General features: G+C 38.2%; 1 pseudogene across 1 annotated transcript; it reads right to left on the bottom strand.

Moving 5' to 3' along the window:
* Positions 1-65,669: 65,669 nt before the first annotated feature.
* On the bottom strand, positions 65,670-253,543 carry LOC307057536 (coiled-coil domain-containing protein 150-like; annotated as a pseudogene). The gene is made up of 28 exons: positions 253,451-253,543; positions 246,130-246,293; positions 244,559-244,778; positions 244,259-244,437; positions 242,361-242,429; positions 237,016-237,132; positions 235,847-235,966; positions 232,787-232,830; positions 231,194-231,286; positions 228,934-229,041; positions 226,780-226,904; positions 226,359-226,536; positions 225,737-225,805; positions 204,552-204,667; positions 199,299-199,382; positions 102,495-102,602; positions 101,228-101,371; positions 97,421-97,549; positions 96,363-96,532; positions 95,215-95,308; positions 94,250-94,419; positions 93,204-93,330; positions 89,706-89,900; positions 89,196-89,264; positions 88,944-89,105; positions 88,132-88,218; positions 66,123-66,233; positions 65,670-65,834 (listed from the first exon to the last, which is right to left on the bottom strand). The product of its transcript is annotated as a coiled-coil domain-containing protein 150-like (transcript).
* Between the last annotated feature and the right edge of the window lie 27,780 nt (positions 253,544-281,323).

The following is a 281,323-nucleotide window of genomic DNA, read 5'->3' as shown; positions in this document are numbered from 1 at the left end:
GCCCCAGAGAACAATTAACCTGGTCCTGGGGTGGCACTGAAAACCTTGGTCCTGAAATATGCATAGGAACAAAGATCCCAATTGCTGCACAGGAGAGATGATCAGTCTTAATGGGTTGCAAATGAGTGTTGTCGTAACAGTCACATGCCAAGAATATTAATATCCTCATCCAGAACAAGAGGAGAATTATAGAGTTAGACTGATGATCATTTCTAGTCAAGATTATAGTTAAAACAGCCTATTTAGTGTGATGATTTGTTAAAGCATTTCTATGATACTTTAGAAGTGTTTCTATAGTACGTTTAGAGTATCTATCATATATACTAGCTTCTATTGTGACCCTCTACTTTCATTTGAAATAACAAAAAAACAGACAAAATATGAAACAATGGTTTTTAAGAGACTGGACATCAAGTAACAAAGCACTCTCATCCCTGAAAGAAAGGGAACAAGTGAGGTGAGCCCTATTGTTGCCTCGACTTACAGCCTTGAGGGAGTTCAGCCTGTGATGCAAGGAGTGGAAATCAGGATGGGTTCCCTGGGTTAAGGAATGAGAATTGAGAGTCCAGGGAGACACAGGCTGCAAGCGTTCCAGGACACAGGACGGGAGAGGAGAGAGCCGCACAGAGACGCCCACAAGGTCCTCTCTGAGTACTGAGCTGAGTACTGGGCAGCACATGCCTTTGAGGAATCTACCTAAGGCTGGAGAAAAGGCCATCCAAAAGGGTTAGAAGTGACAGTGCCCAGCATGCCCATGCATGCACACACACGCGCACACACACACACAAGCGTGCAGTACCAGTTCTCACCAGCCAGAATTGGAAACCTTGTGATTTCCGGGCACTGGGTAGTATACAACAGGGCTTGGCCTCAGTAGTAGTGAATAGTGAGCCCTGGAGTCAACACAGCTCTGCTCCTAACACGTCTTCACAGCATGGCCCCAAATGACCCATTTCCAAGTAACTGTGTTCCAAAACAGAGCTTAAGAATATTTAGAAGGATACAAAAAAATATGGTATCCATCAAGGTAGAATCACGATTTCTGGCAAAATTATCAGGCATGCAAAGAAGCAGGAAAATAGGGCCCATAATGAGAAAATCAAAATTGACCCAGAACTAACACAAACATTAGAGTTGACAGACAAGGACATTAAAACAATTATTGTAACTACTCTGTATATTCAAAGAATATTATACCAGTAGATGGTAATATGAGAAAAAGAAAGTGGCAATAGTTTATAATTATGTAGTTAACTAGTAGAAAAATGATGAGTGATTTCCTTTAGCAATAGAGATATACTGCCTGTGGTAACATCAGATTTAAAGGTGAGCCTAACACAAGATCTGAAGATGCTTTGACTAATTTCTTGAAGACTGTAATTGTTCTGAAGCAAGGAGACTAAGCCACGGCTTCTACTGATTTAAGGGACAGGCAGTGCCATGTTTTTAACACCCCTAGAGCATGGCCTAACCTTTTCACGTCAGTACAAAAAGAGATTTATGAAAATCTAGGAAGAATCCATCTGAACTCTAATTGACTTTGTTCCAGTTAGCCTGTCTGTAAAGTCATTTACCCTTGGGGATTCTGAGACCATAGCTATTTCTTTGGTAATTTTTTGGTCAGCTTTATTGAGGTATAACTGACATTAAATTATAAGATATTTAAAGTATACATTGTAATAATTTGATATTCACTGTGAAAGATTCTTCTCATCTTGCTAATTAACACATCCATCACCTCACATCTTTTTTAAAAAAATTTGGTGACAGCATTTAATTTCTACTGTTAGTAAATTTTACTTATACAAGACAGTATTTTCAACCACAATCATCATGTTATACATTATCTTATAACTGAAACTTTGTACCCTTTTCCCAACTGCTTCCTATTTCCTCTACCTCCCAACCCCTGGAAATCACTTTTCTAATCTCTGTTTCTATGAGTTTGAACTTTTTTGGGGGGATTCCACATGTAAGTATCTTTGGTAATTCCTTGAGTCATTTCTTTAGGCTAGTGTAGGTAATCTAATGTCACATCAGCTATAATCTGATAATATGAAAGGGCTGCAGTATATTTTCTCTGGAAGTAGATCCTGCCTATTAAATCTGTAGGTGCCACAAAGAATAAAGAAATATTTCTCCAACAGAGATCCCAAAGTATCAGATATGGGTTGAGACTTAGAGTTGTTGTAAATTCTCAGTTTTCAGAGTGGTTCTAGTAGACCAAATCAAATAAAGTTGATTTCTTCTCAAGCTTCTATGATTACATTTTCAAATTCTTCATCATCTTTTATCATGTCAGTCATTTTTACATTAAGACAAAATCCTCTCTGTCTCTCTCACCGTAAGTCATTTTGCTTTTTAGACAACCTCAAAACTCCTCTGAGGATCTGATGTTCCAGAGTAGCAGGATTAAGGATAGAGAACACTAATATCAACAAGAATGCTATATTGTTCCACTTGGGAGTTTAGAGGAAGGACGAGGAACTGTTGTGGACTCAGGTCTCCTTCAGAGCGGCCATGATTAGACAGATTTTGGATTGTCCTTCAGCTTCTTAGCCAGAATTGAACAATTGTTATTTCAGTGCTCCTTTCACTTGCACTATTCTCCTGGCTTCTTTACCTACAGGCTTCCAATTCTTAACAGAAGACCTTTTGGTCTAGTTTTTATCTCAGGGGTCAATTTTTATCTAGAGAGCCATAGCTTGTTTACTCTCTAAGCCTCTCTAAAAACATCTGGCCACATATTATATATTTTCTAAAAATAGTTTCACATTTCAATTTTTTTCTTAATAAGTTCTCTAGTTTATATTTGAGCCTGTTTTAAAAAAGGGAGGACTAGTCCTCCTTTACTTCAGCTGTGGGGTCTACCCCAGAATACTTTCGAAAAAAGAGGAGGTTTTCTAAGAAATTTGACTATTTGATAATATTTGACATCTCTCTTCTCAAGAGTGTTTATTCTGGGCTTTTATCTCTGGTGATCTCTCACTTCATTGAGTGAGATGGCTCTATGGTGGCACCATACTATAATATTTTCTCCACCTTGGATTTCCTTGGGCAATAGGGACTCTGTAAACCATTTGCTAATGTAATCCTTTTTCTAAATGGTCAGAAATGATGAACAATATATAGAAGACTAAAACAGACTGGAATATTTCCTGATTACCAGCCCCAGCAGAGTGTTTTTCTTTTCTTATATAGTTCTAATAAGAGATCAGGATTGAGTCTTATTGGAAGGATTGGTTCAATGCCACCCTCAAACAATCACTGTGACTTGAAAGCTGAATTGTATACTGACTGGTTAGGTCTCTATGTGAGATGTGTCCATCTCTGAAACTGAGGGTGGTCCCCAAAGGAAATCTAAGTGATATATCCAGAAGTAAGGGGAAAAGGAGGTAGACCAGATCAAAACCATAGATGTCAAAAGTTTGTAAGTGGAGAAAAAACACCAAGGTCACTAGTGAACTTCATTTACACTGCAGCCAGAAAACTTTGAGTAGAGGATAGGGTCCTCATACTGACACTCGTTTTTCTCCAGAGCACTAATGGACAGCCACAAGCTGTCAAGTTCTTCCTAAAGCTTTTAAAACTATTTCGTTAGTAACCTATGTATAGGGGCTTTCAGGTAAATAAAGACATGGCAGCCACTTAGCTGTCTGCCTCCTAATACTCCCTTCACAAGCAATATGAAACAAGAAAGAAAAAGTAAATTCTACACAAAATCATACTCTATATAACTCGAAGGCAGATAATGTCAAATCTTCAAAATAATTAAGTAAAATGAGGAGAAAAAAAATCACCAAATCCCCATGCATGGCTCTCTCACACTTCTGCCCCACCTCCCTCAATAAAAGGCTCTGTGGCAGACAAAGGTAGACCAAAATAAGTGCAGTGAAGACAGAAAAAGGAAACAAGGGAAGGAGTCTAAGGTTGATCTTGAACTGCCAGCACAAATACTAATTGCACCCTAAATCTGGAAATACTAAAAAGTGTCCAGGCAGATCAGAGCATGAACTACAGGAAAGGGACTTCAAAGTACATACATGATTTAAAAGGTACAGGCATGTTTTAAGGGGGCAGTCATCAAAATGCATAGATTCTGGAGGAGTAATAAAGGCAAAAGGGAGAAGCCCTCTTTCCAAAGTGTTAAGGGGAAAGAGAAAAAGGGAAAATTTTAGGGCCAGTAAGAAAAAAGACAAGCATAAAATACCATACCTGTGAACAAGAGGAAAGTTAAGTCCGTACAGAGCTACTGCAGAAAGTCAGGAAGTGAAATTCCCTACATTTCAACTGAGGAAAATTTCCAATAAGCATTCATGGAGGAGGACAGGAAAAGTGAACATTCCAAACAAATGTATTTCAGACAAACTTTTGAGGACACGATAAACCACTGGGAAACAAATTCAAAAACTGAGAACAGAAATGGACAAACATCAGAAGTAAAAGGAGAGTTGTTTAAACTCAGGAAAGAAATAGAAAAAAAGACAAAATTGTCTCAGAAATGAGGAATAAGTTACAAGATGCTCAAGGGAGAACGGATTCAGATGAGAATAACAGTCATTGAAGAAAGGCAGGAAAACAACCAAGAAAATGAAAATTGTATAAAGAAGTTCAGAGAAAATGTAAATGGAATGGAAAATAGGCAAAGAAGGAAAAATAATTGTGTTATTGGAGGCCCTGAGGAAAAAAACAGTAGAATAGAAGTAATATTTTAACCTACAGCCCAAGCACACTTTCCAAAAGTAGAAAAAAAACGTATATATGAATCTACATTATAAGGACGCTGTGGGTACCCTGGGAAAACTGATCAACTTTGAGACATATTCTAATAAAACTATTAGATTTCAAAGACAAAATGTTATCAAAGTCTACAGGCAAAAAGATCAAATAACTTAAAAGGCAAAAGAAACTGGCAATAGACATTTAAAAACCAACACACCAAGCAAAGCAACAGTGCAGCAGTGTGGTAGGCAGAATTCTAAGGCCCTGAGATTTCCTACACTCTGATATGCATGCCTACACCATCCCTGCGACTGTGAAAATGGTGATTTTCCTCATGATTCAATTATATGTTACAATTGACTTTAAGAAAGGAAGAGTATCCTGGTCTAATCACGTGAGTCTTTTAAAAACTGTTTTCCCCACCTGGTTACAGAAGGGGAAGTCGGAGATTTGAAGCACAAGATTTCACATGCCCTTGCTGCCTTGAAGATGGAGAAGGCCACATGGCAAAGAATGCAGGTGTCCTCTAGGAGCTGAGAGCAGCCCCCGGCTGAAAACCAGCAAGGAAATGTTGACCTCAGTCCTAAAACTGCAAAAAAAAAAAAAACTGAATTCTGCCAACAACCAGGTTGAGCTTCAAAGCAAATTCTTCCCTAGACCTCCAGATAGAAGCACAGCCTTGCTGATACCTTGCTTTCAGCCTATGAAACCCTGAGTGAGACTCTAGCCTCTCTGTGTCTGTATTCCTGATGCACAAAAAGTATGAAATAATAAGTGTGTATTATTTTAAGGGTTTAAGGTAGCAGCAATAAAAAGTTAAAACAAGTAGCATTTTTTTAAAACTCTAAGAATGTGTTAAAAAAAAACTCAAAGAATGTGTGTGAACCAAGGATTTTATATCCAGATACATTGTCCTTCAAATAGCAAGACTAAGAAAATTAGTTAGAAACATATAAAAACTTAGAGGATTCTGTACCCATCAGCCCTTCTTAAGGAATTTGCAAGAGCAGAGGTCAGCAAACTTGCTCTGTAAAGGGCCTGATGGTAGATATTATGGGCTTTGAGGGTCATATACGGTTTCTGTCACTCATTATTCTTTGGTTTGTGTGTGTGTGTGTTTTATACAATCCTTTAAAAATAAGGAGAAAAATTCTTAGCTCAGAAGCCATATAAAAATGGGCTATGGGCCATATTTGGACTGTGGGCCTTATTTGAACAACCTCTGTATTAAGGATGAGCCTCATCCAACCAAGTGATAACTGGGAAAATTTCAGGCAAAGGACTGATGGTGTGAGCATTTAAAAATATATAAAGCAATATATGAAGCAAAGGTCAGAATGACAATGAAAAACTGATGTACAAGTGTTACATATTATGACAAAGCAGAAACGCAACTACAAAAATGGCAAAAAGAAGGAAATACAAAAATAGAATAATGCTATGTAGGCCACAGGAAGGCATTAAAGGATAAAAAAAACTTGATAAACCAGATAGCCAAAGGTTAAATAAGGAAACTGGAGTAACAGCTTTTTAAAAAGTACAAGCAAGGGAGGCAGCCCAAGACGATGATGTAAGAAGATTCTGGACCCACCTCCTCCTACGCACACACTGAATCTACAGCTATATATGGAACAATTTCCTCTGAAAACTAGCTGAGCATCTCTACATGGGGAAAATGAGCAAAAGGCCACATCAAAGCGGTAGGAGAGGCTGAGATCCAATCTCATCACAAACCCCATCCCTGGCATGGCAATCCACAATCAGGAGGAAACATAAACCCAGAGCTGCTCCCAGAGGAGTGAAGGGTTTGTACCCAAAAAAGGCACCCCAACTTTTAAGATTTGCACATGAGAGACAAGCCTCCAAAACATCTGGCTTTGAAATCCAACAGGGCTCATGTCTGTGAGACCCAAAGGGCTGCGGCAATCTGAGAAATGGCCCTTGAAGGGCTTGCATGAACTCACTTACCACGGGGCCCAGCACAGAAGCAGCCATTTGAAAAACACTTCGACTTTACAAGAAAGAGATTCAACTGCTAATCTTAAAGCATCCACCAGAAGGGTGGGATGCGCTGCAATACTCTCCAGGGACGGAGGATGGTGGGCACCATTTTCACACTCTCCCTCTGCATTGCTAAAGCCAGTGGGTGCCTTTTTTTCTCACCCCTTGGCAAGTGTCATCTCTACCCTCCAACCAGGGAGTGCCATCCTCACTAAAACTTTAATTTTGCTAAACCTAGAGGTGCCATCTTTTTTCCCCACTCTAGACCTTTGTTTTCTCTTCTTGGGGTGGGCTCCATCTTTGTGCTCTCTCTCTACTGTGCTCCAGAGTGTCAGCATCTCCCAGAGGAGAGGTTTTATATGCATCTGGTGCCTGGTTTTTGTGGATGCCGCCCACAGGATGCCCCTTGATCACATGGCTCTGGAGGCCTGGGGGCTTACATTTTTGGGTGCCAGAGGACTGTCACAATCAGAGACAGTTCTTGGCAGACTACTACCTCCAGGGCACTGCAAAAATAGCCTGCTAAAACATACTCACAGTGTTTCTGAGAAAGAGGTCTATTTGCTCGTCCAGGAGCTCTGACCTGAGCAGCAGGCTTTACTGGTCTGGCACTCTTCTAGGAGGTGACCTTGGGTAAGACAGGCTGGTGGGCACAATCTTTGTGCTCTCCCCATGCTTCACTGCAGCTTGCTGGTATATTCCAGAAAGCAGCTTATACCCTTGTTTTGTGCCCCAATATTTGCAGCTGCCACCAGGGAACACCTCTACATTTTCTGGCTCTGGGGGCTTACACTATGGGTCCCACAGAACTATAGCCAGGAGAAAGAGTTCTTAAACAGCTACCACCCTTAGGGCACAGCAAGCGGCAAGGAGATCAGGAGAGCCAGGAGCTCAGTCTTCTTATGAAAGAGGCCCAAAAGTTTAGCATCACTGATGCAGCATAGGGGCAAGGCTTCTAATTATAAACACACCAAGGGCTGACTGTAAACCTTTCTAGAGACTGCAGAGGGCAGACACAGCCTTCATGCTCTCCCTCCAGAGCAGGTACTGGCACTCCAGAACGCCAGCATTGCTTGGGCAGGAGCTCTTACACATGTCTAGGGCCCCAGTTTTTACCTCTGGTGCCCTGGTTTCTGTGGCTGCCACCCAGGAAACATCCCTTTATCACCTGGCTCTGGTAGCCACAGGGGCTCACCTTCCTGGGTTCCACAGGACTGTAACAATAGAAGAGAGAATTCTTGGCAGACTGTCACCCCCAGGGCACTGCACAGACAGAAGCCTGAAACACACCTTTGGTCTTTCTCTGAAAGAGGTATTTACTTATCCTGGAGCTTTGGCCTAAGGGACAGGATTCAGGTATAGCATGCATTTAGAGGCATGTGGAGGTGCTCTCAAGAAATATGGGCAAGAGGACACCATCTACACTCTCTCCCTCTGCCTCACTCCCAGAAAAGCAACTTATACACTCCTCTGGAGCCTTGATTTTTGCAGCTGTTGCCCAGGGAACACCTCCAGATCACCTGGCTCTAGGGGCCAGCAGGACTTATGCCTGCAGTTCCACAGGACTGTATATATTTGCATGCTTTAAAAGCTGCTGCCTGAAGGTCTGGCTTCTAAATCTGCCTGAATCAAGGTGCTGACTGAAATACCCCTCTTTGGAACACTGACAGGTCTTGGCACACCCTCAACTACTGGGAACCATTAAAAATAAAATAGGCCGTGTGGACAGTCACAAAGGATTGAGAGACAACGAAGAGCTGGGGCAGGGCCGAATGATAAGGTTCATCTCCTACACAAGGTCACTCCTTCAAGACAGAGGGGTAGTTGTTTCGTCTACTATATAGAAACCAACAAAGAGTCACATAAAATGAAGAAATTGAGGAATATGTTCCAAATAAAGGAAGAAGATAAAACCTATGAAATAGAGATAAGTAATTTAGCTGATAAAGAGTTCAATAATGGTCATAAAAATGCTCACCAAACTGGGGAGAACAATGGATGAACCTAGTGAGAACTTTAATAAAGAGATGAAAAATATAAGATAGTATCAAATAGAAGTCACAAAACTGAAGAACACAGTAACAGAACTCAAAAATACACTAAAGGGATTCAACAGCAGAGTAGATGAAGCAGAAGAAAGGATCAATCAACTCAAAGGCCAGGCAGTGGAACTCACCCAATCAGAGCAGCAAAAAGAAAAAGAATGAAAAAAGTTAAGATGGCCTAAGCGACTTATGGGACATCAAGCATATTAATGGTCACATTAAAGGGGTCCCAGAAGGAGAAGAGAGAGAGAAAAGGGCAGGAAACTTATTTGCAGAAATAATGGCTTAAAACTTCCCTAACATGGGAAAGGAAATAGACATCCAGATCCAGAAAGCCTAGGGAGTTCCAAAAAAGATGAACCCAAAGAGATCCACACGGAAACACATTACAATTAAAATTTCAAAAGTGAAAGACAATGAAAAAATCTTAAAAACAGCAAGAGAAAAACAGTTTGTTACATACAAGGGAACCCTCTCATAAGACCCTGAACAGATTTTTCAGCAGAAACTTCACAGGCTAGAAGGTAGTGACACAATATATTTAAAGTGCTAAAAGAAAAAAAATGTTCCAACCAAGAATACTCTACCTGGAAAAATTATTATTCAGAATTGAAGGAGAGATGAAGAGTTTTCCAAGCAAGCAAAAACTAAAGGGATCCATTACCATGAAGCCAGCCTTAAAAGAAATGTTAAAGGGATTTCTTTAAGCTGAAAAGGAAGGGCACTAATTAGTAACAGAAAAACATATGAAAGTATAAATCTCACTGGTAAATGTAGTGGATCATTCACTTATAAAACTAAAAAGAAAAAAGTAGTAAAAATAACTATAATAATTAGTTAAGGGATACATAAGATTAAAAGATGTAAAATGTGACATCAAAAATATAAAACGTTGGGGGTGCATAAAAAGGTAGAACTTCAAAATATGTTCAAACTTATTATTAACTTATTGACTATTATAAGTTGTTATATATAAGCCTCATGGTAGCCACAAAGCAAAAACCTATGGTAGATACACAAAAGATAATGAGAAAGGAATCTAAGTATACCACTAAAGGAAGTCACCAATCCACAAAGGAAGAGATCAAGAGAAGAAAGGAACAGAGAAGAAGTACAAAATAGCCAGAAAACAATTAACAAAATGGCAATAAATACTTATCTATCAATAATTACTTTAAATGTAAATGAACTAAATTTTCCAATCAAAAGACAAGGAGTGGCTAAATGCATTAAAAAAACACACATAAAAACTAAGACCCATCTATGCTCACAAGACACTCCATCTGTAAGAACACAGACTGAAAGTGAAGGGATAAAAAAAGAGATTCCATGCAACAGAAACAAAAAGAAAGCTGAGTTACCTATACTTATCAGACAAAATATTAGTCTTTAAAACAAAGACTGTAATAAGAGACAAAGAAGGAGATAATGATAAAGGGGTCAGTCCAGCAAAAGGATATACCAGGTATAAATATTTAGGTTCCCAACATAACAGCCACCTAAATATATACAGCAAATATTAACAGGCTAAAAAGAAGGAGAAATAGACAGCAATACAATAATAGTAGGGGACTACAATACTTCACTTACATCAATGTATAGATCATCCACATGAAAAATCAATAAGGAAACATAGACCTTAAATGACACATTAGATCAAACAGACTTAACAGATACACACAAAATATTCCATCCAAAAGCAGCAGAATACACATTCTTCTCAAGTGCGCTTGGAATACTCTCTAGGATAGATCATATGTTAGGCCACAAAACAAGTCTTAATAAATTTAAGAAGACTAAAATCGTATCATGCATCTTTTCTAACAACAATGGTATAAAAGTAGAAATTAATTACAAGAAGAAAACTGGAAAACTCACATATATGTGGAGAATAAACAACATGCTACGGAACAATCAGTGGGTCAAAGAAGGAATCACAAGAGAAATAAAAAATACCTAAGACAAATGAAAATGGGAATAAAACACACCAAAATTTATGGAATACAGCAAAAGCAGTTCTAAGAAGGAAGTTTATAGCAATAAACACCTACCTCAAGACATGAGAAAAATCACAAACAAACAACCTAACACTACACCTCAAGAAATCAGGAAAAGAAAAACATGAAGCCCAAGTTAGTAGAAGGAAAGAAATAAAGAACAGAGCAGAAATGAATGAAATAGAGACTAAAAAGACAGCATAAAAGATTAATGAAACTAAGGATGGTTCTTTGAAAAGATAAACAACACTGACAAATTTTAAGCTAGACCCACCAAGAAAAAAAGAGAGGTACCACAGAAATACAAAAGATCATAACAGACTACGATGAAGAATTACACACCAACAAATTTGACAACCTAGAAGAAATAAATTCTTAGAAATATACAACCCTTGAGACTGAATCATGAAAAATAGAAAATCTGAACATACTGAAGAGAAATAAGGAGATTGCATCAGTAATCAAAAACCTCCCAACAAGGTAAAGTCCAGGACCAGATGGCCTCACTGGTGAGTTCTACCAAACATTCAAAGAATAATTAATACCAATCCTTGTCAAACTCTCCCAAAAAATACAAGAGGAATGCACACTTCCAAAACTCATTTTATGAGTCCAGCATTACCCTGATACCAAACTAGACAAGGATACCATAAAACTACAAGCCAATATCCCTGATGAATAGAGATGCAAAAATCCTTACCAAAATATTAGCAGTGATCAGAATTCATAGCACTAAACATTTTTATCAATAAAAATGAAAAACTGAAAACCAAAAAATCAAGTTTCAAGCTCATAGAAACTAGTGAAAGAAAAAAGTAAACCAAAAGAATATACAAAGAAGGGAATAATAAAAGCAGAAAAGGATGATAGAGAATTTAAAAATAGATCTAGTAAATAAATTAAAATCCTATTTTAAAAAATTAACAAAATAGACAAAACCACTAGTTAATTTGATCATTAAAAAGGGAAAAAGCATAAATACTGAAAAATGACAAGGTAGAAATAACCATTGAAACAAAAGAAATTTTAAGTCATGAGAGACTACTTTGCACATCTTGCTGCAAATAAATTTGAAAACTTAGATGAAAGGGATAATTTCCTAGGGAAATACAGCTGATCAAAATTGATGCCCTTGGGCTTCCCTGGTGGCACAGTGGTTGAGAGTCCGCCTGCCGATGCAGAGGACATGAGTTCGTGCCCTGGTCCGGGAAGATCCCACATGCCGCGGAGCAGCTAGGCCAGTGAGCCATGGCCACTGGGCCTGCACGTCCAGAGCCTGTGCTCTGCAACGGGAGAGGCTACAACAGTGAGAGGCCCACGTACCACAAAAAAAAATTAATGCCCTTAATTATAGAAGCTTAAACAGACGAATTTCTGTAGAAGAAATAGAGAAAGTTATTAAGAAATTACCTAACATAAACGTGGAATTCTACCAAAGCTTCAAAGACTGGTACCCAAATGTTTCATCATTATTCCAGAGCATTAAAATGAAGGAAAACTTCCTAATACCTTTTTTAAGGCAAGTATAACATTGATACCTAAACCTGATAAAGATGATTAAAAAAAACTACAGAGCAATATCACTCATGAATATTCATGCAAAAATACTAAAGAATCGGCAAACAGAATTCAACACCATACCAAGAAAGTAATATACTATAACCAACTTGGATGTATTCCAGGAATGCAAGGTTGGTTCAATATTAGAATATCTGTTAATATCATATACCATAATAAAAACCAAAAACGAAAAATATTAAAAATCTATGGGAAAAATCATAATTATTTTCATAGACGCTGAAAAAGCCTTCAATAAAAATCAACATCCATTGAAGATAAAAATACTCAAGAAAATAAGAATTGAGTTTTTAACAAGAGCAAACATATATAAAAATACAGATTTCACTTTATTTATCTATAAATATATGTTTATAAAATATATTATTTAAAATTATATATATATATGTGTGTGTATATATATACACATAGGTGATCCTTAAACAATATGGGTTTGAACTGCACAGGTCCATTTGCATGCAAATTTTTTCAATAAATATAGCACTTGTATTTCATTTTACAAAACCTTAAATTAACTAAGTGTGGGGAAAAGCCTGTGTTCAATCAGAGGTCACAATATGTAGAATCAAAAAAACTAGGATTTGAGTCCTGATTCTATACAAACGGTTTTACCTTCCTGCCCTTGAGTGAGGCATCTATCAATTCCTTTGTCTTTGAGGTAGAAATAGCAGCATATGGATTTCTAATGCAGTGGGGTGGGGTTAGGGGGAGCAGTCAACTGCACAAACATAAATTTTATACACACACACACACACACACACACACACACACAAACTCCCCAGGCCAACCTTAACATGGAACCACTCAGAGAAAGGAATTCTGGAAAACGTAGTTCCACCTTAATTAGACTGACACAGTTCAAACCGCACATTCTGACCAGCAATGAGTATAGGTGGCCTGTAGGGGAGCTGGTCACATTCTATTTCTTGATTTGGGTGGTGATTTCATGGTTGTGTTCACTTTGAAATAATTCACTGGCCCCTACACTTGTGATCTGAGCCCTTTTCCCTAAGTATATTATACTTTCACTAAATAAGCCATTTTTAAAAAGAAAATAAATGTGTTATGAAGTTATAAATATTAAAATAATTTGGTACTGGCTCAGAAATAGACAAACAGTTCAGTGGAATAAAACAGAAGACATACAGATGGCCAAAAAGCACATGAAAATTTGCTTAACATCACTAATTATTAGAGAAATGCAAATCAAAACTACAATGAGGTATCAGCTCACTTTGGTCAGAATGGCCATCATCAAAAAGTCTACAAACAATAAATGCTGGAGAGGGTGTGGAGAAAGGGAACCTTCCTACACTGTGAGTGGGAAGGTAAATTGGTACAACCACTATGGAGAACAATATGGAGGTTCTTTAAAAAACTAAAAACAGAACTACCATATGATCCAGCAATCCCACTCCTGGGCAGATATCCAGAGAAAACCATAATTTGAAAAAATACGTGTACCCCAATGTTCATTGCAGCACTATTTACAAGACCCAAGACATGGAAGCAACCTAAATGTCCATCGACAGAGGAATGGAGAAAGATGTGGTACATACATACAACAGTGGAATATTACTCAGGCATAAAAAAGAATGAAATAATGCCATTTGAAGCAACATGGATGGACCTGGAGATTATTATACTAAGTGACGGAAGTCAGACAGAGAAAGACAAATATCATATGATGTCACTTAGATGTGGAATCTAAAAAGATGATACAAATGAACTTATTTACAAAACAGAAACAGACTCACAGACTTTGAAAACCAACTTATGATTACCAAAGGGGACATGTTGGGGGGGAGATAATTTAGAAAGTTGGGATTAACATATACACACTACTATATATAAAATAATCAACAAGGACCTACTGTATAGCACAGGGAACTCTACTCGGTATTCTATAATAACCTATACGGGAAAAGAATCTAAAAAAGAATGGATATATGTATATGTATAACTGAACCACTTTGCTGCACACATGAAACTAACACAGCATTGTACATCAACTATACCCCAATATAAAATAAAAATTAAGCTCAAAAAAAAGAAAGAAATTAAATGTGTTGTAAAGTTATAATCATTAAAATAATTTGGTACTGGCTCAGAAACAAACAGTTCAATGGAACAAAACAGAAAGTCCAGAAATAGTCACCATTTGAATTTGCTATGTAATTAAGATGGTGGGAATAAAGAGTTAACAAAACCCCTTCTCCTTTTCCAAAAGGAAAAGACCTTGGATTCACTTTCTCCCAGCATTATTTGCCTGGAAACCTAATAGGGTAGGGTGTCAGCTGTGTTACCAGGCAGCATTGCTTATAGTAAACATGACCCCCTAATGAGTAAATTGCACCTAGTCTGGGAGGCTTTTAACGCCTGGTGGGAAGCAGGGCCCTGGGGCTTCACTATGAGGTTCACCCTGTGAGCGAGTGCATACTTCCACGCAGGGCCCTGGAAGTGATGTTCATGAGCTTTTACAAACAATATTGGTTCCTATGGTGGTCTTGGTTCTTGGGTGGCTTTGATCTGTTATACCTGTGCTGCTCCTTGGAGGCCAAAATTCTAGTTCCTGGACTCTGTAAGGACCCCTGGTGATGACACATCTGATGCTGTTCTGCTGACATGCTGTAATTCCTGTCCTGTGTCCTTCTATAGATCTAAATGAGGCTGATGCCAGGTGTGGCCTATTGGTCTTGTGACTGTGAGTGTCCAACTGGACTGAGTCACTGTGCTGGTCAAGCAGAGAGGACATTGCAGGTGGCATTTCAAAACAGTGGTAAAAAATTATTCCGTAAAGTCAATCGAGACACAGCCTTGTTAGTCAGCCTTTTAGTAAAACAAAGGTGGGTTTCCACCTCATCCTACCTCAGTACCAGCCTTTATATTCAGATGGATTTCACACTTAAAGGGGAAGAACACCACATCTGGGTATATACTGAAAAGAATTGAAAGCAGGACCTTGAACAGAAATTTGTGCACCAATGTTCACTGCATTATTCACAATAGCAAAAGGCAGAAACAACCCAACTGCCTATCAATGGTTGAATGGATAAATAAAATTTGGTATATCATAGAATGGAATATTATTCAGCCTTCAAAAGGAAGGAAATTCTGATACATACTGCAACGTGAATGAACCTTGAAGACATTATGCTAAGTAAAATAAGCCAGTCACGAAGGACAAAAATGGTATGATTCCACTTATGAGTAGTCAAATTCAAGTTCCTAGAGACAGAAAGTAGAATGACAGTTGCCAAGGGCTGGGGGAGAGAGAATAGAGAGCTCTCATTTAACAGGTACAGCGTTTCAGTTGAGAAAGATGTAAAAGTTCTGGAGATGATGGTGCTGATGGTTGCACAAAAATGTCAATGTACTTAATGTCACAGAACTATATGCTTAAAAATGGCTAAAATGATAAATTTCATGTTATGTCCATTTAACCACATTTTTAAGAGGTGGGGACAAAACCATAAAAGTACTAGATTATATGAGTGGAAAGTTTTGTCATCTTGTGGAGAGAAAGACATTTCTAAGAATGACACCCCAAACAGAAAACCTATAGGGAAAAAAAAAGACTAGAGGGCTTCCCTGATGGCACAGTGGTTAACAATCAGCCTGCCAATGCAGGGGACACAGGTTTGATCCCCGATCTGGGAATATCTCACATGCTGCAGAGCAACTAAGCCCGTGCGCCACAACTACTGAGCCTGTGCTCTAGAGTCCGCGAGCCACAACTACTGAAACCTGTGCGCCTAGAGCCCGTGCTCTGCAACAAGAGAAGCCACCGCAATAAGAAGCCCGTGCAACACAACAAAGAGTAGCCCCCGCTCGCGGCAACTAGAGAAAGCCCACGCGCAGCAACAAAGACCCAACGTAGCCAAAAATAAAATAAATTTTTAAAAATACCAACTAGAAAAAAGAGTCCTTTATTTTATAAGCAAAATTAACAAGCCAACAACATACCCACCGAGTTTTCTCCTCCTCATCTACCTGTGTCTTGCACCTGTGGTCCACCTGGTATGGTGATGGGGCCCCCACCTCTGGGCAGGCAGTTGGCACCCACACGGGTCCTGGCTTACAGCTGGGAGAGACCACTTCAGTCTGAACCTCACAGAGGATACACAAGGCCTCCTCACCGTCAGATGAGCAACCATGGCAAATGCAACAGGTTTCTTTCCCCCAAATCCTCCTGAAATAAAAAGATGTGTGATAAGCAAGACTTTGGGGGGTTTTCAAAGCCTCCGGTGGCACTGGGGTTGCCCCTCATCCACAGCCAGGTGCTCTGCCCTCTTTCCAGACCCAGAAGAGGTCCTCCTGCTGCCAAGTTACTCGAGTCAAATTGGTGAATGGTTGGTGATTTCAGGACTGTCTCCAACAAACCACCTATCATACCCATTAAACTCAAAACATAGCCTTAGTTCTCAGCAGCTGATGGACCAGGGAAGAAATCTATTTGAATCCGATGCTTATTAAAAATGATGTGTTTCACATACTTCTCTGAAATGCAAGAGAAATGATGCTTTTGAAGTGACAGATTTCTTCCCTCCTTACTTCCTGCAGGAGAGCCACCAGTTCAGGGACCTGTTTCTCATGCTCTTCCAAAGCCCTTTCCACATCATTGAATCGTTACCCACAGTAGCACCACCAACTACTTCATATCCCAACCACTCTCCAGTGACTCCCTGTACCAGCAAATGTGAGCTGTCTTCTCTTTCTTCTCCACCGTGAGCATCTGGGAACCCCTATTCCTGACACGCTAGTTCTGTTTGGCAGTTGAGGGCATCCTGAACTCAGGACAAACTCAAGTTTGCTTGTTCAGTACCTGTAATTCATACACAGCCTCTACCACTGGGAGACTATTTAAAATGCCTAAGAACTTTAAAATTCAGATAATGGCATTAATTAAGAATGTCTTAATATGGTCCCTCAAATCTGTACAGTCCAATATGGCAGCTAAAGCTATTTCAATTTTAATTTCAATTAAATTTAAATAAATTAAAATTAAGTATAATTTAAAATTCAGCTCCTTAGTCACACTAGCCCCATTTCAACAGCTCAATAATGTCTAGTGCCCACCGAATTGGACCGCACAGACATGGAACATTGACATCACAGGAGGTTCTATTGGACAGCACTACCTTAAACCATGGATCTCTGCCCAAACTCTTTCCAGCACTCATTAAATGTCTGTGCTTCTATAATTACCAGGTGTAGTGAGATGACATGCCTGTTCCTAGCCTTCAACTTCCATATTAACCTTCTTTCCATTTCTAGGTTGGGTGCTGGGGGAGCACAAAGCACTACCCTGCTCTTAATACCCTGACCTTACCACTCCCAGGAATTCTGGGGAACACTGAAGGGCTGTACCATAAAAAGGGGACATAAGCATGTGTATGATACCTTCCTTAGCCTATTGCCAACAACAGCGAGTTCTAGGAGCTGGTTATAATCAGTTCCCCTGTTGCTGTGAGCCCAGGGATCCCTGGCACGACAATGCAGTGTGCCTACAAATTCTCTTAACTCTGCAAAGTGCTTGGAAATTAACAAGTGCATCACAGGATATCCCAAGTATCAGTGACTTTCTATTTTCAAGCCACAGAGACCTTATAAGTATTAGCTCATAGAATGACTAGTAAAAGGCAGTTATTTGGGACCAACAATTCTTGGCATGGCTCCCCTTGTGACAGCTTTTCACCACCACCACCACCCCATCTAGAAGACAGCCAGGAGTTGCTTTATGGCCTGGAGCCAAGTAGAGACTGAGGTAATGCTGGGTCAGTCTGGACCCCCAGTCCATTCCTGGCAGCCTCTCAGCACTTCTGCACCTTTTCCAGTTACCAAGGGAGTGCGCCTTTGGGTAGGTAGACTCTGCCACCAGTCAGTCATAAAGGATTCCCGCCAAAGAAAACCCCATGACCTACAATGGAAGGTCTATTCTGGACAGGTGAGGCTTAAAGGTTTCTGATTCCTACTGCCTTTAATGGATTATTACCAACTCTTCTCACACCTACAAGGCCAGTTCTGCCTCACCTGCTCCAAGGTGCTAGCTGATGGGAGTTGCCCTGTGTTGTTTTCTCTGATTCCCTGCAGTATAGTCCCCGCTTTCCCCTCTTCCTTCAGAATTAACAATTAGAAGAATCTCGGGAGTTTCTTTTGCTTCCTGAGATGCCTGAAGTTGGCCCACAGAAGCCAGTAGGCCTCCCCATCTCCACTGCCTTTAAAAACATATATAAGTTCTTGACTCTTCCTAGAGAAGACCTCTGGCTTGTGATGAGACTAGAATCATTTGTATAAGGCAAAGCCAAAGCTTGCTATAAAGCCCTTCAGCAGGCAAGTACCTGGGCCATGTACCCTCTCCGTATTTTTAATTCTTACATCTCCAGGAGGGCCTAGTAAATCCTCCAAAAGCCACCTCTGTCTCTTAGTCTCTGAGAAGTTTAGCCGTGTTTCTATAGACGCCTCTCCATCCCCCAGCACGCACTTTCTGCTTCCAGAAACCACCAGCTTTACAGCCAGGCTATTTCAGTGGTCCTACCATTTGTTCCCTAATTCCTGTCAGTCCAGATGGAGGTGGGGTTAGTCTGCCTTCTACGGGGATCTTCCTTGGACTCCACCTGATGTTCCAGAATCTTCCTGACTTTCCTAAACACAGTCCAACTTACTGCTGAAGTTTCATGATGGCCATAAATCCTCTTCTTTAGCAGGTGGCAGCCTGACAACTCCTTCAGAAAGTCCAGCAGAGCCCCACTCACACCGGACCACCCACAAAGCCGTGGCCCCTCACTCCCTCCCACCAGCACAGCCCCGAGACTGCTGACAGGGCACAGAATATGGCGTCAGGCACAGCTGCAGTGCCTCTTGCTGCCTGGAGTGGTGTTTATATTGACCTCACCACAGGCACACCTGGGGAGGGCTGGCCGGCAGGGTCAGGCTGCCCAGGTCAGCCAATCCTCAGCCCTCAGGGGCTCACATTGCAGAAAATGGACCTCGTTGAACCGACCAGGTCCAAGAAACAGGTGTGGGCTCCTGAGAGTCAGGATAGACAAGGGGCTGAAGCTCCGGCTTGTTTTCTAATCATTTTATCTGGCCCATGAGTGGGAGACAACTTCAAGAAGACCCTCTCCTAATGAGAAGAACCCAGGAGTCAGGGAGAGGAGGGGTGATGGGTGGAGACAGAGGCCTGGTGCCCCGTCTGCACTGGAAGTCTCTGGAAGACCAGGCAGAGGGAGGCCGCACAGAGTGATGCCCAAGGTCACAGCACTGTCGGAGATGCTGTTTGTTAGTTCAAGTCCTACTCTGAGGTGCTCTGTGTCAGCTCTGAGTGACAGGCGATCTGGGGAGCTCTGCAATGACGGCTATGTTCACGGTTCCTGTGTGCCCAGGCCTGCCGGCGTACCTGCCCAGGGGAGCTCCTTATACTGGGAGGGTACTGACCACGAGAGCACCGTGGTCGGCCGGGTAGTTGCACAGGTGAGCTCCATTTCCTGGGAGTGGCCTGACCAAAATAGCTCCGTGGGCTGCTGGGGACCCACCCAGGTGAGCCCCATATCCTGGGAGGGGCCTGACCACGAGAGCCCCATGGGCTGCTGGGTAATTGCGCAGCTGAGCTCCATAAACTGTGATTGCCCTGACCACGAGAGACCCGTGGGTTGCTGGGGACCTGGTAAAGGATGTCAGAACACTCAGTGAAGCCACCGTGGATGTACATCCACTAGTTCCTAATTGTTACACCCTGCTGGTCATTCTACCATTCACCAGGACATGCTATTCTGTATTAGACTTCAATGATGCCTTTTTCTGTATTCCATTGGTCCCAGAAAAGCTCTGCTGCCCTAGTAACTAGATTTGGGAATGGAGAAATGCTGCCGCCTTGTGGCCATTTCCCACAACAGCAGCATTAAACCCAGTGCTAATGGTCACTAAATATTCACACTCATTGCAGGCCTGTGAATGACACCTGCCCTCAAAAACAATCCTGGGGTAGAAAATTGACCAAAAAATTCAAAAGAGGGCAACCATCCAAGAAGACAATTTCAAGAGGTTAATTGTACTCTCCGTTTTTTTCTGTTTTTCTGTACAAGAAATTTAAAAATGCATGGAAAAAGGCTGAACATTAGGAATAATTAAAGATATGCAAATCCAAATTACAAAAACCTATCAGCTCACACCAGTCAGAATGGCCATCAGCAAAAATTCTGCAAACAATAAATGCAGAAGGGGTTTTGGAGAAGAGCATAACCTCAACTTTAAGTGGCACGTAACCTGGTAAGAGCCACTAATGAGAACAGAATGGAGGGTCTTCTACAAGGTAAACATTTTGCTACCACATGATCCAGCAGGCCCACTCCTGGGCCTATAACCTAAGAAGAGAGAATTGGAAAGACACAGGCAGGCAAATGTGCATTGCCTCAGCATTACAATAGCCATGACATGGAAGCAACCAAAAAGTCCATCAACAGATGAGTGGACAAAGAAGAAGTGGTACATGTACAGACAGAATATTAGCCAAGGAAAAAAAGGACACAATGCCATGTGCAGCACAGTAGATGAGTCTAGAGATAATCACGTGAATTGCTTTAAGTCAGAAAGAGAAAGATACATATCGTATGATATCACTTATAGGTGTTACCAAAAAATTGATAGCAGTGAAGATATTTCCACAGAGAAGGGCAATCACAGATTTATTAAACAAACTTATGGTTCACCAATGGAAAGCTGTGAGGATTGGATACATTAGGATATTGGGGTTAACAGACATATACAAACACAGGTGAAATATATAATCACCAAACACCTACGGAATACCAAGAGAAGACTACTTCACATTCTGTCATAACGTACATGGGGAAAGGATCCCAGGAAGAACAGACATATGTATATGTGTAAAAGAACCACATCTTGCAACCTACAACAAGCCAAACATTGTAATCAAACTTGCTGTGATCAAAAATAAAAATTAAATTAAAAAAAACGAACAAGACGTAGCAAGACAAACTTTAGGGGCCTTTTCCTGGCACATTCCATTCTAAATTACAACCTAGAACAGGACTTCCATTGAGGCTCTGTTGCCCCAGTAACCAGAATTGGTAAAGAGAACTGCTGCCACCTTGTGGCCGTTTCACACAACAGCAGCTTTAATCCCAGCGCTAATGGTCAGTTGATATTCAAAATAATTGCAGGTCTGTAAATGACACCTTCCCTGAAAACAAATCCTGGGGTCGTATATCGACCAAAAAATTCAAAACACGCCCATATTTCAAAACGACAGTTTCAAGAGGCATATTTTATGCACATTTGTGTTCTGCTTCTTTTTCTTTCTTTCTCTTTTTTTTAAAAAACGGGAATGGAAAAAGGCAACCCTCAGAATGGGAGGAAATATTTGCAAACGAACAAATGGACAAAGGTTTTATCTCCAATATACATAAACAGCTCATGCAGCTTAATATTAAAAACAACAACCCAATACAAAAATGGGTGGAAGATCTAAATAGACATTTCTTCAAAGAAGACACAGAGATGGCCAAGACGCACATGAAAAGCTGCCCAACATCACTAATTATTAGAGAAATTCAAATCAAAACTACAGTGAGGTATCACCTCACCCCTCTTAGAATGGGCATCATCAGAAAATCTACAAACAACAAATACTGGGGAGGGTTTGGACAAAAGGAACCCTCTTCCACTATTTGTTGGAATGCAAATTGATACAGTCACTATGGCGAACAATATAGAGGGTCCTTAAAAAACTAAAAATAGAATTACCATATGATCCAGCAATTCCACTTCTGGGCATATACCCAGAGAAAAACATAAATCAGAAAGACACATTCACCATAATGTTCATTGCAGCACTATTTACCATAGGCAAGTAATGGAAGCAACCTAAATGCCCACAGACAGATGAATGGATAAAGATGTGGTACATATATAAAATGGAATATTACTCAGCCATACAAAGGAATGAAACTGGGTCATTTGTTGAGACATCGATGGATCTAGAGACTGTCATACAGAGTGAAGTAAGTCAGAAAGAGAAAAACAAATATTGTATATTAATGCATGTATGTGGAACCTAGAAAAATGGTACAGATGAACCGGTTTGCAGGGCAGAAATAGAGACACAGAGGTAGAGAACAAACGTATGGACACCAAGGGGGGGAAGCCATGGGGTGGTGGTGGTGGGATGAGTTGGGAGATTGAGATTGACCTGTATACATGTATATGTATAAAATAGATAACTAATAATAACCTGCTGTATAAATAAATAAATAAATAAATAAAATTTCAAACTTTTTAAAAATAAATAAAATTTAAAAATAAAACAGAAAAATGTTCTTCCCTTCACACAGATGTACTTATATGAATGAATTATTTCCATGCTTATATCTATAAATACATAAAAGAGGAATAAAATCTACCTTGAACCAAAAAAGAAAAAAAAACAGAACCCACCAGTTATACAGAGGAAAACCCTATCAGGGCACTTGCTCCTGTGGTAAACAATTCTGAAGATGGTCAGAGGTGGGGAATCATCTCCCATGCAGCCAGCAGCCCCCCCGCAAGGAGCTTCCTCATTGAAAAGCTGGGGGACCGTGCCGAGGCGTCTGTGAGTAAACGTGAGCTGAGCCCCAGGCCAGCTGCTGCTGAACTGTTCCCACCCTTCCCAGGTAAAACACCATTTTGTCTTTAAGTTACTTGTTGAAACAACTGCACAAATATGAAAAAGATATAATATCAGGCATCCTCTGCCCCCAGTGCCTACTAATACATGATTTTCTGCCACTTTAATGATAAAGACAGAACATTTCAGCATTCCACTGCCCTTATTATTTTTCATTTTTCTTGATATTTGTACTGAATACATCTTTCAATATTTTAAAAACGGAACATTTATTTAGGTTGTTCCACACACAGCCTTTAGTGGTAAGGGTTTTGTTGTTATACTTCTATTATGTTTCCTTTAAAAATCATTATACTGTTTAAATAAAGTCCGTTTTATAGGCATTTATCCTATGATATTGATGAAATTAATACATAGAGAGCAATAGTAGAAGGTGATTGGACTTGAGAGCCTCTATTAGCACAGTTAAATATAAATATTATATATATATATAAGCTAAATTATATGCTGAGTGAGATTCTCCTGCTCTTTTCACTCTGTGCCCCTCAAGCCTGTAAGAAATGGAATATTTGTTGCCATCTCAGTAAACAAAGGATGTCACAGTCATCAGCCCTTGCAGCCCTCCAGTGTGAGGCGCGGGCCCTGAGGAACACAGGATATGCAAATACAGAATATGCAGGCCCCAGAGCGCTGAGGTGCATAACAAAAGAAGGAATTCAGTGCGCCCAGACTCTGGCATCTTCGCACAGAAAGAATAGCGCTACATTCCTCACGTTGGGAGAGCTGGTTTTCCTTAGTTAACAATCAGCTGTTGATGGTCCCCATTACCTGCGCCAGTCCCCTGCCCTGTCACCAGCCCCCCCGTACTTTAGCTCAGGGAGGAAGGAGCGCAGAGGGACTCGGCTGAATAAGGGGCCTGCGAGCCTCGGGAGGAGTTTTTAGCCGCTTTCCCCGCAGTCAGGAGGAGGGGCGCTGACGCTGCAGCCGGACCCTGCACCTCGCTTGCCCCGTTTCCCCTCAGGACGCTCAGGCCGACCCCCTCCCCACGCCCTCCGGGCCCCACCAGCCAGGCCGAGGGCAGGGGCGAGAGGAGGGACCGAAATTCCCAGGGACCAGAGGCTGGGGGCCGCCCTTTCTGCACAGCAGCGGCGGGTGGCAGCGAACCCCTGCCCCTCAGAACCTGGTCTTGCGCTGCCGCCCGGGCACCGGACCAGGTGGAGGGTCGGCGCCCACTTACCCGGCCCGCCGTCCCCACGACTGTCGCGGCTTCAGCAGCCGGGGCCCCTCCAGAGCCGGTAGCCTCAGTGAGGCCGCCCTCCCCGCGGGCTCCGGGGCAGTTCCGTGAAGGCGGAGGGAAGAGACCCCGAGCCGGGAGCTCCAGCTCTGCGGAAACACGGGCTCCGTTCTGGGCGCAGGGGGTGGGACCGCTCTGCCCCGAGGCCTTCTGGGAGTGAGGGGGGCGCCGGGGGAGGGAGCCGCCAGGAGCGCAGGGCCCCGTCGGGGGTCCTGGAGGGGCGGCACGGCCTGAGGGCCCCGCCCACTCTGACCGCAGCCCAGGCCTTTTTCCTGGAATCCTACACATACATGTTAGAAAGAAACGCGCTCTACAGTAAATATTCATAAATGATTGTCGCTGCTGTGCTTCCTATTCTATTAAACGTGTAAAGTCCATAAAACACTTTAAGTTCGGAGTTATCTATGAATTTTTACCTGTCCTTATTATGTCTCCGCTTCTCCCAATTGTGGTTAATGAATCAGAGACTGTGGCATCACTAGTTAAAAATGAGCTTGTTAAAAAATAGAACACAGGCACACCGGACCTACTGAACCACCATCTGCACTTTTACAATCTCCCCAGTGTACTTTTGTACCCATGAATAGTTGGAAGGTTCATTTCTACCTCGACATGTCTTTTCTGTCTGAGAAATACACACATTTTATCCAGTTTGATATAAATAGAACACTCAAAAATGCATATGCCTGTGTTGAAACCATCCTTTTATCATTTCTTTTCCAGATAAGTATAGTCTCTATACTGGTTTTGTGGATCACATGCCATACTCTTTTCTTGTAGTTAGAAATAAGATAGAGAAACTTATTTTCTAAATTATATATATATATATATATATATATTTCTTCTTGGGTCACATTATGAACTGTTCCCGTGGCCACATGGCATGTGTACTTTTAATTTCAGGGACTGCTGACATTCAAGGTTGTGCCCATAGATTTCTCTCAAGAGGACTGGGGGTCTTCCCTGGTGGTGCAGTGGTTGAGAGTCCGCCTGCCGATGCAGGGGACACGGGTTCGTGCCCCGGTCCGGGAGGATCCCACATGCCGCGGAGTGGCTGGGCCTGTGAGCAATGGCCTCTGAGCCTGTGCGTCCAGAGCCTGTGCTCCGCAACGGGAGAGGCCACAACAGTGAGAGGCCCACGTACTGCAAAAAAAAAAAAAAAAAAAAAAGAGGACTGGGAATGCCTGGACCAAGATCAATGGGAATTGTACAGGGATGTGATGTTAGAGAAGTATAGGGGCCTGCTACCCTTGGGTGAGGATGCCTTCCTTCCAGCATTCCTTATCCACCCACAGGGTTTAGAGTCCTTCATTTGTAGAATGTCTCCTGGAATCTTCTGCTTCCTACAATAGGGTTTCAGATTGCAACGTTTCAGGAAATATTGGGAGTTTGTCGGTATACTTTATCTTATTCTTTAATATTGCAGTCTCTCTTTTAATATACTTTGTAACTGCTTGGGATGTGTCTATATGAACTGTGTACTATATGCTTCTGTTATAGTCCTTACAATATTTTATTGTCTTATTTTCTGTAACAATTTCCGAAGGATTCTTTGGGCTTAAGATATATTAAAAGGGAGACTGCAATTCTGGGACTTCTCTGGTGATGCAGTCGTTAACAATTCACCTGCCAGTGCAGGGGACACGGGTTTGATCCCTAGTCTGGGAAGATCCCACGTGCCATGGAGCATCTAATCCAGGGGGCTACAACACTGAACCTGCACACCACAACTACTGAAGCCGGTGTGCCTTGAGTCCGTATGCCACTTATTTTTTGGAGAATCACACCACCTCTGAGTGATTAAAATTTAGACCAGCTAGTCAAAATGCTTTATCACCTGTTCTTCTAAAACACTGATCAACGGAACAAGTTTTACTAGGGATAACAGTGTTATTGTATCCTACAGTTCATATCAGCAATATGGTTTATGACCTTGATGCTGGATCAGGACATTTCAATGGTATAACTGCTATTAACTGTCTGTTTGTTCAACGATTAAAGTCTCACGTGATCTGAGTTCAGACTGGAGTCATCCTGCTTCGTTTCTGTCTATTGCAGATTTCTCCCAGTAATGAAAGGACAAGAGCAATACGGCTTACTTTACAAAATGTCTTCAAACTAAATGATGATATAATCTACATTCAATTAATTTATACATACCCTACTGTAGCACAGGTTTCATTACAGTGGCAGACCCCAGTACTTATGTGAAACTGAAACCTTTATCTGCACTGGTTCAAGTCCTCTTCCTAAGAATACGTTTATAATCAACATTCTTTCACAAATGACCCAATTTAATTCACCATAGCATTCCTCATATTAACTAAATGGAAAATCCTAGGCTATATACAAATACAGAAAGGGCCAACAATCATCAGCCCCCATGGATGATTACAAACCATTGCTGAGGCATCCAAATTACTTATTAAAGAACTACTATGTCCATCAACATCATCAATTTATATATTATTGCCCCAATGCTAAACTTAACCGTGGCTCTCACAACATGAATTCCTCTTCCCATATCTTATGCACTAATTCATATAAATGTAGGGATACTATTTATATTAGCCATATCACACCTAGCCATTTTTTCTATCTTCTGAGCTGGATGATCTTCAGATTCAAAATACTCACTCACTGGAGCCCTAGGGACAGTAGAACATACAATCTCATATGAAGTAATGTACCAGTTATTCTACTCTCAGTCTTACTGATAAATGGATCATTTACACTTTCAACCATAATTATTACACGAGAACACCTATGACTAATTTTCTCCTGACCACTACCCAGAATTTGATTGTCTCCACAGTAGCAGAAATCCAATGAAGCCCCACTTGATTTAACAGAAGTAGAATCAAAACCTGTAATTGTCTTCAGTGTAGAAAATGTAGCAGGCCCATTCACCCCGTCCTTCCTAGAGAATTTGTCAATTTCCTTATAATAAACATTTCCACAACAATCTATTTTTAGGAGCATTCGACAATCCCTAGGTGCCAGAGTTATATACAGCCCAAGTCATCATTAAAACACATCTAACAATCTCCTTTCTATGAATTCGAGCATCCTACCCACAATTTTGATATGATCAACGTCTACATCTCTTATAAAAAGTGTTTTTTTTACTACTAACATTAGCCCGACGTATATGAGAGTTTTCACTACCTGTTATCATACCAGGCAACCTATCACAAACTTAAGAAATATGTGTGACGGGGCTTCCCTGGTGGCGCACTGGTTGGGAGTCCGCCTGCCAATGCAGGGGACACGGGTTCGTGCCCCGGTCCGGGAGGATCCCTTGTGCCGCGGAGCGGCTGGGCCCGTGAGCCATGGCCACAGAGCCTGCCTGCGGCGTCCGGAGCCTGTGTTCCGCAGTGGGAGAGGCCATGGCAGTGAGAGGCCCGCGTACCGCAGGAAAAAAAAAAAGAAATATGTCTGACAAAAGAGTTACTTTGATAGAGTAAATCATGAAGTTTCAATGCTCTTATTCCTGGAATTGAATTCTTCCTAAGAATTTTACATTCTCCATGCTACCACATTACACCACATGCTATATAGTAAGGTTCTCTAAGTAAGGCTCAGGCCCATACCCCCAAAATATTGTCGTATATCCTTCCTGTACTAATAAACTCTCATTGTTTTTACTATCATTCTACTGACTATTATCTCAGGAAATATAATTGTACAAGAAGCTCACACTGGTTAATGGTATCCCCATTCTAATAAAAAACACAAACCCATAAGCTACAGAAGCATCCAAGAAATATTTCCTAAAACAATCCACCACATCAATACTACTTATAATGGCTATTGTCATTAATCTAATACACTCTGGTCAAAGAACACAAAGAATAACAAAAATCTTTAATCCAGCAGCATCCACCCTCATGAAAATCGCCCTTGTCACAAAAGTAGGACTTTCCCCATTTCACTTCTGAGTGTCTGAAGTAACACAAGGCATTCCATGAACAGCAGGCCTGATGTTATTTACATGACAAAAGTGCACCCCTATCAGTTTTATACCACATGTCACCATCCATCAACCTAAATATACTATTAATCATAGTGATATTATAAATCATAGCTGGAGGCTGAGGCAGACTTAGCCATACTCACCTGGAATAAATTACACCCTCATCATCAATTGCCCATATAGGATGAATAACAGCTATTGTAAAGTATATTGCAATTATAACAATCCTAAACATACTAATTTATATCATAACAACACTCTCTGCTTCTTATTTATGCCCAGATCATGTACTACAAGAGTATCATTATCACACACGTGAGATAAAACACCTCCCATCACAATCCTTTTCCTCACCATTATAGTATCATTAGGACATCACCCATAACTATCAGGGTTTTTACCCAAATGAATAATTATCCAAGAGATTACAAAAATGATAACATCATTCTACCAACACTGATAGCCATCATAGCCGTCCTCAACATATATTTCTACTTGCAGCTAACATACTCCACATCACTAACTATGTTCCCTTCATTAAACAACAGAAAAATAAAACAATTTGAACATACAAAGAAATAACCTTCCTACCATTACCAATCATAATATCCACACGATTCCTACCCATACACCCATTCTATCAGTGCTGGACTAGGAATTTAGGTCAGTTCAGACCAAGAGCTTTCATAACCCTAAACAAGTAAAATTTACTTAATTCCTAAAAATAAGGATTGCAAGACGTCATCCTACATCAATTGAATGTAAAGCAAACATTGTAATTCAGCCAAGTCTTTAGGAGATTGATGAGCTTTAACCCCAGGAAACTTTAGTTAACAGGCAAATCCTCTAGTCTACTGGCTTCAATCTGCTTCTCCTTCATTTGAGAAAGAAAAAAAGAGAAAAAAGTCAGGAAAATCTCTGGCAGAATTGAAGCTGCTTGTCTGAAATTACAGTTCAATTCGTTGATTCACCACAGGGTTTGCGACAAAGAGGGCTCGATCTCTGTCTTTACATTTACAGTCTAAAGATAGCTCAGTCATTTTACCTCTGTTCACACACTGCAGATTATTTTCTACAAATCACAAAGATATCGGCATTTTATATTTACTATTTGGTGCTTGAGCTGGAGTAGCAGGCAGCACCTTAAGTATATTAATCCAGGCTGAGATATGCTAACCTGGAGCACTACTTGGAGATGCCCAAATCTGTAAGGTAGTCATAACAGTCCCTTCACTTGTAATAATTTTCTTTATAGTTGTACCCATTATATTGCAGGGTTTCAAAACTGACTTGGGCCACTAATAATTAGGACACCTGAAGTAGCATTTCCCCAAATAAATCATATAAACTTTTGACTATTTCCCCCATCATTCTTACTCCTACTCATATCACCAACAGTAGAAGCTGGTTCTGGTACCAGTGGAACCGTGTATTCAGCTCTAGCCTGCAATCTGGCCCACACAGGAGCCTCTGTCGACCTAACCATTTCCTCCTTACATTTAGCAGGTGTCTCTTCCATTCTTGGTGCTATTACTTTTATCACTATAGTCTTTCATACAAAACCAGCAGTCATATCCCAATACCAAACACCATTATTTGTTTAATCTTCCCCAACTATAGCCATATTACTATAATTACCAACGTCAGTCCGAGCAGCCAGAATTGCCATACAGTTAAGAGACAGAAATCTCAACACTACTTTCTTTGACCCTGCAGGAGGAGACCGAATCCTATACCAACACGTATTTTGATTCTTTGGTCACCCTGAAGTCTGTATTCATGGCCTATCAGGGTTTGTTATAAACTCACATATCATTACATACTATTTAGGATGAAAAGGGCCTTTCAGCTATTTGGGAATAGTATGAGTCATGTCTACTGGCTTTTTAGGATTTCTCTTGTGGGCCCATCATATGTTTACCATAGGGATAGCAACACTTTCTTTAATTTTTCTTTTTTCTTCTTTCTTTTGGCTGTGTTGGGTCTTGGTTGCTGCACGTGGGTTGTTTCTATGGTTGCGGTGAGAGGCAGCTACTCTTCGTTGTGGTGTGCGGCCTTTTCATTGCAGTGGCTTCTCTTGTTGCAGAGCACAGGCTCTGGTGCGTGGGCTCAGTAGTTGTGGCTCGCGGGATCTAGAGGGCAGGCTCAGTAGTTGTAGCGCACAGCCTTTTTGCTCCGCGGCATGTGGAATCTTCCTGGACCTGGGATCAAACCCGTTTCCCCTGTATTGGCAGGCCAATTCTTTACCACTGCATCACCAGGGAACTTCCTGATTAGCAACTCTTCACAGAGGCAATATTAAATGAGATCCCACTCTATTATGAGTTTTAGACTTTATTTTCCTTTTTACAGTAGGTGGTTTGACAGGAATCATCTTAGCCAACTCATCCCTGGACATTGTCCTCCAGAATACATACTATGTAGGAGCACACTTCCGTGACATAGGGAGCAGTCTTCACTATTATAGGAGGCTTCCTACACTGATTCTCACTATTCTCAGGTTACACAGTTAACTCAGCAGTAGCAAATCTCACTTCACAGGTATATTTGTAGTAGTAAATATGACTTCCTGCAGCACTTTCTTGGCCTCTCAGGGAGGTTACTACATTCCTCTGAGGCACACACAACATGAAATATTTTGTCTTTAGGCTCATTCATCTCAGTAGCAGCAGTAATGCTAATAATCTTCATACTGTGAAAAACATTTGTGTCCAAACGAGAAGTCTCAGCAGTGGAAACTGCTACTCGTAACCTAGAATGGTTGCACGGATGCCCTCCACCATATCCTATATTTGAAGATCCTACCTACGTAAATGTAAAATAAGGAAGGACTCAAGTCCTTTTCAAGCAGTTTGAAGCCAACAGCATAACAATTATGTCTTTCTCAATAAATGAGATAAAAGTAAAAAGTGATGTAAATTTTTCAATGTGAAATTATAGGCTAAAATAGTGTATATCACGAAGGCATATCAATTTCATCTAGGCTCTCAAGACACAACATCACTGATTATGGAAGAAATTTTACATTTTCATCACACACATTAATAGTGATTTTTAAAAGAAGTTCTCTAGTCCTCTATATTATTTCACTAATATTGACAACTAAACTAACTCATATGCGTACAATAGATGCACAGGTAGAGAACATTTGAACAATTTACCAGCCATTATTGTAATCTTAATTGCCCTATCATCATTGTGAATCCTTTACATGATACATGAAATCAATAACTCTTCCCAAACCATAAAAACTATGGGTCAGTAATGATACTGACACTACAAATACACAGATTATGAAGATTTAAATGTTGACTCCTCTGTAATCCCCACATCAGAGCTAAAACCAGGAGAATAGTGATTAATAGAAGTCAACAAGCTAGCAGTATAGAGATAGTCATTGAATGTTAGTTCAATGAAATTGTTGTACACTCCTGAGCTGTTCCTTCTCAGGCCTAAAAAGAGCTGCTATCCCAGGATGCCTAAATTAAAGAATCTTAATACCGACAGAACCAGGCCTATGTTGTGGACAATGATCGGTAGAGGTCGTTTTCCTGAGTTCAAAGACAGGACAGAGGGATATGGCTGAGATATGGGGTGAATCTGGAGCCCATGGGGATGCACTCCCCAAGCTCCAGGATAGGAATGGGGCCTCTGGGGTCCCAGGCCACCCACCACGCCCTCCCGAGCAGGATCTTGGCAACATGTTCTGTCAGTGATGAGGCAGCCCTAGCACTTGTCATGCCCCAATGCTGTGTCCTATGTGGGTCCCATGCTCTTGGGACCACACCCACACTCTGCAGGTCCACGCTGCAGGGTCCTTCCTGCCTCAGGAGTAGAGACCACACAGCAAGCAATTTCCTCCCCAACCAGCAGGAGGAGGGAAGGAGAGCAGGAGCACCAGGGGAATCTCACTCAGGCACCCAACAACACCCCAGGGGTGCCAGCGGGGACAGTGATTATGCAGATGAGGCACAGACCAAGAGACGGAACCAGAGGGCCCAAAAGGCAGCTGGTCAGGTCCTGGCTCATCTGCACGCCGGACACCTTTGTCCCTCATACACCCCCTTCCTCATACACCCTCTCCTTAAATGCAGATTCTTCAGATGCAAACAGGCAGAGCTTCAGACTGAAAGTCAGCTCTTCCAAAGTGACCCGTCAGCAAACACTGCAGGATTCCACTCCAGTGGGCGCCCTGGAGTCCACAACTCAGGGACTGAAGTGGATATCAGTGCCAGGGGCAGTGGGAGGGAATGGGGAGTGAGACGTTCATGGTTGTGGAATTTTGGTTTTGCAAGATGAAAAGTTCTAGGAATGGTGGTGATGGCTCCACGAGAAAGTGAATAGATCTGATGCCTCAGAATGTGCACTTAAAATGGTGATGATGGTAAAGGGTATGGGACGTGTGTTTTATTTCACTTAAAATAAATTCTTAAAATAATGTCTTGTTAATTGAGATTCCATTTCAACTCCCCTTCTTCAAAAATGTCAGAGGCCCAGACACAGTCCCCTACCTTAGGGACCATCATGGTACCCTCACACGGCACAAGGGAGACCATTCTTGGGGGGGGCTAGTCTGTGCTCACCTGACCTCTGTCCAGGGGTACCCTGGACAGTGGTGACCCCCATAGATTAGACATATGATATGATATGTTATTAATACGATTCCACCAAGTGTTGTCACTCACCAGAACACAGAGTGGCAACCCACTCACAAACATGCCTGACCTCATATGAATGTGAGAAGACTAAGAGAAGAAAAGGTACCACAGGTTAATCAGGGCAACACCCTTAATGCAGAGGTTGGAAATCTCAAAGGGGAAAAGACACACTGCAGGCAAAGAGCACATATGGGGTCTCCCCGTACATGTGATGCTGACCCATGCAGATGTGGTGAGACCCACACATTCCCCACACCCTTTACCTTCGGTTGCACGTCCACACTCACCACGGTGACCCCACCTCCCCAGACCCTGCACCTAAAGTCACACGTTCTGTCTCAACAGGTGACCCTTCCTACACAGACCCCTCCACCTGAGTCACATGTCCACAGTCCCAGGGTGAACCACCCTCCCCAGACTCCCCCAACTGGGCTCACATGTGCACAGTCTCCAGGGTGACCTCACCTCCCCAGACCCTGCACCTGGGGTGAATTGTCCCTTCAGTCAGGACACAATGGCTCTCCTGGTAGCTCCCTCCCCTCATGTGGAAACAAGCTGTGTTCCTGGGACCTCCTGGGATGGGAAAAAGTGGCAGGTGGGTCTCCTCTCTCCACATTTGTCCCAGAGAAGTCCTCTTCTTTTCACTTTGCTTCTGTTGATTTTACCTGTTTTTAAAGCTTTCATGATAGAGTTGAACACACTACTTGGTTCTGGCAGGCTCAGTCCTTTCTTGTCTCACATACTTTTTGAGATAACTCACAGGACAGCAGGGCTGAAAGCCGAGGGGCAGCTCTGGCCGCTTCTGAGTAGGGATGGTAGACTGGAAGGAGAGCTCAGCAGCAGCTTCAGCTGTTACCCATCGGCCTTTTGCCCGATCTGCGTGCCCTGCAATCAATTCACCAGCTAAACCTGCCTCCCTACACACCATGCAAGTGCTGGTGAATTAGAATTATTGCCAGGTAGCCCTCCTGTGGATTCTCCACGAGCCCCAGGGAAGGTGAACCTTGCAGAAATTAAGACTAAGGCCCCGACCATAACACTGACCCTTGGGAGGACCAGGTAACCACACTCAGAAGAGAGGCTGTTACTTAGACAAGCGCACCTCAGCTCCAGACCACAGACATCTAAGCTCTGACTTTCAGATGCAGGCACGGAGCTTCCCAGTCCTGAGGCCAGCCCGGGTTTCCACCCAGGTTCCCATAGTCCTAGTGTACAGAGAACATGGTCAGGTCTAAATCTTCTTAGTATAGACAACACATGGTCAGCTCTAAACATAAACAGTAGACAGGACATGCAGAGGTCTAAATCTACCGTGTAGACAGAACTTGATCATGTTTAAACTAGCTTAGGGCTGATCTCATAGGAGGTACAGATCACACACATGGGTCTCTCATCTTTGGACACCCACATCAGGAAACTGAACAAAATCTTTGTCATTAAACATTTCAACAGGCAAAAGAGAAATGTTACCAGTATCTCTGGCCACCTGATGGTCAGGATCCGCGGGTGAGCCACGAACTTCTGAGAGTGCAGCCCAGTCTGCTGCCAGGACAGACAAGAAGTGGCCTGATTCCAGCCTCCCAGGCTTCCAGAAGGAGGCGGCTGCACTGGAAGCCCAGGCAGGACAGTCCTGCATGGTCCTGGCCCAGAGATCCAGTCTGTCCATTCTGCTGGCCGATTCTGGGCGGGGCACTCAGGGCCGCTGAGAGCCCTGCACTCAGGTCCTGCTTCCCTGTAGTGTGTGCGTGTTTGTGTGCGTGTGTGTGTTTGTGTGTGTAGAGGGGCCAGTGGCTGACGGCTCCCATGGCTCTGGTCCCGGGCACCGCACTGCCTTCGAGGGGAGGCACGGGGAGAGATAGGGGCACAGAAGCCGTTGGAGAGGAGAACCCACCGCAGAACTCCTTGCACACTGGCCCGCCCCACCTGGTGACCCGCCTGCTCATCGTGGGCCACATGTCACCCCCCAGCCCCCACCCCCGAGGGCAGGGCGCCTGCTCTTTCAAAAGCACAAGGTCTCACATGAAGGAGACCCAGTGGGGACTGTCACACCCCCACTCCTGATGCTGACTTTGGGAGAATGAACCCCCTTGACTGGGCGATGGGACCCTGTGAGGAAAGAGGTGACGGCCCAATCCAAGTCGGGGCCTGGCCGAGAGATGGGAACACAGGAGCCAAGTGCAGAGCCTGGAAGCCAGGCCAACAGTTGGGGCACCCCCAGCCTTGGCCAGGCTCTCCAACTGTGACATTGGAGCTTTAGGGGACCTGGGGTAGGTGACTGATTGTAATGGGGGTCTAAACTGGACCCAGAATGGGGCTTAAAGAAGGTGTGAAGTATGTTACTGAGAAAGTGACAGTCATTGGAAGACAGACTCTGTGTCAGGACATCCTGCTCCATCCATTTAAATCCCTGAGATCTGTGACCTTTACGTGGCTACACAGGATTGTTAGAGCAGCTGCGTGTGGATATATCTGCAAGTGGTTCCAGCAAACACACAGTTGTGCACACAGGCAGGCACAGCACACACACAAACATATGCAGGTGCCCAGCACAAATATATTCACACACTAGCATATGAACACACATGCACGCATATGCCCATGCACACACTAACGTGAGCAAATGCACACTAACTAACGTGTTCAAGTGCACATACATATGCACATGCACAGCATCAGTATGCAAGCAGGCACATGCACACGCATGTACATAGCACACACGCAGGGAACAAAGTGATTCCATAAAGTTAATCCGTAAAGCAATAAGTCCTGAACACAAGTTAAACTGACATGTATTTTTCCCTTTTCTTAGCTTTGATGTTTTTCACAATAAAAAGTTTAAGAAAAAAGTTAATGGCAAATGACTTTTGATTCATAGGAATTTCTGACTTATTCTACAAATATTATGACAGGAGAAATGAATGTAGATATTACATGTGTCCACTAATGGAGGAATGGAGAAGAAAAACATGGTCCATCAATACAAGAGAATGTTATTCAGCCTAAAACGGAAGGCAATTGTGACACAGGCTGCAGCAGGGATGAACCTTGAGGGCATTAATGCTCAGTGATGTAAGCTAGACACAAACAAACAAACAGTGCTTGATCCATTCATATAAGGCCCCTAGAGCAGTCAGAAACATAGAGACAGAGTGTAGGATGTTGAGTGCCAGGGGCTCTGGGAGGGACAATGGGGACTGAGTGTTTAATGGGGACTGTTTCAATTTTGCAAGATGAAAAATTCTGGAGGACGATGGCGGTCAGGTTTGCACAACCGTGCGAATTACTTCTGGACCCTGAAATGTGCACTTAAAAATGGTTAAGATAGTAAAGTTGATGTTTTGTGTATTGGACCACAATTTTTAAAACATTTTTTTAAAAAACAACAGGAAGTAGTCCATGAATACCACAAGATGCACAACTGAGGGATTAAAACCATAAGAAAACTACTGTGCACACATCTACCAGAATGGAAGACATGAAGACATAGTATCAAATATCAGCAGGATGTGGAGCAATGGAAAGCCTGGTGCACAGCGCGGGGTGCAACCACTTCTGAAGCAATCGGGCCTCAGAGAGTGAAGTCCGTGCACACAGACCCACAGCGTTCCTCCCAGCTGAACACAAACACCCCATCCCTGCACCAGGACACACGGACATAGACTCTGCAGCCACAGGAGCCAAACCTGAAAGAACCTGAAGGCCATCACATGTGGATGCAGAAATGAACCATGCACGCTCCTATGAAGGAATATTCCACAGCAATGGAGGGTATTTTGTTTAAAGGTAGTAAAACTATAAAAAATATTTTTTAAAAAATCTATATTCACAAAAAGAAAGTATCTATCATTCTGGCACCTAGGGAATGTCAAATGCTCCTAAAATAGATTGTTGTGGAAACGTTTATTATAAGGAAATTGACATATTCTCTAGGAAGGACGGGGTGAATGGGCCTGCTACATTTTCTACATTGAAGACATATACAGGTTTTGATTCTACTTCTGTTAAATCAAGTCAGGCTTCATTGGATTTCTGCTACTGTGGAGATAATCAAATTCTGGGTAGGGGTCAGGAGAAAATTAGTCATAGGTGTTCTCATGTTATAATTACTGCTGAAAGTGTAAATGATCCATTTATCTGTAAGACTGAGAATACAAAAACTGCTACATTACTTCATAGGAGATTGTGTGTGCTACTGTCCCTAGAGCTCCAGTGAGTGAATATTTTGAATGTGAAGCTCATCCAGATCTGAGGATGGAATAAATGGCTAGGTGTGATATGGCTAATATAAATAATATGCCTCTGTTTATATTCATTAGTGGATAAGATATGGGAAGAGGAATTCATGTTGTGAGAGCCAGGGTTAAAGCTAGCATTGGGGCAATAATATATAAATTGATGATGTTGATGGACGTAGTGGTTCTTTAATAAGTAATTTGAATGCCTCAGCAATGCCTCATCCATGGGGGCTGATGATTTTTGGCCCTTTCTGTATTTGTATATAGCCGAGGATTTTCCATTTAGTTAATATGAGGAATGCTATGGTGAATTAAATTGTGTAATTTGTGAAAGAATGTTGATTATAAACATATTCTTAGGAAGAGGACTTGAACCAGTGCAGATAAAGGTTTCAGTTTTACATAATTACCAGGCTCTGCCACCGTAACAAACCCGGTTCTACAGTAGGGTATGTATAAATTAATTGAATGTAGATTATATCATCATTTAGTTTGCACACATTTTGTAAAGTAAGCCGTATTGCTCCTGTCCTTTCCTACTGGAAGAAATCTGCAATAGACAGAAAGCAACCAGGATGACTCCAGTCTGAACTCAGATCACGTTAGACTTTAATCGTTGAACAGACAATTAATAGCAGTTATACCATTGAAATGTCCTGATCCAGTATCAAGATCATAAACCATATTGCCGATATGAACTCCAGAATACAATGACACTGTTATCCCTATTAAAACTTGTTCCGTTGATCAGTGATTTAGAAGAACAGGTGATAAAGCATTTTGACTAGCTGGTGTAAATTTTGATCACTCAGAGATGGTTTGATTCTCCAAAAAATAAATGGCCCAAGGGTCCAAGGCACACCTGCTTCAGTAGTTGTGGCACACAGTCTCAGTAGTTGTGGCCCACTGGCTTAGTTGCTCCGTGGCAAGTGGGATCTTCTGGGACCAGGGATCGAACCCGTGTCCCCTGCATAGGCAGGCAAATTCTTAACCAGTGCATGACCAGGGAAGTCCCAGAATCACAATCTCCCTTTTAGTAAACCTTAAGCCCAAAGAATCCATTGAAAATTGTCACAGAAAATAAGACAATGAAATATTGTAAGGACTATAACAGAAGCATATAGTACACAGTTCATATAGACACATCCCAAGCAGTTACAAAGTATATTAAAAGGGAGACTGCAATTTTAAAGAATAAGATAAATTATACCGACAAACTCCCAATCTTTCCTGAAACGTTGCAATCTGAAACCCTATTGTAGGAAGCAGAAGATTCCAGGAGACATTCTACAAATGAAGGACTCTAAACCCTGTGAGTGGATAAGGAATTCTGGAAGGAAGGTATCCTCACCCAAGGAGGGTGTGGGTCCTATACTTCTCTAACATCACATCCCTGTACAATTCCCATTGATCTTGGTCCAGGCATTCCCAGTCCTCTTGAGAGAAATCTATGGGCACATCCTGGAATGTCAGCAGTCCCTGAAATTAAAAGTACACATACCGTGTGGCCACGGGAACAGTTCATAATGTGACCCAAGAAGAAATATATATATATATATATATATATATATATATATATATATATATATATATATATTAGAAAATCAGTTTCTCTATCTTATTTCTAACTACAAGAAAAGAGTATGGCATGTGATCCACAAAACCAGTATAGAGACTATACTTATCTGGAAAAGAAATGATAAAAGGATGGTTTCAACACAGGCATATGCATTTTTGAGTGTTCTATTTATATCAAACTGGATAAAATGTGTGTATTTCTCAGACAGAAAAGACATGTCGAGGTAGAAATGAACCTTCCAACTATTCATGGGTACAAAAGTACACTGGGGAGATTGTAAAAGTGCAGATGGTGGTTCAGTAGGTCCGGTGTGCCTGTGTTCTATTTTTTAACAAGCTCATTTTTAACTAGTGATGCCACAGTCTCTGATTCATTAACCACAATTGGGAGAAGCGGAGACATAATAAGGACAGGTAAAAATTCATAGATAACTCCGAACTTAAAGTGTTTTATGGACTTTACACGTTTAATAGAATAGGAAGCACAGCAGCGACAATCATTTATGAATATTTACTGTAGAGCGCGTTTCTTTCTAACATGTATGTGTAGGATTCCAGGAAAAAGGCCTGGGCTGCGGTCAGAGTGGGCGGGGCCCTCAGGCCGTGCCGCCCCTCCAGGACCCCCGACGGGGCCCTGCGCTCCTGGCGGCTCCCTCCCCCGGCGCCCCCCTCACTCCCAGAAGGCCTCGGGGCAGAGCGGTCCCACCCCCTGCGCCCAGAACGGAGCCCGTGTTTCCGCAGAGCTGGAGCTCCCGGCTCGGGGTCTCTTCCCTCCGCCTTCACGGAACTGCCCCGGAGCCCGCGGGGAGGGCGGCCTCACTGAGGCTACCGGCTCTGGAGGGGCCCCGGCTGCTGAAGCCGCGACAGTCGTGGGGACGGCGGGCCGGGTAAGTGGGCGCCGACCCTCCGCCTGGTCCGGTGCCCGGGCGGCAGCGCAAGACCAGGTTCTGAGGGGCAGGGGTTCGCTGCCACCCGCCGCTGCTGTGCAGAAAGGGCGGCCCCCAGCCTCTGGTCCCTGGGAATTTCGGTCCCTCCTCTCGCCCCTGCCCTCGGCCTGGCTGGTGGGGCCCGGAGGGCGTGGGGAGGGGGTCGGCCTGAGCGTCCTGAGGGGAAACGGGGCAAGCGAGGTGCAGGGTCCGGCTGCAGCGTCAGCGCCCCTCCTCCTGACTGCGGGGAAAGCGGCTAAAAACTCCTCCCGAGGCTCGCAGGCCCCTTATTCAGCCGAGTCCCTCTGCGCTCCTTCCTCCCTGAGCTAAAGTACGGGGGGGGGGGGGGTGACAGGGCAGGGGACTGGCGCAGGTAATGGGGACCATCAACAGCTGATTGTTAACTAAGGAAAACCAGCTCTCCCAACGTGAGGAATGTAGCGCTATTCTTTCTGTGCGAAGATGCCAGAGTCTGGGCGCACTGAATTCCTTCTTTTGTTATGCACCTCAGCGCTCTGGGGCCTGCATATTCTGTATTTGCATATCCTGTGTTCCTCAGGGCCCGCGCCTCACACTGGAGGGCTGCAAGGGCTGATGACTGTGACATCCTTTGTTTACTGAGATGGCAACAAATATTCCATTTCTTACAGGCTTGAGGGGCACAGAGTGAAAAGAGCAGGAGAATCTCACTCAGCATATAATTTAGCTTATATATATATATAATATTTATATTTAACTGTGCTAATAGAGGCTCTCAAGTCCAATCAACTACTATTGCTCTCTATGTATTAATTTCATCAATATCATAGGATAAATGCCTATAAAACGGACTTTATTTAAACAGTATAATGATTTTTAAAGGAAACATAATAGAAGTATAACAACAAAACCCTTACCACTAAAGGCTGTGTGTGGAACAACCTAAATAAATGTTCCGTTTTTAAAATATTGAAAGATGTATTCAGTACAAATATCAAGAAAAATGAAAAATAATAAGGGCAGTGGAATGCTGAAATGTTCTGTCTTTATCATTAAAGTGGCAGAAAATCATGTATTAGTAGGCACTGGGGGCAGAGGATGCCTGATATTATATCTTTTTCATATTTGTGCAGTTGTTTCAACAAGTAACTTAAAGACAAAATGGTGTTTTACCTGGGAAGGGTGGGAACAGTTCAGCAGCAGCTGGCCTGGGACTCAGCTCACGTTTACTCACAGACCCCTCGGCATGGTCCCCCAGCTTTTCAATGAGGAAGCTCCTTGCGGGGGGGCTGCTGGCTGCATGGGAGATGATTCCCCACCTCTGACCATCTTCAGAATTGTTTACCACAGGAGCAAGTGCCCTGATAGGGTTTTCCTCTGTATAACTGGTGGGTTCTGTTTTTTTTTTCTTTTTTGGTTCAAGGTAGATTTTATTCCTCTTTTATGTATTTATAGATATAAGCATGGAAATAATTCATTCATATAAGTACATCTGTGTGAAGGGAAGAACATTTTTCTGTTTTATTTTTAAATTTTATTTATTTTTAAAAAGTTTGAAATTTAATTTTCTTTATTTATTTATACAGCAGGTTATTATTAGTTATCTATTTTATACATATACCTGTATAAAGTTCAATCCCAATCTCCCAACTCATCCCACCACCACCACCCCATGGTTTCCCCTCCTTGGTGTCCATACGTTTTTTTCTCTACCTCTGTGTCTCTATTTCTGCTCTGCTATCCGGTTCATCTGAACTATTTTTCTAGGTTCCACATACATGCATTAATATACAATATTTGTTTTTCTCTTTCTGACTTACTTCACTCTGTAGGACAGTCTCTAGATCCATCGATGTCTCAACAAATGACCCAGTTTCATTCCTTTGTATGGCTGAGTAATATTCCATTTTATATATGTACCACATCTTTATCCATTCATCTGTCTGTGGGCATTTAGGTTGCTTCCATTACTTGCCTATGGTAAATAGTGCTGCAATGAACATTATGGTGAATGTGTCTTTCTGATTTATGTTTTTCTCTGGGTATATGCCCAGAAGTGGAATTGCTGGATCATATGGTAATTCTATTTTTAGTTTTTTAAGGACCCTCTATATTGTTCGCCATAGTGACTGTATCAATTTGCATTCCAACAAATAGTGGAAGAGGGTTCCTTTTGTCCAAACCCTCCCCAGTATTTGTTGTTTGTAGATTTTCTGATGATGCCCATTCTAAGAGGGGTGAGGTGATACCTCACTGTAGTTTTGATTTGAATTTCTCTAATAATTAGTGATGTTGGGCAGCTTTTCATGTGCGTCTTGGCCATCTCTGTGTCTTCTTTGAAGAAATGTCTATTTAGATCTTCCACCCATTTTTGTATTGGGTTGTTGTTTTTAATATTAAGCTGCATGAGCTGTTTATGTATATTGGAGATAAAACCTTTGTCCATTTGTTCGTTTGCAAATATTTCCTCCCATTCTGAGGGTTGCCTTTTTCCATTCCCGTTTTTTAAAAAAAAAGAGAAAGAAAGAAAGAAAAAGAAGCAGAACACAAATGTGCATAAAATATGCCTCTTGAAACTGTCGTTTTGAAATATGGGCGTGTTTTGAATTTTTTGGTCGATATACGACCCCAGGATTTGTTTTCAGGGAAGGTGTCATTTACAGACCTGCAATTATTTTGAATATCAACTGACCATTAGCGCTGGGATTAAAGCTGCTGTTGTGTGAAACGGCCACAAGGTGGCAGCAGTTCTCTTTACCAATTCTGGTTACTAGGGCAACAGAGCCTCAATGGAAGTCCTGTTCTAGGTTGTAATTTAGAATGGAATGTGCCAGGAAAAGGCCCCTAAAGTTTGTCTTGCTACGTCTTGTTCGTTTTTTTAATTTAATTTTTATTTTTGATCACAGCAAGTTTGATTACAATGTTTGGCTTGTTGTAGGTTGCAAGATGTGGTTCTTTTACACATATACATATGTCTGTTCTTCCTGGGATCCTTTCCCCATGTACGTTATGACAGAATGTGAAGTAGTCTTCTCTTGGTATTCCGTAGGTGTTTGGTGATTATATATTTCACCTGTGTTTGTATATGTCTGTTAACCCCAATATCCTAATGTATCCAATCCTCACAGCTTTCCATTGGTGAACCATAAGTTTGTTTAATAAATCTGTGATTGCCCTTCTCTGTGGAAATATCTTCACTGCTATCAATTTTTTGGTAACACCTATAAGTGATATCATACGATATGTATCTTTCTCTTTCTGACTTAAAGCAATTCACGTGATTACCTCTAGACTCATCTACTGTGCTGCACATGGCATTGTGTCCTTTTTTTCCTTGGCTAATATTCTGTCTGTACATGTACCACTTCTTCTTTGTCCACTCATCTGTTGATGGACTTTTTGGTTGCTTCCATGTCATGGCTATTGTAATGCTGAGGCAATGCACATTTGCCTGCCTGTGTCTTTCCAATTCTCTCTTCTTAGGTTATAGGCCCAGGAGTGGGCCTGCTGGATCTTGTGGTAGCAAAATGTTTACCTTGTAGAAGACCCTCCATTCTGCTCTCATTAGTGGCTCTTACCAGGTTACGTGCCACTTAAAGTTGAGGTTATGCTCTTCTCCAAAACCCCTTCTGCATTTATTGTTTGCAGAATTTTTGCTGATGGCCATTCTGACTGGTGTGAGCTGATAGGTTTTTGTAATTTGGATTTGCATATCTTTAATTATTCCTAATGTTCAGCCTTTTTCCATGCATTTTTAAATTTCTTGTACAGAAAAACAGAAAAAAACGGAGAGTACAATTAACCTCTTGAAATAGTCTTCTTGGATGGTTGCCCTCTTTTGAATTTTTTGGTCAATTTTCGACCCCAGGATTGTTTTTGAGGGCAGGTGTCATTCACAGGCCTGCAATGAGTGTGAATATTTAGTGACCATTAGCACTGGGTTTAATGCTGCTGTTGTGGGAAATGGCCAGAAGGTGGCAGCATTTCTCCATTCCCAAATCTAGTTACTAGGGCAGCAGAGCTTTTCTGGGACCAATGGAATACAGAAAAAGGCATCATTGAAGTCTAATACAGAATAGCATGTCCTGGTGAATGGTAGAATGACCAGCAGGGTGTAACAATTAGGAACTAGTGGATGTACATCCACGGTGGCTTCACTGAGTGTTCTGACATCCTTTACCAGGTCCCCAGCAACCCACGGGTCTCTCGTGGTCAGGGCAATCACAGTTTATGGAGCTCAGCTGCGCAATTACCCAGCAGCCCATGGGGCTCTCGTGGTCAGGCCCCTCCCAGGATATGGGGCTCACCTGGGTGGGTCCCCAGCAGCCCACGGAGCTATTTTGGTCAGGCCACTCCCAGGAAATGGAGCTCACCTGTGCAACTACCCGGCCGACCACGGTGCTCTCGTGGTCAGTACCCTCCCAGTATAAGGAGCTCCCCTGGGCAGGTACGCCGGCAGGCCTGGGCACACAGGAACCGTGAACATAGCCGTCATTGCAGAGCTCCCCAGATCGCCTGTCACTCAGAGCTGACACAGAGCACCTCAGAGTAGGACTTGAACTAACAAACAGCATCTCCGACAGTGCTGTGACCTTGGGCATCACTCTGTGCGGCCTCCCTCTGCCTGGTCTTCCAGAGACTTCCAGTGCAGACGGGGCACCAGGCCTCTGTCTCCACCCATCACCCCTCCTCTCCCTGACTCCTGGGTTCTTCTCATTAGGAGAGGGTCTTCTTGAAGTTGTCTCCCACTCATGGGCCAGATAAAATGATTAGAAAACAAGCCGGAGCTTCAGCCCCTTGTCTATCCTGACTCTCAGGAGCCCACACCTGTTTCTTGGACCTGGTCGGTTCAACGAGGTCCATTTTCTGCAATGTGAGCCCCTGAGGGCTGAGGATTGGCTGACCTGGGCAGCCTGACACTGCCGGCCAGCCCTCCCCAGGTGTGCCTGGGTTGAGGTCAATATAAACAGCGCTGCAGGCAGCAATAGCCCCTGAAGCTGTGCCTGACTCCATATTCTGTGCCCCGTCAGGAGTCTCGGGGCTGTGCTGGTGGGAGGGAGTGAGGGGCCACGGTTTGTGGGTGGCCCGGTGTGAGTGGGGCTCTGCTGGACTTTCTGAAGGAGTTGTCAGGCTGCCACCTGCTAAAGAAGAGGATTTATGGCCATCATGAAACTTCAGCAGTAAGTTGGACTGTGTTTAGGAAAGTCAGGAAGATTCTGGAACATCAGGTGGAGTCCAAGGAAGATCCCCGTAGAAGGCAGACTAACCCCACCTCCATCTGGACTGACAGGAATTAGGGAACAAATGGTAGGACCACTGAAATAGCCTGGCTGTAAAGCTGGTGGTTTCTGGAAGCAGAAAGTGCGTGCTGGGGGAGGGAGAGGCGTCTATAGAAACACGGCTAAACTTCTCAGAGACTAAGAGACAGAGGTGGCTTTTGGAGGATTTACTAGGCCCTCCTGGAGATGTAAGAATTAAAAATACGGAGAGGGTACATGGCCCAGGTACTTGCCTGCTGAAGGGCTTTATAGCAAGCTTTGGCTTTGCCTTATACAAATGATTCTAGTCTCATCACAAGCCAGAGGTCTTCTCTAGGAAGAATCAAGAACTTATATATGTTTTTTTTTTTTTTTTTTCTGCGGTACGCGGGCCTCTCACTGTTGTGGCCTCTCCCGTTGCAGAGCACAGGCTCCGGACGCGCAGGCTCAGCGGCCATGGTTCACAGGCCCAGCCGCTTCGCGGCATGTGGGATCCTCCCGGACCGGGGCACGAACCCGTGTCCCCTGCATCGGCAGGCGGACTCTCAACCACTGCGCCACCAGGGAAGCCCCTAATATATGTTTTTAAAGGCAGTGGAGATGGGAAGGCCTACTGGCTTCTGTGGGCCAATTTCAGACATCTCAGGAAGCAAAAGAAACTCCCGAGATTCTTCTAATTGTTAATTCTGAAGGAAGGAGGGAAAGCGGGGACTATACTGCAGGAAATCAGAGAAAACAACACAGGGCAACTCCCATCAGCTAGCACCTTGGAGCAGGTGAGGCAGAACTGGCCTTGTAGGTGTGAGAAGAGTTGGTAATAATCCATTAAAGGCAGTAGGAATCAGAAACCTTTAAGCCTCACCTGTCCAGAATAGACCTTCCATTGTAGGTCATGGGGTTTTCTTTGGCGGGAATCCTTTATGACTGACTGGTGGCAGAGTCTACCTACCCAAAGGCGCACTCCCTTGGTAACTGGAAAAGGTGCAGAAGTGCTGAGAGGCTGCCAGGAATGGACTGGGGGTCCAGACTGACCCAGCATTACCTCAGTCTCTACTTGGCTCCAGGCCATAAAGCAACTCCTGGCTGTCTTCTAGATGGGGTGGTGGTGGTGGTGAAAAGCTGTCACAAGGGGAGCCATGCCAAGAATTGTTGGTCCCAAATAACTGCCTTTTACTAGTCATTCTATGAGCTAATACTTATAAGGTCTCTGTGGCTTGAAAATAGAAAGTCACTGATACTTGGGATATCCTGTGATGCACTTGTTAATTTCCAAGCACTTTGCAGAGTTAAGAGAATTTGTAGGCACACTGCATTGTCGTGCCAGGGATCCCTGGGCTCACAGCAACAGGGGAACTGATTATAACCAGCTCCTAGAACTCGCTGTTGTTGGCAATAGGCTAAGGAAGGTATCATACACATGCTTATGTCCCCTTTTTATGGTACAGCCCTTCAGTGTTCCCCAGAATTCCTGGGAGTGGTAAGGTCAGGGTATTAAGAGCAGGGTAGTGCTTTGTGCTCCCCCAGCACCCAACCTAGAAATGGAAAGAAGGTTAATATGGAAGTTGAAGGCTAGGAACAGGCATGTCATCTCACTACACCTGGTAATTATAGAAGCACAGACATTTAATGAGTGCTGGAAAGAGTTTGGGCAGAGATCCATGGTTTAAGGTAGTGCTGTCCAATAGAACCTCCTGTGATGTCAATGTTCCATGTCTGTGCGGTCCAATTCGGTGGGCACTAGACATTATTGAGCTGTTGAAATGGGGCTAGTGTGACTAAGGAGCTGAATTTTAAATTATACTTAATTTTAATTTATTTAAATTTAATTGAAATTAAAATTGAAATAGCTTTAGCTGCCATATTGGACTGTACAGATTTGAGGGACCATATTAAGACATTCTTAATTAATGCCATTATCTGAATTTTAAAGTTCTTAGGCATTTTAAATAGTCTCCCAGTGGTAGAGGCTGTGTACGAATTACAGGTACTGAACAAGCAAACTTGAGTTTGTCCTGAGTTCAGGATGCCCTCAACTGCCAAACAGAACTAGCGTGTCAGGAATAGGGGTTCCCAGATGCTCACGGTGGAGAAGAAAGAGAAGACAGCTCACATTTGCTGGTACAGGGAGTCACTGGAGAGTGGTTGGGATATGAAGTAGTTGGTGGTGCTACTGTGGGTAACGATTCAATGATGTGGAAAGGGCTTTGGAAGAGCATGAGAAACAGGTCCCTGAACTGGTGGCTCTCCTGCAGGAAGTAAGGAGGGAAGAAATCTGTCACTTCAAAAGCATCATTTCTCTTGCATTTCAGAGAAGTATGTGAAACACATCATTTTTAATAAGCATCGGATTCAAATAGATTTCTTCCCTGGTCCATCAGCTGCTGAGAACTAAGGCTATGTTTTGAGTTTAATGGGTATGATAGGTGGTTTGTTGGAGACAGTCCTGAAATCACCAACCATTCACCAATTTGACTCGAGTAACTTGGCAGCAGGAGGACCTCTTCTGGGTCTGGAAAGAGGGCAGAGCACCTGGCTGTGGATGAGGGGCAACCCCAGTGCCACCGGAGGCTTTGAAAACCCCCCAAAGTCTTGCTTATCACACATCTTTTTATTTCAGGAGGATTTGGGGGAAAGAAACCTGTTGCATTTGCCATGGTTGCTCATCTGACGGTGAGGAGGCCTTGTGTATCCTCTGTGAGGTTCAGACTGAAGTGGTCTCTCCCAGCTGTAAGCCAGGACCCGTGTGGGTGCCAACTGCCTGCCCAGAGGTGGGGGCCCCATCACCATACCAGGTGGGCCACAGGTGCAAGACACAGGTAGATGAGGAGGAGAAAACTCAGTGGGTATGTTGTTGGCTTGTTAATTTTGCTTATAAAATAAAGGACTCTTTTTTCTAGTTGGTATTTTTAAAAATTTATTTTATTTTTGGCTACGTTGGGTCTTTGTTGCTGCGCGTGGGCTTTCTCTAGTTGCCGCGAGCGGGGGCTACTCTTTGTTGTGTTGCACGGGCTTCTTATTGCGGTGGCTTCTCTTGTTGCAGAGCACGGGCTCTAGGCGCACAGGTTTCAGTAGTTGTGGCTCGCGGACTCTAGAGCACAGGCTCAGTAGTTGTGGCGCACGGGCTTAGTTGCTCTGCAGCATGTGAGATATTCCCAGATCGGGGATCAAACCTGTGTCCCCTGCATTGGCAGGCTGATTGTTAACCACTGTGCCATCAGGGAAGCCCTCTAGTCTTTTTTTTTCCCTATAGGTTTTCTGTTTGGGGTGTCATTCTTAGAAATGTCTTTCTCTCCACAAGATGACAAAACTTTCCACTCATATAATCTAGTACTTTTATGGTTTTGTCCCCACCTCTTAAAAATGTGGTTAAATGGACATAACATGAAATTTATCATTTTAGCCATTTTTAAGCATATAGTTCTGTGACATTAAGTACATTGACATTTTTGTGCAACCATCACCACCATCATCTCCAGAACTTTTACATCTTTCTCAACTGAAACGCTGTACCTGTTAAATGAGAGCTCTCTATTCTCTCTCCCCCAGCCCTTGGCAACTGTCATTCTACTTTCTGTCTCTAGGAACTTGAATTTGACTACTCATAAGTGGAATCATACCATTTTTGTCCTTCGTGACTGGCTTATTTTACTTAGCATAATGTCTTCAAGGTTCATTCACGTTGCAGTATGTATCAGAATTTCCTTCCTTTTGAAGGCTGAATAATATTCCATTCTATGATATACCAAATTTTATTTATCCATTCAACCATTGATAGGCAGTTGGGTTGTTTCTGCCTTTTGCTATTGTGAATAATGCAGTGAACATTGGTGCACAAATTTCTGTTCAAGGTCCTGCTTTCAATTCTTTTCAGTATATACCCAGATGTGGTGTTCTTCCCCTTTAAGTGTGAAATCCATCTGAATATAAAGGCTGGTACTGAGGTAGGATGAGGTGGAAACCCACCTTTGTTTTACTAAAAGGCTGACTAACAAGGCTGTGTCTCGATTGACTTTACGGAATAATTTTTTACCACTGTTTTGAAATGCCACCTGCAATGTCCTCTCTGCTTGACCAGCACAGTGACTCAGTCCAGTTGGACACTCACAGTCACAAGACCAATAGGCCACACCTGGCATCAGCCTCATTTAGATCTATAGAAGGACACAGGACAGGAATTACAGCATGTCAGCAGAACAGCATCAGATGTGTCATCACCAGGGGTCCTTACAGAGTCCAGGAACTAGAATTTTGGCCTCCAAGGAGCAGCACAGGTATAACAGATCAAAGCCACCCAAGAACCAAGACCACCATAGGAACCAATATTGTTTGTAAAAGCTCATGAACATCACTTCCAGGGCCCTGCGTGGAAGTATGCACTCGCTCACAGGGTGAACCTCATAGTGAAGCCCCAGGGCCCTGCTTCCCACCAGGCGTTAAAAGCCTCCCAGACTAGGTGCAATTTACTCATTAGGGGGTCATGTTTACTATAAGCAATGCTGCCTGGTAACACAGCTGACACCCTACCCTATTAGGTTTCCAGGCAAATAATGCTGGGAGAAAGTGAATCCAAGGTCTTTTCCTTTTGGAAAAGGAGAAAGGGTTTTGTTAACTCTTTATTCCCACCATCTTAATTACATAGCAAATTCAAATGGTGACTATTTCTGGACTTTCTGTTTTGTTCCATTGAACTGTTTGTTTCTGAGCCAGTACCAAATTATTTTAATGATTATAACTTTACAACACATTTAATTTCTTTCTTTTTTTTGAGCTTAATTTTTATTTTATATTGGGGTATAGTTGATGTACAATGCTGTGTTAGTTTCATGTGTGCAGCAAAGTGGTTCAGTTATACATATACATATATCCATTCTTTTTTAGATTCTTTTCCCGTATAGGTTATTATAGAATACCGAGTAGAGTTCCCTGTGCTATACAGTAGGTCCTTGTTGATTATTTTATATATAGTAGTGTGTATATGTTAATCCCAACTTTCTAAATTATCTCCCCCCCCACATGTCCCCTTTGGTAATCATAAGTTGGTTTTCAAAGTCTGTGAGTCTGTTTCTGTTTTGTAAATAAGTTCATTTGTATCATCTTTTTAGATTCCACATCTAAGTGACATCATATGATATTTGTCTTTCTCTGTCTGACTTCCGTCACTTAGTATAATAATCTCCAGGTCCATCCATGTTGCTTCAAATGGCATTATTTCATTCTTTTTTATGCCTGAGTAATATTCCACTGTTGTATGTATGTACCACATCTTTCTCCATTCCTCTGTCGATGGACATTTAGGTTGCTTCCATGTCTTGGGTCTTGTAAATAGTGCTGCAATGAACATTGGGGTACACGTATTTTTTCAAATTATGGTTTTCTCTGGATATCTGCCCAGGAGTGGGATTGCTGGATCATATGGTAGTTCTGTTTTTAGTTTTTTAAAGAACCTCCATATTGTTCTCCATAGTGGTTGTACCAATTTACCTTCCCACTCACAGTGTAGGAAGGTTCCCTTTCTCCACACCCTCTCCAGCATTTATTGTTTGTAGACTTTTTGATGATGGCCATTCTGACCAAAGTGAGCTGATACCTCATTGTAGTTTTGATTTGCATTTCTCTAATAATTAGTGATGTTAAGCAAATTTTCATGTGCTTTTTGGCCATCTGTATGTCTTCTGTTTTATTCCACTGAACTGTTTGTCTATTTCTGAGCCAGTACCAAATTATTTTAATATTTATAACTTCATAACACATTTATTTTCTTTTTAAAAATGGCTTATTTAGTGAAAGTATAATATACTTAGGGAAAAGGGCTCAGATCACAAGTGTAGGGGCCAGTGAATTATTTCAAAGTGAACACAACCATGAAATCACCACCCAAATCAAGAAATAGAATGTGACCAGCTCCCCTACAGGCCACCTATACTCATTGCTGGTCAGAATGTGCGGTTTGAACTGTGTCAGTCTAATTAAGGTGGAACTACGTTTTCCAGAATTCCTTTCTCTGAGTGGTTCCATGTTAAGGTTGGCCTGGGGAGTTTGTGTGTGTGTGTGTGTGTGTGTGTGTGTGTGTATAAAATTTATGTTTGTGCAGTTGACTACTCCCCCTAACCCCACCCCACTGCATTAGAAATCCATATGCTGCTATTTCTACCTCAAAGACAAAGGAATTGATAGATGCCTCACTCAAGGGCAGGAAGGTAAAACCGTTTGTATAGAATCAGGACTCAAATCCTAGTTTTTTTGATTCTACATATTGTGACCTCTGATTGAACACAGGCTTTTCCCCACACTTAGTTAATTTAAGGTTTTGTAAAATGAAATACAAGTGCTATATTTATTGAAAAAATTTGCATGCAAATGGACCTGTGCAGTTCAAACCCATATTGTTTAAGGATCACCTATGTGTATATATACACACACACATATATATATATATAATTTTATATAATATATTTATAAACATATATTTATAGATAAATAAAGTGAAATCTGTATTTTTATATATGTTTGCTCTTGTTAAAAACTCAATTCTTATTTTCTTGAGTATTTTTATCTTCAATGGATGTTGATTTTTATTGAAGGCTTTTTCAGCGTCTATGAAAATAATTATGATTTTTCCCATAGATTTTTAATATTTTTCGTTTTTGGTTTTTATTATGGTATATGATATTAACAGATATTCTAATATTGGACCAACCTTGCATTCCTGGAATACATCCAAGTTGGTTATAGTATATTACTTTCTTGGTATGGTGTTGAATTCTGTTTGCCGATTCTTTAGTATTTTTGCATGAATATTCATGAGTGATATTGCTCTGTAGTTTTTTTTAATCATCTTTATCAGGTTTAGGTATCAATGTTATACTTGCCTTAAAAAAGGTATTAGGAAGTTTTCCTTCATTTTAATGCTCTGGAATAATGATGAAACATTTGGGTACCAGTCTTTGAAGCTTTGGTAGAATTCCACGTTTATGTTAGGTAATTTCTTAATAACTTTCTCTATTTCTTCTACAGAAATTCGTCTGTTTAAGCTTCTATAATTAAGGGCATTAATTTTTTTTTGTGGTACGTGGGCCTCTCACTGTTGTAGCCTCTCCCGTTGCAGAGCACAGGCTCTGGACGTGCAGGCCCAGTGGCCATGGCTCACTGGCCTAGCTGCTCCGCGGCATGTGGGATCTTCCCGGACCAGGGCACGAACTCATGTCCTCTGCATCGGCAGGCGGACTCTCAACCACTGTGCCACCAGGGAAGCCCAAGGGCATCAATTTTGATCAGCTGTATTTCCCTAGGAAATTATCCCTTTCATCTAAGTTTTCAAATTTATTTGCAGCAAGATGTGCAAAGTAGTCTCTCATGACTTAAAATTTCTTTTGTTTCAATGGTTATTTCTACCTTGTCATTTTTCAGTATTTATGCTTTTTCCCTTTTTAATGATCAAATTAACTAGTGGTTTTGTCTATTTTGTTAATTTTTTAAAATAGGATTTTAATTTATTTACTAGATCTATTTTTAAATTCTCTATCATCCTTTTCTGCTTTTATTATTCCCTTCTTTGTATATTCTTTTGGTTTACTTTTTTCTTTCACTAGTTTCTATGAGCTTGAAACTTGATTTTTTGGTTTTCAGTTTTTCATTTTTATTGATAAAAATGTTTAGTGCTATGAATTCTGATCACTGCTAATATTTTGGTAAGGATTTTTGCATCTCTATTCATCAGGGATATTGGCTTGTAGTTTTATGGTATCCTTGTCTAGTTTGGTATCAGGGTAATGCTGGACTCATAAAATGAGTTTTGGAAGTGTGCCTTCCTCTTGTATTTTTTGGGAGAGTTTGACAAGGATTGGTATTAATTATTCTTTGAATGTTTGGTAGAACTCACCAGTGAGGCCATCTGGTCCTGGACTTTACCTTGTTGGGAGGTTTTTGATTACTGATGCAATCTCCTTATTTCTCTTCAGTATGTTCAGATTTTCTATTTTTCATGATTCAGTCTCAAGGGTTGTATATTTCTAAGAATTTATTTCTTCTAGGTTGTCAAATTTGTTGGTGTGTAATTCTTCATCGTAGTCTGTTATGATCTTTTGTATTTCTGTGGTACCTCTCTTTTTTTCTTGGTGGGTCTAGCTTAAAATTTGTCAGTGTTGTTTATCTTTTCAAAGAACCATCCTTAGTTTCATTAATCTTTTATGCTGTCTTTTTAGTCTCTATTTCATTCATTTCTGCTCTGTTATTTATTTCTTTCCTTCTACTAACTTGGGCTTCATGTTTTTCTTTTCCTGATTTCTTGAGGTGTAGTGTTAGGTTGTTTGTTTGTGATTTTTCTCATGTCTTGAGGTAGGTGTTTATTGCTATAAACTTCCTTCTTAGAACTGCTTTTGCTGTATTCCATAAATTTTGGTGTGTTTTATTCCCATTTTCATTTGTCTTAGGTATTTTTTATTTCTCTTGTGATTCCTTCTTTGACCCACTGATTGTTCCGTAGCATGTTGTTTATTCTCCACATATATGTGAGTTTTCCAGTTTTCTTCTTGTAATTAATTTCTACTTTTATACCATTGTTGTTAGAAAAGATGCATGATACGATTTTAGTCTTCTTAAATTTATTAAGACTTGTTTTGTGGCCTAACATATGATCTATCCTAGAGAGTATTCCAAGCGCACTTGAGAAGAATGTGTATTCTGCTGCTTTTGGATGGAATATTTTGTGTGTATCTGTTAAGTCTGTTTGATCTAATGTGTCATTTAAGGTCTATGTTTCCTTATTGATTTTTCATGTGGATGATCTATACATTGATGTAAGTGAAGTATTGTAGTCCCCTACTATTATTGTATTGCTGTCTATTTCTCCTTCTTTTTAGCCTGTTAATATTTGCTGTATATATTTAGGTGGCTGTTATGTTGGGAACCTAAATATTTATACCTGGTATATCCTTTTGCTGGACTGACCCCTTTATCATTATCTCCTTCTTTGTCTCTTATTACAGTCTTTGTTTTAAAGACTAATATTTTGTCTGATAAGTATAGGTAACTCAGCTTTCTTTTTGTTTCTGTTGCATGGAATCTCTTTTTTTATCCCTTCACTTTCAGTCTGTGTTCTTACAGATGGAGTGTCTTGTGAGCATAGATGGGTCTTAGTTTTTATGTGTGTTTTTTTAATGCATTTAGCCACTCCTTGTCTTTTGATTGGAAAATTTAGTTCATTTACATTTAAAGTAATTATTGATAGATAAGTATTTATTGCCATTTTGTTAATTGTTTTCTGGCTATTTTGTACTTCTTCTCTGTTCCTTTCTTCTCTTGATCTCTTCCTTTGTGGATTGGTGACTTCCTTTAGTGGTATACTTAGATTCCTTTCTCATTATCTTTTGTGTATCTACCATAGGTTTTTGCTTTGTGGCTACCATGAGGCTTATATATAACAACTTATAATAGTCAATAAGTTAATAATAAGTTTGAACATATTTTGAAGTTCTACCTTTTTATGCACCCCCAACGTTTTATATTTTTGATGTCACATTTTACATCTTTTAATCTTATGTATCCCTTAACTAATTATTATAGTTATTTTTACTACTTTTTTCTTTTTAGTTTTATAAGTGAATGATCCACTACATTTACCAGTGAGATTTATACTTTCATATGTTTTTCTGTTACTAATTAGTGCCCTTCCTTTTCAGCTTAAAGAAATCCCTTTAACATTTCTTTTAAGGCTGGCTTCATGGTAATGGATCCCTTTAGTTTTTGCTTGCTTGGAAAACTCTTCATCTCTCCTTCAATTCTGAATAATAATTTTTCCAGGTAGAGTATTCTTGGTTGGAACATTTTTTTTCTTTTAGCACTTTAAATATATTGTGTCACTACCTTCTAGCCTGTGAAGTTTCTGCTGAAAAATCTGTTCAGGGTCTTATGAGAGGGTTCCCTTGTATGTAACAAACTGTTTTTCTCTTGCTGTTTTTAAGATTTTTTCATTGTCTTTCACTTTTGAAATTTTAATTGTAATGTGTTTCCGTGTGGATCTCTTTGGGTTCATCTTTTTTGGAACTCCCTAGGCTTTCTGGATCTGGATGTCTATTTCCTTTCCCATGTTAGGGAAGTTTTAAGCCATTATTTCTGCAAATAAGTTTCCTGCCCTTTTCTCTCTCTCTTCTCCTTCTGGGACCCCTTTAATGTGACCATTAATATGCTTGATGTCCCATAAGTCGCTTAGGCCATCTTAACTTTTTTCATTCTTTTTCTTTTTGCTGCTCTGATTGGGTGAGTTCCACTGCCTGGCCTTTGAGTTGATTGATCCTTTCTTCTGCTTCATCTACTCTGCTGTTGAATCCCTTTAGTGTATTTTTGAGTTCTGTTACTGTGTTCTTCAGTTTTGTGACTTCTATTTGATACTATCTTATATTTTTCATCTCTTTATTAAAGTTCTCACTAGGTTCATCCATTGTTCTCCCCAGTTTGGTGAGCATTTTTATGACCATTATTGAACTCTTTATCAGCTAAATTACTTATCTCTATTTCATAGGTTTTATCTTCTTCCTTTATTTGGAACATATTCCTCAATTTCTTCATTTTATGTGACTCTTTGTTGGTTTCTATATAGTAGACGAAACAACTACCCCTCTGTCTTGAAGGAGTGACCTTGTGTAGGAGATGAACCTTATCATTCAGCCCTGCCCCAGCTCTTCGTTGTCTCTCAATCCTTTGTGACTGTCCACACGGCCTATTTTATTTTTAATGGTTCCCAGTAGTTGAGGGTGTGCCAAGACCTGTCAGTGTTCCAAAGAGGGGTATTTCAGTCAGCACCTTGATTCAGGCAGATTTAGAAGCCAGACCTTCAGGCAGCAGCTTTTAAAGCATGCAAATATATACAGTCCTGTGGAACTGCAAGCATAAGTCCTGCTGGCCCCTAGAGCCAGGTGATCTGGAGGTGTTCCCTGGGCAACAGCTGCAAAAATCAAGGCTCCAGAGGAGTGTATAAGTTGCTTTTCTGGGAGTGAGGCAGAGGGAGAGAGTGTAGATGGTGTCCTCTTGCCCATATTTCTTGAGAGCACCTCCACATGCCTCTAAATGCATGCTATACCTGAATCCTGTCCCTTAGGCCAAAGCTCCAGGATAAGTAAATACCTCTTTCAGAGAAAGACCAAAGGTGTGTTTCAGGCTTCTGTCTGTGCAGTGCCCTGGGGGTGACAGTCTGCCAAGAATTCTCTCTTCTATTGTTACAGTCCTGTGGAACCCAGGAAGGTGAGCCCCTGTGGCTACCAGAGCCAGGTGATAAAGGGATGTTTCCTGGGTGGCAGCCACAGAAACCAGGGCACCAGAGGTAAAAACTGGGGCCCTAGACATGTGTAAGAGCTCCTGCCCAAGCAATGCTGGCGTTCTGGAGTGCCAGTACCTGCTCTGGAGGGAGAGCATGAAGGCTGTGTCTGCCCTCTGCAGTCTCTAGAAAGGTTTACAGTCAGCCCTTGGTGTGTTTATAATTAGAAGCCTTGCCCCTATGCTGCATCAGTGATGCTAAACTTTTGGGCCTCTTTCATAAGAAGACTGAGCTCCTGGCTCTCCTGATCTCCTTGCCGCTTGCTGTGCCCTAAGGGTGGTAGCTGTTTAAGAACTCTTTCTCCTGGCTATAGTTCTGTGGGACCCATAGTGTAAGCCCCCAGAGCCAGAAAATGTAGAGGTGTTCCCTGGTGGCAGCTGCAAATATTGGGGCACAAAACAAGGGTATAAGCTGCTTTCTGGAATATACCAGCAAGCTGCAGTGAAGCATGGGGAGAGCACAAAGATTGTGCCCACCAGCCTGTCTTACCCAAGGTCACCTCCTAGAAGAGTGCCAGACCAGTAAAGCCTGCTGCTCAGGTCAGAGCTCCTGGACGAGCAAATAGACCTCTTTCTCAGAAACACTGTGAGTATGTTTTAGCAGGCTATTTTTGCAGTGCCCTGGAGGTAGTAGTCTGCCAAGAACTGTCTCTGATTGTGACAGTCCTCTGGCACCCAAAAATGTAAGCCCCCAGGCCTCCAGAGCCATGTGATCAAGGGGCATCCTGTGGGCGGCATCCACAAAAACCAGGCACCAGATGCATATAAAACCTCTCCTCTGGGAGATGCTGACACTCTGGAGCACAGTAGAGAGAGAGCACAAAGATGGAGCCCACCCCAAGAAGAGAAAACAAAGGTCTAGAGTGGGGAAAAAAGATGGCACCTCTAGGTTTAGCAAAATTAAAGTTTTAGTGAGGATGGCACTCCCTGGTTGGAGGGTAGAGATGACACTTGCCAAGGGGTGAGAAAAAAAGGCACCCACTGGCTTTAGCAATGCAGAGGGAGAGTGTGAAAATGGTGCCCACCATCCTCCGTCCCTGGAGAGTATTGCAGCGCATCCCACCCTTCTGGTGGATGCTTTAAGATTAGCAGTTGAATCTCTTTCTTGTAAAGTCGAAGTGTTTTTCAAATGGCTGCTTCTGTGCTGGGCCCCGTGGTAAGTGAGTTCATGCAAGCCCTTCAAGGGCCATTTCTCAGATTGCTGCAGCCCTTTGGGTCTCACGGACATGAGCCCTGTTGGATTTCAAAGCCAGATGTTTTGGAGGCTTGTCTCTCATGTGCAAATCTTAAAAGTTGGGGTGCCTTTTTTGGGTACAAACCCTTCACTCCTCTGGGAGCAGCTCTGGGTTTATGTTTCCTCCTGATTGTGGATTGCCATGCCAGGGATGGGGTTTGTGATGAGATTGGATCTCAGCCTCTCCTACCGCTTTGATGTGGCCTTTTGCTCATTTTCCCCATGTAGAGATGCTCAGCTAGTTTTCAGAGGAAATTGTTCCATATATAGCTGTAGATTCAGTGTGTGCGTAGGAGGAGGTGGGTCCAGAATCTTCTTACATCATCGTCTTGGGCTGCCTCCCTTGCTTGTACTTTTTAAAAAGCTGTTACTCCAGTTTCCTTATTTAACCTTTGGCTATCTGGTTTATCAAGTTTTTTTTATCCTTTAATGCCTTCCTGTGGCCTACATAGCATTATTCTATTTTTGTATTTCCTTCTTTTTGCCATTTTTGTAGTTGCATTTCTGCTTTGTCATAATATGTAACACTTGTACATCAGTTTTTCATTGTCATTCTGACCTTTGCTTCATATATTGCTTTATATATTTTTAAATGCTCACACCATCAGTCCTTTGCCTGAAATTTTCCCAGTTATCACTTGGTTGGATGAGGCTCATCCTTAATACAGAGGTTGTTCAAATAAGGCCCACAGTCCAAATATGGCCCATAGCCCATTTTTATATGGCTTCTGAGCTAAGAATTTTTCTCCTTATTTTTAAAGGATTGTATAAAACACACACACACACAAACCAAAGAATAATGAGTGACAGAAACCGTATATGACCCTCAAAGCCCATAATATCTACCATCAGGCCCTTTACAGAGCAAGTTTGCTGACCTCTGCTCTTGCAAATTCCTTAAGAAGGGCTGATGGGTACAGAATCCTCTAAGTTTTTATATGTTTCTAACTAATTTTCTTAGTCTTGCTATTTGAAGGACAATGTATCTGGATATAAAATCCTTGGTTCACACACATTCTTTGAGTTTTTTTTTAACACATTCTTAGAGTTTTAAAAAAATGCTACTTGTTTTAACTTTTTATTGCTGCTACCTTAAACCCTTAAAATAATACACACTTATTATTTCATACTTTTTGTGCATCAGGAATACAGACACAGCGAGGCTAGAGTCTCACTCAGGGTTTCATAGGCTGAAAGCAAGGTATCAGCAAGGCTGTGCTTCTCTCTGGAGGTCTAGGGAAGAATTTGCTTTGAAGCTCAACCTGGTTGTTGGCAGAATTCAGTTTTTTTTTTTTTGCAGTTTTAGGACTGAGGTCAACATTTCCTTGCTGGTTTTCAGCCGGGGGCTGCTCTCAGCTCCTAGAGGACACCTGCATTCTTTGCCATGTGGCCTTCTCCATCTTCAAGGCAGCAAGGGCATGTGAAATCTTGTGCTTCAAATCTCCGACTTCCCCTTCTGTAACCAGGTGGGGAAAACAGTTTTTAAAAGACTCACGTGATTAGACCAGGATACTCTTCCTTTCTTAAAGTCAATTGTAACATATAATTGAATCATGAGGAAAATCACCATTTTCACAGTCGCAGGGATGGTGTAGGCATGCATATCAGAGTGTAGGAAATCTCAGGGCCTTAGAATTCTGCCTACCACACTGCTGCACTGTTGCTTTGCTTGGTGTGTTGGTTTTTAAATGTCTATTGCCAGTTTCTTTTGCCTTTTAAGTTATTTGATCTTTTTGCCTGTAGACTTTGATAACATTTTGTCTTTGAAATCTAATAGTTTTATTAGAATATGTCTCAAAGTTGATCAGTTTTCCCAGGGTACCCACAGCGTCCTTATAATGTAGATTCATATATACGTTTTTTTTCTACTTTTGGAAAGTGTGCTTGGGCTGTAGGTTAAAATATTACTTCTATTCTACTGTTTTTTTCCTCAGGGCCTCCAATAACACAATTATTTTTCCTTCTTTGCCTATTTTCCATTCCATTTACATTTTCTCTGAACTTCTTTATACAATTTTCATTTTCTTGGTTGTTTTCCTGCCTTTCTTCAATGACTGTTATTCTCATCTGAATCCGTTCTCCCTTGAGCATCTTGTAACTTATTCCTCATTTCTGAGACAATTTTGTCTTTTTTTCTATTTCTTTCCTGAGTTTAAACAACTCTCCTTTTACTTCTGATGTTTGTCCATTTCTGTTCTCAGTTTTTGAATTTGTTTCCCAGTGGTTTATCGTGTCCTCAAAAGTTTGTCTGAAATACATTTGTTTGGAATGTTCACTTTTCCTGTCCTCCTCCATGAATGCTTATTGGAAATTTTCCTCAGTTGAAATGTAGGGAATTTCACTTCCTGACTTTCTGCAGTAGCTCTGTACGGACTTAACTTTCCTCTTGTTCACAGGTATGGTATTTTATGCTTGTCTTTTTTCTTACTGGCCCTAAAATTTTCCCTTTTTCTCTTTCCCCTTAACACTTTCGAAAGAGGGCTTCTCCCTTTTGCCTTTATTACTCCTCCAGAATCTATGCATTTTGATGACTGCCCCCTTAAAACATGCCTGTACCTTTTAAATCATGTATGTACTTTGAAGTCCCTTTCCTGTAGTTCATGCTCTGATCTGCCTGGACACTTTTTAGTATTTCCAGATTTAGGGTGCAATTAGTATTTGTGCTGGCAGTTCAAGATCAACCTTAGACTCCTTCCCTTGTTTCCTTTTTCTGTCTTCACTGCACTTATTTTGGTCTACCTTTGTCTGCCACAGAGCCTTTTATTGAGGGAGGTGGGGCAGAAGTGTGAGAGAGCCATGCATGGGGATTTGGTGATTTTTTTTCTCCTCATTTTACTTAATTATTTTGAAGATTTGACATTATCTGCCTTCGAGTTATATAGAGTATGATTTTGTGTAGAATTTACTTTTTCTTTCTTGTTTCATATTGCTTGTGAAGGGAGTATTAGGAGGCAGACAGCTAAGTGGCTGCCATGTCTTTATTTACCTGAAAGCCCCTATACATAGGTTACTAACGAAATAGTTTTAAAAGCTTTAGGAAGAACTTGACAGCTTGTGGCTGTCCATTAGTGCTCTGGAGAAAAACGAGTGTCAGTATGAGGACCCTATCCGCTACTCAAAGTTTTCTGGCTGCAGTGTAAATGAAGTTCACTAGTGACCTTGGTGTTTTTTCTCCACTTACAAACTTTTGACATCTATGGTTTTGATCTGGTCTACCTCCTTTTCCCCTTACTTCTGGATATATCACTTAGATTTCCTTTGGGGACCACCCTCAGTTTCAGAGATGGACACATCTCACATAGAGACCTAACCAGTCAGTATACAATTCAGCTTTCAAGTCACAGTGATTGTTTGAGGGTGGCATTGAACCAATCCTTCCAATAAGACTCAATCCTGATCTCTTATTAGAACTATATAAGAAAAGAAAAACACTCTGCTGGGGCTGGTAATCAGGAAATATTCCAGTCTGTTTTAGTCTTCTATATATTGTTCATCGTTTCTGACCATTTAGAAAAAGGATTACATTAGCAAATGGTTTACAGAGTCCCTATTGCCCAAGGAAATCCAAGGTGGAGAAAATATTATAGTATGGTGCCACCATAGAGCCATCTCACTCAATGAAGTGAGAGATCACCAGAGATAAAAGCCCAGAATAAACACTCTTGAGAAGAGAGATGTCAAATATTATCAAATAGTCAAATTTCTTAGAAAACCTCCTCTTTTTTCGAAAGTATTCTGGGGTAGACCCCACAGCTGAAGTAAAGGAGGACTAGTCCTCCCTTTTTTAAAACAGGCTCAAATATAAACTAGAGAACTTATTAAGAAAAAAATTGAAATGTGAAACTATTTTTAGAAAATATATAATATGTGGCCAGATGTTTTTAGAGAGGCTTAGAGAGTAGACAAGCTATGGCTCTCTAGATAAAAATTGACCCCTGAGATAAAAACTAGACCAAAAGGTCTTCTGTTAAGAATTGGAAGCCTGTAGGTAAAGAAGCCAGGAGAATAGTGCAAGTGAAAGGAGCACTGAAATAACAATTGTTCAATTCTGGCTAAGAAGCTGAAGGACAATCCAAAATCTGTCTAATCATGGCCGCTCTGAAGGAGACCTGAGTCCACAACAGTTCCTCGTCCTTCCTCTAAACTCCCAAGTGGAACAATATAGCATTCTTGTTGATATTAGTGTTCTCTATCCTTAATCCTGCTACTCTGGAACATCAGATCCTCAGAGGAGTTTTGAGGTTGTCTAAAAAGCAAAATGACTTACGGTGAGAGAGACAGAGAGGATTTTGTCTTAATGTAAAAATGACTGACATGATAAAAGATGATGAAGAATTTGAAAATGTAATCATAGAAGCTTGAGAAGAAATCAACTTTATTTGATTTGGTCTACTAGAACCACTCTGAAAACTGAGAATTTACAACAACTCTAAGTCTCAACCCATATCTGATACTTTGGGATCTCTGTTGGAGAAATATTTCTTTATTCTTTGTGGCACCTACAGATTTAATAGGCAGGATCTACTTCCAGAGAAAATATACTGCAGCCCTTTCATATTATCAGATTATAGCTGATGTGACATTAGATTACCTACACTAGCCTAAAGAAATGACTCAAGGAATTACCAAAGATACTTACATGTGGAATCCCCCCAAAAAAGTTCAAACTCATAGAAACAGAGATTAGAAAAGTGATTTCCAGGGGTTGGGAGGTAGAGGAAATAGGAAGCAGTTGGGAAAAGGGTACAAAGTTTCAGTTATAAGATAATGTATAACATGATGATTGTGGTTGAAAATACTGTCTTGTATAAGTAAAATTTACTAACAGTAGAAATTAAATGCTGTCACCAAATTTTTTTAAAAAAGATGTGAGGTGATGGATGTGTTAATTAGCAAGATGAGAAGAATCTTTCACAGTGAATATCAAATTATTACAATGTATACTTTAAATATCTTATAATTTAATGTCAGTTATACCTCAATAAAGCTGACCAAAAAATTACCAAAGAAATAGCTATGGTCTCAGAATCCCCAAGGGTAAATGACTTTACAGACAGGCTAACTGGAACAAAGTCAATTAGAGTTCAGATGGATTCTTCCTAGATTTTCATAAATCTCTTTTTGTACTGACGTGAAAAGGTTAGGCCATGCTCTAGGGGTGTTAAAAACATGGCACTGCCTGTCCCTTAAATCAGTAGAAGCCGTGGCTTAGTCTCCTTGCTTCAGAACAATTACAGTCTTCAAGAAATTAGTCAAAGCATCTTCAGATCTTGTGTTAGGCTCACCTTTAAATCTGATGTTACCACAGGCAGTATATCTCTATTGCTAAAGGAAATCACTCATCATTTTTCTACTAGTTAACTACATAATTATAAACTATTGCCACTTTCTTTTTCTCATATTACCATCTACTGGTATAATATTCTTTGAATATACAGAGTAGTTACAATAATTGTTTTAATGTCCTTGTCTGTCAACTCTAATGTTTGTGTTAGTTCTGGGTCAATTTTGATTTTCTCATTATGGGCCCTATTTTCCTGCTTCTTTGCATGCCTGATAATTTTGCCAGAAATCGTGATTCTACCTTGATGGGTACCATATTTTTTTGTATCCTTCTAAATATTCTTAAGCTCTGTTTTGGAACACAGTTACTTGGAAATGGGTCATTTGGGGCCATGCTGTGAAGACGTGTTAGGAGCAGAGCTGTGTTGACTCCAGGGCTCACTATTCACTACTACTGAGGCCAAGCCCTGTTGTATACTACCCAGTGCCCGGAAATCACAAGGTTTCCAATTCTGGCTGGTGAGAACTGGTACTGCACGCTTGTGTGTGTGTGTGCGCGTGTGTGTGCATGCATGGGCATGCTGGGCACTGTCACTTCTAACCCTTTTGGATGGCCTTTTCTCCAGCCTTAGGTAGATTCCTCAAAGGCATGTGCTGCCCAGTACTCAGCTCAGTACTCAGAGAGGACCTTGTGGGCGTCTCTGTGCGGCTCTCTCCTCTCCCGTCCTGTGTCCTGGAACGCTTGCAGCCTGTGTCTCCCTGGACTCTCAATTCTCATTCCTTAACCCAGGGAACCCATCCTGATTTCCACTCCTTGCATCACAGGCTGAACTCCCTCAAGGCTGTAAGTCGAGGCAACAATAGGGCTCACCTCACTTGTTCCCTTTCTTTCAGGGATGAGAGTGCTTTGTTACTTGATGTCCAGTCTCTTAAAAACCATTGTTTCATATTTTGTCTGTTTTTTTGTTATTTCAAATGAAAGTAGAGGGTCACAATAGAAGCTAGTATATATGATAGATACTCTAAACGTACTATAGAAACACTTCTAAAGTATCATAGAAATGCTTTAACAAATCATCACACTAAATAGGCTGTTTTAACTATAATCTTGACTAGAAATGATCATCAGTCTAACTCTATAATTCTCCTCTTGTTCTGGATGAGGATATTAATATTCTTGGCATGTGACTGTTACGACAACACTCATTTGCAACCCATTAAGACTGATCATCTCTCCTGTGCAGCAATTGGGATCTTTGTTCCTATGCATATTTCAGGACCAAGGTTTTCAGTGCCACCCCAGGACCAGGTTAATTGTTCTCTGGGGATCTTTTTTCCTATGCATATTTCAGGACCAAGGTTTTCAGTGCCACCCCAGGACCAGGTTAATTGTTCTCTGGGGCTCTTAGTTAGGCTGTTTCAAGATTCTGACTCCCCAATACCATCAAATTGACAATACCTTCTTACCCCCAAAGGGATAAATACTATAGGAGTTAGACAACTTAAGGAGGCTTTTACCAGCCTGCCAATCAGTGAGCCCCTCACTCTTGAAAGTCAGACACACAAATGGATGCCCTCCAGGAAACTTGCCTCTGAATGTCAATTAATCAACAATAGTCTCACTCAAGTACTACACACCTGCAGATGATGTCAACCCACTTAAACCTCTGAAACTCTTCCAGTGCTTGAACTCCATGCTTTCTCAAAACCCTATATAAGATCAGCAGTTTGCTCTGATCAGGGGGGCCACTGTCTGTCTAACATCTCTCCCCTACCACAGTAAGCAATAAATTCAGTGGTGTTTTTTTATTTTTTAGTATTTTGTTCTATTTTTAAAATTTATTTATTTTGGGCTGCATTGGGTATTCGTTGCTGCGTGTGGCTTTCTCTAGTTGCAGAGAGCAGGGGCTACACTTTGTTGCAGTGCGTGGGCTTCTCATTGTGGTGCCTTCTCTTGTTGCGGAGCATGGGCTCTAGGTGTGCGGGCTGCAGTAGTTGCAGCATGCGGACTCAGTAGTTGCAGCACGCAGGCCCTAGAGTGCAGGCTTCAGTAGTTGTGGCACATGGGCTTAGTTGCTCTGCGGCATGTGGGATCTTCCTGGACCAGGGATTGAACCTATGTCTCCTGCATTGACAGGTGGATTCCTAAACACTGCACCACCAGGGAAGTCCCCAGCTGTGTTTTTTTATATTAGATATTGAGTGCTGGGCTCATCAACCTCTGAGTCTTATATTTGATATTCTAATTTTATAATTGCTCATTTGATTTAGGTCCTAATACTATTATCAGCAGCTACCATTACTTGAGCATCAATTAAGCCAGGTATTATGCCAGCTGTTTACATACTTTAAATCTGGATTATTTAATCTGAAATGAGAAGATAAAGCTGAATTTATTGCTTACTATAGTAAGGGAGAGCTACATTGGTCAGGCATAATCTCCTGGAACAGAGTTGAATAAACTTCTTTGTAAATGTCCAAGGAAACTGCAAATACAACCTCTGAGATATCTTATATACGAATAGAGATATGGTCTTATAAAAGGTGTGCTAGTAATTACCCAGCATAGAAGGGTATATGTTTACTAGACAGTGGGAGAGTTTTTACCACTTTTCAGGTGATCGTATTTCCAGGGAGTATCTACTAGATGTTAGACTAGGACATTTCACTGAAATAAAGTATCATATCATTTAGTTGCCAAATCATCCAGTACCTCATTAAATGCTTTTTGATAAAATTTACTTAAAACAATAGCCAAGTATCATGCAACAGCATCTCCTATCATACAACACATTAATATAAATTTACTGGGTGGAAAATGGGGAAAGGGACAAAAAAGATGGGGTGGTTCTGTATTGATATCAAAGAGTTCATAAAAGGATAAACTCAGGTCCAAAATCTTCAGTCCACATCAAAGACTTCATGTCCTGATGACGGTGGAAACAGCCCAGCCCTAGTTGCTGGGCTCAGGGAATCAGGGTGATGTAGCTGTTCTAAGTGAAGAAGCTCCTCTGTCAAGGACACCACCTCTCTTTAGTTCAGAATGACACTTCTTCGGCACAAGTCTAAGATTCAGTTTATTCTCCCATCGATGTAGAGCAGACTGATCGGATATGCTGCTGTGCCTTTCATCTTGGTCCTATTGGAAAGAAAACACACCCCAAAACTGTTAGAAACTAACTGCAGAGCTGAGGACCTATTTTGTCTTTATGGATGTCATTTTCTTTTCAAGATAGGTGGTTCTAAACTAGACAGCTTGGGAGAGGTAGAACTTTTAAGAAAGAAATTCAGTTCATTGGTTTTCCAAACAGCAGTTTAAAGAGATCTACAGATTAGTGGAGAGTAGCTGGATGAAGAGAGAACTTGTGTAATTAGAAATCTGAGAAGGAACAAATCCAGAATTGCTTAAGACACACAAATATTCCACCTCTTTCCGCCACCTGTCTTCCCTCTGCAACGGGTTTTTGGTCAGCTCAAGTTGTAGGCCATCGCGTTTGCACTTAAACCAGCACCAAGCTTGTTCCAGGTTAGCTGTTATCTGCACATACAAATGTTCTCATTAAAATTTACAACAAAGGAACACTTAATCATTTTGTGTATTAGTTCAAGAGACTCTTTTTTTTTTTTTTTTTTTTTTTTTTGCGGTACACGGGCCTCTCACTGTTGTGGCCTCTCCCGTTGTGGAGCACAGGCTCCGGACGCGCAGGCTCAGTGGCCATGGCTCATGGGCCCAGCCATTCCGCGGCGTGTGGGATCTTCCCGGACCGGGGCACGAACCCGTTTCCCCTGCATCAGCAGGCGGACTCTCAACCATTGTGCCACCAGGGAAGCCTGAGACTCTTTCTTTTTACACTGTATAATTTAAAAGCTTTATTTCCCCCCACAATTAGCAAATGGGCTTCATATTAGTTAAACTGGAAGTATTCTTCCTATAGTTGCCAGTTCAAGAGACTTTACCTAGATATTAAAAGACTCACATTCTAACTGCATGGTCTTTGCAACCTGTTTGTATAATACACATCCTCCTATAGATGAGAGAATAATTTCTGAATATGGAGTTAAACAATGAATACAAACCTGCTGATTTTCATGCATTTGTTAATATTTCCTGGACGTGAACTGAGGTGAGAGGGCTCGGGAGAAAGTTAAGGTAGGAGTGAAAGTACAAGATGCCATTGAAAATTCATGTGGTAATTCAAACCACACTTTGAGTTCTGTTCTCTGAGACTAAACACTTCTCCAAAGTCCCTGAACTGTAAAGCCTAGATTTTCCTGCTGTGCTTTATAAAGGTAATAGAACGAATTAGTAAAAACACTGGACCAGCTTAGTGTAAATGGTATTTTTTATTTCCTTTATCAAAATATTTTATACTTTAGCTCCTAAGCACAAACTTCCAAATGATCTGTTAGACTTGAAAACAGTCCCTCTAATAGTCTGCCTTTGAAGATGATCTAGAATCAGTATTCATTTACTTGACAAATATTTATTGAGTGCCTATATGTGCCTAGCACTTTTCTATGTATTTGGGATATTATTTTGAAGGTAGAGCCAACAGGTTTTTATTATATATAAAGGTTGCTTCAAAATAGCTGTAGAACATATCCTCTAGAATAAAAAGCAAAATGACTGGTTTTCCCCCTTTGATTATTTATGTTTCATGGACAGCATTTTCATGTTTTGACTCTGAGGTCTCAGAGACTAGTGTATTTCTCTCTTGCTTGGGAGAAGGCAAGTTCGATGAGACCAGGGGCTTCTTTTGGCTTATTCACCCTATAGCTCCATCACCTAGCACGGTACAAGCCATATAATAGGTCCTTTATAAATTTGTGCTACTATGTACTTGTCCCCTATTAACCAGGTCACAGTGTGAGTACAAAATAGTGAGACGAGAAAATAGAGCTCTGCTTGTCATTTAACTTTTATAAAGCTACAAAGCTAAAGTATTTTCCAGGTTTGTTTGTGCATCCTGACGACAGACACACTCCCATCCACCCACAAACCAAACCCCACTTTTCTCTTTATCAGAAGTGGAGGGAAAGATGCTTGAAATGACATTCATTGTACATCATGTCTCGTCTTGTATGGTGAATGAGAATGGAGCCAACGTTTATTGAAACTTACTCCAAGCCATCTATCAGAGTAACAGTGGTAGGTAATAACTTCCTGACTATTATAGAAGTGGTAACTGATGAGTTACAGAAAGTAAATGTAACTTCCTTAAGGGCCCAGTAAGTGTCATTGTTGGCAAACTCACAAGAGACGAGTCCATATTCCTTTTAATTAATTAATTAATTATTTAAAACATCTTTATTGGAGTATAATTGCTTTACAGTGGTGTTAGGTTCTGCTTTATAACAAAGTGAATCCGTTATACATATACATATGTCCCCATATCTCTTCCCTCTTGTGTCACCCTCCCTCCCACCCTCCCTATCCCACCCCTCTAGGTGGTCACAAAGCACTGAGCTGATCTCCCTGTGCTATGCAGCCGCTTCCCACTAGCTATCTATTTTACGTTTGGTAGTGTGTATATGTCCAAGCCACTCTCTCACTTCGTCCCAGCTTACCCTTCCCCCTCCCTGTATCCTCAAGTCCATTCTCTAGTAGGTCTGTGTCTTTATTCCCGTCTTGCCCTTAGGTTCTTCATGACTTTTGTTCTTTTTTTTTTTAGATTCCATATATATGTGTTAGCATATGGTATCTGATTTTCTCTTTCTGACTTACTTCACTCTTTATGACAGACTCTAGGTCCATCCACCTCAGTATAAATAACTCAATTTCGTTTACTTTTATGGCGAGTAATATTCCATTGTATATATGTGCCACATCTTCTTCGTCCATTCATCTGTTGATGGACACTTAGGTTGCTTCCATGTCCTGGCTATTGTAAATAGAGCTGCAATGAACATTGTGGTACATGACTCTTTTTGAATTATGGTTTTCTCAGGGTATATGCCCAATAGTGGTATTGCTGGGTCATATGCTAGTTCTATTTTTAGGTTTTTAAGGAATCTCCATACTGTTCTCTATAGTGGGTGTATCAATTTACATTCCCACCAACAGTGCAAGAGGGTTCCCTTTTCTCCACCCACTCTCCAGCATTTATTATTTGTAGATTTTTTTTTTTTTTTGCAGTACACGGGCCTGTCACTGTTGTGGCCTCTCCATTGTGGAGCACAGGCTCTGGACGCGCAGGCTCAGCGGCCATGGCTCACGGGCCCAGCTGCTCCGTGGCATGTGGGATCTTCCCAGACCGGGGCATGAACCCGTGTCCCCTGTATCGGCAGGTGGACTCCCAACCACTGCACCACCAGGGAAGCCCAATTGTTTGTAGAATTTTTGATGATGGCCATTCAGACTGGTGTGAGGTGATACCTCACTGTAGTTTCGATTTGCATTTCTCTAATGATTAGTGATGTTGAGCATCTTTTCATGTGTTTGTTCGCCATCTGTATCTTCTTAGGAGAAATGTCTCTTTAGGTCTTCTGCCCATTTTTGGATTGTGTTTTCTGTTTTTTTGATATTGAGCTGCATGAGCTGCTTGTATATTTTGGAGATTAATCTTTTGTCAGTTGCTTGATTTGCAAACATTTTCTCCCATTCTGAGGGTGGTCTTTTCATCTTGTTTGTGGTTTCCTTTGTTGTGCAAAAGATTTTAAGTTTCATTCGGTCCCATTTGTTTCTGTTTCTGTTTCTGTTTCCATTTCTCTAGGAGGTGGGTCAAAAAGGATCTTGCTGTGATTTATGTTATAGAGTGTCCTCTAAGAGTTTGATAGTGTCTGGCCTTACATTTAGGTCTTTAATCCATTTTGAGTTTATTTTGTGTATGGTGTTAGGGAGTGTTCTAATTTCATTCTTTTACATGTAGCTCTCCTGTTTTCCCAGCACCACTTATTGAAGAGGCTGTCTTTTATCCATTGTATATTCTTGCCTCCTTTGTCAAAGATAAGTTGACCATATGTGAGTGGATTTATCTCAGGGCTTCCTATCCTGTTCCATTGATCTATATTTCTGTTTTTGTGCCAGTACCATACTGTCTTGATAACTGTAGCTTTGTAGTATAGTCTGAAGTCTGGGAGCCTGATTCCTCCAGCTCTGTCTTTCTTTCTCAAGATTGCTTTGGCTATTCAGGGTCTTTTGTGTTTCCATACAAATTGTGAAATTTGTAAGTTGCTTTGGGTGGTATAGTCATATTCACAAATGTTGATTCTTCCAATCCAAGAACATGGTATACCTCTCCATCTGTTTGTATCATCTTTAACTTCTTTCATCAGTGTCTTATAGTTTTCTGCATACAGGTCTTTTGTCTCCTTAGGTAGGTTTCTTCCTAGGTATTTTATTGTTTTTGTTGCAATGGTAAATGTGTTTCCTTAATTTCACTTTCAGATTTTTCATCATTATTGTATAGGAATGCTAGAGATTTCTGTGCATTAATTTTGTATCCTGCTACACTACCAAATTCATTGATTAGCTCTAGTAGTTTTCTGGTAGCATCTTTAGGATTCTCTATGTATAGTATCATGTCATCTGCAAAAAGTAATGTTTTATTTCTTTTTTTCTGATTTTCATTCCCTTTTTTTCTTTTCCTTCTCTGATAGCTGTGGCTAAAACTTCCAAAACTATGCTGAATAATAGTGGTAAGAGTGGGCAACCTTGTCTTCTTCCTGATCTTAGAGGAAATGGTTTCAGTTTTTCCCCATTGAGGATGATATGCCTATTTTCTGGAGGGTTTTTATCATAAATGGGTTTTGACTTTTGTCAAAAGCTTTGTCTGTATCTATTGAGATGGTCATATGGTTTTCTCCTTCAGTTTGTTAATATGTTGTATCACATTGATTGATTTGTGTATATTGAAGAATCCTTGCATTCCTGGGATAAACCCCACTTGATCATGGTGTATGATCCTTTTAATGTGCTGTAGGGATTCTGTTTGCTAGTATTTTGTTGAGGATTTTTTCATCTATGTTCATGAGCAATATTGGCGTGTAGTTTTCTTTCTTTGTGACATCTTTGTCTGGTTTTGATATCAGGGTGATGGTGGCCTCACAGAATGAGTTTGGGCGTGTTCCTCCCTCTGCTATATTTTGGGAGAGTTTCAGAAGGATAGGTGTTAGCTCTTCTCTAAATGTTTGATAGAATTCATCTGTGGATCCATCTGGTCCTGGGCTTTTGTTTATTGGAAGATTTTTAATCACAGTTTCAATTTCAGTGCTTGTGATTGGACTGTTCATATTTTCTCTTTCTTCCTGGTTCAGTCTCGGAAGGTTGTGCATTTCTAAGAATTTGTCCATTTCTTCCAGGTTGTCCATTTTATTGGCATAGAGTTGCTTGTAGTAATCTCTCATGATCCTTTGTATTTCTGAAGTGTCAGTTGTTACTTCTCCTTTTTCATTTATAATTCTATTGATTTGTGTCTTCTTCCTTTTTTTCTTGATGAGTCTGGCTAATGGTTTATCAATTTTGTTTATCTTCTCAAAGAACCAGCTTTTAGTTTTATTGATCTTTGCTATTGTTTCCTTCATTTCTATTTCATTTATTTCTCATCTTTATGATTTCTTTCCTTCTGCTAACTTTGGGGTTATTTTGTTCTTCCTTCTCTAATTGCTTTAGGTGTAAGGTTAAGTCGTTTATTTGAGATGTTTCTTGTTTCTTGAGGTAGGATTTTTTTGCTATAAACTTCCCTCTTAGCACTGCTTCTGCTGCATCCCATAGGTTTTGTGTCGTCGTTTTCATTGTCATTTGTTTCTAGGTATTTTTTTGATTTACTCTTTGATTTCTTCAGTGATCTCTTGGTTATTTAGCTGTGTATTGTTTAGCCTCCATGTATTTGTATTTCCTACAGATTTTTGCCTGTAGTTAATCGATATCCAGTCTCATAGCATTGTGGTCAGAAAAGATACTTGATACGATTTCAGTTTTCTTAAATTTACTGAGGATTGATCTGTGACCCAAGATATGATCTATTCTGAGTGTTCCATGAGCACTTGAGAAGAAAGTATATTCTGTTGTTTCTGGATGGAATGTCCTATAAATGTCAATTAAGTCCATCTTGTTTAATGTATCATTTGAAGCTTGTGTTTCCTTATTTCTTTCCAGTTTGGATGATCTGTTCATTGGTGCAAGTGGGGTGTTAAAGTCCCCTGCTGTGATTGTGTTGCTCTTGATTTCCCCTTTTATGGCTGTTAGCATTTGCGTTATGTTTTGAGGTGCTCCTATGATGGGTGCATATTTACAATTGTTATATCTTCTTCTTGGATCAATCTCTTGACCATTATGTAGTGTCCTTGTCTCTTGTAATAGTCTTGATTTTAAAGTCTATTTTGTCTGATATGAGAATTGCTACTCCAGCTTTCTTTTGCTTTCCATTTGCATGCAATATCTTTTTCTATCCCCTCACTTTCAGTCTGTATGTGTCCCTAGGTCTGAAGTGGCTCTCTTGTAGAGAGCATATATATGGGTCTTGTTTTTGTATCCATTCAGCCAGTCTGTGTCTTTTGGTTGGAGCAATTAAACCATTTACATTTAAAGTAATTATTGATATGTATGCTACTATTACCATTTTCTTAATTGTTTTGGGTTTGTTATTGTAGGTCTTTTCCTTCTCTTGTGTTTCCTGCCTAGAGAAGTTCCTTTAGCATTTGTTGTAAAGCTGGTTTGGTGGTGCTGATTTCTCTTAGATTTTTCTTTTAAAGGTTTTAATTTCTCTGTTGAATCTGAATGACATCCTTGCTGGGTAGAGTAATATTGGTTGTAGGTTTTTCCCTTTCACCACTTTAATTATGTTCTGCCACTCCCTTTTGGGTTGCAGAGTTTCTGCTGAAAAATCAGCTGTTAACCTTATGGGGATTCCCTTGTATGTTATTTGTTGCTTTTCCTTTGCTGCTTTTAACATTTTTTCCTTTTATTTAAATTTTGATAGTTTGATTAATGTGTCTCGGCATGTTTCTCTTTGGGTTTATCCTGTGTGGTACTCTCTGTGCTTCCTGGACTTGATTGACTATTTCATTTCCCATGTTAGGGAACTTCTCAACTATAATCTCTTCAAATATTTTCTGAGTCCCTTTCTTTTCTCTTCTTCTTCTGGGACCCCTATATTTCAAATGTTGGTGTGTTTAATGTTGTCCCAGAGGTCTCTGAGACTGCCCTCAATTCTTTTCATTCTTTTATTCTGCTCCCTGGCAGTTATTTCCACCATCTTGTCTTCCAGCTCACTTATCCATTCTTTTGCCTCAGTTATTCTGCTACTGATTTCTTCTAGAGTATTTCTAATTTCAGTAACTGTTTGTTTGTTTGCTCTTTAATTCTTCTAGATCCTTGTTAAATGTTTTTTTGTAATTTCTCCATTCTGTTTCCGAGATTTTGGATCACCTTTACTATCATTACTCTGAATTCTTTTTCAGGTAGCTTGCCTATTTCATCTTCACTTATTTGTCTTTTAGGTTTTCACCTTGTTCCTTCATCTGTAACATTTTTTTTGTCATTTCATTTTTTTTTGATGGGTGGTGCTGTATTCCTATCTATCTTACTGGTTGTCTGGCCTGAGACATCCAGCACTGGAGTTTGCAGGCAGTTGGATAGAGCCGGGTCTTGGTGCTGAGATGAGGACCTCCAGGATGCCTCACTCCCATTAATTTTCCCTGGGGTTTGATGTTCTCTGTTAGTGCAGCAGACTTGGAGCTCCCACCACAGCAGCTCGGGCCTCACCTCTGTCCTGGGAACCAAGATCTTGCAAGTTTTGTGGTATTGTAAAAAAGAAAAAGAAAAAGGAAAAAAAGGACCAGAGCAGCACAATATCAAAGAATAAAAAAGAAAATAAAATTAGAAACATACAAAATATATTAGGAAATATAAAACTATAATTGAAACAAGTGCAACAAGGTAAAATAAAACCACAACAGAAAAAAGGGGGGGGGGGTACAAGCCAAAAGGAGAGAATAATAACAAAGTATAAAGAATAAAATAAAATTAGAAAAATAAAAGATTAGGAAATATAAAAATATAAGAGAATCAACAATGAGTCAACAAGGTAAAACAGAACCCAATCTAAGAGAGGAAAAGAAAAAAAGCCTTAGATATGGGGGGGTGGGGTATAGGCAGGAGTGGAACTTAGGCAGGGTCAGGGTTTAAGGTGGGGCAGGACCTAGGCTCAGAACCCCCATAGCAGGAAAAGGCACTGGGGGTGGGGCCTAGGTGGGGTGATGTTCAAGTGTGGGGCAGGGCCTCTGCTTAGGACCTGGGTGGAAGGAAGGGAGGGCCTCTGCAGTGTGAGGTTCTGGAGTTTGGAGGTAAGGCCCTGAGTGAGGGTGTGTGGGTGGGGTTTAGGCCCAGTGCCTTGGACGGGGTCTCTGAGTGTAGAGGTGGGGCCCTGGGTGGGGGGGTGTAGGGGCAGGGCTTGGGCTCTGCATAGTAGGAGGGAGGCTCTGAGGATTAGGCCCAGGAGCCCAACAGGGAAAGTGCTGGCCCTGTTTCCTTCCATTGCTCTGTGCCCTCCACCACTGTCTCCTCCAGGGTCTCCCCCGTTGCTGCAGGACCCCTAGCCGTGGGTGTGTCCCACTGAGTGTAGGAACTCCTCCCCTCGCCCAGCCACCCCTCAGGGGTGCCAGTCACACAGGTCCAGCCTTTACTTTTCTTCCCCCTTCCATCCGACTCCCTCAGGACCCGCACAGCTGGAGGGGGCCTCAGTGAGCAGAGGGTCAGGCCCGGGATCTCAGCAGGCTCCGAGGGGCCCAAGTGGGCAGGGGACACCTGGTCCTGGTCCCTTTTGATCCTCTGCCCTCCCATTGGTACCAAAATTTCCCCCGACAGGCATGGAATCCCTTCCCCTCCCCTACCTGCCCGTCAGTCCTGTCCCACCTCAGCTTCTCCTCCCCCTTCACTCCCCCCCACGCCCCAGGTCCTACCTGGTCTCTGGGGGTTACTCCCGTCCCCTTAGGTGTCCGTGGTCCCCCAGGTGCCCTCGTTGTGAGCAGACGCGAATTCCGCATCCTCCTAGTGCACAGTCTTCACCCCGCCCCCCATATTCCTTTTAATATACCATTCTGACAGTCATATTATCATGTAACTTAATGGCTACAAAAGGGATAAACTGGCAGCAATGTCACTGTGATACCTTTAGCTTAAGAATCTCTTCTTTTTTGAATTTTATTTGTTTATTATACAGCAGGTTCTTATTGGTTATCTATTTTATACATATTAGTGTAGATATGTCAATCCCAATTCCAGGGATTTCTGAAATTTCAGGGGCTTAGACGACCAAGTTAATATTAGTCAATGTCAATCAATCTTTTAGCATTCTATGATGTCTCATCAAGACAGAATCTTAATCTAAAACTATTCTTTATAACGGAGGCTATACTAAGGTATTGGTTCTTGCCTTTTGCACTCCTGACAACTGTGTTACTGAAGGATATTACACGCACTTGTGTTTCAGGGTCATCGTGTCTGAGGAAGCTTGTCTAAGTCTTCATGTCCGTGGGTCTGCCTTACCTGTTCTGATTCCACACTAGCTTCTTTCAGTTTATCCTCTGTTGCCTCTTTACATTTCTTCAGGTGTCTAACTGTTTCTTCCAATTCCTGAAAACGTGATACAGAGATTTTTGACAAACTCCCAATGTACTATATATGGAAGAAAAAGCTTCAATACTGTAATAAATGAGCCACCAAATTATGAAAGTATGATGGGGTACTTTCTAACTCCAGGTGCTACCAGACTATAGGATAAAAACTATTATTTTCAGTTTAACCTACAGTATACATTTGTGTATATGATTATAGATTTTGATTTACAGATTCTCCTGAGAAAAGATGATTAACATCTCTTTCCAGAACTGGGGAATACTTTTCATAGCAGACAATCTCTGTTGGAAGGCAAGAGCAAAGTCTTGTACAATCACTGTGGAAGAGGCAGCTGGGGAGCCAGAATGTGACACTGGCAGCTAATGAGAAACCAAACACGGATGCAGCAGTATCTCCGCGGGACAAAGAGTCTCCCCCCACCTCCCCCCAGGCAACCTGCCCACTTCCCAGGTGTAGCTGTAATTCCCAGAGAACACATGGTGGTGGTGGGGCTCTGAAACCACATTCCCCAGACACCACTCCCTGCCTAGATCCTCATCAGATACTAAGGGGGAGAGGAGAGTTAGGGTTTCTCATACAACCTTCCTCCTCTCTATGTTCTGAGCATTATTCGCCTTAGCTGATAAGTGGAACTTAATTTGGGCCTTTTGATCCTTTATTTTCTCCTTGCTGCTGTTCAGTACCTTTTCCAACTCTGTGAGTTTCTGCCGCAGCTCCCGGTTGGTCCGGGATACTTCCACTTCTCTGAAGTTGCTTTCATCAAGGGCTTTCTTCAGCTGTGGGATACAAAGGGAAAATTAGAACATTTTAACCTTCTATTCAGTACGAGAAGCTTATGTTTAGCTGTGTCCCTATATTTTGTTCTCTTTGGGCCTTTCTTTTAAAAAGAAGGTTAAGTGATGGGACTTCCCTGGTGGTCCAGTCGCTAAGACTCTGTGCTCCCAATGCATGGGGGCCGGGTTTGATCCCTGGTCAGGAAACTAGATCCTGTGTGCCACAGCTAACAATCCTGTGTGCTGCAACTAAGACCTGGCACAGCCAAATAAATTGATATTTTAAAAAGGAGGGTAAGTGAGGCAATATTAAGAAGTAGATTTGTGGAGAAACACTCTCAGTGATTTTCATAATTTTTAACACTAAAGAACACAATTTTTCTTAGAACAGATAATGTAAATGTATGTCCGTTATTTGCTTTCTAAGAGCATGGCTTTGGAATCAGACAGAAGTTAAAATCTCAGCTTCACCACACACTAGTCAAGTAATTTCAGATAATTAACTTCTCTAAGCTAAAGACTCATCACTGGAAAAGGATGAGAAGAGCCTACTTCATAGGATTCATGTAACAGTTAAACAAGAGGAGGCAGAGAAGGAATATAGAGCCTGGCACACACTAATTGCTCAGTGCTCATTGCTGTGCTTTAAAGGTTTTTTTTTTTTCTTTTTTTAAAAAGCTTAAGCTCGTCTCTTTCTGTCACTTGTGACCTCACGTATGGAGAAGTAAACATAAATTATATGGAGTTTATGTAAATACACCTGTCAGTTATTGACTATTCTTGCATGTATTTTTATAATGTTTCTTTTTTTCTATTGAGGTATAGTTGATGTATGATATTATATTAATTTTAGGTGTATGACATAGTGATCAAAAATTTTTATAGATTATACTCCAGTTATTATAAAATACTGGCTATATTCCCTGTGCTGTACAATATATCCTTGTAGCTTATTTACATAGTAGTTTATACTTCTTATGAATATTGCTTTATGTTTAGAAATTTTAATAAACTTGTCTAGTGGAAAAACAACATAGTGATTACTATTCAAAACAAGACAACAGGCCCACAATGAAGTCACTTATGCTAAACCTTATGTCACCAAACTGAGACTTAATTACAGTTTTGGCTCTCCCAGAAAAGGACTCTTAAACCAGTCAATCAGGAATGGCCTGATCAGCATTAGGTGAGTAATCTGCCTGACAGACCCCTGCCATCCCTTAAAGGAAGTAACTCTGCTACTAGTAACTAATCTACCTTTTTGCCTAGTATAACTTCCTTGTTCCTGCTCCCCTCTGCCTATAAAAGTCTTTCATTTTATACAAATCCTCAGAGCGCCTTTCTATTGCAATCGATTGCATACTGCCTGATTCAAATTGACTTTTGTTCAAATAAACTCTTAATTTTATTATTCCTCAATTTATCTTTTAACATTACGTAAATCATTTTGCAGAGTTCCCCCTCTTCCTCATATGCCCTTAACTGAGTACCACTGGATTTGTAGGAAGAAGAGACGGCAGCTCTCCTCCCCCTTCACTCCCCCACATGCCCCAGGTCCTACCTGGTCTCTGGGGCTTCCTCCCGTCCCCATAGGTGTCCGTGGTCCCCCAGGTGCCCTCGTTGTGAGGAGATGCGAATTCCGCATCCTCCTAGTGCACCGTCTTCACCCCGCCCCCCATATTCCTTTTAATATACCATTCTGGCAGTCATATTATCATGTAACTTAATGGCTACAAAAGGGATAAACTGGCAGCAATGTCACTGTGATACCTTTAGCTTAAGAATCTCTTATTTTTTGAATTTTATTTGTTTATTATACAGCGGGTTCTTATTGGTTATCTATTTTATACATATTAGTGTAGATATGTCAATCCCAATTCCAGGGATTTCTGGAATTTCAGGGGCTTGGACGACCAAGTTAATATTAGTCAATGTCAATCAATCTTTTAGCATTCTATGATGTCTCATCAAGACAGAATCTTAATCTAAAACTATTCTTTATAACGGAGGCTATACTAAGGTATTGGTTCTTGCCTTTTGCACTCCTGACAACTGTGTTACTGAAGGATATTACACGCACTTGTGTTTCAGGGTCATCGTGTCTGAGGAAGCTTGTCTAAGTCTTCATGTCCGTGGGTCTGCCTTACCTGTTCTGATTCCACACTAGCTTCTTTCAGTTTATGCTCTGTTGCCTCTTTACATTTCTTCAGGTGTCTAACTGTTTCTTCCAATTCCTGAAAACGTGATACAGAGATTTTTGACAAACTCCCAATGTACTATATATGGAAGAAAAAGCTTCAATATTGTAATAAATGAGCCACCAAATTATGAAAGTATGATGGGGTACTTTCTAACTCCAGGTGCTACCAGACTATAGGATAAAAACTATTATTTTCAGTTTAACCTACAGTATACATTTGTGTATATGATTATAGATTTTGATTTACAGATTCTCCTGAGAAAAGATGATTAACATCTCTTTCCAGAACTGGGGAATACTTTTCATAGCAGACAATCTCTGTTGGAAGGCAAGAGCAAAGTCTTGTACAATCACTGTGGAAGAGGCAGCTGGGGAGCCAGAATGTGACACTGGCAGCTAATGAGAAACCAAACACGGATGCAGCAGTATCTCCGCGGGACAAAGAGTCTCCCCCCACCTCCCCCCAGGCAACCTGCCCACTTCCCAGGTGTAGCTGTAATTCCCAGAGAACACATGGTGGTGGTGGGGCTCTGAAACCTTCTTCCCCAGACACCACTGCCTGCCTGGATCCTCATCAGATACTAAGGAGGAGAGGAGAGTTAGGGTTTCTCATACAACCTTCCTCCTCTCTATGTTCTGAGCATTATTCGCCTTAGCTGATAAGTGGAACTTAATTTGGGCCTTTTGATCCTTTATTTTCTCCTTGCTGCAGTTCAGTACCTTTTCCAACTCTGTGAGTTTCTGCCGCAGCTCCCGGTTGGTCCGGGATACTTCCACTTCTCTGAAGTTGCTTTCATCAAGGGCTTTCTTCAGCTGTGGGATACAAAGGGAAAATTAGAACATTTTAACCTTCTATTCAGTACGAGAAGCTTATGTTTAGCTGTGTCCCTATATTTTGTTCTCTTTGGGCCTTTCTTTTAAAAAGAAGGTTAAGTGATGGGACTTCCATGGTGGTCCAGTGGCTAAGACTCTGTGCTCCCAATGCATGGGGGCCGGGTTTGATCCCTGGTCAGGAAACTAGATCCTGTGTGCCACAACTAAAGATCCTGTGTGCTGCAACTAAGACCTGGCACAGCCAAATAAATAGATATTTAAAAAACGATGGTAAGTGAGGCAATAATAAAAAGTAGATTTGTGGAGAAACACTCTCAGTGATTTTCATAATTTTTAACACTAAAGAACACAATTTTTCTTAGAACAGATAATGTAAATGTATGTTCGCCATTTGCTTTCTAAGAGCATTGCTTTGGAATCAGACAGAAGTTAAAATCTCAGCTTCACCACACACTAGTCAAGTAATTTCAGATAATTAACTTCTCTAAGCTAAAGGCTCATCACTGGAAAAGTATGAGAAGAGCCTACTTCATAGGATTCATGTAACAGTTAAACAAGAGGAGGCAGAGAAGGAATATAGAGCCTGGCACACACTAATTGCTCAGTGCGCATTGCTGTGCTTTAAAGGTGTTTTTTTTTGTTTGTTTTTTGTTTTTTAAAAAAAAGCTTAAGCTCGTCTCTTTCTGTTACTTGTGACCTCATGTATAGAGAAGTGAAAACAAATTATATGGAGTGTATGTAAATACACCTGTCAGTTATTGACTATCCTTGCATGTATTTTTATAATCTTGCTTTTTTTCTATTGAGGTATAGTTGATTTATGATATTATATTAGATTTTGGTGTATGACATAGTGATTAAAAATTTTTATAGATTATACTCCAGTTATTATAAAATACTGGCTATATTCCCTGTGCTGTACAATATATCCTTGTAGCTTATTTACATAGTAGTTTATACTTCTTATGAATATTGCTTTATGTTTAGAAATTTTAATAAACTTGTCTAGTGGAAAAATAACATATTGATTACTATTCAAAACAAGACAACAGGCCCACAATGAAGTCACTTATGCTAAACCTTATGTCACCAAACTGAGACTTAATTACAGTCTTGGCTCCCCCAGAAAAGGACTCTTAAACCAGTCAATCAGGAATGGCCTGATAAGCATTAGGTGAGTAATCTGCCTGACAGACCCCTGCCATCCCTTAAAGGAAGTAACTCTGCTACTAGTAACTAATCTACTTTTTTGCCTAGTATAACTTCCTTGTTCCTGCTCCCCTCTGCCTATAAAAGTCTTTCATTTTATACAACTCCTAAGGGCGCCTTTCTATTGCAATCGATTGCATACTGCCTGATTCAAATTGACTTTTGTTCAAATAAACTCTTAATTTTATTATTCCTCAATTTATCTTTTAACATTACTTAAATCATTTTACAGAGTTCCCCCTCTTCCTCATATGCCCTTAAATGAGTACCACTGGATTTGTAGGAAGAAGAGATGGCAGCTCTCCTCCCCCTTCACTCCCCCACACGCCGCAGGTCCTACCTAGTCTCTGGGGGTTACTCCCGTCCCCTTAGGTGTCCGTGGTCCCCCAGGTGCCCTCGTTGTGAGCAGACGCGAATTCCGTGTCCTCCTAGTGCACCGTCTTCACCCCGCCCCCCATATTCCTTTTAATATACCATTCTGGCAGTCATATTATCATGTAACTTAATGGCTACAAAAGGGATAAACTGGCAGCAAGGTCACTGTGATACCTTTAGCTTAAGAATCTCTTCTTTTTTGAATTTTATTTGTTTATTATACAGCGGGTTCTTATTGGTTATCTATTTTATACATATTAGTGTAGATATGTCAATCCCAATTCCAGGGATTTCTGGAATTTCAGTGGCTTAGACGACCAAGGTAATATTAGTCAATGTCAATCAATCTTTTAGCATTCTATGATGTCCCATCAAGACACAGAATCTTAATCTAAAACTATTCTTTATAACGGAGGCTATACTAAGGTATTGGTTCTTGCCTTTTGCACTCCTGACAACTGTGTTACTGAAGGATATTACACGCACTTGTGTTTCAGGGTCATCGTGTCTGAGGAAGCTTGTCTAAGTCTTCATGTCCGTGGGTCTGCCTTACCTGTTCTGATTCCACACTAGCTTCTTTCAGTTTATCCTCTGTTGCCTCTTTACATTTCTTCAGGTGTCTAACTGTTTCTTCCAATTCCTGAAAACGTGATACAGAGATTTTTGACAAACTCCCAATGTACTATATATGGAAGAAAAAGCTTCAATACTGTAATAAATGAGCCACCAAATTATGAAAGTATGATGGGGTACTTTCTAACTCCAGGTGCTACCAGACTATAGGATAAAAACTATTATTTTCAGTTTAACCTACAGTATACATTTGTGTATATGATTATAGATTTTGATTTACAGATTCTCCTGAGAAAAGATGATTAACATCTCTTTCCAGAACTGGGGAATACTTTTCATAGCAGACAATCTCTGTTGGAAGGCAAGAGCAAAGTCTTGTACAATCACTGTGGAAGAGGCAGCTGGGGAGCCAGAATGTGACACTGGCAGCTAATGAGAAACCAAACACGGATGCAGCAGTATCTCCGCGGGAAAAAGAGTCTCCCCCCACCTCCCCCCAGGCAACCTGCCCACTTCCCAGGTGTAGCTGTAATTCCCAGAGAACACATGGTGGTGGTGGGGCTCTGAAACCTTCTTCCCCAGACACCACTGCCTGCCTGGATCCTCATCAGATACTAAGGAGGAGAGGAGAGTTAGGGTTTCTCATACAACCTTCCTCCTCTCTATGTTCTGAGCATTATTCGCCTTAGCTGATAAGTGGAACTTAATTTGGGCCGTTTGATCCTTTATTTTCTCCTTGCTGCTGTTCAGTACCTTTTCCAACTCTGTGAGTTTCTGCCGCAGCTCCCGGTTAGTCCGGGATACTTCCACTTCTCTGAAGTTGCTTTCATCAAGGGCTTTCTTCAGCTGTGGGATACAAAGGGAAAATTAGAACATTTTAACCTTCCATACAGTAAGAGAAGCTTATGTTTAGCTGTGTCCCTATATTTTGTTCTCTTTGGACCTTTCTTTTAAAAAGGAGTTTAAGTGATGGGACTTCCCTGGTGGTCCAGTGGCTAAGACTCTGTGCGCCCAATGCATGGGGGCCGGGTTTGATCCCTGGTCAGGGAACTAGATCCTGTGTGCCACAACTAAATATCCTGTGTGCTGCAACTAAGACCTGGCACAGCCAAATAAATAGATATTTAAAAAACGATGGTAAGTGAGGCAATAATAAAAAGTAGATTTGTGGAGAAACACTCTCAGTGATTTTCATAATTTTTAACACTAAAGAACACAATTTTTCTTAGAACAGATAATGTAAATGTATGTTCGTCATTTGCTTTCTAAGAGCATGGCTTTGGAATCAGACAGAAGTTAAAATCTCAGCTTCACCACACACTAGTCAAGTAATTTCAGATAATTAACTTTCCTAGGCTAAAGGTTCATCATTGGAAAAGTATGAGAATAGCCTACTTCATAGGATTCATGTAACAGTTAAACAAGAGGAGGTAGAGAAGGAATATAGAGCCTGGCACACACTAATTGCTCAGTGCGCATTGCTGTGCTTTAAAGGTGTTTTTTTTCTTTGTTTTTTGTTTTTTACAAAAAAGCTTAAGCTCGTCTCTTTCTGTCACCTGTGACCTCATGTATAGAGAAGTGAAAACAAATTATATGGAGTTTATGTAAATACACCTGTCAGTTATTGACTATCCTTGCATGTATTTTTATAATCTTGCTTTTTTTCTATTGAGGTATAGTTGATTTATGATATTATATTAGATTTTGGTGTATGACATAGTGATTAAAAATTTTTATAGATTATACTCCAGTTATTATAAAATACTGGCTATATTCCCTGTGCTGTACAATATATCCTTGTAGCTTATTTACATAATAGTTTATACTTCTTATGAATATTGCTTTATGTTTAGAAATTTTAATAAACTTGTCTAGTGGAAAAATAACATAGTGATTACTATTCAAAACAAGACAACAGGCCCAAAATGAAGTCACTTGTGCTAAACCTTATGTCACCAAACTGAGACTTAATTACAGTTTTGGCTCTCCCAGAAAAGGACTCTTAAACCAGTCAATCAGGAATGGCCTGATCAGCATTAGGTGAGTAATCTGCCTGACAGACCCCTGCCATCCCTTAAAGGAAGTAACTCTGCTACTAGTACCTAATCTACCTTTTTGCCTAGTATAACTTCCTTGTTCCTGCTCCCCTCTGCCTATAAAAGTCTTTCATTTTATACAACTCCTCAGAGCGCCTTTCTATTGCAATCGATTGCATACTGCCTGACTCAAATTGACTTTTGTTCAAATAAACTCTTAATTTTATTATTCCTCAATTTATCTTTTAACATTACGTAAATCATTTTGCAGAGTTCCCCCTCTTCCTCATATGCCCTTAAATGAGTACCACTGGATTTGTAGGAAGAAGAGACGGCAGCTCTCCTCCCCCTTCACTCCCCCCCACGCCCCAGGTCCTACCTGGTCTCTGGGGGTTCCTCCCGTCCCCTTAGGTGTCCGTGGTCCCCCAGGTGCCCTCGTTGTGAGGAGACGCGAATTCCACGTCCTCCTAGTGCACCGTCTTCACCCCGCCCCCCATATTCCTTTTAATATACCATTCTGACAGTCATATTATCATGTAACTTAATGGCTACAAAAGGGATAAACTGGCAGCAAGGTCACTGTGATACCTTTAGCTTAAGAATCTCTTCTTTTTTGAATTTTATTTATTTATTATACAGCAGGTTCTTATTGGTTATCTATTTTATACATATTAGTGTAGATATGTCAATCCCAATTCCAGGGATTTCTGGAATTTCAGGGGCTTGGACGACCAAGTTAATATTAGTCAATGTCAATCAATCTTTTAGCATTCTATGATGTCTCATCAAGACACAGAATCTTAATCTAAAACTATTCTTTATAACGGAAGCTATACTAAGGTATTGGTTCTTGCCTTTTGCACTCCTGACAACTGTGTTACTGAAGGATATTATATGCACTTGTGTTTCAGGGTCATCGTGTCTGAGGAAGCTTGTCTAAGTCTTCATGTCCGTGGGTCTTTCTTACCTGTTCTGATTCCACACTAGCTTCTTTCAGTTTATCCTCTGTTGCCTCTTTACATTTCTTCAGGTGTCTAACTGTTTCTTCCAATTCCTGAAAACGTGATACAGAGATTTTTGACAAACTCCCAATGTACTATATATGGAAGAAAAAGCTTCAATACTGTAATAAATGAGCCACCAAATTATGAAAGTATGATGGGGTACTTTCTAACTCCAGGTGCTACCAGACTATAGGATAAAAACTATTATTTTCAGTTTAACCTACAGTATACATTTGTGTATATGATTATAGATTTTGATTTACAGATTCTCCTGAGAAAAGATGATTAACATCTCTTTCCAGAACTGGAGAATACTTTTCATAGCAGACAATCTCTGTTGGAAGGCAAGAGCTTGATGGTCTCTTGAAATCCCTTTTTAGTAATAAAATGTGCTTTTCATTAGTTTGGGAGTAGATAAAAGTCCTGTAACGGCAACAGATGTATCTGAGCTATGGGGAAGAACCAAGGGGTGTAAAGTTCCTGAAAGACTATGAAGTTCACAAGTCTTACTTAGTAACTAGTACTTTGCATATGTGAGCTTTAGCCGTTCTTCAAAAATGAGTATCATTTTTATTAAGTTGAACATGAAGACGAGGTGCCATAGTCAAAGCTCCAGGCTTCATTCCTAAATATGATTCTAAGGACTTAGCTAAGATGAACGACTTGTAAGTTTGTCTTCTTCTATAGAGCCTAGAAAAGCCAGGTGCCCTCATGCTGGGTTTTGCACATGGCCTTTGCTGGTAATCTCTGAGATGAATCTTAGGAACCCTTTTACCTGGCACCGATGCTCCAGCTCCCACCTCCTCTTCTGCTCTGCCTCGAGTTGCAGCTCCTGCTGTTTCTTCTGAGCTGACAGATCATGTTGGCTCTTGGCCAACAGCTGCATCTCCTGCTGTAGGTTAGTTATTTCAGATACACATTTCTGGATATTCAGTGACTGGTAGGGCACAAAGAGGGAGACGGTTGGTGAACCTGTCCAAGTTTGGGATTTCATGTGAATAGTAAACAGAGTGTGTGGAAATCATCTACCCGTTCATAGCCTTTTTTCTGATACTGATCCAGAATTAGCTCCATTTGCCTCAATTCTGTTTCTATTTGCTGAATGTAAATGTGGAAATAACATAGAAAGATGGTCAGTGGAAAAACTGGCTTGCTCTTTTTGCCTATAGGCTGACAGAAAGAATCCCACATGAGATCCACTGTTACCAGTTCCTGCTGGGCTCTCCATCCCATCCAGCCCCCTGACCCCGAAAGAGCAAAGTCGTGTACAATCACTGTGGAAGAGACAGCTGGGGAGCCAGAATGTGACACTGGCAGCTAATGAGAAACCAAACACGGATGCAGCAGTATCTCCGCGGGACAAAGAGTCTCCCCCCACCTCCCCCCAGGCAACCTGCCCACTTCCCAGGTGTAGCTCTAATTCCCAGAGAACACATGGTGGTGGTGGGGCTCTGAAACCACATTCCCCAGACACCACTCCCTGCCTGGATCCTCATCAGATACTAAGGGGGAGAGGAGAGTTAGGGTTTCTCATACAACCTTCTTCCTCTCTATGTTCTGAGCATTATTCGCCTTAGCTGATAAGTGGAACTTAATTTGGGCCTTTTGATCCTTTATTTTCTCCTTGCTGCCGTTCAGTACCTTTCTCAACTCTGTAACTGTCTGCCACAGCTCCCGGATGGTCTGGGATACTTCCACTTCTCTGAAGTTGCTTTCATCAAGGGCTTTCTTCAGCTGTGGGATACAAAGGGAAAATTAGAACATTTTAACCTTCCATACAGTAAGAGAAGCTTATGTTTAGCTGTGTCCCTATATTTTGTTCTCTTTGGACCTTTCTTTTAAAAAGGAGGTTAAGTGATGGGACTTCCCTGGTGGTCCAGTGGCTAAGACTCTGTGCTCCCAATGCATGGGGGCCGGGTTTGATCCCTGGTCAGGGAACTAGATCCTGTGTGCCACAACTAAAGATCCTGTGTGCTGCAACTAAGACCTGGCACAGCCAAATAAATAGATATTTTAAAAAGGAGGGTAAGTGAGGCAATAATAAGAAGTAGATTTGTGGAGAAACACTCTCAGTGATTTTCATAATTTTTAACACTAAAGAACACAATTTTTCTTACAACAGATAATGTAAACGTATGTTCGTCATTTGCTTTCTAAGAGCATGGCTTTGGAATCAGACAGAAGTTAAAATCTCAGCTTCACCACACACTAGTCAAGTAATTTCAGATAATTAACTTCCCTAAGCTAAAAGTTCATCATTGGAAAAGTATGAGAATAGCCTACTTCATAGGATTCATGTAACAGTTAAACAAGAGGAGGCAGAAAAGGAATATAGAGCCTGGCACACACTAATTGCTCAGTGCGCATTGCTGTGCTTTAAGGGTTTTTTTTAAAAAAAAATTAAGCTCGTGACCTCATGTATGGAGAAGTGAAAATAAATTATATGGAGTTTATGTAAATACACCTGTCAGTTATTGACTATCCTTGCATGTATTTTTATATTCTTGCTTTTTTTTCTATTGAGGTATAGTTGATTTATGATATTATATTAGATTTAGGTGTAGGACATAGTGATTAAAAATTTTTATAGATTATACTCCAGTTATTATAAAATACTGGCTATATTCCTTGTGCTGTACAATATGTCCTTGTAGCTTATTTACATAGTAGTTTATACTTCTTATGAATATTGCTTTATGTTTAGAAATTTTAATAAACTTGTCTAGTTGAAAAATAACATAGTGATTACTATTCAAGACAAGACAACAGGCCCACAATGAAGTCACTTATGCTAAACCTTATGTCACCAAACTGAGACTTAATTACAGTTTTGGCTCTCCCAGAAAAGGACTCTTAAACCAGTCAATCAGGAATGGCCTGATCAGCATTAGGTGAGTAATCTGCCTGACAGACCCCTGCCATCCCTTAAAGGAAGTAACTCTGCTACTAGTAACTAATCTACTTTTTTGCCTAGTATAACTTCCTTGTTCCTGCTCCCCTCTGCCTATAAAAGTCTTTCATTTTATACAACTCCTCAGAGCGCCTTTCTATTGCAATCGATTGCATACTGCCTGACTCAAATTGACTTTTGTTCAAATAAACTCTTAATTTTATTATTCCTCAATTTATCTTTTAACATTACGGAAATCATTTTGCAGAGTTCCCCTTCTTCCTCATATGCCCTTAAATGAGTACCACTGGATTTGTAGGAAGAAGAGACGGCAGCTCTCCTCCCCCTTCACTCCCCCACACGCCCCAGGTCCTACCTGGTCTCTGGGGGTTCCTCCTGTCCCCTTAGGTGTCCGTGGTCCCCCAGGTGCCCTCGTTGTGAGGAGACGCGAATTCCGCATCCTCGTAGTGCACCGTCTTCACCCCGCCCCCCCATATTCCTTTTAATATACCATTCTGACAGTCATATTATCATGTAACTTAATGGCTACAAAAGGGATAAACTGGCAGCAAGGTCACTGTGATACCTTTAGCTTAAGAATCTCTTCTTTTTTGAATTTTATTTATTTATTATACAGCAGGTTCTTATTGGTTATCTATTTTATACATATTAGTGTAGATATGTCAATCCCAATTCCAGGGATTTCTGGAATTTCAGGGGCTTGGACGACCAAGTTAATATTAGTCAATGTCAATCAATCTTTTAGCATTCTATGATGTCTCATCAAGACACAGAATCTTAATCTAAAACTATTCTTTATAACGGAAGCTATACTAAGGTATTGGTTCTTGCCTTTTGCACTCCTGACAACTGTGTTACTGAAGGATATTATACGCACTTGTGTTTCAGGGTCATCGTGTCTGAGGAAGCTTGTCTAAGTCTTCATGTCCGTGGGTCTGCCTTACCTGTTCTGATTCCACACTAGCTTCTTTCAGTTTATCCTCTGTTGCCTCTTTACATTTCTTCAGGTGTCTAACTGTTTCTTCCAATTCCTGAAAACGTGATACAGAGATTTTTGACAAACTCCCAATGTACTATATATGGAAGAAAAAGCTTCAATATTGTAATAAATGAGCCACCAAATTATGAAAGTATGATGGGGTACTTTCTAACTCCAGGTGCTACCAGACTATAGGATAAAAACTATTATTTTCAGTTTAACCTACAGTATACATTTGTGTATATGATTATAGATTTTGATTTACAGATTCTCCTGAGAAAAGATGATTAACATCTCTTTCCAGAACTGGAGAATACTTTTCATAGCAGACAATCTCTGTTGGAAGGCAAGAGCTTGATGGTCTCTTGAAATCCCTTTTTAGTAATAAAATGTGCTTTTCATTAGTTTGGGAGTAGATAAAAGTCCTGTAACGGCAACAGATGTATCTGAGCTATGGGGAAGAACCAAGGGGTGTAAAGTTCCTGAAAGACTATGAAGTTCACAAGTCTTACTTAGTAACTAGTACTTTGCATATGTGAGCTTTAGCCGTTCTTCAAAAATGAGTATCATTTTTATTAAGTTGAACATGAAGACGAGGTGCCATAGTCAAAGCTCCAGGCTTCATTCCTAAATATGATTCTAAGGACTTAGCTAAGATGAACGACTTGTAAGTTTGTCTTCTTCTATAGAGCCTAGAAAAGCCAGGTGCCCTCATGCTGGGTTTTGCACATGGCCTTTGCTGGTAATCTCCGAGATGAATCTTAGGAACCCTTTTACCTGGCACCGATGCTCCAGCTCCCACCTCCTCTTCTGCTCTGCCTCGAGTTGCAGCTCCTGCTGTTTCTTCTGAGCTGACAGATCATTTTGGCTCTTCGCCAACAGCTGCATCTCCTGCTGTAGGTTAGTCATTTCAGATACACATTTCTGGATACTCAGTGACTGGTAGGGCACAAAGAGGGAGACGGTTGGTGAACCTGTCCAAGTTTGGGATTTCATGTGAATGGTAAACAGTGTGTGGAAATCATCTACCTGTTCATAGCTTTTTTTCTGATACTGATCCTTAATTAACTCCATTTGGCTCAATTCTGTTTCTATTTGCTGAAAGTAAATGTGGAAATAACATAGAAAGATGATCAGTGGAAAAACTGGCTTGCTCTTTTTGCCTATAGGCTGACAGAAAGAATCCCACATGAGATCCACTGTTATCAGTTCCTGCTGGGCTCTCCTTCCCATCCAGCCCCCTGACCCCGAAAGAGCAAAGTCTTGTACAATCACTGTGGAAGAGGCAGCTGGGGAGCCAGAATGTGACACTGGCAGCTAATGAGAAACCAAACACGGATGCAGCAGTATCTCCGCGGGACAAAGAGTCTCCCCCCACCTCCCCCCAGGCAACCTGCCCACTTCCCAGGTGTAGCTGTAATTCCCAGAGAACACATGGTGGTGGTGGGGCTCTGAAACCATCTTCCCCAGACATCACTTCCTGGCTGGATCCTCATCAGATACTAAGCAGGAGAGGAGAGTTAGGGTTTCTCATACAACCTTCCTCCTCTCTATGTTCTGAGCATTATTCGCCTTAGCTGATAAGTGGAACTTAATTTGGGCCTTTTGATCCTTTATTTTCTCCTTGCTGCCGTTCAGTACCTTTCTCAACTCTGTAAGTGTCTGCCACAGCTCCCGGTTGGTCTGGGATACTTCCACTTCTCTGAAGTTGCTTTCATCAAGGGCTTTCTTCAGCTGTGGGATACAAAGGGAAAATTAGAACATTTTAACCTTCCATACAGTAAGAGAAGCTTATGTTTAGCTGTGTCCCTATATTTTGTTCTCTTTGGACCTTTCTTTTAAAAAGGAGGTTAAGTGATGGGACTTCCCTGGTGGTCCAGTGGCTAAGACTGTGTGCTCCCAATGCATGGGGGCCGGGTTTGATCCCTGGTCAGGGAACTAGATCCTGTGTGCCACAACTAAAGATCCTGTGTGCTGCAACTAAAACCTGGCACAGCCAAATAAATAGATATTTTAAAAAGGAGGGTAAGTGAGGCAATAATAAGAAGTAGATTTGTGGAGAAACACTCTCAGTGATTTTCATAATTTTTAACACTAAAGAACACAATTTTTCTTAGAACAGATAATGTAAATGTATGTCCGTTATTTGCTTTCTAAGAGCATGGCTTTGGAATCAGACAGAAGTTAAAATCTCAGCTTCACCACACACTAGTCAAGTAATTTCAGATAATTAACTTCCCTAAGCTAAAAGTTCATCATTGGAAAAGTATGAGAATAGCCTACTTCATAGGATTCATGTAACAGTTAAACAAGAGGAGGTAGAAAAGGAATATAGAGCGTGGCACACACTAATTGCTCAGTGCTCATTGCTGTGCTTTAAAGGTTTTTTTTTTCTTTTTAAAGCTTAAGCTGATCTCTTTCTGTCACTTGTAACCTCATGTATGGAGAAGTGAAAATAAATTATATGGAGTGTATGTAAATACACCTGTCAGTTATTGACTATCCTTGCATGTATTTTTATAATCTTGCTTTTTTTTTCTATTGAGTTATAGTTGATTTATGATATTATATTAGATTTAGGTGTAGGACATAGTGATTAAAAATTTTTATAGATTATACTCCAGTTATTATAAAATACTGGCTATATTCCTTGTGCTGTACAATATATCCTTGTAGCTTATTTACATAGTAGTTTATACTTCTTATGAATATTGCTTTATGTTTAGAAATTTTAATAAACTTGTCTAGTGGAAAAATAACATAGTGATTACTATTCAAAACAAGACAACAGGCCCACAATGAAGTCACTTATGCTAAACCTTATGTCACCAAACTGAGACTTAATTACAGTTTTGGCTCTCCCAGAAAAGGACTCTTAAACCAGTCAATCAGGAATGGCCTGATCAGCATTAGGTGAGTAATCTGCCTGACAGACCCCTGCCATCCCTTAAAGGAAGTAACTCTGCTACTAGTAACTAATCTACTTTTTTGCCTAGTATAACTTCCTTGTTCCTGCTCCCCTCTGCCTATAAAAGTCTTTCATTTTATACAAATCCTCAGAGCGCCTTTCTATTGCAATCGATTGCATACTGCCTGACTCAAATTGACTTTTGTTCAAATAAACTCTTAATTTTATTATTCCTCAATTTATCTTTTAACATTACTTAAATCATTTTGCAGAGTTCCCCCTCTTCCCCATATGCCCTTAAATGAGTACCACTGGATTTGTAGGAAGAAGAGTCGGCAGCTGAGAAGGGAGATGATAGGAGGGTGGTATACTCTGTGGCTGGTAAGTATTTAACATGTGAAAGAAAAAAGTCAAAATTATGTGTTACCTTTTCTCTTTATACTAGCTCATTCCCTCAGATCCTAACCTCACACTACAGTGTTACTCTTTTATTGTCACCCAACTAAATTTCTGTTAGATATTCCACCATTACCTCAATCACAGCTTTGTCAAAACTGGGTAAGCCCTAAAAACTAACCCTCAAAACCACCCTGGAAAGCAGTTGTGATGATTTCCATTTTGATTGAGGAAACTGAGACTCAGAAGTGAAGTCTTCTGCACAGATAGTAAATTTACACATTGCTAATAAGAGGCAGCGCTGGGAATCTTAAACAGTGTATCCTGAACCCACCCCTGCCACTAACTGCTCAAGACATCACACTCATACTGTTCCTTGGTCTCTCCTGCACAAGTTCACCATCTTTACTGATCCCTGTTAAAAGGATTTAAACCTTTAAATATTCTGAACAACTCTCTCTGAATAAAGGTACTTTTAATTTCAGTGCCCATTTTTGTTTCCCACAGAAATTATTTCTATAATATTTTTAACACTTATACAGTGCTTTTTCAATTTACAAAGCATCCTATAAACGGTTGAATCTGATTTTGTGACTGTGCGCTGTCAAGTGCAATTGCTAAATACGCTAAATTTGGCAAAATACAGACTGGCCACCCCAACCAAGTCTTCGAATTATTTTAATTACTCCCTCCCCTTTGCTTATGATACATTTAGTGTCTGATTTTTCTATTAATTAAAATGGATTTTTGATTTGATTGTTCTCTATTTTCAACAGAAACACTTTGCTTGGCTCTAATCATCTGAAGCCCAGAGTAACTGCTGTAGTTCCCCTTAGCCTCCATGTTTCCAGTTTCTCTTCATTCTTACCTACTCTCCACTGCTAACAGACTAACTGACCTAACATTGTGCTCACAGCCTTCTCAGAAACCTACAGTGCTCTCCTTTTACCTAATACTTTCCATCCAACATTCTGGTAGTCAAGGCCATCTACCAGCTGGTCTCATCTAAGCTAACCCCCTTTTCTCAGAAATTTCCTAAAGTCTCTGCTCTGATCAAGAGAGGCAAATCCTTTTTCTTTGCTCACATGTCCTATTTATTTCTGTAACTAAGCTTTGTTCATCCTCTTACATAGAGTGTCACAGCCCTGTCAGCTCTGCCAGTCTCAACCCTGTAGAATTTCGTCAAGCTTCCCCTCTTCTTCAATCACCCAACCAGCCTAAAACAAACTTTCCCTTACTTTTGAATTCCTTTAAAATTGTACACAGCTTCTAGCTATCCAGGAAACATCTTCTGATGTCTTCCTAGTTGTCTCATGTAAAGAGTGGAGATGACAATTAAATAAGGGGTAATTTAGCACGGACCACATCTTCTGCTGTTTTTACTTGTGCCTCTTAGGAGGAGGTAGGTGCATGATGCATGCTAGTTAAGTGAATTGAGGAGACAGGTGATTTGCCATCTGTCTAGCAGATGGCGGTCTCCTCCTTCCCACTCAGTTATTATTCTCCAATGGGAAGGCTGTCATCAAGGCATTCCTTCATTGGGCAGATAACTGTATATCAGAAACTTTTTCTGTGTTAATTTACAAACAGCATAGAGATGTATCTGGCTTGCTGGCAAAATGGGGATTAGAAGAACCAAAGAACAACTGTAGCCATTCTCGGAAATCCTGTAGCTGGTTCTCCTCTTCAAAGGCATTCACCTAGAGGGAGGCTTTTGTCACTTGCCTCCATACCTCAGTCACTTCCCGTTGTGCTGCTTTCTTTGCAGTTTCTCTCTCAATTTGAAACTGCTTCCTTAGAGCATCTATGCGTTCAGCATGCAATTCTGCTTCTATTTTGGATTCTTCACTCATCTGTTCTCTGTTTTGAAAAAGAGACATGATAAATCACCTTTAGAAAACATCTTAGTAGGCGTCATTTACCAATGAGAAGCAGATCAGTCACCGGGTAAAAAATCACTGATCTGGAACTCATTAGCAGAAGAAGAAATAAGCATTTACCTACAGCATTAAAAAACAAAAAGTTATTCAATATAAAGAGATCCACCCAAAAGAGTGAAACACATACTCTTGTTTTAACCAATACTGAGTAGTCTTGAGCCAGCAACATTTCACCAGAATATAAAATTTGTACAGATTACAAATATGAAAACTACCTTCTTTGCTTTAGCTTATACTTGTCTGCTATATCAGTATGTCCACTACATGAAAGGAATAAAGATCCACGTGCACAATGCATTTCCCTTGGGTATAAATTTTCATGGGATGTTATTAATATCTAAATCCTATTTGCCTAGATAAAGTTTAACAAATAAACTTTAGTGGGTTGACCTGAACTTGATGGGTTTGACCTCACTAATCTCAGGGAAAAAGTTGAAAACAATGAATGGTTTAGCAGCTGCTTAAATGGCATTATCCCACTCCTGGACGGGTTATTCCCATCCATCCTTCTGTTTCTACTTTTCCAAATCATGCTTTTAAAGGACACATAAGCTTCTGATAGAAAAGGTTTGGCAGAAACATGTAAGTATCCCTTCCAACTTGGTTTAAACCTTCATGTACAGAAGAAGACCGACACTATATGAGGGAAGAGCTGAAAAGGAGCGTACCCCAGCCAGCTAATATCTGCTCTGCTCAACTATGCCTGCTTCCTTCACATGGCTCTGCTGGGAGTACTAGCTCAAAGTAGGGAAAAAGGGTTTAACTGGTTTATGTGAATTAGCCAAACTTTCTCTCCCAGAGGCTCTTGCCTAATTCCACTGTGACTATACTGCCCTTACATGAAGGTTTCCAAATTCCGTAGCTCAAGTTCTTTGCTTTCCAATTTCTCTTGAACAGGATCAAGCTTTGTTTGCAGCTGATGATTTGTCTGGAGAGCTTGCTCCAGGCTCATAGCCAGTCTCCTGTTTTCTTCTCTAGCTACATCTAGAGCTTTTTGTAGAGCCTCCATCTGAAAGAGAGAAGGAAGAAGATTGTTTATAATTCCACTGTAACAGATACAAGAAGTCCATAACACTGTATATTCACTCTTTAAACTTTGAAACAATAATTATTTGGAAAGAGAACCAAAGACTCCAGATGCCTGGAATATATATATGTGAGAACTTATTACAGACAGTCCTTAGGAGACTCTTAGAAGGTGATGGGAAGGGTATGCTCCACTGGTCACTAGAGAGTTTTGGAAAATAGAGCCAACTTATTTATCCTAATTTCTAAGGTTTTAAACCAGTTGAACTCCCCTTCCTGATCCTATGACCCTCTGGTCTCACTGCCTAGAGAGATAAGAACTGGCAACTGTCCCTTGTATATCCTTCTAGAAAAAGCTTTTTATAGGAAATATCTCTATTTTATATGTGTGCATACGTGTCGATACATATTTATGTGTGTATACACCTATAAACATGTGAGTATGCCTCCTTATTAAGTGGGATCACTCTCGCTACTTCTGACTAAAGTAATGTTGTTTTCTAAGCCCTTTAAGTTCACTTATGCATTAATACATGAAAAGAATGCAGACCATATAAGACAAAGAGAGTTAGGCATATTTATGGTCCTGGTTTCCCAATAAATGGTTCACTATAAGATCACAGACCCATTTCCCATTTGGAAATATGTCACTGTTCAAAACTCAGACTTGAATGGAAAGGAAATTTACCCGATTGTTTTACTCCATTTTTCCAAATTAGCAATATGCCAATAAAATAAAAAATATCAACGTTATCATCTATAAAAACCTGGCTTCTACCTTACTGTTGTGCTGGGCATCCATGACAAGGATTCTGGACCGCCTCTGGTCCACTTCTGCTTCCAGCTTCTGTACCCGCTGTTGATTTAGAGCCCTGTAAATGAAGGGCACAGGGAGAGTGACCACAGAAAAGTACCATCTAGGAGTGATACCACTGGGAGTTACAGGGCACCTTCCAGGAAGCCCAAATGGCATATGTAGTGGGCTACAGATGCTCAGAATATCTGAGAGTTGGCAGGTGACAATTAGTAGCCTCAGCTTCAGGTTAAGAAACTAATTTTCCTATGGATTAAAAACTTGTCCCATTTATGATTCAATTTGGCTTTATATATTAAAGTATCAGTACATGTTAATGACTAACTTATGGGCTGGTAACTTTATACTATATATATATTACTAGTACAAAAATATATCACCTCTGTATGGACTGGCTTGCTGTTGAGATTTCTGCTTTTTACCCAGAATTTTATTGTGAATAGTAAACAATTTTTAATACCATCCCCTTGACTTTTTTTTAAGTTCAGAGGTAATACAGATTCATAATATGTAAAAAAAGAAGCACAATGAAGAATATAAAACTCACTTGTTCTCCCATAACACAGAGGCAATATTCACCACTAATGTATTACAATATGTCTTAGAGGTCTGATTAAACTCAAACCATTTGTTCATTAACCTAAAAGGGAAACTTTTATGTAATTTTTGAAACATTTAAAGGAGTTCACTTACAAAACATGGCTAAAAGTAGTTCTCAGAATGATTCATCTAAAATAAATAGGATACTAATTAATGGATAATTAATTCAAACAGAAGTAGACACTTGGCTTTAATCTTGACAATTACCATTCTGTAGACCCAAGGGCAGGTATAAATGGTGTAGAAAACAGCAAGGATAAAACAGCATATATCACATGAATTTCTAGAATACATACTTATTTACATCGCTACAAAATATGAGAATTTTTGGATATCATTTTTATTTATAATTCCAGATTTTTCTGAATTTGCTAGTTCTTTAAATACCATTTTACTACTTTATTTTCACAAGGGGATCAATAGAAAATGACTGTTTGTTGACTGCACTCTGTTCTTTACTACAACGCAGCAGAAAAATACAAGTACAAAGACAGAAAAATAATCTCTGGTACCTTTCTTTCTTGAGGCCTGCAATCTCTGCATCCCTCCGCCCAAGCTCTATTTGCACTTTTTCCAGAGAGCCTTGCATCTTACTGTGAGAAGCCAACACATTCTCCAACATGATTGTAACTTTGCAGTTGTCTTCTTTAGCTTCTGCCAGTTGTTGCTGAAAGTTTCCCACCTAATAGAAAATGAAATAAGACAAAGATATTTGATCCTTTCTGGTTATTCTTCTGCTGAGTCCCATGACTTCTAGAAGAGTATGGAAACCAGGTCTGGTAGAATGCTAAGAGGAATAATTAAAGTATATTTTATATTTATTTTGTTTCTTAAGTTATTTTGACTCTGAGAAAAAGAAAACTAAACCCTAGATCATATGGATCCTATGAAGAGCTCTGCAGTGCATCCTAACTATTGTCGTGTCACAGCACATATATTAACTAGAGACATAAGGACCAACAGCTTCTTGGGTCTAGAGGTGGTCCCAGACTGGCCTGTGCTAGCCCTCCTCAGCTATCTTACCATGGGGTCAGAAGAAGATAACACCTTTGAAGCCCATCAGAATTATCTGAGGAAAGAGGACCATAAGTGGAAGCTGCTGAAGAATGATGTGACTCACAGCCCTCTTCAGAGGGGCAAAATCTAGCACCTGCTGTCAAGAATTTTGGGATGTTACCTCTCTTCCCACTAAGTACACACACTGTTAAGCAGAAAGCATTTGGTAATTTGACTTAACATAAACTCTTAACAGTGTTATATCACATTAATAATACATAAGTATGTGGTTATTATTAACAAGGTCAGATGTGTTTCAACAGAAAAAAATAGGACTTTTGATTATTTTAAGACAGGAAGAAAAAAAAACATTGGGAGTTAAATCATGTATTTTTAAAGGAAATATTTTAGAGCTCTTCTAAAGTTATCCTTTCTTTAGGAAAAAAAAATCCTCTTCTGATCAATCCTCATTCTGTTTTACTAAAGGTCACAAGAAAAGAAAGAATATGGCTCATGAAAGATTTCAGAAGTGCTTCATTTCAGTAACAGACTTCAGAAAGGATTGATGTCTTGCCTTCTTGTTCTCCCAGTCCTCCAAAGCTTTGAGGTCATGTTTCAACTTCTGACTCTCTTTCAGGGCTGCAGCACGACCCTTCACAACTCGTGAGAGCTCACGTTCTTTCTTTTCAAGAATGGATTTCACCTTAGTAGAAAAAAAGAAATGATAAATGATTCTCCCAAAGCACAGTCAATCAGCAATTAGAATAAGACACAGCAATTTAGAAACCAAATTTAAAATGTTTAATTAAATATGCTTATATATTATTGTAAATAAAAACTAGCTTTAGTAGCTGTTTTCCCCCTTAAAACTACAAAGCAAAAAAAATCTGTTAATAAACATGGGCAAATCTGTAATATATGTCAATCTCTATGACAGCGCAGAATGAAGGTAAGGTAGATGAGACAATGATGCTAAGATGAAAAATGGGGGAGAAATTGATTATCACAGAATTTGAAAATACAACATAAATTAATATCATAAAAGCAAAGGTGAATAAGAACTAAATAATGTCAAGAAAATAGTGTTACAGAAGTCTTCTAAATAGTGTCCTAATCCTAATTAGAAGTATTCGACTTTTACATATCTGAAATACTTTTAGTATATCTACACAGTTGTTTCAGATTCATCATACTATTCTAAATACTACTCTTTTAAAAAATACTTTATCTTGAAATACAGAGTCACAGGAGTTTACAAAATTAGTGCAGAGTCCCCATGCACTCTTTTCCCTGCTTCTAATGATGACATCTTATATTGTAGTTCAACATTAAAACCAGGAAATTGACTTTAATGAGAATAACTACACTACAAAATTTACAATTTTCATTTTTTATTTTTTATTTTTTTGCAGTACACGGGCCTCTCACTGTTGTGTCCTCTCCCGTTGCGGAGCACAGGCTCCGGACACGCAGGCTCAGCGGCCATGGCTCACGGGCCCAGCCGCTCCGCGGCATGTGGGATCTTCCCGGACCGGGGCACGAACCCGCGTCCCCTGCATCGGCAGGCGGACTCTCAACCACTGCGCCACCAGGGAAGCCCTTCACCATTTTTTTAACCTGCATTCATCTGTGTATGCACACATGCACGTAGCTCTATGTAATTTGACCCCATGCACATATTCCTGTGATCACGACAATCAAGATACAGAACTGCTCCACTGCCGCAAAGAACTCACTTGTGCTACTTCTCTGTGTTCACACCCTCCCCCAAACTCATCCCAGGTCCCCTGGCAACCAGTAATTTGTTCTCTATCGCTACTGCTTTTGTCATTTCAAGAATGTTATTTTAAACATTTAAAAATAATTAATTTTAGTATAATACATTCACATTTTCTAAAACAGCCTTACTGAGATATAGTTGAAATACAATAAGCTATGTATATTTAAAGTGTACAATTTTGATATATGTATAAACCATAATCATGATAATGAACACTTCCATTATCCCAAAAGTTCCCTTATGCCTTTTTGTAATTTCCCCCACTTCTATCTCTCCCTGTTCCTACACATCCACCCAAGGCTACCACTGACCACTTTTCTGTCACAATCAATTCACTTTTATTTCCTAGAATTTTATATAAATGAAATCATATTTGATGTACTCATTTTTGAACGATTTTCCACTCAGCACAATTATTGTGAGATTCACTCACTCTTCTTTATATATCAATACTTCTTCCTTTCTGTTGCTGAAGAGTGTTCTGCTGAACACTGGAGTTGTTCCAGTTTTAAGCTGTTACAAGTAGAGCTGCTCTGGGCAGTTGTATACAGATCTTCGTGTAGATATACGCTTTCATTCATCTTTGGTGAATGCATAGGAGTGGAATGCCTGGGTTGTATGGTCGTAGTATGTCTCACTTTTAAAGAAACTACCAAACTATTTTCCAGAGTGGCTGAGTGATTTTACATTCCCTTCAGCAATGTATGAGAGTTCCTCCACATCCTCACTAACACTTGGGGTAATCAGTTTTTCAATCTTAGACATTCTAATAGTGTGTGGTAGTACCTCACTGCAGTTTTAATTTGCATTTCCCTAATGACTGATGTTTAACATCTTTTCAGGTGCTTATTTATCGTCCGTATATCTTTTTTGGTGAAACGTGTGTTCACCAAATAAATAAAATACTTTGCGCCTTTTTTTTTCCAGATTGTTTTTCCTTCTTAGTGAGTTTTGAGAGTTTTTAATAAACTGTGGAGACAAGACCTTTATCAGATATGTGATTTGCAAATGTTTTCTTCCCCCAGCCTGTAGCTTGTCATTTTCTTAACAATGTCTTTGAAGAGCATACGTTGTCAATGTTACATTTTTTCCTTTATGGATCATGCTTTTGATGTCAAATCTAAGAAATCTTAGTGTAATCCAAGATCACAATGGTTTCATCCTATGTTTCAGAAGTTTTACAGTTTGAAGTTTTACCTTTAGGGCTTTCATCCATTTTGAGTTAATTTTTATGTATGGTAAGAGGTATGGATCAAAGGTATTTTGTTTTTTTGTTTCTGCATATGATACCCAATTGCTTTAGCACATTTGTTGAAAAGACCATCCTTTCTCTACTTTTACTTCTGTTGAAAATAAAATGTTCATAAATTTTTTCTGGATGGGTAGCACATTCACATTACTCTTAAGGTACAAAAGGATAAAGTGAAAAATCTCCCAGCCACCCAGTTTCCTTCCTCGAAAATAATGTTGCCAATTTATTACGATTCATTTTAGAGAGACTCTATTCAAAAGTGAATACATATGTATACTTCATCGTCCCAACCCTTTTGCACACAAATAGTAAAATACTCTGTATACTCTTCTGAACCTTGACTGTTTTAACCTAATAATAGGTATGTTATGATTAAGATAAATATATCTTCAAACAGTATTCCAAACTATGGATATACCATGATTTATTTAGCCAGCCTCTTACTGATGGAATTTTGGTTGTTTCTAGTCTTTTGCTAATAACAAACAATACTTCAGAAAGTAACCTTGTAAACATGTCTTATGTACAAGCTAGTGTATCTGTAGGAAAAAGTACAACTGTGGGTGTAAAGTGATAAACAAAGCCAAATTGTCCTCCACAGGAAAAGGGCACTCCAAACAGCAGCAAAGAAGAATGCCTTTTCCCCACATCTTCCTCAAATTATACTTCCTTATAACTTTTAACCTGTAACGTTAAAAATACTTTAACGTCTTCTGTAAGGGTTCAAGAATACTACAAAAGATGCTAACTTATAAGGTTTTGAAAACCTATTGGATTTTGTTCTAGAAAAGCACATTAGGAAGAATATAGTTTTTATAATTTTACCAGTGCTTATAAATTATTTATAAAAATGAAAAGGCCACTAGCAAAAGTGCTTACAGAAAGGGTCTAAATTGTAGTTAACTCTAGAAGACAAGCTACAGTACTTTCTATTTTTAAATACCAAACAAAGATGGATGCTCTAGTAAGTTTTCTTTGGGAAGTATTTTCCAGTGTTCAAGTTCTCAGGGCTTCTATTTATGTATTTCTACTTGAAAATCAGGCTTTACCCATTTTACTGTAAATGTTAAGACTATTAGCATTAATTTTTAAAGTGAAAATTAGATTAAAAATCTCAATGGTTACTCTTAAGCCAAATATGACATTTCTGTGTCCAAATCAAAAACTAAGTATGCAATAGCCAGAATGATGGTTTTGATCTACATCATCAGTTTTTGCTGTTTGTGAAGAAGTTCTTTCCTTGTTGTTACTCACACCTCCAAACGTTATCTTTCTAGATGTTACTACTTTTCTTCATTGTTGTATAAATCTGAAATTTCCTTATGATTTAATTTGTGGCCTTCACTTACCGAATCCCGGTGAAGAAAATTTGGTGACTCATCATTTTTTAATGGTCTTGAGGCAAGAATGTCTATTTTACCTTCCAGTCTTCCCTCCATGGTTTTAATGGCATTCAAAAGAGTCTTTAGAGAGATCCCAGAGTCTCCAATCTCCTGAGAAGACCTCACAGAAGTCACGGTAGGTGCAAAGGTCACATGGTGTGTAGGGTTTGGCCTAACACTGGGCAAAACAACTGATGAACTTCGTTCCTTTACATTGTTGACACGGGGCCTATGGCTTTAAAGTAATTTTGAAGATGCAGGCCTCTCTGGAGACTTCCTCCTTCTTGGAAGCATCAGCAATTTCAAAAGACAAAATCAACTAAACCTAGAATTATTTTTCAGTGAGTGCCCCCTTTACTATGAGAAGCAACACAACGTTCTAAATGAAGCTGGGATGGAAAATATACTTTAAAATGTGTTCCTTTGCTTTCAGAATGAAGAAAATACTAGTGTAAAGTATGTCCTCATGAAGAAACAAAGCATATCTAATGAGGTCCCCTTTGCCAGTATAGTCAGATTGTTAGAACCCATTTGAAGACACATTCTAGTTGCTTGGTTACCAAGGGTATACATACACAAACGTTATAGTTAAAGAAGTTACACATGCTTACACTGTTAAAAATTAAAAATAAATAATGTGATAAATTTGTAAATCATTGTTAATAGTCTCAATAGTCTCAGTCTCAATAGCCACCATGCTAACAAGTAAGCACCTTCACTACTAATACCTCTTTCAAGTGCGCTATTGCAAGTATATCTTGTTGGCAATGAGTTCTGCGTTCGCCTGTAATTAAAAACCCAAAGATACTTGTTCCTCACCTCTGCCAAAAGTTTTAAGGTTCAAATTAAAAAAACACTTCCTCTATGATAGAGATTCTCGAGGCTTTCATCATGATGATGTTCCCTATGCATGCTCACAATACAATCTATTTTGTTTCTGAAAGGCATAACCTTCTATTCTATAATAAAGTCTGCCGAGTACATTCCTAATCCTGCAATTAGAGCATGCAAGTTCAATGTCCCAATACTGCTTCAGGCATCTTTATGAACTCTTCTGTGGTTGAGTGGAACCTTGTACATCGAGGGTGTTTAAAATATTTTTGATAAATTGAGTCAAGTGAGAGAATATTCATCTTTCTGGGATCATACGGTGAGGTGGGGAGAAAGTCACCAATTTCTTAAAAGCTAATTAAAACAACATAGAAGCAATCTGTTTTATAGCTATTAATCACACCTGAGCATATTTGCCCTCTAGTGCCTTATTCAACTTGCGTAGATGGTCGTTCTGTGAACTGGTTTCAGAAAAAGAATGTAGTTGTTCTTCTAGCTGCTTAACTTTTATCTAGAGGAAAAACAGAAGAATAAAAAAACAAGTCTCATTAACGAAATATATATATTTATATATAAATATACGTATATATACATATATATATGTGTGTATATATATATATATATATATATATATATACACACACACACACTCCAAAACAGAAAAAAAAAGGTGTCACAAGTTTTGCAGAAAAAAATCACAGAAAATCCTTAAACCTTGTAAAAAGCGATCCTGTTTTTCTAATGACGCTACTTCTACTAAAATAGCTATTTCAACAAATAAAATAGGCTATAGCCTTATACATGTACTGAGATAATTCATTTGGTTTATAGCGTTTATGGAAAGTGCAAATTAACATGACTCATGAATATAACAGTGAGACTTTGTGGGTAAAATATTTCAATTTTAAAGAAATTGTGGTATCTAGTATTCAAAACCCTTTCTGAGTACGGATAATTAGAATTGTCAATATGTAAGCAGACAAGAGTCTTGTGTTTACCCACAGAGAATTACGAAAGTTGAATTAACAGAATTCTTATAGGCTGAATTATATTTGAAAACTAACTCATAAAGCTGACTACTCACATCTTTCACTTTAAAGAAAAGATGATTTGGGGGAATAAAATCATTAATATTTACTCACAAATCTCCAAATTGTGTGTTTTTCTACATTTTCTTCCTCTTATTCCCAACCCTCTCAATACAAATCGACAATTAACATTACTGAGCTTATCTCTGAATCAGAAAAAAATTCATCCAAAATTTTTAATTTAAATCAACTTTTTCCTCTCTCAGTATCTTTTCTTGTTTCCCACCTCTGAAGGGCAAACTCCTCTTGGTTGTAGCCACTGATTGTTTTCAAGAACTGTTAAAACTTGAGTGCTAATACTTCGTTTTTTTTAGAAAGGCTACATGAAAACACATTTTGTCTTAGGAAATCTCTCTTGTTCCATCAGCAGAATCCTTTTTCTCATCTTTGCCTGTTTCTGGTGCTCTTTTCCACAGTGTACAGTATAAAACATGTTCCATGGCTCCCCCTTAAGTGTATTCACTTAAGGTTCAGAATTAGAATGGCTGCCTCTAAAGAGAGGTATTGATGCAACACTTATTCTCATTTTAAACGTAAGCAAACTGCTGTTAACCTTAGAACTCAGTGGAAAATACTGATGAACACTCAAGAATTTTCGATTTGCCTCTCTTCAAACAAAACACAGAATATCCTTATTCCACAATATTTCTCAGGTAACTGACGTTACCCCCAGCCTCAGAGTACTCAATAAAATGCCCTGAAACTTGTCAGATGGCATGTTCTCATCTATAAAGCACTTTACTTTTTATACTGGGTTTCTTTTCTGGAAGAATTTCTAATTCAGGACACTGAAATGGGGAAGAACACAGAAGCAAATAAATCCTGCTGCCCTCAGAGACCTGATGTTTCTGTGTCATTAAAATCCAAGTAGCTTCCACAGCTAGCTTACCAGGCAGTCTCGGAAATACCAGTATTTAGGTCAAGGTCATATCCTCCTACTGTTTCAAATGATCTAAATATATATAGATACATATTTTTAAAAATTGAGGTAGAGTTGATTTATAATATTATGTAAGTTTCAACTATACAACCTAGGGATTCACAATTTTTAAAGATTATACTCCATTTATAGTTATTATAAAATATCGGCTATATTCCATGTAATGTACAATATATCCTTGTAGCTTATTTTATACACAGTAGTCTGTACTTCTTAATCTCCTACCCTAATATTGCCCCTTACATATATTTTCTAATATAAAACTATAAAAACATAACACTATAGAAACTGTGAGACACCTAAGAAATGGATGAAAAGGAACTTTTTGTGTGTGTGTGTGTGGTACGTGGGCCTCTCACTGTTGTGGCCTCTCCCGTTGCGGAGCACAGGCTCCGGACACGCAGGCTCAGCGGCCATGTCTCACGGGCCCAGCCGCTGCGCGGCATGTGGGATCTTCCCGGACCGGGGCACGAACCCGCGTCCCCTGCATCGGCAGGCGGACTCTCAACCACTGCACCACCAGGGAAGCCCTTCACCATTTTTTTAACCTGCATTCATCTGTGTATGCACACATGCACGTAGCTCTATGTAATTTGACCCCATGCACATATTCCTGTGATCACGACAATCAAGATACAGAACTGCTCCACTGCCGCAAAGAACTCACTTGTGCTACTTCTCTGTGTTCACACCCTCCCCCAAACTCATCCCAGGTCCCCTGGCAACCAGTAATTTGTTCTCTATCGCTACTGCTTTTGTCATTTCAAGAATGTTATTTTAAACATTTAAAAATAATTAATTTTAGTATAATACATTCACATTTTTTAAAACAGCCTTACTGAGATATAGTTGAAATACAATAAGCTATGTATATTTAAAGTGTACAATTTTGATATATGTATAAACCATAATCATGATAATGAACACTTCCATTATCCCAAAAGTTCCCTTATGCCTTTTTGTAATTTCCCCCACTTCTATCTCTCCCTGTTCCTACACATCCACCCAAGGCTACCACTGACCTCTTTTCTGTCACAATCAATTCACTTTTATTTCCTAGAATTTTATATAAATGAAATCATATTTGATGTACTCATTTTTGAATGATTTTCCACTCAGCACAATTATTGTGAGATTCACTCACTCTTCTTTATATATCAATACTTCTTCCTTTCTGTTGCTGAATAGTGTTCTGCTGAACACTGGAGTTGTTCCAGTTTTAAGCTGTTACAAGTAGAGTTGCTCTGGGCAGTTGTATACAGATCTTCGTGTAGATATACGCTTTCATTTATCTTTGGTGAATGCATAGGAGTGGAATGCCTGGGTTGTATGGTCGTAGTATGTCTCACTTTTAAAGAAACTACCAAACTATTTTCCAGAGTGGCTGAGTGATTTTACATTCCCTTCAGCAATGTATGAGAGTTCCTCCACATCCTCACTAACACTTGGGGTAATCAGTTTTTCAATCTTAGACATTCTAATAGTGTGTGGTAGTACCTCACTGCAGTTTTAATTTGCATTTCCCTAATGACTGATGTTTAACATCTTTTCAGGTGCTTATTTATCATCCGTATATCTTTTTTGGTGAAACGTGTGTTCACCAAATAAATAAAATACTTTGAGCCTTTTTTTTTTTTCAGATTGTTTTTCCTTCTTAGTGAGTTTTGAGAGTTTTTAATAAACTGTGGAGACAAGACCTTTATCAGATATGTGATTTGCAAATGTTTTCTTCCCCCAGCCTGTAGTTTGTCATTTTCTTAACAATGTCTTTGAAGAGCATACGTTGTCAATGTTACATTTTTTCCTTTATGGATCATGCTTTTGATGTCAAATCTAAGAAATCTTAGTGTAATCCAAGATCACAATGGTTTCATCCTATGTTTCAGAAGTTTTACAGTTTGAAGTTTTACCTTTAGGGCTTTCATCCATTTTGAGTTAATTTTTATGTATGGTAAGAGGTATGGATCAAAGGTATTTTGTTTTTTTGTTTCTGCATATGATACCCAATTGCTTTAGCACATTTGTTGAAAAGACCATCCTTTCTCTACTTTTACTTCTGTTGAAAATAAAATGTTCATAAATTTTTTCTGGATGGGTAGCACATTCACATTACTCTTAAGGTACAAAAGGATAAAGTGAAAAATCTCCCAGCCACCCAGTTTCCTTCCTCGAAAATAATGTTGCCAATTTATTACGATTCATTTTAGAGAGACTCTATTCAAAAGTGAATACATATGTATACTTCATCGCCCCAACCCTTTTGCACACAAATAGTAAAATACTCTGTATACTCTTCTGAACCTTGACTGTTTTAACCTAATAATAGATATGTTATGATTAAGATAAATATATCTTCAAACAGTATTCCAAACTATGGATATACCATGATTTATTTAGCCAGCCTCTTACTGATGGAATTTTGGTTGTTTCTAGTCTTTTGCTAATAACAAACAATACTTCAGAAAGTAACCTTGTAAACATGTCTTATGTACAAGCTAGTGTATCTGTAGGAAAAAGTACAACTGTGGGTGTAAGGTGATAAACAAAGCCAAATTGTCCTCCACAGGAAAAGGGCACTCCAAACAGCAGCAAAGAAGATTGCCTTTTCCCCACACCTTCCTCAAATTATACTTCCTTATAACTTTTAAACTGTAACGTTAAAAATACTTTAACGTCTTCTGTAAGGGTTCAAGAATACTACAAAAGATGCTAACTTATAAGGTTTTGAAAACCTATTGGATTTTGTTCTAGAAAAGCACATTAGGAAGAATATAGTTTTTATAATTTTACCAGTGCTTATAAATTATTTATAAAAATGAAAAGGCCACTAGCAAAAGTGCTTACAGAAAGGGTCTAAATTGTAGTTAACTCTAGAAGACAAGCTACAGTACTTTCTATTTTTAAATACCAAACAAAGATGGATGCTCTAGTAAGTTTTCTTTGGGAAGTATTTTCCAGTGTTCAAGTTCTCAGGGCTTCTATTTATGTATTTCTACTTGAAAATCAGGCTTTACCCATTTTACTGTAAATGTTAAGACTATTAGCATTAATTTTTAAAGTGAAAATTAGATTAAAAATCTCAATGGTTACTCTTAAGCCAAATATGACATTTCTGTGTCCAAATCAAAAACTAAGTATGCAATAGCCAGAATGATGGTTTTGATCTACATCATCAGTTTTTGCTGTTTGTGAAGAAGTTCTTTCCTTGTTGTTACTCACACCTCCAAACGTTATCTTTCTAGATGTTACTACTTTTCTTCATTGTTGTATAAATCTGAAATTTCCTTATGATTTAATTTGTGGCCTTCACTTACCGAATCCCAGTGAAGAAAATTTGGTGACTCATCATTTTTTAATGGTCTTGAGGCACGAATGTCTATTTTACCTTCCAGTCTTCCCTCCATGGTTTTAATAGCATTCAAAAGAGTCTTTAGAGAGATCCCAGAGTCTCCAATCTCCTGAGAAGACCTCACAGAAGTCACGGTAGGTGCAAAGGTCACATGGTGTGTAGGGTTTGGCCTAACACTGGGCAAAACAACTGATGAACTTCGTTCCTTTACATTGTTGACACGGGGCCTATGGCTTTAAAGTAATTTTGAAGATGCAGGCCTCTCTGGAGACTTCCTCCTTCTTGGAAGCATCAGCAATTTAAAAAGACAAAATCAACTAAACCTAGAATTATTTTTCAGTGAGTGCCCCCTTTACTATGAGAAGCAACACAACGTTCTAAATGAAGCTGGGATGGAAAATATACTTTAAAATGTGTTCCTTTGCTTTCAGAATGAAGAAAATACTAGTGTAAAGTATGTCCTCATGAAGAAACAAAGCATATCTAATGAGGTCCCCTTTACCAGTATAGTCAGATTCTTAGAACCCATTTGAAGACACATTCTAGTTGCTTGGTTACCAAGGGTATACATACACAAACGTTATAGTTAAAGAAGTTACACATGCTTACACTGTTAAAAATTAAAAATAAATAATGTGATAAATTTGTAAATCATTGTTAATAGTCTCAATAGTCTCAGTCTCAATAGCCACCATGCTAACAAGTAAGCACCTTCACTACTAATACCTCTTTCAAGTGCACTATTGCAAGTATATCTTGTTGGCAATGAGTTCTGCGTTCGCCTGTAATTAAAAACCCAAAGATACTTGTTCCTCACCTCTGCCAAAAGTTTTAAGGTTCAAATTAAAAAAACACTTCCTCTATGATAGAGATTCTCGAGGCTTTCATCATGATGATGTTCCCTATGCATGCTCACAATACAATCTATTTTGTTTCTGAAAGGCATAACCTTCTATTCTATAATAAAGTCTGCCGAGTACATTCCTAATCCTGCAATTAGAGCATGCAAGTTCAATGTCCCAATACTGCTTCAGGCATCTTTATGAACTCTTCTGTGGTTGAGTGGAACCTTGTACATCGAGGGTGTTTAAAATATTTTTGATAAATTGAGTCAAGTGAGAGAATATTCATCTTTCTGGGATCATACGGTGAGGTGGGGAGAAAGTCACCAATTTCTTAAAAGCTAATTAAAACAACATAGAAGCAATCTGTTTTATAGCTGTTAATCACACCTGAGCATATTTGCCCTCTAGTGCCTTATTCAACTTGCGTAGATGGTCGTTCTGTGAACTGGTTTCAGAAAAAGAATGTAGTTGTTCTTCTAGCTGCTTAACTTTTATCTAGAGGAAAAACAGAAGAATAAAAAAACAAGTCTCATTAACGAAATATATATATATATATAAATATACGTATATATACATATATATATATATGTGTGTATATATATATATACACACATATATATATATATACACACGCACACACTCCAAAACAGAAAAAAAAAGATGTCACAAGTTTTGCAGAAAAAAATCACAGAAAATCCTTAAACCTTGTAAAAAGCGATCCTGTTTTTCTAATGACGCTACTTCTACTAAAATAGCTATTTCAACAAATAAAATAGGCTATAGCCTTATACATGTACTGAGATAATTCATTTGGTTTATAGCATTTATGGAAAGTCCAAATTAACATGACTCATGAATATAACAGTGAGACTTTGTGGGTAAAATATTTCAATTTTAAAGAAATTGTGGTATCTAGTATTCAAAACCCTTTCTGAGTACGGATAATTAGAATTGTCAATATGTAAGCAGACAAGAGTCTTGTGTTTACCCACAGAGAATTACGAAAGTTGAATTAACAGAATTCTTATAGGCTGAATTATATTTGAAAACTAACTCATAAAGCTGACTACTCACATCTTTCACTTTAAAGAAAAGATGATTTGGGGGAATAAAATCATTAATATTTACTCACAAATCTCCAAATTGTGTGTTTTTCTACATTTTCTTCCTCTTATTCCCAACCCTCTCAATACAAATCGACAATTAACATTACTGAGCTTATCTCTGAATCAGAAAAAAATTCATCCAAAATTTTTAATTTAAATCAACTTTTTCCTCTCTCAGTATCTTTTCTTGTTTCCCACCTCTGAAGGGCAAACGCCTCTTGGTTGTAGCCACTGATTGTTTTCAAGCACTGTTAAAATTTGAGTGCTAATACATCGTTTTTTTTAGAAAGGCTACATGAAAACACATTTTGTCTTAGGAAATCTCTCTTGTTCCATCAGCAGAATCCTTTTTCTCATCTTTGCCTGTTTCTGGTGCTCTTTTCCACAGTGTACAGTATAAAACATGTTCCATGGCTCCCCCTTAAGTGTATTCACTTAAGGTTCAGAATTAGAATGGCTGCCTCTAAAGAGAGGTATTGATGCAACACTTATTCTCATTTTAAACGTAAGCAAACTGCTGTTAACCTTAGAACTCAGTGGAAAATACTGATGAACACTCAAGAATTTTCGATTTGCCTCCCTTCAAACAAAACACAGAATATCCTTATTCTACAATATTTCTCAGGTAACTGACGCTACCCCCAGCCTCAGAGTACTCAATAAAATGGCCTGAAACTTGTCAGAAGGCATGTTCTCATCTATAAAGCACTTTACTTTTTATACTGGGTTTCTTTTCTGGAAGAATTTCTAATTCAGGACACTGAAATGGGGAAGAACACAGAAGCAAATAAATCCTGCTGCCCTCAGAGATCTGATGTTTCTGTGTCATTAAAATCCAAGTAGCTTCCACAGCTAGCTTACCAGGCAGTCTCGGAAATACCAGTATTTAGGTCAAGGTCATATCCTCCTACTGTTTCAAATGATCTAAATATATATAGATACATATTTTTAAAAATTGAGGTAGAGTTGATTTATAATATTATGTAAGTTTCAACTATACAACATAGAGATTCACAATGTTTAAAGATTATACTCCATTTATAGTTATTAAAAAATATCGGCTATATTCCATGTAATGTACAATATATCCTTGTAGCTTATTTTATACACAGTAGTCTGTACTTCTTAATCTCCTACCCTAATATTGCCCCTTACATATATTTTCTAATATAAAACTATAAAAACATAACACTATAGAAACTGTGAGACACCTAAGAAATGGATGAAAAGGAACTTTTTGTGTGTGTGTGTGTGGTACGTGGGCCTCTCACTGTTGTGGCCTCTCCCGTTGCGGAGCACAGGCTCCGGACACGCAGGCTCAGCGGCCATGGCTCACGGGCCCAGCCGCTCCGCGGCATGTGGGATCTTCCCGGACCGGGGCACGAACCCGCGTCCCCTGCATCGGCAGGCGGACTCTCAACCACTGCGCCACCAGGGAAGCCCTTCACCATTTTTTTAACCTGCATTCATCTGTGTATGCACACATGCACGTAGCTCTATGTAATTTGACCCCATGCACATATTCCTGTGATCACGACAATCAAGATACAGAACTGCTCCACTGCCGCAAAGAACTCACTTGTGCTACTTCTCTGTGTTCACACCCTCCCCCAAACTCATCCCAGGTCCCCTGGCAACCAGTAATTTGTTCTCTATCGCTACTGCTTTTGTCATTTCAAGAATGTTATTTTAAACATTTAAAAATAATTAATTTTAGTATAATACATTCACATTTTCTAAAACAGCCTTACTGAGATATAGTTGAAATACAATAAGCTATGTATATTTAAAGTGTACAATTTTGATATATGTATAAACCATAATCATGATAATGAACACTTCCATTATCCCAAAAGTTCCCTTATGCCTTTTTGTAATTTCCCCCACTTCTATCTCTCCCTGTTCCTACACATCCACCCAAGGCTACCACTGACCTCTTTTCTGTCACAATCAATTCACTTTTATTTCCTAGAATTTTATATAAATGAAATCATATTTGATGTACTCATTTTTGAACGATTTTCCACTCAGCACAATTATTGTGAGATTCACTCACTCTTCTTTATATATCAATACTTCTTCCTTTCTGTTGCTGAAGAGTGTTCTGCTGAACACTGGAGTTGTTCCAGTTTTAAGCTGTTACAAGTAGAGCTGCTCTGGGCAGTTGTATACAGATCTTCGTGTAGATATACGCTTTCATTCATCTTTGGTGAATGCATAGGAGTGGAATGCCTGGGTTGTATGGTCGTAGTATGTCTCACTTTTAAAGAAACTACCAAACTATTTTCCAGAGTGGCTGAGTGATTTTACATTCCCTTCAGCAATGTATGAGAGTTCCTCCACATCCTCACTAACACTTGGGGTAATCAGTTTTTCAATCTTAGACATTCTAATAGTGTGTGGTAGTACCTCACTGCAGTTTTAATTTGCATTTCCCTAATGACTGATGTTTAACATCTTTTCAGGTGCTTATTTATCGTCCGTATATCTTTTTTGGTGAAACGTGTGTTCACCAAATAAATAAAATACTTTGCGCCTTTTTTTTTCCAGATTGTTTTTCCTTCTTAGTGAGTTTTGAGAGTTTTTAATAAACTGTGGAGACAAGACCTTTATCAGATATGTGATTTGCAAATGTTTTCTTCCCCCAGCCTGTAGCTTGTCATTTTCTTAACAATGTCTTTGAAGAGCATACGTTGTCAATGTTACATTTTTTCCTTTATGGATCATGCTTTTGATGTCAAATCTAAGAAATCTTAGTGTAATCCAAGATCACAATGGTTTCATCCTATGTTTCAGAAGTTTTACAGTTTGAAGTTTTACCTTTAGGGCTTTCATCCATTTTGAGTTAATTTTTATGTATGGTAAGAGGTATGGATCAAAGGTATTTTGTTTTTTTGTTTCTGCATATGATACCCAATTGCTTTAGCACATTTGTTGAAAAGACCATCCTTTCTCTACTTTTACTTCTGTTGAAAATAAAATGTTCATAAATTTTTTCTGGATGGGTAGCACATTCACATTACTCTTAAGGTACAAAAGGATAAAGTGAAAAATCTCCCAGCCACCCAGTTTCCTTCCTCGAAAATAATGTTGCCAATTTATTACGATTCATTTTAGAGAGACTCTATTCAAAAGTGAATACATATGTATACTTCATCGTCCCAACCCTTTTGCACACAAATAGTAAAATACTCTGTATACTCTTCTGAACCTTGACTGTTTTAACCTAATAATAGGTATGTTATGATTAAGATAAATATATCTTCAAACAGTATTCCAAACTATGGATATACCATGATTTATTTAGCCAGCCTCTTACTGATGGAATTTTGGTTGTTTCTAGTCTTTTGCTAATAACAAACAATACTTCAGAAAGTAACCTTGTAAACATGTCTTATGTACAAGCTAGTGTATCTGTAGGAAAAAGTACAACTGTGGGTGTAAAGTGATAAACAAAGCCAAATTGTCCTCCACAGGAAAAGGGCACTCCAAACAGCAGCAAAGAAGAATGCCTTTTCCCCACATCTTCCTCAAATTATACTTCCTTATAACTTTTAACCTGTAACGTTAAAAATACTTTAACGTCTTCTGTAAGGGTTCAAGAATACTACAAAAGATGCTAACTTATAAGGTTTTGAAAACCTATTGGATTTTGTTCTAGAAAAGCACATTAGGAAGAATATAGTTTTTATAATTTTACCAGTGCTTATAAATTATTTATAAAAATGAAAAGGCCACTAGCAAAAGTGCTTACAGAAAGGGTCTAAATTGTAGTTAACTCTAGAAGACAAGCTACAGTACTTTCTATTTTTAAATACCAAACAAAGATGGATGCTCTAGTAAGTTTTCTTTGGGAAGTATTTTCCAGTGTTCAAGTTCTCAGGGCTTCTATTTATGTATTTCTACTTGAAAATCAGGCTTTACCCATTTTACTGTAAATGTTAAGACTATTAGCATTAATTTTTAAAGTGAAAATTAGATTAAAAATCTCAATGGTTACTCTTAAGCCAAATATGACATTTCTGTGTCCAAATCAAAAACTAAGTATGCAATAGCCAGAATGATGGTTTTGATCTACATCATCAGTTTTTGCTGTTTGTGAAGAAGTTCTTTCCTTGTTGTTACTCACACCTCCAAACGTTATCTTTCTAGATGTTACTACTTTTCTTCATTGTTGTATAAATCTGAAATTTCCTTATGATTTAATTTGTGGCCTTCACTTACCGAATCCCGGTGAAGAAAATTTGGTGACTCATCATTTTTTAATGGTCTTGAGGCAAGAATGTCTATTTTACCTTCCAGTCTTCCCTCCATGGTTTTAATGGCATTCAAAAGAGTCTTTAGAGAGATCCCAGAGTCTCCAATCTCCTGAGAAGACCTCACAGAAGTCACGGTAGGTGCAAAGGTCACATGGTGTGTAGGGTTTGGCCTAACACTGGGCAAAACAACTGATGAACTTCGTTCCTTTACATTGTTGACACGGGGCCTATGGCTTTAAAGTAATTTTGAAGATGCAGGCCTCTCTGGAGACTTCCTCCTTCTTGGAAGCATCAGCAATTTCAAAAGACAAAATCAACTAAACCTAGAATTATTTTTCAGTGAGTGCCCCCTTTACTATGAGAAACAGCACAACGTTCTAAATGAAGCTGGGATGGAAAATATACTTTAAAATGTGTTCCTTTGCTTTCAGAATGAAGAAAATACTAGTGTAAAGTATGTCCTCATGAAGAAACAAAGCATATCTAATGAGGTCCCCTTTGCCAGTATAGTCAGATTGTTAGAACCCATTTGAAGACACATTCTAGTTGCTTGGTTACCAAGGGTATACATACACAAACGTTATAGTTAAAGAAGTTACACATGCTTACACTGTTAAAAATTAAAAATAAATAATGTGATAAATTTGTAAATCATTGTTAATAGTCTCAATAGTCTCAGTCTCAATAGCCACCATGCTAACAAGTAAGCACCTTCACTACTAATACCTCTTTCAAGTGCGCTATTGCAAGTATATCTTGTTGGCAATGAGTTCTGCGTTCGCCTGTAATTAAAAACCCAAAGATACTTGTTCCTCACCTCTGCCAAAAGTTTTAAGGTTCAAATTAAAAAAACACTTCCTCTATGATAGAGATTCTCGAGGCTTTCATCATGATGATGTTCCCTATGCATGCTCACAATACAATCTATTTTGTTTCTGAAAGGCATAACCTTCTATTCTATAATAAAGTCTGCCGAGTACATTCCTAATCCTGCAATTAGAGCATGCAAGTTCAATGTCCCAATACTGCTTCAGGCATCTTTATGAACTCTTCTGTGGTTGAGTGGAACCTTGTACATCGAGGGTGTTTAAAATATTTTTGATAAATTGAGTCAAGTGAGAGAATATTCATCTTTCTGGGATCATACGGTGAGGTGGGGAGAAAGTCACCAATTTCTTAAAAGCTAATTAAAACAACATAGAAGCAATCTGTTTTATAGCTATTAATCACACCTGAGCATATTTGCCCTCTAGTGCCTTATTCAACTTGCGTAGATGGTCGTTCTGTGAACTGGTTTCAGAAAAAGAATGTAGTTGTTCTTCTAGCTGCTTAACTTTTATCTAGAGGAAAAACAGAAGAATAAAAAAACAAGTCTCATTAACGAAATATATATATATATATAAATATACGTATATATACATATATGTATGTGTGTATATATATATATATATATATATATATATATATATATATATACACACACACACACTCCAAAACAGAAAAAAAAAGGTGTCACAAGTTTTGCAGAAAAAAATCACAGAAAATCCTTAAACCTTGTAAAAAGCGATCCTGTTTTTCTAATGACGCTACTTCTACTAAAATAGCTATTTCAACAAATAAAATAGGCTATAGCCTTATACATGTACTGAGATAATTCATTTGGTTTATAGCGTTTATGGAAAGTGCAAATTAACATGACTCATGAATATAACAGTGAGACTTTGTGGGTAAAATATTTCAATTTTAAAGAAATTGTGGTATCTAGTATTCAAAACCCTTTCTGAGTACGGATAATTAGAATTGTCAATATGTAAGCAGACAAGAGTCTTGTGTTTACCCACAGAGAATTACGAAAGTTGAATTAACAGAATTCTTATAGGCTGAATTATATTTGAAAACTAACTCATAAAGCTGACTACTCACATCTTTCACTTTAAAGAAAAGATGATTTGGGGGAATAAAATCATTAATATTTACTCACAAATCTCCAAATTGTGTGTTTTTCTACATTTTCTTCCTCTTATTCCCAACCCTCTCAATACAAATCGACAATTAACATTACTGAGCTTATCTCTGAATCAGAAAAAAATTCATCCAAAATTTTTAATTTAAATCAACTTTTTCCTCTCTCAGTATCTTTTCTTGTTTCCCACCTCTGAAGGGCAAACTCCTCTTGGTTGTAGCCACTGATTGTTTTCAAGAACTGTTAAAACTTGAGTGCTAATACTTCGTTTTTTTTAGAAAGGCTACATGAAAACACATTTTGTCTTAGGAAATCTCTCTTGTTCCATCAGCAGAATCCTTTTTCTCATCTTTGCCTGTTTCTGGTGCTCTTTTCCACAGTGTACAGTATAAAACATGTTCCATGGCTCCCCCTTAAGTGTATTCACTTAAGGTTCAGAATTAGAATGGCTGCCTCTAAAGAGAGGTATTGATGCAACACTTATTCTCATTTTAAACGTAAGCAAACTGCTGTTAACCTTAGAACTCAGTGGAAAATACTGATGAACACTCAAGAATTTTCGATTTGCCTCTCTTCAAACAAAACACAGAATATCCTTATTCCACAATATTTCTCAGGTAACTGACGTTACCCCCAGCCTCAGAGTACTCAATAAAATGCCCTGAAACTTGTCAGATGGCATGTTCTCATCTATAAAGCACTTTACTTTTTATACTGGGTTTCTTTTCTGGAAGAATTTCTAATTCAGGACACTGAAATGGGGAAGAACACAGAAGCAAATAAATCCTGCTGCCCTCAGAGACCTGATGTTTCTGTGTCATTAAAATCCAAGTAGCTTCCACAGCTAGCTTACCAGGCAGTCTCGGAAATACCAGTATTTAGGTCAAGGTCATATCCTCCTACTGTTTCAAATGATCTAAATATATATAGATACATATTTTTAAAAATTGAGGTAGAGTTGATTTATAATATTATGTAAGTTTCAACTATACAACCTAGGGATTCACAATTTTTAAAGATTATACTCCATTTATAGTTATTATAAAATATCGGCTATATTCCATGTAATGTACAATATATCCTTGTAGCTTATTTTATACACAGTAGTCTGTACTTCTTAATCTCCTACCCTAATATTGCCCCTTACATATATTTTCTAATATAAAACTATAAAAACATAACACTATAGAAACTGTGAGACACCTAAGAAATGGATGAAAAGGAACTTTTTGTGTGTGTGTGTGTGGTACGTGGGCCTCTCACTGTTGTGGCCTCTCCCGTTGCGGAGCACAGGCTCCGGACACGCAGGCTCAGCGGCCATGTCTCACGGGCCCAGCCGCTGCGCGGCATGTGGGATCTTCCCGGACCGGGGCACGAACCCGCGTCCCCTGCATCGGCAGGCGGACTCTCAACCACTGCACCACCAGGGAAGCCCTTCACCATTTTTTTAACCTGCATTCATCTGTGTATGCACACATGCACGTAGCTCTATGTAATTTGACCCCATGCACATATTCCTGTGATCACGACAATCAAGATACAGAACTGCTCCACTGCCGCAAAGAACTCACTTGTGCTACTTCTCTGTGTTCACACCCTCCCCCAAACTCATCCCAGGTCCCCTGGCAACCAGTAATTTGTTCTCTATCGCTACTGCTTTTGTCATTTCAAGAATGTTATTTTAAACATTTAAAAATAATTAATTTTAGTATAATACATTCACATTTTTTAAAACAGCCTTACTGAGATATAGTTGAAATACAATAAGCTATGTATATTTAAAGTGTACAATTTTGATATATGTATAAACCATAATCATGATAATGAACACTTCCATTATCCCAAAAGTTCCCTTATGCCTTTTTGTAATTTCCCCCACTTCTATCTCTCCCTGTTCCTACACATCCACCCAAGGCTACCACTGACCTCTTTTCTGTCACAATCAATTCACTTTTATTTCCTAGAATTTTATATAAATGAAATCATATTTGATGTACTCATTTTTGAATGATTTTCCACTCAGCACAATTATTGTGAGATTCACTCACTCTTCTTTATATATCAATACTTCTTCCTTTCTGTTGCTGAATAGTGTTCTGCTGAACACTGGAGTTGTTCCAGTTTTAAGCTGTTACAAGTAGAGTTGCTCTGGGCAGTTGTATACAGATCTTCGTGTAGATATACGCTTTCATTTATCTTTGGTGAATGCATAGGAGTGGAATGCCTGGGTTGTATGGTCGTAGTATGTCTCACTTTTAAAGAAACTACCAAACTATTTTCCAGAGTGGCTGAGTGATTTTACATTCCCTTCAGCAATGTATGAGAGTTCCTCCACATCCTCACTAACACTTGGGGTAATCAGTTTTTCAATCTTAGACATTCTAATAGTGTGTGGTAGTACCTCACTGCAGTTTTAATTTGCATTTCCCTAATGACTGATGTTTAACATCTTTTCAGGTGCTTATTTATCATCCGTATATCTTTTTTGGTGAAACGTGTGTTCACCAAATAAATAAAATACTTTGAGCCTTTTTTTTTTTTCAGATTGTTTTTCCTTCTTAGTGAGTTTTGAGAGTTTTTAATAAACTGTGGAGACAAGACCTTTATCAGATATGTGATTTGCAAATGTTTTCTTCCCCCAGCCTGTAGTTTGTCATTTTCTTAACAATGTCTTTGAAGAGCATACGTTGTCAATGTTACATTTTTTCCTTTATGGATCATGCTTTTGATGTCAAATCTAAGAAATCTTAGTGTAATCCAAGATCACAATGGTTTCATCCTATGTTTCAGAAGTTTTACAGTTTGAAGTTTTACCTTTAGGGCTTTCATCCATTTTGAGTTAATTTTTATGTATGGTAAGAGGTATGGATCAAAGGTATTTTGTTTTTTTGTTTCTGCATATGATACCCAATTGCTTTAGCACATTTGTTGAAAAGACCATCCTTTCTCTACTTTTACTTCTGTTGAAAATAAAATGTTCATAAATTTTTTCTGGATGGGTAGCACATTCACATTACTCTTAAGGTACAAAAGGATAAAGTGAAAAATCTCCCAGCCACCCAGTTTCCTTCCTCGAAAATAATGTTGCCAATTTATTACGATTCATTTTAGAGAGACTCTATTCAAAAGTGAATACATATGTATACTTCATCGCCCAAACCCTTTTGCACACAAATAGTAAAATACTCTGTATACTCTTCTGAACCTTGACTGTTTTAACCTAATAATAGATATGTTATGATTAAGATAAATATATCTTCAAACAGTATTCCAAACTATGGATATACCATGATTTATTTAGCCAGCCTCTTACTGATGGAATTTTGGTTGTTTCTAGTCTTTTGCTAATAACAAACAATACTTCAGAAAGTAACCTTGTAAACATGTCTTATGTACAAGCTAGTGTATCTGTAGGAAAAAGTACAACTGTGGGTGTAAGGTGATAAACAAAGCCAAATTGTCCTCCACAGGAAAAGGGCACTCCAAACAGCAGCAAAGAAGATTGCCTTTTCCCCACACCTTCCTCAAATTATACTTCCTTATAACTTTTAAACTGTAACGTTAAAAATACTTTAACGTCTTCTGTAAGGGTTCAAGAATACTACAAAAGATGCTAACTTATAAGGTTTTGAAAACCTATTGGATTTTGTTCTAGAAAAGCACATTAGGAAGAATATAGTTTTTATAATTTTACCAGTGCTTATAAATTATTTATAAAAATGAAAAGGCCACTAGCAAAAGTGCTTACAGAAAGGGTCTAAATTGTAGTTAACTCTAGAAGACAAGCTACAGTACTTTCTATTTTTAAATACCAAACAAAGATGGATGCTCTAGTAAGTTTTCTTTGGGAAGTATTTTCCAGTGTTCAAGTTCTCAGGGCTTCTATTTATGTATTTCTACTTGAAAATCAGGCTTTACCCATTTTACTGTAAATGTTAAGACTATTAGCATTAATTTTTAAAGTGAAAATTAGATTAAAAATCTCAATGGTTACTCTTAAGCCAAATATGACATTTCTGTGTCCAAATCAAAAACTAAGTATGCAATAGCCAGAATGATGGTTTTGATCTACATCATCAGTTTTTGCTGTTTGTGAAGAAGTTCTTTCCTTGTTGTTACTCACACCTCCAAACGTTATCTTTCTAGATGTTACTACTTTTCTTCATTGTTGTATAAATCTGAAATTTCCTTATGATTTAATTTGTGGCCTTCACTTACCGAATCCCGGTGAAGAAAATTTGGTGACTCATCATTTTTTAATGGTCTTGAGGCAAGAATGTCTATTTTACCTTCCAGTCTTCCCTCCATGGTTTTAATGGCATTCAAAAGAGTCTTTAGAGAGATCCCAGAGTCTCCAATCTCCTGAGAAGACCTCACAGAAGTCACGGTAGGTGCAAAGGTCACATGGTGTGTAGGGTTTGGCCTAACACTGGGCAAAACAACTGATGAACTTCGTTCCTTTACATTGTTGACACGGGGCCTATGGCTTTAAAGTAATTTTGAAGATGCAGGCCTCTCTGGAGACTTCCTCCTTCTTGGAAGCATCAGCAATTTAAAAAGACAAAATCAACTAAACCTAGAATTATTTTTCAGTGAGTGCCCCCTTTACTATGAGAAGCAACACAACGTTCTAAATGAAGCTGGGATGGAAAATATACTTTAAAATGTGTTCCTTTGCTTTCAGAATGAAGAAAATACTAGTGTAAAGTATGTCCTCATGAAGAAACAAAGCATATCTAATGAGGTCCCCTTTACCAGTATAGTCAGATTCTTAGAACCCATTTGAAGACACATTCTAGTTGCTTGGTTACCAAGGGTATACATACACAAACGTTATAGTTAAAGAAGTTACACATGCTTACACTGTTAAAAATTAAAAATAAATAATGTGATAAATTTGTAAATCATTGTTAATAGTCTCAATAGTCTCAGTCTCAATAGCCACCATGCTAACAAGTAAGCACCTTCACTACTAATACCTCTTTCAAGTGCACTATTGCAAGTATATCTTGTTGGCAATGAGTTCTGCGTTCGCCTGTAATTAAAAACCCAAAGATACTTGTTCCTCACCTCTGCCAAAAGTTTTAAGGTTCAAATTAAAAAAACACTTCCTCTATGATAGAGATTCTCGAGGCTTTCATCATGATGATGTTCCCTATGCATGCTCACAATACAATCTATTTTGTTTCTGAAAGGCATAACCTTCTATTCTATAATAAAGTCTGCCGAGTACATTCCTAATCCTGCAATTAGAGCATGCAAGTTCAATGTCCCAATACTGCTTCAGGCATCTTTATGAACTCTTCTGTGGTTGAGTGGAACCTTGTACATCGAGGGTGTTTAAAATATTTTTGATAAATTGAGTCAAGTGAGAGAATATTCATCTTTCTGGGATCATACGGTGAGGTGGGGAGAAAGTCACCAATTTCTTAAAAGCTAATTAAAACAACATAGAAGCAATCTGTTTTATAGCTATTAATCACACCTGAGCATATTTGCCCTCTAGTGCCTTATTCAACTTGCGTAGATGGTCGTTCTGTGAACTGGTTTCAGAAAAAGAATGTAGTTGTTCTTCTAGCTGCTTAACTTTTATCTAGAGGAAAAACAGAAGAATAAAAAAACAAGTCTCATTAACGAAATATATATATATATATAAATATACGTATATATACATATATATATGTGTGTATATATATATATATATATATATATACACACACACACACACTCCAAAACAGAAAAAAAAAGGTGTCACAAGTTTTGCAGAAAAAAATCACAGAAAATCCTTAAACCTTGTAAAAAGCGATCCTGTTTTTCTAATGATGCTACTTCTACTAAAATAGCTATTTCAACAAATAAAATAGGCTATAGCCTTATACATGTACTGAGATAATTCATTTGGTTTATAGCGTTTATGGAAAGTGCAAATTAACATGACTCATGAATATAACAGTGAGACTTTGTGGGTAAAATATTTCAATTTTAAAGAAATTGTGGTATCTAGTATTCAAAACCCTTCCTGAGTACGGATAATTAGAATTGTCAATATGTAAGCAGACAAGAGTCTTGTGTTTACCCACAGAGAATTACGAAAGTTGAATTAACAGAATTCTTATAGGCTGAATTATATTTGAAAACTAACTCATAAAGCTGACTACTCACATCTTTCATTTTAAAGAAAAGATGATTTGGGGGAATAAAATCATTAATATTTACTCACAAATCTCCAAATTGTGTGTTTTTCTACATTTTCTTCCTCTTATTCCCAACCCTCTCAATACAAATCGACAATTAACATTACTGAGCTTATCTCTGAATCAGAAAAAAATTCATCCAAAATTTTTAATTTAAATCAACTTTTTCCTCTCTCAGTATCTTTTCTTGTTTCCCACCTCTGAAGGGCAAACTCCTCTTGGTTGTAGCCACTGATTGTTTTCAAGAACTGTTAAAACTTGAGTGCTAATACTTCGTTTTTTTTAGAAAGGCTACATGAAAACACATTTTGTCTTAGGAAATCTCTCTTGTTCCATCAGCAGAATCCTTTTTCTCATCTTTGCCTGTTTCTGGTGCTCTTTTCCACAGTGTACAGTATAAAACATGTTCCATGGCTCCCCCTTAAGTGTATTCACTTAAGGTTCAGAATTAGAATGGCTGCCTCTAAAGAGAGGTATTGATGCAACACTTATTCTCATTTTAAACGTAAGCAAACTGCTGTTAACCTTAGAACTCAGTGGAAAATACTGATGAACACTCAAGAATTTTCGATTTGCCTCTCTTCAAACAAAACACAGAATATCCTTATTCCACAATATTTCTCAGGTAACTGACGTTACCCCCAGCCTCAGAGTACTCAATAAAATGCCCTGAAACTTGTCAGATGGCATGTTCTCATCTATAAAGCACTTTACTTTTTATACTGGGTTTCTTTTCTGGAAGAATTTCTAATTCAGGACACTGAAATGGGGAAGAACACAGAAGCAAATAAATCCTGCTGCCCTCAGAGACCTGATGTTTCTGTGTCATTAAAATCCAAGTAGCTTCCACAGCTAGCTTACCAGGCAGTCTCGGAAATACCAGTATTTAGGTCAAGGTCATATCCTCCTACTGTTTCAAATGATCTAAATATATATAGATACATATTTTTAAAAATTGAGGTAGAGTTGATTTATAATATTATGTAAGTTTCAACTATACAACCTAGGGATTCACAATTTTTAAAGATTATACTCCATTTATAGTTATTATAAAATATCGGCTATATTCCATGTAATGTACAATATATCCTTGTAGCTTATTTTATACACAGTAGTCTGTACTTCTTAATCTCCTACCCTAATATTGCCCCTTACATATATTTTCTAATATAAAACTATAAAAACATAACACTATAGAAACTGTGAGACACCTAAGAAATGGATGAAAAGGAACTTTGTGTGTGTGTGTGTGTGTGTGTGTGTGTGTGGTACGTGGGCCTCTCACTGTTGTGGCCTCTCCCGTTGCGGAGCACAGGCTCCGGACACGCAGGCTCAGCGGCCATGTCTCACGGGCCCAGCCGCTCCGCGGCATGTGGGATCTTCCCGGACCGGGGCACGAACCCGCGTCCCCTGCATCGGCAGGCGGACTCTCAACCACTGCACCACCAGGGAAGCCCTTCACCATTTTTTTAACCTGCATTCATCTGTGTATGCACACATGCACGTAGCTCTATGTAATTTGACCCCATGCACATATTCCTGTGATCACGACAATCAAGATACAGAACTGCTCCACTGCCGCAAAGAACTCACTTGTGCTACTTCTCTGTGTTCACACCCTCCCCCAAACTCATCCCAGGTCCCCTGGCAACCAGTAATTTGTTCTCTATCGCTACTGCTTTTGTCATTTCAAGAATGTTATTTTAAACATTTAAAAATAATTAATTTTAGTATAATACATTCACATTTTTTAAAACAGCCTTACTGAGATATAGTTGAAATACAATAAGCTATGTATATTTAAAGTGTACAATTTTGATATATGTATAAACCATAATCATGATAATGAACACTTCCATTATCCCAAAAGTTCCCTTATGCCTTTTTGTAATTTCCCCCACTTCTATCTCTCCCTGTTCCTACACATCCACCCAAGGCTACCACTGACCTCTTTTCTGTCACAATCAATTCACTTTTATTTCCTAGAATTTTATATAAATGAAATCATATTTGATGTACTCATTTTTGAATGATTTTCCACTCAGCACAATTATTGTGAGATTCACTCACTCTTCTTTATATATCAATACTTCTTCCTTTCTGTTGCTGAAGAGTGTTCTGCTGAACACTGGAGTTGTTCCAGTTTTAAGCTGTTACAAGTAGAGTTGCTCTGGGCAGTTGTATACAGATCTTCGTGTAGATATACGCTTTCATTTATCTTTGGTGAATGCATAGGAGTGGAATGCCTGGGTTGTATGGTCGTAGTATGTCTCACTTTTAAAGAAACTACCAAACTATTTTCCAGAGTGGCTGAGTGATTTTACATTCCCTTCAGCAATGTATGAGAGTTCCTCCACATCCTCACTAACACTTGGGGTAATCAGTTTTTCAATCTTAGACATTCTAATAGTGTGTGGTAGTACCTCACTGCAGTTTTAATTTGCATTTCCCTAATGACTGATGTTTAACATCTTTTCAGGTGCTTATTTATCATCCGTATATCTTTTTTGGTGAAACGTGTGTTCACCAAATAAATAAAATACTTTGCACCTTTTTTTTTTCAGATTGTTTTTCCTTCTTAGTGAGTTTTGAGAGTTTTTAATAAACTGTGGAGACAAGACCTTTATCAGATATGTGATTTGCAAATGTTTTCTTCCCCCAGCCTGTAGCTTGTCATTTTCTTAACAATGTCTTTGAAGAGCATACGTTGTCAATGTTACATTTTTTCCTTTATGGATCATGCTTTTGATGTCAAATCTAAGAAATCTTAGTGTAATCCAAGATCACAATGGTTTCATCCTATGTTTCAGAAGTTTTACAGTCTTAAGTTTTACCTTTAGGGCTTTCATCCATTTTGAGTTAATTTTTATGTATGGTAAGAGGTATGGATCAAAGGTATTTTGTTTTTTTGTTTCTGCATATGATACCCAATTGCTTTAGCACATTTGTTGAAAAGACCATCCTTTCTCTACTTTTACTTCTGTTGAAAATAAAATGTTCATAAATTTTTTCTGGATGGGTAGCACATTCACATTACTCTTAAGGTACAAAAGGATAAAGTGAAAAATCTCCCAGCCACCCAGTTTCCTTCCTCGAAAATAATGTTGCCAATTTATTACGATTCATTTTAGAGAGACTCTATTCAAAAGTGAATACATATGTATACTTCATCGCCCTAACCCTTTTGCACACAAATAGTAAAATACTCTGTATACTCTTCTGAACCTTGACTGTTTTAACCTAATAATAGATATGTTATGATTAAGATAAATATATCTTCAAACAGTATTCCAAACTATGGATATACCATGATTTATTTAGCCAGCCTCTTACTGATGGAATTTTGGTTGTTTCTAGTCTTTTGCTAATAACAAACAATACTTCAGAAAGTAACCTTGTAAACATGTCTTATGTACAAGCTAGTGTATCTGTAGGAAAAAGTACAACTGTGGGTGTAAGGTGATAAACAAAGCCAAATTGTCCTCCACAGGAAAAGGGCACTCCAAACAGCAGCAAAGAAGAATGCCTTTTCCCCACATCTTCCTCAAATTATACTTCCTTATAACTTTTAACCTGTAACGTTAAAAATACTTTAACGTCTTCTGTAAGGGTTCAAGAATACTACAAAAGATGCTAACTTATAAGGTTTTGAAAACCTATTGGATTTTGTTCTAGAAAAGCACATTAGGAAGAATATAGTTTTTATAATTTTACCAGTGCTTATAAATTATTTATAAAAATGAAAAGGCCACTAGCAAAAGTGCTTACAGAAAGGGTCTAAATTGTAGTTAACTCTAGAAGACAAGCTACAGTACTTTCTATTTTTAAATACCAAACAAAGATGGATGCTCTAGTAAGTTTTCTTTGGGAAGTATTTTCCAGTGTTCAAGTTCTCAGGGCTTCTATTTATGTATTTCTACTTGAAAATCAGGCTTTACCCATTTTACTGTAAATGTTAAGACTATTAGCATTAATTTTTAAAGTGAAAATTAGATTAAAAATCTCAATGGTTACTCTTAAGCCAAATATGACATTTCTGTGTCCAAATCAAAAACTAAGTATGCAATAGCCAGAATGATGGTTTTGATCTACATCATCAGTTTTTGCTGTTTGTGAAGAAGTTCTTTCCTTGTTGTTACTCACACCTCCAAACGTTATCTTTCTAGATGTTACTACTTTTCTTCATTGTTGTATAAATCTGAAATTTCCTTATGATTTAATTTGTGGCCTTCACTTACCGAATCCCGGTGAAGAAAATTTGGTGACTCATCATTTTTTAATGGTCTTGAGGCAAGAATGTCTATTTTACCTTCCAGTCTTCCCTCCATGGTTTTAATGGCATTCAAAAGAGTCTTTAGAGAGATCCCAGAGTCTCCAATCTCCTGAGAAGACCTCACAGAAGTCACAGTAGGTGCAAAGGTCACATGGTGTGTAGGGTTTGGCCTAACACTGGGCAAAACAACTGATGAACTTCGTTCCTTTACATTGTTGACACGGGGCCTATGGCTTTAAAGTAATTTTGAAGATGCAGGCCTCTCTGGAGACTTCCTCCTTCTTGGAAGCATCAGCAATTTAAAAAGACAAAATCAACTAAACCTAGAATTATTTTTCAGTGAGTGCCCCCTTTACTATGAGAAACAGCACAACGTTCTAAATGAAGCTGGGATGGAAAATATACTTTAAAATGTGTTCCTTTGCTTTCAGAATGAAGAAAATACTAGTGTAAAGTATGTCCTCATGAAGAAACAAAGCATATCTAATGAGGTCCCCTTTGCCAGTATAGTCAGATTGTTAGAACCCATTTGAAGACACATTCTAGTTGCTTGGTTACCAAGGGTATACATACACAAACGTTATAGTTAAAGAAGTTACACATGCTTACACTGTTAAAAATTAAAAATAAATAATGTGATAAATTTGTAAATCATTGTTAATAGTCTCAATAGTCTCAGTCTCAATAGCCACCATGCTAACAAGTAAGCACCTTCACTATTAATACCTCTTTCAAGTGCGCTATTGCAAGTATATCTTGTTGGCAATGAGTTCTGCGTTCGCCTGTAATTAAAAACCCAAAGATACTTGTTCCTCACCTCTGCCAAAAGTTTTAAGGTTCAAATTAAAAAAACACTTCCTCTATGATAGAGATTCTCGAGGCTTTCATCATGATGATGTTCCCTATGCATGCTCACAATACAATCTATTTTGTTTCTGAAAGGCATAACCTTCTATTCTATAATAAAGTCTGCCGAGTACATTCCTAATCCTGCAATTAGAGCATGCAAGTTCAATGTCCCAATACTGCTTCAGGCATCTTTATGAACTCTTCTGTGGTTGAGTGGAACCTTGTACATCGAGGGTGTTTAAAATATTTTTGATAAATTGAGTCAAGTGAGAGAATATTCATCTTTCTGGGATCATACGGTGAGGTGGGGAGAAAGTCACCAATTTCTTAAAAGCTAATTAAAACAACATAGAAGCAATCTGTTTTATAGCTATTAATCACACCTGAGCATATTTGCCCTCTAGTGCCTTATTCAACTTGCGTAGATGGTCGTTCTGTGAACTGGTTTCAGAAAAAGAATGTAGTTGTTCTTCTAGCTGCTTAACTTTTATCTAGAGGAAAAACAGAAGAATAAAAAAACAAGTCTCATTAACGAAATATATATATATATATATATATACGTATATATACATATATATATATGTGTGTATATATATATATATATATACACACACACACTCCAAAACAGAAAAAAACAGATGTCACAAGTTTTGCAGAAAAAAATCACAGAAAATCCTTAAACCTTGTAAAAAGCGATCCTGTTTTTCTAATGACGCTACTTCTACTAAAATAGCTATTTCAACAAATAAAATAGGCTATAGCCTTATACATGTACTGAGATAATTCATTTGGTTTATAGCGTTTATGGAAAGTGCAAATTAACATGACTCATGAATATAACAGTGAGACTTTGTGGGTAAAATATTTCAATTTTAAAGAAATTGTGGTATCTAGTATTCAAAACCCTTTCTGAGTACGGATAATTAGAATTGTCAATATGTAAGGAGACAAGAGTCTTGTGTTTACCCACAGAGAATTACGAAAGTTGAATTAACAGAATTCTTATAGGCTGAATTATATTTGAAAACTAACTCATAAAGCTGACTACTCACATCTTTCACTTTAAAGAAAAGATGATTTGGGGGAATAAAATCATTAATATTTACTCACAAATCTCAAATTGTGTGTTTTTCTACATTTTCTTCCTCTTATTCCCAACCCTCTCAATACAAATCGACAATTAACATTACTGAGCTTATCTCTGAATCAGAAAAAAATTCATCCAAAATTTTTAATTTAAATCAACTTTTTCCTCTCTCAGTATCTTTTCTTGTTTCCCACCTCTGAAGGGCAAACGCCTCTTGGTTGTAGCCACTGATTGTTTTCAAGCACTGTTAAAATTTGAGTGCTAATACTTCGTTTTTTTTAGAAAGGCTACATGAAAACACATTTTGTCTTAGGAAATCTCTCTTGTTCCATCAGCAGAATCCTTTTTCTCATCTTTGCCTGTTTCTGCTGCTCTTTTCCACAGTGTACAGTATAAAACATGTTCCATGGCTCCCCCTTAAGTGTATTCACTTAAGGTTCAGAATTAGAATGGCTGCCTCTAAAGAGAGGTATTGATGCAACACTTATTCTCATTTTAAACGTAAGCAAACTGCTGTTAACCTTAGAACTCAGTGGAAAATACTGATGAACACTCAAGAATTTTCGATTTGCCTCTCTTCAAACAAAACACAGAATATCCTTATTCCACAATATTTCTCAGGTAACTGACGCTACCCCCAGCCTCAGAGTACTCAATAAAATGCCCTGAAACTTGTCAGAAGGCATGTTCTCATCTATAAAGCACTTTACTTTTTATACTGGGTTTCTTTTCTGGAAGAATTTCTAATTCAGGACACTGAAATGGGGAAGAACACAGAAGCAAATAAATCCTGCTGCCCTCAGAGATCTGATGTTTCTGTGTCATTAAAATCCAAGTAGCTTCCACAGCTAGCTTACCAGGCAGTCTCGGAAATACCAGTATTTAGGTCAAGGTCATATCCTCCTACTGTTTCAAATGATCTAAATATATATAGATACATATTTTTAAAAATTGAGGTAGAGTTGATTTATAATATTATGTAAGTTTCAACTATACAACATAGGGATTCACAATTTTTAAAGATTATACTCCATTTATAGTTATTATAAAATATCGGCTATATTCCATGTAATGTACAATATATCCTTGTAGCTTATTTTATACACAGTAGTCTGTACTTCTTAATCTCCTACCCTAATATTGCCCCTTACATATATTTTCTAATATAAAACTATAAAAACATAACACTATAGAAACTGTGAGACACCTAAGAAATGGATGAAAAGGAACTTTTTGTGTGTGTGTGTGTGGTACGTGGGCCTCTCACTGTTGTGGCCTCTCCCGTTGCGGAGCACAGGCTCCGGACACGCAAGCTCAGTGGCCATGGCTCACGGGCCCAGCCACTCCGCGGCATGTGGGATCTTCCCGGACCGGGGCACGAACCCGCGTCCCCTGCATCGGCAGGCGGACTCTCAACCACTGTGCCACCAGGGAAGCCCTTCACCATTTTTTTAACCTGCATTCATCTGTGTATGCACACATGCACGTAGCTCTACGTAATTTGACCCCATGCACATATTCCTGTGATCACGACAATCAAGATACAGAACTGCTCCACTGCCGCAAAGAACTCACTTGTGCTACTTCTCTGTGTTCACACCCTCCCCCAAACTCATCCCATGTCCCCTGGCAACCAGTAATTTGTTCTCTATCGCTACTGCTTTTGTCATTTCAAGAATGTTATTTTAAACATTTAAAAATAATTAATTTTAGTATAATACATTCACATTTTTTAAAACAGCCTTACTGAGATATAGTTGAAATACAATAAGCTATGTATATTTAAAGTGTACAATTTTGATATATGTATAAACCATAATCATGATAATGAACACTTCCATTATCCCAAAAGTTCCCTTATGCCTTTTTGTAATTTCCCCCACTTCTATCTCTCCCTGTTCCTACACATCCACCCAAGGCTACCACTGACCTCTTTTCTGTCACAATCAATTCACTTTTATTTCCTAGAATTTTATATAAATGAAATCATATTTGATGTACTCATTTTTGAATGATTTTCCACTCAGCACAATTATTGTGAGATTCACTCACTCTTCTTTATATATCAATACTTCTTCCTTTCTGTTGCTGAAGAGTGTTCTGCTGAACACTGGAGTTGTTCCAGTTTTAACCTGTTACAAGTAGAGTTGCTCTGGGCAGTTGTATACAGATCTTCGTGTAGATATACGCTTTCATTTATCTTTGGTGAATGCATAGGAGTGGAATGCCTGGGTTGTATGGTCGTAGTATGTCTCACTTTTAAAGAAACTACCAAACTATTTTCCAGAGTGGCTGAGTGATTTTACATTCCCTTCAGCAATGTATGAGAGTTCCTCCACATCTTCACTAACACTTGGGGTAATCAGTTTTTCAATCTTAGACATTCTAATAGTGTGTGGTAGTACCTCACTGCAGTTTTAATTTGCATTTCCCTAATGACTGATGTTTAACATCTTTTCAGGTGCTTATTTATCATCCGTATATCTTTTTTGGTGAAACGTGTGTTCACCAAATAAATAAAATACTTTGCGCCTTTTTTTTTTTCAGATTGTTTTTCCTTCTTAGTGAGTTTTGAGAGTTTTTAATAAACTGTGGAGACAAGACCTTTATCAGATATGTGATTTGCAAATGTTTTCTTCCCCCAGCCTGTAGCTTGTCATTTTCTTAACAATGTCTTTGAAGAGCATACGTTGTCAATGTTACATTTTTTCCTTTATGGATCATGCTTTTGATGTCAAATCTAAGAAATCTTAGTGTAATCCAAGATCACAATGGTTTCATCCTATGTTTCAGAAGTTTTACAGTCTTAAGTTTTACCTTTAGGGCTTTCATCCATTTTGAGTTAATTTTTATATATGGTAAGAGGTGTGGATCAAAGGTATTTTGTTTTTTTGTTTCTGCATATGATACCCAATTGCTTTAGCACATTTGTTGAAAAGACCATCCTTTCTCTACTTTTACTTCTGTTGAAAATAAAATGTTCATAAATTTTTTCTGGATGGGTAGCACATTCACATTACTCTTAAGGTACAAAAGGATAAAGTGAAAAATCTCCCAGCCACCCAGTTTCCTTCCTCGAAAATAATGTTGCCAATTTATTACGATTCATTTTAGAGAGACTCTATTCAAAAGTGAATACATATGTATACTTCATCGCCCCAACCCTTTTGCACACAAATAGTAAAATACTCTGTATACTTTTCTGAACCTTGACTGTTTTAACCTAATAATAGATATGTTATGATTAAGATAAATATATCTTCAAACAGTATTCCAAACTATGGATATACCATGATTTATTTAGCCAGCCTCTTACTGATGGAATTTTGGTTGTTTCTAGTCTTTTGCTAATAACAAACAATACTTCAGAAAGTAACCTTGTAAACATGTCTTATGTACAAGCTAGTGTATCTGTAGGAAAAAGTACAACTGTGGGTGTAAGGTGATAAACAAAGCCAAATTGTCCTCCACAGGAAAAGGGCACTCCAAACAGCAGCAAAGAAGAATGCCTTTTCCCCACATCTTCCTCAAATTATACTTCCTTATAACTTTTAACCTGTAACGTTAAAAATACTTTAACGTCTTCTGTAAGGGTTCAAGAATACTACAAAAGATGCTAACTTATAAGGTTTTGAAAACCTATTGGATTTTGTTCTAGAAAAGCACATTAGGAAGAATATAGTTTTTATAATTTTACCAGTGCTTATAAATTATTTATAAAAATGAAAAGGCCACTAGCAAAAGTGCTTACAGAAAGGGTCTAAATTGTAGTTAACTCTAGAAGACAAGCTACAGTACTTTCTATTTTTAAATACCAAACAAAGATGGATGCTCTAGTAAGTTTTCTTTGGGAAGTATTTTCCAGTGTTCAAGTTCTCAGGGCTTCTATTTATGTATTTCTACTTGAAAATCAGGCTTTACCCATTTTACTGTAAATGTTAAGACTATTAGCATTAATTTTTAAAGTGAAAATTAGATTAAAAATCTCAATGGTTACTCTTAAGCCAAATATGACATTTCTGTGTCCAAATCAAAAACTAAGTATGCAATAGCCAGAATGATGGTTTTGATCTACATCATCAGTTTTTGCTGTTTGTGAAGAAGTTCTTTCCTTGTTGTTACTCACACCTCCAAACGTTATCTTTCTAGATGTTACTACTTTTCTTCATTGTTGTATAAATCTGAAATTTCCTTATGATTTAATTTGTGGCCTTCACTTACCGAATCCCGGTGAAGAAAATTTGGTGACTCATCATTTTTTAATGGTCTTGAGGCAAGAATGTCTATTTTACCTTCCAGTCTTCCCTCCATGGTTTTAATGGCATTCAAAAGAGTCTTTAGAGAGATCCCAGAGTCTCCAATCTCCTGAGAAGACCTCACAGAAGTCACGGTAGGTGCAAAGGTCACATGGTGTGTAGGGTTTGGCCTAACACTGGGCAAAACAACTGATGAACTTCGTTCCTTTACATTGTTGACACGGGGCCTATGGCTTTAAAGTAATTTTGAAGATGCAGGCCTCTCTGGAGACTTCCTCCTTCTTGGAAGCATCAGCAATTTAAAAAGACAAAATCAACTAAACCTAGAATTATTTTTCAGTGAGTGCCCCCTTTACTATGAGAAACAGCACAACGTTCTAAATGAAGCTGGGATGGAAAATATACTTTAAAATGTGTTCCTTTGCTTTCAGAATGAAGAAATACTAGTGTAAAGTATGTCCTCATGAAGAAACAAAGCATATCTAATGAGGTCCCCTTTGCCAGTATAGTCAGATTGTTAGAACCCATTTGAAGACACATTCTAGTTGCTTGGTTACCAAGGGTATACATACACAAACGTTATAGTTAAAGAAGTTACACATGCTTACACTGTTAAAAATTAAAAATAAATAATGTGATAAATTTGTAAATCATTGTTAATAGTCTCAATAGTCTCAGTCTCAATAGCCACCATGCTAACAAGTAAGCACCTTCACTACTAATACCTCTTTCTAGTGCGCTATTGCAAGTATATCTTGTTGGCAATGAGTTCTGCGTTCGCCTGTAATTAAAAACCCAAAGATACTTGTTCCTCACCTCTGCCAAAAGTTTTAAGGTTCAAATTAAAAAAACACTTCCTCTATGATAGAGATTCTCGAGGCTTTCATCATGATGATGTTCCCTATGCATGCTCGCAATACAATCTATTTTGTTTCTGAAAGGCATAACCTTCTATTCTATAATAAAGTCTGCCGAGTACATTCCTAATCCTGCAATTAGAGCATGCAAGTTCAATGTCCCAATACTGCTTCAGGCATCTTTATGAACTCTTCTGTGGTTGAGTGGAACCTTGTACATCGAGGGTGTTTAAAATATTTTTGATAAATTGAGTCAAGTGAGAGAATATTCATCTTTCTGGGATCATACGGTGAGGTGGGGAGAAAGTCACCAATTTCTTAAAAGCTAATTAAAACAACATAGAAGCAATCTGTTTTATAGCTATTAATCACACCTGAGCATATTTGCCCTCTAGTGCCTTATTCAACTTGCGTAGATGGTCGTTCTGTGAACTGGTTTCAGAAAAAGAATGTAGTTGTTCTTCTAGCTGCTTAACTTTTATCTAGAGGAAAAACAGAAGAATAAAAAAACAAGTCTCATTAACGAAATATATAAATATATATATAAATATACGTATATATACATATATATATATGTGTGTATATATATATATATATATATACACACATATATATATATATACACACGCACACACTCTAAAACAGAAAAAAAAAGATGTCACAAGTTTTGCAGAAAAAAATCACAGAAAATCCTTAAACCTTGTAAAAAGCGATCCTGTTTTTCTAATGACGCTACTTCTACTAAAATAGCTATTTCAACAAATAAAATAGGCTATAGCCTTATACATGTACTGAGATAATTCATTTGGTTTATAGCGTTTATGGAAAGTGCAAATTAACATGACTCATGAATATAACAGTGAGACTTTGTGGGTAAAATATTTCAATTTTAAAGAAATTGTGGTATCTAGTATTCAAAACCCTTTCTGAGTACGGATAATTAGAATTGTCAATATGTAAGGAGACAAGAGTCTTGTGTTTACCCACAGAGAATTACGAAAGTTGAATTAACAGAATTCTTATAGGCTGAATTATATTTGAAAACTAACTCATAAAGCTGACTACTCACATCTTTCACTTTAAAGAAAAGATGATTTGGGGGAATAAAATCATTAATATTTACTCAGAAATCTCCAAATTGTGTGTTTTTCTACATTTTCTTCCTCTTATTCCCAACCCTCTCAATACAAATCGACAATTAACATTACTGAGCTTATCTCTGAATCAGAAAAAAATTCATCCAAAATTTTTAATTTAAATCAACTTTTTCCTCTCTCAGTATCTTTTCTTGTTTCCCACCTCTGAAGGGCAAACGCCTCTTGGTTGTAGCCACTGATTGTTTTCAAGCACTGTTAAAATTTGAGTGCTAATACTTCGTTTTTTTTAGAAAGGCTACATGAAAACACATTTTGTCTTAGGAAATCTCTCTTGTTCCATCAGCAGAATCCTTTTTCTCATCTTTGCCTGTTTCTGGTGCTCTTTTCCACAGTGTACAGTATAAAACATGTTCCATGGCTCCCCCTTAAGTGTATTCACTTAAGGTTCAGAATTAGAATGGCTGCCTCTAAAGAGAGGTATTGATGCAACACTTATTCTCATTTTAAACGTAAGCAAACTGCTGTTAACCTTAGAACTCAGTGGAAAATACTGATGAACACTCAAGAATTTTCGATTTGCCTCCCTTCAAACAAAACACAGAATATCCTTATTCCACAATATTTCTCAGGTAACTGACGCTACCCCCAGCCTCAGAGTACTCAATAAAATGCCCTGAAACTTGTCAGAAGGCATGTTCTCATCTATAAAGCACTTTACTTTTTATACTGGGTTTCTTTTCTGGAAGAATTTCTAATTCAGGACACTGAAATGGGGAAGAACACAGAAGCAAATAAATCCTGCTGCCCTCAGAGATCTGATGTTTCTGTGTCATTAAAATCCAAGTAGCTTCCACAGCTAGCTTACCAGGCAGTCTCGGAAATACCAGTATTTAGGTCAAGGTCATATCCTCCTACTGTTTCAAATGATCTAAATATATATAGATACATATTTTTAAAAATTGAGGTAGAGTTGATTTATAATATTATGTAAGTTTCAACTATACAACATAGGGATTCACAATTTTTAAAGATTATACTCCATTTATAGTTATTATAAAATATCGGCTATATTCCATGTAATGTACAATATATCCTTGTAGCTTATTTTATACACAGTAGTCTGTACTTCTTAATCTCCTACCCTAATATTGCCCCTTACATATATTTTCTAATATAAAACTATAAAAACATAACACTATAGAAACTGTGACACACCTAAGAAATGGATGAAAAGGAACTTTTTGTGTGTGTGTGTGTGGTACGTGGGCCTCTCACTGTTGTGGCCTCTCCCGTTGCGGAGCACAGGCTCCGGACACGCAAGCTCAGCGGCCATGGCTCACGGGCCCAGCCGCTCCGCGGCATGTGGGATCTTCCCGGACCGGGGCACGAACCCGCGTCCCCTGCATCGGCAGGCGGACTCTCAACCACTGTGACGCCAGGGAAGCCCTTCACCATTTTTTTAACCTGCATTCATCTGTGTATGCACACATGCACGTAGCTCTATGTAATTTGACCCCATGCACATATTCCTGTGATCACGACAATCAAGATACAGAACTGCTCCACTGCCGCAAAGAACTCACTTGTGCTACTTCTCTGTGTTCACACCCTCCCCCAAACTCATCCCAGGTCCCCTGGCAACCAGTAATTTGTTCTCTATCGCTACTGCTTTTGTCATTTCAAGAATGTTATTTTAAACATTTAAAAATAATTAATTTTAGTATAATACATTCACATTTTTTAAAACAGCCTTACTGAGATATAGTTGAAATACAATAAGCTATGTATATTTAAAGTGTACAATTTTGATATATGTATAAACCATAATCATGATAATGAACACTTCCATTATCCCAAAAGTTCCCTTATGCCTTTTTGTAATTTCCCCCACTTCTATCTCTCCCTGTTCCTACACATCCACCCAAGGCTACCACTGACCTCTTTTCTGTCACAATCAATTCACTTTTATTTCCTAGAATTTTATATAAATGAAATCATATTTGATGTACTCATTTTTGAATGATTTTCCACTCAGCACAATTATTGTGAGATTCACTCACTCTTCTTTATATATCAATACTTCTTCCTTTCTGTTGCTGAAGAGTGTTCTGCTGAACACTGGAGTTGTTCCAGTTTTAAGCTGTTACAAGTAGAGTTGCTCTGGGCAGTTGTATACAGATCTTCGTGTAGATATATGCTTTCATTTATCTTTGGTGAATGCATAGGAGTGGAATGCCTGGGTTGTATGGTCGTAGTATGTCTCACTTTTAAAGAAACTACCAAACTATTTTCCAGAGTGGCTGAGTGATTTTACATTCCCTTCAGCAATGTATGAGAGTTCCTCCACATCCTCACTAACACTTGGGGTAATCAGTTTTTCAATCTTAGACATTCTAATAGTGTGTGGTAGTACCTCACTGCAGTTTTAATTTGCATTTCCCTAATGACTGATGTTTAACATCTTTTCAGGTGCTTATTTATCATCCGTATATCTTTTTTGGTGAAACGTGTGTTCACCAAATAAATAAAATACTTTGCGCCTTTTTTTTTTCAGATTGTTTTTCCTTCTTAGTGAGTTTTGAGAGTTTTTAATAAACTGTGGAGACAAGACCTTTATCAGATATGTGATTTGCAAATGTTTTCTTCCCCCAGCCTGTAGCTTGTCATTTTCTTAACAATGTCTTTGAAGAGCATACGTTGTCAATGTTACATTTTTTCCTTTATGGATCATGCTTTTGATGTCAAATCTAAGAAATCTTAGTGTAATCCAAGATCACAATGGTTTCATCCTATGTTTCAGAAGTTTTACAGTCTTAAGTTTTACCTTTAGGGCTTTCATCCATTTTGAGTTAATTTTTATATATGGTAAGAGGTGTGGATCAAAGGTATTTTGTTTTTTTGTTTCTGCATATGATACCCAATTGCTTTAGCACATTTGTTGAAAAGACCATCCTTTCTCTACTTTTACTTCTGTTGAAAATAAAATGTTCATAAATTTTTTCTGGATGGGTAGCACATTCACATTACTCTTAAGGTACAAAAGGATAAAGTGAAAAATCTCCCAGCCACCCAGTTTCCTTCCTCGAAAATAATGTTGCCAATTTATTACGATTCATTTTAGAGAGACTCTATTCAAAAGTGAATACATATGTATACTTCATCGCCCCAACCCTTTTGCACACAAATAGTAAAATACTCTGTATACTCTTCTGAACCTTGACTGTTTTAACCTAATAATAGATATGTTATGATTAAGATAAATATATCTTCAAACAGTATTCCAAACTATGGATATACCATGATTTATTTAGCCAGCCTCTTACTGATGGAATTTTGGTTGTTTCTAGTCTTTTGCTAATAACAAACAATACTTCAGAAAGTAACCTTGTAAACATGTCTTATGTACAAGCTAGTGTATCTGTAGGAAAAAGTACAACTGTGGGTGTAAGGTGATAAACAAAGCCAAATTGTCCTCCACAGGAAAAGGGCACTCCAAACAGCAGCAAAGAAGAATGCCTTTTCCCCACATCTTCCTCAAATTATACTTCCTTATAACTTTTAACCTGTAACGTTAAAAATACTTTAACGTCTTCTGTAAGGGTTCAAGAATACTACAAAAGATGCTAACTTATAAGGTTTTGAAAACCTATTGGATTTTGTTCTAGAAAAGCACATTAGGAAGAATATAGTTTTTATAATTTTACCAGTGCTTATAAATTATTTATAAAAATGAAAAGGCCACTAGCAAAAGTGCTTACAGAAAGGGTCTAAATTGTAGTTAACTCTAGAAGACAAGCTACAGTACTTTCTATTTTTAAATACCAAACAAAGATGGATGCTCTAGTAAGTTTTCTTTGGGAAGTATTTTCCAGTGTTCAAGTTCTCAGGGCTTCTATTTATGTATTTCTACTTGAAAATCAGGCTTTACCCATTTTACTGTAAATGTTAAGACTATTAGCATTAATTTTTAAAGTGAAAATTAGATTAAAAATCTCAATGGTTACTCTTAAGCCAAATATGACATTTCTGTGTCCAAATCAAAAACTAAGTATGCAATAGCCAGAATGATGGTTTTGATCTACATCATCAGTTTTTGCTGTTTGTGAAGAAGTTCTTTCCTTGTTGTTACTCACACCTCCAAACGTTATCTTTCTAGATGTTACTACTTTTCTTCATTGTTGTATAAATCTGAAATTTCCTTATGATTTAATTTGTGGCCTTCACTTACCGAATCCCGGTGAAGAAAATTTGGTGACTCATCATTTTTTAATGGTCTTGAGGCAAGAATGTCTATTTTACCTTCCAGTCTTCCCTCCATGGTTTTAATGGCATTCAAAAGAGTCTTTAGAGAGATCCCAGAGTCTCCAATCTCCTGAGAAGACCTCACAGAAGTCACGGTAGGTGCAAAGGTCACATGGTGTGTAGGGTTTGGCCTAACACTGGGCAAAACAACTGATGAACTTCGTTCCTTTACATTGTTGACACGGGGCCTATGGCTTTAAAGTAATTTTGAAGATGCAGGCCTCTCTGGAGACTTCCTCCTTCTTGGAAGCATCAGCAATTTCAAAAGACAAAATCAACTAAACCTAGAATTATTTTTCAGTGAGTGCCCCCTTTACTATGAGAAACAGCACAACGTTCTAAATGAAGCTGGGATGGAAAATATACTTTAAAATGTGTTCCTTTGCTTTCAGAATGAAGAAAATACTAGTGTAAAGTATGTCCTCATGAAGAAACAAAGCATATCTAATGAGGTCCCCTTTGCCAGTATAGTCAGATTGTTAGAACCCATTTGAAGACACATTCTAGTTGCTTGGTTACCAAGGGTATACATACACAAACGTTATAGTTAAAGAAGTTACACATGCTTACACTGTTAAAAATTAAAAATAAATAATGTGATAAATTTGTAAATCATTGTTAATAGTCTCAATAGTCTCAGTCTCAATAGCCACCATGCTAACAAGTAAGCACCTTCACTACTAATACCTCTTTCAAGTGCGCTATTGCAAGTATATCTTGTTGGCAATGAGTTCTGCGTTCGCCTGTAATTAAAAACCCAAAGATACTTGTTCCTCACCTCTGCCAAAAGTTTTAAGGTTCAAATTAAAAAAACACTTCCTCTATGATAGAGATTCTCGAGGCTTTCATCATGATGATGTTCCCTATGCATGCTCACAATACAATCTATTTTGTTTCTGAAAGGCATAACCTTCTATTCTATAATAAAGTCTGCCGAGTACATTCCTAATCCTGCAATTAGAGCATGCAAGTTCAATGTCCCAATACTGCTTCAGGCATCTTTATGAACTCTTCTGTGGTTGAGTGGAACCTTGTACATCGAGGGTGTTTAAAATATTTTTGATAAATTGAGTCAAGTGAGAGAATATTCATCTTTCTGGGATCATACGGTGAGGTGGGGAGAAAGTCACCAATTTCTTAAAAGCTAATTAAAACAACATAGAAGCAATCTGTTTTATAGCTATTAATCACACCTGAGCATATTTGCCCTCTAGTGCCTTATTCAACTTGCGTAGATGGTCGTTCTGTGAACTGGTTTCAGAAAAAGAATGTAGTTGTTCTTCTAGCTGCTTAACTTTTATCTAGAGGAAAAACAGAAGAATAAAAAAACAAGTCTCATTAACGAAATATATATATATATATAAATATACGTATATATACATATATATATATGTGTGTATATATATATATATATATACACACACACACACTCCAAAACAGAAAAAATATGATGTCACAAGTTTTGCAGAAAAAAATCACAGAAAATCCTTAAACCTTGTAAAAAGCGATCCTGTTTTTCTAATGACGCTACTTCTACTAAAATAGCTATTTCAACAAATAAAATAGGCTATAGCCTTATACATGTACTGAGATAATTCATTTGGTTTATAGCGTTTATGGAAAGTGCAAATTAACATGACTCATGAATATAACAGTGAGACTTTGTGGGTAAAATATTTCAATTTTAAAGAAATTGTGGTATCTAGTATTCAAAACCCTTTCTGAGTACGGATAATTAGAATTGTCAATATGTAAGGAGACAAGAGTCTTGTGTTTACCCACAGAGAATTACGAAAGTTGAATTAACAGAATTCTTATAGGCTGAATTATATTTGAAAACTAACTCATAAAGCTGACTACTCACATCTTTCACTTTAAAGAAAAGATGATTTGGGGGAATAAAATCATTAATATTTACTCAGAAATCTCCAAATTGTGTGTTTTTCTACATTTTCTTCCTCTTATTCCCAACCCTCTCAATACAAATCGACAATTAACATTACTGAGCTTATCTCTGAATCAGAAAAAAATTCATCCAAAATTTTTAATTTAAATCAACTTTTTCCTCTCTCAGTATCTTTTCTTGTTTCCCACCTCTGAAGGGCAAACGCCTCTTGGTTGTAGCCACTGATTGTTTTCAAGCACTGTTAAAATTTGAGTGCTAATACTTCGTTTTTTTTAGAAAGGCTACATGAAAACACATTTTGTCTTAGGAAATCTCTCTTGTTCCATCAGCAGAATCCTTTTTCTCATCTTTGCCTGTTTCTGGTGCTCTTTTCCACAGTGTACAGTATAAAACATGTTCCATGGCTCCCCCTTAAGTGTATTCACTTAAGGTTCAGAATTAGAATGGCTGCCTCTAAAGAGAGGTATTGATGCAACACTTATTCTCATTTTAAACGTAAGCAAACTGCTGTTAACCTTAGAACTCAGTGGAAAATACTGATGAACACTCAAGAATTTTCGATTTGCCTCCCTTCAAACAAAACACAGAATATCCTTATTCCACAATATTTCTCAGGTAACTGACGCTACCCCCAGCCTCAGAGTACTCAATAAAATGCCCTGAAACTTGTCAGAAGGCATGTTCTCATCTATAAAGCACTTTACTTTTTATACTGGGTTTCTTTTCTGGAAGAATTTCTAATTCAGGACACTGAAATGGGGAAGAACACAGAAGCAAATAAATCCTGCTGCCCTCAGAGATCTGATGTTTCTGTGTCATTAAAATCCAAGTAGCTTCCACAGCTAGCTTACCAGGCAGTCTCGGAAATACCAGTATTTAGGTCAAGGTCATATCCTCCTACTGTTTCAAATGATCTAAATATATATAGATACATATTTTTAAAAATTGAGGTAGAGTTGATTTATAATATTATGTAAGTTTCAACTATACAACATAGGGATTCACAATTTTTAAAGATTATACTCCATTTATAGTTATTATAAAATATCGGCTATATTCCATGTAATGTACAATATATCCTTGTAGCTTATTTTATACACAGTAGTCTGTACTTCTTAATCTCCTACCCTAATATTGCCCCTTACATATATTTTCTAATATAAAACTATAAAAACATAACACTATAGAAACTGTGACACACCTAAGAAATGGATGAAAAGGAACTTTTTGTGTGTGTGTGTGTGGTACGTGGGCCTCTCACTGTTGTGGCCTCTCCCGTTGCGGAGCACAGGCTCCGGACACGCAGGCTCAGCGGCCATGGCTCACGGGCCCAGCCGCTCCGCGGCATGTGGGATCTTCCCGGACCGGGGCACGAACCCGCGTCCCCTGCATCGGCAGGCGGACTCTCAACCACTGTGACGCCAGGGAAGCCCTTCACCATTTTTTTAACCTGCATTCATCTGTGTATGCACACATGCACGTAGCTCTATGTAATTTGACCCCATGCACATATTCCTGTGATCACGACAATCAAGATACAGAACTGCTCCACTGCCGCAAAGAACTCACTTGTGCTACTTCTCTGTGTTCACACCCTCCCCCAAACTCATCCCATGTCCCCTGGCAACCAGTAATTTGTTCTCTATCGCTACTGCTTTTGTCATTTCAAGAATGTTATTTTAAACATTTAAAAATAATTAATTTTAGTATAATACATTCACATTTTTTAAAACAGCCTTACTGAGATATAGTTGAAATACAATAAGCTATGTATATTTAAAGTGTACAATTTTGATATATGTATAAACCATAATCATGATAATGAACACTTCCATTATCCCAAAAGTTCCCTTATGCCTTTTTGTAATTTCCCCCACTTCTATCTCTCCCTGTTCCTACACATCCACCCAAGGCTACCACTGACCTCTTTTCTGTCACAATCAATTCACTTTTATTTCCTAGAATTTTATATAAATGAAATCATATTTGATGTACTCATTTTTGAATGATTTTCCACTCAGCACAATTATTGTGAGATTCACTCACTCTTCTTTATATATCAATACTTCTTCCTTTCTGTTGCTGAAGAGTGTTCTGCTGAACACTGGAGTTGTTCCAGTTTTAAGCTGTTACAAGTAGAGTTGCTCTGGGCAGTTGTATACAGATCTTCGTGTAGATATATGCTTTCATTTATCTTTGGTGAATGCATAGGAGTGGAATGCCTGGGTTGTATGGTCGTAGTATGTCTCACTTTTAAAGAAACTACCAAACTATTTTCCAGAGTGGCTGAGTGATTTTACATTCCCTTCAGCAATGTATGAGAGTTCCTCCACATCCTCACTAACACTTGGGGTAATCAGTTTTTCAATCTTAGACATTCTAATAGTGTGTGGTAGTACCTCACTGCAGTTTTAATTTGCATTTCCCTAATGACTGATGTTTAACATCTTTTCAGGTGCTTATTTATCATCCGTATATCTTTTTTGGTGAAACGTGTGTTCACCAAATAAATAAAATACTTTGCGCCTTTTTTTTTCAGATTGTTTTTCCTTCTTAGTGAGTTTTGAGAGTTTTTAATAAACTGTGGAGACAAGACCTTTATCAGATATGTGATTTGCAAATGTTTTCTTCCCCCAGCCTGTAGCTTGTCATTTTCTTAACAATGTCTTTGAAGAGCATACGTTGTCAATGTTACATTTTTTCCTTTATGGATCATGCTTTTGATGTCAAATCTAAGAAATCTTAGTGTAATCCAAGATCACAATGGTTTCATCCTATGTTTCAGAAGTTTTACAGTCTTAAGTTTTACCTTTAGGGCTTTCATCCATTTTGAGTTAATTTTTATATATGGTAAGAGGTGTGGATCAAAGGTATTTTGTTTTTTTGTTTCTGCATATGATACCCAATTGCTTTAGCACATTTGTTGAAAAGACCATCCTTTCTCTACTTTTACTTCTGTTGAAAATAAAATGTTCATAAATTTTTTCTGGATGGGTAGCACATTCACATTACTCTTAAGGTACAAAAGGATAAAGTGAAAAATCTCCCAGCCACCCAGTTTCCTTCCTCGAAAATAATGTTGCCAATTTATTACGATTCATTTTAGAGAGACTCTATTCAAAAGTGAATACATATGTATACTTCATCGCCCCAACCCTTTTGCACACAAATAGTAAAATACTCTGTATACTCTTCTGAACCTTGACTGTTTTAACCTAATAATAGATATGTTATGATTAAGATAAATATATCTTCAAACAGTATTCCAAACTATGGATATACCATGATTTATTTAGCCAGCCTCTTACTGATGGAATTTTGGTTGTTTCTAGTCTTTTGCTAATAACAAACAATACTTCAGAAAGTAACCTTGTAAACATGTCTTATGTACAAGCTAGTGTATCTGTAGGAAAAAGTACAACTGTGGGTGTAAGGTGATAAACAAAGCCAAATTGTCCTCCACAGGAAAAGGGCACTCCAAACAGCAGCAAAGAAGAATGCCTTTTCCCCACATCTTCCTCAAATTATACTTCCTTATAACTTTTAACCTGTAACGTTAAAAATACTTTAACGTCTTCTGTAAGGGTTCAAGAATACTACAAAAGATGCTAACTTATAAGGTTTTGAAAACCTATTGGATTTTGTTCTAGAAAAGCACATTAGGAAGAATATAGTTTTTATAATTTTACCAGTGCTTATAAATTATTTATAAAAATGAAAAGGCCACTAGCAAAAGTGCTTACAGAAAGGGTCTAAATTGTAGTTAACTCTAGAAGACAAGCTACAGTACTTTCTATTTTTAAATACCAAACAAAGATGGATGCTCTAGTAAGTTTTCTTTGGGAAGTATTTTCCAGTGTTCAAGTTCTCAGGGCTTCTATTTATGTATTTCTACTTGAAAATCAGGCTTTACCCATTTTACTGTAAATGTTAAGACTATTAGCATTAATTTTTAAAGTGAAAATTAGATTAAAAATCTCAATGGTTACTCTTAAGCCAAATATGACATTTCTGTGTCCAAATCAAAAACTAAGTATGCAATAGCCAGAATGATGGTTTTGATCTACATCATCAGTTTTTGCTGTTTGTGAAGAAGTTCTTTCCTTGTTGTTACTCACACCTCCAAACGTTATCTTTCTAGATGTTACTACTTTTCTTCATTGTTGTATAAATCTGAAATTTCCTTATGATTTAATTTGTGGCCTTCACTTACCGAATCCCGGTGAAGAAAATTTGGTGACTCATCATTTTTTAATGGTCTTGAGGCAAGAATGTCTATTTTACCTTCCAGTCTTCCCTCCATGGTTTTAATGGCATTCAAAAGAGTCTTTAGAGAGATCCCAGAGTCTCCAATCTCCTGAGAAGACCTCACAGAAGTCACGGTAGGTGCAAAGGTCACATGGTGTGTAGGGTTTGGCCTAACACTGGGCAAAACAACTGATGAACTTCGTTCCTTTACATTGTTGACACGGGGCCTATGGCTTTAAAGTAATTTTGAAGATGCAGGCCTCTCTGGAGACTTCCTCCTTCTTGGAAGCATCAGCAATTTAAAAAGACAAAATCAACTAAACCTAGAATTATTTTTCAGTGAGTGCCCCCTTTACTATGAGAAACAGCACAACGTTCTAAATGAAGCTGGGATGGAAAATATACTTTAAAATGTGTTCCTTTGCTTTCAGAATGAAGAAAATACTAGTGTAAAGTATGTCCTCATGAAGAAACAAAGCATATCTAATGAGGTCCCCTTTGCCAGTATAGTCAGATTGTTAGAACCCATTTGAAGACACATTCTAGTTGCTTGGTTACCAAGGGTATACATACACAAACGTTATAGTTAAAGAAGTTACACATGCTTACACTGTTAAAAATTAAAAATAAATAATGTGATAAATTTGTAAATCATTGTTAATAGTCTCAATAGTCTCAGTCTCAATAGCCACCATGCTAACAAGTAAGCACCTTCACTACTAATACCTCTTTCAAGTGCGCTATTGCAAGTATATCTTGTTGGCAATGAGTTCTGCGTTCGCCTGTAATTAAAAACCCAAAGATACTTGTTCCTCACCTCTGCCAAAAGTTTTAAGGTTCAAATTAAAAAAACACTTCCTCTATGATAGAGATTCTCGAGGCTTTCATCATGATGATGTTCCCTATGCATGCTCGCAATACAATCTATTTTGTTTCTGAAAGGCATAACCTTCTATTCTATAATAAAGTCTGCCGAGTACATTCCTAATCCTGCAATTAGAGCATGCAAGTTCAATGTCCCAATACTGCTTCAGGCATCTTTATGAACTCTTCTGTGGTTGAGTGGAACCTTGTACATCGAGGGTGTTTAAAATATTTTTGATAAATTGAGTCAAGTGAGAGAATATTCATCTTTCTGGGATCATACGGTGAGGTGGGGAGAAAGTCACCAATTTCTTAAAAGCTAATTAAAACAACATAGAAGCAATCTGTTTTATAGCTATTAATCACACCTGAGCATATTTGCCCTCTAGTGCCTTATTCAACTTGCGTAGATGGTCGTTCTGTGAACTGGTTTCAGAAAAAGAATGTAGTTGTTCTTCTAGCTGCTTAACTTTTATCTAGAGGAAAAACAGAAGAATAAAAAAACAAGTCTCATTAACGAAATATATATATATATATAAATATACGTATATATACATATATATATATGTGTGTGTATATATATATATATATATATACACACACACACACTCCAAAACAGAAAAAATATGATGTCACAAGTTTTGCAGAAAAAAATCACAGAAAATCCTTAAACCTTGTAAAAAGCGATCCTGTTTTTCTAATGACGCTACTTCTACTAAAATAGCTATTTCAACAAATAAAATAGGCTATAGCCTTATACATGTACTGAGATAATTCATTTGGTTTATAGCGTTTATGGAAAGTGCAAATTAACATGACTCATGAATATAACAGTGAGACTTTGTGGGTAAAATATTTCAATTTTAAAGAAATTGTGGTATCTAGTATTCAAAACCCTTTCTGAGTACGGATAATTAGAATTGTCAATATGTAAGGAGACAAGAGTCTTGTGTTTACCCACAGAGAATTACGAAAGTTGAATTAACAGAATTCTTATAGGCTGAATTATATTTGAAAACTAACTCATAAAGCTGACTACTCACATCTTTCACTTTAAAGAAAAGATGATTTGGGGGAATAAAATCATTAATATTTACTCAGAAATCTCCAAATTGTGTGTTTTTCTACATTTTCTTCCTCTTATTCCCAACCCTCTCAATACAAATCGACAATTAACATTACTGAGCTTATCTCTGAATCAGAAAAAAATTCATCCAAAATTTTTAATTTAAATCAACTTTTTCCTCTCTCAGTATCTTTTCTTGTTTCCCACCTCTGAAGGGCAAACGCCTCTTGGTTGTAGCCACTGATTGTTTTCAAGCACTGTTAAAATTTGAGTGCTAATACTTCGTTTTTTTTAGAAAGGCTACATGAAAACACATTTTGTCTTAGGAAATCTCTCTTGTTCCATCAGCAGAATCCTTTTTCTCATCTTTGCCTGTTTCTGGTGCTCTTTTCCACAGTGTACAGTATAAAACATGTTCCATGGCTCCCCCTTAAGTGTATTCACTTAAGGTTCAGAATTAGAATGGCTGCCTCTAAAGAGAGGTATTGATGCAACACTTATTCTCATTTTAAACGTAAGCAAACTGCTGTTAACCTTAGAACTCAGTGGAAAATACTGATGAACACTCAAGAATTTTCGATTTGCCTCCCTTCAAACAAAACACAGAATATCCTTATTCCACAATATTTCTCAGGTAACTGACGCTACCCCCAGCCTCAGAGTACTCAATAAAATGCCCTGAAACTTGTCAGAAGGCATGTTCTCATCTATAAAGCACTTTACATTTTATACTGGGTTTCTTTTCTGGAAGAATTTCTAATTCAGGACACTGAAATGGGGAAGAACACAGAAGCAAATAAATCCTGCTGCCCTCAGAGATCTGATGTTTCTGTGTCATTAAAATCCAAGTAGCTTCCACAGCTAGCTTACCAGGCAGTCTCGGAAATACCAGTATTTAGGTCAAGGTCATATCCTCCTACTGTTTCAAATGATCTAAATATATATAGATACATATTTTTAAAAATTGAGGTAGAGTTGATTTATAATATTATGTAAGTTTCAACTATACAACATAGGGATTCACAATTTTTAAAGATTATACTCCATTTATAGTTATTATAAAATATCGGCTATATTCCATGTAATGTACAATATATCCTTGTAGCTTATTTTATACACAGTAGTCTGTACTTCTTAATCTCCTACCCTAATATTGCCCCTTACATATATTTTCTAATATAAAACTATAAAAACATAACACTATAGAAACTGTGACACACCTAAGAAATGGATGAAAAGGAACTTTTTGTGTGTGTGTGTGTGGTACGTGGGCCTCTCACTGTTGTGGCCTCTCCCGTTGCGGAGCACAGGCTCCGGACACGCAGGCTCAGCGGCCATGGCTCACGGGCCCAGCCGCTCCGCGGCATGTGGGATCTTCCCGGACCGGGGCACGAACCCGCGTCCCCTGCATCGGCAGGCGGACTCTCAACCACTGTGACGCCAGGGAAGCCCTTCACCATTTTTTTAACCTGCATTCATCTGTGTATGCACACATGCACGTAGCTCTATGTAATTTGACCCCATGCACATATTCCTGTGATCACGACAATCAAGATACAGAACTGCTCCACTGCCGCAAAGAACTCACTTGTGCTACTTCTCTGTGTTCACACCCTCCCCCAAACTCATCCCATGTCCCCTGGCAACCAGTAATTTGTTCTCTATCGCTACTGCTTTTGTCATTTCAAGAATGTTATTTTAAACATTTAAAAATAATTAATTTTAGTATAATACATTCACATTTTTTAAAACAGCCTTACTGAGATATAGTTGAAATACAATAAGCTATGTATATTTAAAGTGTACAATTTTGATATATGTATAAACCATAATCATGATAATGAACACTTCCATTATCCCAAAAGTTCCCTTATGCCTTTTTGTAATTTCCCCCACTTCTATCTCTCCCTGTTCCTACACATCCACCCAAGGCTACCACTGACCTCTTTTCTGTCACAATCAATTCACTTTTATTTCCTAGAATTTTATATAAATGAAATCATATTTGATGTACTCATTTTTGAATGATTTTCCACTCAGCACAATTATTGTGAGATTCACTCACTCTTCTTTATATATCAATACTTCTTCCTTTCTGTTGCTGAAGAGTGTTCTGCTGAACACTGGAGTTGTTCCAGTTTTAAGCTGTTACAAGTAGAGTTGCTCTGGGCAGTTGTATACAGATCTTCGTGTAGATATATGCTTTCATTTATCTTTGGTGAATGCATAGGAGTGGAATGCCTGGGTTGTATGGTCGTAGTATGTCTCACTTTTAAAGAAACTACCAAACTATTTTCCAGAGTGGCTGAGTGATTTTACATTCCCTTCAGCAATGTATGAGAGTTCCTCCACATCCTCACTAACACTTGGGGTAATCAGTTTTTCAATCTTAGACATTCTAATAGTGTGTGGTAGTACCTCACTGCAGTTTTAATTTGCATTTCCCTAATGACTGATGTTTAACATCTTTTCAGGTGCTTATTTATCATCCGTATATCTTTTTTGGTGAAACGTGTGTTCACCAAATAAATAAAATACTTTGCGCCTTTTTTTTTTCAGATTGTTTTTCCTTCTTAGTGAGTTTTGAGAGTTTTTAATAAACTGTGGAGACAAGACCTTTATCAGATATGTGATTTGCAAATGTTTTCTTCCCCCAGCCTGTAGCTTGTCATTTTCTTTTTTTTTTTTTTTTTTTTTTTTTTTTTTTGCGGTATGCAGGCCTCTCACTGTTGTGGCCTCTCCCGTTGCGGAGCACAGACTCCGGACGCGCAGGCTCAGCGGCCATGGCTCACGGGCCCAGCCGCTCCGCGGCATGTGGGATCTTCCCGGACCGGGGCACGAACCCGTGTCCCCTGCATCGGCAGGCGGACTCTCAACCACTGCGCCACCAGGGAAGCCCTCATTTTCTTAACAATGTCTTTGAAGAGCATACGTTGTCAATGTTACATTTTTTCCTTTATGGATCATGCTTTTGATGTCAAATCTAAGAAATCTTAGTGTAATCCAAGATCACAATGGTTTCATCCTATGTTTCAGAAGTTTTACAGTCTTAAGTTTTACCTTTAGGGCTTTCATCCATTTTGAGTTAATTTTTATATATGGTAAGAGGTGTGGATCAAAGGTATTTTGTTTTTTTGTTTCTGCATATGATACCCAATTGCTTTAGCACATTTGTTGAAAAGACCATCCTTTCTCTACTTTTACTTCTGTTGAAAATAAAATGTTCATAAATTTTTTCTGGATGGGTAGCACATTCACATTACTCTTAAGGTACAAAAGGATAAAGTGAAAAATCTCCCAGCCACCCAGTTTCCTTCCTCGAAAATAATGTTGCCAATTTATTACGATTCATTTTAGAGAGACTCTATTCAAAAGTGAATACATATGTATACTTCATCGCCCCAACCCTTTTGCACACAAATAGTAAAATACTCTGTATACTTTTCTGAACCTTGACTGTTTTAACCTAATAATAGATATGTTATGATTAAGATAAATATATCTTCAAACAGTATTCCAAACTATGGATATACCATGATTTATTTAGCCAGCCTCTTACTGATGGAATTTTGGTTGTTTCTAGTCTTTTGCTAATAACAAACAATACTTCAGAAAGTAACCTTGTAAACATGTCTTATGTACAAGCTAGTGTATCTGTAGGAAAAAGTACAACTGTGGGTGTAAGGTGATAAACAAAGCCAAATTGTCCTCCACAGGAAAAGGGCACTCCAAACAGCAGCAAAGAAGAATGCCTTTTCCCCACATCTTCCTCAAATTATACTTCCTTATAACTTTTAACCTGTAACGTTAAAAATACTTTAACGTCTTCTGTAAGGGTTCAAGAATACTACAAAAGATGCTAACTTATAAGGTTTTGAAAACCTATTGGATTTTGTTCTAGAAAAGCACATTAGGAAGAATATAGTTTTTATAATTTTACCAGTGCTTATAAATTATTTATAAAAATGAAAAGGCCACTAGCAAAAGTGCTTACAGAAAGGGTCTAAATTGTAGTTAACTCTAGAAGACAAGCTACAGTACTTTCTATTTTTAAATACCAAACAAAGATGGATGCTCTAGTAAGTTTTCTTTGGGAAGTATTTTCCAGTGTTCAAGTTCTCAGGGCTTCTATTTATGTATTTCTACTTGAAAATCAGGCTTTACCCATTTTACTGTAAATGTTAAGACTATTAGCATTAATTTTTAAAGTGAAAATTAGATTAAAAATCTCAATGGTTACTCTTAAGCCAAATATGACATTTCTGTGTCCAAATCAAAAACTAAGTATGCAATAGCCAGAATGATGGTTTTGATCTACATCATCAGTTTTTGCTGTTTGTGAAGAAGTTCTTTCCTTGTTGTTACTCACACCTCCAAACGTTATCTTTCTAGATGTTACTACTTTTCTTCATTGTTGTATAAATCTGAAATTTCCTTATGATTTAATTTGTGGCCTTCACTTACCGAATCCCGGTGAAGAAAATTTGGTGACTCATCATTTTTTAATGGTCTTGAGGCAAGAATGTCTATTTTACCTTCCAGTCTTCCCTCCATGGTTTTAATGGCATTCAAAGGAGTCTTTAGAGAGATCCCAGAGTCTCCAATCTCCTGAGAAGACCTCACAGAAGTCACGGTAGGTGCAAAGGTCACATGGTGTGTAGGGTTTGGCCTAACACTGGGCAAAACAACTGATGAACTTCGTTCCTTTACATTGTTGACACGGGGCCTATGGCTTTAAAGTAATTTTGAAGATGCAGGCCTCTCTGGAGACTTCCTCCTTCTTGGAAGCATCAGCAATTTAAAAAGACAAAATCAACTAAACCTAGAATTATTTTTCAGTGAGTGCCCCCTTTACTATGAGAAACAGCACAACGTTCTAAATGAAGCTGGGATGGAAAATATACTTTAAAATGTGTTCCTTTGCTTTCAGAATGAAGAAATACTAGTGTAAAGTATGTCCTCATGAAGAAACAAAGCATATCTAATGAGGTCCCCTTTGCCAGTATAGTCAGATTGTTAGAACCCATTTGAAGACACATTCTAGTTGCTTGGTTACCAAGGGTATACATACACAAACGTTATAGTTAAAGAAGTTACACATGCTTACACTGTTAAAAATTAAAAATAAATAATGTGATAAATTTGTAAATCATTGTTAATAGTCTCAATAGTCTCAGTCTCAATAGCCACCATGCTAACAAGTAAGCACCTTCACTACTAATACCTCTTTCTAGTGCGCTATTGCAAGTATATCTTGTTGGCAATGAGTTCTGCGTTCGCCTGTAATTAAAAACCCAAAGATACTTGTTCCTCACCTCTGCCAAAAGTTTTAAGGTTCAAATTAAAAAAACACTTCCTCTATGATAGAGATTCTCGAGGCTTTCATCATGATGATGTTCCCTATGCATGCTCGCAATACAATCTATTTTGTTTCTGAAAGGCATAACCTTCTATTCTATAATAAAGTCTGCCGAGTACATTCCTAATCCTGCAATTAGAGCATGCAAGTTCAATGTCCCAATACTGCTTCAGGCATCTTTATGAACTCTTCTGTGGTTGAGTGGAACCTTGTACATCGAGGGTGTTTAAAATATTTTTGATAAATTGAGTCAAGTGAGAGAATATTCATCTTTCTGGGATCATACGGTGAGGTGGGGAGAAAGTCACCAATTTCTTAAAAGCTAATTAAAACAACATAGAAGCAATCTGTTTTATAGCTATTAATCACACCTGAGCATATTTGCCCTCTAGTGCCTTATTCAACTTGCGTAGATGGTCGTTCTGTGAACTGGTTTCAGAAAAAGAATGTAGTTGTTCTTCTAGCTGCTTAACTTTTATCTAGAGGAAAAACAGAAGAATAAAAAAACAAGTCTCATTAACGAAATATATATATATATATAAATATACGTATATATACATATATATATATGTGTGTATATATATATATATATATACACACACACACACTCCAAAACAGAAAAAATATGATGTCACAAGTTTTGCAGAAAAAAATCACAGAAAATCCTTAAACCTTGTAAAAAGCGATCCTGTTTTTCTAATGACGCTACTTCTACTAAAATAGCTATTTCAACAAATAAAATAGGCTATAGCCTTATACATGTACTGAGATAATTCATTTGGTTTATAGCGTTTATGGAAAGTGCAAATTAACATGACTCATGAATATAACAGTGAGACTTTGTGGGTAAAATATTTCAATTTTAAAGAAATTGTGGTATCTAGTATTCAAAACCCTTTCTGAGTACGGATAATTAGAATTGTCAATATGTAAGGAGACAAGAGTCTTGTGTTTACCCACAGAGAATTACGAAAGTTGAATTAACAGAATTCTTATAGGCTGAATTATATTTGAAAACTAACTCATAAAGCTGACTACTCACATCTTTCACTTTAAAGAAAAGATGATTTGGGGGAATAAAATCATTAATATTTACTCAGAAATCTCCAAATTGTGTGTTTTTCTACATTTTCTTCCTCTTATTCCCAACCCTCTCAATACAAATCGACAATTAACATTACTGAGCTTATCTCTGAATCAGAAAAAAATTCATCCAAAATTTTTAATTTAAATCAACTTTTTCCTCTCTCAGTATCTTTTCTTGTTTCCCACCTCTGAAGGGCAAACGCCTCTTGGTTGTAGCCACTGATTGTTTTCAAGCACTGTTAAAATTTGAGTGCTAATACTTCGTTTTTTTTAGAAAGGCTACATGAAAACACATTTTGTCTTAGGAAATCTCTCTTGTTCCATCAGCAGAATCCTTTTTCTCATCTTTGCCTGTTTCTGGTGCTCTTTTCCACAGTGTACAGTATAAAACATGTTCCATGGCTCCCCCTTAAGTGTATTCACTTAAGGTTCAGAATTAGAATGGCTGCCTCTAAAGAGAGGTATTGATGCAACACTTATTCTCATTTTAAACGTAAGCAAACTGCTGTTAACCTTAGAACTCAGTGGAAAATACTGATGAACACTCAAGAATTTTCGATTTGCCTCCCTTCAAACAAAACACAGAATATCCTTATTCCACAATATTTCTCAGGTAACTGACGCTACCCCCAGCCTCAGAGTACTCAATAAAATGCCCTGAAACTTGTCAGAAGGCATGTTCTCATCTATAAAGCACTTTACTTTTTATACTGGGTTTCTTTTCTGGAAGAATTTCTAATTCAGGACACTGAAATGGGGAAGAACACAGAAGCAAATAAATCCTGCTGCCCTCAGAGATCTGATGTTTCTGTGTCATTAAAATCCAAGTAGCTTCCACAGCTAGCTTACCAGGCAGTCTCGGAAATACCAGTATTTAGGTCAAGGTCATATCCTCCTACTGTTTCAAATGATCTAAATATATATAGATACATATTTTTAAAAATTGAGGTAGAGTTGATTTATAATATTATGTAAGTTTCAACTATACAACATAGGGATTCACAATTTTTAAAGATTATACTCCATTTATAGTTATTATAAAATATCGGCTATATTCCATGTAATGTACAATATATCCTTGTAGCTTATTTTATACACAGTAGTCTGTACTTCTTAATCTCCTACCCTAATATTGCCCCTTACATATATTTTCTAATATAAAACTATAAAAACATAACACTATAGAAACTGTGACACACCTAAGAAATGGATGAAAAGGAACTTTTTGTGTGTGTGTGTGTGGTACGTGGGCCTCTCACTGTTGTGGCCTCTCCCGTTGCGGAGCACAGGCTCCGGACACGCAGGCTCAGCGGCCATGGCTCACGGGCCCAGCCGCTCCGCGGCATGTGGGATCTTCCCGGACCGGGGCACGAACCCGCGTCCCCTGCATCGGCAGGCGGACTCTCAACCACTGTGACGCCAGGGAAGCCCTTCACCATTTTTTTAACCTGCATTCATCTGTGTATGCACACATGCACGTAGCTCTATGTAATTTGACCCCATGCACATATTCCTGTGATCACGACAATCAAGATACAGAACTGCTCCACTGCCGCAAAGAACTCACTTGTGCTACTTCTCTGTGTTCACACCCTCCCCCAAACTCATCCCATGTCCCCTGGCAACCAGTAATTTGTTCTCTATCGCTACTGCTTTTGTCATTTCAAGAATGTTATTTTAAACATTTAAAAATAATTAATTTTAGTATAATACATTCACATTTTTTAAAACAGCCTTACTGAGATATAGTTGAAATACAATAAGCTATGTATATTTAAAGTGTACAATTTTGATATATGTATAAACCATAATCATGATAATGAACACTTCCATTATCCCAAAAGTTCCCTTATGCCTTTTTGTAATTTCCCCCACTTCTATCTCTCCCTGTTCCTACACATCCACCCAAGGCTACCACTGACCTCTTTTCTGTCACAATCAATTCACTTTTATTTCCTAGAATTTTATATAAATGAAATCATATTTGATGTACTCATTTTTGAATGATTTTCCACTCAGCACAATTATTGTGAGATTCACTCACTCTTCTTTATATATCAATACTTCTTCCTTTCTGTTGCTGAAGAGTGTTCTGCTGAACACTGGAGTTGTTCCAGTTTTAAGCTGTTACAAGTAGAGTTGCTCTGGGCAGTTGTATACAGATCTTCGTGTAGATATATGCTTTCATTTATCTTTGGTGAATGCATAGGAGTGGAATGCCTGGGTTGTATGGTCGTAGTATGTCTCACTTTTAAAGAAACTACCAAACTATTTTCCAGAGTGGCTGAGTGATTTTACATTCCCTTCAGCAATGTATGAGAGTTCCTCCACATCCTCACTAACACTTGGGGTAATCAGTTTTTCAATCTTAGACATTCTAATAGTGTGTGGTAGTACCTCACTGCAGTTTTAATTTGCATTTCCCTAATGACTGATGTTTAACATCTTTTCAGGTGCTTATTTATCATCCGTATATCTTTTTTGGTGAAACGTGTGTTCACCAAATAAATAAAATACTTTGCGCCTTTTTTTTTTCAGATTGTTTTTCCTTCTTAGTGAGTTTTGAGAGTTTTTAATAAACTGTGGAGACAAGACCTTTATCAGATATGTGATTTGCAAATGTTTTCTTCCCCCAGCCTGTAGCTTGTCATTTTCTTTTTTTTTTTTTTTTTTTTTTTTTTTTTTGCGGTATGCAGGCCTCTCACTGTTGTGGCCTCTCCCGTTGCGGAGCACAGACTCCGGACGCGCAGGCTCAGCGGCCATGGCTCACGGGCCCAGCCGCTCCGCGGCATGTGGGATCTTCCCGGACCGGGGCACGAACCCGTGTCCCCTGCATCGGCAGGCGGACTCTCAACCACTGCGCCACCAGGGAAGCCCTCATTTTCTTAACAATGTCTTTGAAGAGCATACGTTGTCAATGTTACATTTTTTCCTTTATGGATCATGCTTTTGATGTCAAATCTAAGAAATCTTAGTGTAATCCAAGATCACAATGGTTTCATCCTATGTTTCAGAAGTTTTACAGTCTTAAGTTTTACCTTTAGGGCTTTCATCCATTTTGAGTTAATTTTTATATATGGTAAGAGGTGTGGATCAAAGGTATTTTGTTTTTTTGTTTCTGCATATGATACCCAATTGCTTTAGCACATTTGTTGAAAAGACCATCCTTTCTCTACTTTTACTTCTGTTGAAAATAAAATGTTCATAAATTTTTTCTGGATGGGTAGCACATTCACATTACTCTTAAGGTACAAAAGGATAAAGTGAAAAATCTCCCAGCCACCCAGTTTCCTTCCTCGAAAATAATGTTGCCAATTTATTACGATTCATTTTAGAGAGACTCTATTCAAAAGTGAATACATATGTATACTTCATCGCCCCAACCCTTTTGCACACAAATAGTAAAATACTCTGTATACTTTTCTGAACCTTGACTGTTTTAACCTAATAATAGATATGTTATGATTAAGATAAATATATCTTCAAACAGTATTCCAAACTATGGATATACCATGATTTATTTAGCCAGCCTCTTACTGATGGAATTTTGGTTGTTTCTAGTCTTTTGCTAATAACAAACAATACTTCAGAAAGTAACCTTGTAAACATGTCTTATGTACAAGCTAGTGTATCTGTAGGAAAAAGTACAACTGTGGGTGTAAGGTGATAAACAAAGCCAAATTGTCCTCCACAGGAAAAGGGCACTCCAAACAGCAGCAAAGAAGAATGCCTTTTCCCCACATCTTCCTCAAATTATACTTCCTTATAACTTTTAACCTGTAACGTTAAAAATACTTTAACGTCTTCTGTAAGGGTTCAAGAATACTACAAAAGATGCTAACTTATAAGGTTTTGAAAACCTATTGGATTTTGTTCTAGAAAAGCACATTAGGAAGAATATAGTTTTTATAATTTTACCAGTGCTTATAAATTATTTATAAAAATGAAAAGGCCACTAGCAAAAGTGCTTACAGAAAGGGTCTAAATTGTAGTTAACTCTAGAAGACAAGCTACAGTACTTTCTATTTTTAAATACCAAACAAAGATGGATGCTCTAGTAAGTTTTCTTTGGGAAGTATTTTCCAGTGTTCAAGTTCTCAGGGCTTCTATTTATGTATTTCTACTTGAAAATCAGGCTTTACCCATTTTACTGTAAATGTTAAGACTATTAGCATTAATTTTTAAAGTGAAAATTAGATTAAAAATCTCAATGGTTACTCTTAAGCCAAATATGACATTTCTGTGTCCAAATCAAAAACTAAGTATGCAATAGCCAGAATGATGGTTTTGATCTACATCATCAGTTTTTGCTGTTTGTGAAGAAGTTCTTTCCTTGTTGTTACTCACACCTCCAAACGTTATCTTTCTAGATGTTACTACTTTTCTTCATTGTTGTATAAATCTGAAATTTCCTTATGATTTAATTTGTGGCCTTCACTTACCGAATCCCGGTGAAGAAAATTTGGTGACTCATCATTTTTTAATGGTCTTGAGGCAAGAATGTCTATTTTACCTTCCAGTCTTCCCTCCATGGTTTTAATGGCATTCAAAAGAGTCTTTAGAGAGATCCCAGAGTCTCCAATCTCCTGAGAAGACCTCACAGAAGTCACGGTAGGTGCAAAGGTCACATGGTGTGTAGGGTTTGGCCTAACACTGGGCAAAACAACTGATGAACTTCGTTCCTTTACATTGTTGACACGGGGCCTATGGCTTTAAAGTAATTTTGAAGATGCAGGCCTCTCTGGAGACTTCCTCCTTCTTGGAAGCATCAGCAATTTAAAAAGACAAAATCAACTAAACCTAGAATTATTTTTCAGTGAGTGCCCCCTTTACTATGAGAAACAGCACAACGTTCTAAATGAAGCTGGGATGGAAAATATACTTTAAAATGTGTTCCTTTGCTTTCAGAATGAAGAAATACTAGTGTAAAGTATGTCCTCATGAAGAAACAAAGCATATCTAATGAGGTCCCCTTTGCCAGTATAGTCAGATTGTTAGAACCCATTTGAAGACACATTCTAGTTGCTTGGTTACCAAGGGTATACATACACAAACGTTATAGTTAAAGAAGTTACACATGCTTACACTGTTAAAAATTAAAAATAAATAATGTGATAAATTTGTAAATCATTGTTAATAGTCTCAATAGTCTCAGTCTCAATAGCCACCATGCTAACAAGTAAGCACCTTCACTACTAATACCTCTTTCTAGTGCGCTATTGCAAGTATATCTTGTTGGCAATGAGTTCTGCGTTCGCCTGTAATTAAAAACCCAAAGATACTTGTTCCTCACCTCTGCCAAAAGTTTTAAGGTTCAAATTAAAAAAACACTTCCTCTATGATAGAGATTCTCGAGGCTTTCATCATGATGATGTTCCCTATGCATGCTCGCAATACAATCTATTTTGTTTCTGAAAGGCATAACCTTCTATTCTATAATAAAGTCTGCCGAGTACATTCCTAATCCTGCAATTAGAGCATGCAAGTTCAATGTCCCAATACTGCTTCAGGCATCTTTATGAACTCTTCTGTGGTTGAGTGGAACCTTGTACATCGAGGGTGTTTAAAATATTTTTGATAAATTGAGTCAAGTGAGAGAATATTCATCTTTCTGGGATCATACGGTGAGGTGGGGAGAAAGTCACCAATTTCTTAAAAGCTAATTAAAACAACATAGAAGCAATCTGTTTTATAGCTATTAATCACACCTGAGCATATTTGCCCTCTAGTGCCTTATTCAACTTGCGTAGATGGTCGTTCTGTGAACTGGTTTCAGAAAAAGAATGTAGTTGTTCTTCTAGCTGCTTAACTTTTATCTAGAGGAAAAACAGAAGAATAAAAAAACAAGTCTCATTAACGAAATATATAAATATATATATAAATATACGTATATATACATATATATATATGTGTGTATATATATATATATATATATATATACACACACATATATATATATACACACGCACACACTCCAAAACAGAAAAAAAAAGATGTCACAAGTTTTGCAGAAAAAAATCACAGAAAATCCTTAAACCTTGTAAAAAGCGATCCTGTTTTTCTAATGACGCTACTTCTACTAAAATAGCTATTTCAACAAATAAAATAGGCTATAGCCTTATACATGTACTGAGATAATTCATTTGGTTTATAGCGTTTATGGAAAGTGCAAATTAACATGACTCATGAATATAACAGTGAGACTTTGTGGGTAAAATATTTCAATTTTAAAGAAATTGTGGTATCTAGTATTCAAAACCCTTTCTGAGTACGGATAATTAGAATTGTCAATATGTAAGGAGACAAGAGTCTTGTGTTTACCCACAGAGAATTACGAAAGTTGAATTAACAGAATTCTTATAGGCTGAATTATATTTGAAAACTAACTCATAAAGCTGACTACTCACATCTTTCACTTTAAAGAAAAGATGATTTGGGGGAATAAAATCATTAATATTTACTCAGAAATCTCCAAATTGTGTGTTTTTCTACATTTTCTTCCTCTTATTCCCAACCCTCTCAATACAAATCGACAATTAACATTACTGAGCTTATCTCTGAATCAGAAAAAAATTCATCCAAAATTTTTAATTTAAATCAACTTTTTCCTCTCTCAGTATCTTTTCTTGTTTCCCACCTCTGAAGGGCAAACGCCTCTTGGTTGTAGCCACTGATTGTTTTCAAGCACTGTTAAAATTTGAGTGCTAATACTTCGTTTTTTTTAGAAAGGCTACATGAAAACACATTTTGTCTTAGGAAATCTCTCTTGTTCCATCAGCAGAATCCTTTTTCTCATCTTTGCCTGTTTCTGGTGCTCTTTTCCACAGTGTACAGTATAAAACATGTTCCATGGCTCCCCCTTAAGTGTATTCACTTAAGGTTCAGAATTAGAATGGCTGCCTCTAAAGAGAGGTATTGATGCAACACTTATTCTCATTTTAAACGTAAGCAAACTGCTGTTAACCTTAGAACTCAGTGGAAAATACTGATGAACACTCAAGAATTTTCGATTTGCCTCCCTTCAAACAAAACACAGAATATCCTTATTCCACAATATTTCTCAGGTAACTGACGCTACCCCCAGCCTCAGAGTACTCAATAAAATGCCCTGAAACTTGTCAGAAGGCATGTTCTCATCTATAAAGCACTTTACATTTTATACTGGGTTTCTTTTCTGGAAGAATTTCTAATTCAGGACACTGAAATGGGGAAGAACACAGAAGCAAATAAATCCTGCTGCCCTCAGAGATCTGATGTTTCTGTGTCATTAAAATCCAAGTAGCTTCCACAGCTAGCTTACCAGGCAGTCTCGGAAATACCAGTATTTAGGTCAAGGTCATATCCTCCTACTGTTTCAAATGATCTAAATATATATAGATACATATTTTTAAAAATTGAGGTAGAGTTGATTTATAATATTATGTAAGTTTCAACTATACAACATAGGGATTCACAATTTTTAAAGATTATACTCCATTTATAGTTATTATAAAATATCGGCTATATTCCATGTAATGTACAATATATCCTTGTAGCTTATTTTATACACAGTAGTCTGTACTTCTTAATCTCCTACCCTAATATTGCCCCTTACATATATTTTCTAATATAAAACTATAAAAACATAACACTATAGAAACTGTGACACACCTAAGAAATGGATGAAAAGGAACTTTGTGTGTGTGTGTGTGTGGTACGTGGGCCTCTCACTGTTGTGGCCTCTCCCGTTGCGGAGCACAGGCTCCGGACACGCAAGCTCAGCGGCCATGGCTCACGGGCCCAGCCGCTCCGCGGCATGTGGGATCTTCCCGGACCGGGGCACGAACCCGCGTCCCCTGCATCGGCAGGCGGACTCTCAACCACTGTGACGCCAGGGAAGCCCTTCACCATTTTTTTAACCTGCATTCATCTGTGTATGCACACATGCACGTAGCTCTATGTAATTTGACCCCATGCACATATTCCTGTGATCACGACAATCAAGATACAGAACTGCTCCACTGCCGCAAAGAACTCACTTGTGCTACTTCTCTGTGTTCACACCCTCCCCCAAACTCATCCCAGGTCCCCTGGCAACCAGTAATTTGTTCTCTATCGCTACTGCTTTTGTCATTTCAAGAATGTTATTTTAAACATTTAAAAATAATTAATTTTAGTATAATACATTCACATTTTTTAAAACAGCCTTACTGAGATATAGTTGAAATACAATAAGCTATGTATATTTAAAGTGTACAATTTTGATATATGTATAAACCATAATCATGATAATGAACACTTCCATTATCCCAAAAGTTCCCTTATGCCTTTTTGTAATTTCCCCCACTTCTATCTCTCCCTGTTCCTACACATCCACCCAAGGCTACCACTGACCTCTTTTCTGTCACAATCAATTCACTTTTATTTCCTAGAATTTTATATAAATGAAATCATATTTGATGTACTCATTTTTGAATGATTTTCCACTCAGCACAATTATTGTGAGATTCACTCACTCTTCTTTATATATCAATACTTCTTCCTTTCTGTTGCTGAAGAGTGTTCTGCTGAACACTGGAGTTGTTCCAGTTTTAAGCTGTTACAAGTAGAGTTGCTCTGGGCAGTTGTATACAGATCTTCGTGTAGATATATGCTTTCATTTATCTTTGGTGAATGCATAGGAGTGGAATGCCTGGGTTGTATGGTCGTAGTATGTCTCACTTTTAAAGAAACTACCAAACTATTTTCCAGAGTGGCTGAGTGATTTTACATTCCCTTCAGCAATGTATGAGAGTTCCTCCACATCCTCACTAACACTTGGGGTAATCAGTTTTTCAATCTTAGACATTCTAATAGTGTGTGGTAGTACCTCACTGCAGTTTTAATTTGCATTTCCCTAATGACTGATGTTTAACATCTTTTCAGGTGCTTATTTATCATCCGTATATCTTTTTTGGTGAAACGTGTGTTCACCAAATAAATAAAATACTTTGCGCCTTTTTTTTTTCAGATTGTTTTTCCTTCTTAGTGAGTTTTGAGAGTTTTTAATAAACTGTGGAGACAAGACCTTTATCAGATATGTGATTTGCAAATGTTTTCTTCCCCCAGCCTGTAGCTTGTCATTTTCTTAACAATGTCTTTGAAGAGCATACGTTGTCAATGTTACATTTTTTCCTTTATGGATCATGCTTTTGATGTCAAATCTAAGAAATCTTAGTGTAATCCAAGATCACAATGGTTTCATCCTATGTTTCAGAAGTTTTACAGTCTTAAGTTTTACCTTTAGGGCTTTCATCCATTTTGAGTTAATTTTTATATATGGTAAGAGGTGTGGATCAAAGGTATTTTGTTTTTTTGTTTCTGCATATGATACCCAATTGCTTTAGCCCATTTGTTGAAAAGACCATCCTTTCTCTACTTTTACTTCTGTTGAAAATAAAATGTTCATAAATTTTTTCTGGATGGGTAGCACATTCACATTACTCTTAAGGTACAAAAGGATAAAGTGAAAAATCTCCCAGCCACCCAGTTTCCTTCCTCGAAAATAATGTTGCCAATTTATTACGATTCATTTTAGAGAGACTCTATTCAAAAGTGAATACATATGTATACTTCATCGCCCCAACCCTTTTGCACACAAATAGTAAAATACTCTGTATACTCTTCTGAACCTTGACTGTTTTAACCTAATAATAGATATGTTATGATTAAGATAAATATATCTTCAAACAGTATTCCAAACTATGGATATACCATGATTTATTTAGCCAGCCTCTTACTGATGGAATTTTGGTTGTTTCTAGTCTTTTGCTAATAACAAACAATACTTCAGAAAGTAACCTTGTAAACATGTCTTATGTACAAGCTAGTGTATCTGTAGGAAAAAGTACAACTGTGGGTGTAAGGTGATAAACAAAGCCAAATTGTCCTCCACAGGAAAAGGGCACTCCAAACAGCAGCAAAGAAGAATGCCTTTTCCCCACATCTTCCTCAAATTATACTTCCTTATAACTTTTAACCTGTAACGTTAAAAATACTTTAACGTCTTCTGTAAGGGTTCAAGAATACTACAAAAGATGCTAACTTATAAGGTTTTGAAAACCTATTGGATTTTGTTCTAGAAAAGCACATTAGGAAGAATATAGTTTTTATAATTTTACCAGTGCTTATAAATTATTTATAAAAATGAAAAGGCCACTAGCAAAAGTGCTTACAGAAAGGGTCTAAATTGTAGTTAACTCTAGAAGACAAGCTACAGTACTTTCTATTTTTAAATACCAAACAAAGATGGATGCTCTAGTAAGTTTTCTTTGGGAAGTATTTTCCAGTGTTCAAGTTCTCAGGGCTTCTATTTATGTATTTCTACTTGAAAATCAGGCTTTACCCATTTTACTGTAAATGTTAAGACTATTAGCATTAATTTTTAAAGTGAAAATTAGATTAAAAATCTCAATGGTTACTCTTAAGCCAAATATGACATTTCTGTGTCCAAATCAAAAACTAAGTATGCAATAGCCAGAATGATGGTTTTGATCTACATCATCAGTTTTTGCTGTTTGTGAAGAAGTTCTTTCCTTGTTGTTACTCACACCTCCAAACGTTATCTTTCTAGATGTTACTACTTTTCTTCATTGTTGTATAAATCTGAAATTTCCTTATGATTTAATTTGTGGCCTTCACTTACCGAATCCCGGTGAAGAAAATTTGGTGACTCATCATTTTTTAATGGTCTTGAGGCAAGAATGTCTATTTTACCTTCCAGTCTTCCCTCCATGGTTTTAATGGCATTCAAAAGAGTCTTTAGAGAGATCCCAGAGTCTCCAATCTCCTGAGAAGACCTCACAGAAGTCACGGTAGGTGCAAAGGTCACATGGTGTGTAGGGTTTGGCCTAACACTGGGCAAAACAACTGATGAACTTCGTTCCTTTACATTGTTGACACGGGGCCTATGGCTTTAAAGTAATTTTGAAGATGCAGGCCTCTCTGGAGACTTCCTCCTTCTTGGAAGCATCAGCAATTTAAAAAGACAAAATCAACTAAACCTAGAATTATTTTTCAGTGAGTGCCCCCTTTACTATGAGAAACAGCACAACGTTCTAAATGAAGCTGGGATGGAAAATATACTTTAAAATGTGTTCCTTTGCTTTCAGAATGAAGAAAATACTAGTGTAAAGTATGTCCTCATGAAGAAACAAAGCATATCTAATGAGGTCCCCTTTGCCAGTATAGTCAGATTGTTAGAACCCATTTGAAGACACATTCTAGTTGCTTGGTTACCAAGGGTATACATACACAAACGTTATAGTTAAAGAAGTTACACATGCTTACACTGTTAAAAATTAAAAATAAATAATGTGATAAATTTGTAAATCATTGTTAATAGTCTCAATAGTCTCAGTCTCAATAGCCACCATGCTAACAAGTAAGCACCTTCACTACTAATACCTCTTTCAAGTGCGCTATTGCAAGTATATCTTGTTGGCAATGAGTTCTGCGTTCGCCTGTAATTAAAAACCCAAAGATACTTGTTCCTCACCTCTGCCAAAAGTTTTAAGGTTCAAATTAAAAAAACACTTCCTCTATGATAGAGATTCTCGAGGCTTTCATCATGATGATGTTCCCTATGCATGCTCGCAATACAATCTATTTTGTTTCTGAAAGGCATAACCTTCTATTCTATAATAAAGTCTGCCGAGTACATTCCTAATCCTGCAATTAGAGCATGCAAGTTCAATGTCCCAATACTGCTTCAGGCATCTTTATGAACTCTTCTGTGGTTGAGTGGAACCTTGTACATCGAGGGTGTTTAAAATATTTTTGATAAATTGAGTCAAGTGAGAGAATATTCATCTTTCTGGGATCATACGGTGAGGTGGGGAGAAAGTCACCAATTTCTTAAAAGCTAATTAAAACAACATAGAAGCAATCTGTTTTATAGCTATTAATCACACCTGAGCATATTTGCCCTCTAGTGCCTTATTCAACTTGCGTAGATGGTCGTTCTGTGAACTGGTTTCAGAAAAAGAATGTAGTTGTTCTTCTAGCTGCTTAACTTTTATCTAGAGGAAAAACAGAAGAATAAAAAAACAAGTCTCATTAACGAAATATATATATATATATAAATATACGTATATATACATATATATATGTGTGTATATATATATATATATATACACACACACACACTCCAAAACAGAAAAAATATGATGTCACAAGTTTTGCAGAAAAAAATCACAGAAAATCCTTAAACCTTGTAAAAAGCGATCCTGTTTTTCTAATGACGCTACTTCTACTAAAATAGCTATTTCAACAAATAAAATAGGCTATAGCCTTATACATGTACTGAGATAATTCATTTGGTTTATAGCGTTTATGGAAAGTGCAAATTAACATGACTCATGAATATAACAGTGAGACTTTGTGGGTAAAATATTTCAATTTTAAAGAAATTGTGGTATCTAGTATTCAAAACCCTTTCTGAGTACGGATAATTAGAATTGTCAATATGTAAGGAGACAAGAGTCTTGTGTTTACCCACAGAGAATTACGAAAGTTGAATTAACAGAATTCTTATAGGCTGAATTATATTTGAAAACTAACTCATAAAGCTGACTACTCACATCTTTCACTTTAAAGAAAAGATGATTTGGGGGAATAAAATCATTAATATTTACTCAGAAATCTCCAAATTGTGTGTTTTTCTACATTTTCTTCCTCTTATTCCCAACCCTCTCAATACAAATCGACAATTAACATTACTGAGCTTATCTCTGAATCAGAAAAAAATTCATCCAAAATTTTTAATTTAAATCAACTTTTTCCTCTCTCAGTATCTTTTCTTGTTTCCCACCTCTGAAGGGCAAACGCCTCTTGGTTGTAGCCACTGATTGTTTTCAAGCACTGTTAAAATTTGAGTGCTAATACTTCGTTTTTTTTAGAAAGGCTACATGAAAACACATTTTGTCTTAGGAAATCTCTCTTGTTCCATCAGCAGAATCCTTTTTCTCATCTTTGCCTGTTTCTGGTGCTCTTTTCCACAGTGTACAGTATAAAACATGTTCCATGGCTCCCCCTTAAGTGTATTCACTTAAGGTTCAGAATTAGAATGGCTGCCTCTAAAGAGAGGTATTGATGCAACACTTATTCTCATTTTAAACGTAAGCAAACTGCTGTTAACCTTAGAACTCAGTGGAAAATACTGATGAACACTCAAGAATTTTCGATTTGCCTCCCTTCAAACAAAACACAGAATATCCTTATTCCACAATATTTCTCAGGTAACTGACGCTACCCCCAGCCTCAGAGTACTCAATAAAATGCCCTGAAACTTGTCAGAAGGCATGTTCTCATCTATAAAGCACTTTACATTTTATACTGGGTTTCTTTTCTGGAAGAATTTCTAATTCAGGACACTGAAATGGGGAAGAACACAGAAGCAAATAAATCCTGCTGCCCTCAGAGATCTGATGTTTCTGTGTCATTAAAATCCAAGTAGCTTCCACAGCTAGCTTACCAGGCAGTCTCGGAAATACCAGTATTTAGGTCAAGGTCATATCCTCCTACTGTTTCAAATGATCTAAATATATATAGATACATATTTTTAAAAATTGAGGTAGAGTTGATTTATAATATTATGTAAGTTTCAACTATACAACATAGGGATTCACAATTTTTAAAGATTATACTCCATTTATAGTTATTATAAAATATCGGCTATATTCCATGTAATGTACAATATATCCTTGTAGCTTATTTTATACACAGTAGTCTGTACTTCTTAATCTCCTACCCTAATATTGCCCCTTACATATATTTTCTAATATAAAACTATAAAAACATAACACTATAGAAACTGTGACACACCTAAGAAATGGATGAAAAGGAACTTTTTGTGTGTGTGTGTGTGGTACGTGGGCCTCTCACTGTTGTGGCCTCTCCCGTTGCGGAGCACAGGCTCCGGACACGCAGGCTCAGCGGCCATGGCTCACGGGCCCAGCCGCTCCGCGGCATGTGGGATCTTCCCGGACCGGGGCACGAACCCGCGTCCCCTGCATCGGCAGGCGGACTCTCAACCACTGTGACGCCAGGGAAGCCCTTCACCATTTTTTTAACCTGCATTCATCTGTGTATGCACACATGCACGTAGCTCTATGTAATTTGACCCCATGCACATATTCCTGTGATCACGACAATCAAGATACAGAACTGCTCCACTGCCGCAAAGAACTCACTTGTGCTACTTCTCTGTGTTCACACCCTCCCCCAAACTCATCCCATGTCCCCTGGCAACCAGTAATTTGTTCTCTATCGCTACTGCTTTTGTCATTTCAAGAATGTTATTTTAAACATTTAAAAATAATTAATTTTAGTATAATACATTCACATTTTTTAAAACAGCCTTACTGAGATATAGTTGAAATACAATAAGCTATGTATATTTAAAGTGTACAATTTTGATATATGTATAAACCATAATCATGATAATGAACACTTCCATTATCCCAAAAGTTCCCTTATGCCTTTTTGTAATTTCCCCCACTTCTATCTCTCCCTGTTCCTACACATCCACCCAAGGCTACCACTGACCTCTTTTCTGTCACAATCAATTCACTTTTATTTCCTAGAATTTTATATAAATGAAATCATATTTGATGTACTCATTTTTGAATGATTTTCCACTCAGCACAATTATTGTGAGATTCACTCACTCTTCTTTATATATCAATACTTCTTCCTTTCTGTTGCTGAAGAGTGTTCTGCTGAACACTGGAGTTGTTCCAGTTTTAAGCTGTTACAAGTAGAGTTGCTCTGGGCAGTTGTATACAGATCTTCGTGTAGATATATGCTTTCATTTATCTTTGGTGAATGCATAGGAGTGGAATGCCTGGGTTGTATGGTCGTAGTATGTCTCACTTTTAAAGAAACTACCAAACTATTTTCCAGAGTGGCTGAGTGATTTTACATTCCCTTCAGCAATGTATGAGAGTTCCTCCACATCCTCACTAACACTTGGGGTAATCAGTTTTTCAATCTTAGACATTCTAATAGTGTGTGGTAGTACCTCACTGCAGTTTTAATTTGCATTTCCCTAATGACTGATGTTTAACATCTTTTCAGGTGCTTATTTATCATCCGTATATCTTTTTTGGTGAAACGTGTGTTCACCAAATAAATAAAATACTTTGCGCCTTTTTTTTTCAGATTGTTTTTCCTTCTTAGTGAGTTTTGAGAGTTTTTAATAAACTGTGGAGACAAGACCTTTATCAGATATGTGATTTGCAAATGTTTTCTTCCCCCAGCCTGTAGCTTGTCATTTTCTTAACAATGTCTTTGAAGAGCATACGTTGTCAATGTTACATTTTTTCCTTTATGGATCATGCTTTTGATGTCAAATCTAAGAAATCTTAGTGTAATCCAAGATCACAATGGTTTCATCCTATGTTTCAGAAGTTTTACAGTCTTAAGTTTTACCTTTAGGGCTTTCATCCATTTTGAGTTAATTTTTATATATGGTAAGAGGTGTGGATCAAAGGTATTTTGTTTTTTTGTTTCTGCATATGATACCCAATTGCTTTAGCCCATTTGTTGAAAAGACCATCCTTTCTCTACTTTTACTTCTGTTGAAAATAAAATGTTCATAAATTTTTTCTGGATGGGTAGCACATTCACATTACTCTTAAGGTACAAAAGGATAAAGTGAAAAATCTCCCAGCCACCCAGTTTCCTTCCTCGAAAATAATGTTGCCAATTTATTACGATTCATTTTAGAGAGACTCTATTCAAAAGTGAATACATATGTATACTTCATCGCCCCAACCCTTTTGCACACAAATAGTAAAATACTCTGTATACTCTTCTGAACCTTGACTGTTTTAACCTAATAATAGATATGTTATGATTAAGATAAATATATCTTCAAACAGTATTCCAAACTATGGATATACCATGATTTATTTAGCCAGCCTCTTACTGATGGAATTTTGGTTGTTTCTAGTCTTTTGCTAATAACAAACAATACTTCAGAAAGTAACCTTGTAAACATGTCTTATGTACAAGCTAGTGTATCTGTAGGAAAAAGTACAACTGTGGGTGTAAGGTGATAAACAAAGCCAAATTGTCCTCCACAGGAAAAGGGCACTCCAAACAGCAGCAAAGAAGAATGCCTTTTCCCCACATCTTCCTCAAATTATACTTCCTTATAACTTTTAACCTGTAACGTTAAAAATACTTTAACGTCTTCTGTAAGGGTTCAAGAATACTACAAAAGATGCTAACTTATAAGGTTTTGAAAACCTATTGGATTTTGTTCTAGAAAAGCACATTAGGAAGAATATAGTTTTTATAATTTTACCAGTGCTTATAAATTATTTATAAAAATGAAAAGGCCACTAGCAAAAGTGCTTACAGAAAGGGTCTAAATTGTAGTTAACTCTAGAAGACAAGCTACAGTACTTTCTATTTTTAAATACCAAACAAAGATGGATGCTCTAGTAAGTTTTCTTTGGGAAGTATTTTCCAGTGTTCAAGTTCTCAGGGCTTCTATTTATGTATTTCTACTTGAAAATCAGGCTTTACCCATTTTACTGTAAATGTTAAGACTATTAGCATTAATTTTTAAAGTGAAAATTAGATTAAAAATCTCAATGGTTACTCTTAAGCCAAATATGACATTTCTGTGTCCAAATCAAAAACTAAGTATGCAATAGCCAGAATGATGGTTTTGATCTACATCATCAGTTTTTGCTGTTTGTGAAGAAGTTCTTTCCTTGTTGTTACTCACACCTCCAAACGTTATCTTTCTAGATGTTACTACTTTTCTTCATTGTTGTATAAATCTGAAATTTCCTTATGATTTAATTTGTGGCCTTCACTTACCGAATCCCGGTGAAGAAAATTTGGTGACTCATCATTTTTTAATGGTCTTGAGGCAAGAATGTCTATTTTACCTTCCAGTCTTCCCTCCATGGTTTTAATGGCATTCAAAAGAGTCTTTAGAGAGATCCCAGAGTCTCCAATCTCCTGAGAAGACCTCACAGAAGTCACGGTAGGTGCAAAGGTCACATGGTGTGTAGGGTTTGGCCTAACACTGGGCAAAACAACTGATGAACTTCGTTCCTTTACATTGTTGACACGGGGCCTATGGCTTTAAAGTAATTTTGAAGATGCAGGCCTCTCTGGAGACTTCCTCCTTCTTGGAAGCATCAGCAATTTAAAAAGACAAAATCAACTAAACCTAGAATTATTTTTCAGTGAGTGCCCCCTTTACTATGAGAAACAGCACAACGTTCTAAATGAAGCTGGGATGGAAAATATACTTTAAAATGTGTTCCTTTGCTTTCAGAATGAAGAAAATACTAGTGTAAAGTATGTCCTCATGAAGAAACAAAGCATATCTAATGAGGTCCCCTTTGCCAGTATAGTCAGATTGTTAGAACCCATTTGAAGACACATTCTAGTTGCTTGGTTACCAAGGGTATACATACACAAACGTTATAGTTAAAGAAGTTACACATGCTTACACTGTTAAAAATTAAAAATAAATAATGTGATAAATTTGTAAATCATTGTTAATAGTCTCAATAGTCTCAGTCTCAATAGCCACCATGCTAACAAGTAAGCACCTTCACTACTAATACCTCTTTCAAGTGCGCTATTGCAAGTATATCTTGTTGGCAATGAGTTCTGCGTTCGCCTGTAATTAAAAACCCAAAGATACTTGTTCCTCACCTCTGCCAAAAGTTTTAAGGTTCAAATTAAAAAAACACTTCCTCTATGATAGAGATTCTCGAGGCTTTCATCATGATGATGTTCCCTATGCATGCTCACAATACAATCTATTTTGTTTCTGAAAGGCATAACCTTCTATTCTATAATAAAGTCTGCCGAGTACATTCCTAATCCTGCAATTAGAGCATGCAAGTTCAATGTCCCAATACTGCTTCAGGCATCTTTATGAACTCTTCTGTGGTTGAGTGGAACCTTGTACATCGAGGGTGTTTAAAATATTTTTGATAAATTGAGTCAAGTGAGAGAATATTCATCTTTCTGGGATCATACGGTGAGGTGGGGAGAAAGTCACCAATTTCTTAAAAGCTAATTAAAACAACATAGAAGCAATCTGTTTTATAGCTATTAATCACACCTGAGCATATTTGCCCTCTAGTGCCTTATTCAACTTGCGTAGATGGTCGTTCTGTGAACTGGTTTCAGAAAAAGAATGTAGTTGTTCTTCTAGCTGCTTAACTTTTATCTAGAGGAAAAACAGAAGAATAAAAAAACAAGTCTCATTAACGAAATATATATATATATATAAATATACGTATATATACATATATATATATGTGTGTATATATATATATATATATATATACACACACACACACTCCAAAACAGAAAAAAAAAGATGTCACAAGTTTTGCAGAAAAAAATCACAGAAAATCCTTAAACCTTGTAAAAAGCGATCCTGTTTTTCTAATGACGCTACTTCTACTAAAATAGCTATTTCAACAAATAAAATAGGCTATAGCCTTATACATGTACTGAGATAATTCATTTGGTTTATAGCGTTTATGGAAAGTGCAAATTAACATGACTCATGAATATAACAGTGAGACTTTGTGGGTAAAATATTTCAATTTTAAAGAAATTGTGGTATCTAGTATTCAAAACCCTTTCTGAGTACGGATAATTAGAATTGTCAATATGTAAGGAGACAAGAGTCTTGTGTTTACCCACAGAGAATTACGAAAGTTGAATTAACAGAATTCTTATAGGCTGAATTATATTTGAAAACTAACTCATAAAGCTGACTACTCACATCTTTCACTTTAAAGAAAAGATGATTTGGGGGAATAAAATCATTAATATTTACTCACAAATCTCCAAATTGTGTGTTTTTCTACATTTTTTTCCTCTTATTCCCAACCCTCTCAATACAAATCGACAATTAACATTACTGAGCTTATCTCTGAATCAGAAAAAAATTCATCCAAAATTTTTAATTTAAATCAACTTTTTCCTCTCTCAGTATCTTTTCTTGTTTCCCACCTCTGAAGGGCAAACGCCTCTTGGTTGTAGCCACTGATTGTTTTCAAGCACTGTTAAAATTTGAGTGCTAATACTTCGTTTTTTTTAGAAAGGCTACATGAAAACACATTTTGTCTTAGGAAATCTCTCTTGTTCCATCAGCAGAATCCTTTTTCTCATCTTTGCCTGTTTCTGGTGCTCTTTTCCACAGTGTACAGTATAAAACATGTTCCATGGCTCCCCCTTAAGTGTATTCACTTAAGGTTCAGAATTAGAATGGCTGCCTCTAAAGAGAGGTATTGATGCAACACTTATTCTCATTTTAAACGTAAGCAAACTGCTGTTAACCTTAGAACTCAGTGGAAAATACTGATGAACACTCAAGAATTTTCGATTTGCCTCCCTTCAAACAAAACACAGAATATCCTTATTCCACAATATTTCTCAGGTAACTGACGCTACCCCCAGCCTCAGAGTACTCAATAAAATGCCCTGAAACTTGTCAGAAGGCATGTCCTCAACTATAAAGCACTTTACTTTTTATACTGGGTTTCTTTTCTGAAAGAATTTCTAATTCAGGACACTGAAATGGGGAAGAACACAGAAGCAAATAAATCCTGCTGCCCTCAGAGATCTGATGTTTCTGTGTCATTAAAATCCAAGTAGCTTCCACAGCTAGCTTACCAGGCAGTCTCGGAAATACCAGTATTTAGGTCAAGATCATATCCTCCTACTGTTTCAAATGATCTAAATATATATAGATACATATTTTTAAAAATTGAGGTAGAGTTGATTTATAATATTATGTAAGTTTCAACTATACAACATAGGGATTCACAATTTTTAAAGATTATACTCCATTTATAGTTATTATAAAATATCGGCTATATTCCATGTAATGTACAATATATCCTTGTAGCTTATTTTATACACAGTAGTCTGTACTTCTTAATCTCCTACCCTAATATTGCCCCTTACATATATTTTCTAATATAAAACTATAAAAACATAACACTATAGAAACTGTGACACACCTAAGAAATGGATGAAATGGAACTTTTTGTGTGTGTGTGTGTGGTACGTCGGCCTCTCACTGTTGTGGCCTCTCCCGTTGCGGAGCACAGGCTCCGGACACGCAAGCTCAGCGGCCATGGCTCACGGGCCCAGCCGCTCCGCGGCATGTGGGATCTTCCCGGACCGGGGCACGAACCCGCGTCCCCTGCATCGGCAGGCGGACTCTCAACCACTGTGCCACCAGGGAAGCCCTTCACCATTTTTTTAACCTGCATTCATCTGTGTATGCACACATGCACGTAGCTCTATGTAATTTGACCCCATGCACATATTCCTGTGATCACGACAATCAAGATACAGAACTGCTCCACTGCCGCAAAGAACTCACTTGTGCTACTTCTCTGTGTTCACACCCTCCCCCAAACTCATCCCATGTCCCCTGGCAACCAGTAATTTGTTCTCTATCGCTACTGCTTTTGTCATTTCAAGAATGTTATTTTAAACATTTAAAAATAATTAATTTTAGTATAATACATTCACATTTTTTAAAACAGCCTTACTGAGATATAGTTGAAATACAATAAGCTATGTATATTTAAAGTGTACAATTTTGATATATGTATAAACCATAATCATGATAATGAACACTTCCATTATCCCAAAAGTTCCCTTATGCCTTTTTGTAATTTCCCCCACTTCTATCTCTCCCTGTTCCTACACATCCACCCAAGGCTACCACTGACCTCTTTTCTGTCACAATCAATTCACTTTTATTTCCTAGAATTTTATATAAATGAAATCATATTTGATGTACTCATTTTTGAACGATTTTCCACTCAGCACAATTATTGTGAGATTCACTCACTCTTCTTTATATATCAATACTTCTTCCTTTCTGTTGCTGAAGAGTGTTCTGCTGAACACTGGAGTTGTTCCAGTTTTAAGCTGTTACAAGTAGAGTTGCTCTGGGCAGTTGTATACAGATCTTCGTGTAGATATATGCTTTCATTTATCTTTGGTGAATGCATAGGAGTGGAATGCCTGGGTTGTATGGTCGTAGTATGTCTCACTTTTAAAGAAACTACCAAACTATTTTCCAGAGTGGCTGAGTGATTTTACATTCCCTTCAGCAATGTATGAGAGTTCCTCCACATCTTCACTAACACTTGGGGTAATCAGTTTTTCAATCTTAGACATTCTAATAGTGTGTGGTAGTACCTCACTGCAGTTTTAATTTGCATTTCCCTAATGACTGATGTTTAACATCTTTTCAGGTGCTTATTTATCATCCGTATATCTTTTTTGGTGAAACGTGTGTTCACCAAATAAATAAAATACTTTGCGCCTTTTTTTTTTTCAGATTGTTTTTCCTTCTTAGTGAGTTTTGAGAGTTTTTAATAAACTGTGGAGACAAGACCTTTATCAGATATGTGATTTGCAAATGTTTTCTTCCCCCAGCCTGTAGCTTGTCATTTTCTTAACAATGTCTTTGAAGAGCATACGTTGTCAATGTTACATTTTTTCCTTTATGGATCATGCTTTTGATGTCAAATCTAAGAAATCTTAGTGTAATCCAAGATCACAATGGTTTCATCCTATGTTTCAGAAGTTTTACAGTTTTAAGTTTTACCTTTAGGGCTTTCATCCATTTTGAGTTAATTTTTATGTATGGCAAGAGGTATGGATCAAAGGTATTTTGTTTTTTTGTTTCTGCATATGATACCCAATTGCTTTAGCCCATTTGTTGAAAAGACCATCCTTTCTCTACTTTTACTTCTGTTGAAAATAAAATGTTCATAAATTTTTTCTGGATGGGTAGCACATTCACATTACTCTTAAGGTACAAAAGGATAAAGTGAAAAATCTCCCAGCCACCCAGTTTCCTTCCTCGAAAATAATGTTGCCAATTTATTACGATTCATTTTAGAGAGACTCTATTCAAAAGTGAATACATATGTATACTTCATCGCCCCAACCCTTTTGCACACAAATAGTAAAATACTCTGTATACTCTTCTGAACCTTGACTGTTTTAACCTAATAATAGATATGTTATGATTAAGATAAATATATCTTCAAACAGTATTCCAAACTATGGATATACCATGATTTATTTAGCCAGCCTCTTACTGATGGAATTTTGATTGTTTCTAGTCTTTTGCTAATAACAAACAATACTTCAGAAAGTAACCTTGTAAACATGTCTTATGTACAAGCTAGTGTATCTGTAGGAAAAAGTACAACTGTGGGTGTAAGGTGATAAACAAAGCCAACTTGTCCTCCACAGGAAAAGGGCACTCCAAACAGCAGCAAAGAAGAATGCCTTTTCCCCACATCTTCCTCAAATTATACTTCCTTATAACTTTTAACCTGTAACGTTAAAAATACTTTAACGTCTTCTGTAAGGGTTCAAGAATACTACAAAAGATGCTAACTTATAAGGTTTTGAAAACCTATTGGATTTTGTTCTAGAAAAGCACATTAGGAAGAATATAGTTTTTATAATTTTACCAGTGCTTATAAATTATTTATAAAAATGAAAAGGCCACTAGCAAAAGTGCTTACAGAAAGGGTCTAAATTGTAGTTAACTCTAGAAGACAAGCTACAGTACTTTCTATTTTTAAATACCAAACAAAGATGGATGCTCTAGTAAGTTTTCTTTGGGAAGTATTTTCCAGTGTTCAAGTTCTCAGGGCTTCTATTTATGTATTTCTACTTGAAAATCAGGCTTTACCCATTTTACTGTAAATGTTAAGACTATTAGCATTAATTTTTAAAGTGAAAATTAGATTAAAAATCTCAATGGTTACTCTTAAGCCAAATATGACATTTCTGTGTCCAAATCAAAAACTAAGTATGCAATAGCCAGAATGATGGTTTTGATCTACATCATCAGTTTTTGCTGTTTGTGAAGAAGTTCTTTCCTTGTTGTTACTCACACCTCCAAACGTTATCTTTCTAGATGTTACTACTTTTCTTCATTGTTGTATAAATCTGAAATTTCCTTATGATTTAATTTGTGGCCTTCACTTACCGAATCCCGGTGAAGAAAATTTGGTGACTCATCATTTTTTAATGGTCTTGAGGCAAGAATGTCTATTTTACCTTCCAGTCTTCCCTCCATGGTTTTAATGGCATTCAAAAGAGTCTTTAGAGAGATCCCAGAGTCTCCAATCTCCTGAGAAGACCTCACAGAAGTCACGGTAGGTGCAAAGGTCACATGGTGTGTAGGGTTTGGCCTAACACTGGGCAAAACAACTGATGAACTTCGTTCCTTTACATTGTTGACACGGGGCCTATGGCTTTAAAGTAATTTTGAAGATGCAGGCCTCTCTGGAGACTTCCTCCTTCTTGGAAGCATCAGCAATTTAAAAAGACAAAATCAACTAAACCTAGAATTATTTTTCAGTGAGTGCCCCCTTTACTATGAGAAACAGCACAACGTTCTAAATGAAGCTGGGATGGAAAATATACTTTAAAATGTGTTCCTTTGCTTTCAGAATGAAGAAAATACTAGTGTAAAGTATGTCCTCATGAAGAAACAAAGCATATCTAATGAGGTCCCCTTTGCCAGTATAGTCAGATTGTTAGAACCCATTTGAAGACACATTCTAGTTGCTTGGTTACCAAGGGTATACATACACAAACGTTATAGTTAAAGAAGTTACACACGCTTACACTGTTAAAAATTAAAAATAAATAATGTGATAAATTTGTAAATCATTGTTAATAGTCTCAATAGTCTCAGTCTCAATAGCCACCATGCTAACAAGTAAGCACCTTCACTACTAATACCTCTTTCAAGTGCGCTATTGCAAGTATATCTTGTTGGCAATGAGTTCTGCGTTCGCCTGTAATTAAAAACCCAAAGATACTTGTTCCTCACCTCTGCCAAAAGTTTTAAGGTTCAAATTAAAAAAACACTTCCTCTATGATAGAGATTCTCGAGGCTTTCATCATGATGATGTTCCCTATGCATGCTCACAATACAATCTATTTTGTTTCTGAAAGGCATAACCTTCTATTCTATAATAAAGTCTGCCGAGTACATTCCTAATCCTGCAATTAGAGCATGCAAGTTCAATGTCCCAATACTGCTTCAGGCATCTTTATGAACTCTTCTGTGGTTGAGTGGAACCTTGTACATCGAGGGTGTTTAAAATATTTTTGATAAATTGAGTCAAGTGAGAGAATATTCATCTTTCTGGGATCATACGGTGAGGTGGGGAGAAAGTCACCAATTTCTTAAAAGCTAATTAAAACAACATAGAAGCAATCTGTTTTATAGCTATTAATCACACCTGAGCATATTTGCCCTCTAGTGCCTTATTCAACTTGCGTAGATGGTCGTTCTGTGAACTGGTTTCAGAAAAAGAATGTAGTTGTTCTTCTAGCTGCTTAACTTTTATCTAGAGGAAAAACAGAAGAATAAAAAAACAAGTCTCATTAACGAAATATATATATATATATAAATATACGTATATATACATATATATATGTGTGTATATATATATATATATATATATACACACACACACTCCAAAACAGAAAAAAAAAGATGTCACAAGTTTTGCAGAAAAAAATCACAGAAAATCCTTAAACCTTGTAAAAAGCGATCCTGTTTTTCTAATGACGCTACTTCTACTAAAATAGCTATTTCAACAAATAAAATAGGCTATAGCCTTATACATGTACTGAGATAATTCATTTGGTTTATCGCGTTTATGGAAAGTCCAAATTAACATGACTCATGAATATAACAGTGAGACTTTGTGGGTAAAATATTTCAATTTTAAAGAAATTGTGGTATCTAGTATTCAAAACCCTTTCTGAGTACGGATAATTAGAATTGTCAATATGTAAGGAGACAAGAGTCTTGTGTTTACCCACAGAGAATTACGAAAGTTGAATTAACAGAATTCTTATAGGCTGAATTATATTTGAAAACTAACTCATAAAGCTGACTACTCACATCTTTCACTTTAAAGAAAAGATGATTTGGGGGAATAAAATCATTAATATTTACTCACAAATCTCCAAATTGTGTGTTTTTCTACATTTTCTTCCTCTTATTCCCAACCCTCTCAATACAAATCGACAATTAACATTACTGAGCTTATCTCTGAATCAGAAAAAAATTCATCCAAAATTTTTAATTTAAATCAACTTTTTCCTCTCTCAGTATCTTTTCTTGTTTCCCACCTCTGAAGGGCAAACTCCTCTTGGTTGTAGCCACTGATTGTTTCAAGAACTGTTAAAATTTGAGTGCTAATACTTCGTTTTTTTTAGAACGCTACATGAAAACACATTTTGTCTTAGGAAATCTCTCTTGTTCCATCAGCAGAATCCTTTTTCTCATCTTTGCCTGTTTCTGGTGCTCTTTTCCACAGTGTACAGTATAAAACATGTTCCATGGCTCCCCCTTAAGTGTATTCACTTAAGGTTCAGAATTAGAATGGCTGCCTCTAAAGAGAGGTATTGATGCAACACTTATTCTCATTTTAAACGTAAGCAAACTGCTGTTAACCTTAGAACTCAGTGGAAAATACTGATGAACACTCAAGAATTTTCGATTTGCCTCTCTTCAAACAAAACACAGAATATCCTTATTCCACAATATTTCTCAGGTAACTGACGCTACCCCCAGCCTCAGAGTACTCAATAAAATGCCCTGAAACTTGTCAGAAGGCATGTCCTCATCTATAAAGCACTTTACTTTTTATACTGGGTTTCTTTTCTGGAAGAATTTCTAATTCAGGACACTGAAATGGGGAAGAACACAGAAGCAAATAAATCCTGCTGCCCTCAGAGATCTGATGTTTCTGTGTCATTAAAATCCAAGTAGCTTCCACAGCTAGCTTACCAGGCAGTCTCGGAAATACCAGTATTTAGGTCAAGGTCATATCCTCCTACTGTTTCAAATGATCTAAATATATATAGATACATATTTTTAAAAATTGAGGTAGAGTTGATTTATAATATTATGTAAGTTTCAACTATACAACCTAGGGATTCACAATTTTTAAAGATTATACTCCATTTATAGTTATTATAAAATATCGGCTATATTCCATGTAATGTACAATATATCCTTGTAGCTTATTTTATACACAGTAGTCTGTACTTCTTAATCTCCTACCCTAATATTGCCCCTTCCATATATTTTCTAATATAAAACTATAAAAACATAACACTATAGAAACTGTGAGACACCTAAGAAATGGATGAAAAGGAACTTTTTTTTTTTTTGGTACACGGGCCTCTCACTGTTGTGGCCTCTCCTGTTGCAGAGCACAGGCTCCGGACATGCAGGCTCAGCGGCCATGGCTCACGGGCCCAGCTGCTCCGCGGCATGTGGGATCTTCCCGGACCGGGGCACAAACCCGCATCCCCTGCATCGGAAGGCGGACTCTCAACCACTGCACCACCAGGGAATCCCAGCGTTATCGTTTTACTGGACAACATACTGTTGCACAACCATGATTTAGCAACTGCTTTTCAGATCACTTGCCATTTCTGGGCTGGATTTTGTCTGCTAACCCTATAGCAAGTTCCTTGGGAAGATGAGATAAGATTAACACTGAGGTGTTCAGCAAATCTCTATTGAGATTACTTATTCAGTCAGCTCTATAGCTGCCAAGCCTAACCAGACTTCACTTCATACCATTCAGTCCAGTGGTGCTCAACTATGTGTGCACATTGGAATCAACGGGGATTTAAAAAGTATTGAAGCCTATGACTTATTTCCTGAGATTCTGATTTAAGTGCTCTGGGGTGCAAGCCCGCTCATGGGGAGTTTTCCCTTTATATTTTATTATGAAAAAATTTAAATATACAGAAAAATTGAAATGTGCATACACCTGCCTTTCAAATTCAACCATTAACATTTTTATACTTACTTATCATATATCCATCCATCATTTCCTGTATCGATCTACCAAACGATTTTCTTTTTTCTTTTTTTAATGATTCATTTCAAAGTAAATGGCAGACATCATATACTTCCTAGCATGAAGAGTTTTTAAAATTCCCCAGGGGAGCCTACTGTGTAGCTAAGGCTGAGAACCACTAATTTAGACTTCAGTGTTTCTACTGAAGTTGGTTTAAGGCAGGTCTAGCCTTATTAGTGGCAAGCTTCCTGCTCTGAGGACACTTTAGGGACAAAACTCACATGGAGTGAAAGAAGAGTATCATCTCATGCACAAGTCAATTCTATTGCCTTGCATCTCAATTTCCAGGGTTATTTCTTTTTAGGAATGTTATAAAAATTTTGCAAAAAGGAAAACATATGCGATGGAGGGAATCAAGATGGTGGAGTAGGATGATGCTGAGCTCACCTACCCCTACAAACAAATCAAAAACACATCTATATGTGTAGCAGCTCTCAGTGAAAACAAACTGGAGACTGGCAGGAAGATGTCTACAACCAAGGCTGCAAAGAAAGATCCACAGAGTTTGGTAGGAAGGGAGAAGTGATCAGGTTGGGACCTATGTCCCTAGTAGGGATACAGAAGAGGAGGGGATATCACAGGTTCAGAGATCCTCCCTGGGGATTTTTGGACTTGAACCACATATTAGGAACCTCAGTCCTGGGGACCAACAATGGAAAGATGAATCCCACTAGCTGGTTTGAAAATCAGTGGGACATACCAGAGAGCTGTAAGAACCTGAGACTCCGCTACTGAAGAGTGCACACACGCTTGCTTACTCCCAGGAACAATGGAGAGGAAACAGATTAAAAATGGCCTGGGGCTCTGGCCGGTTTCCCAAGACCACCCCAACAGCTGCCCTAGCCTGCACGGATGACAGCTCCAGCCCCTCTTGCTCTGGAGCAGCTCCACACTAGGTAAAGGCTGCCACTGTCAAGGAGGATAAGCACTTGGGGGAGATGGAGCAGTTCAGACTGGGCCCTGCATCTGAACAGGGTGAGGGCAATCATTACCAGTGTGTGCAGAAGTGGTGGGGCAGGAGCTACCTGGAACTCCTACTGATGTGCTGGGACCATCCCAGTGCATACCCCAGCCAACGCCAGGTACCTACTCTGGAACCTTTTGCTCCGATGCAGCTGCCCACTAGGCTGAAGGCTGCCATTGCTGGAGGGGAGAGGGAGTGCACACTTAACAGGGAAAAAACCAGCCTGGACCTAACCCTTAGGGCTTCTGCTCCAGCACCTTGATACCTGGCCCTACACCTGATAGGGTGGCTATAGCCATTGAGCAGAGGAGAAATGCCAGCTCACACCTTGCTCTGGTTCTAGCCCCTCCGTCTCTGGCCCTACCTCCCACCAAGGTGGTAACTGCCAGCACACCCTGGGGGAAGATGTAACCTGTGCTCATTTCAGATTCAGCTCTCCCAACAAAGCCACTGGACACGAGCAGACTGCACAGGGACACTCCCACACGAGGTCACCCCTTTACGTTTGGGATAAGTAACTTTTACCTAGAGATACAGAAAGTAAAGCAAAATGAGAAGATAAAAGAATGTATTTGAAACAAAAGAACAAAAAACAACCCTGAAAAAAACAACTAATGAAATAGAGATAAATAATTTACCAGATATAGAGGTCCAAGCATTAGTAATAAGAATGCTAACTGAACTTGGGGAAAGAATAGATGAATAGAGTAAGAATTTTAACAAGGGACTAGAAAATATAAAAAAGAACCAGTTGGAGCTGAAAATCATAATAACTGAAATGAAAAGTACACTAAAGGGCTTCCCTGGTGGTGCAGTGGTTGAGAGTCTGCCTGCCAATTCAGGGGACACGGGTTCGTGCCCCGGTCTGGGAGGATCACACATGCCGCGGAGTGGATGGTTCTGTGGGCCATGGCCGCTGGGCCTGCGCGTCCGGAACCTCTGCTCGGCAGCGGGAGAGGCCACAACAGTGAGAGGCCTGCGTACCACAAAAAACAAAACAAAAAAAGTACACTAAAAGGAATTAATAACAGACTAGGAGATACAGAAGAATGCATAAGTAATCAGGAAGATACAGTATTGGAAATCACCAATTCAGAAGAGCAAAAAGGAAAACAAATTTAAAAAAATGAGGATAGTTGAAGGAACCTCTGGGACAACATTCCCATTTTAGGGGTCCTAGAAGGAGAAGAGCAAGAGAAGAAGGTTAAAAATGTATTTGATGAAATTATGGCTGAAAAAATTTATTCCTGAGGATGAAGAAAGAAACAGATTTCTAGGTATAGGAAGTACAAAGAGTTCCAAATAAGATGAACCTAAAAAGACCCACACCAAGACATATAATTAAAATGGCAAAAGTTAACGAGAGAATTTTAAAGGCAGCAAGAAAAAAAAAAATAAAGACTAACATACAAAGGAACCTCCGTAAGGCTATCAGCTGCTTTTTCCATAGAAACTTGGCAGGTCAGAAGGGAGTGGCATGATATATTTAAAGTATTGAAAGGGAAAAACCTACAAGCCAGAATACTCTACCCAGCAAAATTATTATTCAGAATTGAAAGAGAGATGAACAACTTCTCAGAGAAGCAAAAACTAAGAGAGCTCATCTAACTGATGTTACAAGTGTTAAAGGGTCTTCTCTAAGTGGAAAAGGCTACAAGAAGAATTTATAGGAAAGGAAAATCCCACTAGAAAAGGCAAATATAAGATAAAGGTTGTGGATCAACTACTTAAATAAGCTAGTACAAGATTAAGAGACAAAAATTATAAAATCAACCATAACTACAATAAATAGTTAAGGGATAGACATGAATATGTAAAATATGACATTGAAAACACAAAATGTGGTGGGAGGGAATAAAAAATGTGGCTTTTTAAAAGTGTATAAATGTACCTGAACTGAAATGACTATCGGTTTAAAATAAGCACATAAAGTTCTAGGTCAACATATATGAACTCCACAGTAACCACAAATAAAAAACCTACAATAGATACAATAGATACACAAACCTACAATAGATACAAGCACACCACTAAAGAAAATCATCAAACCACAAGGGAAGGAAGTAAAAGAAGAAGATAACAGAGAAGAACTATAAAAACAACCAGAAAACTAGGGACAAAATGGCAATAAGTACACACTTATCAATAATCACTTTAAATATCAATGGGCTAAATGCTCCAGTCAAAAGACATAGGGTGGCTGACTGGATAAAAATGAAGACCCATCTATATGCTGCCTGCAAGAGACACATCTCAGAGACACACACACAGCCTGAAAGTGAGGGGATGGAAAAAGATAGTTCATGTAAATGGAAGAGGAAAAAAATGCTGAGGTAGCAATACTCATAGCAGACAAAGTAGACTTTAAAATAAAGTCTATAACAAAAGAAAACAAACAGCATTATATAATAATAAAGGGATCTGTACAAGAATAGGATTAACTTTCATTAACATATATGTACATAAAACAGGTGAACCTAATCAGGAGCATCTAAACATATAGAGCAAATATTAACAGACATAAAGGCAGAAAAAGACAACAATACAATAATAGTACGGGACTTTAACACTCCACTTGTATCAATGGACAGAAAATCAATAAGGAAAGAGTGGTCTTAAATGGCACATTAGACCAGTTGGTCTTAATAGATATCTATGGGACTTTCGTCCAAAAACAGAAGAATACACATTCTTTTTAAATGCAGATGGGGGATTCCCTGGTGGCACAGTGGTTGGGAGTCCACCTGCCAATGCAGGGGACACAGGTTCGAGCCCTGGCCTGGGAAGATCCCACATGCCACGGAGCAACTAAGCCCATGCGCCACAACTGCTGAGCCTGTGCTCTGGAGCTCGCGTGCCACAACTACTGAAGGGCGTGCACCTAGGGCCCGTGCTCCACAACAAGAGAAGCCACTGCAATGAGAAGCCTGCACACAGCAATGAAGAACAGCCCCTGCGTGCCACAACCAGAGAAAGCCTGCGCACAGCAATGAAGACCCAATGCAGCCAAAAATTTAAAAAAATAAAAAATAAATAAAATTTAAATGCATATGGAATGTTTTTCAGGATAGATCACAAGCTAGGCCATAAAACAAGTCTCAACAAATTGAAGAGAACAGAAATTATATCAAGCATTTTTTTATGAACACAATGGTATGTAACTAGAAATCAACTACAGGAAGAAAAATGGGAAAACCACAAACGTGGAGACTACACAACATGCTATTAAAACCTATGGGTAGGTAAAGAAATCAAAGAGGAAATCAGAAAATACCTTGAAACAAATGAAAATAAAAACACAACTTTCCAAAATCTACGAGATGCAGCAAAAACAGTCCTAAGAGGGAAGTTTACGGCGACACAGGACTACCTCAAGAAAAAAGAAAAATTTCAAATGAACAACCTAACATACCATCTAAAGGAATTAGAAAAAGAACAAAGCCCAAAGTCAAAAGGAAGGAAATAATAAAGATCAGAGAGGAAGAAATGAAAAGGAGACTAAAAAAAAAAAAACACCAATAGAAAGGATCAATGAAACTAAGAGCTGTTTTTTTGAAAAGATAAATAAAATCAATAAGCCTTTAGCCAGGCACTTTAAGAAAAAAAGACAGAGAACACAAATGAACAAAATAATAACTGAAAGAGGAGAAATTACAACTGATATCACAGAGGTACATAAAAACATCAGAAGAGAATACTATGAACAGCTATATGCCAACAAATTGGACAACCTAGAAGAAATGGATAAATTTCTAGAAACATACAATCTTCCAAGACTGAATGAGGAAGAAAGAGATAATCTGAACAGACTGATCACTAGTAGTGGAATTGAATTAGTAATCAAAAAACTCCCAGGAAACAAAAGTCCAGGACCTGACAGCTTCACAGGGAAATTCTATCAATAACAAACATATAAAGAAGAGCTGATACCTATCCTTCTCAAACTACTCCAAAAAACTGAAGAGGAGGGAACACTCCCAAATTCATTCTATGAGCCTACGATTATCCTGATACCAAAATCAGACAAAGACACCACAAAAAAAGAGAAAATTACAGGCCAACATCTCTGATTAATATAGTTGCAAAAATCCTCAACAAAATATTAGAAAACTGAATTCAACAATTATAAAAAGGATTATATACCGTGATCCAGTGGGATTTATTCCAGGGATGCAAGGATGGTTTAATACCTACAAATTAATCAATGTGATACACCACATTAACAAAACAAAGGATAAAAATCACATGATCATCTCAACAGATGTAGAAAAAGCATTTGAAAAAATTCAACAAACATTCATGATACAAACTTTCATCAAAGTTGGTATAGATGAAACGTATCTCAACATAAATAAAGGCCATTTATGACAAACCGGCAGCTAACATCATACGCAATGTTGGAAAGCTGAAAGCTTTTCCTCTAAAATCAGAAACAAGACAAGGATGCCTACTCTTCCCATTTATATTTTACACAGTATTGGAAATCCTAGACACAGGAATCAGACAAGAAAAAGAAATAAAAGGCATCAAACTGGAAGGGAAAAGGTAAATCTGTCACTATTTGCAGATGACATTATACTTATATATAAAACCCTAAAGTCTCCACCAAAAAACTATTAGAATAAATTAATTCAGTAAAGTTGCAGGATACAAGATTAATATACAGAAGTCTGTTGCTTTTCTATACTCTTACAATGAACAATCACAAAGAGAAAGCAAAACAATCCTGTTTAAAATCACACCAAAAGAATAAAATACCTAGGAATGATCTTAACCAAGAAGGTGAAAGACCTATACTCTCCAAAACTATAAAACACTGGTGAAGGAAATTAAAGATGATATAAGGAAAGGGAAAGATATCCCATGTTCACAGAAATTTTGGTAAAATGTCCATACTACACAAAGCAATCTACAGATTTAATGCAATCCCTATCAAAAACCCAGGACATTTTTCACAGAACTAGAATAATCATAAAATTTATATTGAACCACAAAAGATCCTGAATAGCCAAAGCAATCTTGAGAAAAATGAACAAAGTTGGAGTTAACATATGCACCCTGACTTCAGACTATACTACAAAGCTATAGTAATCAAAATAGTATGGTACTGGAATAAAAAGAGACACATAGATCAATGGAACAAAACAGAGAGTCCAGAAAGAAACCCACACATATATGGTCAATTATTTTACAACAAAGGAACCAAGAATATACAATGGGAAAAAGGTAGTCTCTTCAATAAACTGTGTTGGGGAAATTGGACAGGCACTTGACAAAGAAAGAAAATGGACCACTAACTTATACCATTTACAAAAATTAACTTGAAATGGATTAAAGACTTGAATGTAAGACCCGAAACCACAAAACTCCTAGAAGAAAACACAGAACACTCTTTGACATACATTGTAGCAATCTTTCTTGGGTTCTTTCTCCTAAGGCAAAGGAAACAAAAGCAAAAATAAAACAAATGGGACCTAATTAAGCTTAAAACCTTTTGCACAGCAAAGAAAACCATTGACAAAATGAAAAGACAACCTACTGAGTGGGAGAAAATGTTTGCAAATGGAATGACTGATAAGGGGTTAATAAACAAACTACGTAAACAGCAAATACAACTCAATATCAAAAATCCCAAACACCCCAATTAAAAAAATGGTCAGAAAACCTGAATAGACATTTCTTCAAAGAAGATGTACAGAGGGCCAACATGCACATGAAAAGATGCTCAACACTGCTTATCATCAGGGAAATGCAAATCAAAACCACAATGAGATATCACCTCACACCTGTCAGAAAGGCTATCATCAAAAAGACCACAAATAACAAACATTGGCAAGGATGTGGAGAAAGGGGAACCCTAGTGCAATGTTGGTGGGAATGTAAATTGTTGCAGCCATATGGAAAACAGTATGGAGGTTCCTCAAAAAACTAAAAATAGAACTACCATATGATCGAGCAATTTCTCCCAAGTATATATCTGAAGAAAATGAAAATACTAATTCAAAAACCCCAATGTTCAATAATAGTGGGGGACTTTAACACCTCACTTACACCAATGGACAAATCATCCAAACAGAAAATTAATAAGGAAACACAAGCATTAAATGACACAATAAACCAGATAGATTTAATTGATAGTTATAGGACATTCGATCCAAAAACAGCAGATTACACTTTCTTCTCAAGTGCGCATGGAACAGTCTTCAGGATAGATCACATCTTGGTTCACAAATCAAGCCTCAGTAAATTTGAGAAAATTGAAATCATATCAAGCATCTTTTCTGAGCAAAATGCTGTGAGATTAGACATCAATTACAGGGAAAATTACATAAAAACCACAAACACATGGAGGCTAAACAATACATTACTAAATAACCAAGAGATTACTGAAGAAATCAAAGAGGAAATCAAAAAATACCCAGAGAAAATGACAATGAAAACATGACGATCCAAAACCTATCGGATGCAGCAAAAGCAGTTCTAAGAGGGAAGTTTATAGCTATACAAGCCTACCTCAAGAAACAGGAAAAATCTCAAATAAACAATCTAACCTTACACCTAAAGGAACTAGAGAAAGAACAACAAACAAAACCCAAAGTTAGCAGAAGGAAAGAATTCATGAAGCTCAGAACAGAAATAAATGAAATAGAAACAAAGAACACAATAGCAAAGATCAATAAAACTAAAAGCTGGTCCTTTGAAAAGATAAACAAAATTGATAAACCATTAGCCAGACTCATCAAGAAAAGGAGGGAGAGGACTCAAATCAATAAGATTAGAAATGAAAAAGGAGAAGTTAGTTACAACAGACACCGCAGAATTACAAAGTATCCTAAGAGACTACTACAAGCAACTCTATGCCAATAAAATGGACAACCTGGAAGAAATGGACAAATTCTTCAAAAGGTATAACCTTCCAAGTCTGAACCAGGAAGAAATAGAAAATATGAACAGACCAATCACAAGTAATGAAATTGAAACTGTGATTAAAAATCTTCCAACAAACAAAAGTCCAGGACCAGATGGCTTCACAGGTGAATTCTTTTTTTTTTTTTTTTTATATTATTAGTTTCTGATTTATAACAAAGTGAATCAGTCATACATATACATCTGTTCCCACATCCCCTCCCTCATGCATCTCCCTCCCTCCCACCCTCCCCATCCCACCCCTCCAGGCGGTCACAAAGCACCGAGCTGATCTCCCTGTGCTCTGCGGCTGCTTCCCACTATCTATCTACCTTACGTTTGGTAGTGTATATATGTCCATGCCTCTCTTTCCCTTTGTCACAGCTTACCCTTCCCCTTCCCCATATCCTCAAGTCCATTCTCAAGTAGGTCTGTGTCTTTATTCCCGTTTTACCCCTAGGTTCTTCATGACATTTTTTTTTTTAAATTCCATATATATGTGTTAGCATACGGTATTTGTCTTTCTCTTTCTGACTTACTTCACTCTGTATGACAGACTCTAGGTCTATCCACCTCATTACAAATAGCTCAGTTTCGTTTCTTTTTATGGCTGAGTAATATTCCATTGTATATATGTGCCACATCTTCTTTATCCATTCATCCGATGATGGACACTTAGGTTGTTTCCAGCTCCGGGCTATTGTGAATAGAGCTGCAATGAACATTTTGGTACATGTCTCTTTTTGAATTATGGTTTTCTCAGTGTATATGCCTAGTAGTGGGATTGCTGGGTCATATGGTAGTTCTATTTTTAGTTTTTTAAGGAACCTCCATACTGTTCTCCATAGTGGCTGTACCAATTCACATTCCCACCAGCAGTGCAAGAGTGTTCCCTTTTCTCCACACCCTCTCCAGCATTTATTGTTTCTAGATTTCTTGATGATGGCCATTCTGACTGGTGTGAGATGATATCTCATTGTAGTTTTGATTTGCATTTCTCTAATGATTAATGATGTTGAGCATTCTTTCATGTGTTTGTTGGCAGTCTGTATATCTTCTTTGGAGAAATGCCTATTTAAGTCTTCTGCCCATTTTTGGATTGGGTTGTTTGTTTTTTTGCTATTGAGCTGCATGAGCTGTTTATAAATTTGGGAGATTAATCCTTTGTCAGTTGCTTCATTTGCAAATATTTTCTCCCATTCTGAGGGTTGTCTTTTGGTCTTGTTTATGGTTTCCTTTGCTGTGCAAAAGCTTTGAAGTTTCATTAGGTCCCATTTGTTTATCTTTGTTTTTAGTTCCATTTCTCTAGGAGGTGGGTCCAAAAGGATCTTGCTGTGATTTATGTCATAGAGTGTTCTACCTATGTTTTCCTCTAAGAGTTTGATAGTTTCTGGCCTTACATTTAGGTCTTTAATCCATTTTGAGCTTATTTTTGTGTATGGTGTTAGGGAATGATCTAATCTCATACTTTTACATGTCCCTGTCCAGTTTTCCCAGCACCACTTATTGAAGAGGCTGTCCTTTCTCCACTGTACATTCCTGCCTCCTTTATCAAAGATAAGTTGGCCATATGTGCGTGGGTTTATCTCTGGGCTTTCTATCCTGATCCACTGATCTATCTTTCTGTTTTTATGCCAGTACCACACTGTCTTAATTACTGTAGCTTTGTAGTATAGTCTGAAGTCAGGCAGCCTGATTCCTCCAGCTCCGTTTTTCGTTCTCAAGATTGCTTTGGCTATTCGGGGTCTTTTGTTTTTCCAAACAAATTTTGAAATTTTTTGTTCTACTTCTGTGAAAAATGCCAGTGGTAGTTTGATAGGGATTGCATTGAATCTGTAGATTGCTTTGGGTAGTAGAGTCATTTTCACAATATTGATTCTTCCAATCCAGGAGCATGGTATATCTCTCCATCTATTTATATCATCTTTAATTTCTTTCATCAGTGTCTTATAATTTTCTGCATACAGGTCTTTTGTCTCCTTAGGTAGGTTTATTCCTAGATATTTTATTCTTTTTGTTGCAATGGTAAATGGGAGTGTTTTCTTGATTTCATTTTCAGATTTTTCATCATTAGTGTACAGGAATGCCAGAGATTTCTGTGCATTAATTTTGTATCCTGCTACTTTACCAAATTCATTGATTAGCTCTAGTAGTTTTTCGGTAGCATCTTTAGGATTCTCTATGTATAGTATCATGTCATCTGCAAACAGTGACAGCTTTACTTCTTCTTTTCCAATTTGGATTCCTTTTATTTCCTTTTCTTCTCTGATTGCTGTGGCTAAAACTTCCAAAACTAGGTTGAATAAGAGTGGTGAGAGTGGGCAGCCTTGTCTTGTTCCTGATCTTAGTGGAAATGGTTTCAGTTTTTCACCATTGAGGACAATGTTGGCTGTGGGTTTGTCATATATGGCCTTTATTATGTTGAGGAAAGTTCCCTCTATGCCTACTTTCTGCAGGGTTTTTATCATAAATGGGTGTTGAATTTTGTCGAAAGCTTTCTCTGCATCTATTGAGATGATCATATGGTTTTTCTCCTTCAACTTGTTAATATGGTGTATCACATTGATTGATTTGCGTATATTGAAGAATCCTTGCATTCCTGGAATAAACCCCACTTGATCATGGTGTATGATCCTTTTAATGTGCTGTTGGATTCTGTTTGCTAGTATTTTGTTGAGGATTTTTGCATCTATGTTCATCAGTGATATTGGCCTGTAGTTTTCTTTCTTTGTGACATCCTTGCCTGGTTTTGGTATCAAGGTGATGGTGGCCTCGTAGAATGAGTTTGGGAGTGTTCCTTCCTCTGATATGGTTTGGAAGAGTTTGAGAAGGATGGGTGTTAGCTCTTCTCTAAATGTTTGATAGAATTCGCCTGTGAAGCCATCTGGTCCTGGGCTTTTGTTTGTTGGAAGATTTTTAATCACAGTTTCAATTTCAGTGCTTGTGATTGGTCTATTCATATTTTCTATTTCTTCCTGAGTCAGTCTTGGTAGGTTGTGCATTTCTAAGAATTTGTCCATTTCTTCCAGGTTGTCCATTTTATTGGCATAGAGTTGCTTATAGTAATCTCTCATGATCTTTTGTATTTCTGCAGTGTCAGTTGTTACTTCTCCTTTTTCATTTCTAATTCTACTGATTTGAGTCTTCTCCCTTCTTTTCTTGATGAGTCTGGCTAATGGTTTGTCAATTTTGTTTATCTTCTCAAAGAACCAGCTTTTAGTTTGGTTGATCTTTGCTATCGTTTCCTTCATTTCTTTTTCATTTATTTCTGATCTAATCTTTATGATTTCTTTCCTTCTGCTAACTTTGGGGGTTTTTTGTTCTTCTTTCTCTAATTGCTTTAGGTGCAGGGTCAGGTTGTTTACTCGAAATGTTTCCTGTTTCTTAAGGTGGGATTGTATTGCTATAAACTTCCCCCTTAGAACTGCTTTTGCTGCGTCCCATAGGTTTTGGGTCGTCGTGTCTCCATTGTCATTTGTTTCTAAGTATTTCTTAATTTCCTCTTTGATTTCTTCAGTGATCACTTCATTATTGAGTAGTGTATTGTTTAGCCTCCATGTGTTTGTATTTTTTACAGATCTTTTCCTGTAATTGATGTCTAGTCTCATAGCATTGTGGTCGGAAAAGATACTTGATACAATTTCAATTTTCTTAAATTTACCAAGGCTTGATTTGTGACCCAAGATATGATCTATCCTGGAGAATGTTCCATGAGCACTTGAGAAAAATGTGTATTCTGTTGTTTTTGGATGGAATGTCCTATAAATATCAATTAAGTCCATCTTGTTTAATGTATCATTTAAAGCTTGTGTTTCCTTATTTATTTTCATTTTGGATGATCTGTCCATTGGTGAAAGTGGGGTGTTAAAGTCCCCTACTATGATTGTGTTACTGTCGATTTCCCCTTTTATGGCTGTTAGTATTTGCCTTATGTATTGAGGTGCTCCTATGTTGGGTGCATAAATATTTACAATTGTTATATCTTCTTCTTGGATCGATCCCTTTATCATTATGTAGTGTCCTTCTTTGTCTCTTCTAGTAGTCTTTATTTTAAAGTCTATTTTGTCTGATATAAGAATTGCTACTCCAGCTTTCTTTTGATTTCCATTTGCATGGAATATCTTTTTCCATCCCCTTACTTTCAGTCTGTATGTGTCTCTAGGTCTGAAGTGGGTCTCTTGTAGACAGCATATATATGGGTCTTGTTTTTGTATGCATTCAGCCACTCTGTGTCTTTTGGTGGGAGCATTTAGTCCATTTACATTTAAGGTAATTATTGATATGTATGTTCCTATTCCCATTTCCTTAATGGCTTTGGGTTCGTTATTGTAGGTCTTTTCCTTCTGTTGTGTTTCTTGCTTAGAGAAGTTCCTTTAGCATTTGTTGTAAAGCTGGTTTGGTGGTGCTGAACTCTCTCAGCTTTTGCTTGTCTGTAAACGTTTTAATTTCTCCATCAAATCTGAATGAGATCCTTGCTGGGTAGAGTAGTCTTGGTTGCAGGTTTTTCTCCTTCATCACTTTAATTATGTCCTGCCACTCCCTTCTGGCTTGTAGAGTTTCTGCTGAGAGATCAGCTGTTATCCTGATGGGGATTCCCTTGTGTGTTACTTGTTGTTTTTGCCTTGCTGCTTTTAATATGATTTCTTTGTGTTTAATTTTTGACAGTTTGATTAATATGTGTCTTGGCGTATTTTTCCTTGGATTTATTCTGTATGGGACTCTCTGTGCCTCCTGGACTTGATTAACTATTTCCTTTCCCATATTAGGGAAGTTTTCAACTATAATCTCTTCAAATATTTTCTCAGTCCCTTTCTTTTTCTCTTCTTCTTCTGGAACCCCTATAATTCGAATGTTGGTGCGTTTAATGTTGTCCCAGAGGTCTCTGAGACTGTCCTCTGTTCTTTTCATTCTTTTTTCTTTATTTTGCTCTGCATTAGTTATTTCCACTATTTTATCTTCCACCTCACTTATCTGTTCTTCTGCCTCAGTTATTCTGCTATTGATCCCAGCTAGAGTATTTTTTATTTCATTTATTGTGTTTTTAATCGATGCTTGATTCATCTTTAGTTCTTCTAGGTCCTTGTTAACTGTTTCTTGCATATTGTCTATTCTAGTTCCAAGATTTTGGATCTGGGAAATAGAATCTTGGATCAGCTTTACTATCATTATTCTGAATTCTTTTTCAGGTAGACTGCCTATTACCTCTTCATTTGTTAGGTCTGGTAGGTTTTTATCTTGCTCCTTCACCTGCTGTGTGTTTTTCTGCTTTCTCATTTTGCTTATGTTACTGTGTTTGGGGTCTCCTTTTTGCAGGCTGCAGATTCGTAGTTCCCGTTGTTTTTGGTGTCTGTCCCCCGTAGCTAAGGTTGTTTCAGTAGGTTGTGTAGTCTTCCTGGTGGGGGGGACTAATGCCTGTGTTCTGGTGGTTGAAGCTCGATCTTGTCTTTCTGGTGGACAGGTCCACGTCTGGTGGTGTGTTTTGGGGTGCCTGTGGCCTTATTATGTTTTTAGGTATCCTCTCTGCTAATGGGTGGGGTTGTGTTCCTGCCTTGCTAGTTGCTTGGCATAGGGTGACCAGCACTGTAGCTTGCTGGTCGTTGACTGAAGCTGGGTGCTGGTGTTGAGATGGAGATCCCTGGGAGATTTTCGCTGCTTGATATTATGTGGAGCTGGGAGGTCTCTTGTGGACCCGTGTCCTGAAGTTGGCTCTCCCACTTCAGAGGAACAGCACTAACTCCTGGCTGCAGCACCAAGAGCCTTTCATCCACCCGGCTCAGAATAACAGTGAGAAAAAGTAGAAAGAAATAATTAGTAGAAGAAAGAAAGAGAGATTGAAAGAAAGGAAGAAGGGAAGTAAGGAAGGAAGGAAGGAAGAAAGAAAGAAAGGAGGGAGGGAAGAAGGATGGAAAGAAAGGAAAGAAAGGAGGGAGGGAGGGAGGAATGAAAGCAAAAGGAAGAGTGAATGGAAGAAGAGAGGAGGGAGGGAGGAAGGAAAGAAAGAAAGAAAGACAGGAGGGAGGGAGGGAGGAAGGAAAGAAAAAGAAAGTGGAAAGAAGAAGGGTGGGAGGGAGGGAGGGATGGAGGAAAGAAAAAGAAAGAAGGAAAGGAGGAGCGGAGGGAGGGAGGGAGGAAGGGAAGGGAGGAAAAAAAGAAAGAGCAGGTAAAGTAAAATAGAATAAAGTATGAAATATAGTAGCGTTATTAAAATTAAAAAGTAATTATTGAAAAAAAAACACGGACCGAAAGAACCCTGGGACATATGGTGGAAGCAAAGCTATACAGAGAGAATCTTACACAGAAGATTACACATACACATTCACAAAAAGAGAGCAGGGGGAAAAATCAAAAATCTTGCTCTCCAAGTCCACCTCCTCGATTTGGGATAATTCGTTGTAAAAAGAGGAAAAGGGTGAAAAGTCTGAAATCTTGCTAAGTCCACCTCCTTAATTTGAGATAATTCGTTGTAAAAAGAGGGAAAAAAAGGGGGGGAAAGTCTTAAATCTTGTCCTCAAGGTCCACTTCCTCAATTTGGGATGATTCGCTGTCCATTCATGCACTGCACAGACGCAGGGCACATCAAATGGACCGTGGAGCTTTAATCCGCTGCCTCGGAGGCTGCACAGAGAGATTTCCCTGTCTCTGCTCTCACAGCTCCCGGGTCTCAGCCTTGGACCTGGCCCCGCCTCTGCGCGTAGGTCGCCGGAGGGCGTCCGTTCTTCGCTCAGACAGGACGGGTTTAAAGGAGCCGCTGATTTGGGGGCTCTGGCTCACTCAGGCAGAGGGGAGGGAGGGGAATGCCCTCTCCTCGCGCACCAGGCAACAAAAGGGAAAAAAGTCTCTTGCCTCTCCGGTAGCTCCAGACCCTTTCCCCGGACTCCCTCCGGGCTAGCACTAACCCCTTCAGGGTCTCTTCCTGCGGCCAGCCCCAGACCTCTCCCTGCGCTCTGACTGAAAGCCGATACCCGAGCCTCAGCTCCCAGCCCCGCCCGCCCTGGCGGCCGAGCAGACAAGTCTCTCGGGCTGGTGTGTGCCTGAGGGCACCGATCCTCTGTGCCAAAATCTCTCTGCTTTGCCCTCCACACCCCTGTTGCTGTGCTCTCCTCCGCTACTCCGAAGCTTTCCCCCTCCGCCACCTGCAGTCTCCGCCCTCGAAGGGACTTGTAGTGTGTAGAAACCTTCCCTCCTTCACGGCTCCCTCCCACTGGTGCAGGTCCCGTCCATATCCTATTGTCTCTGTTTATTCTTTTTTTCTTTTGACCTACCCAGGTATGTGGGGAGTTTCTTGCCTTTTGGGGGGTCTGAGGTCTTCTGTCAGCGTTCAGTAGGTGTTCTGTTGGAGTTGTTCCACGTGTAGATGAATTTCTGATGTATCTGTGGGGAGAAAGGTGATCTCTGCGTCTTACTCTTCCGCCATCTTCCTCCGGCTCCCTTCACAGGTGAATTCTATCAAACATGTAGAGAAGAGCTAACACACATCCTTCTCAAACTCTTCCAAAAATTGCAGAGGAAGGAACACTCCCAAACTCACTCTATGAGGCCACCATCACCCCAATAACAAAACCAGACAAAGATACTACAAAAAAAAGAAAATTTCAGACCAATATCACTGATGAATATAGATGCAAAAATCCTCAACAAAATACTAGCAAACAGAATCCAACAACAAATTAAAGAATCATGCACCATGATCAAATGGGATTTATCCCAGGGATGAAAGGATTCTTCAATATACGCAAATCAATCAATGTGATACACCATAGTAAAAATCTGAAGAATAAAAACCATATGATCATCTCAATAGATGCAGAAAAAGCTTCTGACAAAATTCAACACCCATTTATGATAAAAAAGTCTCCAGAAAGTGGGCATAGAGGGAACTTTCCTCAACATAATAAAAGCCATATATGAAAAACCCACAGCAAACATCATTCTCAGTGGTGAAAACCTGAAAGCATTTCCTCTAAGATCAGGAACAAGGATGTCCACTCTCACCACTATTATTCAACACTGTTTTGGAAGTCCTAGCCACAGCAATCAGAGAAGAAAAAGAAATAAAAGGAATACCAATTGGAAAAGAAGTAAAACTGTCACTGTTTGCAGATGGCATGATACTATATAGAGAGAATCCTAAAGATGCCACCAGAAAACTACTACAGCTAATCAATGAATTCGGTAAAGTTGCAGGATACAAAATTAATGCACAGAAATCTCTTGCATTCCTATACACTAATGATGAAAAATCTGAAAGACAAATTAAGGAAACACTCCCATTTACCACTGCAACAAAAAGAATAAAATACCTAGGAATAAATCTACCTAGGGAGACAAAACACCTGTATGCAGAAAACTATTAAGACACTGATGAAAGAAATTAAAGATGATACAAACAGATGGAGAGATATACCATGTTCTTGGATTGGAAGAATCAATATTGTGAAAATTACTATGCAACACAAAGCAATCTACAGATTCAATGCTATCGCTATCAAATTACCAATGGCATTTTTTACAGAACTAGAACAAAAATTCTTAAAATTTGTATGGAGACACAAAAGACCCTGAATAGCCAAAGCAGTCTTGAGGGAAAAAAACGGAGCTGGAGGAATAGACTCCCTGACTTCAGACTATACTACAAAGCTACAGTAATCAAGACAATGGGGTACTGGCACAAAAACAGAAATATAAATCAATGGAACAAGACAGAAAGCCCAGAGATAAACCCATGCACCTATGGTCAACTAATCTATCACAAAGGAGGCATGGATATACAATGGAGAAAAGACAGTCTCTTCAGTAAGTGGTGCTGGTAAAACTGGACAGCTACATATAAAAGAATGAACTTAGATCACTCCCTAACACAAAAATAAACTCAAAATGGATTCGAGACCTAAACGTAAGACTGGACACTATAAAACTCTTAGAGGAAAACCTAGGCAGAACACTGACATAAATCACAGCAAGATGTTTTTTGATCCACCTCCTAGAGTAATGGAAATAAAAACAAAAATAAACAAATGAGACCTAATGAAACTTAAAAGCTTTTGCACAGCAAAGGAAACCATAAACAAGAAGAAAAGACAACCCTCAAAATGGGAGAACAAATCAAAGGACAAAGGATTAATCTCCAATATATATAAATAGCTCATGCAGCTCAATATTAAATAAACAAACAAACAACCAATCCAAAAATGGGCAGAAGACCTAAATAGATATTTGTCCAAAGAAGACACCCAGATGGCCAAGAAGCACATGAAAAGCTGCTCAACATCACTAATTATTAGAGAAATGCAAATCAAAACTACAATGACAGGGCTTCCCTGGTGGTGCAGCGGTTGAGAGTCTGCCTGCCGATGCAGGGGACACGGGTTCTTGCCCTGGTCCGGAGAGATCCCACATGCCGCGGAGTGGCTGGGATCGTGAGCCATGGCTGCTGAGCCTGCGTGTCCGGAGCCTGTGCTCCACAATGAGAGAGGCCACAACAGTGAGAGGCCCACGTACCACACACACACACACAAAAAAAACTACAATGACATATCACCTCACACCAGTTAGAATGGGCATCATTAGAAAATCTATGAACAACAAATGCTGGAGAGGGTGTGGAGAAAAGGGAACCCTCTTGCACTGTTGGTGGGAATGCAAATTGATACAGCCACTATAGAGAACACTATGGAGGTTCCCTAAAAAACTAAAAATAGAATTACCATATGATCCAGCAATCCCACTACTGGGCATATACCCAGAGAAAACCATAATTCAAAAAGACACATGCACCCCAATTTCATTGCAGCACTATTTACCATAGCCAGGTCATGGAAGCAACCTAAATGCCCACCGAGAGATGAATGGATAAAGATGTGGCACGTTTATACAATGGAATATTACTCGGCCATAAAAATGAACGAAATTGGGTCATTTGTAGAGACGTGGATGGACTTGGAGACTGTCATACAGAGTGAAGTAAGTCAGAAAGAGAAAAGCAAATACCGTATATTAACACATATATGTGGAACCTAGAAAAATGGTACAGATGAACCAGTTTGCAGGGTAGAAATAGAGACACAGATGTAGAGAACAATCGTATGGACACCAAGGGGGGAAAGCAGCTCCGGGGAGGGGGTAGTAAAAAAAAGAAAAAAAAAAGAGTTCTTTTTTACACTTCAAAAATTAAACATGGTCCCGAATAGGAAAATCTACAGAGACAGAGAGTAAATTAGTGGTTGCCAGAGGCTAGGGAAGGGGAGAATGGGGAATGACTGCTAGTGGGTACAGGGTTTCTTTCTGTCATGATGAAAATATTCTGGAATTAGACAGTGGTAATGATTCCACAACTTTGTGAATGTACTATAAACCACTAAATTTTACATTTTAAACGTGAATTATATCTCAATAAACCCATTATTTTAGGAGGAAAAAAACCCCAATCTTCATAGCAGCATTATTTACAATAGCCAAGATATGGAATCAACCTAAGGGTCTATCAACAGATGACTGGATAAAGAAGATGTGAGAATATATATATATATATATTCTCTCTCTTTCTCTCTCTCTATATATACATATACATACGTGTACGTATATATACACAGACACAGACATATATATATATATAGAGAGAGAGAGAATATTAGTCAGCCATAAAAAGGAATGAAATCTTGCCATTTGCAACAACATGGATAGACCAGAAAGGTATTATACTTAGTGAAATAAGTCAGACAAAGAAAGACAAATATTATATGTTAGCACTTATATGTGGAATCTAAAGAATAAAACAAAGCAATGAAAATAACAAAACAGAGACAGACTCACAGAAATAGAGAATAAACTAGTGGTTATCAGTGGGGGGAAGGAAGGTGGGAGGGGCAAAACAGGGGTAGGAGATTAAGAGGTACAAACTACTATGTATAAAATAAACAAGCTACAAGGACTGATTGTTCAGTACAGGGAATATAGCCAATATTTTATAATAACTTTAAATGGAGTATAATCTATAAAAGTATTGAGTCACTCTGTTGTACACCTGAAACTAATGTAATACTGTAAATCAACTATACTTTGATAAAGAAAGAGAGAACATAGGCTTTCTACATTGGCAGCAAATGACCATGCATAAAATAATTATAATAAAGTTTTATACTGTCACAGAATGAGCCTTGGCTTCACAATTTTAGGTTTCAGTATTATATTATAGGTGTGTAAATAGAAGTCACCTGGATTTCAATGAGGGACCAAACTTAGGGAGGCTTAAAATCTTGTCCAAAGTTATAGAATTAGTAAATGACAGAGCTAAGTCCTCTCAAAATCCAGCAAAATTTAGCTTGACAACTGGCATTAAAAAATTAGAAAACAAAAATCAAAAAACGAAATCTCATACCTGTAGTCTTCCCTTTTCATAGGCCAGTTTATTTTTACTCTCAGTAATTTTTCCCAAGACATTTTCCACCTGCTGTTGGGCAAGCTGATAAAGCAAACACAGGTATCAGTACCTCTAGGCATAGAATGAATAATCATTTTCTTTCTTAAACAAGTATTTATACCCTTACTATTTCTAAAGTAATGAATCCAGGATTCATATTTATTTGCTACTGCTACCACTTAGTCTGTCTTTAGACAGCTGATCATAGTGTAATATGAAACATGTAGAGAGACTGCTAATGAAAATATGAGTGCCTTAGGACTCACTGTTGTTCTTTGTTTCCTAATTCTGTTTTTGTTATGTCAAGTATTCCTTTGTAGTTGCAACCTAACCCAGATGTGGGGTGGTTTTATCAGTGGTTGCAGATATGCAGTTTGAGGATTATATGCAGTTGGCCCTCTGTATCCACAGGTTCCACATCTACTGGTTAAACCAACTGTGGATCAAAAATATTCAGGAAAAATTAATTTCCAGTAAGTTCCAAAAAGCAAAACTTGAATTTGCCACACACGGGCAACTGACAACTATTTAAATAGCATTACATTGTGTTCGGTATTATAAATAATCTAGAGATGATTTAAAGTATATGGAAGGATGTGCATAGATTATATGCAAATATCACACCATTTTATATAAGGGACTTGAGCATCCACAGATTTTGGTATCTGGGGGGTCCTGGAACCAATCCCCCACACATACTGAGGGATGATTGTAGTTATTTAAGACAGTGGGAGCTACAAATGATCACAACCATTTGGTCAATAGCAGACACCTCAGTTACCATAGTAAAAGGCAGTAAAAAAAGAAAAAAAAACTGAAAAAAAACAAAAGAAATGTTTGTCGGAAACTCCAACATTGTTTGATCAAGTACTCAACGTAATGTTATCTAGGACAAACATTACTGAAGTCTCTGTATTTCATGAAATTACATATTTAATCATTCAAACAGCCTTTAATAATGAGGGTTTTTTCTTTTTTGCGGTACGCAGGCCTCTCACTGTTGTGGCCTCTCCCGTTGTGGAGCACAGGCTCTGGATGCTCAGGCTCAGCAGCCATGGCTCACGGGCCCAGCCACTCCGCGGCATGTGGGATCTTCCTGGACCAGGGCACGAACCCATATCCCCTGCATCGGCAGGCGGACTCTCAACCACTGCGCCACAAGGGAAGCCCTGGGATTATGTTTTGGTCAAGCCTTCAGCAGAAAATATATGACAAGGATGGCCAATAATGCTACAAAAACAAAGCTACACCATAACCATAAAAGCTGAATTATTTAAAACTTAAAATTCAGTTCCAAGTCCTATAAATCAAGGTGCCCAATGTGCTGCAAAACGTAGCTATAGCTTATAAAAAGTCAAGAGCCAGATTTAACCAAAAATATGCTAGCTATTACAAATAAAAACACTCAAAAATAACTTTGCTTGCCTTCTTGGAATGTGGAAAGCTTTTTATTTTTTTTTAAATAACTTGGATAGTCTGGGTCTCTTATAAAATGTGTCCAAGAATTTTTAAAATAATGGCACTTTTTTCTTCAATAAAATTCCCTCTTTTAGGCAAAGGCATAAAGAATTCTATTACTCTTTCAAATACACTTTTAAAATAATTTCCCCTTTTTGCCACCCAAGAGAACACTAATGCACTGATAAGTGAAAACTAAGAAAAATCAAAATGTGTTACTGTTTGACACAAAGTCACTTATTTAAATTTATGACAAACAAAAATAAATTGTTCCAGTTGCTAAAGGAAAGTAGATGTTAAGGCAGTCACTTAAATGACTGTTTTCAGATTATTTAAATAGGCCCTGTACTTAAGGAAATTGGTGGAACACCAAAAATTAGAGAGAGACCACTTAAATGAGTGAATATCTCAGACTCTGAGTTGTGGAATGCAGAACTCAATGTAACCTTTGCTTAAATAATCTTGGCAATATACTATAAAATTTATTAATATACAGAGCAAAACAGAAACTGGAGAATCACCCCAGAAACAGCATACAAAGAAAAATGCTAATGGTTAGAATATACATTTTAACTCAAGCACAAAAACATCACTCCTTGGAAAAGCAGGAAGCTAACACAGAAAGAATTATCTTACGATATGAAAGGCAGGTTGACAAGGATCAACAGTAAGCCACAAAGTGATTTCTAAAATAATTTTAAAAATCTGGGTAAGCTCTAAAAGTTAGCAGAAGCTGTTAGAAGGATACATAAAACCAAGAGATAGTAGCATCTTGGTAAAGCTGTTTTATAAGTAGATTGTTAAGTACGAATTTTATTCAAAATTTTTAACAACCAGTATGACATAGGCCCCCGCAAATGGAACCGACTCTGTCACCCTCACAAGTATACACTGACTGAATGTCACCCTAGTTTTAAGAAATACTACATTTAATACATTGTTTAATTTCAAGTCATTATAATCCTAGTTGTGTATGCAACTAATTCTACTTCTGTCTGCTGCTACCATTTGAAAACGTATGTTTAAAATACAAATGAGAAGTGGGGCAAATAGTCATTTAACTTGAATCCAGGAATAGTAACCTTCTCACATTTGGATCTTTTCTCATTGTGTTTCCCTGCATGACTGCCTGTGGTAACGGACTTAAGTTACACCATTATTCATAGCAAACAGACTTGTGGTTGCCAAGGGGGAGGGGAGAATGGGGGAGGGAGGGAGTGGGAGTTTGGGGTTAGCAGGTGCAAATTATTATATATAGAATATATAAACAACAAGGTCCTACTGTATAGCACAGGGAACTATATTCAATATCCTGTGATAAACCACATGGAAAAGAATATTTAAAAATATAAAAGTATAACCGGCTCACTTTGCTGTACAGCAGAAATTAACACAACGTTGTAAATCAACTATATTTCAATTAAAAAATTTAAAAATTACACAGTCATTAAAGGCTGAAATGGCAAACATAAACCTAAAATTAGGAAGTGTGAGAAAAAGAAGAAATTATATTTATGCAAGTATACTGTATATGTTGGCCCTGTGAGGGGCACTTTACTCACAGTATGACATTTAATCCTCACAGCCTGGTAAGACCACATGACCCTCTTTGTGCTCTACCCAATCAACATTTCTTTAACACCTATTATGTATTAGGCGTTACGGTAGGCAAGGGAGTATACAGATGAGTAACTACTCTTCTTGCATTAGAAGAGAGTGAAGGCAGATGCATAAGCAGGTCAATTTCTAACTTAGCAGTTAGAAATGTAGTACCTATTTTGCTATGGGTTTGCACAGTAGAACCCCACAGTTAGGGCAGATCCCCTTGGCGCTGAAGGCCATAGAGGTTAAGAACTTGCCCAGGTCACACAGTAAATGGAGCCGAGTATTGTAACCAGGTCTGAATTTAAATCTGTGGTGTGGCATACACAACACACATTCATATGTATATCTCTAAAAATCAGTAAGAGGTTATACTAGAGGGTAGTTTTTATTGAGAATTTCAAGTGTTAATTCTCAAAGAACAATAGGTTTAATGACATTGCTCGGATTGAAAAAAAAAAAAAGTTCTTAACCTCTTTCCTCAAGACTCATACAGCCAAGTGAGGCACTTCCAGGCAGGTTTGGTCAGAGAAGATTCTTTGCATAGACATATAAGCTGGAATTGAGGTATGGGATATCACTGGGAGACCTTAATCAAGAGATGCTGTGGACAGGCAAGAATCAGCATTGAGCAAATCACTTGCAAGACCCGTCAAAGTCACTAATAGGATAAGGTCACAGGCCTGCTCACTGGCAGTAGAGGCATGAAAGAATCATGCAGACTGAGATATGGTCTTCCAGAGAGACCCAAACCAGGTGGGTGGATAAGCCCAGCTGAGGCCTGGCCAACAGGAAAGGACATGGATGAATCTTTAATCTTGGGGGAGGGAGGCGTGGTTTGAGACAGTACCAGGAATTAGAGCTAATGCACCTTGTTGCTCTGATAGGAACTTACAGGCTTTCTTCTGAGACAGTTGAGATACTAAGAATTCAATAAATGTTAGAATGCTCTACATGTTTTACATGTATTAACTTACTTAACCTCAACAACCTCCTAATAATAGTATGATTATCCCCATTTTGAGACATTAAGAAACTCAGGCTCCAAGAGGTTAAGGATCACACCCAAGGTCACAGCCAAAATTGAAATATAGATAGTCTGGCTCTAAAGCCATGAAAAATTAGAGTATTTATACATATATTTTTAATTTTTATTTATTTATTTATTTTTGGCTCTATGGGGTCTTCGTTGCTGCGCACGGGGTTTCTCTAGTTGCAGTGAGTGGGGGCTACTCTTCATTGGGGTGTATGAGCTTCTCATTGAGGTGGCTTCTCTTTGTTGCAGAGCACAGGCTTTAGGCATGCAGGCTTCAGTAGTTGTGGCACGAGGGCTCAGCAGTTGTGGCTCGCGGGCCCTAGAGCGCAGGCTCAGTAGTTGTGGCACATGGGCTTAGTTGCTCCGTGGCATGTGGGATCTTACTGGACCAGGGCTTGAACCCATGTCTCCTGCATTGGCAGGCGGATTCTTAACCACTGCACCACCAGGGAAGTCCCAGGATTTAGATTTAGTCTCTGTAATTTTTTATAGTTGAAGTAATGAGCAGCTTATGACAGAGTTTGAAAGAATTTAGTTCAGATTAAGGCAGACTTCACAACAGGGCCTTCTTTGGAATTTTGAAAGATGATTTGCATGTTATAGAAGCAATGGCTAATTCTTTCTCAAGTATTCAGAAGCACATGGAAAGCTTATTAGCTGTTTAACATAACAATCATCTCTTTAAATCTCCTTCACCTGGAGATGTTTTAAGACTTCTACCATTTATTTGTAATGGATTGACCTTGTCAAGTAGCCTTTAGGAATCAAACTTACTATTCATTTCCTAATGGATGGAACTGTCAGAAAGAGAAAAAATATACAAGTTTCTTCCTCACAATTTATGGAAAAGAAAATATTTTAAAACGTTAGAAATATTGGTGCTTTTCAGCATTATAGATCATCTGTGTAGGCAGACATTTAAAGGCTGTCTTAAACTCTTGTTTTCCTAAATCCTGTATTGTCTGAATACCGTAGGGCTCTCTGACATATTTAGCCTGCATTATTCAGACTTGTGATAATTATCAAAAAAAAAATGAAGGAAACCCATCTCCTGATTTCGGATTGTTTTTAAAACTCATAGTCATTAATTGCTACTTTAGACTGACTTTTTATACCCCCAATGGTAATCAGAAGTTGCTTGCTCAAGTTCTAGGGAAGCAATTTGATCTGCCAGTTGCTTATTCTTTTGCTCTAGAGTTTGCAGGTTGCAGGTTAATGCATTTATGCCTACCTTTAGAAGAAAAAAGAAGAAAGAATTCTATGCCAGATCCAAAAATATTATCTTGTTTTTTGTTTGTTTGTTTTTTTTGCGGTACGCAGGCCTCTCACTGTTGTGGCCTCTCCCATTGTGGAGCACAGGCTCCGGACGTGAAGGCTCAGCGGCCATGGCTCACGGACCTAGCTGCTCCACGGCATGTGGGATATTCCCGGACCGGGGCACGAACCCGTGTCCCCTGCATCGGCAGGCGGACTCTCAACCACTGCACCACCAGAGAAGCCCTTATCTTGTTTTTAAAATGACATTTTTAACTGTAAAATAAATGGTATCTTATGAATGTGTTTCCCTGCTTTTTAGTTGTCTTTAGCAGGAGAGTTATTACAAATTGCATAGTGTACATTTACTAGAAGTGAAAGTCCTTCTGATACTTGGTACCTATTTATATATTAACTCGAGCATATAAATATAGAGGCAAAAATACTCCAAAAAATATTAGCAAAATGAATCCAGCAATAAATAAAAGGATAACAAATCAGGACTAAGTGTAGTTTATTCTGGTAATACAAGGCTTGTTCAACATTCAAAATTAATTACAATAATTCACCACATCAATAGACTATAGAAGAAAAACCATATGACCATCTCAATAGACACAGAAAAAGCATTTCACAAAATTCAAATTAATTTATGATAAAAACCCAGTAACCTAGAAATGAAAGGGAACCACCTCTATGTGATCAATTATGTCTGTAAAAACCTACAACTAATATCAGTATTGGTGGAAGACTGAATGTTTTCCCCTAAGACTGGGAAAAAGGCAAGGATATCTGCTCTTGCCATTCCTATTCAGTATCATACGGGAGGCCTTAGCTGGTGCAACAAGGTAAGAAAAAGTAATAAAAAGCATAGAAATTGGAAAGGGAGAAAGAAAACTGTCTCCACTTACAACAGACATGATAGTCTACATAGGAAATCCCAAAGAATCTACAAAAGAAATCCTAGAATAAGTGAGTTTAGTAAGGTTGAAGGATACAAGGTCAAATCAATTGTATTTCTATATATTAGCAACAAACAATTGGAAATTGATATTTCTTAAAAGTTCCATTTATAACAGCACCAAAATCCATGAAATTCTTAGGTACAAATCTAAGAAAAAATATGTCCAATATTTGACATGATGAAAATTACAGTATGCTGACAAGACAAATCAAAAGCCTAAATAAAATGGAGAGACATACTGTGGCCCTGTATTAGGAAGATACAATATTGCTAAGATGTCAATTCTCTCTAATCCCAATTTAAATTGTGTGGGATAATTTACCAGTGTCCGCCCTTTGGTGGGGTCTAGACTGTGAGGCTAGAAAAAAATGCCCTGTAAGAAATGCTAAAGGGAGCTCTTCAGGCTGAAATAAAAGGGGATTAGATAATAACTGGAATCCACATAAAGAAATAAAGGGTACCAGAAAATGTAGCAATGTAGGTACATGTAGAAGACATATAAATATGTAGTTCTTGTTTGTAACTCAGTTATCTATAAATCAAAAATATATAGTAAAAGAAAGGTTAAGGGAATTAAAATAGTGCACCAGAAATATCTACTTAACACAAAGGAAGGCAATACTGGAGAAACAGAGGAACAAATATCACATAAAACATATAAAAAATAGTAAAGTGGCAGATGTAAATCCTACTTTATGGGTAATGATGTTAAATATTAATGGATTAAACACTCCAACTAAGAAGCAGAGACAGGCAGAATAAATTTTTTAAAAGACCCAACTGTATGCTGTTTATAAGAGACACACTTTAGATCCAAAGACACAAATGGGTTGAAAATAAAAGGATGGGAAAAGACATATGATGTAAACAGTAATCTGAAAAGAGCTGGAGTGGCTACACTAACATGAGACAAAGTAGATATTAAGACAAAAATCTGTGAGATAAAGAAGGACATTATAGGGTTTCCCTGGTGGCGCAGTGGTTGAGAGTCCGCCTGCCGATGCAGGGGACATGGGTTCGTGCCCCGGTTCGGGAAGATCCCACATGCTGCGGAGCAGCTGGGCCCGTGAGCCATGGCCGCTGAGCCTGCGCGTCCAGAGCCTGTGCTCCACAACGGGAGAGGCCACAACAGTGAGAGGCCCACGAAACAAAAAAAAAAAAAAAAAGAAGGACATTATATATTGAAAAAAGGATCAACCCATTAAGAAGATAACATTTATAAATGCATTTGCATCTAACAACACAACCCCAATGAAGCAAAAACAATACAGCAAAAACTGACAGAATTGAAGGGAGAAATAACAATTCAACACTAACAGTTGAAGACTTCAATATCCCTCTTTCAATAATAGGTGGAACAGTTACATGATCAATGAAGAAACAGCTGATGACTTGAACAACACTATAAAGCAACTGGACCTAACACACATCTTTAGAACACTCCACCAAACAATAATAGAATACACATTTTTCTCAAGTGCACATGAAGTGTGCTCTAGGATATACCACATGTTAAACCATAAAACAACTCTCAATAAATCTGAAAGGACTGAAATTATATAAAGTATGTTCTCCAACAACAATGAAATAAAATTAAATGAATAAAAGAAGGAAATTTGGAAAATTCACATATATGGGGAAATCAACAACATATTTCTAAATAATCAATGGGTCAAAGAGCAAATTACAAAGGAAATTAAAGAATATTTTGAGATGAATGAAAATGAAAATATAACATGATAAAGAAAATGTATGGTATGCAGCTAAAGTGGTGTTTAGAGGGAAATATGTAGCTGTATAAACTTATATTTAAAAAAAGAGAAATATCTGATATCAATAACCTAAGCATCCATCTTAAGAACCTAGAAAAAGAAAATTAAACTCAAAGCAAGCAAAAGGAAGAAAATAATAAGGATTATAGCAGAAATAAAACAGAGGCTAGAAAAACAATAGAGAAAATCAGTAAAACCACAAGTTGGTTCTTTGACAAGATCAACAAAATTGACAAACCACTGTGGTATTAACCAAGAAAAAAATATAAAGAATACACAAATTGCTAAAATTAGAAATGAAAGAAGAGAGATTGTATTGAACTCCCAGAAATTAAAAAGGGGCTACTAGGAACAACTGTATGCCAATAAATTACATAGCCTAGATGAAATGGACAAATTCCTAGAAAGACCCAAATGACTAAAACTCAAAAAGAAGTAGAAATATGAATTGAACTATAACAAATAAAGAGACTGGATCAAGAATAATAATAATAATAATAAACAAAACACTCCCCACAAAGAAAAACCTAGAACCAGATGGCTTTACTGTTGAATTCTACAAAACACTGAAAGAATTAACACCAATCCCTCACAAAGTCTTCTCAAAATAGGAGAGGGAACACTATCAAATCATTTTAAGAGGCCAATATTATTCAATACCTTGATACCAAAACCAAAGATGTCACAAGAAAAAAAACCCAAAAAACTATGTGGTAACCCTTATTAATACAGATTCTTAAATCCTCAACAAAATAATAGCAAGCCAAATCAAACAACATATGAAAAGGATTATACACCATGATCAAGTGAAATTTATCCCCCAAAGGAAAACTTGGTTCAACATTTGAAATCAATCAATGTAATACACCTTAGTAATAGAATAAAGGACAAAATCCACAAGATTATTCCAACAGATATAGAAAAAGCAACTGAACAAGTTCAACATATTTTCATGATAAAAATTCCCAACAAACTAGGAATAGAAGGGAATTTCCTCATCCTGATCATGGGCATTTCGGACACAGCTAACATCATACTTAATGGTGCCAAACTGAAAGCTAACCCTCTAAACTCAGGAACAAAACAAGGATGTCTGCTCTCATCACTTCTATTCAACCTCTCATGGCTGGAGGTTCTAGCCAAAGCAATTACACAAGAAAAAGAAACAAACAGCAACAAATTGGAAAGGAAAAAATAAAACTATCTCCATTTGCAGATGGCACAACCTTATATAGAGAAAATATATACTCTATTGTTAAGATTGCAATACTCTCCAAATTGATCTACAGGATCATACAAACCCTATCAAAATTCCAGCTCCTCTTTTTTTGCAGAAATGGAAAATCTGATCCTGAAATTCATATAGACATGCAAGGATCCAGAATAGCCAGAACAATCTCAAAAAAAATAAAGTTGGAGGGCTCACACATCTCAATTTTAAAACTTATTACAAAGCTACAGTAATCAAGACCATGTGGTACTGGCATACGTACAGTCATATATATCAATGCAATGGAATTGAGAGTCCAGAAATAAGCCCATGCATCTATGGTTAACTAGATTTTGACAAGGGAGCCAACATCATTCAATAGAAAGAACAGTCTTCCAACAAATCGTCCTGGGATAACTGGATATCCACAGGCAAAATAATGAAGTTAAACCTCTACCTCATACCATATATAAAATTTAACACAAAATGGATCAAAGACCAAAATGTAATCTGTAAAACTATAAAATTGTTAGAATAAAAAATGGGTGCAGGATGACAGTTGCAAGATGGGGGAGTAGAAGGACATGAGCTCACTCCTTCATACAAAAGCACCAAAATCACAACTAACTGCTGAACAACCATAGAAAATAAAACACTAGAACCTACCTAAAGAGACACCCTTCATCCAAAGACAAAGAGAAAGCCACAACGAGATGGTAGGAGGGGCACAACTGCAATAAAATCAAATCCCATACCCACTGGGTGGGCGACCCACAAACTAGAAAGTAATTATACCTGAAAAGGTCTCCCACAGGACTGAAAGTTCAGAGCCCCATGTCGGCCTTCCCAGCGTGGGGACCTGGTAAGAGGAGGAAGAGCCCCCAGATAATCTGGTTTTGAAGGCCAGCGGGGTTTGATCGCAGGAATTCCACAGGAATGGGGAAACAGAAACTCCACTCTTGGAGGGCACAGGCAAGGTCTCATGTGCACCAGGACCCAGGGAAAAAAAGCAGTGACCTCATAAGAGACTGGGCCAGACCTACCTGCTAGTATTGGAGGGTCTCCTGGAGAGGCAGGGGAGGTGCTATGGCTCACTGCAGGTACAAAGACACTGGTAGCAGTAGTTGTGGTGTGTAATCATTAGCATGAGCACTCCTGGACGCTGCCATTTCCTCCCAATGACCTAGCCCCACCCAACAGCCTGTAGGCTCCAGTGCTGGGACGCCTCAGGCCAAACAACCAACAGGGCGGGAATACAGTCATACCCATCAGCAGACAGGCTGCTTAAAGTCTTCCTGAGCATGGCCCTGCCCAGAGGGACAAGAACCAGCTCTACCCACCAGTGGGCAGGAACCAGGAAGCCTGCACAAGCCTCTTAGACAGCCTCAGCCACCACAGGGCAGACAGCAGAAGCAAGAAGAACTACAATCCTGCAGCTTGCGGAATGGAAACCGCAATCACAGAAAGTTAAGACAAAATGAGACGGCAAAGGAATATGTCCCAGGTGAAAGAAAAAGATAAAACACCAGAAGAACAACTAAGTGAAGTGGAGATAGGCCACCTACTGGAAAAAGAATTCAGAGTAATGATATTGAAGATGTTCCACGATCTCAGGAAAAGAATGGAGGCACACACTGAGAAGATACAAGAAATGTTTAAAAAAGACATAGAGGAACTAAAGCCCAAACAAACAGAGATGTACAATACAATAACTGAAATGAAAAATACACTAGAAGGAATCAATAGCAGAATAACTGAGGCAGAAGAATGGATAAATGAGGTGGAAGACAGAATGGTGGAAATCACTGCTATGGAGCAGTATAAAGAAAAAAGAATGAAAAGAAATGAAGACAGTCTAAGAGACTTCGGGACAACATTAAATGCACCAACATTCACATTATAGGCCTCCCAGAAGAAGAATAGAGAGAGAAAGAACCTTTGAAAATATTTGAAGAGATAATAGCTGAAAACTTCCCTAACATGGAAAAGGAAACAGTAACCCAAGTCCAGGAAGCAGAGAGACTCCCAGGTAGGATGAACCCAAGGAGGAATATGCCAGGACACACACTAATCAAACTGACAAAAATGAAAGACAAAGAAAAGATATTAAAAGCAACAAGGGAAAAGCAACAAGTAACATACAAAGGAATTCCCATAAGGCTATCAAGTGATTTCTCAGCAGAAACTCTGCAGGCCAGAAGGGAGTGGCAAGATATATTTAAAGTGATTAAAGGCAAGAACCTAAAACCAGGAATACTCTACCCACCAAGGCTCTCTTTCAGATTTCAAGGAGAAATCAAAAGCTTTATAGACAAGCAAAAGCCAAGAGAATTCAGCACCACCAGACCACCTTTACAACAAACACTAAAGGAACTTCTCTAGGTGGAAAAGAAAAGGCCACAACTAGAAACAAGAAAATTATGAATGGAAAGCTCAGCAGTAAAGGTAAACATACAGTTAATGTAGGAAATCATCTGCACACAAATATGATATCAAAACCAGTAACTGTGAGAAGAGGAGAGCACAAATGCAGGATATTGGAATTGCATTTGAAATTAAAAGACTAGAAACTTAAAGCAATCTTCTTTATATACAGACTGCTGTATCAAAAGCTCATGGGAACCATAAACCGAAAATCTGCAATAGATACACACAAAAAAGAAAAAGGAATTGAAACACAACATTAAAGTTGGTCATCAAAGCACAAGATAAGAGAACAAAAGAGGAAGGAAAGAAGAAAGACCTACAAAAACAAATCCAGGGAATTCCCTGGTGGTCCAGTGGTTAGGACTTGGCACTTTCACTGCCATGTCCCAAAACAAGGGATGCAGCCAAAAAAACCCACAAAAAAACCCAAATCCAAAACAATTACGAAAATGGCAAGAGGAACACACATATTGATAATTACCTTAAATGTAAATGGATTAAATGCTCCAACCAAAAGACACAAGACTGGCTGAATGGATACAAAAACAAGATCCGTATATATGTTGTCTATAAGAGACCCACCTCAGATCTAGGGACACATACAGACTGAAATTGAGAGGATGGAAAAAGACATTCCATGCAAATAGAAATCAAAAGAAAGCTGAAGTAGCCATACTCATATCAGACAAAATAGACTTTAAAATAAAGACTGTTACAAGAGATAAAGAAGGCCACTACATAATGATCAAGAGATCGATCTAAGAAGAAGCTATAACAATCGAAAACGTATATGTACCCAACATAGGAGCACTCCAATATATAAGGCAAATACTAACAGCCATAAAAGGAGAAATTGACAGTAATACAATAATAGTGGGGGACTTTAACACCCCACTTTCATCCAAGAACAGATCATCCAGAAAGAAAATCAATAAGGAAACAAAGGCCTTAAATGACACATTAGACCAGATGGACCTAACTGATATTTATAGAGCATTTCATTCAAAAGCAGCAGAGTAAACAGTCTTCTGAAGTGCACATGGAACATTCTCCAGGACTGATCACAAAGCGAGTCTTGGTAACTTTAAGGAAACTGAAATCATATCAAGCATCTTTTCCAACCACAATGCTATGAGATTAGAAATAAACTACAAGAAAAAAACTGTAAAAAACACAAACATGTGGAGGCTAAACAATATGTTACTAAACAACCGATGGATCACTGAAGAAATCAAAGAGGAAATAAAACAATACTAACAGACAAATGAAAACCAAACCACAATGATCCAAAATCTATGGGATGCAGCAAAAGCAGTTCTAACAGGGAAGTTTCTAGCAATAAAATCTTACCTCAGGAAACAAGAAAAATCACATATAAACAACCTAACCTTACACCTAAAGCAACTAGAGAAAGAAGAACAAACAAAACCCAAAGTTAGTAGAAGGGAACAAATTATAAAGATCAGAGTGGAAAGAAATGAAATCGAGACAAAGAAAACAACAGAAAAGATCAATGAAACGAAAAGCTGGTTCTTTGAGAAGATAAACAAAATTGATAAACCTTTAGCCAGACTCATCGAGAAAAAGAGGGAGAGGACTCAAATCAGTAAACTTAGATATGGCAAAGGAGAAGTTACAACAATCACCATAGAAATACAAAGGATCATAAGAGACTGCTAAAAGCAACTATATGCCAATAAAACAGACAACCTAGAAGAAATGGACAAGTTCTTAGAAAAATATAATCTCCCAAGACTGAACCAGAAAGAAAGAGAAAATATGAACAGACCAACCACAAGCCCTGAAATTAAAACTGTGCTTTAAAAACTCCCAACAAACAAAAGTCCAGGACCAGATGGCTTCACAGGCGACTTCTATCAAACATTGAGAGAAGTGTTAACACTTATCCTTCTGAAACTATTCCAAAACACTGCAGAGGAGGGAAGACTTGCAAACTCATTCTATGAGGCCACCATCACCCTGATACCAAAACCAGACAAAGATACCACAAAAAAGGAAACTTATAGGCCAATATCACTGATGAACACAGGTGCAAACATCCTCAACAAAATACTAGCAAACCAAATCCAACAATACATTAAAAGGATCATACACTACGATCAAGTGGAATTTATCCCAGGGATGCAAGGATTTTTCAGTCTCTACAAATTAATCAGTGTGATACACCACATCAACAAATTGAAGAATAAAAACCATATGATCCTCTCAATAGATGCAGAAAAAGCTTTTGACAAAATTCAACACCCATTTATGATAAAAACTCTACAGAAAGTGGGCCTAGAGAGAACCTACCTCAACATAATAAAGACTGTATATGACAAACCTACAGCTAACGTCATACTCAACTGTGAATAGCTGAAAACACCTCCCCTAACATCAGGAACAAGACAAGGATGTCCACTCTCACCACTTTCATTCAACACAGTTTTGGAAGTCCTAGTCACAGTAATCAGAGAAGAAAAAGAAATAAAGGAATCAAAACTGGAAAAGAAGAAGTAAAACTGTCACTGTTTGCAGGTGTTTGCAGATACTATACATAGAAAATCCTAAAGATGCTACCAGAAAACTACTAGAGCTCATCAATGAATTCAGTCAAGTTTCAGGATACAAAATTAATACACAGAAATCTGTTGCATTTCTATACACTAACAATGAGAGATCAGAAGGAGAAATTAGGGAAACAATCACAGTTACCATCATATTAAAAAGAATAAAACACCTAGGAATAAACTTACCTAAGGAGGCAAAAGACCATTATTCTGAAAACTGTAAGATGCTGATGAAAGAAATCAAAGATGACACAGATGGAAAGATATACCATGTTCTTGGACTGGAAGAAGCAATATTGTCAAAATGACTATACTACCCAAGACAATCTACAGATTCGATGAAATCCCTACCAAATTACCAATGACATTTTTCACAGAACTAGAACAAAAAATCTTAAAATCTGTATGGAGACACAAAAGACCCTGAATAGCCAAAGCACTCTTGAGAAAGAAAAACGAAGCTGGAGGAATCAGGCTCCCTGAGTTCAGACCATACTACAAAGCTACAGTAATCAAAACAGTAGTATCATACTGGCACAAAAACAGAAATATAATTCAATGGAACAGGATAGAAAGCCCAGAAATAAACCACCCACCTATCATCAATTAATCTACAATAAAGGAGGTAAGACTATACAATGGAGGAAAGATAGCCTCTTCAATAAGTGGTGCTGGGAAAACTGGAGAGCTACATGTAAAAGAATGAAATCAGAACACTCCCTAACACCATACAGAAAAATAAACTCAAAATGGATTAAAGACCTAAATGTATTACTGGACACTATAAAACTCTTAGAGGAAAACATAGGAAAAACCTCTTTGACATAAACCACAGCAAGATCTTTTTTGACCCACCTTCTAGAGTAATGAAAATAAAAACAAAAATAAACAAATGGGACCAAATTAAACTCAAAAGCTTTTGAACAGCAAAAGAAACCATAAACAAAATGAAGACAACCCACAGAATGGGAGAAAATATTTGTAAACGATGCAACCGACAAGGGATTAGTCTTCAAAACATACCAACAGCTCATGCGGCTCAATACCAAAAAAACGACCCAATCAAAAACTGGGCAGAAGACCTAAATAGACATTCCTCCAAAGAAGACATACAGATGGCCAAGAGGTACACGAAAAGATGCTCAACACTGTTAATTATTAGAGAAATGCAACTCAAAACTACAATGAGATATCCCCTCACACCAGTCAGAACGGCCATTAACAAAAAGTCTACAAAAAATAAATGCTAAAGAGGGTGTGGAGGAAAGGGAACCCTCCTACACTGCTGGTGGTAATGTAAGTTGGTGCAGCCACTGTGGAGAACAATACGGAGGTTCCTTAAAAAACTAAAATTAGAACTACTATATGATCTAGGAATCCCACTCTTGGGCACATATCTGCAAAAAAAACATGGTTTCACAGGATACATGCACCCCAATGTTCACTGCAGCGCTGTTTACAAGAGCCAAGACATGGAAGCAACCTAAATGTCCATTGACAGAGGAGTGGATAAAGAAGATGAGGTACATAAATATAATGGAATATTACTCAGCCATTGAAAAGAATGAAATAATCCTATTTTCAGCAACATGGATGGAGTTGGAGATTATTATACTAAGTGAAGTAAGTCAGACAGAGAAAGACAAATATCATGATATCACTTACATGTGGAATGTAAAATAAAAAGATACAAATGCACTTATTTACAAAACAGAAACAGACTCACAGACTTAGAGAATGATCTTATGGTTACAGGGGGAAGGGTGGGGGAGGGGAGGGATTGGGAGTTTGGGACTGACATGTACACACTGCTATATTTAAAACAGATAACCAACAAGGACCTACTGTATAGCACAGGAAACTGTTCAATATTCTGTAATAACCTAAATTGAAAAAGAATAGGTACATGTATAACTTAATCACTTGGCTGTACACCTGAAACTAACACAACATTGTTGATCAACTATACTCCGATATAAAAACAAAACAAAACAAAAAGGTGTAAATCTTTGTGACCTTGGATCAGGCAACAGTTTCTCAGATGTGACGCTTAAAGGACAGGCAACTAAAGAAAAAATTGATAAACTGGACTTTATAAAAATATAAAAATTTAAACAGAACCCACAGAATGGGAGAAAAATATCTGCAAGTCACATATCTGATAAGAGTCTACCATCCAAAATATATAAAGAACTCTTACAACTCAACAATTAAAAGACATTAAATAACCCACCTTAAAAATTGGTAAAGGATCTGAGTGAACAGCTCTCCAAAGAAGATATACAAATGGCCAATAAACACATAATAAGATGCTCAACATTATTAGCCATTAAGGAAATGCAAATCAAAACCAAAATGAGGTACCACTTTCACATTTACTAGGATGGCTATTATCAAAAAACAAAAAAATAGGTGCTTCCCTGATGGTGCAGTGGTTAAGAATCTGCCTGCTATCCAAGGAGAAACACACAAAGACACATATTAATCGAACTGTCAAAAATTAAATACAAAGAATACATATTAAAAGCAGCAAGAGAAAAACAACAAATAACACACAAGGGAATCCCCATAAGGTTAACAGCTGATCTTTCAGCAGAAACTCTGCAAGCCAGAAGGGACTGGCAGGACATATTTAAAGTGATGAAGGAGAAAAACCTACAACCAAGATTACTCTACCCAGCAAGGATCTCATTCAGATTTGATGGAGAAAGTAAAACCTTTACAGACAGTCAAAAGCTGAGAGAGTTCTGCACCACCAAACCAGCTTTACAGCAAAAGCTAAAGGAACTTTTCTAGGCAAGAAACACAAGAGAAGGAAAAGACCTACAATAACAAGCCCAAAACAATTAAGAAAATGGGAATAGAAACATACATATGGATAATTACCTTAAACGTAAATGGATTAAATGCTCCCACCAAAAGAAACAGACTGGCTGAATGGATACAAAAACAAGACCCATATATATGCTGTCTACAAGAGACCCACTTCAGACCTAGAGACACATACAGACTGATAGTGAGGGATGGAAAAAGATATTCCAGGCAAATGGAAATCAAAAGAAAGCTGGAGTAGCAATTCTCATATCAGACAAAATAGACTTTAAAATAAAGACTATTACAAGAGACAAGGAAGGACATGACATAATGATCAAGGGATTGATCCAAGAAGAAGATATAACAATTGTAAATATTTATGCACGCAACATAGGAGCACCTCAATACATAAGGCAAATAGTAACAGCCATAAAAGGGGAAATCAACAGTAACACAATCATAGTAGGGAACTTTAACACCCCACTTTCACCAATGGACAGATCATCCAAAATGAAAGTAAACAAGGAAACACAAGCGTTAAATGATACATTAAACAAGATGGACTTAATTGATATTTATAGGACATTCCATCCCAAAAAAACAGAATACACATGTTTCTCAAGTGCTCATGGAACACTCTCCAGGATAGATCATACCTTGGGTCACAAATCAAGCCTTGGTAAATTTTAAAAATTGAAATTGTATCAAGTATCTTTTCCAACCACAATGCTACGAGACTAGATATCAATTACAGGAAAAGATCTGTAAAAAATACAACCACATGGAGTGTAAACAATACACTACTTAATAACGAAGTGATCACTGAAGAAATCAAAGAGCAAATTAAAGAATACCTAGAAACAAATGACAATGAAAACACAATGACCCAAAACCTATGGGATGCTGCAAAAGCTTTTCTAAGAGGAAAGTTTATAGCAATACAATCCTACCTTAAGAAACAGGAAACATCTTGAATAAACAACCTAACCTTGCACCTAAAGCAATTAGAGAAAGAAGAACAAAAAAACCCAAAGGTTAGCAGAAGGAAATAAATCATAAAGATCAGATCAGAAATAAATGAAAAAGAAATGAAGGAAACGATAGCAAAGATCAACAAAACTAAAAGCTGGTTCTTTGAGAAGATAAATAAAATTGATAAACCATTAGCCAGACTCATCAAGAAAAAAAGGGAGAAGACTCAAATCAATAGAATTAGAAATGAAAAAGGAGAAGTAACAACTGACACTGCAGAAATACAAAAGATCATGAGAGATTACTACAAGCAACTCTGTGCCAATAAAATGGACAACCTGGAAGAAATGGACAAATTATTAGAAATGCACAACCTGCCAAGATGAAATCAGGAAGAAACAGAAAATATGAACAGACCAATCACAAGCACTGAAATTGAAACTGTGATTAAAAATTTTCCAACAAACAAAAGCCCAGGACCAGATGTCTTCACAGGCGAATTCTATCAAACATTTAGAGAAGAGCTAACACCTATCCTTCTCAAACTCTTCCAAAATATAGCAGAGGGAGGAACACTTCCAAGCTCATTCTACGTGGCCACCATCACCCTGATACCAAAAGCAGACAAGCATGTCACAAAGAAGGAAAACTACAGGCCAATATCACTGGTGAACATAGATGCAAAACAAAATACTAGCAAACAGAATCCAACAGCATATTAAGGGGATCATACACCATGATCAAGTGGGGTTTATTCCAGGAATGCAAGGATTCTTCAATATACACAAATCAATCAATGTAATACACCATATTAACAAACTGAAGGAGAAAAACCATATGGTCATCTCAATAGATGCAGAGAAAGCTTTTGTCAAAATTCAACACCCATTTATGATAAAAACCCTCCAGAAAGTAGGCACAGAGGGAACTTTCCTCAACATAATAAAGGCTATATACGACAAACCCACAGCCAACATCGTCCTCAATGGTGAAAAACTGAAAGCATTTCCACTAAGATAAGGAACAAGACAAGGTTGCCCACCCTCACCACTCTTATTCAACATAGTTTTGGAAGTTTTAGCCACAGCAATCAGAGAAGAAAAGGAAATAAAAGTTATGCATATCGGAAAAGAAGAAGTATAGCTGTCACTGTTGGCAGATGACATGATGCTATACACAGAGAATCCTAAAGATGCTACCAGAAAACTACTAGGGCTAATCAATGAATTCAGTAAAGGAGCAGGATACAAAATTAATGCACAGATATCTGTGGCATTCCTATACACTAATGATGAAAAATCTGAAAGTGAAATCAAGAAAATACTCCCATTTACCATTGCAACACAAAGAATAAAATATCTAGGAATAAACCTACCTAAGGAGACAAAAGACCTATATGCAGACAATTATAAGACACTGTTGAAAGAAATTAAAGATGATACAAATAGATGGAGAGATATATCATGTTCTTGGATTGGAAGAATCAACATTGTGAAAATGACTCTACTACCCAAAGCAATCTACAGATTCAATGCAATCCCTATCAAACTAACACTGGCATTTTTCACAGAACTAGAACAAAAAATTTCACAATTTGTATGGAAACACAAAAGACCTCGAATAGCCAAAGCAATCATGAGAACGAAAAACGGAGCTGGAGGAATCAGGCTCCCTGACTTCAGACTATACTATAAAGCTACAGTAATCAAGACAGTATGGTACTGGCACAAAAACAGACAGATAAATCAATGGAACAGGATAGAAAGCCCAGAGATAAACCCAGGCACATATGGTCACCTTATCTTTGATAAAGGAGGCAGGAATGTACAATGGAGAAAGGAGTGCCTCTTCAATAAGTGGTGCTGGGAAAACTGGACAGGTACATGTAAAAGTATCAGATTAGATCACTCCCTAACACCATACATAAAAATAAGTTCAAAATGGATTAAAGACCTAAATGTAAGGCTAGAAACTATCAAACTCTTAGAGGAAAACAAAGGCAGAACACTCTATGACATAAATCACAGCATGATCCTTTTTGACCCACCTCCTAGAGAAATGGAAATAAAAACAAAAATAAACAAATGGGACCTAATGAAACTGCAAAGCTTTTGCACAGCAAAGGAAACCATAAACAAGACCAAAAGACAACCCTCAGAATGGGAGAAAATATTTGCAAATGAAGCAACTGACAAAGGATTAATCTCCAAAATTTATAAGCAGCTCATGCAGCTCAATATCAAAAAAACAAACAACCCAATCCAAAAATGGGCAGAAGATCTAAACAGACATTTCTCCAAAGAAGATATACAGACTGCCAACAAACACATGAAAGAATTCTCAACATCATTAATCATTAGAGAAATGCAAATCAAAACTACAATGAGATATCATCTCACACCAGTCAGAATGGCCATCATCAAAAAATCTAGAAACAATAAATGCTGGAGAGGGTGTGGAGAAAAGGGAACACTCTTGCACTGCTGGTGGGAATGTGAATTGGTACAGCCACTATGGAGAACAGTATGGAGGTTCCTTAAAAAACTAAAAATAAAACTACCATATGACCCAGCAATCCCACTACTGGGCATATACCCTGAGAAAACCATAATTCAAAAAGAGACATGTACCAAAATGTTCATTGCAGCTCTATTCACAGTAGCCCAGAGATGGAAACAACCTAAGTGTCCATCATCGGATGAATGAATAAAGATGTGGCACATATATACAATGGAATATTACTCAGCCATAAAAAGAAACAAAATTGAGCTATTTGTAATGAGGTGGATAGACCTAGAGTCTGTCATACAGAGTGAAGTAAGTCAGAAAGAGAAAGACAAATACTGTATGCTAACACATATATATGGAATTTAAGAAAAAAAATTGTCATGCAGAACCTAGGGGTAAAACAGGAATAAAGACACAGACCTGCTTGAGAATGGACTTGAGGATATGGGGAGGGGGAAGGGTAAGCTGTGACAAAGCGAGAGAGAGTCATGGACATATATACACTACCAAACGTAAGGTAGATAGCTGGCGGGAGGCAGCCGCATAGCACAGGGAGATCAGCACGGTGCTTTGTGGCCGCCTGGAGGGGTGGGATAGGGAGTGTGGGAGGAAGGGAGACGCAGGAGGGAAGGGATATGGGAACAGATGTATATGTGTGACTGATTCACTTTGTTGTAAAGCAGAAACTAAAAAAAAGAATAAATGCATTCTTCTGATATTTAGGCTTCTTGGGAGTGAGAAATAGATATTAGACTTAATTACTAGCAAAATTACATTAGACTGCTTAAACTAATGTATCATAACTTTCCCTTAAATTGCACATTCTTTTTAATCCAGTAAGAAGGTAGATGAAAGACCTTTGTAAGTTTTAGCATGGAAAGATCTATGGTGCCATTAAAGCGAAAACCTTGGGGGAAAAAAAAAGAGTCATGTACCAAAATGTTCATTGCAGCTCTGTTTGCAATAGCCAGGAGATGGAAACAACCTAAGTGTCCATCATCGGATGAATGGATAAAGAAGAAGTGGCATATATATACAATGGAATATTACTCAGCCATAAAAAGAAACGAAATTGAGCTATTTGTAATGAGGTGGATTGACCTAGAGTGTGTCATACAGAGTGAAGTAAGTCAGAAAGAGAAAGACAAATACTGTATGCTAACACATATATATGGAATTTAAGAAAAAAAAATGTCATGAAGAACCTAGGGGTAAGACAGGAATAAAGACACAGACCTACTAGAGAATGGGCTTGAGGATGTGGGGAGGGGGAAGCTGTGACAAAGTGAGAGAGTGGCATGGACATATATACACTACCAAATGCAAAATAGATAGCTAGTGGGAAGCAGCCGCATAGCACAGGGAGATCAGCTCGGTGCTTTGTGACCATCTAGAGGGGTGGGATAGGGAGGGTGGGAGGGAGGGTGACACAAGAGGGAAGAGATATGGGAACATATGCATATGTATAACTGACTCACTTTGTTATAAAGCAGAAACTAACACACCATTGTAAAGCAATTATACTCCAATAAAGATGTAAAAAAAAAAAAAAGAATCTGCCTGCTGATGCAGGGGACATGGGTTCGAGCCCTGGTCCAGGAAGATCTCACATGCTGTGGAGCAACTGGGCCCATGTGCCACAACTACTGAGCCTGCGCTCTAGATCCCACGTGCCACAACTACTGAAGCCCGCAACCCTAGAGCCTGCGCTCCACCACAAGGGAGGCAACTGCAATGAGAAGCCCACGCACTGCAAGGAAGAGTAGTCCCCGTTCGATGCAACTAGAGAGAGCCCACGTGCAGCAACAAAGACCCAACACAGCCAAAAGTAAAATAAAATAAATAAATAAATAAATAAATAAATAACGTGTTGGTGAGAATGTGGAGCAACTGGACCCCTTGTACACTGCTGGTGGGAAGAAAAAGTGGTTCAGCACTGTGGAAAACAGTCTGGTGGTTCTTCAGAAAGTTAAACATAAAATTACCATATGACCCTGCAATTCCACTCATAGCTATATATCTCAAAGATATGAAAACAGGTACTTACAAATACACATACAAGTGTTTATAGCAGCACTAATCACAACAGCCAAAAGGCAGATACAATGCAAACATCCATCAACAGATAAACAGATAAAGAAATTGTGGTATGTGTGTGTGTACATATATATACGTGTGTGTGTGTGCATGTATACACACACACATACATATATTGGGTTGGCCAAGAAATTCGTTTGGGTTTTCTGTAAAATCTTACAAAAAACCCAAACGAACTTTTTAGCCAACTCAACACACACACACACACACAAACACACACAAAATGAATATTACTCAACCATAAAAAGGAATGAAGTACTGATACATACTGATACAAAAACATGGATGACCCTCAAAAACATTATGCTAAGTGAAAGAAGCCACATACAAAAGATCCAATATTGTATCGTTATATTCATATGAAATATCCATAATAGGTAAATCCATAGAGACAGAATGCAGAGTAGTGGTTGTCAGGGGCTGGGGGAAGGAGGGAATAAGGAGTGATTGCTTAATGGGTATGGAGCTTCCTTTCGGGTTATTGAAATGTTTTGGAACTAGACAGAGGTGGTGGTTGCACAATATTGTGAATATTGTACTAAATGCCACTGAATTGTTCACTTTTAAATGGCTGATTTTATAGTATGTGAATTTCACCTCAGTTAAAAAAAAGAACCGCAATGAGATACTTCACACCTACTAGGATGGGTGTAATTTTTTTTAAAGTTTTTTTAAACAAGTTTAGGTGAGGACGTAGATAGTGGAATGCTCATACATTGCTAGTGGGATTGTAAAATGGTGCAACTACCTTACTTGTGAAACAGTTTGGCAGTTTCTCAAAATGATAAACAGAGTTATCACATGACCCAGTAGTTTTGCTCCTGGAGAACTGAAAACATATGCTCACAAAAAGGACTGTACACAAATGTTCATAGCATTATTCTTAATAGCCAAAAAATGCAAACGGCTTAAATGTCTATCAACTGATGAATGGATAAATGAAGTGTGTTATAGTCACGCAATATTATTCAGCCATAAAAGAAACGAAGTACTTATATACACTACAAAATGGACAAACTTTGAAATCATCATGCTAGGAAGCCAGACCCAAAAGGCCACATACTATTTGATTCTATTTCCATGACATGTCCAGAACAGACAAATCCACTGCGGTAGAAAGTAGAACAGTAGTTGCCAGAGGTGGGCAGGGGTAAATAGGGAGTGACTCCTAATGGGTACTGGGTTTCTTTTTAGGATGATAAAAAAGGTTCTAGAATAAGATAGTGGTGGTATTTGTGCAAACTTGTGAATATACTAAGAAATCACTAACTTGTATATTTTAAGAAGGTGAATTTATGGTATATTAATTATATCTCAATAATAAAAGGTACTAAAACAATCAGATGATCCACCTAAGAATAAATGAACCTTGGACTACATCTTGCATGATATACAAAAATTAACTTGAAGTGGATCATACACCTCATATTGAACAAAAAAGTTCTAGAGAACAAAGGAGAAAATCTATGTAATCTTAGATTAGGCAAAAATTTCTTAGCTACAACACAAAAACTATCATCCATAAAAGTTGAAGAACTGATAAACTGGACTTAATCAAAATATAAAACTTCTGCTCTTTAAAAGAGCATGAAAAGGCATAATACAGAAGAAAAGTAGGTAAAGCACATAGAAAATTTGTTTATATACAAATAGTAATAACTATTACATGAGGATTAATAGGACACTATTTTTAAAGCTCTGAAATATAAATTATAAGAAAACAAACAACTGAATTAAAAATGGTTAAAAGATTTGAAGAGACACTTTAAGTTGTTGATGGCAAATAAGCAGATGAAAAGGTACTCAATGTTACTAGTCACTGGAGAAAAGCAAAGTACACCACAATGACATACCCCTACACACCAATCAGAATGGCTGAAACTGAAAGAACTGACAATGCCAAGGGTTGGTGAGAGTGTAGAGAAACTGGAACTCATATATTCCTGGTAGGAATGCAAGATGGCACACATCCTTTGCAAGACACTTGAACATATATTTACTGTAGGATCTAGAAGTCCAATTCCTGATATGTATCCAAGAGAAATAAAAATACATGTTCACATATGAATATTTATACAGGTTTTTTCATAACTGCCAAAATCTGGAAGCAATCCAAATGTTCTTCAATTGGCAAATGGGTAAAGAAACTGTGATATAACGGAACATAAACTACTGATACATACAGTAACATGCATGAATCTCAAATCTCAAATGCTTTATGCTAAATAAAAGAAGCCAGACTTATAATGCTACATATTGTATGATACAATTTATACGATATTCTGGAAAAGGTATAACTACAGGGATAGAAAAACAGAGCAGTGGTTGCCAGGGGATGGGGATGGAGGAAGAGGCTGACTACTAAAAGGCACAAGGGAACTTTCCGGGGTGATAGAAATGTTCTATATTTTGATTGTTGTGGTGGTGGTTACATGATTGTGTTTATCAAAGCTCACAGAACTGTACAGTAAAAAAAGGGTGAATTTCACTCTAAATTATAACTCAATAAGCCTGACTTTAAGAAAACATAGCTTTACAATGAGTACACATGTAAAAAACATCAAGTTAGACCAAAAAACGGAACTCTGTAGAAGCACTGTCATTTGCCTTAATAGAACCTCTCTAACGAGCAAGTATCTTTCAGCCCCATGAACATACACTTAGTCTACATTAAAACAAATGAAATCAGACAAGCAAAATAATAATACCACGTTTTAATCACAAATAGCATTTGCCTTAGCCATGAAATATTCACTAGCATTTTAAAGCAAAAAGTATTAATGAATTTAATAGTATCCGCCAAATTCCCAAATTTTAAAAAACATATTTGAGGCCACATTGACACCAGCAAAGCCCTTGCCACAGGAAGTCAGCTTTATTTGAAAGATTTTTTGGGTGGACTGTTTTCAAATCACTAGATATGAGTGACTAAACCACAGAAGGTACCTGCCAGCTTAGTGAACTGTCTTTGAGCTCCAGCTCAGAATTTAGCTTTTCTTCTCTCCCCAGTTCTTAAACTAAAAGTTCACATATATGGTACTAAGAATGCTATTTACTTGAGCCAAGAAACAGTCAAGGCTTGATGACTATATCTGACACCTGTTGCTGGGTTTACTGAATGCGGATGGGCTGAGAGTCCTTGATGCTCCAGATATATTCTCTAGATGATAGTGAGACATAATCTTTACCCTGTTCAAATTTTGAAATGCAAACAGCAATGTCTGAAAGATTTTTTTTTGTTTGAATAAGGATTGTATTTGTTTCTCTGGCCATTCTACCTTCATAGAACCCAGAAAGGGGTATCTCACAAATAAAGTGGCAAGTGCTAACAAGTTAGGAAGCTTAGTTTAAAAACAAACAAACAAACAAACACCAGCATCGTCAGCAATCATCCCTTTGCAGCCCACAGGCCCATTAGCTCACTCTCAGGGGACTCAGTGGCTAAACTACTCGGTGAACACTAGGGTCCGAGGCAGTGACGACACACTGGCAAACATGAGATGCTCAACAAGCAAACATTCCCCAGACGCAGTCTTATGCTGAAGTGACTGGAGTGCTCCAGGTGCATCCAGCTTCGCGGCCTCTCTATTTCCCCCATGTTTTGGTATTCAACAAAATAACCCATCTCCTCATTCAGATAAGCTGATACAGGAGGCAGCAATACAGAAGGAATTAAATATAATGACATAACAACAAATAAAATGTGGAATACCTTGCTTTTAGCTAATTCCTTTTCCAAGTTGCATTTTTCTTCTGCTATTTCTTTCTCAGTTTTATTAACCTGCCCAAGAGAAGGGAAAAAAAAGAAATGGGTCATTTTAAAAACAGCAGACAGGCTCTACTATAGCAGATACACCCTGCATGTCAAATAATACCTACACTGCAGAGGTAGCACATCCTCTCAGAAAAGGGGCCACTCGGGGAGTCTCTGAGGCAGAGCAGACTTCACAAATAGCCCTGAAATTAGAAAGACACGTCTGCATGTCAGACTCTGCCGGTTCTTTCCTAACTAGGAAGACAGGGCTGTTTCCCCTTACATTGTTTCCACTACACTCTCCCACTTCTACTGGGAAAATCGAGTTTTAAATCTGACTCCTTAACTAACATGAGGATGTGTGAATGGTTAACATTCACTCACGCTATGTAAGGGCAACTATTTGGCACAGTGCACTCACATGCTAAAAGACACAGATTAGCCACCCAAAGGTTTCTTTCATGGGCAACTCAGACAAACTGCATCTGGGTTGTATTTCTTGTCTTTTGCACTTACAAGAAAATTTTAAAACAAGATCATCACCACAACCAGGAGGTAACATAAATCTGCCTCTACCTACCTCTCCCTGAAGTCCTTCTTTCTCCTCTAGCAGAGAGGTCTTCTCTTGCATCGATGCTTCCAGTTCACTTCGCAATCTTGCAATAGTTGATTCTAGCAGCTCTTTTTGCACAGCTGCCCTCTTCTCAGCATCCTGTGCTTTCTGGATAGACTGGTTACGCTCAAGGACTAAATGGTCCCTGCAGGAAGAGAACAAGGAGATATGAAAGCTGAACGAGAGTTCTTCCTTAACAGAAAGACTAAATGTTCTTACAGAACATATCTCCTGCCTGAGAGCAGTTACCAAAATGTTCTAACAAAACTAGTTCCTTTAGGGCAGAGTCTTTATTTTTGTGACTGGTCCAGCAAATGCAGAATTAAACATTTTCATTAAAGATAAGAAATACAAATGCAAAAACAAAAGTTGCCCACAGTTTACTTACAGATGCATTTGGAGTTGTGTTTTCTCATTCTGAACAGTCTGAAGCTCACTTGTGATACTGGCATGGGCTGCATCCAGCAGTAAGTTTTGTTCTTGAAATGTCTGTGTCATCATTTTCTGTTCTTCCTGAGTGTTAGAAGCAATATTAAAAGTTGAGATGCCAGAAGTCATTTGATAGGGTATCACTCTAAACAACTGATCAAAGATACTGATACTTACAAAGGTCAAATTTAATTTATATAAATAAAACCCCTTTTTAAGAGAATTTATCTTAATGTCCAGCTTGCTCTTTGTACCTACCCTGGCCTGACCACAATTCTATCATTTTATAGCTCTTCTAGCCAATAATCAAGAGGCATTATTTATCCAGCTTGCTGCAAAATTTATAAAACTCCTAACATGAACAAATTTTTAGATACCATGTATAAAATAGACAACTGATAGGAACATGCTGTATAGCACAGGGAACTCTACCTAATGCACTGTGGTAACCTAAATGGGAGGGAAGTCCAAGAGGGAGGGGATATCTGTATGTGTACGGCTGATTCATTTTGTTGTGCAGTGGAGGCTAACACAACATTGTAAAGCAACCATACTCCAAAAAAGATGAAAAAAATACTATATTAAGTATATTTTGGTACTTCAAAATTTCAACATGATACTATATTTTAAAAAGTAAAACAATATCAACGTAGATAAAGTGAAATGATTGCTCCACCTCTATCTCCCCCACATCTCTTCCAAATAATTCCATTCTCCAGGGACAATCATGTTTCATAGTTTAAATTCTTTTGACAGTATCTGAAATTGCACTCAGACACTGCTACAGCAGACGTCTATAACTGTTCTGCACAATTTCCTCTTGCTTACTATTTTCAATTATCAAAACAGCATTTTTATGCACACTTCCTCTACCTACAATTTACAAAGCTTTTGTAAATATAGTATATATTAATAATTATATTTGTAAACATATTTTAAAACACTTCTTTTTGAACAATATGTGATTGCAAGGTAAACCTTCACACCTTCATACTTGGTAAAATGGGATCTCACTTGTGTCATATTCCAAGGTTTTAAAACGTTTGTGAAAGTGTTACATACATAAGTCACATTCTTCAGCCTACTAAATTGTAAGTTCCATGAAAGTAGGGACTTGTCTTGTTCACTGCCATAATTCTATCTAGATCTAGCAACATACTTGCATGAGGTAAACACTAAATGCTTGCTGAATAAAAATACTTACTGAGTACCTGTTATGTGCAAAACACGCTTAGCCCTATAGGTAATAACAAAGGTATGTAAGACAATGTCCTAGGAATGTAGTACAGGAAATGAGCCATGCACATAAACTACTACTATAGAATGCAGAACAAGAGAAGCAACATAACATAAATGATTAAAAACACTGAGTCTGGAGTCAAGTCTAGATTGAAATCTGGCTCCACCCTATGCTAGCTGGGTGATTTTGGGAAAGTTGATTAACTTCTCTAAATCTTATTTTTATTATCTGTAAAACGAGGATGATAAATATCCCTTTATGTAACTGCTAGGATTAAAGGAGGTAATATATGTAAAATCCTTAGCACAATGCTTGCTATATAGTAAGTACGCTCAAAAAAGAAAAAAAAAGAGAGAGCCTTATTATTACAGCCTGTTTAGTGTCCTAGAAGTAGAAATTAAAAGACAAAACTGATTTTTTCTGATTGGAGTGATCAAGCTTCTGGGTGAAAGTGAGTCTTAAAGAATGAACACAATCTCAAACAGTTGAAAATGAAGTAAAGACCATTCTCAGCAGAGGGAATGGCATAAGCAAAATGGGAAAGCACAGGTCTTTGGGGAAAATATAAATACTTTAGGATCAGTCATAAGTATTCTCCATAATTCTACCAATACTTGGACAGGTAATTACTTTTCCTAAAGTAATGATATTTGAGAAGAAACCATTAAGAAAGCTCTGAGTGTAAGGCCAAATGACCCCTCTGATGAAAACAGAAAACAACTAATTAAAAAATAAAATAATTCAGAAAAATCCTTGAAATTAATTGCTAAAATATTTTACGTACCCAGTTGGCTATTTGTATTTCCTGATCTCTTAGCCAAGGAGGCTTCCTGATGACTCTACCAGAAATTGACTAGTGTTAAAAATGAATACCTGCAGAAGGGCTTGGTGGTCAGCAATGATTCTGGTATTTTCCATTCTAACAGTCTGAAGCATTCTGTTCAGCTCTGAACACTTTCTAGTCAGTTGGTCATTCAAAACCTAAGACAACATATACAGCAAAGCACAGATCTCTCCAATAAATAAGTCCTTTTACTTATGTATCATCATTTTTAACAATGGCATAGTATTTCACCATACATGTGAACTTAATTTATTTAACCTAATCTCAATTGATATTTCATTAGATTATAAAATACTTTCAAATATTTGGAGTCATCATCCTAAACAACTGTAAATTAAAAGGGGAAATTTGGTGATACAGTGGAATAACTGAAGGATTTGGCAGTTTACCAATCTTCCATTCTTCATAATTTTGAATGCTGGTCAATTACAGCAAGACATCTACAGAATGGAATTTACAATGTAGATGCATGGCCCATGTTATAGAAATCCATTCTCAAAACTGGAGGATGAGCTTTCAGAACTGTTTAGCTGATAACAAAATATCTAAGCTCCTTCATCACCAATTACAGTATTCAAAAAAGCAAAATACAGATCACTGTGCCATTTCACAAGATTAACCTTCCAAAATAAAACAAAAATCTTTTCTGTAACATACATGTAGTTAGTTTATAATTCTCTTGTCCTTTTGGTATTTTGAAATTTGTATTCCTGAGGAAAATATTTATCTTAATTCTCAGTTATTTTTGCAAAGTATATTTGGTAAGGATCTTATGTTTTAATGTATAAGCTCTTTAAGGATGGGGCAAATAACTCTGAAGCGTTAATAGAAAAATCCCTCAAAAACAACAGTAACAAGAAAGGAGAGATAAAGATTATCTGGACAGCATCATAAGTGGGACAGCATCATAAGACAGGAATACATTCATGAGCATTTTAAAGTTATAACCAGATGCACAAACTACTTATCAAGGAATACTTGGGGGTAAGACAGAGGAGAACTCTTGCTCCTTGAAAAGAAATAGCTAATTTTCTTTACAGCTAGATTGCTGGGATCAAATTCCAACTTCGTCACTTACTAGCTATATATATATATATTTTTTAATTTATTTTTGGCTGCGTTGGGTCATCATTGTTGCACGCTGGTTTTCTCTAGTTGTGGTGAGCAGGGGCTACTCTTCATTGCAGTGTGTGGGCCTCTCATTGCGGTGGCTTCTCTTGTTGCAGAGCACGGGCTCTAGGCTCGAGGGCTTCAGTAGTTGTGGCACGCGGGTTCAGTAGTTGTGGCTCGCAGGCTCTACAGAGCAGGCTCAGTAGTTGTGGCGCACAGGCTTAGCTGCTCTGCAGCATGTGGGATCCTCCCAGACCAGGGCTTGAACCCTGTTCCTTGCATTGGCAGGCAGATTCTTAACCACTGTGCCACCAGGGAAGCCCTAGCTATATTATTAAACTTCTCTGTATATCAACTTTCTTATCTTTAAAATGGGAATAATAATAGTTCTAAAGAAGTCCTATTGAGAGGATTACAATTTGTTAGTAACATGAAGTGCTTAGAATTGTGCCATGACTGTAGTATGGATTCAGTAAATGTTAACTATCATTTATAGTAAGAGTAGTAGTAGTTACTGTTATCATTATTTTATGAAAGATCACATTTTGTATTTTCTTTATCATAAAGACAGCATAACAACACTATGATCCTAACATTGAAATAATCAAATTGTACTAACAAAAAGTTCTTTTAAACGATCGATACTATTTCTTTGGGCCCTATGAGAAATAACTCGGTTGCTTGCATATGTGGTGACTCCTTTCCATATACATGCATATAGAGAAAACATCAGCTAAATTTGGGAGCCACCATCCCACGTAAAATGATTGCACATAACTCCAAAATCAGCAAGTATTTATTCGGTTCCTACTGTGCTTTGCCATAGAAGATACAAAGAAAGTATAAGATAGCCCTTGGCATTGAACTGCTTAGAGTTTCATAGGGGGAAATAAAAGGTATACATTTAGTGAGTAAATTAGAAAGCAAACAAGGCAAAGTTTAAACTAGTGCATGGTTTAGCAGTATATCTCAAATACCTACGTATCACAGGAATTTAGAGGGTGAAATGGGAAATGTGGTTAATTTGATGATGTTTCACAAATGAAGTAAATCTTATGGAAATAAAAATTTTGGATGATGGCAATGGTATGAATTCATGTAACCAGGATTAACCTTGGTTCTTGGTTCTTTAACTGAACAAAATTAACATCTAAACACTAGAGAAACGGGAAGATTTACCTGTGCTTTTTCTGATGCTTCACAAAGGGATATTATTTCAGACCTCAAATATGCATTTTCTTCATGTTCCTTGTTGAAAGACAACTGTATATCCTACAGGAAAAAAAAGAATTTCTCTTTTTCTACATGTAAGAGCTATTACATGTATCTCTATCAAAATACCTGTTCTGTATTGTGGCTAGTACCAATTCAAGTTCTAATATACATAGATAAGTGTCTTATAAAGGATTTTTTAAAATCTTGATATATCCAACTCCCAAACTTCTCTTAATTTATAAATTATTTATCAAAACTATTTATTAAAAATATTCTCATACTGGGACTCCAATTAGAAAGAATTTGCCTAAAAACAAACCTTGATATTTACCTGGTATCCTTATGTCAAAAAAATTCTACTAAGATGAAATATTTTTAGTTTATGTTACATACACATTTCTTCCTATTAGTAGTATGAGCTAATTATTTCAAAGAAACACATGCAAGGATCTTTTAAAATTATAAGTAGGGGAAGAGATCTTCATCAAGGAATACCTGAGGGTGGAGCAGAAGAAAGCACCTTTGCTCTGTGAAAAAAAAATGTTCTCTTTGAGATGAGGGAAAGGTGATAGGGATGTGAGTTTTGGGCTGGGTTTTACCTAATAGGTACTTAGTCAAATGGGGAAGAACAAAGTCTAAGTCCTCTTCCTTCAGAGAGAGAACCACTTTTCTAGCTTTCCAGAAGAAGCATCTCAAGAAAAGTTAACATCATATAACATCTACACCATGAGATTGATTTAGAAATGTCTTGATATAAAAGTAGCAACATTTATCCTATTTTTTATTTTTTATTGTGGTAAAATACACATAACAAAATTTATCATTTTAACCATTTTTAAGTCTTTTTAATGAAATGTCTTTTTTATTGAAGTATAGTTGACTTACAATATTGTGTTAGTTTCAGGTGTACAGCACAGTGACTCAGTTATATATAATAATAATACTGTTAATATTATATACAAATATACATTATATTATTATATAATTACATATAACAATATGTATTCTTTTTCAGATTATTTTCCCCTGTAGGGGAAAGGGGCGGGGAAGGATAAATTCGGAGGTTGGGATTAACATATACACACTACTCTATATAAAATAGATAACCAGCAAGGGCCTACTGTACAGCACTATCCTCATTTTAACTATTTCTAAGAGTACAGTTCACTTAAAACTATTTAAGTATTAAGTGTTAAATTCAGTGGTAGTAAGTACATACATTCATGTTGTTGATAAACCATCACCAAAAATAGTTAATATTTCTTACATTTCATAAAAAAAGCTTCACAGCAATTCATTTGCAATAGGTATAAAATGCAAATAAGTCTCATTAGTTTTGCCAACTCACCTTTTTTCAAACTATACTAACCTGCATGAAATGATTTATTTCCTAATACCCAGTTGACAACAGTTCTGGATATACACTCATTTACACTGAAACTTTTTTTCATAAAGATTTTAGGAGAATCAGAAGGACTGTAAACCAACATAAGTAAGGAAATACTATTTAGTGAAGAGATGAAAGAAAACCTCTGTACTCAAAACCTCAAAACCTACCTTATTTTCTTCAACCAACTTGGAAATGAGGTCATCTCTAGAAACTAAAAACAAAAAAAGTCCACACAACTATGATGATAATAACTTACAAGTACATTGAAATCACATGGTATTTTCCCTGAGAAACTTTGATTAAAAAAAATTGTTTTCGTCTGTAGTTTGCAGAAATAAGGAGAACGCAAGTATTTCTATCATATTTTTATAGACTGGAAACTAAATCCTGAAATTATCAAGAAACTAGTCCACAGTCACGTACTATGGTAAATGAAGTCACGTTTTACTCAATGCACAGATGATGATGAGTCTGAGGGATTTCAACACAGAGAGGCACACAATCAAAAAGATCAAAAAGCCTTTTGTTAGATTACTCTGACAAAGGCTCAATAAAGACAGGGAGATCAGTTTAGTAGCTGTTGCAGTAACCCAAGTGTAAAACAATGGGAGCTGGCTCTGAGGTAATGATGCAGAAGGAAAAGACTTGTGAAAAGCAAGCAGGGAGAATTGTCAGGACTTGGTGACTGACCAGTGGTGTAAAGGCAATAGATGAGTCAAGGAAAATATCTAGTGTACAGACCTGGACAGTGGGGGTGGTTGGTGGATTCTAACAGGGAATTCAGGGCAAGGAGCAGGTTTGGGGGATATAATGAGTAAAAATGACTGCAACACTTAAGCTTTCATCATGTGTTTTGAGGTATCTGCAAAGCATCTAAATATAGATGATTAGTTGGCAGTAAGATACCATCTGGAGCTCAGGAGGATGATTTGGTGTAGGAAAAAAAAAGATTTGAAACCACTCAGAGTATGTATATACAGTGAAAATAAAACCAAAGGCAGAAATAGGAGAACAGTTTGGCACTGTATACTAGTAGCCAAGAGATATAAACTTTTCTGAGGTTAATGTTTGGCTTCATAGAAAATTCATAAAGATCTATTAGTTTTGTTTCACTTAAAAATTCTAAAGCCAGAAAATTATAAAACATATAAAAACTCATTTTATTTAGGATATACTCAGAAAAACTGTACTTCTTGAAAATAAGTCCAAGACTCATTTTAAGTCAATTCTAATTTAACATATGTGAAGGATCAAAAAGATAAACTACATGATCTATTTTGAAAATTCCACTAGCCAAAGAAAGACTAAAAGGGGAATGTTTATCCTACTTTGGAGAACAATTTAATCACTTTGATTAATGTGTGTGTAATACACACACATATACACACACATATATACATATAATGTTTATTGCTAATAAATAAACAATTATTAATAAATAAGTGCATTTTAAAATTCATTGAAGCAAATATCTAAAGGCATTCCTTTTATTAATATAGTTAGAATAACTATTTGTACCTTAAAGTAATAAAATTGCATGCATGTAAAGCATCTATTATTCACTATGAAGCATATAGCTGGTATTCAGACAGGCTTCCTTTTTTATGTTAATTTGAATTACTGTTATTCTAATCTCAATGTTTTTAATGGTCTTCCATATATTCTTACAAAACTCAAAAAGCATTAATCCATTAAGAAAGTAACATTTTAAAAAATCACTTAATCAGAAGGACAACTAATATAATAGAAAGATCTGTGTTTGGTCCCAGCTATTCTATTTACTGTGGGTCGTCCACTATAGATCTTTTCACCCTTTTGTAGAATGGGGTACATTTTCTTATCTTTCTCACTAGTTTGCTGTAAGGCTCAAATGGGATAATGTGGTAGTACAATAAAATGTAACATGTATTTGTGTAGGCATGCAGTCACAGGAAGACAGAAAATTATTTAGGGACATTATCAGTGAGAACTTCACAGAATAATTCATTACTCAACAACTATATGGAAAAAGAATACTTTCTGCTAAAAGCAGTAAGTAAAAGCATTGAATGGGTTACCCTTTATGGTTTCTTTTTTCTAATTTTCATTTCCCTTTTGGTATTCCCTGTCCTCATTACAGCCACAGAGCAGGCGGGCCACAGTGGCACGAACATTGGGTTTGGAGTTAGAAGATCCAAGTTGAGGCCTCACTTCACCATTTATTCATTTTGTAACTTTAGGAATTACAGATAGTTTTGTGTATTACATGAGATAACATATGTGAAAGCCCTGTGTAAACCGTGAAGTGTTATTCATGCGTAAAGCACTGCACTGAAACTCTGTGTGATCTCTATAGTGAGATCTACCTGAACACTGCTGTTACAATTATATACTAACAAACAGTCGTCAGATAAGGGCTGTTGCGTTGGAAGAAGCATGTCTCTGAGCAGCCTGGGATCAAGTCTAGACACTTCCATTTCCTAGCTCTGTCACCTTTTAGGACTATTTTTTATTTTAATTTTTTTTTTTTTTTTTTTTTTTATTTTTTTTGCGGTACGCGGGCCTCTCACCATTGTGGCCTCTCCCGCTGTGGAGCACAGGCTCCAGACGCACAGGCTCAGCGGCCATGGCTCACAGGACCCAGCCGCTCCGCGGCATGTGGGATCTTCCCCGACCGGGGCACGAACCCGTGTCCCCTGTATCAGCAGGCGGACTCTCAACCACTGTGCCACCAGGGAAGCCCAGGACTATTTTTTAAAACAGACGTTTTTTCCTCCTCAAACGAGTAGTTAATCTAACCTCTCTCTATGGTACCTTACAACTATCCTTTCTACAAATACCAGTTGACCAAAATAGGTCGATAACCTGAAGAATAGAGAGTCTGACATGATAAATCGTTAGAATCAGTAGGATAGCAAGGATTAATGACCTCATTTCCTTATTAGCATTCTATTATCCAATATTCAATCTAGATTTATAGGACCCAAATGTTCCCAAGTCCACAGTTAAATAAACCTGAAAAAAATCCACATAAGTTTACAATTAAGAGGGTCAAATTCTATTTTATTACCAACATTCTCTGTCTTTCTCAGTGCCACAGATAAAAAGGAAATCAGCAACTTTTTACATTCAGGTCTGTGGGAAATACCAGTAACACTGGCCACTTCGAGAATTTGGAATCTTAAGAGTTTTCACATAAAATCTCAAAAAACTAACAAAAGTGTAATTTCTAGCATCTGTTTTCATACCTAGATCAGACTTGAGCTGTGAGGTAGCGGTCCCCAACTCTCCTTTCTGTTGTCCCTCCTGTGCCAGTAGTTCTTGGGTGGCCAGAAATCAGCAACGCAGTTTTGCTGCAAAATTTGCACCTGAAATCGTATAAGAAAAACTCCTTTTCTGTAAGGTAAAGATTTCTACTAAGCTAACTTATAGCACAGGTGTAAGGCAGATTTTTCTGATCTTAATGTTCCTGGAGGAAGAAGCGGTGTTTATGTGTTACAGTTAAAAGATCTCAACAGACTGCAGTGTCTTACAGCAGTGCTGTCCAGGAGAACTTTCTGTGCACTCTTCAACAGCACTCAGAATGTGGCCAGAGTGAGTGAGGAACTGAATCTTTAATTTTGTTTAATTTTAACAAATAAAATTAATTTTCATTTAAATAGCCACATGTGGCTAGTGCCTACTATATTGGCAGTATAAAGTATAGCAATAAAGGATCATTTGCAAATTCTTTAAGTAGAATCCTCTTTATTCTACTTAAGGACATTGTAGAAGGACAGCACTCATTAAAATAATAAAAATTATGGAATCTAATAATAGGTATTATGATTTGAAACTACTAATTGCCTCAGTACTTAGAATTTTAAATATTCTAAATTACATATAGATATTTCAAATAACAACTTTGATGAAAGCAAAAATATTATGCTAAAATAATGAGACTTGAAAACAGCAATGTAAACACATTCCTGATTATCTGACTTATTCCTTGCTTCAAATGTCAGCTCAGTTTAATCTTTCTTTTCTATGCACATCATATACAATACATATAGCATGAGACTAGGTCAGTGCCTTCCAAAATCAACTCTTGGAACAGAGATTATATGGTGTAGAGGGAAGGATTCCCTCCCAGGAACTAAGAGTTCACTTCTGTAAAGCCTGAGACAAAATAACCTCTCTGTCCTTAGCTCCTTCATTCATAAATTGAGAGCGCTGGACTAAATGGCATCAGAGTCTTTTCTTATTTTGCACTAAAATTTTTAAAATTGTAGTAAGAATGTTAATAGAGGAATACTAAAGAAAAGGATTTAATAAATCTAGAGGAAATAAGCAAAACTATAGGTTTGTAGGTAAAACATTGGCTTTTCCTGTTTCGTTTCACTTTCCCAATATAAACAAGGAGAGAAAATCTCTCTACCTGTTTCCGTTCCACCTCCACTGTTGATCCCATTTCTTGAATTTTGAGTAGCATGGCTGATCCAGATTTCTCAAGAGATTCCCTTAGGTGCTTCTCTTGAGACAGTTGTCTCCTTAGCTATAGAGCAACACTGCAGTTAGGCAAGACCAAGGGAACTTCATAGTAGTTTAACAAAGATCAAAGTCACCATGAAAAGTTTACCAGACACGCCATCTCACCCCCATTCTTTGTTCATTTATGACTACTCAGAGACATGCTTTTGTTTCTCCCTAACGGATAACCTTCTAGGAAATGCAGAGTCAAATTTGTTACCCTCATCTTCCTACTGTGTAAGTCTGTTTTCCAAACTGTGGGTCAAGACGCATTAGTAAGTTGCAAGAAGCACTTGAAAAAGGGGGGAGAAAAGAATACAAAGAAAATATCAGAGCACATAGCAAGTAATAAGGAAGGGTAAGTACTGCTTCATGAAATGTTTGTGTATATGCATGTATGTATGGTGTTGCAGTGTAAAATATGTCTTACAATGTATTGCTGTCAAAAGAAGTTTGAAAAACACTAATATGTCTTAGTATATGTATTTTCTGTATTTCTCTATTTTCTAACTTTATTTTTTAACTCTTTATTTTCCTGTATTTTGATTTCTTCACCTATATATATATATATATATATATCTTTTTTATCCCATAGTATTATAAACATTCCTCTGAAAGCCGTTTCAATTATGTACTGGAATTTTTTTTTTCATGTATTGGAACTTAAAAATCAAAACAAATAATGAAGTAGTTGCTAAGCAGCAGACAAAAACAACACTCAAGAATTTGGGTACACTGACCTTATTTCTATCAATAAATGACTATAAAATGAGTCAGATAAAGATACAAAGAAGGTTAAGAGTCTCTTTTATCATGAAGTAAAGAAATCCTTTCTAATTTAAATGGGAACTGAAAAATGCTGTTCCTTTTATGAAGTGACGTTAAATTGAAAGAATTTCTTTTTTAATTTATTTACTTATTTATTTATTTTTGGCTGCGTTGGGTCTTCGTTGCTGCACGTGGGCTTTTTCTAGTGGCGGTGAGTGGGGGCTACTCTTCGTTGTGGTGCGCGGGTTTCTTGTTGTGGTGGCTTCTCTTGTTGTGGAGCATGGGCTCTAGGTGAGTGGGTTTCAGTAGTTGTGGTGCACGGGCTTAGTTGCTCCGCAGCATGTCGGATCTTCTCAGACAGGGCTCGAACCCATGACTCCTGCATTGGCAGGCGGATTCTTAACCACTGCGCCACGAGGGAAGTTCCAGAAATTCTATTTTTAAACCCCAGTAAACATGACGTAAGAGTACACTTTATAACTCTTCTCTACATTGTACATATGCACTTTATATGTGTTTTCTTGAAGGATGATATATTTAACAATTTCCGAAGTTTTTAAAAAGTGAAATGAGTTGAAAAATATGTTGACACGAAATAGTTACAAGATAGCCCATTTTGGAAATGTTCTATGATTTTCTTAACCATACACCTAATATTGAACATTTGGACATTTCCAGTGTTTTGTTATTCTAAATACTGTTCTGCTGAACATGCTTGTGAATAAATCTTTCACTGAATTTCTGATTACTTCCTAGGGATAAATCCTCCAAAAGGAATCACTAGGTTAAAGGTATAAACATTTTTTAGACTTTTGATACATTTTGTAATTCTTCCAATTTTACCTTATCAGTAGTATTTGAATAAATCTCATCAGCACTACAGATTATCACTTTCTTAAATCTTTGCTAATAAATAAAAAACAACACCTTAATATTTTTGCATTTCTTTGGTTCCTAGTGAGATTAAACATTTTCTAATATGGTTATTAGTTCTTTATATATTTTCTGAACTGTTCTTATCTTTTGCCCTCTGTTTTTTTAAGCCAATTTAAGTTCTTTAAAAGGGAAGATTATTAACTGTCTAGTTTTGTTATGTTGTATTAGTTTTGCTTTTTTATACATATATAAGATTTTAATTTTTATATGGTCAAACTTATCGAGCTTTTTATAATCCTGTTCCTTCTTTTCAAGCTTAGAAATTCCTTCCTTATCCAATAATCAGTTAAATATTAATATTAGAATCTCATTTAAGAATGAGCTATAGTTTTTGTTTTGGGCTATATTCTTCAGGTTTTATTTTAGTATCAGATTATAATCACTTTATAATTTAGAGTAGCATAATATACTTTTCTAAGCTCTACATCGAATTATATAGTATAATTTGCTCAAGATACAATTTAAGTGACTTATAAAAGGAATCTTTATTTGATAACTATACTACTAAGATATTCATCCCTAAAGCATTATGAAGGGCTATCAGTTAATCTATTTCATGTTCATCAGAACCAGATTTCATATATATATATATATTTCTTATCTCTTAGAAAGATATATACTGCATTTATTTTATCTTTGTATAGCCCTTTGTTATGGGCTGAACTGCATCCCTCTGAAATCCATATGTTGAAGCCCTAAACCCCAGTATCTCAAAATATGACTGTGTTTGGAGATAGGGCCTTTAAAGAGTTGTTTCAGTTATGAGGCCGCTGGGGTGGGCCCTAATCCAACATGACTGTTGTCCTTATAAGAAGAGGAAATTTGTACTCAAAGAGACACCAGGGATGTGTACACAGAGAAAAGACCATGTGAGGACACAGAAAAAAAGGCAGCCATCTGCAAGCCAAGGAGAAAGGACTCAGGAAAAAACCAAACCTGCTGATGATATTTTGATCTTGAAATTTTCACCTCCAGAATGGTGAGACATAAATTTCTGTTGTTAAAGCCACCAGTCTGTGGTACTTTGTTATGGCAGCCCCAGCAGACTAATACATCCTTCCTGCCTCACATACCCTCAAAATGTACCTATTTGACTAGCACAGTCCTTCTACAGGTCCTTGACAAGTTCCATGAAAATTCAACATTTTACTACAGCACCAAGAATTACGACTTCCCCAATAAAATAGTGTTAAGTGGCAATCCAAAGGATAGTCTTTTCAACAAATGGTGCTGGAACAACTAGACATACACATACACAAACTCACCCAAAGAATCTAGATACAGACCTCACACCTTTCACAAAAAATAATTCAAAACCTAAACGTAAAATGCAAGCTATAAAACTTCTAAAAGATAACATAGAAAAATCTAGGTGACCTTGGGTTTGGCAATGATATTTTATTAATACATATAATACCAAAAGTACAATCCAGGAAAAAAAATGGGTAAGTTGTACTTCATTAAAATTAAAAGCATCTGGGGCTTCCCTGGTGGTGCAGTGGTTGAGAGTCCGCCAGCCGATGCGGGGAACACAGGTTCATGCCCCGGTCCGGGAAGATCCCACGTGCCACGGAGCGGCTGGGCCCGTGAGCCATGGCCGCTGAGCCTGCACGTCCGGAGCCTGTGCTCCACAACGGGAGAGGCCACAACTGTGAGAGGCCTGCGTACCGCAAAAAAAAAAAAAAAAAAAATTAAAAGTGTCTGCTCTGCAAAAGACACTGTTAAGAGAATGAAAAGATAAGCTAGAGATTGGGAGAAAATATTTGTAAAACACGTACTGGATAAAGGATTGGTATCCAAAATATAAAAAGAACTCTAAAAACTCAACAATAAGAAAAAAACCCAGCTGCAAAGTGGGCAAATGATCTAAGATACCTCACCAAAGAAGATAGACAGATGGCAAATAAGCATATGAAAAGATGCTCAATATCACGTCCGTAGAAAACTGCAAATTAAAACAAGATACTGTACATACACCTATAAATTTGGCAAAAATTCAAAACACTGACAACACAAAATGCTGGTGAGGATGTGGAACAACAGGAACTCTCATTCACTGCTGGTGGAAACACAACATGGCATAGCCACTGCAACAGGTTGGCAATTTCTTGGAAAGCTAAACATAAGCTTATCATATGATAAGTATGAGTCATACTCCTAGGTATTTATCCAAAGGAGGTGAAAACTTATGTCCATATAAAAAACTGCATATGAATGTTTACAGCAGCTTTATTCATAACTGCCAAACTTGGAAGCAACTAAGATGTCCTTCAGTAGGTGAATGGATAAACTACGGTACATCCAGACAATGGATTATTGTTCACTGATAAAAAGAAATGAGCTATCAAACCATGAAAAGACATGGAGGACTAAATGCATATGCTAAGCGAAAGAAGCCAGTCCAAAAAGGCTACATGCTGTATGATTCCAACTAGAGAGACAGTGAAAAGATCAGTGGTTGCCAGGGGCTTGGGGAAAGACAGGGGTGGGGGAGAGAGGCGCGGGGTGATGTGTATGTAGAGCACAGGGCATTTTTAGGGCAGTGAAGCTATTCTGTATACTGTGATGACCAAAAAGTAAAACTTAATCTAAACTGTGAATTTAGTAATCATGTATCAAAACTGGTTCATCACAGACTAATACAGAATGTGAATAAGAGAGGAAGCTCTGGGGGTGGGGAGAAAGGATATATGGGAACTCTGTTTCTGTACAGTTTTTCTAAAAACTTAAAACTGCTCTAAAAAGAATCTATTAAAATAGCCAAAATATTTTTTAAAGCATGAAACAATATACTCCAACTAACAATGAACAATCATGCTTTTATCAGTAACTATTGGCAAAAAAAATACTCTACGTGAGAGAATGTCCCAGATAGCTACACTTACCACCCTAAACACACTGAAATTCATAATTTTTAAAATAGTGTAACTATTTCTGTTTTGTAAAACAGAATATTTTAAATAGAACTTGATCCTTTTGGTTTGGACTAATGTCAACTATTATTCTGTCAGGGAATATTGAGGTTTTTAGGCCACTGTCAAGGTGTATTGAACTGGTAATTCTTCTGACTCTTCCACTGCTTTCGGCTGCAAATTTTTAGTCCAACAACTTTTAGCAGCCACCTACTCCATAATTCCAATCTGTTATCTACTGAAATTTAGACTGAAATGAAAGTTTTAAGGTAAAATTAGATGAGCAGACTTATTAAAAGCTTTTCATTTTAAACACAACTTTAGTGTAAAAGGTCTTTTTATGTCCACTTAACTCTAGTATATGGGCAACTGCATGAGTTTCACGGTAACTGTTTCCCTCCTGGCTCAGAGAGCATTTATTTTTTATTTCTGGTTTTGTGGCAGTACTGGGGTGAAAGGAAGTCTTAATGTCACATACGGGCAGGCATAACTTCATGGGGCATATTTTTAAAGTCTTCCGAATAAACAGCCACATATTTTCTTCTTCAATGGTTTCTCTTCATTCTGTCCACTACCTTGACTTCCCCCTCTGCAATTCCAACGCCCCCTTCACCTTCCAGCTTCCTTTTTATCTTACCTCCTGAATTTTAAGGTTCATTTTACATTTTGTGGTCTTCAGTTCCTCTTCAATAATGGCTGCATTCTTCTAAAAATAGAAGGAGAAAAGGTTCTAAATAATCTGAAATGACAGGAAGAAACTGTCTACGGTATATCACAGTTCAAATCTAGACTTCTTGGGGGCAACCTATAAATGCTATTCTGAATACAGTTATAAACACTTCTTATTATGAGTCTAAAGTAATTATTACAATGAGATATTTAAAGTGATTTTATTACTTTCATTCATGACTTGTATCATATTCCCTTTCAGTTAATTAAAAAATGATTAGTCACATGTACCTCCTATGTAAAATTCAATAATCAGAGGAAAACCTGGTAATTGCTAGACATTTTTCTTACAGGGTATAGTCCTATTTTTTTAAGTACTCCATTTTTTCTAGCCTCAAATATTATCTATGCTTAGGAGTTGAGGATGAAAAACACAGCTTTCACTATTCATCCTCTTTTATATTATTATTAATGGCACTATAATCTAAGATGTAAAAACTCAAAGCTGTCCTTGCCTTCTTCTCTACCTTCAGCCCCTATCCAATACCACATTCTAACATATCTTTCCTCTCAAAATGCCACAACCGTAGTTCAGACCTAATAAGGTCTATGTCTCAAATAAGGCAATGGATTCCTAATGGGTTTTCCTATCTCCAATCTCTTCTCCTATAATTGATACTCTACACTACTGCTAGATTACTTTTCTTGTTTTCAATTATGTCACTTTCTTATCAAAAATTTAATCACTCCCCATAGGATCAAGCCCAACTACTTAATTATTCTTGATTTTGAGATCCTCTATGACGTTATCCCTTGCCAATTTCCAACTTATTTTACACAAACAATCCTCACTCCTGTCCAGCTAGTTTATGCATTGCCTCCTAACTGCACCCAAGGGAAAGATCTAGGTTCAAATCTGAGTTACAGGAAGAAAACAGGCAAGTGTGATCTCAGAGAGATGACTTCTCTCTGAGCCCCAGTACACTCATCATTAAAATAGAGACAGTAGGGCTTCCCTGGTGGCGCAGTGGTTGAAGTCCGCCTGCCGATGCAGGGGACACGGGTTCGTGCCCCGGTCCGGGAAGATCCCACATGCCGCGGAGCGGCTGGGCCCGTGAGCCATGGCTGCTGAGCCTGCACGTCTGGAGCCTGTGCTCCGCAATGGGAGAGGCTGCAACAGTGAGAGGCCCGTGTACAGCAAAAAAAAAAAAAAAAAAAAGAGAGACAACAATATCCTACATCTTGAGGTTTTGCAGAGATTAAACAAAACATGTTTTAAACAAAATAAAATCTGTTACACTGCCTGGCCTGTGAAGGGAAAACAAAATCATTAGTTTTTTTTCCCTAGTCTTATTTTTTGCTGCCTCTGTGTGAGGTCTTTTAAATGTCCTCACCTCACTGCTTTGCCTTCTAAAGGCTCATCTCAAGTCCCATGTCTTCCTTGAAGCCTAGCCTAATCTGTTCTAGACAGGACATGTGTACCTTCTCAAACCCACCTGAATACAGAACACTTAGTTGGCAATATTTGCTTATTGTCCTACACTGTCCTTTAATATTTCTTATACCCTTCTTTTCTCTCTTTTCTCCTGCTGTGCCTTGTGCTCCCAGCTAGCATACAAGCTCTTGTAGAGCACAGACTCCCTCATATCTCTGGATCTGCACAGTCACAGGTAGAGGGTAGGAATCTATAAATACTCAATTACCGACAGCACACAATGTTATAGGCTATCGATGTAGATAAATTTCAGATGTCAAGAATCCTCACACCAACATCACCTATTTTTAAAAGTCAGCTTTATGGGTCTGTTGCCTCCTCCAGCTAACACATTAACAGTGAGTTTGTATTCCAGAACTCTGGACTCAAACCTTTGTCTCTGAGGCAAGCTGCAGAGTCACAGTCAACCTTTGCACCTCATCTTGTGCCGTGTCTTCTTTCTCTTTTACATCTCTTAGTTGCTGGCACACATTCATCACTTCCAGTTGCAATAGCTTCAGATCCGTGGAATGCTCCTCCTGTGTGGTATTCAGTCTTTCCTTCAGAAAATCTATCAGACAGGACAGGAGGGTCATCAAGCAGTTTAAAGAAGGTCAGGAAAGGAAAAGAATCATGAACTCATCAAGCACCCACACAGGACCGAATTTCTGATGACTCTCTTCTCTCTATACCTGTTTTCTGTGGGTTCAAATCTTTTTCAGTTTGCAGATGAAGATGTTCATCTTCAAGGACTGGATGAGGCTTTCCAGACGGCACATTCGATTTACCAGAAACTCACAGTTCTTCCATAAAATATCTGTTTTTCCTGAACAAATTATTTCATTCTGGATAGGGCTAATGATGTTCTGGCTCACAGGCTCTTCTAAATATTTTGGAGTTTCCAAGTGGCCTCTGGACAAAGATCCCAATATAACAATATTATAGGGTAATCCCAACCATCGAATCAATGTAATACTTCTACTGAGTATAAAAACTATAGTCTTTAGTTAACCAGTATCTGATAGCCCCTGCAAATTTAAACATAGAGAGCACTATTAGGTAAAGAGGACGAGACCAATGTGGGATGGGTAAAGACCACTGATTTTTTTTTTTTTTTTTTTGCGGTACGTGGGCCTCTCACTGTTGTGGCCTCTCCCGTTGCTGAGCACAGGCTCCGGACACACAGGCTCAGTGGCCATGGCTCACGGACCCAGCCACTCCGTGGCATGTGGGATCTTCCCAGACCGGGGCACGAACCTGTGTCCCCTGCATCCGCAGGTGAACTCTCAAGCACTGCGCCAGCAGGGAAGCCCAAGACCACTGATTTTTTAACGGTTATTTTAATCGGAATTTTTTGTAAACTTATTTTGTATGTAAAAGCAAGTGATATATAAAACAGGTTAAATGCTAATTCTATAATGGTAAACTAAGAATTAAAGTGAGCATGGAGGCAGTATTTCACATCCTTTTTAGAAAATTTTTAAACGAGGTGATAATAAATATTCCCATTTTGTTCTAACATACTCAACACTGGTACAAATTTAATCTTTGCTGAAGAGTTATTTATTCTACCTGTGCTATAATACCAACTATACCAATTTTAGGTCTTCATAAGAGACACTCAGGAAATACATACGTAATTTTAAAGACAATCACACCAGTAAATTCAACATTGGCCACTTAAGCACCCAGATTCCTCAAGGCCTTTTGACAATCTAACTTTTAATGGCAATAACTTCTTCAGGAGCACAAAGGAAAAACACAGTTCTTCTTTTGAGTACTTCATTCTAAACTATGAATTTTTTTTAAGACTTATAACCTTTCTTTTAATTTACAATAAATTTGGAGAAAGAAAATACAGACCATATTAATGGCATGAATCAAGTTGTAGATGTTCACCTTAACTAATATCAAAGTCTATTTTTATTTTTAAAAAAGGCCCCAATTTTTTTTTCTAATTATGTAAAAAATTACATTTGTTTTTAATCAAGTATTGAGGGAGAATAGGATATCAAAGTTTGTGCACCTAATTAACACACTTTAAAAATCTGTTTAGAATAGTGGTAGTAGCTCCATTACAGGAGGACAACTCTTTATCTTGCAAATATTTCCTAATTAGTATTCTAATGTTATTTCTCAATTCTTTTCTAAGTACTTATTTCACCTGCCAAACCACCCACACTGTGACTCCTTATTAGTAACCAGTGAGGCAAAATTTCTTCAACCTACAAAGATATTGTAACACAATTTTTTTATTTGTTACCTTTTCTCACCAAAGTCCAACATTATTAGGTCATCCCTCAGAGAACTGGTCTGTTCCTCAACTATTCTCATCCTTTGCTGAAGTACCGTGAATGTTTCAGAAGCTGTAACATTGAAGCGGGCTGGAGAGAAGACTGGTCTGGACATTGTAGTTTCCATATGCACCTGAGATTAAAGTCACAATATTAGTGTAGTCGGTTCTATTATTGTTCAGAATAGCCACTGCCCCTTCCTGTGGAGGATTATACATCCCTGTCCTGTTGAGCTTGGAAATGGCCATGTGTCCTGCCTTGCTCAATTAAATGTGGGTAGAAGCTTTAAGAGCCAACTTGTCATTCATCATCTCTTTTCCCTTCTCCATGCGATGAGCAACATCCCAGAGAGGGCCTGCTCCATGTGCCAAGATCCCAGAGTAAAGATTACATGAGCAGAGCCATGGCCCATCCTTGACATACAGTGTGAGTGAGCAAGAAACTAATGTTGTTATAAGCCGCAGATTGTTAGGTAGTTTGTTACTGCAGCACAGTCTAGTCTAACCTGTCTGCTACTATTAGACATACATTAGGACCTATGACTTGGCAGAAGAAGTTATTACCTCTTTTCATTGCCAGCCATTTTCATTTTAACATATTCCCATCCAACTGTTCTGAAAACAAAACAAAACAACACTCTACAGTACTTGGATCTCTGAGCAGTTGTCATAAAATAGGTTTACCAACTACCTTGAAGCAGTGACTTTTAAAAAGAACTTGCAAACATAACTTCATAGCAAAGACTCTTTTACACTTACTGACATCAAATTTCCAGACCCCTCCCGCAAGACCACATGAGAGTAAATGGGAGTAGTGAGACTATTCTTTCAGGTATTAGTGACAGAAGCAGAATCAGCTTATAAGAAGTCCCAACATTTAAACAAATCATGTGCTCAAAGTTCAATGACAAGATCATTGGTGGAAACTTTAAGGACATTTTCCTGCAACTCTATCCTGTTGCAGACAGTTCTATACTAATCAAACCATAAACCTTAAGCATCACTAGCAATGGTGTATCTGTGGGAATGTGTTCACAAAGGCCCCACCTGGGATATTCGTAATACAACTTTCTCTCCAACTTGCTGTGTGATTAGATGCCTCCCCGAGGTATCCCAGGCAATGGAAGTGGGGACTCCCTTAGGTTCAAGTCACTGAAGGTGGTCCCCAGGACCCAGAGAAGGAATTAAAGAAGTCTTAAAACTGGTGGCAGGATTTTAGGGGGCACCAGCGGAAAGGCTGAGCTTCTTGCCAATGTAACACTGTTACAGCCCCTGAGGACAGCTCTCTAACCACCTTCTGTCTTTCCCCCACTGGTCCCAGACAACGGCCTGTTTCTCTCTTTTTACTTAAAACAAAACAAAACAAACCACAAACAAACAAACAAATACTTTACTGAGGAATAGTTGACAAATATAACTGTATACATTTAAAGTGTACAACATGATGATTTTATATACATATACCTTGCAGAATGGTTACCAAGATCAAAATAATTAACACATCCACATAATTAACAACCTCACATAGTTGACGTAAGTAACTTTTTTTCTTTGTGGTAAGAATACTTAAAGATCTACTCTCAGCAACTTTCAAGTATACAATACCATATTATTAACTATAGTCACCATGTTATACATTTGATCCTCAGAATGTCTTATTTGAAAAGGCAACCTGCAGAATGGGAGAAAATATTCGCAAACCATATATCTGATAAAGGGTTAATATCCAAAATATATAAAGAACTCATACAACTCAGTAGCAAAGGGAGAAATAATCCAATTAAAAAATGGGCAGAGGGCCTAAATAGACATTTTTCTAAAGAAAATATACAGGTGGCCAACAGGTACATGAAACGATGCTCAACATCACCAATCATCAGGGAAATGCAAATCGAAATCACAAGATAGTAGCTCACACCTGTTAGAATGGCTAGTTTTAAAAGACAGATAACAAACGTTGGCAAGGATGTGGAGGAAAGGGAACTTTATGTACTGTTGGTGGGAATGTAAACTGGTACAGCCATAATGGAAAACAGTATGGAGGTTTCTCAAAAAATTAAAACTTGAACTACCATATGATCCAGCAACCCCACTCCTGGGTATATATCTGAAGGAACTAAAATCAATATCTTGAGATATCTGCATATCCATGTTCACTGCACCATTATTCACAATAGCCAAGAGATGGAAACAACCTAAACGTCCTTCAGTGGATGAACAGATAAAGATGTGATGTACATATATATATATATGGAATGTTATTCAGCCACATGAGAGGAAATCCTGCCATTTGCAGGATGAATCTGGAGGGCATTATGCTAAGTGAAATAAGCTGGACAGAGAAAAAACAGTGTGTGGTTATCACTTATATATGGACTCTAAAAACCAAACAAACCAAAAAAATCTGATTTCATAGAAACAGAGAATAGAATGGTGGTTGCCAGGGGCTGGAAGATAGGGGAAATGGAATGATGTAGGTCAAAGGGTACAAATTTTCTTTTTATTCTTATTTTGTGCTCCTGACCAAGATTTCTCTCCTTTGTGCTGCTCTATAAAACAGAATGCATTTCCGACACACATAACCTTTTTGAATTCTTTAGATTTTCTGTTAACAAACAGCTTAAGGACAGGGGGTAAAGAAGTTCTCTTCTATTAACTGCTTTTCATGCTTTCAATTCATTCTTGAAGGGAATGACAAAAGTAGACACAGATATTAATAGAGTCTCTGGATACACAAAGATGTGAAGCAAGGTTCATCTACATTTCTGAAAAAAGCCAGGTTTGGAGTTTCCTGCTCAGGTGACCACATGGGCCAGGACAGTGTGCCTCAGGTAACAGAAAGAAGAGCCTCGAAGACAAACCTTAGGGCTGGTTCTACTGCCATGAAACCAGGGCTAGGGTTGGGGGAACCACCAATAGTGTGGGGTGGGAAGGAAAGAGAGAGGTAACAGTGAAGAAACACCAGATGGGTTTACCCTCCATTCCATTTTCTGTCACCTGCTGTCTGGCTACTGCCAACAGAGAAAGAAACCAGGCCTGGGGTTGGGAGAAAAGGATGGAAAGGGTGTTTAATTGGGTTTGTGACAGGCAGTTGGCTCCTTTGTCCTACCTCCAAAAGAAGTTGAAAAGTTCCTGTCTCCACCCTCCCTTACAGCTGGCACATCCATGTCACATATCCTGGCCAGTGAGACTTTAGGCAGAAGTTTACAAGAAGCTTCTGGGAAGACTTTTTTTTTCTGATAAAAAGAACAGAAATGATGGCACCTGTCCTTTCCTTCCCCTGTATGATACCCGGAGCTCTGAGGGCTCTCTTTAAGTCAGCCATGCAGTACCTCACTGTTAAATGTAAACAAAGAGTCGGGGATCACCAGCATCTGAGAAACAAGGAAAAGGCCAGAGAAGCTCAGATTAACCTGACTTTTTGAAATAAAACTAGTAACCTCCAAACTTTGCTTATGTGAGAAATATAAACTTCTGTTTAGTCACACTTTCCTGTTGCTTGCAACAAAAGCAGTCCTGGAATACATAGTAGTCCCAGATAATAGTTGGTAGAGAAATAGGAGGAAGGAGGAGGTAAAGAAAATGACAAGCGGTGCCGGAGGTGGGAGGGGAGGGCAATTTCTGTGGCAATGTGTTAGGCCCAGGGAGCTGAATATAATATAGAGGACTGTCTAATTAATTTAGGTCAGAAGTCAGATACATAATACTAACACAAATATAAAAGTTCATTTTTGGAAAAAAAAATACAGAAAATGGAGTACAAGTTTCCCACATATTTTTAACAAGATGCAGATTCCCACCTAAATTTTTTTCACGTAATTGTCGAAATGTCATAATTTTGCTGTTATTTCCCCAAGGTACCCAAAATAGATATAAAAGGCTTACATAACCTTACAAGGTATGTGTGCGCATTCAGCCATAAAAACAAGATGGAAAACAACACAAATTAAATGGCTTCATTTTCTCAGAAAAGAGAAAGTAAGTCTATATGTGTTTAGGTAAGAATTTGATTGGCATCATCACTCACACCCACCTGAACCTGGTCTAGACTGGAGCGTCTCAGGCTTCTGGAGAGAAAAAATACTCTCAAACAAAAAGGAAGAAGAAACTTGGCCCCCAGCCTCTGAGGGAGAGGAGGTTTATAGAAAATTCATGCTAAGGAGGGAGAGATCGAGGTGCCTGGGGCACTGACTGACGGTGGGCAGAGGATAAAGCTTTTGAGTGAAATACATGGTGTTGTCCTTGAAATATCCTCTTAGTCAATCAGTGAGGTTCAGGTCATCAAAGAAGTGGATTCAAAAACGAAACAAGACAATCTACCCTTTGAGGATTTATTACAAACAGGTCTCAGGGTTAGTTGAAAATTCTTCCCTACCCCCTCTCCACATGGGGAGAAAAACAATGTCAAGGTCAGGAGAGCCCTCAGAAACAAAAATGGAAGCAATGGTGGCCCCGTAGCGAGAGCAGGACAGCCTTAATATCCACCAGGAAGTCCCTGAGTACCTGCGAGCCTGTTAAAGGAAGAGTAAAGTAAGAACTTGGGATCCAGTGAATCCGTTGAGTTGAGGTTTAGAGTCAGGAGAGATTCTCATTTTCGTTGCAGTTGCTCATACCCCTGCCTCTCCTCCCTCATCCGGCAGGTCCAAGCAAGGGTAACAGAAACACCATGCCTCCACACACAATCCACAGGCCACCTGGAGGTCAGTGGCCGTAACTCTATGACTTCCATGCTCAGTAGACTTATAACTCTATATGTTATTAAGAAGTTACAGACTTTCAACTCTATCTATAACTTATGGGGATAGAAGCCATAACTCTTCTTACAAGAAGAGAACTTAGCTCTAATTGCTAATATTCCAGCAAAGAGACTATAGCTTGAACATATCTGTGCTTTGCTGTTTTTGAAAGGGAGTAAATATCATTGAATGCAGCCTTGAACCTAAGCCCTGATGCTTGATAGCAACGAGAATAAAAATACGAAGATATAAGCTTTTATTTTTAAAAAAGTTAATTCACAATTACTTTCCTAAATATATCATGATCAAATTAATACAGTGCTGTCTCTATGTTTAGGGAAAGTATTTCCAGAGAGCTCAGGTTACCTCACTGAAAGCATGGCATGAATAAGACAAATGCCATAAGTAATATACTAGTAAAAGCCAGGTGGCTTTGAAAAGGCAACACTTGCTTCTGTAGGCACAGGCTCCATTCTTATATCTGGCAATAGCTATAACTAGATGCTCTTGGTTCCAAAGTAACAGGCCAGGAACTCAGTGTTGCTTACCACAATCACTGGAAAATAATTTGGTCAGAAATATTTTCTTCATTCACTCATATGTCCAATAAACGTTTCCTGAACGCCTACCATGAGCCAGAAACTGTTTTGACACCAGGCAATACAGCAATGATAGAAAGAGACTAACTCCCTGCCCTCCTGGAGCTTATATTCCAGTTGAAGAAATAAGTAAAATATATAGTTTGTTCACTGGTGATAAGTACAATGGAGAAAAAGTAGGAAAGAGGATGGGAGGGAGGCTGTGGTGCAGGCATCCATTTTAAACAGAGCGGTCAAAGGAAACCTCCCTGAGATGATATTTAAGCAAAGACCTGGGAAGGAGGTACAGGAGTGACATCTGGATGGGACAGAAAGGTCCAGAAAGAGTGAACAGAGAGTGCAAGTCAGAAGGCCTGATGGGTCCACAAACAGTAAGGAGGTCAGTTTGACTGGGAAGCACAAAGTGAAGGCGAGAACAGTGGGAGATAAGGTCAGAGAGTAATAACAGGACAGGTTACATAGAGCCTTAAAGGCTATTGTAAAGGTCTGCCTTTACTTTCAGAGCTATTGGAGGGTTTAGAGTGGAGAAGTGTTGTGATCTACCTTAACTTTTAACTCGATCAGCCTGCCTAGATGGTAGCCAGGCAGAGATGGTAGAAAGACAACAGCAAAGTAGGAAGACCACTTGTAAAGCTACTACGATAACCCAAGGGAGATGCCGCTGGCTAGGACCAGGGTGCTAGCAACGGAACAGGCAGAAGTGGTCAGAGTCCAGACATATTTTAAAGATAGGTTTGGTTGATAGATTAGATGAGAAAGGATGCATTAGAAGGATGCATTGGATGCCATTAACTGAGACAATGAAAGCCTTTAGGAAGAACAAGTTTCAGGAGGAAAGATCAAGAGTTGTTTTGGAAATGTTAAATTAAAAACACGAAAGATGCCCAATACCTGACTGAACTTGTAGATTTGGAGTCAGGGGAGAAAGGTGGACCTTTCTCCCCTGACTCCAAATAAGGGATATAAATTCTGAAGTTGTCAATATATACATGGCTTTTAAAGCCGCGGAGACTGGATAACAGAGAACAGAAAAGATTCAAGGACCCAGTCCTGGGCGCTCCAAGATCAGTGTGGAGCAGACTGATCTAAGCCAGACTAACCCGAGCTTCACCTCAGTAAGGTCAGATTCTTAATCATTTTCTATCTTCAGAGCCCAGACAGTACATGGGACATTGTGGGTGGCAAACAGCGGTAGAGTTCAACAAAAACTTAACTTTGTTCCAGCCTAATTGGTAGGAGCTGGGGAAACAGCAATGAACGAATGTAAATTCCTGACACCTGCATTCTAACGAGTGGGCCAGGGAAGATAACCGGTGGCAAAACCATAACATTAACGAAATGGCTTTCCCAGGAACCTATAACGCCAACCTAACATATAAATAAAGAAAAGTCGGACTGGGGCTTATGCGCGGCCCTCTCTGGTGGCTATCCTTCCCCCGCTGGAGCCAGGTCAATGCAAACCTCGCTCCTAAACGGTTTTCATCGGCATCCAGCGCAGAAGCGCCATTAATCAGGCTCCTGAGGTCCAGAGGGCAAGAGTAAACTCCGCCAGCTAGGGGAGAGGGCGGCAGGGAGAGATGACTGGGACCTTATCTGAACTGCCGACCCGCCCCCGCGGACTCCGGACCTCCCAGGGCCCCGCAGCCTCACCCCACAGTCCATCGGTCCGCCTGTGGCTCTGTCCTGCAGCAGGTGGGCTGCTTTCTATGCAACTAAGACAGCGCTTAAACCTACCCGCTCTTCCGCGCGGTAGCTCCCGTACGCAGGCGCACCCGTGGCAGGGCATGCCGGGAATCACAGTTTTCCCGGCCCTGGAGGGCCCTCCGCCCTGGGCGGGACCCAGGCCGCTACCCGGGGGCGCGCACGGAGCGCGCAGCCCCGTGACCCGGACGACTACAGATCTTCGTTGTGCTCGCGAGCGGGGCACGCCGGGATAGGTAGTTTCAGCCCACTCACGTCCCGGAGGTCCTGCGGCGTCCGCTTTGCGCAATTACCCGTCCCATGCCGGTGAGCGTGCGGCGTTTGGGTCATTTGACACATTCCCTGCATCCGGTCAGAGTCCAAGAGAAGAAAATATTTTGAGTTTTAGAAGGATGAAAGTATCAAGTAACTTATGAACGACAGGAAAATAAGATTTTGTTAATGAGCATAAAAAATGGTAAAAATACCGAGCTCAAACATTCTCATTGAAGAAAAAAACAAGCCCCTCTTCATCCTCATTCATCATGGCCAGACCGAGAGTAAAACACATGTCTGCTCCCCGGTTTTTTGTCTCTTCAGCATAATTTATTTCTTGCTTTGTCTACAGGTGAGTAGGTATTTCTGTTTGACTGTAAGTAGCTGCGAAACGAGAGAGAGCACCGAGAGTAAAACTGCAGTCGTTTCTGAGTTTTGCTGTAAGACTGGGAATCCACACTTACCGGGAAGTCTTCTACAGTGAAAAGGCAACACGGCTTTGCTTTAGGTAGCTGGACAAAACACCTTTTACCAGCACCAGGGCAATTAATGTATTCTTCTCGTCTCTCTGGGGTTGCAGCTGAGAAGAACTTTAGCCCTCAAGTGAATGCAGTCAGATCCGAGATGAGTCCTCCTTTGCTTAGCGAGTGGCTGGCTGAATTGATCTGGCAATTCTTATTCTGATAGATGAGACTCACGTGAGATGGAGAGAATGTCCAAACCACAGCTGTAAGGCATATTCATCAAACTGTGGGGCCATTCGGTGAAGGAGAAACGAGCACCGCAAACGTCATTCAGGTGAAGGGGCCAAATAAAGCTTTTAATATGAAAAGTGGGAGAGTATTTTAGAGCGTCAATACAAAGAGCCAATTACTCGTAAGTTTTCTCTTGCAGTGACCTCTGATTTATGGATGAAGATGGGGGATATGTGTATGCACCTGGTAGATAATCTGCACACTTCAGTGTAATGAGTTTTCACCTTCTTGACTCTCCATATTAAACAGCAGTCAGGGAGCCAAATTGATTAAATTTAGTGTTTTTAATTTATTTTCCTCTGTCTACTATTTGGTAAACCACATTAGAACTTAAGTCAGGCAATTACAGAGTTAAAGAATCTGAAGTCGTCAATAAACTAATTCATCTGTTAGAGAAGGGGTTTCTGGACACCTGAGAATTTACTATATTAAAAGTCTGGGTTTTGTTTTTTTCTTGTGGTACGCGGGCCTCTCACTGTTGTGGTCTCTCCCGTTGAGGAGCACAGGCTCCAGACGCGCAGGCTCAGCGGCCATGGCTCATGGGCCCAGCCGCTCCGCAGCACGTGGGATCCTCCCGTACCAGGGCACGAACCCGTGTCCCCTGCGTCGGCAGGGGGACCCTCAACCACTGCGCCACCAGGGAAGCCCTAAAAGTCTGTTTTTATTCTAAGTGCCTGAACATATTGATTTTTTTTTCTGATTTCCCTCTTGATTTTCAATTGATAAATAGTTTCACACTTGTTGACCCCACTCCAAAACAAGGTCTTTTCAGCCATGGAAATCCTAGGGATTCCATGAGGACCATCCTCTCTCATGACTACTATGATAGCCTTCTAACTGGTTTTCTGATCACTCTTCCCAAAGCATCCTTCATATAGCTACTAAAATGATCTTTTGAGAAAGTAAATCTGATTATCTTATTCCTTTGCTTAAAAACATTTAATAGTTCCCCACTTGAACTTTTAGTTTCCCATTGAACAGTATGAAGCCCAAGTTTCTAATGGCTTCAGCCTAATCCACCAGCCTCATCTGCATCTGGCCCCCCAAGGGAACCTTGAATTCAAGCCTACAGGCACGTCTTTGTGCTTGCAGGCTCTGCGCCCTCCGCCAGGCATGCCCTGCCTCTTATCAGTGTGGTGAATTCAACAGAAATGTAACCTCTTCTGTAGAGCCATTCTGTTCCCTCCCAAAGTGTTTATTGTACAGCATAATTGTCAGTGTGCCTTACCTCCCCTTGATTAGGCTGTAAGCTGCTTGAGGACAGGACCTTTGTTCTCTTTATTTTGATTTTTAAATTTTCAACAGCAAGCACAATGCCTGGCAGACAGTAGAGGCTTGGTAAGTTCTTGTTTAGTGAATGAATTAATGAATACATTTTGAATGCTTCTACAGAGGTTATGTCTCACTCTCCTGACTAATCTTATATAATCATGGTACAGTGATCAAAACTAAGAAATTAGTACTGGTATGATACAGTTAATGAAACAACAAACTGCATTTGGGTTTCATCAGTTTACCCACTAATGTCTTTTTTCTGTTTCAGGATGCAATCCAGGAGCCTACATTGCATTTACTTGTCCTGTCTCCTTCCTCAGCCTTTGTCTTTCATGACCTTAGGATCTTTGAAGACTACTGGTCAGTTATTTTGTAAAATGTCCCCCAATTTGGGTTTGTCATGATTTCTCATGACTAGATCGAGGTTATGCAATTTGGGAAAAATACCACAGAAGTGATATTGTGTACTTCTTGGTGCCTCATATTCGGGGGGACATGATATGCCTGCCTTATTACTGTTTAAGTTAATATTCATCCCTTGCTTAGGGTGATGCCTGTTAGATTTCTCCGGTAATCTTACTGTGTTCTTCTCTGTAACTAATAAGTATTTGGGGAGAGACACTTCAAGCCTGTGCAAATATCCTGTTTCTCCTTAAACTTTCACCCACTAAATTTAGCTGGTTTTTCTTGCTAACAGCTTTTATGGTGTGTTAATGGTGGCTTTCTACTTTCCTCATTTACTAGTTTGAGTTCTTTTGTAGAGACGAGTTGTATGTTTTCTCCCATTTATTGATTTATTCAGTTATTTACATCAGTATGAGCTTATGGATATTTATTTTATTCTTTGGGTTATAATTCAATACCATTATTCTTTTATTTCTGAAATTGTTCCAGCTTTGGCCATTCAGAGACCATTAAGGAGCCACTGTGTCTCATTTTTTTTTCTTTAAGCACTACCCTACTTTCTATCATTGCAAGATTTCCAGGCTCATCTTTTATTTTCCTGGCCCAGCCCTAGATTCAACCACTTCTCCAAGGAGCCCTGTTTCTTTTTATTAAAGAATGGTATTTAAAATCTGAATGCTAGGCTATCACTGCTTCTAGTTCCTCTCAGAAGACAGAGATAGGAAATATATGTATAAATACCACCCCATGCATATACATTAATATATCTATATTTCTGTATCTATCTGTGTATATATATATGTTTTACGTGTATGTAAATGTGTGGATATATAAACAAGACATGAGTTCATACTGATATTCCCACTCAAATTCAGCACCACAGTTTATTCTAACTTTTGCCCTTTTCTTTGAACTTCTTTCTGTGACTGTGGGAAACCTGGCTCTCATTATCCACAATACATCTACTTGTTTGTTCAACCCTAGTACACATATAAAGCAGTTTTAAAAATTGCTCATCCATACCAGATAAGAAACACATTTCAAACTAGAGCATGTTGCTTGGGCACAGATCTTTTTGTCTTTAGCCTTATAGCACCCAGTCCAAACACCATTTTCCAAAGTTACTTGGGTCACTCCTTCCTTCTCCACCTGCTTCAGGGTGGCTATTGGATTTATTTGGAATACAGTTAGATTCATATGTCCCAGTCTGCATTCCAGCTTGTGTTCTGTCCAAATCCTGGTTGGTTTTCTCTAATTTCCATATGGTAAAATGTACTATTTGTGGTGTCCAGTCCAATGAGTTTCAACAAATTATTAGAGTTTTCTATCTCCCACCACAGTTGTATACAGAAGTTTCCTCACCCTCAAAATTCCATCATTCTCCCCCTTAATAGTCAATCCCTCCCCCCCACCTCCCAGCCTCTGACAACTACTGATATGTTTTCCATACCCATAATTTTGCTTTTCCAAAATGTCATGTTAATGCAGTCATACCCTTTGGGTCTGACCTCTTTCATTTAGCAAATGCATTTAAGATTTATCCATGTTGTTGCATGAATCAATAATTCATTTTTGGGATCCCCTGGTGGCGCAGTGGTTGAGAGTCCGCCTGCCGATGCAGGGGACATGGGTTCGTGCCCCGGTCCGGGAAGATCCCACATGCCGCAGAGCAGCTAAGCCTGTGAGCCATGGCCGCTGAGCCTGCGCGTCCAGATCCTGTGCTCCGCAACGGGAGAGGCCACAACAGTGAGAGGCCCGTGTACCATAAAAAAAAAAATCATTTTTATAGCTGACTAGCATTCCACTCTATTGATATATCAGTTTGCTTATTCTTTCACTGGTTGAAGGACATCTCAGTTGTTTCCAGTTTGGGGAGGTGGTTGTTAATAAAGCTTCTATAAATATTTGCATAGAAGTTTTTGTGTAAAAGTAAATTTTTCATTTCTCTTGGATTAAACACTTAGGAGTGGGATTGCTGAATTATATAGTAGGTACATGTTTAAAATTGTAAGACACTGCCAAACTACTTTCCACAGTGGCTCTACCATCTTGCATATACATCAACAATGTATGGCATTCCCAGTTGCTTCTCATCCTTGTCCACACTTGATAGTGTCAGTATTTTTTTTTCTTTAGCCATTCAAGTAAGTTTGTAGTGGTATCTTGTGGCTTAGTTCACATCTTCTCAGTGACTAATGATGTTGAACATATTTTCATATGTTTATTTGACATGAAGGTATCTTTTATAATAATTTGTCTGTTCATACCTTTTGCCCATTTTAAAAATGGGGTGGTTTTCTTCTGATCAATTTTTTGAGATACAAGTCCTTTATCAAAATGTGATTTGACAACATTTTCTCTTAGTCTGTGGCTTGTCTTTTCACTCTCTGAACGGTGTTTTGCAGAGCAAAAGGTTTTAATTTTGATAGAACCAACTTACCAGTTTTTTTTCTTTTATGTATTGCTCTTTAGGTGTCATACCTAAAAATTCCTTGCCTAACCCTAGGTCATGCAGATTTTTTCCTATGATTTCTTCTGGAAGTTGTACCATTTGGTGTTTTACTTTTAGGTCTATGATCTAGAGTTATTTTTTAAAATTAGGTATGAGGTATAAGTTGTTTTGTTTTTGGTTATGGACATCCAATTATTCTAGCACTATTGTTGGAAAGATTATCCATCCTTTCTTCTAGTGCAACACTGTCTTTGGTTAGTGTAGTTTACAGTATTTCTTGAAATCAGAAAGCGTAGTCTTCCAACTTTGTTCTTCTTTTTCAACTTTATTTTGGCTATTCTAATTCCTTTGCCTTTCCCTAGAAATTTAAAAATCAACTTGTTGATACCTACAAAAAATTCTGCTAAGGTTTTGTTGGGGAATACGCTGAATCTGTATATCAAGTTGGGGAGAATTTAGGATTAATATTATTGAGTCTATCAATCCACAAACATGATATATCTCTCTACTTATTTAAGTCTTCTTTAATTTATTTTATCAGTATTTTGTAGTTTTCAGCATATAGAACCTACTCATAGTTTGATTTATATCTAAGTTTTCCTTTTTTGGTGCTATTGTAAAGTGTTTTTAATATTTTTAAATCCAAGTTAGTTTATAGAAATGTAATTGACTTTTGTATTTATCTCTTATCCTGTGACTTTGGTAAATTCACTTACTAGTTTTAGGAACTGTTTTTGCTATATTTGGGGGGATTTTCTATGTAAAAATCCTGTCATCTGTATATAGAGTATTTTCCCCCCTTACAATCTGAAATGACTTTATTTTTCTCACCTTGTTACACTGGCTAGGACTTTCACTGTGGTGTTGAGTAGGAGTGGTGAAAGGAGATTATCTTTACCATGTTCCCATTAAGTTTGATATTAGTTGTAGGTTTTTTATGGTTATCCTTTATCAGGTTAAGGAATTTTCCTTCCATTTCTAGTTTGTTGAGCGTTTTTATTATGAAGAGGTGTTGAATTTTGTCAAATGCTATTGAGATAATCATGTTTTGTTTTGTTTTTTTTCTTCTTTAGTCTGGTAATGTGGTGAATTACACTGCGTTTTCAGAAGTTGAACCAACCTTGTATTCCTAGGTTTTGCCCGACTTGGTCAGTCTGTATTATTTTTGTTATATATGCCTAGATTTGATTTGCTAATCGTTTTTCTTTTAATTTTTATTTTATATTGGACTATAGTTGATTTACAATGTTGTGTTACTTTCAGGTGTACACAAAGTGATTCAGTTATACATGTACGTATATTTATTCTTTTTCAGATTCTTTTCCCATATAGGTTATTACAGAATATTGAGTAGAGTTCCCTGTGCTATACAGTGGGTCCTTATTCATTATCTTTTTTTGTTTGTTTTTGTTTTGTTTTGTTTCTTTGCGGTATGCGGACCTCTCACTGTTGTGGCCTCTCCCACTGCGGAGCACAGGCTCTGGACGCTCAGGCCCAGTGGCCATAGCTCACGGGCCCAGCCACTCCGCGGTATGTGGGATCTTCCTGGACTGGGGCACGAACCCGTATCTCCTGCATCGGCAGGCGGGCTCTCAACCACTGCGCCACCAGGGAAGCCCTGATTATCTATTTTATATTTAGTAGTGTGTATATGTTAATCCCAACCTCCTAATTTATCCCTCCCTGCAACCTTTTCCCTTTGGTAACCAGAAGTTTGTTTTCTAAGTCTGTGAGTGTTTCTGTTTTGTAAATAAGTTCATTTGTATCATCTTTTCAGATTCCACATATAAGTGATATCATATGATATTTGTCTTTCTCCGTCTGACTTACTCCACTTAGTATGATAATCTTTAGGCCCATGCAGGTTGCTGCAAATGGCATTATTTCGTTCATTTTTATGGTTGAGTAATATTCCATTTATATATGTACCATATCTTATTGCTAATAGTTTATTGAGGATTTTTGTATCTATGTTTATGGGGAGGATACTGGTATTTATTTTCAGTTTATTATAATGTGTTTGGTTGTGATATTAGGATAATCCTAGCAGTATAAAATACATGAGAAGTGTTTCCTCTTCTTATATTTTCTGAAAGGGATTATTTAGAATTGATATTATTTCTTCCTTAAGTGATTTTAGAATTTGCCAGTGAACATTTGGGCCTGGAGTTTTCTCTGTTGAAAGGTTTTGAACTACAAATTCAGTTTCTTTAATAGCTATAGGACTGGGTTTTTTTTTCTTTTTTCTTTCTTTTTTTTCTTGGTATTGCAGTGTTTTTTAGTGAGTTTAAGTAATTTTTGTCTTTTAATAATTGGTCTCTTTTATCTGAGTTGATTTATAGGCATAGAGTTGTTTGCAGTCTTCTTTTATTGTCCTTTTATTCTCTTTAGGATCTGTTGTGATAGTTCCTCTTTCATTCCTAATATTGGCAATTTTTGTCTTCTGTCTGTTTTCTTGGTCAGTATGGCTACAGGTTTATCAATTTTATTGATTTTTTTTCAAAAAACAAGCTTTTGGTTTCATTGATTCTCTCCATTGATTTTCTGTTTTCATATTTATTGATTTTTTTCTCTCATGTTTATTATTTAAACCAGAACATTTTCAAGAATAAAAAGGGGGTACTATTAATAATTAAACCAAGATAAAAAGCACAAACTGGAAATGTTCCAGGAAAACCAGGGTGTATGGTCACTCTGCCTATAGGATACGTGGGATGGGGAAAATGGTAGCTGGGAACCTCTGTGGGAATAAAACTTTACAGTGTATACCTTTTAGTATTATTTTCATTTTTAATCATTTGAATGTATAACCTATTAAAAATAAAATAAATGTACTTCTTTAAATATCTGGCATAAAGTAAGATCTCAGTGTATGCTGTTGAATAAACGAATGAATCACTCAATTAGTTATCATTGGTGATTACCCGAGTTTCATTGGAGAAAATGGGATAATCATTATATATCCAACTCTGAAAGTCTACAACATATGTATCAGAATTGAATGATTAGTTTGCTCTGTACTCCTAACCTGCAGGTTTGGTGACATGAATATTATTATCTCAGACTTGGTTATATTGTTCTCATTATTTATATCTTTCTTTGCCTGCTTTTTGATTTATTTGAAGCATCTTACATATGAGGAAAGAATAAACTGCAACTTCCTGTAGAAAATCGGGAGAAAAGAAAGGGGCATCATTGAGGTCCTGCAGAGGGCATCATTGAGGGTTTCCTCAGCACTGTTCCTTTTCCTCAGAACCTGTGCCTCATCTCCAGGGTTACTGTGGGGATTTCCATTTTCATACTTTGTTCTGTATATATGTCTCCAGCACAGCCAGAGTCTTTTCCACATAATTTTTGGCCAAGAGAAGCTGCACAGTAACGGGAAAATTGATGAGAAATAAAATGTATAAAGTGGTTGTTTAGAATTCAATGGGTGAAATGTTATAACTGCAGCAAGGACCTTAGTTCAGTTGTTTCTGAAATTTAGCTGCATTATTGTATATTCAGTACCTCCTTGAGTTCCGTGAGTCAATAAGTCATATGAATAGAATAAAAATTTTATTTATGGAATGAAAAAAGGTTCTTAAAGAACTGATCTGATAAGTTAAATGTAAGTAATGAATTCAGATAAGTGTTCCTATAAATAATAAGAATGCTCCTATTTTTAATAATCAAAGGTTAACTCAGCCCTTCAAAACACAAGGCTCTGGAATAAGCTACAGGTCAGTATTTACAACAGGAATGTGTCTCATCTAAAATATAGGAAATTTCAGGTGGGTGAAAAAGGTGGAAATCAAAATAATGTTTTACCCAGGCATTGAATTCTAAACAGCCAATTTATCGATATTATTTCTCAGAATCTGTTCCATTATTGGTAAGGTTCTATGATTCCTTTATAGACCTCTCATAAATATATTTGGACAGAGATGACACTTTGTTACAATAGTGATAATCCCTACAGAATATAAATATATGTATTCCACTAAAAACATTCAAATCGAGATCAAGGTATCACTTGGATATCTCGGTGAAACAATGATCAAATGGTAAAAGGTTAAATCTTTATAAAACATTATTTAATAAGATTATATGACAAAGTAGAACTGTTTCTCCTCTGGCACTCAACAAACAGAAAAATCCATATTCACATTGCTTTCTTCTTTGTTTCCTCCATAACAATCAGTACTGAAAACCCACAAAGATAGTAAATTCAGTCAAACATATTGATGATAAAATCAAGCTTCTATATTAGCTCTGAAGTGCATACTGTCTCTTGAAACCTTTGACAACTTGGCTGGTTTCATTTTCTACCCCCCTGTATTCTCTCCCTGGAAAGCGTCCTGGCTTCTTAAACTAACTCTTCGTGGAAAACATTCTCTCTAGATACAGTGCTATGAAGATATAATATTTTTCATTATATAAACTCAACAGCTTAATGAAGTTAAAAGGACTACTATTTAATATGATAATGAAGAAATTGAGTTCATATATTCCTTATTCTAGGATTACAGTATTAAAGATTTTTCTTAAACAGAAATCTATCTTTGTTCTAGAAATATTAACCAATATGCCTGACTCTTTAGCTGTGTGATCTTGGGAAAGTTACTAGACTCTCCGTACTTTAGTTTCCATATTTGTAAAGTAGAGAGGATTAAGTAAGTTTATAATACCACCAGGATACAATTGTCTCTAGGTCTCTCACATTTCTCTATGACTTGTGAAGAAAGGCACTGATTGCCCTTTCTCTGGACTCTCTTTTCAAGAATATTTTTAGAGGGAAAATAGAGATAGAGTCTGCCTCTGGAGCAAAGGGAAGGCTTGCTTACCATCCATTATAAAAGATTTGGATTCCCAAAGCTCAGGGATCCCTTCCTGTAACACCATCCACTTCATATGCAATGAGGCCCCTCTGGTAATTTGAGGAAAAGGGAACTAATGCAAACATGCTGATCCTTATGCTGCTTGCTGTGTCCAGAGTAACAAAGTCCTTTGTCTCTTACCCAGGAGTCTCGTGTCTCTGTCAGCATCCATGAAACTGTGGCAGAATAACTTGTTAGCTTGAAAGTAGGGTGAAATCTGAGACCCTTTACAGTTTTTGGCACATATGACAGTCTTGCAGTCTGGAATGTAGAAAATGTTCAACAAATCTTAATATTTATCACCATCAACATTATTTAGCATCAAAAATACTAAGATTTGACCTAGCAATTATACTTCTGGGAATTTGTCAGGCTGAAGGTTGTGAGATATGTGTAAAGTGCTAGATATGAATTGTAAATTTTTAATAAAAATTGGAATAAATATAAATGACCATCCTATAAAAATGCTATCACCACAGTAATACCATCAAACACAGCCATTCTAAAACTCAGTGTCATAAAGCCAAGCATTTATTTTCACACTCGTGATGTCTGTAAGTTGGCTGGGAAAACTCTGCTCCACGTGTCCCCTTCTGGGGCCCAGGCAAAAGGGGGCAGTGACTATCTGGGGCATACTCTTCTTGGGAATGACGGAAGAACAAGAGGGCAAGCCCAATTGCACAAGCACGTTTCAAGCCTCTGCTTGTGTCACATCTGATAATATCCTAATGGTCAAAGCAAGTAACACAGCCAAGCCCGAAGTCAAGACGTGGGAAATTATACCAAGACCACCCCAAAGCCATGGTAAGGATGTTCAATGTACTATAGAAGAGTGAAGGATTGGAATCCACAATTTACTCTACCATAATCAATAGGAAAGTGGCTAACTAAATAGAGTGTATTCATACTAAGCAGCCATCAGAAAGAATGAATGAATCTGAATGTTCTAAAATGGAAAATGTATACAATACATTACTGAATGAAAAGAACAAATTGTGAGATATGCATACGATCCTATTTTCATTTAAAAGAAAAAGCTTTGAATACATGTATTTATTTTATATGGACAATAAAGAGCTTGCATAGATACACAAACCGTTAGTATTTATCTTCAGGATTGGAATTGGGAGATGAGGGATAAATTCCTTCCACTTTATGCTTTATGCACTTTTGTATTATTAGAAAAAATGTTTTATGAATATGTTTTACTTTTGTAATAAAAAACCTGATAAAGATAAGACAAAAAATACTAAAAGAAAATGACAAAAATGTTTTTAGCTTCCAGGTATTTTTTAGTTGGTGACTTATTTTCCATTCCCTTTCCCCAGTATACATAAGAATAAAATAATTCTAATACCTAGAAGATTTTGGTCCCAGATCCTGCCCCTACAAAACTTCATTCTGCTTCAGAAATGATTGGTTTCATTCCACATAAGCACCTTTAGACTTATGTGATACATTTGATACTGTTGGGTGTCTCGGTAGAGCAGAGAATTCCTAATAATATTTAAGGATTTTCTGAGTTTCTTGACATTTATTTCAGATATGTAGTTTTTCTGTTTTAAAATTCCCATTTGGTTCTTTTTTATAATTACTATAGTTTCTAATTCTTTTTTTTTAAATAAATTTCTTTATTTCTTACATTATTTTTGGCTGTGGTGGGTCTTCGTTGCTGCACCCTAGCTTTCTCTAGCTGTGGCGAGTGGGGGGGCTACTCTTCGTTGCGGTGCATGTGCTTCTCGTTGCGGTGGCTTCTCGTTGTGGAGCACGGGCTCTAGGCACACGTGCTTCAGTAGTTGTAGCACGTGGCCTCAGTACTTGAGGCTTATGGGCTCTAGAGCTCAGGCTCAGTAGCTGTGGGGCACGGACTTAGATTCCCCACGGCATGTGGGATCTTCCCGGACCAGGGCCCGAACCCGTGGCCCGAACCCATGTCCCCTGCATTGGCAGGAGGATTCTTAACAACTGCGCCACCGGGGAAACCCTAGTTTCTATTTCTTAGTTGAGAAGATCTCTATCTTTTCATCCATTTCAAGTGTTTACCTTTACCATATGGCGTATTGTTAAAGTAGCTACTTTAGAATCTTTGTCTGATGTTTCCACCATCTGTATCAAGAGCCAGCAAGCTACAGCCTGTAAACCAAATCCAACCTATTGTCTGGTATTGTTTGGTTCATGAGCAAAGAATTGTTTTCACACTACAGTTTTAACCAAAGCTAAACTTTTAAATGGTTGGGAAAAAATTTTTTAAAAGGCTAATATTTTGTGCTGTGAAAATTACATGAAATTAAAATTTCACTTTCCATAAATACAAATTTATTGGAACACAGCCATGCTTATTCATCTACATATTGTATGTGACTGCTTTTGTACCACAATGACAGAGCTGAGTTGTTGTGACACACATCATATGGCCCAAATAACCGAAAATATTCCTTCCATTTGGCTGTTTACATAAAAAGTTTGCACCTGATCTGGGTTATCTCAGGCTTTGCATCTGTTGAGTGTCTTTTCCATTAAGAATTGGCCACATGTTCCTAGTTTTTTGTATGTTGAGTAATTTTGGATTGTGTTCTGGACATTTTGAATAATATCTAGTGAGACTCTGGGACCTGTTAAAGTCCTCTGGAGAATGTTGATTACTTTTTGATTTAACAGAAATCCACCTAGTTAGGTTCACACTTTAAGCTCTGTCTCAACTTCTGTGGGAGTGGCTCCAATATCATTTCAATTTTTGAAGGCTTTTCTATGCTACTCTACATTTATTCCATGTGTGTACATCTCGGTGGTGAGCTTTTGACTTATGTTGGTTCATACACAGAACCAAAGGATCTCCTTTAGCTCTCTCCTCTCTGATATTTCCATCATTTTCTCCAACTTTTTAGGGCCCCTTTTCCCAGTCTTCCGACTAGAAAGATGGTATTTCTCTCAGAGTTATAGTTGCCCATGGTACTACACAGTTACACACAACTGGAGTTTTCCTTAGGTTAACAGCAGCAGATAAAAGAGAAAAAGAAAAAAAGAAGAAGAAAGGAAAATTAACCCCTGCACAGGCCATTCTTCAAATTTTGAGTCCTCTCCATGGCCCACCTGTTATTTTTCTCCCTGAAGTCCCCAGGTAGTTGCTATTCATATACTGTCCATGGTTTATATTTGTATAAGGTTTTAGCTCCTGCATGGAATTAAGGGGTTGAGATTTCCAGGGCATAACCACATCCTAAGCAATATCTTAATAATCCATATAGCACTGTTTGGTAATAATTTTGCTCTAAAATTTTGGACTTTGTGGGATTCAGAATATGCAAAAGGCAATATCATGTTTGATTTACCCAAGACCATCAATCCTCATGAATCCTGAGAATTTATACTAGAATGTAACAGGTGAATGAATTCCCATGATGAATCCTCATGGACCTGGGTGAAGAGGTTTACAGACCATGATAAATCCAAGTGAACTCAAACTATTTATTCTGTAAGATTTAATATGAGGAGTTTTGTGCTCAGTCAGTGAGGCCAGGACTCTTATTTGCAAGTGACAAGAGGAAGAGAAGAAGAAAATGATTTTTTACAAGTCCAGGGAGGATTTAGTGTGGTAGAAAGACCAATGGCCCCCCAAAGATGTCCACATCCTAATCCCCAGCACCTGTGAGTATGTTACCTTGCATGGCCAAAGGAACTTCACAGGTGAAGATCTTGTCATGGAGAGATTCTCCTGGATTTTCTGGGTCCAAGTAATCACAAGGGACTTTATAAGGGAAAGAGGAAGGCAGGAATGTCAGAATTATAGAAGAAGATGACATAATGGAAGCAGGGGTCAGAGAGAGAGAGAGCTTTGAAAATGGAGGAAAGGGCCATGAGCCAAAGAATTCAGGTAGCCTCTAGAATCTGGAAAAAGCAAGGAACCAGATTCTCCTCTAGAGTCTCCAGAAGGAATAAATCCTGTCAATAACTTGACTTTAGCCCAGTGACACTGATTTTTGATATCTGCCCTCCAGAACTGTAAGGTAATAAATTATATTGTCTTAAGCCACTAAATTTGTAGCCATTTGTTATGGCAGAAAGAGGAAACTAATACAGTTAGCTCAGCCACAAAATGGATCCATTGACTTAAATTATTCTTAGCAAGGCTAGGGCCCAACTCCTCCCTCTCTCTCCCCCCCTCCCCCCCAACTTCCACCAACTTACCCTTCCTTCTGTTTATCTCTACTTGACCTCACTTCTATTGCAGATACAGGCTTTTCCCACATGGTAAGGAACATGGCTGTAAGCAGCGCCAATTTCACCTCTTTCTAGCCCTGTGTCTTTGGAGTCAAATGGGACTTTATGCCCTAGAGCCATTTAGAATCTCAGAGGAGGACTTCAATTGGCTTGGCTAGGGTCAGGCGCCCAACCATTGAACCAATTATCCCAATAAATGGAAGAGGGAATAATGATAAGCCAGAAGTGCCCGAGGTTCCTGCAGACCCCTCCCCCGCAACTATGTGGAAGGTAATGAAATGGCAGTCCCACTAGAAGCACGTGGAAAAAGTAACAAATTCTCCGAAGGAGAAAGGGGTGCATTCAGGCAAAGTGAACAAATGTCCATGACAACTAGAAATTTTACTAGCTAGACCCAGCAAGGATAATGTCAATACATAAACCTGAATTTCCATTGAGATTACCAACTAAGACCACAGTCCATCTCCTTTTCTATCAAAGTGGCTGCACTCACTTGCTCACATCCCCAGATGCTCAGTTAATGTTAGATTTTGCGTTAAGTGACAGTAAACTGAAAATAACAGTGGCTTAAATAAGATGGTGTTGGGGGAGGGATTGTTTCTCGGTCATGTAAATGAAATCAGGAGGTGGACAGATCAGGGCTGGCAGATGCTCCTTTGTGCCAGGGTTCTAGACATTTCTTGTCTACCATCCTTAAAAGGGACTTCCACGTTATGGTTCCAGATGGCTCCTCAGGCTCTAACCATCATTTTTGTACTGCACAAGGCAGAAAAGAAGAAATAAAGAGGAGCACCTCTCCTTCCTAAAGATATTCCCTGGAAGTTAAACACATCCAGTTGATCAAAATATAGTCACATAGCCTCATTCTCAAGCCACAGGCTTATTTCCTGAAAGCTACTGGAAAATATTTTTTTAACATCGTTATTGGAATATAATTGCTTTACAATGTTGTGTTAGTTTCTGTTGTATAACAAAGTGAATCAGTTACATGCATACATATATCCCCATATCCCCTCTCTCTTGTGCCTCCCTCCCACCCTCCCTATCCCACCCATCTAGGTGGTCAAAAGCACCGACCTGATATCCCTGTGCCATGCAGCTGCTTCCCACTATTTTACATTTGGTAGTGTATAGACATCAATGCTACTCTTTCACTTCGTCCCAGCTTACTCTTCCCCCTCCCCATGTTCTCAAGTCCATTCTCTATGTCTGTCCTCATTCCTGTCCCACCCCTAGGTTCATCAGAACCATTTTCTTTTTTAGATTCCATATGTATGTGTTAGCATATGGTATCTGTTTTTTTAACAACTTTATTGGAGTACAATTGCCCCAAAATGGTGCATTAGTTTCTGCTTTATAACAAAGTGAGTCATCTATACATATACACGTATCCCCATATCTCCTCCCTCTTGCATCTCCCTCCCATTGTTTTTCTGTTTCTGACTTACTTTACTCTGTATGTCAGACTCTAGGTCCATCCACCTCACTACAAATAACTCAATTTCGTTTCTTTATATGGCTGAGTAATATTCCATTGTATATATGTGCCACATTTCCTTTATCCATTCATCTGTTGATGGACATTTAGATTGCTTCCATGTCCTGGTTATTGTAAATAGTGCTGCAATGAACATTGTGGTACATGTCTCTCTTTTTTAAAAAAAAATCTTTATTGGAGTATATTTGCTTTACATGTTGTGTTAGTTTCTGCTGTACAACAAAGTGCATCAGCTATATGCATACGTATATCCCCATATCCCCTCCCTCTTGTGTCTCCCTCCCACCCTCCTCATTCCACCCCTCTAGGTGGTCGCAAAGGACCAAGCTGATCTCCCTGTTCTATGCAGCTGCTTCCCACTACCTATCTGATTTACAGTTGGTAGTGTATATATGTCATTGCCACTCTCTCACTTCGGGTCAGCTTACCCTTCCCCCTCCCTGTCTCCTCAAGTCCATACTCTAGTAGGTCTGTGTCTTTATTCCCGTCTTGCCCCTAGGTTCTTCATGAGCATTGTTTTGTTTTTGTTTTTTTAGATTCCATATGTATGTGTTAGCATACGGTATTTGATTTTCTCTTTCTGACTTACTTCACGTTGTACGACAGACTCTAGGTCCATCCACCTCACTACAAATAACTCAATTTCGTTTCTTTTTATGGCTGAGTAATATTCCATTGTATTTATGTGCCACATCTTCTTTATCCATTCATCTGTCGATGGACACTTAGGTTGCTTCCATGTCCTGGCTATTATAAATAGAGATGCAATGAATATTGTGGTATATGACTCTTTTTGAATTATGGTTTCTCAGGGTATTTGCCCAGTAGTGGGATTGCTGGGTCATATGGTAGTTCTATTTTTAGTGTTTTAAGGAACCTCCATACAGTTCTCCATAGTGGCTGTATCAATTTACATTCCCACCAACAGTGCAAGAGGGTTCCCTTTTCTCCACACCCTCTCCAGCATTTATTGTTTGTAAATTTTTTGATGATGGCCATTCTGACTGGTGTCAGGTGATACCTCATTGTAGTTTTGATTTGCATTTCTCTAATGATTAGTGATGTTGAGCATCTTTTCATGTGTTTGTTGTCCATCTGTATATCTTCTTTGGAGAAATGTCTACTTAGGTCTTCTGCCCACTTTTGGATTGGGTTGTTTGTTTTTTTGATATTGAGCTGCATGAGCTGCTTGTATATTTTGGAGGTTAAGCCTTTGTCAGTTTCCTCGTTTGCAAATATTTTCTCCTATTCTGAGGGTGGTTTTTTGTCTTGTTTAAGGTTTCCTTTGCTGTGCAAAAGCTTTGAAGTTTCATTAGGTCCCATTTGTTTATTTTTGTTTTTATTTCCATTTCCCTAGGAGGTGGGTCAAAAAGGGTCTTGCTGTGATGTGTGTCATAGAGTGTTCTGCCTATGTTTTCCTCTAAGAGTTTGATAGTGTCTGGCCTTATATTTATGTCTTTAATACATTTTGAGTTTATTTTTGTGTATGGTGTTAGGGAGTGTTCTAATTTCATTCTTTGACATGTAGCTCTCCTGTTTTCCCAGAACCACTTATTTAAGATGCTATCTTTTATCCATTGTTTACTCTTGCCTCCTTTATCAAATATAAGGTGACCATATGTGCTTGGGTTTATCTCTGGGCTTTCTATCCTGTTCCATGGATTTGTATTTCTGTTTTTGTGCCAGTACCATACTGTCTTGATTACTTTAGCTTTGTAGTATAGTCTGAAGTCCAGGAGCCTGATTCCTCCAGCTCCATTTTTCTTTCTCAAGATTGCTTTGGCTATTTGGAGTCTTTTGTGTTTCCATACAAATTGTGAAATTTTTTGTTCTAGTTCTGTGAAAAATGCCATTGGTAATTTGATAGGGATTGAATTGAATCTGTAGATTGCTTTGGGTAGTAGAGTCATGTTCACAATGTTGATTCTTCCAATCCAAGAACATGGTATATCTCTCCATCTGTTTGTTTCATCCTTAATTTCTGTCATCAGTGTCTTACAGATTTCTGCATACAGGTCTTTTGTCCCCTTAGGTAGGTTCATTCCTAGGTATTTTATTCTTTTTGTTGCAGTGGTAAATGGGAGTGTTTCCTTAATTTCTCTTTTATAATTTTCATCATTAGTGTATAGGAATGCATGAGATTTCTGTGCATTAATTTTGTATCCTGCTACTTTACCAAATTCACTGATTTGCTCTAGTAGTTTTCTGGTAGCATCTTTAGGATTCTGTATGTAGAGTATCATGTCATCTGCAAACAGTGACAGCTTTACTTCTTCTTTTCCCATTTGCATTCCTTTTATTTCTTTTTCTTCTCTGATTGCTGTGTCTAAAACTTCCAAAACTATGTTGAATAATAGTAGTGAGAGTGGGCGACCTTGTCTTGTTCCTGATCTTAGTGGAAATGGTTTCAGTTTTTCACCATTGAGGACGATGTTGGCTGTGGGTTTGTCATATATGGCCTTTATTATGTTGACGTAAGTTCCCTCTATGCCTATTTTCTGGAGGGTTTTATCATAAATGGGTGTTGTATTTTGTCAAAAGCATTTTCTGCATCTATTGAGATGATCATATGGTTTTTCTCCTTCAGTTTGTTATTATGGTTTATCACATTGATTGATTTGCATATACTGAAGAAACCTTGCATTCCTGGGATAAACCCCACTTGATCCTGTTGTATGATTCTTTTAATGTGTTGTTGGATCCTGTTTGCTAGTATTTTGTTGAGGATTTTTCATCTATGTTCATCAGTGGTTTTGGCCTGTAGTTATCTTTTTTTGTGACATCTTTGTCTGGTTTTGGTATCAGGTTGATGGTGGCCTTGTAGAATGAGTTTGGGAGTGTTCCTCCCTCTGCTGTATTTTGGAAGAGTTTGAGAAAGATAGGTGTTAGCTATTCTCTTGCCTTGCCGGAGCACCAAGACCCTGACAGCCACATGGCTCAGAAGAAAAGGAAGGGACTTCTTAGTGTGTGGAAACTTTTCCCTCTTCACAGCTGCCTCCCAGAGGTACGGGTCCCATCCCTATTCTTTTGTCTCTGATTTTCTTTTTTCTTTTGCCCTACCCAGGTACATGGGTATTTTCTTGCCTTTTGAGAAGTCCGAGGTCTTCTGCCGGCATTCAGTAGGTGTTCTATCAGAGTTGTTCCACATGTTGATGTATTTTTTATGTATTTATGAGGAGGAAGGTGATCTCCACGTCTTACTCCTCTGTCATCTTGAAGGTCTCCAGCTGGAAAATAATTGAACTTGAGGGAGAAAAACTTTCTAGATTTGTAACTTTGTGAAGTCATAATCTAAGTCTCAGTTTGAATTTGAGGGTGTGACAGTTAAAATAATTTTTAACTAAAAAAACACATTATTTCTCTTAGTTTGTAATGGAAAGATTGTTCTGAACTGATTGTTTTCCATTTCTCTTATCTCTCTGTAGATATTGTAATTGGGTGACTAGCTTCAATACTTTCCTGTCACGACCATTTGAAATGGCACTGTTGACCTCCATTTTGCAGAATCCCAAGGGCTTTTATTTGCCACCATTCCTCCGGACCCCTGTGCAGATATGACCCCATTATCACCCTTATCCTTTTGGACATACTTTCTGCACTTGAATTTTACAATAGAGCACTCCAAATCAAGCACAAACTTAAATCCTCAAAGCTGAGCTTGAAGCTAGACTCTATGCTGTAAAAAAAAAACTCCACTGAAGTCTCAGAGTATATGGAAGGGAAGCCCAGTACAGACTACTGGCTACCTGGTGTGGCTGGTTTTGTAACCCTGGTTCATCCATACAGCTTTTCTTCTGCCTAGTTACCACACTGCTTCTGTGGCAGAGGCTGGTTTCCTTCTCCTCTTATCAATAGCTTCATGTACTTGGAACCCAGGCCTGGAGAAGGGGGGAAAATTCCCTTCTCACCCTATTTAAGGTCCTTATCTTCCAAAGATGATTCACAGTGACAATAATCACACCCTTCATAACAGCTCGAATACCGTCCCTGACATGACAGCTCAATGCACAGTATCTGATATGAGTACGGGAGATGCACTCCCAGCAGCAGAGAAATTGCAACCTTAACTCCCCCACTTCCAAATAGCAGAGAGACAGATTTTTAAAAACATTTCTCAACCCTGTGTTATTATATTTTAAATAATATACGTGTGACAGCAGCAATTCAGTCTGAGATGAGCTTTGTCAAACACAGTCTAGTTTCTTTTATGACCTCTTCTCCAGTGTGAGATGAAAATATATGCACATGCTCCTGCCATTCTTAGGATTACGGGGTCTTATCTGTGATAACCACTCAAGTGAGAACACAGCCATCTCATCAGAACCCAGCAACATTCTATAGGCACAGTGCAGTTTAAATCTACTCACAGTAAACTTTTCTCCAAAGAGGAACCAGATTGCAGAGATTCAGTTCTGGCTCAAGCAAAGAGACAAATCCATGATCACAAATTCAGTTCAGCTTTTTAGAACACACAAAGCAGACACTTGGGTGCCCCATGTCATATCCCATTAGCTCATGTGATTCCAGCACAGAGGTGGTGGACAATTCCAAGCACAGTGCCAGTGTCTAGTCTCAATGTGGGCAGTGAAATCTCTCCACCTTTCTAGCTCACGGTTTTCTCTGAAGCCACAGAAGGCCACTCAGAACAAGCAGGCTCAGCTGGAAAGTTGGGAGAGGGGATAGTTAACAGCCCTGTGGGCAACTATCAACCATTGGTGGAGGGAGGTGAGAGAGTAACCAGCCCCCCTCCAGTTCTTTAATAAAATGATTCTGGAGCACATTCTACATGGTTCTTCAGAGGGTTCCCAGGGGGAATCAAACCCCAATTGCCCACAGGTCAATGAGGCACTCTTTGTTAGCTCTTCTCCTTTCTCTATTTCATTCTTTCCACCCTTTTATTTCAGCTTCCTGGGATCACCTCCTAAATAAACAACGTGCACCCAAGTCCTGATTCTGTTTCAGGTATTGGGAAGACCCAAACTAAAAATCACAGAACTCCAATTCTACACCATTTTCCGTGTGCTCCAGTTTTCTTTTGTATATTTAAATGTTCTACTTGGGTGGCTTTTTTTCAAATTAAAAATAACTCGTATCAAAGCTGCATTCAATTCTCTATATCTTCCAATACTCAAAGACTGATCGTAGCTCTGAGATGACATTTTTCCCCATCCCCAGATTTCTACTATTTCCATCAGTGCCTCAAAGATCTTAGAAATGTGCTGAGCCAAGACTGAAGCTTAAAGAACCATGTTCAATACCCCTCCAGCTCTCTCTGCAAAGATGAAGTGCCTGTGAAGCACATGCCTTAGAAATGGGAACTTAACCTTGAGCTGAGGGCAGAGGAAAGGCTACTTTTCTCTTTCACATGTTGCTCCACGCGTCAATACCTTGTCACTGTGTAGTTAACTGCATTCTCTGCCAACTTCCATGTATCTTAAAGGTGCAAGCTTATTGATTCATTAATTAAACAACCATTTATTGCTTGATTCAGACACAATGCTAACTACAGGGGGAACAGAAATTAATAAGACAAGAATCCAGAAGACAAGGGGATCACTATCTCATAAAAGAGACTGAAATGCAAACAACCCATCTGCTGTGATCAAGCCTAATAAGGCCCAGAGAGTACATAGGAAAGGCATCTCAAGAGGACATCTCACATGGATCCAGGTAGTGACGTCTGAGACAATTTTCTGGAGGAAATAATGCCAAGATTAAGTAAAAAGAGATGAGTAGGTGTTGTCCTGTTGACGTAAGGACAGAAAGGGAATTCCAGGATGGAAGAACAGTCTGTGCAAGTGTTTGTGGGGAAAAGTAAGATGTATATGGGAACTGAAAGTGCAGTGTGAGTAGAGCGGAAATGGTGAGAAATGAAACTAGACAAGGGTAGTTGGATCAAAGTTATGCTAAGGAATTTTGTCAGTAAATATGAAGTTATTGCCTAGGGAGCGGAATGGTTAGATTTACGCTTTAGAAAGATAGATTTGTAGTTCTATGAGAACAGATTGGAAACAGGAAAGGATAGATATAGAGAAACTGATTAAAAGGCTATAGCAATATCCAGGAAAACGATTCTGAAGATCTGAATTTATATATGGCATACTTGATATATCACTGAAAAATTTTTGTGTGTGCAGTATCTACTTACAGTCCGTGGAACCGAGTTTTCGAATTGTTAAATTAAGAAGCTATTCAGGAGGCAGAAATGGTGACCCACAGAGACTGGTTGAATGTAGAGGTGAAGAGGGAAGAATTCAGGATGGCTTGGTCAACAGGGTAGAACATATAGCCATAAGGAGACAGAGAAAAGCAGAAATGGATGAGATTCTGGGGTATATTAGTTATCGCTGCTGTGTAACAAATTTCCATAAACTTAGTAGCTCAAAACAACACATTATCTCACAGTTTCTGTGAGCCAGAAATCTGGGCATGACTTAGTTGGGTCCTCTGCTTAATGTCTCACAATGCTGTAGTCAAGGTATTGGCCAAGTTTGCATTCTCATCTGGAGGGTCAACTGGGAAAGTATATGCTTCTAAGCCCACTCAGATTGTTGGCAAAATTCATGTCCTGTGATTGTAGAACTGAGGGCCCCAGCTTATTGATGGTGACAGCTGGAGGCTGCCCTCAGCTCCTTGAGGCCCCTTGCAGTTTCTAGAGGCTGGCCACAGATCATCACCACTTGAACCCTCCCAACCAGACTACTAATTTTGTTTAGCCAACAAGGAGTCCCTAGAGGAAGTCTGCTAGCAAGACAGAATCTAGTATAACTTAACACCACAGGAGTGCCATCCCACCAACTTTGCCGTATTCTACTGGTTAGAAGCAAGTCTCAGGCCCCACCCACTGTCAGGGGGAAAGGGTTACACAAAGGTGTGAACACTATGAGGCTGGAATCAAGGGCCACAGAGGGGAAAGATGAGTTCAGTTTGGACATGTTGAGTTTCATGTAACATCTAAGTAAAGATGTCCAGTGGGATATGTGAGACTAGAACCAAAGGAGAAGCTTAGGGCTGAAGCTATAAACCCACAATCCATGTTGAATATAAATGGCAGGTGAAATGATGGAAGTAGATGATGTTGTCCAAGAAGAGTGTATATGTAAGGGTCTGTGGAGATGGAGATGAATTAATATCCTCTCTGTAAACTTGAGGACAGCCAAGTTGTTCCTCAGCCTTCTTCTTTTCAGAGTGAAACAATACTAAACACCCATTTCTAATTTCTCCGTACCTACTCATTTTTATAATCCTTTATTTCCTTTGTTCCCCTCTGGACATTCACTTGTTTTTGTACGATATGCTTAAATGAAGGAACTAAAATAAGAGGCAGTTCATTAATAAAGGTTATGATTAATCCCCAACAAAGCAGAACTACCTCCAAGGAATTTCAACGTCTTTTTTGTTTGTCCCCATTCATATAATTCAAAGATTTTAAATAATTTATTTTATCCTAAAAGGTATTTCACTTACCAAAGACAATACTGAAAGAAGCAGAAAATAATTGAAGTCTCCTCAAAGTAATTAAAAACCTCAGAGCGTATCTAATAGTAATTTAGAGTGAGAAGGAACATATAGTTATTGACAGGTTTGATGGATTAATTTGGGCATCTGTGTTGAAGGGTAATAAATAAGGGAAGAATGTTAACAATGTTTCCAGTACATTCAATAGGTTACTATAATATATCTGGTCTAGTTCTTTAGATTTCTGGAATCAGAATTTACAGGAAAATTGTAGATTGTGTAAGTTAGGGAGTTGCATAAATTAGATAACAATATTACTTTTTGCAGTGTTACAGCAAGTGACCAAAGAGTTGAAAAAGAGAAAGTATTGGGGTGATAGCTAAGGGGTGTGGACTTTCTATTTTGGATAATGAAAATGTTCTAAAATTGGTTGTGATGATGGATACACAAATCTACGAATATACAAAAACAATTGAATTGCACAATTTTAATGGGTGAATTGTATAGTATTTGTATTATATCTCAAAGTTTTTTGTTTGTTTGTTTTGTTTTTAAGATGGGACAATGGTGCTTATTTGCTTATGCATTTTTTCAGATGCTATATCTCTATCCTCCACTAGGGCAAGGTGAAGGGTAGAACCCGTAGTGATTCTGAAGATGCTCAGTTGACAGGAAATAAGAAACTTCTGTGCTCTTGCTGCTTCTCTAAGCCATCATAGAGGAAACATAAATCTACCCCTTTCTTCAACGAACTCTGGAATCGACCAACCTCTCTGTGTCCCACCCCCGCTCCCCAACCCCCTCTCATCCCCCCTCTCTTCACGCCCTCCACCTCAACCTCTTTTTCTCTTCTTTCTTTTTTTTGATTATCAAATGCATATTGATGAATAACTGTAGTGCTCAGAGATAAAACTTGTAGTTTAGTAACTTGGTTTCTTAACTTATGGTTGAAGGAAACAGTTTATATATCATTTTAAAATTAGATTTATGTACGTTATGATAGTCTTTATGTTAACTTTTAATATACAGAACCATTGTGTTATCTGTTTGACTTTCCAGATCGCATTTCCACCCTTCTATTCCCTGTTCTGTGCCACAGGAAACTGACCTTTATGGAGAGCATCAGACAAGCTATCTTGGCTTTTAGTTGGTTGTGGCCAATGGAAGGCACAGGCAAGCGATCAGAGGAGGGAGGAAAGAGAGCCTGGTATTGATTTTCCCTAGAAGGCCTTGGTTTAGGCAACAACTGAGATCCTCTAATTCCTGTACTGCAGGTCGAAGCTCCATCAGACCCCTGTCCTAAACTGCAGCTCACACCAGGTTCTGGAAACAGGACTCCCTCCCCTTGCCCTTTCAAATGCACAGGGGGTCAGGACTTCCCACCGTTGCTACTTCCTGGCTGCTTCACCACGTCTTGCTTTTCTTTATAACTGCCCATCCCTCCGTGAACAGTCCCTTTTTACCCTCCGTAACGTCTCTCTAATTATTCCTTTGAGTGTGCCATCTCCTTCTTGCTGGGATCCTAACTGATTTAACCATAGCATATCTTATTTCTGGATATACACACAGGGAGAAAAATGTTGCCAACCCCCTTAAAACAAAACAGAATGGGAATGATGTACATCAGCTTCAGGGTAGTGGTTATTTTTGAGGAAGAGAGGGAAGGAGCAAAGTGAGAGTTAGGGGTTTTATTTGTTTGTTTTGTTTGTTTTTAAGCTATTTCTAAACTGTCTTAGTTCTGAAACTAATACTTAACAATAACAACAAAAAAGTAAAATAAATATGGCAATTAATTAATGCTTGTTTAATCTCAGTCATGGACACATGGATGTCTTTTTTCTGTATTTTTGAAAAACAAGAAATGAAATAAAATTTACCTTATTTTAAATTTAACCTGTGTTTAAAAGAATCTACTCTGTATGACAGGTTGGATGTACACATGAATGCAGATTTGTGTTCATGGACTAAGGAAAGGGAAAACCATGCCTGAACATTTAAGGTCCTAGACTGGTTGAATTGCACACAAAAACTTAGCTGAGTCTATACACATAGTAACAAAGATAAGTTCCTATTGTTCCCAGGAGAAGTGATGACATTACCCATCTTAGAGTTCTCATGGAAACAGTATCTCAGGGCCACATAATCTCTTGAAAACTGTATATACAGATACACTTGGAGCAGATTTAACCTTGAGGCTTCTGCAAAGAGAAATCTTTACTGGCCCTGGCAGCTTCTGGTTTGGGGAGGAAAAGAGTCCATGAGCAATAGTATAAGCAGAATGGAGGACTGTGAGGATGGCCAGGGACTAGGAATTAAAGGTGTTTGCTGTAAATCCTCACTTTCTAACCTAGAAACATTTTTTGCTAATTATTATGTGGCTCAAATTCTTCTTCTAGGGCCTTGGAGAAGTCTCTGATGAAACTGGTGGGCTGACACACTAAGTCTTCTAGACTGCCTCTGAATACTCATTGTCTCTATAACATACACCCTCCCTTGTTCTCAGCCATATTGTATGTGGGGTTGGAACCCACTCCCAGCCATAAGGGCAGGTCCAGATTGGTATAAACCAATTCAATCAGATTATCCCAACCCTCAGTCCCCACAGCGACCGACTCAGGAATATGCACATAATCTAAACAGAAGTAATGAGGCCTAATAAGACCTTGAGGGACTTCAAGAACAGAGAGGCTTTCACTCTTCCTCTGGGTTTAGGGAATTAAGGATACGAGGAAGATGGGATTGCTGCAGCCATTGTACCATCAGGAGAGGAACCAGATTGATGATGAAGCCCTGAGGAGGCAAAGCCAACATGGCTCCTAGGGTTCTAGGTTGGCCTGAAGTCAGGCTGTGCCTGGTGCCAGCCCTAACTGAAGTTATGGGGGCTGACACATTTTTCTTTCCTTCCCTTCCCTGCACTTTCCTTCCTCCTTCCCTCCCTCCCTCCCTTCTTTCCTTCCTTCCCCCCTCCCTCTTCCTTCCTTCCTGCCTTTCTTCCTTCCTTTCTTTCTTTCTTTCTTCCTTCATTTCTTCCTTTCTTTTCTTCCTTTCTTCCTTCCTTTCTTCCTTCCTTCCTTCCTTCCTTCCTTCCTTTCTTCCTTCCTTCCTTCCTTCCTTCTACATTTAGTTTGAAAGCCCTACTAATGTAGAGGCACATAGTGCGGTGTGACTCTTAACAAATACCCTCTGATCAACTGAAAAGGTAGATTTGCTGAATTATACAGGGAGTCAAATCAGGCAAGAATTGTATTTGGATGATAATAACAGACACAAATAGTAACTTGTGTACCCAAGAGTTTATTATCTCATGGACAGTAAGTCCAGAGTTTGACATTTCAAGCTGGTACAGGGACCCTGCAAAGGCTCAGGCTTATTTTACCTTTTTTGCTTCACTGCCCTAGTCATGGATTCCACTTCCAGTGTTAACCCTGGAGTCCATAGAAGCTGCTGAACTCCAGCCAACATATCTGTATTTGAGGCAGAAGATAGGAAGAAAAGAGGAAGAACAAAAGGAAGGGTACACCTTCCAGTTAAATCAACTTCCTTTAACCATTCTTTCTGGAAGGCCCACTTATTACATTTCATTGGCCAAATTTTAATCTTATAATTGTATCTGGAAAAGAAGCTGGTAAGTATAATATTTTATCTGGAGCTATAGGTTCCCATGGTAGACCGAATCATGGCCCCCTTAATCCCTCAAATCTGTGAACATGGCAAAAGTTACTTTGCTGATATGACTAAGTTAAGGATCTTGAGACAGGAGGATTATCCTGAATTTTCCAGGTGGGTCTAATGTATTCACAAGGATCCTTATAAGAGGGAGGCAAGAGGGTTCCAGGTAGAAGAAGGAGATGGGACAATGAAAGGAGAGGTTGGAGTGATGAGCCTTGAAAATGGATGAGGGAGTCCCAAAACAGGGAGTACAGGCAGCCTCTAGAAGCTGGAAAAGGCAAGGACATAGATTTTTCCCGAGAGCCTCCAGAAGGTAGGCCTGATGATACCTTGACTTTTTGTCCAGTGAGACTGATTCCAGACTTTTGACCTCCAGAACTGCAAAATAATACATTTGTATTTTTTTAAGACACTAAATTTGTGGTGATTTGTCATAGCAATGATAAGAAACTAATACACTACTCCAGGTGAAGTCAGTGTTCTTTTACCAAGGAAATGTGCTCTATCAGTTTCTGCCAGAGTGGGAGGTAATATACATGTGGAGGGTTGTGCATCCCCAAACCTGTCGCTGCGTGGGTACAGCCAGTTTACAAGACAATTACCATTACATTCTTCTAAACATAAAGGCAGGCTCATCTAAAGAGAGTGCCTTAGTCGATGTACTTTAATTTGGAACCATATTTAGCTGAAAAGAAGTCCCCACATTGTCATTTCATTAGGTCTTTAGTTCATAAAATGGAAGGGATTTTTTTGTTTGGTTTTGGTTTTGGTTTTGGTTTTGGTGGTGGGACGGGGTGTGGGGAGTAATAGCACCTATATTTGCCACAGCTTTAGCTAGCCAAAGGAAAAAGAGCATATTTGCAACTGGATTTCAAAAAGTAGATTAGAGTGCTTTATAATTGTATTAGAAAACCTCCCACTGGAAGTCTGGCTGTCATGAGCCAGGGGCTTCTTATGAAGGCCATGAAGGGATCCTGTTTCTTTTGACAGCTAGGCGGGTGAGATAAATCTTGTTATAAACAAACTAAACCAAAATAATAATCAAATGCCTAAAGTACTAAACTATTTTTGTTATTAGAAACAATTATATGACAGAGCTCAAAGAAAAATGATATTTTCTTTAGAGGAGTCAAGGCAAAATGGAATGAAATTCTTTATTTCAGGGTTTCTTTAATGCTCATGAGTGACATTTCTGAATGCTGTTTAAACAAAGTCCCTCTGGCATGGCAACTGTTGCCAGGTAGGGCTTAGCTTCCTAAGGAGTTCAATGAGATAAGAGGCTGC

Source organism: Hyperoodon ampullatus (assembly GCF_949752795.1).
Source record: "Hyperoodon ampullatus genome assembly, chromosome: 8".
In the NCBI taxonomy this organism is placed as follows: Eukaryota; Metazoa; Chordata; class Mammalia; order Artiodactyla; family Ziphiidae; genus Hyperoodon; species Hyperoodon ampullatus.
The sequence above is the reverse complement of the archived record's forward strand: the minus strand, read 5'-3'. Positions and strand labels throughout refer to the sequence as shown.